This window comes from Lissotriton vulgaris, chromosome 7 (assembly GCF_964263255.1).
Source record: "Lissotriton vulgaris chromosome 7, aLisVul1.2, whole genome shotgun sequence".
Classification (NCBI taxonomy): domain Eukaryota; kingdom Metazoa; phylum Chordata; class Amphibia; order Caudata; family Salamandridae; genus Lissotriton; species Lissotriton vulgaris.
The window spans coordinates 599,995,846-600,284,203 of NC_141695.1; the positions used below are offsets into that span (position 1 = coordinate 599,995,846).

General features: G+C 46.4%; 1 protein-coding gene across 1 annotated transcript; it reads left to right on the forward strand.

The window, feature by feature from the left end:
• The first annotated feature begins 17,642 nt into the window (after positions 1 to 17,642).
• Positions 17,643 to 231,429, forward strand: LOC147702089 (peroxisomal acyl-coenzyme A oxidase 1-like). The gene is made up of 14 exons (XM_086930718.1): positions 17,643 to 17,873; positions 43,757 to 43,916; positions 103,886 to 104,046; positions 129,485 to 129,592; positions 136,013 to 136,132; positions 147,821 to 147,936; positions 148,202 to 148,371; positions 154,043 to 154,205; positions 157,271 to 157,461; positions 162,851 to 163,030; positions 210,406 to 210,511; positions 210,624 to 210,767; positions 211,904 to 212,110; positions 229,576 to 231,429. The coding sequence occupies exons 1-14, from the start codon at positions 17,759 to 17,761 to the stop codon at positions 229,624 to 229,626; spliced, it is 1,992 nt and encodes a 663-aa protein (XP_086786844.1). The 5' UTR covers positions 17,643 to 17,758; the 3' UTR covers positions 229,627 to 231,429.
• Positions 231,430 to 288,358: the final 56,929 nt, after the last annotated feature.

Here is a 288,358-nt window from a genome sequence, read left to right on the forward strand (position 1 = left end):
GGACCAACAACTGGGAAACCAGATGGGAGATGAAGAGAGAGTGGGGAAGGGGAAATAGTGCCTCGATCTAGTCGGGAGCAGCTGACGGGCACTGATTAGGTTTGATTCATCTGTACTTGGTCCTTGCTCCAAAGAGGCAAATGGAACTGACATTTGGTCTGCTCTGGTCAGTTAGGAGAATCAACAAAGAGGTGCCAGTACTGCACTTCAATTCAATGTTTTCAACAATTGAGTAACAATCCTCAATTCAGAAAGACCAATCTTTTAGTCTGAAATCTTATGAATAATTCTTTTTATTTTAGATTTTCATTTAAAGTTTTTTTCTTTTGACGTTATGACAATAAATTTATATGAGCCTTTGTTTTCAAAAAGAAGAGACTTGTAAGGTATATACAAAACATTCAATATGAACACCAATCCCAAAATAGACAATATATCACAGCTCAAAGACGTTTTGTGAACACATGGGACATTCAAAACACTACACTTAATACACTTAGAGACAAGGACACACAAGACAAGACGAATTGACAGAAATTGTGCAAAAAATTCACTATTCTGAAGTGAATATACACGCCCTGTTTTTGATAAAGTTATTTTGAAGCAACAGGTGCGAGTATTGGTGCTTAGTACGAGATCTGTTCAAGCAAGATTTATACAATAGACCATCCAATATTTCATATTTGAGTTCCAATCATGGGAGGATTGGTCTATTTAAAGAACGGAGGTTCGTGCAAACAGGGGTCGACGCGTTTCGAATCCCTTATGTGAAAGGGATTCTCATCAGGACCGTGTGGAATCAATCTGTATTTTTATTTCCAGTTGTTGTCCCAAAGAATGGTTTGACGATATGGATGAAACGGCTATGTGGCCGCGTAGTCGATTTAGTCACTTTCTTCAAACGAATCGGTATTAATCCTGCAAGTCTCCTTCTTACGCGTCCGCGTCCATTACTGAGGCGCGTTGGTGCTCAGTAATGGACGCGGACGCGTAAGAAGGAGACTTGCAGGATTAATACCGATTCGTTTGAAGAAAGTGACTAAATCGACTACGCGGCCACATAGCCGTTTCATCCATATCGTCAAACCATTCTTTGGGACAACAACTGGAAATAAAAATACAGATTGATTCCACACGGTCCTGATGAGAATCCCTTTCACATAAGGGATTCGAAACGCGTCGACCCCTGTTTGCACGAACCTCCGTTCTTTAAATAGACCAATCCTCCCATGATTGGAACTCAAATATGAAATATTGGATGGTCTATTGTATAAATCTTGCTTGAACAGATCTCGTACTAAGCACCAATACTCGCACCTGTTGCTTCAAAAGAACTTTATCAAAAACAGGGCGTGTATATTCACTTCAGAATAGTGAATTTTTTGCACAATTTCTGTCAATTCGTCTTGTCTTGTGTGTCCTTGTCTCTAAGTGTATTAAGTGTAGTGTTTTGAATGTCCCATGTGTTCACAAAACGTCTTTGAGCTGTGATATATTGTCTATTTTGGGATTGGTGTTCATATTGAATGTTTTGTATATACCTTACAAGTCTCTTCTTTTTGAAAACAAAGGCTCATATAAATTTATTGTCATAACGTCAAAAGAAAAAAACTTTAAATGAAAATCTAAAATAAAAAGAATTATTCATAAGATTTCAGACTAAAAGATTGGTCTTTCTGAATTGAGGATTGTTACTCAATTGTTGAAAACATTGAATTGAAGTGCAGTACTGGCACCTCTTTGTTGATTCTCTATATAGGCGCAGCCTTACTGCCTAAGCCAGAACCCCCATTGTTGTTACTTACTGGTCAGTTAGGAGGCAGCAAAGATGACTGAAACTAGTGCCAACAAAAGGTAAGCAGTGGATGGGTTGCAAGTCCTTTATTGAACACAATAGTGTTGCAAGCTAGCTCACGCGCCCACAGGCTCAACCCTAACTAAACATGAACAGCCAGCACTCACCCCTCCCAGCTGGGCTACCTCAAATCAGTGATAGGATTTGTAAAAGGATCTGCAGCTGTGCTGCATGGCACAAGAGGCAATACTGCCACAGCAAGCTATTCAAGTGCCGGCTGCTTTTGTGAAATGTAGCCAGGCTTGTTCAGCACTACATACCTGATGGTCCCAGGGATGCTATTATGCATGACTATTGCATTTTAGTGTGGGATGCAGACACCAGCGTAAAAATGCATTAGCCTAACCCCTTATGTGTGTTTTTTGGCTGTTCATTATATATGGTAGGCCCAACCTGACCGATCCCCTGTTTACTTTTAGTATGGTCCTGGATATACTTGCTCTTTTCCCAGCCTAAATGAAAGAATCTGTAAAGTTTTGCAAGGTTTTCATATCTTTATCAGAGAATTTGACTTGAAAAGCTTGGAAAAGATATAGTAGCCTGGACAGAACGCTATCCTTGATCACAGCCACTGTGCCCCGTCAGGCTATAAACCAAGTTTTCCATCCCACAATTCCTTAGTGTTGGAATTAATATGAATAGAACTGGGGACTGGTGGAGGGAGAAGAAGCAGACGAGGAAGACCCCGAGCAGGAAGAGGTATTCCTCATCAGGTAACAGTGTCCTCAACTGATCTGCAAAGCCACTATCTCTGGCACCACCGTGCCAGCCTTAATTGACACAATGGCATAGGTGATTGTGATGACCCATCTCAGCAATATATTATGCTACCCCCACCAATGCAACCCTCACAAACCAAAATATATGGACATGGGGGCAAGAAGCTCCTCTCCCTCGAAGGGACAATGGATGTAATAGAAAATGTCTCAGGACCCACACCATGGTTGCCACCTCTGGTAATAAGGGAGAAACCAAAACAGCCAGAAGGTATTTGTCTATGCATAGACATGAGGCTTGCCAACCAGGCCATCCGCAGAGATCGTCATATTACCCTCTCAATGGATGACATAATAGCTGATCTCAGTGGCACCAAATGATTTTCAAAGATACATTTGAATGCAGGGTACCATCAGTTGGTACTTCATCTGGATAGGCGTTACTTCACGACATTCTCAATTGACCTGGGCTCAGAAGATACAAGAGACTAAGAGACACTCTCGGGGAACAAAGGAGTCCTTAACCTGATGATATCTTAATCCATTCTACCAGTGGCTGATCATCATAGATGCCTCAAGGCCGCCCTTCAGAAGCTGAAAGACTGACCCTACATAAAGACAAGTGTTCATTTTTCGAGTCCAAGATCGAGTTCTGTGAATTTGTATTCTCAAGGGAGGAGTTACAGACTGGCCCTCGAAAGACTGCAGCGATCAAAAAAGCACCAGCCCTGAAGAATGTAACGGAGATATGCAGCTTCCTGGCCATGGCAACCTACTATGGGTGATTCCTCCCCAACTTGACTTCCCTGTCAGAAAAGCTCAGGGCACTCACAAACCTGGATCGAGATGGTTATGGCACAAAGAAACAAGAGGCTCTAGTCTAGACAGAATAAAAGATGCTCTCTTGGCAGATGCTGCTTCATGAGCTGGAGCCGGTGGTGTGGGCCCCTCTGGCTTTTGCGAGCAGGGCTCTAACGCTACTGAAGCTGATAGCGCAAAAAGAACAAAAAGCACTGGCCATTAATTAAGAGTGTCATTGTTTTCACTTGTTCATATATGAACGGGAGTTCAAGGTGATAGCCAACCACTAGCTCCTGGTGAGCCTGTTTGCGGGTACAGCGCCCCCGACCCACACCCTCGAATCAGAATTAGGGTGTCCAGCTGCTACCCTACAGGTTCTGTGTGGTTTATTGACCAGAAGCCAGCAACCCGGTTGAATTCAATTCCCGGTACCCCCTGACAGTGCAAATGGGCTGAGTGGAGACAGTGAGGGGGCAGAAGCGTTTGCACACATGGTAGCAATGACAGCGTGACCCAGGGCAATGACACTTGAGGGCATCAGACACGCCACAGTGGCTGACAACAGCTTCCAGAGAATGGCGATGGCCATCAGCAACAATGCATGGAATTTTTCCCATGTCGAGCCGCTCCTGGAGAAAATTTTTGCAGCATATGGCCATCCAGAGACAATCCGGATAGACAGTGGCCCTCTGCTTTCAGGAAACTGAATGTCGAGATTAGCTGGCGGCGTTGAAATTACACCAGAATATAACGCCGCAGTAGCTTCAGGATAATGGCACAGAGGAGACGTTTATGCAGATTTTGAGTTAGGCCATCTATGTGGGGCGGTGGATCAGAGCACTGACTGTGAGAGGGAACTACACTGCTTCCGAAGAGCATATTGTAAAATCCCTCACTGCATGACACAATGCACCCTCGTGCACTTAATGTTCAAAAGGCACGTCAAGGACAGCATCCCGACTGGTCCAGAATAGACCCTGGATGTACTGGATAAAGCTGGTGCCCAAATGAGGTGACTAAAGACAAAGGAGAGAGCCAATTCGGCTTGTTGAGCTGTGGAATGGCACCTTGAAGTGGGGCATTGTGCCCTGATGAGTGACCGCCACCTCGGGTGGAAGTTCCACACTTTGTTTGGAAGGGGAGCACGGACTGTGACAGAGATAAATGGACAACGATAACCGCACAAAGACGGCTGGAGGTCACCACAAGAAACAACTCATGGTTCAGATCAAATGTGTCCCCTGACAGGGAGGAAGGAGAGGATAACAAAACATTGTGGCCGGTGACATTCCAAAACCAGAGAATATGCAGTCGATGGCCGGTTGCTCTAACACCTCACACCCACAGGACCAAAGAGGGCAATCAGCCCCTACATGCAAAATAAGGTCCAATGTCATGGCGGAGGAGGAATCCACTGCCCTGGTGAGTGGGATAAGACACTGTTAAGATCCGGGGCCAATCCGGTAACCAACTAGAAGCTTTGTGACTGTGTGTGCCTAGGTGGGGATCGGCCCTGCTAGCTAACATTAAATGGGATGTACTGAGCTACATGACCTCTTTCCATGAGCACTGAAATACGCATGCAACACTTCAAACCCAGTGCAGCTTAGGCAATAAATAAAAGGGGACGAGCCGTTCGTAGTTCCGTCCTAGCCAGAGATCGGTGTCTGTGTGCATCATTTGGTGCTATGCCCTGGGTGGGTCTAATATGGTGGTGCCCCTGAGTTTCAGCCTGACCCCGCTCTCGCTCAGTATCCTACGTGCAGTTTTTCTTCTAAACAACCATAAAACAAGTGATAGAACTTAAAACACTAAGCCGGATGTGCGGTCAGGTTTAGCCAACGTAGGGTCAGATAGACGACAGATTTTTGCATGCACAAATGAGGTTAAGACCCGTTTGCGCATTCAAAAAACCTGTGGCCCATGTACAAACAGTATTTAACGAGTCGCTAATTAAATAGCGATTTGCAAAATAGGAGTAGCGTCTCGCTATTAGGAAGGGGCTTTCCAAGGGCGTCCCTTCCTAATAGCCAGTCTGAATATTACTATGTAAGAATGTTTTGCGACCACGAAACACTCGCAGTTTACCACCCTCTTCAAGAAGGTGGTAAACGATCCGCAAATGGGAAGGGGTCCCCAGGGAACCCCTTCCCCTTTGTTAATGGGTGCACAAACATTTTTTCAGAGCAGGCAGTGGTCCCAGGGACCACTGCCTGCCCTTAAAAAATGAAACAAACACGTTTAATTTTTTTTTTTAAAGGCAGCCCGTTTTCCTTTAAGGAAAACGGTCTGCCTTTAAAAAAACACAGCTTTATTTAAAAGCAGTCCCAGACATGGAGGTCTGCTCACCCCAGCAGGCCACCATCCCTGGGAGTGCCAGCCATTCCGAATGGGGTCACAAATTGTTACAGCCTCATTAATATGCATAAGGCATGCAATCTGCTACCCCATTAAGAACCGCAAACAGTGTCTCAGACGCTGTTGTACATTGGCAATTGCAACTCGCAAATGCGACTCGCAATTTGCGAGTCACAATTGCCAGTGGTCATACATCTAGTCCCTTGAGCCATATGTACAAAATTTCAAATTAGCATTTCCTAAATAGCAAATTCCAAGAAATCGCTAATTAGGACATGCAGAATGGAATGTACAAAAAAGAGATTTCCTAATAGCGATTCTTACAAAGTAGAAATCGCTGTTAGGAAATCGCTATTGAGGAAATACTAAACCATTTGTTCCTAAAGGCTCTTAGCTGCGAATGGTTTTGCGTTTCCAAATTTGGGATTTCTTTATAGGAAATCGCAACTTTGAAAATGCAAACTAAGGTGCCTAAGGACCTAAGGCCACCCTTGATGCAACAACCCAAAAAAGTACACAAATACCCTATCGGGGCATGTGTATGCTTAGTGGTACTTTAGATAAAGCATGTTGGGGTGTTTTTTTTTAATAGCACATGGTTACCATCGACTTGAATCCGATGGTAATAGCATTTCCTAAATGCTGATTGCGCATTTAGGAAATGCTTTGTACATGTGCTTATGAAATCTCAAATAGGAAATCCCTCTTTGAGATTTTCTATTCAGGGAATAGCAAAATGCAATTTCTACTGGGTAGAAATCATAATTTGAGATTCCCTATCTGCCTTTGTACATTAGGAAACACTGTTTGCATTTCTTAACAGGCCGAAATTGCGATTCAGCCCATTAAGAAATACAAAAAGCTCTGTATACCTGGCCAGTAGAGTGTTCACCATTGCGGTTTAGCACCCACATTGGAGCAGTGCTCTTTGCACTAAAATGAAAGAAAGGCAAAGCTAGGGGGTGTGGCCTGGTGAGTCATCATGGCGGACGTAGCCTAATCGGGCTCTGTGCGTCCACGACAAAATCCGGCCAAAATCCCACCTTAATCCTGACCAGAGGAGTTGTTAATTGAAGCCGCTGGTGCCCAATGCCATATGGAGTGTGGGGATACCCTGCTGCCCAAGGTGGCCGAGCTGCGGTGCAAGTTTTCCCAGTGAGAACGCTCCGGCAAGGCGCATGCTGGATCCTCCTCCTGGCGCTGCGGCCCCTGCCTGGGGTGTCACTGCGGTGATCGAGGCCGGGTCCCAACCTGGGACGAGGGCAGGTGAGGTGGGGTGCGCTGCCGGACGCCTGGCGCCCTGGGTGTGGACCGCCGGAGAGCTCGGACTTGGCAAGAGGTGCGGCCGCCCCTCACCCGGGGTTCCGCCATCTTCTACGCGTGCCTGCCTGAAGGTGCGGCTGGGCCTCCTAGGCGGCGGAGGTGCTGGATGCCTGGTTTCTTCCTGCCGCTGGGCTGCTGAGGCCCCAGATTCTGGACCGGCCGGGCGTAGCTGAGTGACCAAACTGAGCCCCACAGTGACGGGCCTGCACCAGGGGCAGACCTAGAGAAGCCGGGGCTGGATCGCAGCCCCTGGAGGTGAGCGCTCGGCCCACACCATTATCTGCCACCTACCATCCTTACCAGCGGCCCCCCCCCTACCTGGGGAGGCACTACGCAGATGCATGGGCCAGGTTGAAGCCCCTGGTGGTATCTAATGATTGGATCTCTTAACCGTCTGGCCTGGTTTCGCGCGACCCCTGGGGGGTGAGGCCCGAATTGCTCTGTGTGTGGTCCTGTGTTTGCCATAGTGGTGGGAAGACAACAACCTGCCTGGGACCCCTTGGATACTCCGCCTGGCTGGTGGTGGTCTGGAGGTGCATCAAGACTTGGCCGATATCCCAGTGTTGCTCCTGGGCCTTCCGCATGCAGAGATCGCCAGGTGCACCCACCGCAGGCCCCGCTAAGGAGGTGATGGGGCTCTTCGAGGGCTGGTCCCCACTGATAGAGGAGTGGGTGCGGGTGACTACGCTGGTGGCTCTTTCCTGGCTGGGCCAGAGGCCCCCCTCTATCTCTGAAGAGTCAGTCAGGATCCTCTCCTACACTGTGGCAACCCACCCCGGGGTACACGTCCGACCCTGTGCTACCAGCCCATATTCCCTGAGCGGCCACAGCAACTATAGACGCCCTCCACAAAGGGCAAGGATAAGCTCAGTGTGACAGGTCCCAAGCAGGGCACCCTCGATCAATACACTACGCCCCCTGGGGGCTCCTCAGGCGGCGAAGGGACAAGTTTGGCACATGACAATGTGCCCCCCCTCCATCGATCAACAATGCAATGCAACAATGCAAGGGACATGCTAGACGCCAAGATCGGAGCAGTGGGGTCTGAGGTCTCATTCCTGCGCCAAGACCTACGCAAGGCTTCATCACTCAGTGGCTCACGGACCTCATGCCGAAAGATCTCCTGTCCTAGGCCTTTGTGGTGGAGCGGGCTCATATGGCCCTGACACAAAAACCGCCCTCAGGTGCGGCTTCCAGGCCGGTAATCGCCAAAATCCTGAAATATGCCGACAGAGATGCAATTTTGCGTTATGCCAGGACTCATAAGGACAGTATCCAACACGAGTCCCGATTCATCATGATGTTTCCAGATTACAGACGCCTGGTCCAACAGCAGCGCCAGTCTTTCACCATGGCGAAGTGCAGGCTTCGAGATTTAAACATAAAAATACATGCTGCTATTTCCAGCCAGGATGCCAGTGATCTACAACTCCAAGTCATTTTCCTTTGCCACTCCTGAGGCCGTCTTCGCTTGGACAGATGAGCTCCCCCTGCTCCGGTCGGGCTCACCACCAGTAGTAGGTTCGGATTCTTCCCGCAGCTCGCGAAGCGAACGGCCACGGCAAACCAAATCCAAGAAACAATGGGGTTCAGGATCGGACAGGATGTTAGCGAGCCCGGAGCGGCTCCCCTGAACACTTTGAAGCAGCATAGGCGACCAATAGCAAGTTGATAGTGATTATTGTTTACTAAGACTATACGAAGATTCCTCTGGGTAGGCGTGGGGGCTGGGCCATGGGACTGATGAGCCACAGACTTATTGTGCCCCTCTTGTTCTCATGTTTCTAGGGTGGGTTGGGTTCTTTCGGTGTGGGGGCGCGGGTTCCTCTGTTGGGAGCCTTGTGTGCCTCACACGCGACAGATGTTCCTGGTTCTTGGCAGTGTCGGGTGGGGGGTGGTGGGGTTTTAAGGGAACACAGTCTTAGGATGTTTGTGTTCTTAAGTTTTATGCAGACAGGTCATTTAGGTTTTGACCTCTCAGCTGTAATTGTTTTTAAATCAAGGGAAAATGTTGCTAGGTGATGTAACCCCTTTTGGAGACCTTACAGTAGTCTCATGGAACGTCAGCCCAGAAGGACGTCTGGAGTACCGACGGACAGAGCGGTGCTCCGTTTTACCTGCGCTGTGGCCAGTTGAGGGCGGGCAAAATGAGGCCCAGAAGGACGTCTGGAGTACCGACGGACAGAGCGGTGCTCCGTTTTACCTGCGCTGTGGCCAGGTGAGGGGGGGCAACATTCTCCTGCAAATTGGGAGATTCTCAGGTGATATTTACTTTGTTCTTCACACTGTTTTGATTTTGATCCACATCACCACACCTAGCAGTAGCAAAATAGGTCCTGATGAAGCAGCAAGGTGACCCATGGGCCCGATATAAAATTGCAGAAACATATCAACCACTTTTTTCATCTGCGTAGTTATTTGTTAAGACTACCATTTGCACTGTTTTTATCGTTGAGAAAAAGGAGGTGTCCATTAAAAATATTTTCCTCCTTCTTACTCAATTTTAGATATTTCACTTTATACACTTTTTGGTTTACACAATTTAGCACTGCTTTTCAGCTACCTCCTGATACCCAATACAGATTACATCACAGACGGTTTGGGATTGATGTGTTAGATTCGGCTGAGTCTGGCCAAATCTCGCACTGGGTACTCTGTTCCCCTTGTGCAAACTGAAGGTTCCCAAATGATGTAGGGCGGTACAGGTTGGGAGTCTGATGGGATCTCTTTGAGCACCTTTAAGAGACCCAGCGACAGATTTCGCTATTCATTGGACATAGCACATATCAGCAAAGAGCCACTCGCCACAAAATCCTGAGAGTACATAACACTATGGCGGTGGCACCAGCACTCGGTCAGCCGCCCGCAATGCTGCTCGCTGATATTGACAAAGTGTTCGACTCGCTGAGCTGGATGTTTCATTTCCAATTGCTCAAGACGATCAACTTGGACTGCGCTTCCTGGCCTATGTACGCCTGTTATACACTGACCTGACGGCATCTGTACGCATCGCGGGGCATCACTCCCACCCCTTCCCTATCCAAAGATGTACTCGACAGAGCTGCCCCTTGTCCCCATTATTGTTTGCCCTTGCAATTGAGCCCTTAGCGCCGTGGGTCAGAAGTGACCCGGTACTCCAGGGTTTTGATTGGTCACGATCGAGATCGGACTGCATCACGTTATACGCGGACGATGTCCTCTTTTTCATAATGGATCCCTGGTACTCTGTGCCCCGCATATTAGAAATCCTCAGAGTGTTTGTAGGAACTACAGGCTTACACACAAATCCAGCCAAATCCATACTCTTTCGGGTGTGCGGACAGCAGGGTCGCGATGCGTGGGCCTCACAACTATCCCGGGAAACAGATGGTTTCAAATATCTCAGTATTTTTATGTCCCCAGGCCCCAAAGTCTCCTGGGCACATAATATCACCCCACTGCTCACAAGTCTCAAGGGCGAAACAGCAATATGGTCTTCTCTTCCCCTCTCCCTATACGGGCCCTCAGCCATCTTTAAGATTGTGTCACTGCCCCGGATCTTGTAACCCTATTCCACGCTCCTGGTTCGCACAAGTCGCCGCCATACAAAATACATTTCTCTAGAATTGTCGTGTAGTTAGAGTTGCTCTCCGCACCTGTGTGCAATCTACATATTGTGGGAGAATTGCAACTGCGGACATTTATTCATATTATGTAGCGTCTCACATACTCGTGGTGAATGAATGGTGGTACAACTCCCCCACGGATCCGGCATATGCGATAGAACATGTAGCAATGGAGCGGGTTCCCCTCCTTCATCTTTTATACAGTTCACATGCCTAGAGTTCCTCCCGCCGGCTGGTAGAGTTGTGATACAGCTATGGCGGGCTAAAGTCTGACAGATGGGCTGGAATGGGAAACTCACCCAGAAAACCACCCTATGGCAGGGTACATACCTCCCCCCAGTGGCTGCTCTGAAGGGGTTCCGGAGTTGGGACCTTGTGGGGATCTCGACCCTCGGGATGTGTTGCAGGGCACCACATTAAAATCCTTCCAACAACTTCAGGCCGATTTCGACCTCCATATAACATAATTCTACAAATTTCTTCAACTTCGACATGCACTCACCCCCCTGATTCGCACACTGGAGACCCTCCCGGAATTTCACCCCATGGAGGGCCGCCTGCTGATGGGCAACCTTGGCCTCCACAAGATTAGGCAAATATATCAGACTCTGACGACCCACACACCAACTACCCTTGACAATACACGACCAGCGTGGCAGGCCGACATCTCAGACATGACTGATGATGACTGGGCGGAAACCATAGCTAGGCCGAGGGGTTCGGCGGTCTCCACTAGATACCGTCAAATACAGTTCAAATACCTGCACCGGGCGTACTATACCCGGACTTGACTCTGGCGAATGGGAGTTATTCAGTCCACCACATGTCTGTGGTGTGACCGGGAGGAGTGAACATTTCTGCACACGGTATGGAGCTGCACGGTGTTGCCACCCTTTTGGTGCAGGATTCGGTCCTGCCTGAATGAAGTACTATCGTGGTAGCTCCCACTTGACCCGCGACTCTTCCTATTACACAGCACTGATGACATTGGGGGGAATAGGTACAAGCAGCACTTACTGTTTCTGGCTCTTACTATTGCCAAGAGGGACATAGCACAACTGTGTAAAGCAACATCTCCCCGACCTTGAGTAAATGGAAGATCGAGTTAGACAGATGTATGGGAGCCGAGATAGATGTGTTCATTGGACGGGGATGCCCTGCAAAACACCGGAAGATCTGGACCCGATAGATGACATATCGAGGTATCGAACTTCCTCCCCTGCTGGATAAGGATCCCTGAGTGGGGCCCCTTTATCTTTATTACTCATTAGTATCTACTTCACCTTGACCGTGCTATGCAGCTCCGTTTGCATATGAATATCGATGCCACTATGCCGTATGTACTAGTATGGAGATCGAGAATTGTCTGCACATTGTTTCTATTGCTTCACCTACATATTTGGCAGGTGTTATTTAATGGCAGAAATGTGGGTATTTGTGTGAACATCCTCCTTTCTCTCCTACAGGCCATTGTAGGGCTATTGCCCAACCTCTTAAAGAATAGCCCAATAAAATTTGTTGTTAAAAAAAGAAAGGCAACGCTGTTAAAGAAACACAAAAAAATGCATAACTGAGTCAGTTGCTTACCAATGTAAAACACAGAAACATACTGAAGTCAGGGCCACATGAACGAATATTACATTTTGTGAGTTCCTTATTGCGACTTTTTGCGACTCGCAATTAGGACGTTTCAAAATGCGATGTACAACATTGTGTTTGACACTGTGTGAGAATGCCTGTGGGTATAAATGGACCTGCCTCATCAGTATTCATGAGGCAGGTAGCAATTTGAGACCCCTTGGGAATGGCCAAAATCACAGGGAGGGTGCCCTGCTGGGATCAGTGGACTGCCATATCTGTGATTGCTTTTTAAATAACATTTTTTTCATTCAGCCTGTTTTTCTTAAAGGAAAATAGGATGCATTTCAAAAACAAAAATTTTTAAGTTTTCTTTTCAATTTTTAGGACGAACCTGGGCAGCGCATGCACTGCTATGCAAGGCATGCTGTATTTTAGTATGCACTTGAAGGCCCGCCCACTCTCCGCCCATATTTGTCATTCGCTTGTGTCAATGTCCTTCGTAAATGCTGGCTTCTGTTTTGTACACAGGCTTGTTAGTCCCTCCTTAGTACCGCCTTGTCTTCATTTGTAACCTCCCATGAGGACACCCCCTTTTACAAGTGTTGTCGCTTGGTAAGTTTTAATTGCAGCTTCCGGGCACTATTTCATGTAATGGTTTTCGCATGCCTGCTGTTGCAGGCGGGACATGCTCTCTCACAACACTGATAGTGGTGTTTGTGCCTTTGCTTTACTAGCCAAGACAAAAGTGGCTGCATGTTTTTTTTAAATATATATTGCCCCATGCTGCACTTACACTTTAATGTCGGTGTTGCTCCTTTCCTTAAACGAGCTGAGTCTAAGGAAAGTGGTGTGGCTGCCATTAAAGTGAAAGCGCAGCAAGGGGCACGTTTTCAAAAAAGCATTTGTTTGTCAATTTTGTTTGTCGATTTGACAAACAAATGCTTTTTTAGGTCTCGCCCTGGAATTCGCATCCGAAGGATGCGTCCAGGGCGGAGACTTATAGTCGGCTGACACGGGGGAATGAGGGACACAAAACTGTGACGAGCGTGGATTGAGCTGCGTGCACGCGCGTCAACATTCACGCATGCGCACATCACAGCCACACGCATACACAGCACTCACGCATGCGCACATACACACGCATACACAGGCACACCCCCGTCACCTACACGCATACACAGAGACCCCTCCACACACACCAGCCCCTCTCCTCTCGGCTCCACACACACGCACACGCATTTACACTTACACAGACACGCAGGCACCCAGACAGGCAACCCCCCCCCCCGTCACACACACGCATACACACGCATACACACAGACTCCAGGACACATACACATACACACACACATGCACGCTCACACACATACACAGTCCGCCGCCGCGCGCGCGCACACAGATGCCCCCCGCCCCCCCCCCAACAAGGCGACGCCCCACTCACCGGCATCCTCAGTGCAGCGGCTCCCACCGGCAGCAAGACTCTTCTTCCCTTCTTCGGCACCGGGGCGCAGGGTAGGCTCCTGCCTGCTCCGGTGCGCCAAACAATCGCGGCTCTTCCGTGGGAGGCGGGGTAGGCTCCCGCCCTCCTACTTCCGGTTGTCCCGCCCGGCCTGCCTGACTTCCTGTTCGCAGGCCGGCGGAAAACGAAAGCGGGAGTCCGCCGTAATTGCTTACCTTAGGGCAAAGGAGCGTGTGCGCGGCGGTTTCCTTTGCCGCGCGCGTTGATTGGTAAATGCGCAGTGAGTATTTTTTATAAAACTGTAAAATACTTGAATCAAATGCGCATCACGACGTCTGCGCATGTCCGTGACTTGGTATGATACAAGGAGGCAGGAGAGGAGAGTGTGCGAGCGGCCGGTTTCCTTTGCCGTGCATGTTGTTTTGCCAAGCGTGTTGTTCGTTGAGGGTGGAATGCGCAGTGAGTTTTTTATGAGAAAATTATTAGGTACAATTGCACGGACTTGATTCCTGGAGTACACCCTGTCCACGCACAGAGGACTCCTGAGCCGTGGATGGATCTGGTTTCCCAGGCGACCGATGGCCGGGTTGTGTGCCTGGCCCTCTCCATCAAGTCTTCGTCTGATCTGTTTTGATAAGGACGGGTCGGGTGGGTTCGTTGTTATGGGTGATTGATTTTTTTTTTTGTAAGTACATTCCTCCAAGATACAGTGAAACGTTTAGTACTTTGGTATTGCGGGTACATTTTGTCTCTTACCTCGTAGCTTCTAATCTACGGCCTTGTGCTGTTGCAGGAACATATCATTTTGCCATTTTGTTCAGACATTGACCAAGCTTAGCTCCTCTGACATAAACCAGTGCACGCAGAAGAGGTACCCGTTTTATGCCACAAAAGGAACAGTAATGATGAGTGCAGAGTGAGTGCAGAGTGACAGTGAGTGCAGAGTGCATGCAGTGAGTGCAGAGTGACAGTGAGTGCAGAGTGCATGCAGAGTGACAGTGAGTGCAGAGTGACAGTGAGTGCAGAGTGACAGTGAGTGCAGAGTGACAGTGAGTGCAGAGTGACAGTGAGTGCAGAGTGAGTGCAGAGTGACAGTGAGTGCAGAGTGCATGCAATGAGTGCAGAGTGACAGTGAGTGCAGAGTGCATGCAGAGTGACAGTGAGTGCAGAGTGACAGTGAGTGCGGAGTGACAGTGAGTGCAGAGTGCGTGCAGAGTGACAGTGAGTGCAGAGTGAGTGCAGAGTGACAGTGAGTGCAGAGTGACAGTGAGTGCGGAGCGACAGTGAGTGCGGAGTGACAGTGAGTGCAGAGTGCGTGCAGAGTGACAGTGAGTGCAGAGTGAGTGCAGAGTGACAGTGAGTGCAGAGTGACAGTGAGTGCGGAGTGACAGTGAGTGCGGAGTGACAGTGAGTGCGGAGTGACAGTGAGTGCAGAGTGACAGTGAGTGCAGAGTGACAGTGAGTGCGGAGTGACAGTGAGTGCGGAGTGACAGTGAGTGCGGAGTGACAGTGAGTGCAGAGTGACAGTGAGTGCAGAGTGACAGTGAGTGCAGAGTGCAGAGTGACAGTGAGTGCAGAGTGACAGTGAGTGCAGAGTGACAGTGAGTGCGGAGTGACAGTGAGTGCGGAGTGACAGTGAGTGCAGAGTGACAGTGAGTGCAGAGTGACAGTGAGTGCAGAGTGACAGTGAGTGCAGAGTGCAGAGTGACAGTGAGTGCAGAGTGACAGTGAGTGCAGAGTGACAGTGAGTGCAGAGTGACAGTGAGTGCAGAGTGACAGTGAGTGCACAGTGACAGTGAGTGCAGAGTGACAGTGAGTGCAGAGTGAGTGCAGAGTGACAGTGAGTGCAGAGTGAGTGCAGAGTGACAGTGAGTGCAGAGTGACAGTGAGTGCAGAGTGACAGTGAGTGCAGAGTGCGTGCAGAGTGACAGTGAGTGCAGAGTGACAGTGAGTGCAGAGTGACAGTGAGTGCAGAGTGACAGTGAGTGCAGAGTGACAGTGAGTGCAGAGTGACAGTGAGTGCAGAGTGAGTGCAGAGTGACAGTGAGTGCAGAGTGAGTGCAGAGTGACAGTGAGTGCAGAGTGAGTGCAGAGTGACAGTGAGTGCAGAGTGACAGTGAGTGCAGAGTGACAGTGAGTGCAGAGTGACAGTGAGTGCAGAGTGACAGTGAGTGCAGAGTGACAGTGAGTGCAGAGTGACAGTGAGTGCAGAGTGCGTGCAGAGTGACAGTGCGTGCAGAGTGACAGTGCGTGCAGAGTGACAGTGAGTGCAGAGTGACAGTGAGTACAGTCACTCAGCACCACCACATTATCAGTCAGAACCACCACAGCATCACTCAGAACCACCACAGCACCACTCAGCACCACCACAGCATCACTCAGCATCACTCAGCACCACCACAGCACCACCATAGCACCACTCAGCACCACCACTGCATCACTCAGCATCACCACAGCCCCATTCAGCACCACCACAGCATCACTCAGCACCACCACAGCACAAATATGTTCTCTCAATGTTTCAAGCTTTATTACAAATGTCACAAAAAGATGTTAATATTTCACTTCTGTTCTTGGATTTTGTTACAATAAAATACACTGAACATAATCTTCACAAAAGTTATTTACAAAAGTTTGAGCTATTGCCATTATAAATTACAATCACTTTTATTAAGTATTAAAAAAAATTAAAAGCCATTGTTATTTGTAATATCAATACATCTAAGTCACGTAAATACAAATGTTGCATTACAAATGCTATAGGTGTCACATTTGCGAAAGTTATAACTATTGGCATTGTAAATGACAAAGCTATTAATTTAGCTATTTTCAAAACCAACACATAAATGAACGTTTGGTAAATTTCCATTAAAATATTTGACTTTTTTACTAAGATATTATTATACTGTTTTATGCAAACAAAATTTAGATACTGCATAAATAACTTTAATAAAACATATTTTATATGAAGCTTTTTATGTAAAAAAAAAATATAGCATAAAGCAAAAAACAATTGCCATTTACAATGCTAATAGCTCAAACTTAAATAATGCGAGACCTATTGCATTGCAAATGCTTGTTTGTAAAAGAGCCCCTTACCGCACTTTCATTTTAATGGCAGCCACACCTTTTTTTAGACATGACTAGTCTAAAGAAAGGGGCAGAGACGAAATTAAGGTGTAATTTTTTACAAACTAGTATTTGTAATGCAATAGGTGTTGCATTTACGAAACTCACGTAAATGCGAGACCTATTGCATTGGAAATGTGTGTCTAAGAGTAGGCTGGGGTCCATAGGACCAATTCTGGTCTTAAAAAAAAAATGTTGGCCACATTTGCAAATGGGTTTCCACAAACTTGAAGTTGTTGGTAAACTGCGAATGTTTTGCGACCGCATTCCGTTCGCAAAACATTTATACATCCCCCTGCGACTCGCTATAGGTAAGGGAAGCCCTTAACACCCCCTTCTTAATATCGACTTGCAAATCCTACTTTGCGATTCGGTAATAGGTTACTGACTCGCAAAATAGGGTTGGTACATGTCAAAAGGCTTAGTACATGTCAAAAGCTATTTAGCGTTCGTAAAAGGCCAGATTCTCCATTTGCGATCGCTAAAACCTTTTATACATGTGGCCCAATGTTACATGCATGGATCATTTTCGCATACGCTGATTAGAGTAAAGTAAAAAAATATGCAAGTTACAGGTGTTCAATATGTGTATTTAACTAAACATTTATCCTGAAAATAACGTCCAGTAGTACAATTTCTCAATGAAGACTGGCCAAGACTATTTTTTTCCTCTTCTGATTTTTCTCTGCCACCATATGTTCAGATTAAGCTTGGGACGGTGTCCGACTTAGTTTACCAGTTCCAAACAGGTAGGGGGCGGGGCGTGCTGCGCCTCCGTGCAGTATGTTCAAGCTCAGTCGTCAGGAGTAGAAGATTAAGGAGCTGCTGCGCACGAGGCCCCATCATTCCAGCACCGCCGGGCCGTGCCGCCCAACCCCACAGGTCTCAGACTCAGAGCCCCGCCGTCCAGGATCGCCTTTTACCCGGACCATGCCCGCGCACCCAGACCTGCAGCGGGAGCGCGCCTCCGCCACCTTCAACCCCGAGCTCCTCACTCACATACTAGACGGGGGTGCAGAGCGGACCGAACGGAGACGGGAGATTGGTAAGAGCCCGGGCAGAGTCCTATGTATGTATAGGCATGTATAGGCCTAGAAACATTATATGCGATTCAGTCTTACAGGACGTGATTTCATGCAGACTTGCATAGAAGCAAACGTGAAAATAACATGTTAAAGTTTTACTTTTTATAAATCACATGTAATTGTTCCCCCTTTCAACGTGAGCTCTGACAATACTTTTAAACGGACACCTTGAACTCAGTAATTACATGTTTAAATGGCTTTTTAGTGAGCAAACTAAATATGCTGGCTATTTGTTAAACATTTCATTTGCTGTCAATGCACGTTTGTTTCTATAAAGCACAAAACTGCTTAACATTTGCAATTAGCAATAGAAGGGTTAATGGTGGGAAGTTCTCTGCGCCTCAAATAAGAAATTAAAACATAAACCCTTCTGGCCTATTCTCACGAATAAAGTATGGGATGATGCCAGTAGGATTGGGGGGTGGGGGTTTGCAAACACCCTAAGGCCGGGTTAAACATGCAGTGTTTACAAATGCAAGCGCCTGCAGTACTGGGACACAAGGTGGTGTCTCAGCTTCGGGCTCAGGAAAACAGTGTCTCCTGTCTAAAACCACGAGGTCTCGCCTATGTGACAAATATTGTCTTTGTCAATGTCTTTTAGCCACGGTTTACAGCAGCATGCCTGCAGTTCGGCATGACTAAAATGTGGTATAGAGTAGAGTGGTGTGGAGTGGAGAGCCGTAGAGTAGAGTTGAGTGGCGCAAGTTGGGGCAGTGTTGAGTAGCATACAGTAGAATGGAATACAACAGAGCAGCTTAGAATAGAGAGGAGTGGTATAGAGTAGCATAGCATAGAGTGGAGTGATTAACAGTGGCATAGAGTAGAGTGGAGTAGAGTGCGTAGAGTGGCGTAGAGTGGAGTAGAGTGCGTAGAGTGGGGTGGAGTGGAGTGGCATAGAGGAGTGGCATGAAGTGGAGTGGTGTAGAGTGGAATGGCGTATAGTAGAGTGGATTGGCATGGAGTAGCGTAGAGTGGCATAGAGTAGAGCGGTGTAAAGTGGAATAGAATAAAGTGGCAAAGAGTGGCGTCCAATGGAATGGAATGGCATAGAGTAGAATGGCGTAGAGTGGAGTGGCATAGAGTGTCATAGAGTGGTACTGTGCAGAGTAGAGTTGCGTAGAGTGGTGTGGTGGGAGTAGAGTGACATGGAGTAGTGTAGAGTAAAGTGGAGTGGCGCAGAGTGCAATGGTGTAGAGGGGAGTGCCACAGTATAGAATGGCATAGAGTAAATTTGCAAAGGGTGAAGTGGAGTAGAGTTCATAGAGAGAATGGGCGTAAAGTGGATTGGCGTTGAGTATCCTGGGGTAGAGTAGAATGAACTTGCATGAAGTGGCATACAGTTTTCTCAAGCCAGATATTGGGCAAGCTATCTGTATCTGGTGAACAGTTCCCTTTGAGCATATGGGGTTGTATTGTCATAGCAATAGACTGACCTTCTTCTGGTAATTGTACAAGTATTTGATCGGGGATATGGAGTAAAGTTGGTCTATAAATACTGTCCCCTAGACCCTTCTACACACATATTTTTCTATACAGTTGAGTGGCCTACAGAAGAGTGGAGTGAAGTGGTATAGAGTGGAATGGAGCGGCATAGAATATAATGGGGTAGATGGAGTGGAATGGCATAGAGTGGAGTGGCATAGAGTAGGTTGGCGTAAAGTAGAGTGCCATAGTGTGGCTTTGCATAGACTGGAGTGAAGTGGCATATAGAAGAATGGTGTAGAGTGGAGTGGCATACAATAGAGTGGCCTACAGTCGAGTGGCACAAAGTAGAGAGGAGTGGCATAGTATAGAGTAGTATAGCGTAGAGGGGCATAATATAGAGTGGCATACGGTGAAGTGGCCTAGAGTGACGTAGAGTAAAGTGGCGTAGAGTAGAGTGGGGTGGCTTATACTGGTGTAAAGCGGCATGGATTGAAGGAGAGTAAAGTGGTTTAGAGTGCAAAACAGTGGAGTGGAGTAAACTAGCTTAGAGTGGCATAGAGAGGAATGGAATGACGTAGAGTGGAGTGGCGTAGAGGAGAGTGGCATAGAGTAAAGTGGAGTGGCATAGAGTAGGGTGGGGCGGAGTAGACTGGAGTGCTGTAGGGTACAGTGGCGTAGAGAAGAGTGGAGTGCCACAGAGTAGAGTGGTGCAGCGGGGTAGAGTGAAGTGGGGTAGAGTGCATAGAGTGGAATGGTGCAGAGTGGAGAGGACTGGAATTGAGTGCCGTAGAGGAGAGTGGCATATAGTAAGTGGCGTGGAGTGGTGAGGCATAGACGGCGGTGACGTAGGGTAGCGTGGCATAGTGTAGAGTGGCAAAGAGTGGAGTGGCACAGAGAACCTTAGAATGCCCTTGTGTGGAGTGACCTAGAGTACAGTGGCGTGGAGTTTAGTTGCATAGACTTGAGTGGTGTAGACCTAATTATATTTACCTGCCTCTTCTAAAATAATTCCCGAAAATTATGGGCAATTCTGCTCATAATTGCCTCCGAGATAAGCCATGTAATGCACCCCCTGGGGTAACCACAAGATGTAAAAGCATATTTAGGCCTCCTGTCATTCCAGAGCCTTACTGCCTTAGTAGCTTGCTGTGCTCCCCATCACGGCTACCCCAACCCTCATTGACCACTCAGCAGTCGCGCTAAAGTCAATGCACTTCTGACAGTCACGGCCACTTACCTGCTTCACCCTCAGCATGCAGGTGGTTAAAATGCGTCACAAATGCATTTTAATCCGGTGATGCAGACCTCCATTCTATAATGTGTTAGTCTAACGCCTGATGCGTTGTACTTGGGAGGCTGCACGCCTTTCTACACTTCATCTGGATAGTGGTAATGCCCTACTCCATGGCCTCCCAAACTCCATATTGGCACCATTTAGAGGCATCCTACACTCCGCAGCATGTCTCATTCAGGGCCTGAAGAAATATGATCATATCACCTCCATCCTGATGGAACTTCTTTGGCCATCTTCTTCAAAACAAACTGCATCATTTACAATGCCTTTATGGCCAGACCGGACCATAGCCAGGACACCATCATACTGTAGACTAAAAAGCTCAAAAAAGAAAAATCAGCAGCTTTATACATTTATGTACCAGAATCTGAAATAACATCCTCATATCCATCAGGATCACCCCAACAATTCTCCAATTTAGGAAAGAGTTTAACCCCTTGCGTGCTCATGACGAGACTAGCTCGTCATGAGTCACAATGGAGCTGTGCTCATGACGAGCTGGTCTCGTCATAACAGCTCCGCTCCACCCATGCCCGAATGATTCCCCGCCTTAATCAGTGGGCGTGGTTGTGACGAGACCAGCTTGTCATGAGCACAGCTCCACCGTGACTCATGACGAGCTGGTCTCGTCACGAGCAATGTGGTGCCGCGTTCACCCCCCGCACCGTGGGGGAATTACCCACGCAGGGAAGGGGTTAAGACTCACATCTTTAAAAAAGACTACATCACAATCCATTAACTGTCCACAGCCCAGTTTACTCTTTTATTACTCTTTGTCTTTATGCTTGTCTTTGACCATGTCCAGTGTTCTGCTGCTTTTGACTAGGTTTGTGCAACAGAAATAACATATACAAGCATACATACATACATATACCCATATAAACATACATACATGTTCAGTGTCAGCTAGCCTTTTTTTCTTATATAGCTTTTATTGCACAATCTGATACCAGGCATGTAAATGTCTGGGAATTATCAGAGTTCCTTTGACCTCCCATGGCATACCTTTCCACATCCAAGTACCACCAGCAATTTCATTCTTCAAGGTGCTGAATTTATTTCCAAATAAACACATCTGTGATGCCCCCTATTTAAATCGCCCCCCTTGGATGAAGGTGCAAGTAATTGAGAAAACCCAGAGTAAGCTAAACGTGGTAAGTGTCTGCCAAATTTCAAACGGTGCCGAAAGTATTACCAAAACAAAAATGTTTTAACAACCCCCCTTTAATTTTGCCTTTTTAGGGCTCGGCGACGTCATCACTTCGTCAGAAGTGGGGCGGAGCTGCGAGCCGTATTGTTAAGGGGAATCTGGATCGTGCTGGAAAAATTCCTCAGTGCGCGAGCTTTTTTAGTACATTATTTTACGATCTGCATGGTAATTGGTCCTTGCGGTGCCTTCTTTCTAGTAGCCTTATCTCAATAGGCCATGTGTAATTTTCGTTTGGCATTTCCTGCATTTTCTGTGCGGTTTCACGCACGGCAGTCCATTAATTTTAATTAGGAGCTGTCAGGGTGCCGCGATAATGTAATGCAGATGTTGTGGGCGCGTTCACCAGTCTGCAGTGAATGGCGCGAGTTTGTGCTTTTCCTGTGTTCTCTTTTTATGCTGGGTTACATTTTATTTCCATGCAACAAGTCAGTGCTAAAGGTCCTGTGAAACTTTTTTTTTTCTATTTATTAAGCTTCGCTGGGCATGAACGTTTCAGGCCGTGTTTACACTGTGTGGGATGGTTCGTCACCGGGTTAAAGGCCAGGCGTGGTGTTTGCCCAGCCCAGTGCGCGGAGGCTCGGTAGGCCTTGCGGAAGTCCTGTCGCCTTTCAGGTGCCACTCCTGAGAATGCGAGCACAGTTCATCGTGAATGCCAGCTAGGGGCAGCGGCGTACCCCCAACTCCGGTCATAGCCCTGTACCTTGTCGAAAGTGGAAGTGGACGGCTGCTCCTTCATAGCCCCTGACGGCTGGAATCTTGGGAAACACGGCTTTCGGGGAAAGGGGGTGTCAAGGAAAGAAAGGAGGGGTAGTTTTGCAGCATCGTCGGTAAGTCTAGCAACCCTAACTGTGAGCTCCTTAAAAAACATACGGTATGTTCGGAATAATGAATGCGCAAAGAAAGCAACAGGTAAAGATAAGCATGAGCGAATTTTGCGGATCTCGCGTTCGCGAATTTTGCGGATTTGCGGATTCGCAATCCGCAAAATCCGCGAATTCCCGCGAATTTGCGGATTTTTTTTTTTGTGTTCGCCCGTGTTTCTGCCAGTTCGCGAGGGTTTTGTACACTTTCGCAAATTGCGAACTTACCTGTCGGGTCGCAAGTTTCGCGAACTTGTTGTTTCTACGTGTCCAGCCTGTTTGGGACACTCTTCTTCATCACTGCCACTCTCTGTCACCACTGCCACTCTCTGACTACTCATGCCACCCTCTGGCCCACCCATGCCACCCTCTGTTTCATCACCACACCCTCTGGTTGTCCAGTGTACATTATTTTCGGCAAAGCAAAGCACACCTTCCCTGCCTCAAGTGACCTGAATTAATTTGGGGCTGATTAATGTGTCACAGAATATTTTTTTAGCTGGCACCTGCTTCCTTAGTGCGCCCTGATTAGTGATCTTTTGCACTTGCTAAGTGCTTTCATTGTTGCAAAATTAGTTACAACACCTGCCCTGCCCCAACTGACAATAATGAATTAGGGGCTGATTAATGGATTTTAACTTCCAGCCTGGCTCCTGCTTGTCTCCCTTAGCTGTAATTCAGGACCTTTGTGGCATATGTGTAACTATTCTGAGGTTCAGAGCAGGGTCACATAATAGTTTCAACTGGCAACTGAACTCTGGAGGGGCCCCTCAGGAAGCACTACAGGAAATGGCTACTAATGATGAGCCTGAACTTTTGAACCTGGTAAGTAGTTACTTTCAGTTTTGCTAAGATCGTATTTCTGCAATTTTGCACTTATTCGCGGGGCGCGAACTCACGCGAACAGTGCGAGCAGTGCGAGCAAAATCCGCTGCTCGCGGATTTGCGGATTTTGCGGGAGATTCGCGAATCTCGCGGATTGCGAATTTCCCGAAAATCCGCAAAATCCGCGAGCGGAACGGATTTTCCGCCCATGCCTAGGTATAGATGAGTTTCAATGTAAATGTAAAAATAAAACGAAACAAAGTATTTTTTCTGGTTGTCAAAGAAGATCAAAATAAGTTTTAAAATCTTTTTAGAAGACGGCTAACTAGCCCTGTTAAACTTACATTTTTAAAATATCTGCTGAACACATCGCTAGCAAACACGCTTTATGCATATTAATAGCTACGCGAAACATGAGGTTTTTAAAATTATTTGTCAAAGCTGAATAAGAAGTAATTTGTATTTAGAAATATTATCGTTCGGTTCTTAAAATAAAATATTTTTGTTTTACTATGATGGTATTTTTGTCTGTGTGCTTTTGCTGGTCCTTCACAAATACATTGCGTGGCTGTCGAGTCCTCTAGCAGTGTTCACACTTGCTGACCTGTCTACACTGCGTGCGTCATTTCCTGCATTAATTAGAATAAATATAAAACACATTTGTTCCTTAAGGTTCTGTGTCAGGGTCCCAAAGACGGACTGACTGGTAGCAGGACACCACTGATTGGATGGCACAGCGGGAGGTGGCTGTATCAACACTGATGGTGTCATTACGTTGGGACCAATCGAGTTACTGTTTAGTGTAGTTTTGTTCTCATGCAGTGCGAAGAGTGCCTGGTGACCGTATACCAGGTCTTTACAGCACAATATTAACAGGCATTCAACATAATTCAATGGGAAATGCCTCTCATTGCGTTCTCCACATTAGGTGTTAATCAAGTAGCAATAGTTTAGCTCAGTGTTTTTTTTCCATTTCTTCTCACTTAGGTTATCAAATTTAATATTTTATTTGCACTTGGATAGTTCTTTGCATACACAAGACTTAAATTGGTTAAGCTGAATAAAATGTCGCAGGAATTGATTGCAAACAAGTAGCAGGATGTTAAGACTAGAATTAGAAAAGCAAGAGAAACGAGGAGAGAAAGCCCAACGAAAAGAGCAAGACGCTTATCCAGGTGACTCGCATTGTTCAAGAGTGATGGGGCACTTTTGGGTCAATGGAGGTGTGTGCCACCATTAATAGTAGTCACAGGTCCAGACCTTTTAAATTTCTGGAATACCCTTGTCCATGGACTATAAAAAAAAACATAATGCGAATGCAGTGTGGTCGAAGAAAGAAGGAATAAATGCCTCTATGGTCACATCAAAAGAGAATCCAAAATTCCCTAAAAATATTGGGGGGCTACTGCTTGTATCAGTCTCAGCCATTGATAATCACACTGGGCACTTTTCGTACTTTTGGTGTTTAGCGCCACTGTGTCAACACACACATAAAACAGCCATACAAACCCAAATCCAAAAATTCTTTATTTCGGCCGTTTAGGCCATTAAAGATACATAAAAAACATACATAGAAAACATTTATGATAAAACATTAGATTAAGACATACTTTGAAAGGGTATATAAAAGGAACAACCACTTCCCGTATAATAGTCATAAAATACAATGGAAATGAAGTTAAATTGGCAATACTATCCTATGGTAGTCAGACTTTGAGTGATTTACTCCTGATGTGCCACATGGCCATTAAAAATTTAGCAACTGCGAATACAATTTGAGGGGAGGAATCGGTTTTCAGTATTCTGTATGAAATCGCATAACTCCTTACTCCCAAGTTCCTACACAGAGACACTAGCCAGTGTTTCCTGGGTCTCTCGTAGGCCGGGCAGAAGAACAGAACATGGGTTTCCTCCTCATCACAATGGCTGCAGCCGGGGCATGTTTTGTCCCACCCATTGGCCCATTTGCACGTAAATGATTTAATAGGTAAAGTGCCAAGCCTCCATTGGATAAATAGCTTTCTTGCCAGAATCGGAAAGATGATGTCCATAAAACTTTCAAAGTAATAAGAATTTTTGGAGTCCAGGAAACATTCAGTTAAAATCCCAATGCGGGGTGCCAGCACAAGGGAAGCAAGACTTTTTTCCTTATGAACTTCTACAAGTCTTTTCCGGGAAACCCTTTGGCAGCCTAACTCAGGGGCCTCCCACAGCTCATGGAGACTCAACTGGTACAATTCTTGCTTTACAAAGGATAACCATGGAATTTTGTCGCTGTGGTTTAAGTTCATAACATGAATGAGATCTTGCCTATAATGTTTGAGCTCATTGGTAGTCCAAAGCCTGTGCCAGAATCTTAACGGTTTTAATTCAAGATCCTCGCCTATAGAAGGTAGACCCATGTCTAGTCGTAGAGGAAGCAGAGGTGTACCACGTGGAAGGGCCAAAAGACGTCTCAGAAAGTTATTTTCAACACTCCTCAACTCTTTTCCAGCTTTATACCCCCACAACTCGCTGCCGTATAATGCAGCTGACTTGGCTTGTGTTTTGTACATTTCGACTGCAGGGGCTATAGGTTTGTAGGTAGAAGTGTTCGTAACCTTCAAGATTGCCCCAGACAGTTGTGACAGCCTTATTCGTGAGCTTGATATCTGTGGTTCCCAAGCTAAATTTTCATGCAATGTTACGCCCAAATACTGGAATGTTTTTACCCTCTCCAAAGTTACTGAGCTCAGTGAAGGGTTTGGTCTTGTCTTAGGGGAGGGGTTGAATATCATGAATTTGGTCTTCCCTGTATTGATCTCTAGACCATACTGTCTACAGAAAAGACCAAATCCGTCCAGGATCTGCTGTATTCCCATTGGGTAACCATTAAGTCAATGGGGTGACCCAGAACGTCAAAGAGACCCGGGTAGTAAATGCTATTCAAAGACAATGGTCTCAGACAATTACTTCTACTTCAGAGATTATTCACTTAGTTCTTGGACATGTACAGTTACTTAGCCCAAATACATTCAATGATAATAAAACTACAGTCAGAATCGAATTCAAACAAAGCAACAGCAATAATTCAGGGCAATTTTAATTCATAACAATTATAGCTATCTCAATACACACAGAGAGAGATTCGGTTGCCCAAACTAGAATATGTGCACGAAATTGAATATAGCGTGTTAGAGTAGAAAAGAAAAATAGAACATAGAGTGAGAAGTGCTTCAATGAAGAAACATGAACAATCAATTTATATCAAAAAACAATTTTTCAAAAATATCCTGGCGTATAATATTTTTTCAAAAACACTTTCCTATGGAGACCATGCTTCCACAATTATATTGCACATGAAAGGGATTTATGACAACATCCAGGAAAAAAAGTTCAAGTGGCGTCGACGTTTCGACTCGTCTTTGAGGCCTTATGGGAAATTAAACCTTGGCCAGCGAGTCTTCATCAGGACTAATAGTATGGGCAGCCAGGAGAGTAGCAAGGCCCTAATCAGTCTAGATGGCAAGGAGGGATGATGTGTACAATCTCACACTCGGAAATAAGGAATTAATGCCTTATTAACAAGGTGGTTCTATGTTGTAATTAGATAGAATCCGGCAGGTAATTAATCTCTGCTTCCTCAGAAAATTAATCAAGTCCCATTATGGCTTCCAAGTGGCCCATTGAAACTGCCAGTAATGGACGCACATGCAGTTGGTGGAGTCACCAGTAATTTAAGCAGTTCCCCAGCGCCGTTCGGCTTTTAAATCCAAAATATGGGTCGGGTTGCCAGTCTTGGCCACAGTACCCCGGCTCCGTTCGGCGTCTATTTCCGATAGTACCCGGCGTCAGTCATAGACAGAGAAGACGCACTCCGTATAGCAACGCGGACTGGGATTCAGTCCACGTTGCTATACGGAGTGCGTCTTCTCTGTCTATGACTGACGCCGGGTACTATCGGAAATAGACGCCGAACGGAGCCGGGGTACTGTGGCCAAGACTGGCAACCCGACCCATATTTTGGATTTAAAAGCCGAACGGCGCTGGGGAACTGCTTAAATTACTGGTGACTCCACCAACTGCATGTGCGTCCATTACTGGCAGTTTCAATGGGCCACTTGGAAGCCATAATGGGACTTGATTAATTTTCTGAGGAAGCAGAGATTAATTACCTGCCGGATTCTATCTAATTACAACATAGAACCACCTTGTTAATAAGGCATTAATTCCTTATTTCCGAGTGTGAGATTGTACACATCATCCCTCCTTGCCATCTAGACTGATTAGGGCCTTGCTACTCTCCTGGCTGCCCATACTATTAGTCCTGATGAAGACTCGCTGGCCAAGGTTTAATTTCCCATAAGGCCACAAAGACGAGTCGAAACGTCGACGCCACTTGAACTTTTTTTCCTGGATGTTGTCATAAATCCCTTTCATGTGCAATATAATTGTGGAAGCATGGTCTCCATAGGAAAGTGTTTTTGAAAAAATATTATACGCCAGGATATTTTTGAAAAATTGTTTTTTGATATAAATTGATTGTTCATGTTTCTTCATTGAAGCACTTCTCACTCTATGTTCTATTTTTCTTTTCTACTCTAACACGCTATATTCAATTTCGTGCACATATTCTAGTTTGGGCAACCGAATCTCTCTCTGTGTGTATTGAGATAGCTATAATTGTTATGAATTAAAATTGCCCTGAATTATTGCTGTTGCTTTGTTTGAATTCGATTCTGACTGTAGTTTTATTATCATTGAATGTATTTGGGCTAAGTAACTGTACATGTCCAAGAACTAAGTGAATAATCTCTGAAGTAGAAGTAATTGTCTGAGACCATTGTCTTTGAATAGTATTCCCATTGGGGATTTGGAGAGCAGGAGGGTGTCATCGGCGAACATAATAGCCGGCACCCTCCTGCCCGCCAAAAATGGGGCATCATTGTCCCTGACGTTACTTAGATGGGTTAGGACATTTTTAACGTAGAGGCAAAACAGTGTTGGCGCCAAGACGCAACCCTGCCTTACCCCCTTAGGACAGGGAACCTCTTTGACAAAACTCCGCCCCTCCCACACCTAACCTGAGCAAAATTTCCCTCATGGAGTCTAATTATAGCCTGTAAGAGATGGGTAGGAACTCCCATCTCGTTTAAAACCTCCCAAAGTTTTTTTCGGGGTACCAGGTCAAATGCTGACTTCAGGTCCACGAACACCATATACAACCTCCCACCTTCAATCCTCACAGATTTCCAGTAGAGGAGTACAAGGCGGAAGATCTGGTCCATGGTGAACGTGTTTTTCCTGAAGCCAGCTTGAAGGGGGCTTAGAATGTCTTTATCCTCCATCCAGTCCAGGAGATGATCCAGTATGAGGCGGGAAAAAAGTTTTTGAGGCACATCTATAAGGCTGATCGGCCTGTAGTTGGCTGGGAGGAGAGGACAGCCCTTCTTGAAGATGGGAACTATCTCTGCCCCCAGCCAAGTACAGGGGATTGCCATGCCTCGTGCAATGGAATTGAAAAGAATGTGAAGGTGTGGGGCCCAAATCTCGGGATGGGACCTAAAAAGGTCACCAGGCAGTTTGTCGAGGCCCGGTGCTTTACCCAGCGCAAGTCTATCTATAGCACTAACCACCTCCCCGAGACTAAACTCCAATCCTTCGCCAGAAAGGGATAGAAGAGCGGCGGCCACATCATTGGTATCATCAGAGCTGTCTTCATAAAGTTTACCAAAATGGGCTTCCCTCATAGAAGCTGCAATATTTGGCTCTACTGCAGCTTTAGGTTCTCCTGAGCCAATATTGACTAATGACCAGAATCTCCTAGAGTCCTTAGTTCCAAGGGCAGAAGAGAGGTCCTGCCATCTGTCCCAATCCCAGTCTGACCTAGCCTGGGCCATTACACCCTTATACTGACGCCTAAGCTCGGCCACCCTAGTCCTATCTATACCTGCTTTTACTGCTGCAATTAATTCAGACTTAGCCTTTTTACAGTCTGAGTTGTACCAGGAGGAAGTTCGGGTCTTTTGCTTATGCTTCGCTACCACCGGGTAGAGGACTTCACCCAGAACTCCCACTAGCTCTTCGTGAATTAGAACTATTCTATTAAATTCTATTCTATTAAAATTATTTGTACCGCGCACTATCACCAGAGGTTTCTTGGCGCTCAAAAACAATGAACGGAGACCTAGGAAAGGGAGTTAGTCGAAAGCAGCTTGGAAAAGCAAGGTTTTTAAAGATTTTCGAACACATCATATTTAGGGCAGAGACGAAGAGAAGGCGGTAGGGAGTTCCAGGTCGATGGAGCCAGGACCGAGAAACTCAGACCGCCATGTTTTTTTCTTTTAAAACGGGGGACATCCAAGAGATCGAGTGACGCAGAGCGAAGAGCTCGAGAGGGGATGTGACGAGACAAAGTTGAGGATATGAACAACGGGGCTGCGTTCGAGAGTGCCTTAAATGTCGTGCATGCCAGTTTGAAAATGCAGCGCTTCAAGACAGGAAGCCAGTGCAGAGTGCGGAGAAGGGGGGTGACATGTTCATATCTGGGCTGACAGAAAATCAGCCGGGCAGCCTGATTCTGCACCAGCTGAAGTCGGTGAAGGTGACAGGCGGGGATTCCCGCGTACAGAATGTTGGCATAATCGAGCCTGGAAGTTATAAGCGCGATGACCACTTGGATTAATGCTTCTTTCGTAAGGAACCTACTAATCTTACGAATTCGCCTAAGATGAAAAAAACAGGCGGATGTCACTGCGTTAATATGCGGTTTCATGGACAGATCATCGGAGATGATTACCCCCAGGCTTTTGACAGAGCTCACCGGTGTGGGTGCTAGCCCCAGAGAAGTGGGCCAGAAGGAGGTATTCCATGGATGCGAGGGTCCTCCTACCAGGACGAGCTCTGTTTTTGTTGGATTTAACTTTAAATGACTGTGATACATCCACTCCGCAATGGACAGCATAGTGGACTGAAAATCTAAACGGGAAGACGGATGAGAAGTGATGGGGAAAATTAACTGAAGATCGTCAGCATAATTAAAAATTGTGACTGGGGCATTTCGAAGGGAGGCTAACAGTGGTTGGAGATACAAATTAAATAGGAGAGGAGACAGTGCAGAGCCCTGGGGTACACCACAGGGAAGGGAAGTGTAAGAGGCAAAAAAGGTGGAAAGATGAACAGATTGACTACGTTGATGAACTAAACTCTTATTAAAGTCTTGAGGACTGGGTTGGTTGATTAGATTGTCCAGATCCTCAAATTTGGGCAGTACTAGCTCATACATTTTCCTGGTGCTTTCTTTCGAGTTTGACAGTGTCTCCCATCTTACCCTACGCCTGTTAGACGTAAGTACCAGATTGCCTGAATCATCCCTAGTCTCAGAAGGCTGAGGACCAGGTACTAATGCAGAATGCCCCAGATGAAGTAAAAGTGCATTGTGGTCGCTATCTGTACGCGCGACTACTTTGAAATCCTAGACCTTAGGCCACAAACTAATATCTACAAAAATGTAGTCTAATCGCGACTCATGGTCCTTCCTATTGAAAGTGCATTGTGAGGGGGTATCTGAGATTGTTCGTCCATTGCATGCCCTTAACGCAAAATTGAGGGTCAGGGACATGATTTGTACCGCAAGTGGGGCCAGGATTTGGGGTGGGGCGATTGACACACCGGAACGCCCCAAAAGTCATCTTCGGTCAGTGAGTGCCCCTTCCCTTAACCCCTCCAATGGTTTGAAATGACAATTGAAGTCTCCACCCATCACTATCTTGTAGTCATCCGGTAACTGGCCCAAGAAGGACGAAAGATCTTCAAGTGTAGATGACTCCATGGTTGGGCCAACAGAGCGGGAATAGACATTTATGATTGCTAGCTTGGGAACGTTAGGCCACTTCAGTATAACACACTGTATGTCCTGGGAGAACGTGGGTGTATTCTCCACAGTACACCCAATGTGGCTAGCTACCCACACCGCCAAGCCACCCGAAGGCCTCCCCTTGCCACTCCAACTGGCCTTAATTTCAAAAATTGCGTATCCCGATCTTGACAGGGATTCCCTAGCCCAAGTCTCTTGGAAGAGACAGACATCGCTATTAGATACTAAGGAGTCCCAGGCATCTGTATATATTTTGTTGGCTATACCTGCAACATTCCATGACATGACCTTCAAAGTTTCAGGAGGAGCTTTAGATTTAAGGCCCGGTGTCCCAACTTTAACGTGATCATTGCCCACATGCGGAGCAGGGGACCCGAGTATAAATAATGGATCCTGATTAGGTGGAACTACGAGAGTTGAGGTCATGTCAAGTGGATCATGGGAAGTCTGTGCATGGAGATATGCGCTGTCAGGGAGGATATTATCTTGGGCCCGCATGCTACACAGAATTGGATTATCTATCTGCAGCGTGTTATTATCGCCAAAGGTACTAACTACATTACCTCCCACATTCCCTTTCTCTTCCTGCACATTAATAATTGGGCAGGTCTGTTTGGAACAACTAAGCTGCATATTGTTAGTGATGCCCCTCGGAGAAGGCGGAAAGTTACAGTAAGTACCCAACCGTCAGTCGCAAAAATCCAGTCCTGGGAGGAGCTTCGCGGGCAACCAAGATGGCCGCGTGAGCTCGGAGCTCCGAAGATCCTCCGAATTAATCCTGTCGTCTATCCTGTCCCACGGAAGTGGGAAACTGTCGGTGAACTGCTGCTGACACGGGACTCGTTGTCCGATTGAAAATCCGAGGTCCCTAGGTGGAGTTCCACCGTGTGGAAGTTTGGGGACAACGACGTCATCAGCGCCCCTGCCTGAATCGGTGACTGCGACACAGCCGTGCGGTGGTGGAGTGGATAGAGAGTGACTGTCCCGTCTCAAAGTAAAGCTTGCGGAGTTCCGGGGTTTGTTGGTGCCGCACAAGCGGTCACACGGCTGCTACTGCTCATCGTGTTGGTGCTCCGGCAAAGGCCTGGGGGTTTTCCCGATCGTGGTGGCCCTCGCCTATCATGGCTGGCAAGGGTGAACCCGACAGAGGGAAGCCCCGGTCCATTAGAAAGTCAACTTTCTCTGAATCCACCAACATAGAATGCTACGCTCACCCAAAGGGTTCACCCGGGGCCGCTGCGAGGCCAAAGGACATGCATCGAGATGCGTCGCCGGATGACTCGGCCCCAACCCTCCGGGACGTCATGGGTGCCATTGCGGGCATCAAAGCCGAGATGCACAAGCAACACGAGGTATTGACGCATAAGGTCGACACGCTGGCCATTGAGGTCAACTTGATCAGGGCCGATCTGGGCAAGACTAATGATCGGGTCAAGTCCCTTGACATAAAAACATCGAGCCTGACCTCGGATGTATCGGACCTGCAATCAGAGGTCCGTGACCTGAAAGCTGCGAGCTCGCTGTTTGCCCGTAGGATTGATGATTTTGAAGGACGTGCCAGGCGCCAGAACGTCCGAATTGTAGGTGTTCCGGAGGGGGCCGAGGAGGATGCCACCGACCTCTTTGTTGAGAACTTGGTCCAGAACCACCTGGCACCGGGGGGCCTCAGCAAGTTTTTCTCAGTTGAGAGAGCTCATAGACTGCCCGGAGGCCGTCCAAAGCTGGGGGCCCTTCTGCGTCCTATCATCGCCCGTGTGTTCAACTTTAGGGACCGGGGCGCTATCCTGCAGGCATCGAGGAGAGGTGGACCGCTGAAATGTCAAAATGCTGACATTAACTTTTTCCCAGACTTCACCCAAGCGGTGCAGAAGCGGAGGCAAAGTTTCACGGGTGTGAAACGTAGACTACGCGAGTTGGGGATGAAGTACTCCATGCTGTTCCCCGCGAAACTACGCATCGAACATGATGGCCGTGCATTGTTCTTCGACATGCCTGAAGTCGTTGGGGACTGGCTGGACACTTTGCCTCAGCGCCGGGAGTATCCCGAGGAACAGTCGGAAGGGGCAGCTGGAGGCCCTGATCCTCAGGAATAGAACGATCCTTTGGACTTTGTTCGGACAATGAGACTGCCCAGGCAGTAGTTTATACAGTACTGTATTTTTTGTTACTATCCTCGCGTATGAACGGGGGTACCGGGGGGATAGGGTAGACTCCTTTCTCCTCTAGGGGGCTTTTCGTAGAGTAGTTTTTGGGGGCAACAGGCACACTGCTGGTTGGGGGGGCTCTTTAGTCTAATGCAGGGGTGCAGGGTGGGGGGTGGATGGGTCGTTTGTTTTCTATGTGTTTCCTTTTTTCCTTTTTCTACTTCATGGCAAGGTAACTGTTATGCTGCTAATTGTGTTGTAGCGACGCCGCCCTGCAGGGCGGGCATGGGCCTCTACATTGACGATGGGGGGTAAGAAGTTAAATGTTCTGAGTTGGAATGTTAACTGGCTGGGGGATCGTATTAAGAGAGCTGTGGTGCTACAAATGTTTAAGAGATGCATGCCTGATGTCATTCTGCTGCAAGAAACGCATTTGATAGGAAATACGTGCCACGCGCTTAATAGAAAAGGTTTCAAAATGGTGGCACACTCGGGGTTCTCTTTGGGGTCACGTGGGGCGGGTATTATGGTGCGCATGTCACTCCGGTTTGAGATGGAATCCAGCGTGATTGATGAGAGAGGACGCTACGTCGCCGTCACGGGTAGGTGGGAGGGGCGTACCCTAGACTTGGTTTCTGTTGACGTCCCCCCTGGTTTGCAAACGACTACATTTCAGGATCTTGGGGGCGCCATTTTGGGTCTGCCCGAAGGTCTGCTTATAGTTGGTGGTGACTTCAACGCGGTTGGTTCTGGGACCTTAGATAGACATCCATCCAGAGATCTTCGGAGTGCGCAGTCCTGGCTTCCAGACTTCTTGGATACTATGGGGCTTATTGTCTGCTGGAGGCTTCTTCATCCCACCCAGCGTCAGTACTCCTTCCACTCCGGAGCGCATGGTAGCCTCTCCAGGATTGATTACGTTCTGGCATTGGCGGCCCATGCGTCGGCTGTTTCTGAGGCCAGTCTGATGGCCAGGGGCATCTCGGACCATTCTCGGGTCTGGGTGTCTTTTGATTTTGACATCGTGGTGGCTAAGAGGGTGGCACCGGTTAACCCGTGGTACTTCCGTAACCCTAAGACCCGTGGACTCCTGGCTAAAGCCATTGAGCTCTACTTTTCTGAAAATGCGGGCTCGGTTACGTCAGCTGTGTCCCTATGGGAGGCCTTCAAGACTGTCTTGAGAGGCGAAGCCTTCTCCTTAATAGCCGAGGTGCGCAGACGTAGAGACGAGGATGCGGTGCGGGTGGAATCAGAGATCGAGGCACTTGACTCCCAATTGGAGACTGCCCTGACGCCTGCCCTGCTCCACGTTCTCTCCCTTAAGCAGTCTGAGTACCGGGCCATTGTTACTGACGCTGCCAAGGCTATGGGTAGAGAACAGCAAGGGAGGATATACGATGTTGGGGACAAGGCAGGCAAGCTTATTGCGTGGCTTGACAAAAAGGAGATGGCTTCCCGGGTTGTCCCTGAGGTGCTGGGGGAGGACGGCTTGTCTGTTACCGATCCCAGCGCTATAGTCACGGTTTTCGCCGAATATTTCGAGTCTGTCTACACCTCGGTTTCTGATATGTCTGAGGCGGACTCTGACGCCCTTTTGAGAGAGGTGGACCTCCCGTGTCTGTCGGACATTGAACGCGACGACATGGATAGAGGTATAACAGCAGATGAGATCGCTATGGCGATACGCTCTCTGAGGTCCGGCAAGGCACCCGGCCCTAATGGTCTCCCGGTGGAGCTTTATAAAATAAAGGCCGACACCATCGCCCCGCCCCTGCGGGACATGTTCTTGGAGGCGCGAGATATGGGCGCGCTCCCCCCGGACTAGAGGTTGGCCACCATTGTGGTCATTCATAAGGAAGGGAAGCCCAGAGACCTATGCCGCTCGTATCGTCCTATCTCTTTGTTGAATGCCGAGCCTAAAATCCTGGCTAAATTACTGGCCAATCGACTGGTGGGCGTGATCAGCGACTTGGTTCACCCGGATCAATCGGGCTTTATTCCTCACCGTAACACCGCCCTCAACCTTAGGAGACTCCATGCGGTCATGGCGAGGATCCGTACGCTCCGGGAGCCGGCCGTTTTGGCGTCCTTGGATGCCACGATGGCCTTTGACTCCCTGGAGTGGAATTACCTGTGGGCGGTGCTGACGAAGTTCGGGTTTGGCCCTGACTTTATAGGATGGGTCAAACTTCTGTATGCTAGTCCACTTGCCAATGTTACGGTCAATGGCCGAGTGTCTGCATCCATTGCTCTTCGCAGGGGCACCAGGCAGGGCTGCCCCTTGTCGCCCCTGTTGTTTGCGTTGGAACCTCTGGCTGCCTGGTTACGGATTCACCCAGATATCAACGGGATACGGTGGTCTTCTGACTTACAGGACCGCGTGTCTTTATATGCTGACGACATCTTGCTCTACCTTACCTCTCCCTGTAAGTCCCTTATCGTGGTATGCGACGTGTTGTATACCTTTGGTAGGTATTCAGGCCTGGTCATTAACTGGTCGAAGTACCACTTATATGTTTTGAGTGGTGAGACTCCGCGGCTTCCCAGGGGTTGCACTATACAGATCGCGAGGCAGGGGTTTAAATACCTGGGCATCTATATTTCAACCGATGCCCAGACACGTTATGCGAACAACTTGCTTCCCCCTCTTGCACGCCTTCGGCGTGACGTAGAGGGGTGGCGGAAGCTACCGCTTTCCCTGCTTGGACGTGCGGCGTTTTTCAAAATGATGTCCCTGCCCAGATTTTTGTATGCGCTCCAGAATACCCAGGACCCAGTCCCCTCCGGGTACTTCAGAGAGGTTGAGGGCTTACAGCGGGCCCTTCTCTGGGACGGCAGACCGCGTATTGCTATAACCAAACTCACGCTCCCGTGTTATGACGGAGGTATCGCTTTGCCCGATATCCGGAGATATTATTGGGCCTCCTAACTAGCCGCCCTCAACCAGGGTTTTTACGGTCCAGCCGATAGTCCGGGGTACGCCATGGATTGGTGGCTCCTTGATGGTGGGAAATACTACAGGGCGTTGTACTCGAGATCTCTGGATGGAAGGATGACGGGCCCTACCAGGACAGCGGTGCACATATGGAGGGCTGTCACAAAGGCACAGGGATGGAAGGGGAGACTCACGTTGGCCACCCCACTTTACGACTCAGACCTACTGGGTAAATTGTGGCATACTAAGGGGTTTGACCGATGGGACCTCATTGGTATCTCCAAGGTTGACGACATGATGGCCAAGGGTGGGATAAAATCTTTCGCCGCTCTACAGACAGAATTTCAACTGGGAGCGACGGAATTTTTTTAGATACGCTCAATTGTGGCACGCCCTTCTGGCGGTGCTGCCGGTGGGTGAGAAGGTCCCTGAGTCGTCCCCGCTGGAAGATAGGGTGCTGGATGGTCATATGCTGGACAGTGCCATCTCGTTGGTATATAAAAAACTGATTAATGTTCGGACGGACCTCCTTCTGAGTGTGAGAGACCAATGGGTACGTGATGGAGTTGAACTGGATGATGAGGATTGGCAGTGTGCGGTGTCATCCCCCAAGGAAGTGGCAATCCCAGCCAGACTACGTTTGGTCCAACTGAAAATTTTGCATAGAGTGTATGTGACCGGCCCCCGGTTGATCCACATGGGCCATTCGGTGGATGGTCTTTGTAGGCGTGGATGTGGTGAACTGGCCGCCTTCATGCACATTATCTGGGAGTGCCACGCGGTCGCTTCCTACTGGAGTCGTGTCCACGCGGTGATGTGTGAAGTGACTGGTGTCGAATTGCCGGCTGAAGCCCGGCACTGCTTACTGAATGTGTGGGGCCCCACGGACTACAATAATGCGCAAACCCAATGGGTCACTTTGGGAAACATGGTGGCAAAGCGTGACATCGCTCAGAAATGGGGAGCCACATCGCCTCCCTCTGTGGAATTGTGGAAGACAAATATGGACTGGTGCATGCTTCGTGAGAAAACAGTTTATGTGGCCCGGGGCAAGCCCAAGAAATGGCTTGGGATCTGGGGGGCCTGGAACGAATACAGGGGTGATATCTGTCTTCCTCCGACACTGCCCTATTGGAGGTACGACTTTCCCCTTAGCCTTTACTTCCAACCAAACTGCCATTACCTTGCAAATCCTGCATTCTTCCCCTCCCGATATCGTCCATTTTGCACTGTTCATACATGTACTTTTTGGGCTCAAGGCCCAGCCTTCTCCTGCGCTGGGTACTGTCGCACTTAAGTACTTTTGCCTTGTCTTTTTCGCACTGTTTCTGGTGCTCTTTTATGGTATTTTAATTTCTGTTTTCATTACTTATAACATAAAACTAAACCTTGTACGATTTTATAATATGCACTGATCATCCTCTTTTTATACTGCTGCCTAGCCTCCGGGATGTAAGGCTGAATAGCCGTGTACTTTGATCTGTAAATAAAAGTTTTCCACAACAAAAAAAAACCCAGTCCTGAAAAAGCTTCAAATCTATTTTTAACTTCCAGAGGAGTAAAGGGGAGCAGATGTTCCATCCCCCTTATTTCAAATGTATGATCCAGCCTCCCAGAGTTACTGCCATAGCCCCTTTGGGGAACGGTTTCCCACCCAAATACGTTCTTTGGGGCCATGGTATCAGGCAGCGAGGGCAAGTATTGATTGTTAAATTTAGAGCCTGGATTGCTCAACTGGGCAGGGGGTGGCCAGGGACATGACATGGGAGCCACTAGAGCTCTTGGATAAAAGTAAGTGAGGTCACAGGGCATGATTGATTTGCCTAAGTTCCCAGGCATCCAACTCAGGATATGCCTAACCGCTTCAGGATCTCTAAAGTTAACCACAATAAGATCACCCTCGATGTCTTTTTCTCGGCCCCCCAGCCATGGGAGTAGACGTACATGCACAATCTCCCCATTGATATTACCGGGGAGTGGTCTATTCCGAGTCAGCCAGTGCATGGTTTTATTTTTGAGCTGTAGGGGTCCTTCTCGACACCCGTAAGCACCACCACATAGGGAACTGCTTCCGGGGGAAGTTCGACCTGGCGGCCCCTTCGATGTTCAGCTCTATTTGGGGACGCCCTCCCTCTAACCGGCCTCAAAGTTCTTACAGCCGAGCTATTTCTCCCCTTCGGGATGGCGCCTGCAGCATGCATGGCTGGTCGGGGTGCAGTGGTGGAGGATTTAGCCCCTTGTAAATTTCGACTCGCTATTTTGCTAGGTGCATTTGGCTCTTTAATTGTGTCAGATGTAGTAGTAGAGGATGCAACTACAGCGGCCGGGGCTGGAGTTGGGTTAACAGGAACTTTCTGTTGGTCCACTTTATTGGAAATTGCCATTTCCAGTTTCCCCAGTCGCTGCTCTATACCTAATAATCTTTCTAGAATTAGAAAAGTATATGTCCTAAATAGATGCTCAAGAAAGTCAGGAGTGGGGACAGACGACTGAGAATCCGTCAGTCTACCACTCAAGGATTCTGTACCAATTGTTGGGGCAAATGATAGGGGGGATGATAATATTTCTTGAGGGGTTGTTAAAATTATTTCGGATCTTGAATCCTCCCTTGGTTTGGGGACAGGAACTGAATTCCCCCCTTTCCCCTTACCAAAATCAGAATGACTGATCCTACCTTTTTGGAGTGAGCCCCCCCCCCTCCTTCTTTTGTTAGGGGGTGGACCATGAACTTTTGGGACCTCCGTTTTTCTAGGTTTATTTCTTACAATCATTTTGGCTGAACGCAGGGCAGCTGCTGCAACTTCAGGACCTGCGCCAGGATTACATGAAGGTGCAGTAGAGATTATGGGGGTGCTATTTGAGGCCACTGTTAAGGAGGGTGGAGGAGAGGTATCCCTTAAGAGTACCGGAATACCCTGGATGGCAAAAGGGTCCTCAATTAATGGGGCCACCCCTGAACCAGGGGTTAAGGTATGCGGGACTGATGTTAGAGAAAGTCTAGCTTTGTAACCTTCAATGGAATGACAACGCTCCACCCTTCTTTCGGCCAATGCATCTTCCCTATCTATTTCAGAAGTGGACTTTTTAAAGTAGTTGTCTAGGGTGCCTTTACTAGGGTTGCCCCCCGCGCTGCTTAAGAGAGAAGAATCCATGGTAGTAACTATAGGGGGACTAAACAAGTACCAAAGTGGGTAGAATCCTGAGAAAATGTTTCTACAAAACTCTAATAGATTAACACATAGACCCTAGCAAGGAGAGCAGTAAACTAATAAAAGTACAAAAAGAAGAAAATAAATCCTAATTTAGCAGCACCGCTTCTTAGGGGTATAGGTATGAGAACGGGTACTAAGGCCAATCAGTATGCCATGAACAGGTGAAAATCCAACAGCGATGTAGCCGCAGCAGTCAAAAACAGCTAAATGAGGTTGGAGAAAAAGGAAAGGGAAGGGCCCCAGCCCAGCCTCCCTCAGCCACCTAACGGCCACACAACGGCCCGCCCTTTGCCTGGGCTTCGCCCCGTGCCTCGTCCCGCTCGCGTCCCGCGTTCGCGGGATGGAGGGTGGTTAAATACAAGAGGTCTGTGACGTCAGAGGGAGTAGTGGGGCGGGAAGAGACACAGGTGCGCTGGTGCCTGTTGCGCGATTCCTGCTGGGACTCGCAGTCCCACACCCACAATCCACGATGTTAGGAGGCTCTCCCCAAAGTCCTTGCAGCGGAATTAAATCTCCTTCAAGGGCGGCAAACAGCAGTCAGATGTTCGGCTCCGGCTACGAGCGGCACCCCATACAAATACCACCCATTGCCACACCCGAAAGGAATAGTCCGGCCTACACTGCTAGGCCTCGTCCCTTGGGCTTCAGACTGATTCAAGCGTTTCGATCCTAAGTCGCGATATGTGTCATAATATGGCATGTTTCTATCTGGGTCTTGCACTCTCTCTGGTAAAAGGACTCAATCAGAGGTCCTCTGAGTCAGGAACATATCTAAGGTTGCTTGTGTTGTCCTCCAGAAGAGATTTGGGTGGCTCATACAGACTGTATTCTTGCTTCTCGAACAGGGTCAAGAAGGGTCACGCATGGTTGGTCCTACTCTGTATCTACACAAACCATACAATGCAATGACTTACCAGTGGTTGAGATTGAGTACAAGTAATTTTGTAGATATTTGGCTGGCTCACTCACGGCACCAGCAATTTTAGTATGTGAAATCCTTGCCAATGGCTCTTATTTTATACCTTGGGGTTCCCCGATGACCCCTACATACAACAATGTTCCAGCCCCCTTCTTGTCTCCACTCATACATGTCTTTTTGTCTGCTACCTCTGAAACACTTCTAGTGGTTTCTTACCGAAGAGTGGCACTAGAGTAAATGGGAGCTGACCGTGAGGTCATGGAGAAGGGCCTCAACCTTGACACAAATATAGGGTTGGCTTTTGTGGTCCAAATCCATATAGCAGTCCCAGTCCTCCTCTTTTTCCGATATCTGTCATTTTCTATTAATGTTTTTACTAATATATGTTTAAGATCTGGCTGCTGCCCTCACACTCATCTTCCTAATATTAAATGTTTCGATATGTACCCTTACCCCACTTTTTATGCAGTTTTTAGGGCTCGGCCTACGTCACCACTTCGTCAGAAGTGAACGGAGCTCCGAGCCGTATTGTTAAAGGGGATTCTGGATCGTGCAGGAAAAATTCCTCAGTGCACGAGATTTTTTAGTACTTTGTTTTGCAGAGAGACAGTGATTGCAGAGTGACAGTGAGTGCAGAGTGACAGTGAGTGCAGAGTGACAGTGAGTGATGGTGAGTGCAGAGTGACAGCAGAGTGACAGTGGGTGCAGAGTGACAGCGAGTGCAGAGTGACAGTGACTGCAGAGTGACAGTGACTGCAGAGTAACAGCGAGTGCAGAGTGATAGTGAGTGCAGAGTGACAGTGATTGCAGAGTGACAGTGATTGCAGAGTGACAGTAGAGTGACAGTGAGTGTAGAGTGACAGTGAGTGCAGAGTGACAGTGAGTGCAGTGACAGCGAGTGCAGAGTGACAGTGACTGCAGAGTGACAGTGACTGCAGAGTGACAGTGAGTGCAGAGTTACAGTGAGTGCAGACTGAGTGCAGAGTGACAGTGAGTGCAGACTGAGTACAGAGTGACAGTGAGTGCAGACTGAGTGCAGAGTGACAGTGACTGCAGAGTGACAATGAGTGCAGAGTGATAGTGAGTGCAGAGTGACAGTGATTGCAGAGTGACAGTGATTGCAGAGTGACAGTGAGTGCAGAGTGACAGTGAGTGCAGAGTGACAGCGAGTGCAGAGTGACAGTGACTGCAGAGTGACAGTGAGTGCATAGTGACAGTGAGTGCAGACTGAGTGCAGAGTGACAGTGAGTGCAGACGGAGTCCAGAGTGACAGTGAGTGCAGACTGAGTGCAGAGTGACAGTGAGTGCAGAGTGACAGTGAGTGCAGAGTGACAGTGAGTGCAGAGTGAGTGCAGAGTGACAGTGAGTGCAGAGTGAGTGCAGAGTGACAGTGAGTGCAGAGTGACAGTGAGTGCAGAGTGACAGTGATTGCAGAGTGACAGTGATTGCAGAGTGAAAGTCATTGCAGAGTGACAGTGAGTGCAGACTGAGTGCAGAGTGACAGTGAGTGCAGAGTGACAGTGAGTGCAGAGATAGTGAGTGCAGAGATAGTGAGTGCAGAGTGACAGTGAGTGCAGAGTGACAGTGAGTGCAGACTGAGTGCAGAGTGACAGTGAGTGCAGACTGAGTGAAGAGTGACAGTGAGTGCAGAGTGACAGTGAGTGCAGAGTGAGTGCAGAGTGACAGTGAGTGCAGAGTGAGTGCAGAGTGACAGTGAGTGCAGAGTGACAGTGAGTGCAGACTGAGTTCAGAGTGACAGTGAGTGCAGAGGGACAGTGAGTGCAGAGTGACAGTGATTGCAGAGTGACAGTGATTGCAGAGTGACAGTGATTGCAGAGTGACAGTGAGTGCAGACTGAGTGCAGAGTGACAGTGAGTGCAGAGTGACAGTGAGTGCAGACTGAGTGCAGAGTGACAGTGAGTGCAGAGTGACAGTGAGTGCAGAGTGACAGTGAGTGCAGAGTGACAGTGAGTGCAGAGTGAGTGCAGAGTGACAGTGAGTGCAGAGTGAGTGCAGAGTGACAGTGAGTGCAGAGTGACAGTGAGTGTAGAGTGACAGTGAGTGCAGAGTGAGTGTAGAGTGACAGTGAGTGCAGAGTGACTGCAGACACAGTGTGTAAGGGTGCAGGGTGCACATTGTGTGAGTGTGCAGAATGAGTGTGCAGGATAAACAGTGTGTGACTATGCAGGGTGACATTGGGAGTGTGCGGGTGAGCAGTGTGTGAATGTGTAGGGGCAGTGTGTGAGTGTGCAGAAAACACCACACACACATACACCACACACACATACCACACACACATACACCACACACACATAACACACACACAAACCACACACCTCACTCTCTCAACACCACACACTCGTCACCACTCACCACAACACACACTCACCACCACACACTCACCCCCCCAGGCTCACCCCCACAGACTCACCACCACACACTCACCACTACACAGAAAACAACACACACAACAACACACCCCCAGCCGTCAATGAATGCTTTCACCATGCACAAACACCAACAACCATCAATGTACGCTTTCACCAAAAACAAACACGACCATGCATCAGTGCCGCTAAACACCCACACACACAACAAACAATGTCAGTGCATCTTTCACTAAACACACACACACACCAATAGCTGACAGTACACCAGCCACTCTTTCAATTGGCACAATCATCAGCAGCTATCAGTGCACATTACCATTTACAATGCCATTATCTCAAACAAACCCGAGCCCTAATGCATTCCTAATGCTTGTTCCCTATTGAAACTGTATGAAACATGGAATATGAGCACTGGGTGTAATTTTCTAACTGCCTGTCACATTTGATGCAGGTTCATCCAACAGTGCTAACATTACACTGTCCTGTCACCCAATTCCCAAAAGTGTATCGTGGACTGAGACCACTCCCTTAAAGCATGTTCTGTGTGTTCCGTGTTATTTACCCCCTCTCTCCTAAGATGTCTCTTTGTCTGATACAAACTTCATACACCTTATGTACCTCTGCCTCATACCTCACCTTAGTTTAACTCTAGTGTAGGGCTGCCTCATACCTATCCCAGAGGTTTTTCTGCCTAAAGCCTCCCCAGTGGTGTACCTTTTCCTCATGCCTATCCTATGATATACTCGCTCACCTTTCTCTCTTTTGGCCTTACAGAAAACTTTGTTCTAAAGGATCCTGATTTCCAGCATGAGGATGCCAACTTTCTGTCCCGCAGCGAGCGCTATGAGTTGGCTATCAAGAAGAGCTCTAAGATGTTCCAGAAGATGAGGGAGTATGGTATTTCTGACCCTGACGAGATATACTTGTTTGAAAGGTAACTATAGTGTGGAGCTATACCAACTGACTTCAGGCAAATGGGTACACTTGATGGAAGCAGTTCAGCTTTAAACTTTTGGAGACAAAACAGTCTATTTAGCTATATTCCCTATGTAGATGCCCCCAAGACCATGAGAAACTGGCTCGCTTGGAAAACCACCTGATATGTCCAAGACATTATTGGCTATTCTGAGGTGCACGTCTGATATCTCTCCTGATTGTATCCCACTTCTACCAGTCTGACAAATCATTTTGTTTCCCTGGAAGCAATTATGCCACTGCTTTGGGTTACCAAAGCAAAGGGAAATTTTTGGACAATTTCACGTCTATATGTTGTATATGTTTTGTATTTCTTAATTTATCTTTTTACTTGTTCCATGCCTGGTGTTACAAACAGTGACTTCTGTCTCTGACTGGAGTTTCTATTTGCCAGTTTTTAGGTTTGCTTGTGCAGCGCTTGTGCTGTGCTTACAAAGTCTTTTGTTATTAAAAAGAAATTGTAACAGGGGCTTAGACCCGGCGCCCTGCCCAGTCATTACATACTATTCGCAGGATTCGCGTCTTTCTTGTTTTCGTCTGTCAGATTCCTTCTGACAGTGGTGAGTTTTTGGATACCGAGGCAGTAGCCTCATTACTCCACATTCATTTCGAATTTTCTAGTCGCTGTTTAGGTTGTCTTATTGATGTGTGACGCTTTGTCACAGTTGAGGTTGTATCACATGGTCAGCTCAGTAGGATTCACTCTGCTTTTATAGCTTCTCGCTGGTCAGCAACAGCTCCTCACGTCATCAGTTTGCATTTCCGCTCGTCTTTCATCGGTTTCGGCTATTCCTTGGAGCTTAGACCAAGTACCCTTTCTGGTTGGCGGTCAGTGGCTTGGAGCCAGTGTCTTGCCCCTGACAGTGCATTTCCAAGGTATTATTTTCCCCATCTTTTCACTCCATACTTATGCATGTGTTCTGCTTATGCTCCCTATCACCTTTCCCCTCTTGCTGTTGTATCCCACAATACCTTATATTTGTAAACCTCCTTGTATATCCCATTGTTCGCTCTTTATGTTAAATTAATTTAATTTTTGCAATTTAAGATAGCACAAACTATTGGAGCGCTTTACATGTGCATCAGTTGCATTACTAATTCCCAGGCACAGAGAGATTAATTAATTTGCCAAGAATTACAGGATTTTGAGTCTCCCGTCGAGACTCGAGCCTGGTTTCCTAGCTTCAAGATCAGCCACTCTCGTTCTTACACCACATAATCTCCCTTCTTCATGCACACTAAACCCACCATATAAGATGGCTGACACTCCTTTGGAATGCACAATTAAGAAGCATTTCAATTATGCGTTCCAAAGCAGTGCCAGCCATCTTTTACGTTGCTTTGACTGCATTTCTATAGAAGCGCTTTTTACACACCAGCACCCCCCCCTCTCCTCCCTCAATTAGTTGCCCAGCTTTAAAATGATCGTGTTACAAGGAAAAGCGACAGCGCAAGTGTCAGAATCACATTTGCGCTGACAGAAGCTTTTTTTTTACTTTTTATATTGATGCAGAAAACGATCCCCACAAACAATAAAGAACTTAATAGATGTAGTTTGTTATACATTCTGCGCTCATCTGCTTGACAAACAATTTTCCCCAAATGAATAGGCGTCAGTGTTGAGAGGATAGACTGTGGTACAACATGCAGAGATGCTGACTTCAGAGCTGGGGAACCAAGTTCGAGTCTCAATGTCAGCAAAACATCCTGTGATTCTGTTCAACTGCCTAATTTCCTCATGCTTGCAAACAAAAAAATAAATGTATACTCGGAAAGTGCTCCATTACCTTTGAGTCCGGTTCACACTGCTCCCGTGTTTTTTTGATTATGACTTTTGACAGATTGCTTCTAGGATTTACTATGACAGCCCTTCCTTCCTTCCTGTTGTAAAACCACCAAAGTATAGAAAGGAGGATGATATTAAGGAATGGGGAGGTCAAAGGAGAAGCGTAGCAGTGCAAGACCTTCCTGACCTACAAATTCTCCCTTCCTCCACTCTTTGCTTACCCTCTCAACCTGGCCTCACCCCCAACCCAACCCATTACCACCCGCCTCCACGCCTCTTTGGAATCTCCCCCTGACGACATTTCACTTAATCAACCCCATCTCAAGGGTGAAATGCAAAGACTTATATCCATCACCACGACTTGTTGCTCAATCAAAGCCCTAACAGAGTTCTGAGGAATCGGATTGGTTCCCAAGTGGTCTCGCTGCCTGCCCACAACCATCACACGCCTCATTTTTGTTGACAAACCACACCTGTCCCTAATTCCCCCACTCGACCCTGGAGACTGAGTGATTGTCTATCAGACAGTGACATCCATGCCCTCCTCCTTACTTAGATCCCCACTAAAGATACAAACAAGGCTTGTCTGTGACAAAGCTAAACTATTCAGGCTAATCCTTATAGAAAACCTAGTTACAACCCTAGAAGGGAAGACAATACCAATCTCAAGTGTATCAACCTCACTCGATCTGTCACTGTTTACTCCAATACCCACCTGAAATGCATGCTCATCAATTGCAGTCATGTGCCTGATATTTAAGATCTCATCCTCACACATGAGTTTGATCTTGTTATCCATACAGAAACCTGGCTAAACAATTCAACTGCTCCTATTCCACATTTACTAGTCCCCCTAGTCACAGCATCATCAGACTAGATAGAGCTAACCGACCCAGTGGAGGAGTAGCCTGCATCTACCATAACACTCTGTGAATCAGTCAGAAACCGTAGCTCCTCCCACTGGCGAATATCTTTGCATCCACATCGCTAGCAATGATAGATTCATTTGCAAACTTCACTTGATCTACCACCCTCCTGGAGGCAACCTATCTTTCATTGAATAAGTCATAGAAGTCATTTCAACCAGTGCTGATCATCAAGCTACCCAGATCTTCCTTGGGGACTTCAACCTTCATTGGAATTACCTGAATGACCATGCAGTGAACACCTTTAAAACCTTTCTATCAGACCTCGAATTGACCCAAATTTGCGACAGCCCTACTCACAACAAGGGAGAGATCTAAGACTTAATAATTGCAAAAACTGACATCACACTGTAGTCTATTGTGCCTTGCGAATGGACAGACCACTAGCATATCACCTTTCTCATCAATGTGGTTGTGATCCCTAAAAGAGCTCAACTAAAAAAAGCAACACAATGGAAAAGAAGTTTGCTGCCCTTCAGTCTTCTTTTTATTAACCTTTTATTGTCATGCAAATAGGTATAACAGCATAATCCACAGTTACCTAGCCATTGCTTAATACAAAAGAAACAACTTACAGAAACAGAACAGTTGGGAGCGAGAGTCTTAGTGTCCTTTGTTGTCGATTCCAACCATCTTCCTGCTTACAGAGTGACAGGGGTATAGCACAACACAGTTATATGCATATGCATTGTATCCAACATTTAGCAGCATCTTATACAATCCCTAGTAGTGGGACTGCATCCTAACCTTTCCTAACAAACCCGCTGGGCAGTGGCAGCAGTACACTAGATTGCCTAATTAGCTATGCGTTGGTTGAGATTATTGGGTGGCTAGATCCTCGAGGGGTGTTATCGAGGTTAGGTTGGTTGTCTCCTCCCACCTGAGTCACTCTGTAAATGGGGCCGAGGTAGGTCTGGAGGCGAGGGACATAAGTTCAGAGTAAGTAAACGATAAATGTTCCTGGCAGAATGTGATACTTTTGATCCAAGTGTCTATGGATGGACCTGTACTTCTCCCCCAGTGTATTGCTAGTTCGTGTTTGGCCAGCAGTTGCAGCATCGCAATTAGCCGCCGATCTATGGAGTAGGCCTCCCTGACATATCCCATTAGGCCTACCAGCGGTGTGCAGCTCATTTCTACCTCTGTGATATCTCGCATTGTAGTGAATACTTTGTCCCAGTAGTCTGCTATCAGCAGACAGTACCATGCCAAGTGGGGAAACGTGGCGTCCTGTAACTTACACTTCCTGCATTTGCTATTTGATCTTAGACCCATTTTCAGAAGCTGCAGGGGGGTACTATATACCTGGTGTAGGAATTTAAAGTTAAGCAATCTTAATCTGTAATTGGGAGATAGTGATTCCAACTGACCACAGCAATATTGCCACTCTGCCTCTGTGATTGGGTTTTCCTGCTCTGAATTCCATATCTCCATCGCGCGCAGCTGTATCACTGGGTGTGCCCGCTGCGTGTAGGTATAAAATTGGGTAATTAGTTCGCGAGGTGACGCATTGGTCAATAAATGTTCCAAAGGAGCGAGAGTGTGCGGTGGGGCCGGAAATGTACTATGCATTTTCCTGCAGATGGCTCTCAGATGGTGATACAGTATAGTGTATAAGAGATTTTGGCGCCCACCGTCTACTGCCTGCTGGGGGACCATAAATTGATTGTCTGAATATAGGTCTGCGAACGTGGTGATTTGTAAGTTGTTTGCCCGCTTTAATGCACCCATATCTTGTAGCATTGGAAAATTGGGATTTCTGGGCAGTAGTATAGAAGGGGCGTATAGATCAAAATGTGCCGCTCTTTTCCTTGGTCCATTCCATGCCCACTCAGTGTCTCAGCTCTGTTTATTTCCTTGTTTGGGGATTCATATTGCTGAAACTAAGCCATGGAGAGTGGAAGTGGGGCAACATTATCTCTCTTGAATGCCACATAATGCTGAAAGTGATTTGGGTTGAGCCATTAGTATAGCATATAATTTGAAGTCCGGTGCTTCCAGCCCCCATTGACTTAGTGGCAAAGTCAGGACTTCCCATGTGATTCTGGGTTATTTCCCCACCCAGACTAAAGTGATTATGTTGATTCTGAGTCTGTTAAAGAAGGCTTCAGTGAAGAGTATAGGCAGGTTTACGAACAGGTTTAGTAGTTTGGGCAGGATCACCATTTTTACTATTGCTATGCCCCCTGACAGCGAGATAGGCAATTTTGTCCAAATGGGTATTATCTCTTCAATCCATGACATTACATGGCTATAATTTGTCTCATATATTTCTCTTCCATGGGATCCTCATCAATAGTCCTAAGCACTGAATATTCCCGCCCATGCGCGGGGACCCCGGAAATAATAAAAAATATATATGAAAACATATATATATACAGCTCTATATATGTATATAAATATAATTTTTTTCACATATCAATGCAGCCCCGATAAAAGAGGCTAATCAATATAACAATAAATAACTGCTCTTACAATCACATACTATAGAATATAGACCACAGGAGGGCAAGCATTACTTGAACTCTTTTTAATGAGGAGACTCAAAGCCAATCAGTAAAAGAGCAAGCATTGTTAGCCTATATGCTGCTTTGAAAACCAATAGCACAGAAAATTAAAGCAAATGAAAGCACAAAAACTGGCACCTTTGCCTTTAAGGCAGCCATGACCCCCAGCTTCCCATCATGCATCAGGGGTGACAGTTAAGTCAGTTGTTCTTTCCGGCTCCTTCAATCAGGACCCTGGAATTCAAAGCTCTGACTTTTTGGCTTTTTTGTCAAATATTTCTTCAGTTTATTGTGGTTTTCTACCATTCACTCAACGTCTTTTTGGTACAACCATTTTTTTGACAGAAAGTGATTTATTTTCTGTTATAATGCCATCTCTTTTTGATCCTTGCCCCTCCCGTTGCAAGAAGAAGGCAAGATCTAACAGTTATTCTGTGTGTATTCTCTGCCTTCCTGATTCTTATTCCTCTGAGACCTCTCAGCATTACAAGAAGCTGTCTAGGAGAACTAGAGAGAAAGGATACGTCTCTATGGACTTTCTGAGACAGGAAGGTCTCCGGTGAGGCAGAAGAAAAAGAGGGGCAGATTGACGTCGAGAAGCAAAATCCCGATCCGTTCCCCATTGTCGTCGGGATCTGTGTCGAATTTACCAACGGCGAAGAAACGGATGTCGGCGTCGAGACCTCCACAGTTGATGGTGCACCAAACGACTCAAGATTCAAACATGAAAGTTTCAACGTCGAGTCATCAGGTAACTGACCGTCCTTTGGCGTCAACCTGGCGACGCTCAACGTCGAGGAGTAGGTCTCAGTCAGCATTGGCTCAACGTTCGACGTCGAAGCATAAGTCTCCGTCGGCGTCCTGCCTCAGGCAGTCGACGTCAAGGCACGAGACTCTGTTGGCTTCTTCTCGTAGACGATCGACGTCTAGACACAACAATCTGTTGACGTCATCACATAGACGTTTGATGTCGAGGCACAAGATTCCGTCAGCGCTTCCTCACGGGTGCTCGGCATTGAGACAGGGTACTACGTCGGCATCAACTCAAGGATGTTCGACGTCGAGACGAACACCACCGTTGTCGTCAACCAGGCACCGATCAACGTCGAGGCACAGATCTGCCCCCGGAGAACGGGCGACGTTGAGAACGCACCGTTTGCCGTCGAGACATTGGTCTCTGTCTTCCTCATGTCCAGTGAGCATTTCTACATCACCATCACCGACGTAGAGGGCTAAATCACTAGTGGTGGTTCAAGACACAGTGACTCCGCGTTCAACGTCGAGACACTCTCATCAATCGGTGTCGACACATCACACAGGGTCTAGACACATTTCGTCATCGTCCTCAAGGTCACTGGAGGTGATTATTTCAACGCTGAGCAGTCCGGAGGCTTCATCTGTATGCCCCCGTTTACGCTCGGACGCCCCTGCACAAGAAGAGAAGCAGAAATCTTCATCTGTGCTCCTCTCTCCTAGGTAGAGGTTTCCTATGCATCACTGGCAGAAATCTGCACAAGCACGAGGTCCTCAGGATTACACCATCCCTCTACACAGGTCTCCACTGGCCCGGCTGGTACAAGCAGTAGATCTCTCTCCTACTACTCCATCGAGGGGTTGAGATCATATGCCTACTCCGGCTCCTTCCTCAACACGTAGATCTACGTCTCAGGATTATCGGAGAAGGCGCAGGTCACCGACACGTTCACCCTCTTCTACCCAATCTTCAAAGATGGACTACTCTTCGAGCCTTACAGAAAGTCCAACGTTGAGGCCTCCTCATCAACTGTTCCTTCCGATTAGGAAAGCAGAGCACGGGATTTGTGGGGGAGAAAAGTCTGCGGCATGTCATCCTCCATGTTGAAGGCCTGGAGCACCTCGGCGCTATTAGGTCTTTATGATAGGTCCTTGTGGGACTCACTTCAAAGGTTTACAGAAAAACTACCCAAAGAAGACAGCAGGGACTTTGAGGAGATATCGCAGGAAGGAAACTTGGTGGCAAATCAAGTTATCAGTGCCACAGCTGATAGAGCGACACTGTCTGCGGACTCCTATGCACACAGAATCTGTGCCAGATGGTCATCCTGGCTCCTACTAGCTGCACTAAACCCTGAAGCTCAGTCACGGATCCTCAACCTCCCATTCTCAGGGTCCTCCTTGTTTGGCACTCACACAGATTAGGAGATGTTGAGGAGACGGAGCTCGATACCCTGAAGGCAGTAGGGCTTGAAAGAAAAAAGGACTTCAGGCGCTGATACAGACCATACGATCGAAGGCCCTCCCATCAGAGGGTTCAAACCCCTCAGTGGCAGAGGCATCAACATTAACAGAGCCAATCAAAGAGCCACTATCAAAGAAGGACTACTCTTCGACCCTTAGCAGAGAGAGAGGAGCCCCTTGTCAATATGCTGCCTCAGCAAACACTCCATCGAAGCAATTAGTGTTTGCTTCCCCCATCGCAGTTTCCCACTCCGGTGGGGGGAAGTATAGCCAACCATCTGGAAGAGTGACGTGGTATCACAAAAGACCAATGGGTGATAACTAACCTGCAGAATGGGTACTTTCTACGTTTCCAGCATCAACCTCCTACGATCCCTCCAGAAAAAAAAATGTGCCACCAGATGCAGATACTGCAACAGGAAGTATCCACCCTCCTGCACAAATCAGCCATCGAGGAAGTTCTTATACCGCAGTGAAGTCAAAGGGTTTATTCAAGGTACTTCCTAGTGAAGAAGAAAGGTCGTAAATCAGAATACAGACCTATCCTGGATCTTCGTGCCCTCAACAAATCCATCAGGAAGGAGAAGTCTTGCATGTCGGCTCTCCATCAAATATATTCCCATCTCCAACTAAGGTATTGGATGTGTTCGCTGGATCTGCAGGATGCATACTTTCACGTCCCAGTCAGTCCACATCACAGAAAGTTCCTTCGTTTGCTGGTGGGATCAACCCATTATCAATTCAAAGTCCTGCCATTTGGATTGAAGTCAGCTCCCCGAGTGTTTACAAAATGCATGGAATAGTAGCAGCCGCTCTACAGTGCGAAGGCATCTTTGTTTATCCTTATCTCAATGACTGGCTTCTGAAAGGTCCTTCTTCCCAGAGCGTGAAGAACCACTATCAGCAATGTCTACACCTTTGCCAATGACTGGGTCTCCTCGTCAACTTCGAGAAATCGACTCAGCATCCCACGCAAAGAATCCACTATCTGGGTGCAACAATAGACTCTGCAATAGGAATAGTGTTTCCTTCAGAGAAGAGACTGTCATCTATCACTATGAAATGCAAGCAGATTCTGCGCAACAACTTCCCTTCAGTCCGTCAGGTTGCTTCACTCCAAGGGTCGATGGTATCCTGCATTTTCTTGTCCCCAACGCCAGGCTAAGGATGCATCCTTTACAGCAGGATCTGGAGGACTAGTGGGATCAACTAACGTCTCGATGGGACAACAGAATACATCTGTCAAAAGCAGCCAGAACACCAGTTCCTTGGTGGATGCGACAGGAAAATCTGTTGATAGGGGTTCCTTTCCATCCATCAGTCTCCTCTCTCTCAGTCTTTAATCACAGATGCTTCCCTCCAGGGTTGGGGAGCAAACATGGGGTCCCTCCAGACTCAAGGTCAATGGTCGACAAAAGAACAATTGTACCACATCAACATGCTGGAGCTACGAGCGTTGCATCTAGACCTCAAGGCTTCTCTCCCATCCATTCAAACCAGTTCCATTCTAGTTCAGACGGACAATATGACCACCATGACCTATCTGAACAAGCAGGGAGGGACTCGATCTTGGTCTCTGTCTCTGGAAGCCCAAGCTCTCTGGCATTGGCTGCTTGCAAGGAATCTGACAATTACAGCAATACACCTGCCGGAGGAGCAGAATTCACAAGCCCCCGCTCTCAGTCATCGCTTTAAGGACCAGCAGAACTGGGTTCTAAATGATGAAGTCGTCGAAGAAATTTTCTGAAAATGGGGTCGCCCAAGCACCGATCTTTTGGCGGACGACACAAACAAAAAATTCAGCGACTTTGCCTCAAGGTTCTATGGACCAGGGTCAGGAGGGAATGCCCTTTTGATCAACTTGTCAGGAGACTTTGTATACGCTTTTCCCCCCTTTCTCTCATCCCGAAGGTTGTAACCAAACCCGCCCACTCTGAGGCAAGGATGATCTTGATCACTCGGGACTGGCCATGACAGTGGTGGTACCCAGACCTTCTGCGTCTATCAGAATGCCCACACGAGATTGCCATGCCGACCAGACCTTCTGTCCAAGATGAACGGGAGCATTCATCACCCCAACCTTGCATCGCTGAACTTGGCAGCATGGCTGCCTAGGTCCTAGGTAGCATGGCTGCCTAGGTCTTAGGTCCTCCAATATGGCCATTTAGGTCTCCCACAGAACTGCATGACCATCTTGAAAGAAGCAAGAAGGCCTTCCACAAAACACTCTTATGCTTGTAAATGGAAGCGTTTTTTCTTTGTGGTGTGTGCAAAATGATTACCATTCAACCAAGGGGCAGGTTGAAGTGATTTTACTGTACCTTCTTCACTTAGCTAAGGTAGGTCAAAAATTATCTTACATAAAAGTACACCTAGCTGCCATTATGGCATACAGACGGTCTCCTTCTCAGCCACCTTTCGTTCAACTGCAGGTAGTGAAGGACTTCTTGCAATGGTCAAAGAAGGTTTACCCTCCTATTCGACCTTCTTCGCCTCCCTGGGAGCTATATCTGGTTCTGTCTAAACTGATGGGTCCCCCGTTTTAACCTATCCACAAAGCAGCCCTCCAACACCTTACGTGGAAGGTAACCTTTTTGATGGCAATTACCTCAGCTCGCAGGGTAAGCGAGATTCAGGCTCTCTGCTCAAAAGAACCATACACAGTTTTTCATCTCAATAGAGTTGTTTTGAGATCCCACCCCTCCTTCCTTCCGAAAGTGGTGTTGGATTTCTATGTCAACCAATCCATTTCGCTGCCTACCTTTTTTCCTAATTCTCTAATTCCTCTACTCCAGCCGAGAGGTCCCTATACTCTTTAGACCTGAAACGGGTTTTGAAGTTCAATTTGGACAGGTCTAAGGCAATTTGGAAATCTGATCAACTGTTCATTGATTACGGGTCAACCAGAACAGGGTTTCCATCCTCAAAGCGTTCCATCTCCAGGTGGATAGCGTCATGTATAAAACTGGCTTATCAGTTTGCACCAAAGCCACGTTGGTCTACGCCCAGGGCTCATTCCACTAGAGGAAAGGCAGCTACAACAGCTTTTCTTAACAATGTACTGATTTCTGAGATCTGCAAAGCAGCCACTCGGAGATCTGTGCATACATTTACAAGACACTATTGTCTTGATTCAGATACCAGAACAGACACTCAAGTAGGCCTGGCCTCCTTGAAAAGTTTGTTCCAAAACTTATTAAACTTGGTTTGGTAATTTTTTTTTCTCATTTGCCCCCAGGTGGAGGATGGGCTTGCTATTCGATTCATTGCTTATGAATATTGATGAGGATCCCCTAGAAGAGAAGGATACGTTACTTACCTGTAATACTAGTTCTCTTCCAGGGGTTTTCTCATCAAAGTCATAAGCAACCCACTCGCCTCCCCAATCAAATGAGACTTTTATTAAGCTATTTCTTTGTGCCCTGACCCTCGGGTCTCCGCAAAGAACAACTGACCTAACTGTCACTCCTGAGGCATGATGGGACGCTGGGGGTCATGGCTGCCTTAAAGGCACGGTGCCAGTTTTGGTGTTTTCAATTGCTTTCATTTTCCAAGCTATTGGTTTTCAATGCAGCCTATAGGCTAACAATGCATGCTCTTTTACTGATTGGTTTTGAGTCTCCTCATCAAAAAGAGTTCAAGTAATGCATGCCCTCGTGTGCTCTATATTCTATAGTATGTGATTGTAAGAGCAGTTATAATTATTGTTACATTGATTAGCCTCTTTTATAGGGGTTGCAATGATATGTGAAAAAATTATATATGTATATATATTTATATATAAAGCTGTGTATATATATATATATGTTTTCATATATATATATATATATATATATATATATATATATATATTTTATTTCCGGGGTCCCCGCGCATGGATGGGAATATTCAGTGCTTATGACTTTGTAAATGTAAATGTAAATGTATGTGTCTTGTAAAGCGCACTGCTGCCCTGAGGCGTCGTGGCGCTGTAGACCGCTGGGGAACACGTCCTGGCTATCCCTGTGAGATGGTCCCTACTGGGTATCTCCAAGGTGAAACCAGGCATCCCTGGCGAATGTGGGGGGCCGTTGTAGAGATGAGGCAAGCTAATGCCTAGAGTTGCCGAGTGTGATCCCTGGTTAGAGTAGGCACTGAGGCGAGAATTATCGAGTCCGCTGACCCTGGTCCACGACCCTGCCGCGTCGGGAATTGAACCCTGGTCCCATGCCGTTCTCAGCTTCCGGGTCTGCCGTCTCTAACCAGTGAGCCACAACACTCCACTTTGATGAGGATACCCCTGGAAGAGAACTAGAATGACAGGTAAGTAACTTATCTTTCTTTCATGTCTCTGCTTATCCACACCAGAAGATATTTAACTGGTCCGTCAGCCCACTGTAATGGGAAGTCAAGTGGGAATGTTTTCGTACCATAGGTGAGGGACAGTAATATGGACTTGGACCGAGGGAGAACAGTTGGATATACAGGATGGATTCTATGAAACCAAAAGGACTGAATGACCGCTTGGAATTTGCATGCTATTTATAATGTATTCTACTCACGTTGACATAGGCTTGTTCTAAATTATCCCACCATTCTGAGACACATAATTTTGGTTTGTTGATTGTCTGCTTGATTTATCTATGATGCATGTATCACATTTATTGTGATGTGATACACGATATTTTTATACTTCACTCGAAAATCAGATATAAGTAACACACTGGTTACACTTCCCATGACCCTCAGACACATTTGAGGAATAGTTCCTGCTATCCACAAACTGAGTACGATTAGGACTAACTGAGCATGAGGTAAACTTTAGCAAGGTTTTAAACACAAGTGACACTTTTGCTCGCACTTGGTTTGAATATAAGATACATATACAAATTAGTTCCCAAATACAGTATAACACCTTCCAAGATGGCCCCCATACTCAAGAAGTCACATGTCTGCTAGTCCACCCATTAGGCTTATACACCACCTTTAAACCGATGGATGACTGCACGATAACATACGATGAACCATCAGTAACACTGCCGAAATCAGGATAAACTGAGAATGAGGTAAGCCCGAACAAGTTTTAATCAGGATTTAAAACAATAAGGAGAGCCAGAACGCTGAGATTTACATTTACCGAAAGCGCAACAGTAATAAGTCACGCTATGCTATAGAAACGAGAATGTGTGGTAACCAGACTGGTTAAACCGCACTGTCATTGAGTCGCTTAATCGTGGTTAGCAGGGCTCCGTATCATAAGAAACCACAACATACCTACTTGGCATTGAGGGATGAAGAGAGAAACGCAATCACTGGAATCCAGTGAGGAGGCCACTTTGATGGTCATGGTGTGGAACGTCAATGGGCTGGGCAACAAAATCAAGCTTTTAATAGTCCTACAATATCTGCGAAGACACGCCCCAGATATAGTTCTCCTGCAGGAGATTCACTTGAAGGGTAACTACTATAAAGCTTTAAATTGATATGGGTATACACTCCTTGCTCACACAGGCTACACAACGGGCTCTGGAGGAGTGGGAATAATGGGTAAAACATCTACTCCATTAATTCCTAGTCCGACATGGCACAACCATCTTGGCACATATGTTGCTCTGACAGGCCCGTGGGAGGGTATAACATTAAACCTCTACTTGATCTATATACCACCAAGGCTACACACGGATACACTACAGGCACTGAGTGCCCTTTTACTGGAGATGCTACAGGACACGCTAGTGATGGGGGAAGACATGAACGCGGTCATGTACCCATAGAGGGATAGAGTGTCGAGGACTCACTCTGGTGCTGGTCAAGAGCCCATAAGGGCATTTGTGGTGGCAATGGGACTGCTGAACTTGTGGCAGGACCTCAACCATATGCAGAGACAATATATATCTACTAGTCCACTGCAATTGGCAGCTACCCCCGACTAGATCATATCCTCACATATCACTCACATGCAGGTCTGTTCCCCTGCGCTACACACAAAACGCATGCTATTTCAGACCATTCCCAAGTAGAGGTGCAACTGTAAGGTCCCCTGAAAGACACTACCATTCCCCCTAGAATAGATTCCTGGTATTTTAAGACAAAACATTTGTACATTAGAACTGGGAGTGGACAGATCAATATTTCCAAGATAATGAAGGGACGGTTGATTCCACATGTTCTCTATGGGAAGCCTATAAGACAGTTATATGAGGACACGCACAGGCCTTGATAAGAGGGAAACGGAAGGAACAGAGATTGGCAAATGAGGACCTGGAAAGGCAGATAGGTTGGCTGGAAGCCAGGGTACTGCTTGACAAAGAGAACTACATTCTACTGGGAGACCTCAACTTCCACCTGGAAAAGAAAAACGACAGCAACACCACCACCCTTCTGGACAACCTCGCCAATATCGGACTCAAACAACTTGTTGACACCCCCACACACTTGGCCGGACACACGCTCGACCCTATCTTCACCTCCAGCAAACACATCTCCTTCGATCACACCACTTCTCTCCATTGGACGGACCACAGCTGCATTCACTTCAACTACATAAAGTCCACGAGTCACAACCCCTCACAACCTATTCCTCGAAGAAATTGGAACAAAATCACCACCGACCAGCTCTTCACTTCGCTTCACCAAAACCCCCCTGCCAAATCATCGGACCCAAACCAAGCAGCCACCAACCTCACACAATGGATCACCCACAGCGCCGATGAATTAGCACCCCTGAAAAACCATCTAATCAAACAAGGTAGCAAAAAAGCCCCCTGGTTCAATGATGACCTTAAGAAATCCAAGAAGTTCTGTCGTACTCTCGAGAAAGCCTGGAGAAAAAACCCAACCACTGACAACCTGGCCACCTTCAAGAACGCCACCCGCAAACACCACCAACTGATCCGATCCACCAAGAAATCAGCATTCAAGGATCAACTGGACAACAACGCCCAAAACAGCAAGGAACTATTCAACATCGTCAAAGAATTTACCAACCCCACCGCCGGCATCAACGACATCACTCCCTCCCAAGTCCTCTGCGACTCTCTATCTTCATTCTTCCACAACAAAATCGCCGAAATACATAACAGCTTTGAAAACCAGTCCCGAGACCAGTCCACTCCACCCACCTCCGACCTAAAACCACACTTCAACAACCTTTGCGCCTGGAACCCAATCGCCACCGAAGACACCATCAGCCTGATGAACTCCATCCACTCAGGATCGCCAACCGACCCTTGTCCCCACCACATCTTCAACAAAGCAGACTCCATCATCGCACCCCATCTTCGCGATGTCACCAACTGTTCCTTCAAATCCGCTACCTTCCCGGAAAGCTGGAAACATGCCGAACTCAGTGCCCTCCTGAAGAAACCCACAGCAGACCCCACTGAACTTAAGAACTACCGCCCCATATCGCTCCTCCCTTTCTCTGCCAAAGTCATCGAGAAAGCCGTCAATAGCCAGCTCACCACCTTCCTTGAAGCCAACAAATCCCTCGACCCCTCACAGTCCGGATTCCGAGCCAAACACAACACAGAGACCGCCCTCATCGCAGCAACAGACGACATTCGAACTCTACTGGACAACGGAGAAACAGTCGCCCTCATCCTACTTGACCTCTCCGCGGCCTTCGACACAGTCTGTCATACCACCCTCATACAACGCCTCAACAACGTCGGAATACAAGGGAAAGCATTGGCCTGGATCATCTCGTTCCTCGCCGGAAGAACCCAAAGAGTCCGCCTCCCCCCTTTTAAATCAGAAGCCACCGAAGTCATCTGCGGCGTACCAGAAGGATCATCACTCAGTCCTACCCTCTTCAACGTATACATGAGTCCCCTCGCATCCATCGCGCGCCAACACAACCTCAACATCATCTACGCAGACGAAACTCAGCTGATCCTATCACTCACCAAAGACCCAAACACCGCCAGAACCAACTTACACGAAGGAATGAAAGAAGTTATTATTATTATTATTATTAACGAGTTTTATATAGCGCCTGGTTACCCTTGGGCATCCCCGCGCTGATCCAGAAGGAAACACTGCCACTATAGACACCAGAACTAGACAGTGAATAGATGAGTTTTTAAAAGTTTACGGAACCGAAGAAGGCTCGTTTCCGAGCGTAAGTGCAAAGGGAGAGAATTCCACAGGGTGGCCACATTTATGGAGAAGTAGCTGAATGGATGAAGAGCAGCCGTTTGAAACTAAACTCAGACAAAACGGAAGTCCTCATTTTAGGCTCATCCCCCTCTGCCTGGGACGACTCATGGTGGCCACCGGCCCTGGGAAACGCACCCATACCTACGGATCGCGCACGTAACCTGGGCTTCATCCTGGACTCCTCCGTTTCGATGACCAGACAAGTCCACGCCGTCTCATCATCTTGCTTCAACATCCTACGCATGCTCAAAAAAATCTTTCGTTGGATCCCCACCGAAACAAGAAAGACGGTCACCAGCCGACTGGATTACAGAAACACCCTCTACGCCGGAACCACAGCCAAACTACAGAAAAAACTTCAACGCATCCAAAACGCCTCAGCCAGACTCATATTGGACATCCCTCGGCAAGCTCACATTTCCGGCCACCTGAAAGACCTCCATTGGCTCCCCGTCAACAAGAGAATAATGTTCCGTCTCTTCACCCACGCACACAAAGCCCTCTACAACCTAGGACCCGAATGCCTCAACACGCGATTGTCCTTCCACACCCCCCCGCCAACTACGATAATCCAATTAAGCCCTCGCCGCAATTCCGCGCATCCATAGATCCACCATGGGGGGAAGATCCTTCTCCTACTTAGCGGCTAAAACCTGGAACTCTATCCCCACCCACCTCCGCCTTACACAGAACCACCTCTCCTTCAGAAAGCAACTAAAAACTTGGATTTTTGATCAGTAAAGCACCCCCCTCCCTCAAGCGCCTTGAGACCCTCTGGGTGAGTAGTGCGCTATACAAATTTCTGAACTTGAACTTGAACAAAACACCAGACTCTCCCCTAAGTCAACAAATCTGCCTTAAACAACAAGAAATGATGCCCAGGCGCAAGCAAGAACGACACAGAGAAGGCTACATGGCGTACGGGACAAGGCAAATAAAAGGATAGCTTGGCTGGAACAAAGAGATAAGGACACACATAAGACTGGAAAGGTGATTGCAGAGGCGTTTGCCAACTACTACGAACCTCTCTACACACCTACCTCAGTGAGATCCGAAAATTATTGCACTGAGCTCCTATGGGATATCTCCCTCCTCTCATTATCAGTTGATGACAGAAACACACTAGACCAAGATTTAACAGCTGCCGACATAGAGGGAGTCCTTTGAGACTTACAATCAAGTAAGACCACTGGTCCTAATGGCCTTCCCGTAGAACTCTACAAGGGTGTGGCAAACAAAGTTGGCAACACTTGCTCAACATGTTCCAGACAGCTACGAAGGAGGGATGTCTGCCCAAGGATCAATGACTGGCCACTAACGTGGTCATACCCAAACCAGGTAAACCCCCAGAAGAATGCAGGCCCATATCACTACTAAATCCAGAGGCCTTGCGACCAGGCTTTTCATAGTAATATTCTCTGTGGGCCACCCTGACCAATCGGGTTTTATATGCCACAGAAGTACTAGATTAAAACTCAGATGCCTGTACAGGGTGTTGCACATGAACAGTGCTCGACAGGGGGAGGAAGCTTTGTTACTCTCGTTAGATGTGTGTATGGCACTTGAGTGGCCATACATGATCTCATCCCATAAGAAGCTGGGCTTTGGCCCGCGCTTTTGTTGGTGGGTCAAACTCCTGTATCATGACCGGTTGGCAAGGGTGTGCATCAATGGGACGGTATCCCGCTCTCTCGTGCTACACAGGTGTACGAGACAGGGGTGCCCTCTGTCCCCAATGATCTTCACACTGGTGATTGAGCCACTAGCCTTGGTCAGCCAAGATCCATTAATATCAGGCATCAGGTGTGCAGGGGACTGTGAAGAACGCATATCTCTATATGCAGATGTCATTCTGTTATATGCCACTCAACCTTACCTCACAGTAGATGCATGCAAATATCGAGGAAAGCCAGCGATTTCCTGACTGACAACCTACTCCCACAAATCGAAAAACTCTGAAGCGGTGTAGCACACTGGAGGAAACTACCAGTGTCCTAGATAGGCAGGGCTGTCCTATTCAAAATGATAGCCCTGCCTTGCTTACTTTAGGTTTTATAGAAGACTCTTTAGAAAATACCATGGGACTTCTTACAGAAAGTAGACGACGAGTCACGTAAATTCCTCTGGGATGGGGGCAGCTCTCAGATTGCGTTGTGTAAACTTCAGAGGGGAATGTTAGAGAGGGGACTGGCGGTCCCAGATATTAGGAAATATTATTGGGCAACCCAGCTGATCACAATCAATGACTGGGTGTTTGCGAAGAGGGAGTAACCTGCCTACTCAGTGGATCGACTAGCGATGGGTAGTTGCAGCTATCTAGCCACGCTCTACTGTAGGAAACAGGAAGGGCAGCTACCATTGGTTACACAGACAGTGGTTCATATATGGTGCGTAGGGACCTGCTGGGGGAAGTCGGAAACGTGAAGGGATTCCACAAATGGGGACTCCTGGGGATAGAAAGCCTTGCAGATATCTGGAGAAATCAGGCAATGATTACCTTTGATGAGCAGGGAGCAGAATAACAGATGAAAGATACAGAAAGATTTCAATACTTACAACTGGGACATGCGCTGCACAGACACAAACTCGAAGGAGAACAACTGCCAGAATATACGCCCTTGGAAGACAGGTTACTACCACAGCCAGACCCACCCCTTCTTACATTTAGGAAGCTCACGAATAGCTCCCCAGACCCCCTGGGCACCCTAGGGACCCTGACGGAGGTGCAGGAGAATGATGTGGGACTGCTGGAGGACGACGACTGGTCCAAACTGCTTCAGAGTTCCGGAGAGGTAGCTAGGGCCCTTTTTCACCTCATACAAATAAGAATCTTACACAGATCCTACTTTACCAGAGCACATATGCCCTGGCTGGGACAATGTGCCACTGACAAGGGTGCCAGGGGAAGTGCAGAAGTGAGATTGTTCTTTCATATTCTATGGGCTGGTCCCACTATTCAAAAATATTGCCTGGGAGATGACACTGGGTATGAGCTATGAACCTGGTCACTGGCCTTGATGTCCCACTTGGAGGTGCAGTGGCATATCCTGTAAGTGATGGGGGAAGTGACATGGCCCAAATACCATAGGATTTGGCTCCTGGTGGCTACTTTAGTGGTGGAAACAAACATAGCCAAGGCAGCCCACTGTGGGTAAACGACTGGAAAATCATTTTAGACTGGTGCAGTACAGCAGAAAAAGTGGTTTACCAGAGTCAGTGTTGGCCGTACAAGTGGGAAAAGATTTGGGGTCTGTTGGAGGCCTTTAGAGGGTAATGAACTTATACCCTAAAGAAATTGTAAATGTATGTATGTTACAGTATCACCTGTTAGATAAGTAATGTGAACAAGTACAACATGTAAGAAATGCAGCCCTGACTGTGCACCGAAATTACTAGAATATTGGAATTGTTCTACAATTTTACATTCACAACTTCTGTCATAAAGCACATTGCTGAAAATGTCCAAGTAAACTGAGAAAATGTTAAATAAAAAGGTAAAAAAAAAAAGATACTGTGAAACTACTTGAAAGGAGGATGGGGTTATCGGGGACCGTCCCACATTAGTTTATTTTATTCCTCCATAACAGAACTCAAGGACTCAAGGTGAATAAATCCCTCTCCAAGACCGCTGTGGTCACCTTAGGGGTCCCACAGAGATCTGCCCTGTCACCTACTCTCTTCAACTTATTCATGGAACCTCTAGCATACTCTTTGATATCTTCAAACATTTATTTTCACATGTATGTAGATGACACCCAATTGTACCTGAGAATCTCCTCCCCAGAAGACATAATGTCCCTCAACACTATTCTACAAAATACTCAATCGCTTATTTACAATCCACTTGCGCAGCAGGTACGTCACTTTTTCCCATTTTAAAAGTGACGCACTGGTGGCACAAGGAGTTTGTAAATAAACCCCTCAGAATTCGCTTACTCGCAATCATCTCAAACTTAACACTGTCAAAACGGAATTCCTCCTCATTACTCCACCTAACCACAGTCTCAAGATTGACCTATGGATGAAGCATCTAACTATTCTCAACTGCACACGTCAAATTATAGAGTCTGCGAGCTCTCTCAGATTCACACTAGTCATACACCTGCACATGCAGGATCACATCAGTACTGCCACCAAAAGAACTAATTATCAGATGATCATTCAAAGAAAATTAAAACCCTTCCTCCCTAAGGATGACTTTAAATCGGTGGTCCAAGCATGACTCATTCCCAGGCTGGATTACGGAAGTGCTACACTCTGTGATCTGCCCAGATACAATCCGGCCCCTCTACGGGCCTTTTCGTAGCTCTGCTGCCAGACTAGTCACCGGAACAAAAAGAAACCAACACATCTCCCGGGATCTTAAACCCCTGAAATGACTCCCTTATGAGGCAAGAATACAACTAAAAATTGTGTGCATGACCCATAAAGCCTTACATTTCAATACCCCTAGGTACTTGGCACAAAAACTTTAATTATCTTGTGGATCATCGCAAAGGACCAGCTTCTTGCTGTTGAAACCACAGACTTTCCACAAAAAGAAAACTAGCAACAGTGCCTTCTCAGGTATTGCCCCCAAAATGTGGAATTCTTTGCCTTTGGAAATCCATCCCATTCCGCTTACTGCCGCCTTCAAAATGAAGTGAAAACACTTCTTATGAACATATGGTTGCCTAGGGATCACACCTTTTGTTGCTTGATCTTACCCTTGACTATTTGCTGATCATGACTACTATCCTGCTGATTTCCTATGGAGGTAATGTTCCTCAAATTGTTATTCTTCTGATTGTAGCTTTCTCTTATTTACGATTGTTCTCGTGTCTCTTAATTGTTTTTTACTTCGCCCACCTGTAAAGCGCTCTGATACCCTCACAGGTCATGTTCGCACTATATAAAACTTCATAAATAAATCAAAAATACATAAATAAGATGCACAACTATGATTAATCAGCAAAGCGCCTCTTCACCCACTAGTATAACTTTTTCATGTGTAATCTTTCCACTGTTCCCAACTTTACCAAGTAAAAGCTTGGGACATTGTCAATCATAACAAACATGCAGTGCCTTTTTAAATAGGAACTTTCCATCTTGAGGAATTAAATTAACAGAACAATTGTGAGGACACTCGAACAGCTTGTTTTAGCTTAGTCGCATAGACTACAGCTTGCTAATATTTTAAGTCCAGCTCAATGTTTAATATGCAAGTGTACACATGTGAAAGGATAAATATGAGCATATGTGATAGTGAGATGGGGCTTGAGGTAAGGAAATGCTTCTTAGTGCATTCTCCAGCGCAAGGGTATCCCAGAAAGATAATTACTGGCTCTGGTTGCAAGGCTTTACCATAATGCAAAAGAATACAAAGTTCCCTAGGGAAAGTAAAAGAAGTATGTGTGACAGTATGGAGTAGAACGAAAGCAGGGAGGTCTTCTAGTACCTTATTGGAACTAGAAGACCTCACACACCCAGAAACCTAGGTGTCAAGCTTCATCATTGGTCTCCTGCTCCTCGTCAGACTGGCGCTGCAATGTCTGACGGGCGCCGTAGGTGCTCTTTGTTGGAGATCTTTTGTTCCAGCCAATGGTTTGGGTGCGTGTAAGGGGTCTGGTGGAGGTGTAGTTGTGAGGGAGTGGTGTGATTTAAAAGAAGGTGAGTCAGTCCACAAGGGACTTTATTCACATGGCTGACTCCCTTGATTAAAATGGTGGGAGGGGAGATAGGAACTGCTTAGTCTACAGTGGGCTAACTCAACCCTCTATAAAGGTCGACATGTTTCTTGCCTATCTGGCAATTCTTCAGGACCTCGGGTATTATGTACTACACAGTGAAAATAAAGTAAACACAAAAGAAAAAGAGAAAGATACAACCTCACTGGGTCAATCAGGGAGCAGGCCAAATGGTCCTGCTCTAGGGGGGAGACCCTAGCAGAAACACTACAGGGCCCCGCAGTCTGTTCCCATGGGGCTGTTCGACAAGGTAAGATACCTCAGATGCGAGCAGCCAGGGTGAGTAACCTACCCCCACGCGAGGCGCCCCAATCGGTGGCGCGGAACAGCTGGGCTTTACCCCCAAATGTTATTTTAACAGTTTTTAAGCAATCCTAAACATTGCAAAACATTTTTTTTTACCAGGGTGTATTGATTTATTTGTACCAAAGTGTAGCATACATGGACCATTTTCTTTAAATCTTTCTACAGTTAGTTGGGCTTGTACCATTTCTGTCTGCTCAGCATTGAAGTAGTTATTGTTCCGCTTAGTTATGCCATGCTATTCTCCCATGGAAGAGAGGTAGACTTTGGGTGTATAAAGTTGTTTATAAATCTGAAGAACACCATCCTGGATAAAGTCTGCTACATGTAAGTAACCTTTCCTTCTTTTGCAAAAGATTTCCCCAGATTTATAACCTTTGAATAGATTTTGTAGGATAAGTGGGTATTTGGAGGCTGTTTTATCTAAAGAGATTTTTGAGAGATGCTTTTCTTCCTCCGTATCGGTTTTCATATCCAGGTCTAGACCTAATTGGCTCCAGGACGTCTGGACTAATTTCCATATTGCATGCAGTCTTTCAGATTTCTTCCAATGGGAATTTTCTGAGAAATGCTGCAGATGCTACCTTATGTATAATCTGTATACTTGCTCTATTAATTTATCATGAGTGAGTGGATACTCTCTGTGTTCCCCTACATCACCAAGTAATATCATGAGGGGTTGCCTTGGTAGCTTAACCCCCAGATTCGATCTGATCTGGGAGAGGATTTTTAGCCAGAAGCTTTGTACCATGGGGCAGGACCCCCACATGTGTAGAAAGGTGCCCCTGTCCCCACAATTCTTCGAACATGTGTCTGGGCTCCAAACATTGCGTGGAGTTGTGTTGGGGTCCGGTACCAGTGTGTGAGAAGTTTGTATGCATTCTCTTTCTGGGCCGTGCATAGCGAGGACTTCATCGCTCTTTGTCATATCTTCTGCTACGTGTTGTCCCCTATCTCTCAGCCCAAAATCCTTTCCCATAAAGTGAGTTTGAGTAGCTTTGGGGCAAAGGTCTTTCGGCAGGGTTTCTTGTGCAAGATAGTTTCTACAGGTATTTTTTCCTCGATTTCCCTACTACCGGCCCAATGTAGGAGTTGCATTAGATTAGTCTGTAATCGGCCCAGTTTGATCCTCTCAATATTTCAAGTCATTATTAACGGGAGCAGTTGTTCTTGGAGTTGTGGAATAGTGGCATGTGGTAAGAATAGGGGGAGTGTCTGTGCAATATAAAATAGCAGCAGTAAGAAGTTGTCATTCGGCCAAACCAGGAGATTTCTAGCCTGTCCCAGCTATACAAGTCTTTGTATAGCACTCGTAGCATGGGGGGATATTGTGCTGGTATAGGTGTGCTATAGAGTTGGAAAGTAGACACCAATATATTTAATTGGGCCTGGGGTCCAAACAAAGCCATTGTGTTCTAGAGTGGTCTGTGAGATATTGAAATGATCTGAAACCCCATCCCACAGGATTTAAAACAATTGACCATGAAGTCCACTACTTGCGAGAAGCTATCTAATTCTTGTTTCAGGTCAGAAAGGGAGGACTCCGAGTCTGTTAAGAAGCAGAGTACAATGTCCGCATATAGGGCTAACTGTTTCCCCATGGTAAGGCCTTTTATGTGTCGATTATATTGTACCCGCTGGACAAATGGTTCCATGGTGAGTAAGAAAATCAGTGGGAAGAGTGGGCATCCCGGGCAGGTGCCCCTCAAGATTTGCAAAGATCATTTGTTTAATTTGGGGGCCTCTGGGGAGCTTATCCAATATTTTAATGATGAAAGACCTGTTAACCCTATCAAAGGCCTTCTCAGCATTAACTGATAGGACAGCCATCTAGGTTTAAGTGTGTTCCACTAATTGTATTAATGAAACAGCCAATCTAATATTCTCGCCTTTATGGCAATTGAGAACAAATCCAGTCTGTTGGGTGAAGATGAGTGTGGACCATACAGTGTGGTACGAGATACCAGAAGTGAGGGGAAGATTTTTACTTCAGTGTTTAAGAGGGCTGTGGGTCGGTATGATTGACATTTGATAGTATCTTTGTCTAGTTTCAGGGGAAGTGTTATATGCGATCTGAGTGACCGGTCCACGAGCCAGAATCTTGTTAAATGTTTCAGCCATCTGGACCTGGGGCTTTGCGCTTTGGTGTATGAATGACAGCCACTCACACCTTTGTTTTTTTCAACTTGTTTTTATTAGCATCATTGCATCATATCACAGCTTAGACATTTATCATATACATTTTACATGAAAAACCCTTCATACTTTTTTGTTTGTGTTTCCCGAGTTAACCCACTGTCAACTCCATACATCCGGAGATTGTCTGCATACTGCAATGTGTTTTCAATTTTTATATCAAACCTAATAAATAAACAATGAAACAGATAAAGATGAACCCCTCCCACCTTCCCTCTCCTCGGCAGCAGTTAGCAGTAATAACATTCATTGTCTAGGTTTACAGGCGGGCTGGCATTATTAATATAGCGTTGGTGTGGAGGAGGCATTCTCGTTGTATGTGTTAGGTGTCAGCGCAGTGCTATCGTGGGCACAAGCCATCGCCAAGGACATCTGTCAGCATCTGCCCCCACTCAGTTAGATCCCTTTCAGCGTAACTTCTCATCCATTCTCACCGCCCGCAGGAGACATTCTTCTGCCACCCCCATTCGCGCATATCATTGCATCATCTATCCAATGTAGGGGGCGCGGATAGGATCCAGTTTATTGCAGTTAATCTTTTTTGCCAGAACCATTCCTAACTGTGCAAATTTAAGCCGTATACGTGTCCCTTTCGTTGGAGTCAGGAATACACCCAGTAAGCACTGCTTTATAGCAGCTTCTATTCGCACCATTGTTGCAGAGCAGAGTCTTCACCACTTGGTTCCAGTACTGCTGCAATCATATACAAGTCCATGTCATATGGAGAAACGGGCAGGATCCGTGCACTCACACCTCCTTGATTGGGATCTCCTCCTCCAGGTGGAGTAGGTCTTCCCTAGTTGTGTTCGGGTTGTAATCGTTAAAATAAGCGTCTTTTCTTTGCGGGCGACAGGTCATCGCCCATCAGCAGGGATTCAATGTATACTGTAAAACTGTTGAGTATGGCAGAAGTCGTTGTCTGGAAATGACGTGATTAAAACTCATTTTATGGACGTGGTTTCGCATGCGGTACTGGTGACGTTTATAAGCTAATAAGAGGTCTGCTTTATCTCCTTTTTCATAGTACCTTAGTCAAATATACAGCAGTTTCTTGGCTGCATTTTCATCAACCGTTGTTCTAGCTTGCCTTGCCTTGCGCAGAGTACGTTGTATGCGAAAGGAGGGATTGTGTTTATGATGAGACTCTAACCTGCGCTACTCATCTTCGAAGTCCCTCCTCTTCTGCCTTCCTAATCGTTCCGAGGGGGTCATATGGGATATAAGTTCTCCTCTAGCATCCCACAAGACTTCTTAAGTAACTTCCCTGTTGTCGTTTTCGGAGAAGTAGTGACAGAGGGCCTCGTATGCGCTCCCCAATCATCGTGTCCTGTAACACGATCTCAAGCATGAGCCTAGGTCGGGATTGCTAGCGATCGAGTATCATTATTTTTAAGTGTAGCCATACTGAGGCATGGTCAGCAGGATTTTAGAGTCGATGTCAGTGTGAATGATATGTGGGTAGAGGTTTCGGAATGTGAGAAAGAAATCAATGAATATGCAAGATCTATGTACTTTGAAGCAGTCTCTCTCTCCTTGATGATGCGTTCTCCATCAGTGATACTCAAAGTTCTGCTCGGGGTTCTTGCGGTCCTCTTGACCTTTACATGCGCCCCCCCCCCCCCCCCCCCCCGTGAACAGCAGGAAGGGCTGCCGTTTACTTGCGGAGCACTAATATTCAGAAAAAAATGTTAAATAAACTGGCAAGCATTTATTTGCGGGTTTACTCAGGTTATGTCTGGCACCACTTAACTTTATGAACTTTATTGAAAGACATCTTGCAACAAATGTGCAAGAATATGATTGTTTCTTTAAAATGAAAAAAGTGAATTTCATTAACATGCAGAAGCGTTTTATCATACCAATGCATTTAGATGGTTTTTTTTTTCTTTAAGTGACAGTTTTCAAACATGAATTTAGTAACATTTATGCTTCCCCACCCCACCCGGAAATTTGAGATGAAATGAGGAGCGTTGTATTTTCTTCTTTGACGTACAGGGTCTGCATTAATTTATCCTGGTTTCAAAAATACAACCAACTGAGAGCAGCTGGTAAGGAAAATTACGAAAGAATGGGGTACAGGAGGCAGGAGGGTAATACATCAAAGCTATGTAGGGTGCATCCGAGGTGGAAGAGGTTGGGACACAGTTCACCAATCCATTTGTTGAAGAGGCGATTATTTCCTGTCCTTAACATGGTGAAGACCTTTACCTGGCATTTATGAATGCTCTGCGCTTTGTGTTCAAGCAGCGTCGACAAGCTGACACATCTTTGCAGGTGGCTGTAAGTACAGGCATCGGGTGTAGCCATCTTCGCCAGACATCGTCAGCCTAGTACTTGAAAGAGCACATTTCAGCAAATCTGTCTTTAGGCATGACAGATGTATCTGCAGGGAAAATGTGTTGCTTTGCATATTGCTCGTCACATAGGACTGATTTATAAAAGAACATGAGAAAATGTTGTGATCTTTGATCGGTTCTAATAACCTGGAACATGTACACTCCTTCCCGTATATTATATTGTGTACTCATGCTTACGCTGTCGGGCAACGCACATAGCATTTCTGCAGGAATCCCGCCTCACTCAGGCAGAAGTTGCGCGGTTGTAGAAGTGCTGGAGGGGTCAGGTATTCTCTAATAGCAATTCTACACACGCTTGTGGGGTTTTAGTTTGGATATGAGCGGGGTTCCCTTTGTTGCTGATAAAACTGTTGCAGACCCAGAGGGGTGCTGCATCTTCATAGAGAGCAGGATGGAGGGCCATCATATGCTGCTTATAGCAATACTAGCAGCCCGTCCCGACGTTGTCCGGGTAGGCTTTGCGAGGTGAAAGGTAGTCACCAGCATTGCGCAACCCGGACACGGCCAGCTCCTTTCTGTGTTTTAGCAATCAGCCCTTTTTGCCCACTTCCCCTCAAAGTACTTGGCCTTCTGTTGTGAGAGCCTGCATACCTTCCCCCCCCAACCCGGACACGGCCAGCTCCTTTCTGTGTGTTCCCCTCAAAGTACTTGTCCTTCTGTTGTGAGAGCCTGCGCACCTTCCCCCCAATCTCCTGAGCCCAGTCACCTCATCCTCACACTATCATTGGAGTACACTCACTTCCGCGCTCCTCCACAGTGAACCGTGTGTCGGTTCACACTATCACTCGAGTACACTTACTTCCGCTCTCCTTCCCGCGCTCCTGGCTGTAGGCTGAACACCGCCTTACTTTTCTTCTTTACGGCTGCACTTTCGCCGCTCCTCCCCACGGCTCCAGGTGCGCACATTGCAGTGAACCGGGTGTTGGTTGCACTTTCGCCGCTCCTCCCCACGGCTCCAGGAACGCCATTGCAGTGAACCGGGTGTTGGTTGCACTTTTGCCGCTCCTCCCCACGGCTCCAGAAACGCCGCCTTACTTTTGTTGTTTACGGCGGCACTTTCGCCGCTCCTCCCCACGGCTCCAGTGGCGCACATTGCAGTGAACCGGGTGTCGGTTCCGCACTCCTCCTTGCGTCACGCCCACACGCTATCGCGTTGTATGCACCAAACGCCTCGTTTTGCACCCATGACGCTGACGCTGAACGCCGCGATCAATCACTGGATGCCTACGCCTAAGGACTACTTTTCCCCTAACGTTCTTTCCTCCCCCTAATGTATATGGTGTGGTGATTTATAGCCTATGTCCATCTCCTGGACCTCCCCTTTCCAACGCTGTATTGGGTGTTGTGATTGGTGGTGTACTTCTGGAGTTTACCTGGCCCAAAGGTTCCCAGTTCTCTCTTTATAATAGTAGTATAGATATGCTCCTAACTCCGAGCAGGCAGCCTTCCTGGATATACTCTCTGGTGGGGTTCTGTTACACTGGAATAGACTGCCCTGTTTATAGAGTGGGGACTTCAACAGTCTCCTTTCCCTCTCCCTCTCACTATTGTCACTTCAAATGACAAATACTATCTGGCTAAGTCACTGGCGCCTCCTAGATATCTGCCATCTGCGTAATACCTCAGCAAGGGTTGAATTATTCTATTCACATCCTCATGACCTCCATGTTTGAATAGATCGGCTAGTTGGCAGGCTGGGCTTAGCCTCCTGCGTTATTTTCATTGATTACTTTGGAATAACCCACTCCGACCATAACCCCTAACATCTGCGTTTGTGATAGGAGCGAGGCCCTCCTCCTGTATCAACGTGCCTCACTTTCACGCTTCCCTCAGCAATAGTGTACCGGAATACTTTGACATTAATGTCAATTCTGCTTGCGGCCTACTGGTCGAGTGGGATGCTTTTAAGGTGACGACTAGAGGGCATTGTCAGGAAGCTGCCCTGAAGCTATTCCGCCAGCTCGACAGTAAACTCTCCCAAGTGGAGAAGGCATTCTGCAGTCACAAGAAGCAGACACAATCTTCTGCAGAGGGCAGGGGGCGCCTCAACCAAGCGCCCTGTGGACAGGCCTCATTTCTGGAGAGACTCCGCTGCCTCAATTATACAGCACACTCTGCAAAGACACACTCTGGAGAATAAATCAGGAGCACTACTTGCCTGGCTTGTCTGGCAGGATCAGCCACAGTGTCCCATACTCGCCATATGAGCAGAGTCTGCAGCTTTCCTACATGCACAGAGGGATATACATGTAACATTCACGTGACTTCCACTGCATCAGTGAAGGAGGTCGATTCCTTCTTAACTGATGCATTTCCCCCTCTCTGGTGCTGGAACAGAGGGAGGAACTTAACAGCAACATCACAGTTTTTGGGATGAATGAGGATATACGCACTCTAGAATCTGACAGGACTCCTGGGCCTGATATTCTATAAAACCTATGCTTCCCTTCTCCCCCCACGTTTGAAGATGCTTTACATGGGGCCATGTTAATATAAGAGCTGCGCAAAACGAGGGTGGGAGACACCCACCCTCGTTTTGCGAAGCTCTTATATCAATACCCCAACCTGGCAGAGATCCCACTCGCTGGAGTCTCATCGACCACTTGAAATGCTCGATTCACATTACAAAATACTCTCTAAGATTCTAGCCCATCGTCTGGCCCCACCTAATCCTGCATTTGGTCCATATGGACCAAATGGGGTTTGCACCAGCCAGAAACACTTCCCTCAACTTGTGCACATTCTTTCCTATAGTGGAGTATGCCCCTGCTGTCTGACACTGGGTAGTCTGTTTAGTGTTAGATTTAGAAACCTTCGATTCACTAGAATGGACCTGCTTATTTGAGGTCCTCCCGCACTACGGTCTGGGTGCCTGTTTCATTCGCTTGATTAAACTCCTTTATACCCAACCCTATGCTAGGGTAAAAACGGGCCGTCTTATTTCTGACCCTATATTGATACACAAGGACAACCATAAGAGATGTCCACTGTCACCATTACTCTTTTCTCTAGCAATAGAACTGCTGGCTCACATCCTCCTTATGCAGGGACAACAGTGGGGTACACCGCTAAGGGCTGGAACTCACTCAGTCTCGCTCTATGCAGATGATATGCTACTCTACCTTAGGGACATTCACAACATTCTGGTGGACATCTTGCTGACCTTCAGTACCTTTGCATGTATATTAAGTCTCAAAGGTAACTGGGCTAAATCTTGGCACTTCTCATAGGCCGCTACCATGACTAATCCTGTCCTTACAATAAATGGTGCCCTTGTGCCCTTGCAGCCTGTCACGGTCCACTACTTGGGTATAAGAATTTATCATACCCCTTCGGACATCCTTGATTCAATCTTGTGCGTGCGGTGACCTCATTGCCGGCACAGATGGCTTTCCAGCAGACCCTACTGCCTTCAGTGGCAGGCCGATTAGCCCTCAAGAAAGTGGAAATATTGCCAATCCTACAGTATTTCTTTGCTAATCTCCCTCTTTATGTGACTATGCCCATCTTTCGATCGCACAACTGACAGGCGATTGTATTTGATATGCTACACGATGTAGGATTACGTTCACCTAGCTTTACCTCCCGCCAGATCAGGGAGGTTTAGGCTTCCCAAAGTTTGAGCACTGCTATCTGGCCACTCAGCTGCAGTGGCTAGCGATATGGTTATCAGGCTGCCAGCCGGTTGATACTGTGACTGCCTCCTCCCATGGGAGTTGATACGCTTGCTACACCTTTTTCACCCCTTTTCTAAAAGAGCACTGCCTGCTCCAGTCTCTTGCTGTTTACATGTTGTTGCTTTTCGAGAAGACTCTTCATTACTCGTTCGGCGATGCCATATCCTTCGGCGCTCCCGTTGCTTGGCATACCTCGTGTTGGGTCGGTCACTTCGCTAGCAGATGTGGACCCTTGGCATGCAGAGAGCCTCCATAGTCTAGGAGACCTTTACCAGGATGGTGTTCTCCTCCCATTGGAGGAACTTATCGCTAACGCCTGGCATCACCTGGGTCAGTTTCTGCTACACAACTCCTTAATCCGGGCAGTGGGTGTGCACTGGAACACAATTTAGCAGGAAAACCTTATGCACCTATTGGTTCAATATCTACGCATCATGGAGGCAGGACATCATCAAATAAAATGGTTTGTTGGCTCTTTACGTTCACATTCAGCTTTTCCACTTGCATTACTACGCCACCACTGGGACTGTGACCTGGGCCGCCCCTGTTCGGACAAAGAGTGGCAGAATATCCTGGCATACCCAGCCTTAGTGTCTTGTAACACTATTTTCAAGTTAATTCGGCACTACATTTTACACAGGGCCTACCTCACTTCAGACAAAATCCGCCCCTACTTTCACTGCACAGACACTGTTTGCTCCCGCTGTCTCTTGCCAGGCGCTAACTTGCAGCTCATGTTCTGGTCATGCCCCACACTCTGTCAGTACTGGCTGGGTATCACAACTCTCTTAACCCGCTGCACAGAGAACCCCATCGCTGCACCCATAGGAGGTGTGCCTACTGCGTATGTTTCAGCATACCAAAAAGAATAGAATAACTATATGGTTCTTAGGCCTGGCTCTTTTGCTAGCTAAGCGATAAATCACCCGCAGATGGAACTCAACCTCCCCCCTCTCTCTGCCTGGGTGCACTCCAAGGATACCTGGGGTCAGCCTCACATCGGGAGGCTATTACAGGCCTGCGCACATCTCTAGTGCTTAATATGTAAAAAAACACAACAAAAACGTGCCAGGGCTCTTATTAGGAGGCCACTTCAGCTTGCACCACACATTGCCCCTGCCATTGCCCCTGCCATGCTGCTATTGATAATAACAACATAACTCTAACCATAACTCTCCTATAGTGTGACAATTCGGACTTTTTCAGGCCCCCGAAGGTATAAGAATGTCTTGGGCAGCAGGTAATAGTAATTTTTTATGTATTTTGGAATTTATAATTAACTGCTGTTGTGGTCGTCTTTAAATTATCCAGACAGAGTCACCTTAGGATGTATGATGATACATCGACAACCGTAACAACGCAAGCAATTACCACGCTGTTAAATCGTAAAAGGTATTATATCGCACGCATTTACTGCGCATGCTATTGCCAAGTGATTGTAGTGTCTCTCCTGCTTAGGGTCATTACAACGCAGGTCACCAAATCGCCTGCTCTTACATCGTTCTTTTCACTGAGTTGTATGTGTTCACAAATGAAACCACCATTGACAAAGCCAAAGGTCAGCTGACAATGACAGACCTATTGGCTTTGCCAATACTTTTTCTCTGTGGTTCTTCATATTTTTTGCAACTTGATGCATGACCATCACCTCCTCTACCTGTGGGTTTTAAATAACTTTAAAACATTTACTCGAGGGAAGTTTCTTTTTATAAAAACGTATCTTTTTTGATACAGCTAACTCGACGTTCAATACATAGGTGGAGGCAGCACCAGAGATGAAGTCATAAATGGGCCACTTTACTTCAAAAGTTCTTTCTTGATCTTCATAAAACTCAGAACAACAGCCAACGCGTTTCGTTTCTGTAAAAGGAACTTCCTCAGGGCTGTAAGCCACACAAAACAACATATAAATAACCATATAAATAACACATATATATATATACATATATATTCAAAATACACATTTATACATGACATTATACATAAAAAACACATATAAAAGTACAAGTGGGCATAACTAATCCTTTGACATTACAACATGGCACTAATGTTTGACATATCCACATCAATTTTCAATCCAATTTTATTTGATTTGATTCAGACCTCGACTGAGATCCACAAATACAAGGTAAAATTATTGTTAGTAAATTAAACTAACATTTTTAAAACTCTTTCTAAAATGGCAAAATGACGATATGTTGCAGACTGCTTATACAGCGTTTCATTGTATAAGTATATTAAAATTTTGCATTTTACCTTTGAAACAGCTTTAAAAAACTTTAAAAAAATATCCATATCAAGACTTGAATCATAGAAACGTCCAAAAATTGGCAGAAGAAGAGGTCATACTAAAGGTTAACCTCCCCCACTATTCGTATTGTTGAACCTGTATAATATGACAGCGCACTCCTTACGTCTCGTAAAACATAATATTATATTATATTATTTAGAAAAGGGGAAAGAACAAGAGGAGAAAAATCACAAGAACTGGGGGAAACATCGAGCTATTAAAAATAGGAAAAAGGTATTGGCACATCACCCTCACCAAAAAAGTGTGTAGACTTGTAGGATGGACCCAGAGTTCTGTCCCAGAAAGTGATAATCCTGATCCTATTGTCCATCGCAAGATCCAAAATCTGTATAGAAATACATTGGAAAATAGACATACAGAAGGGGGTGATTCTTAACGAAGCAGGGCCACCGGACCTACCTGCTACGCTGCTCCAGTCGTCCCTGGGTTCCTGACGCTGCTGTTCTCCCTGCCGCCGCCAGCAACATCCCGCCGCCGCAGAGGGGGAGACCACAGCTCCCAGGCTGCTCAGCGACTGCCCCGCCCACTGCCACACATTTCGTGCGCCCGGAGGCGCTTAAACATTGGAGGCTCCTTCTAAGGAGCGGGGGTGATTCTTAACGAAGCAGGGCCACCGGACCTACCTGCTACGCTGCGCCAGTCGTCCCTGGGTTCCCGACGCTGCTGGTCTTCCTGCCGCCACCAGCAACATCCCACGGCCGCAGAGGGGGAGATCACAGCTCCCAGGCTGCTCAGCGACTGCCCCGCCCACTGCCACACATTTCGCGTGCCCGGAGGCGCTTAAACATTGGAGACTTCTTCCGCGTCGCGAGACGCGCGTGGGCGTCGCTGGGCTAAGCCCGGGCAAAGGCCGGGCAGTCTGTGGCAGTCCGGGGCAGGACGAGGCTGGGCTGGGCCAGAGACTCTACATGTTGCGGATGCCATCAACCCCAGTACTGTGAGAACTTGTGAACTATTTTAATTTTAGCTTATTTTAAAGTTCGTTGTGCCCCAGGAACTGGCACAATCGTAATCTTATTGTATTGTTGAATTTCATGTTAGCATTCGGCCACTAGTAGTAGTCTTGTCTTAGTTATATTTTACTTTATTTTGCTTTTCTCTTCCCTTTTTAGTTATGTCTAAATCAAAGCCTGTGAACAAGCCACCGGTTTTAGCTACACTTGATAATTACCTGGTTAAGGTGGTTAGTAAAATTAACAATGATAGGTGATTGTCCTTGGGGTTAGGAAGTCCGCCCTTGTCACCTACCCCACTACTTACATCAGCTCCATCAGTTCCGGGTGACAGTAACAGCCTTAATAATCCCGATGCTACCGATAAGGAAATCACAGAACAACCGGTGTCAAACCAAGTTGTACTGGATGGCTCCACTGACACCTCGATACAGTGTTCCCCGACCCCTGCTCCCAGAGTGGTCAGGGCCTGCAGAAAAGTCCAAACCAAATGGGGAACTCGTAACACAAAAAGAAGAGCAGTTACGCCTCCTAGAAATACTATTGAGGAGGGGGAGTCTGTGGTTAAATATGGCGCAGTTACCCTGGACATTGGGCAATTTAACCTTTTGGTAAGCGCCATTGATACCAAGATAGAAGGGATTATTAAACCCCTGGTGGCTAAACTCGACCAGCTTTCTGATGAGGTCATAAGACTAGGGGGCCTTTTGAATACCCATATGGCTTCAGTTAGAGGTACTAAGACCCAAGCCGAGAGCAATGTTGCCAGTGTTAGCAAAGCCACTGCGAGTAGTTCTAAGGCCCCAGTTAAGAGCACCAGCAGTAATGTCAGTATAGCTGCTGGACAAGAGGATGGACCATGCGTCAATAAGATAGCTACGCAGAGTGCTCCTTCTGCGGCCTGTTTGGATAAGCAAGCCGTAAAACTAGATGAGACCAAAGAGGGATGGACTGAAGTAAAAAGTAGGCGTTATATTAACCTCCCACCTGATTGTGCACCATATGTGGTGGTCTTAACTAATGTACCATCATCTGAAACCCATTCGAGCCAGTGCCAACAAGAATCCCATGAATCGTTAAAAAATAAATCTGTTTCCTGGCTGAATAGACAATGTGGGTTCCCAATTGCTTATTCTGATCAGGTGTTGACCAACAGAAGGGTTAACTGGATAGGGAACGCAAGGAAGAACTGCAGGGGCGACTGCGTCATTGGTAATTTTAAACACCCACAACATGCCGCTACTGTCCTGCTTAGAGCAGCTTCCCTACCGATTTTTGATAATAGTGTGTGTGTGTGTGCGGTCACTTGGTTTCTTTTATAGCCACCTTAACAAAGCCCCTTATGGCAACAATAGTACCAGTCTTTAAACTCCTTTGCATAGACCACTATTTGATATACCGATCCAAAATCGATTTAATACTCTAAACTCCTTGGATGAAAATGACCGACTTGCCCAGGATGATCAGTGTAAACCTGACGAAACCCGAAGTGCCCAGCTATATAAGGTGGTTGATAATATCATTGCACCAGAGTCCAATGTGGTGGCCAATTTAACCGCATGCGCGCTACGGGTTTTCCCGCTGTGCGCTGACTTTTGAAAATCGCGCGGTTCGTGACAAAGCCAGCTCGTCATCCGCGCAGCGCAGGTAACGCCCATGACGAGCTGGCTTTGTCATCCGCAGCGAAGGGGTTAAGTCCGACCACCGAGAGTGGGACCCAGTGTTCTGGTAACGGGAACTAGGAAAATGGTACCAAGTGCCCTCTGACTTTGGATGGAATAGGAATAGGGAGCAAAGGGATTACAATTGTTAGCTGCAACGTTGCAGGACTAAAATCTAAGGGGAATGTTCTAGGCTGGTCGGATTTTATTAACACCTATGACATTCTTTGTTTCCAAGAAACATGGTGTAGGGAAGAAGTCAGTTATGAGGGATTTGTTTCCTATAACCTGTCAGCACAGGGTACTGGACCAGGGAGAGCGAAAGGTGGCCTATTGATATTAGTTTCTATACAACGCCCAATAGAAATAAAAAAGTATATCACTGTGGGGGACCACATTCAGATTCTTTGGCTCGTGGAAGACATAGGGCGTAATATCCTGTTGTTAAATTATTAAGATAATATTTTTGATAACACCAGGGTGAAAATTGTAACCGACCTGGCCAGTACAATTGAAAATTTATGCCTAGAAGGGAATGTAACTTTTGATTTTATTTGGGTGGGTGATTTTAAATTACAATATGTGAATTGTCAACACAAAAGGTCTGTGGGGTCACAAATAATGCTGGATGGGACAATTTGCATTTTGGACATAACAGTTATGGAGAAGCATTACATAAATTCATGGGCTGCTATGACCTGGAAATTATGGATTACATGAAAGATGCAAACGGTCAGACCATTCTGACTTTTAAAACCCGACATTCTAGCTCTGGTATTGACCGTGTGATTGTTTCCTCCGATATTATCTCGTGTTGTGCCCCGCCCAGAATTGAAGAAACTACATTAAGTGACCACAATTATATCATTCTGGACACAACTCTCTGGGGTAGTAGCTTGGTAAAGTAGGGATCACAATCTCTAATGTTGAGCCACACAGACCTAACGGAGTCAGATTAAGATGGGCAGGGGACAAGGCCCATGACCTAATCAGTTCTATAGTGAAGGATAGTCTGGCAGAAACTATTTTCATTCTTGAAAATGGTGCTGATTACGAGAAGATTTTAACCTCTTTTCTTGGCATTAATAATTCTATTGATGCCAGGTTCACTAAATACAATATTGGCCAGCGCAGAAACGAACCAGGCTGGTTCAACCATCTATGTACCATCTATTTATCTAAACTTAAACAGGCACTTGCAAAAAAGCCCAGGGACACTGATTCAATCATTAAATTACAAGCGGACTACAAGCTTGCACTAAAACAGAGGAAGAGTGAATTACAGCAGCTGGCCTAGGATTCTCTTAACCAAGCAGCAGAACTATCCAATAGTACTCTGTTTTGGGCAACGGTCAACTCTCCTTTTCTTAAAGACGAAAAAATACCGGAGCTGACCTCTAATGTCCCGAGCGAAGGGTGGGTACTCACTTTTCTAACATCTTTGATTCTAATGGAAGTGTAGACACCGACCCTAGTAGGTGGGTTGTTTTACCGTTGGACATAACAGTTGATGAGGTTGAACTTGGCATACGTGCGAGCAAGGGGGGCCCTGTACTGGTGTTATTATACGCCGATGACGCCGTCCTATTATCTAGAACTCCCCTCGGACTACAACGTTTGATTGATAGTTTTTCTACCTTTATTAAGGATAGGAAACTACTAATCAACAAGGGGAAAACATACATCATGACCTGTGGGGTTAAAAGTAAATTTTCAAATGCCTTTTTCATTGATAGCGAAAAGGTGCAGCAGGTAGATAAATTCTGCTACCTTGGTATCACCTTCTCCACAGATAGGAAATGGATAGAAGAATTTAATAATATTCGGAACAAAATGGCCAAAAATTCCTTTGGTGTTTTTAGATTTGCTGCTAAGGTTGGGGACCGAAGAACCAGGGATATGCTTAAGATTTATCAAGCAAGATGTGTATCCATTGCATTATATGGGGTGGGTGTATGGGTCCACAGTTGCGATAATAATAATTTGCAAATAGAGGAAAATTCCTTCCTAAAAAAGCTCCTGTGTCTACCACCTTCGGCCCCAACTGAGTTAATCCACCGAGAACTAGACATAAACTATTTGATAGACCTGTTATCCCTAAGGCCACTTATGATCTGGCGTTCAATTTGGCTTAAGGCGGAAAAATCTTTTAATAGGTCTATAATAGAGGATTGCTTGACACTGGATAAACATCTTAAGATACCTTGGGTAAAATATGTTGCCTCCTTTTTTGAGATATTTAACCTGAATATCCTGCTTGATCAAAATGTAGTATCTAGGATACCCAAAGCTGAGCTGAAAAGTAAATTTTTGGCCTTTAGGGCAAGGAAGCGGGCCTTAACCTACGGTACCTTGACAACTGTTGTGTTCTACATTAGATATAGTCTGGTAGAAGGTTTCCCTTTGTATTTAACCATGGTAACCAGGCCATCTCACAAGTTTGTAATTACCAGACTTAGATTCGGGATGGCACACCATCTGGTGGCTTTCCCGTCCATTAAGAAACATCTGAAGGGGTCATGTATGTGTGATGGCGTTTCTACTCAGAGCACTTTGCACTTTCTATTGTTTTGTAAACTATACTCAAGATTACGCACTGCTTTTCTGAAACCGATGTTTATAAAATACGGTGTACGTACAGTTAATCAGACAATGATTTTAATCTTTAATCTGGAATTGGCCGATATCTGTTTTTATACAGCCACGTTTTTAAATTACTGTGTTAATGCCAGGAAAAGCATGTGTTTTTAATGAACTATATCTGTAACATTGTTTGTAAATCTTTTAAATATTGATGTATTTGTTATTATGATGTTTTTTATCTTTGTGCTTTTATGGTCATTTTACATGTGCTGAATAAAGCTTCATGAATTGAATTGAATTGAATTGACATACAGAAGTTTAAAAGAAAATATATAAATATGACATCTTGCTGTTAAGTAATAGCAAGCCTGCAACACATCACAGTCCTCAACCTGGGCTCCTACACAAGTGGTTTTTGAAGTACCAATAGTACTGTGTATGGCCCTCTTAACTAAGTTCCATTCTCATTCATCATATAAGAGCAAGAAAAAGTGAAGGTTAGATATGGCATAGCATAATGTACCCATGTCCTCACCTCTACAGTATCTGTACATGGGCGCAGTTCAATAATCTCTTACACAGGCAAATTCTCCAGGGTCATCAGTACACAGCCCGTGTCAGAATACCATAAGTTTAGATAAACAGAAGTCCGAAGATGGAATTGTAGTAAAGAAACTACATCTATATACCAAAAGCAAGAAAAAATAATAAATAAAAACTAATGTGTAAATCATCGCACAATTCGAAAAACAGGGGGGGTCCCTATATTACTCAACCATATGTATAAAATGTGTAAACTAACAATTACCTAAGTATGATGGTCCTGTAGTGTATACAGCCCCGCCAAGTTGAGGCCAGAATTAGATTACGAATAATTTAAAAGTGGTAATTTTGACAGAAGGAACAGATAAAGATACCGAAATCCACACCATCTAAAATTCAATTACATTAGATCAGATCACCCTTAGTATACAGACACAGTATGATTGCTATTTTACACATCATAAACAAAGTTGTATATACAACTGTGTAACATCCACAGTACAATTTCCCAAAATATGTGTAACAGACACAACGGTCCAAGGCAATCAACCTGGACAAAAAGTTATTCGAAAAATATTTCACGGACATTGGATGTTATTACATCCCGAGTACTTACACAGGACGTCTTTATTGTGGGTCCCTCATTTTATATCCCAAAGAGATCATGATACATCTCAGACGTTGGAATCTAAGGGAATGATAACACAAGCATGTCTCATATATCTAGTGCATAATGAAAGCGTAGTCAGCCTCTCCCGGAAAACCATATTGCTCCACCCGCGGTTAAAGCCCATGTAAAGGGCTACCTCCGCAGGTGTCCTGTCCACCCATTGTTCCACCTTCTAGCCCATTCTAATTGTACCAAATCTCACAAGCAGCTTCATGTTCGGTGAGCCCTGGGTTGACAGATTGTAAGAAAACAAACGCTATGCATCTGTTGAGCCCAACAGATGCTGCTTTCACACACCCATACTGCCATATTTAATGAGAAAAAGTAAATAGCCGCATTGCTAGTCTAAAGAGCCCCAAACAAGCGTGGGATTGCCCTTGAGTGCCTACCTCTAAAGGAGTTAGTTATTCCAACTACCAAGCCTAAAGGAATGCCATTTACACGCGCACATAGTGCCCACTTGTTATTCATCAACATAGCTCAAATAGAGTCTTTTAAAAGGCTGACGACCAAAACAGGCTAGAATTGCCCCTAAATACAAGCCGCCAAACAGTGCATATCTCTAAGGGAGTTAGTATTTCCAATTACTGAGCCCAAAGTGAATGTCGCTTTACATGCATACATAGCGCCCACATACTGTTCAGTAGCAAGTCAGAGTAGCTGGCAACCAAACAGGCTCAGAATGCCCTTAAATACAAGCCGACAAATGGTACATGCCTCCCAGGGAGTTAGTTGTTCCCGCTACCGAGCCCAAAAGAATGCCGCTTACACGCATACATAAAGCCCATATACTCTTCAGCAATAACATTCCAATAGTGTCATTAAATAGTTGCCGACCAAACGGGCTCAAGATGCCCTTGAATACAAGCCGCAAGAGAGTGTTAAATATGGCAAGTAACTATATAGACGCCAAACTGACGCCATGTTGGTATGGGAAATCGGCCCAAACAACTTCCCAAAAAATATACCCACTGTCAGAAAAACGCATAACATTATGAGAGGTGAATCAGCCATTTGGGTTGTATAAACCATTTTCCCCAAGATAGTAGAAAAAGAGTTCCACATGCAAAAGAAAAAATAATGAATAGAAAACGAAGACGCATAGTTTATATATTGTCATAAAGAACTTAAAATTCAAGGCGTTAATAAAAGAAAAAATAGAACAATTAAATGTACATCCCAAAAAAGGACATGAAATGGGCCTCATTTTATATACAACCCATTTGTGGGCTGTATTTTACTCAAGGAGCCGGAGGCAAGTATCACAAAACACGTTGAGAGCAAATAGGTAGTACCACCTGTCATATTATCACAAGACAACTCCACACAACCCACCACAATTATTAACAAATCCAGAGTAAGACATTCATAAGCATGGTGAAAAAATGGAGCAAAATTACTGCACATGCAAATAAGTGGTAATGTAAATTCATTGTCGATGATGGAACCCAATGATTAATAATCAATATGACCCCATTCACATTTCCGCCAATTAAAGGGGAACACCATCTTGTCTGTGTTAGACCTGGGGTTACCAGTCCACATAGGGTAGCCTGGCACAGCGTGAAAAGACCTATCCCAAGGCAATTGTGTTATACTTGCATCGCACCTATCGCAGTACCCCAATGCCCAACCACCAAAAAGGAAACACCACACTGTGTTTAGAAAAGTAGAAAATCTTTATATTCACTTTTTAGTTAGTTTCAGGCATTTCTCTTAGTTGCAAAATCAGTATCACATTTACAGTTATGATATTGCTTTGAGGTTACTAGCTTTTGTACACTTTCCCAATTTTCATAGACTTTTGGTTCCCGGGCAAATGTTGCTCAGTCAAAACATTTCTTTAAACAGGCTAGATCCTTTCAGCTTTAAAAGCTATAATACAACATCCTGGTGAAGAAGGGAAAGTTTCTACATAAGGCAAATTGCGTACTCTAGCACAATATTATATTTGGAATGAAAAACAGTTTGACTTCAGTATTACATTTCAGTGGTATCTAACATTTCAAATTCACAATGGCCCCTCTTGAAGTGTAGTTACTAGTTTACAGAGGGTCTCACAGTTCGGGTATCTAGACAGGCAGGGTAACCCTACAGGTGCATGATTTCCTTTGCCCCTGAATTGTTATCCCCTCAGTTCCGGTCCCACTTTGAGCAAATCCGCCGAGGTTCTATGATTTATGACTCGCTATGATGCTCAGTCTCTCTCATCGGTCAGCTCCGGTGAAGTTGTACCGTTTTCCTAGTCCCTCTTTTCTCTGCTCGGTCAATATGCCAGGAAAACTAAAACTCCCCAAGCCCAGCTGAGGAATCCTTAAGTCTCACACCTTCCTTCCCACTGTAACAGCCCTGCTCACTCCGTACCGGAGACAGTTGTCCGATGGACTACTTATTGCCGGTAACTGGGGCAACCAGACTCTTTCCACCCACCGCAGCTCCGGAGGTACTAGCGAGGCCCACTCAGCCCCTGGGGCCCCGCACGTTACCTCACAGTCTTACCGGATTCTCTTGGACTCGTCCCGGCCAGTTCATTGAGCCCCGATACTTCTTCAGTCACAGATCGGCAGCGCTGCAGTGGCTCCGGCTCTCACGCTGCAGGCTTCTCACAGCTGACTGGGCCGGAGCTCCGCTGCACTACTTCCGCGTTCTCGTCAGCTACGCGGCCCACCCGCGCCTCAGGCGTCAGAGAGGGAGGGTGCCATCCCCGCTCTTCCGCCCACTTCTTCCGGGTTCTCTCCGGCTGTCACTCGCTGAACTCCGATGCCTCTTTACCAGCTCCGCTGCCCTGCTGACCCCAACCCGGGCCCTCCCCGCTGGTTATCCTCAACGGGGGCCCCTGAAATAACAACAGCAGTCTAGTGACGGGGACTTTGGCGGGTAGCCACTACCAGGGAAGTTCCTCCTGTGATCGTATGAGCATCACAAACCCCTTGGGAAAAGTAGCGGTGATTTTCCAGGCCCCTCACCCACTCTTGCAGTAGCAGTTCCGGTAGGTCCACGAAGGAGGGGGGGTTAAGAAGGGTCAAGTTGGACAGTCTATTCCAAGCCAGATGCTTCCCTGACGTATTCTCAGGTTAACGACCAACCGCTCCCCACAGATGGCTCATTTACGTTTTTCTCAGGTACACTAAAAGGGTTTTGAGAGCTAATGGCGATAAATATTGGTAGGGCTTAGTCAATAGACAGGGTGTGACGTCCTCAAAGTAGAGCAGACGGCCCGGGGGACGATCTAGCCCTTCTCAGTGCGCCTACCTCCCTATACTACCGCCTCACTCCTCCCCAGGTTCCACTCAAGCTCTCCCTCTGGTCACTCTAAAATGGCCTCCCTGGTTCTGGTCCTTTTATAGACTGGGCCCTGGCTACTGGAATCGGCTGGAAGGTCTAGAGCCTTCACAGGGTAGTTCTATGGCTCAGGTTTCTGAGGTAAAAATGTGGCAGTTACAAGCCACCATTTTGTGTGTCTATGTTTTCACCATGATAAGAGGGCACCTAGGCCTAAAAAAGTTATAGGGAAGAAGGCACTCAGAACTCTATGGACAACACCAAAAATTGTAGTGGACGTAAAAAAATAAAAGAAAAATTAGGAGGTAGAAAGGAGGAAAAAAAAAAGAAAAATAGGAGGAACTACCCTAAGGGCTGACAGGTCTAACACGCGTCCCCCCCAGCTGAAAGTGGGGAGAGCTACCCAACCCCTTGGGAGGTCTCATCACTAAGGCGGAAATACCTAGAGAGACCGTCTGCATTGGCGTGGTCCACTCCAGGCCGATGTTCCACCCGGAAGTCCATTCCCTGTAGGGAGATGGACCATCTCAACAACTTGGGGTTCTCTCCATTCATTTGCATCAGCCAACGAAGGTGCCGGTGGTCAGTCTGTACAAGGAAGTGCGAGCAAAACAGGTATGGCCGCAGCTTCTTCAGAGCCCATAATACGCAAAGGCTTCCCGCTCAATCGCACTCCACCTCTGTTCCCAGGGAAGCAGTCCCCTGGACAAGAAGATAACAGGTTGATCCAGACCCTCTTCATTGAGTTGCGATAACACTACCCCAATGCCATGCTCTGATGCGTCCGTTTGGACAATGAATTCCTTCGAAAAATCAGGGGCTCTTAGGACTGGAGCCACACACATTGCTTGTTTCAAGGTGTCGAAGGCTTGCTGACAAGCCTCTGTGCTGACTACCCATCGGGGTTGCTTCTTGGAGGTGAGTTCAGTTAGGGGAGCCACAATGGTGCCATACCCCTTCACAAAGCGACGGTAGTATCCTGTGAGGCCCAGGAAAGCTGAACCTCAGTTTGGGGGGCTCCCAGGCCATGATAGCCTCAATCTTAGCCTGGAGGGGGTTGCACCGTTCCCCTGCACACCAAGTGGCCTAGGTACACCACCAACCCCTGCCCGATCTGGCCTTTGCTGGCCTTGATTGTCAATCCAGCCTGTTTCAGGGCTTGGAGAACAGCCTGTAGGTGACACAAGCTGCTGCTGAAGACGGCAATGTCATCTAGATAAGCAGCAGAGAAGGCCTTCTTCCCGGAGAGGAACTTGTTCACCAGCCGCTGAAATGTGGCATGACCGTTCTTGAGCCCAAAGGGCATCACACAGAATGGGTAGTGGCCCTCAGGCGTGGAGAAGGCTGACCTTTCACTTACTCCATCTGTAAGGGAGATCTGCCAGTACCCTGATGTGAGGTCAAAAGTTCTCAAATATTGGCCAGCTCCCAGCCGGTCAATAAGCTCATCTGCCCTAGGTATCGGATGAGCATCAGTTTTGGTCACTGAGTTCAGTCCCCGGTAATCCACACAGAACCTTAGTTCTGGAGTGGTGCCCGGTGGGGCAGCTTTTGGTACCAGAACCACCGGACTGGACCAGGGGCTACTTGAAGGTTCAATCACTCCTAGCTCCAGCATCTTAGTGACTTCACTGTGGATGCTGGCCTTCACCTTATCTGACAGCCGGTAGGTCTTAGACTTCACAGGTGGGCTGTCCCCTGTGTCCACATCATGGGTACACAGGTGGGTCCTTCCCGGGATAAGGGAGAACAGCGAGGAATACTGCTCCAGGACTTGACGGCAGTCCCTACGCTGTTCAGGAGTTAGGGATGGGGAGAGAATCACTCCCTCCACCGACCCATCCTTTTCCTGAGACGAAAATAGATCAGGGAGAGGCTCACTTTCCTCTTCCTCTGCTCCATCAGTCACCATCATCAAGATGACCTCGGGCCTCTCATGGTGGGGTTTAAGGCGATTAGCATGGAGCACCCGGTGGGGCTGCCTGGGGGTCTTAAGGTCCACTAAGTAGGTGGCCTTGCCCTTTTTCTCAATCACCTCAAAGGGGCCTGTCCAGCGATCCTGGAGGGCACTCAACTCTCCAGGTTCCATCACCCACACTTTCTGGCCAGGCTCCAACTCCACAGGGTGAGCATTGTGGTCATACCACTCCTTCATCACTGCCTGGCTGGCTTCCAAGTTGTCAGAAGCTTGCTTCCAAAACTTAGCCATTTGGCTTCGGAAGGCCAGCATGTAGCTCACCACATCCTGGGGAAGCTTCCTGGAAGTCTTTTCCCATCTGTCTTTCACCAGGCTGAGAGGTCCACGAACAGGGTGCCCATACAGAAGTTCGAAGGGGCTGAAGCCCACTCCCTTCTGCGGCACTTCCCTGTATGAAAACAACAGACAGGGTAGGAGGACGTCCCATTTCCTCCGCAGGCTGTCAGGCAGACTTCTAATCATACCTTTCAAGGTTTTATTGAACCTTTCCACCAGACCATTGGTCTGTGGGTGGTAAGGGGTGGGAAACCGGTAGGTAACCCCACACTCCTTCCACATAGGCCGCATGTAGGCTGACATGAAGTTGGTTCCCCTGTCGGACAAAACTTCCTTGGGGAAACCCACTCGGGTAAAGATCCCCATCAGGGCCCTAGCCACTGCAGGTGCAGTAACGGTCCGCAAAGGAATCGCCTCTGGGTACCGAGTGGCGTGATACACCAGAACCAGGATGAACCTGTGACCAGCTGAAGTGGGTGGATCCAATGGCCCAACAATGTCGATGCCCACCCTTTCAAAGGGGGTGCTAACGACAGGTAGTGGTTCCAGGGGAGCTTTCAGCTTCACCCCTGTTTTCCCACTGGCTTGGCAAGACACACATGTCCGACAGTAAGTGTCGGACGCCACCCTCATCTGAGGCCAGTAGAAATGATGGACAAGACGGGCAAAGGTCTTGTCCTGACCCAAGTATCCTGCCAAGGGTATTTCATGAGACAGTTCTAAAAGAAATAGGGTACAAAAGGGGGTGGTGATGGACGGAGCATCTGAATCAATCAAACACTCACACCCAGTCAAAAGATCTGGGTTTAATCCATCACCGTTCTTTAGCCCACTCTGCCACCCCAGTTCAGACATGGCTATATGCAAATCAGTCTGACCCTGTGCCTCATGGGAACAGTCCAGCCCGAACTGCCAACCATGTCTTCCCTGGACCGGAAACAAGCTTCTGAGGACCGGTTTCTGGCATTCCAGCCGTCTTCAGCCCGGCTTGCTTGAATCCAGTGGCAAAGTGAGCAAGGGACACACGCCTGAGCAACCCTGCCACACTTATGGCGGCCAAAAGCGGTACAAAAGGGGGTGGTGATGGACGGAGCATCTAAATCAATCAAACACTCACACCCAGTCAAAAGATCTGGATTTAATCCATCACCGTTCTTTAGCCCACTCTGCCACCCCAGTTCAGACATGGCTATATGCAAATCAGTCTGACCCTGTGCCTCATGGGAACAGTCCAGCCCGAACTGCCAAGCCATGTCTTCCCTGGACCGGAAACAAGCTTCCGCGGACCAGTTTCTGGCATTCCAGCCGTCTTCAGCCCGGCTTGCTTGAATCCAGTGGCAAAGTGAGCAAGGGACTCACGTCTGAGCATACCCTGCCACACTTATGGCGGCCAAAAACGGTACAAAAGGGGGTGGTGATGGACGGAGCATCTGAATCAATCAAACACTCACACCCAGTCAAAAGATCTGAGTTTAATCCATCACCGTTCTTTAGCCAACTCTGCCACCCCAGTTCAGACATTGCTATATGCAAATCAGTCTGACCCTGTGCCTCATGGGAACAGTCCAGCCTGAACTGCCAAGCCATGTTTTCCCTGGATCGGAAACAAGCTTCCGAGGACCGGTTTCTGGCATTCCAGCCAACTTCAGGCCGGCTTGCTTGAATCCAGTGGCAAAGTGAGCAAGGGACTCATGTCTGAGCATACCCTGCCACACTTATGGCGGCCAAAAGTGGTACAAAAGGGGGTGGTGATGGACGGAGCATCTGAATCAATCAAACACTCACACCCAGTCAAAAGATCTGGGTTTAATCCATCACCGTTCTTTAGCCCACTCTGCCACCCCAGTTCAGACATGGCTATATGCAAATCAGTCCGACCCTGTGCCTCATAGGAACAGTCCAGCCCGAACTGCCAAGCCATGTCTTCCCTGGACCGGAAACAAGCTTCAGAGGACTGGTTTCTGGCATTCCAGCCTTCTTCAGCCCGGCTTTCTTGAATCCAGTGGCAATGGCGATAAATATTGGTAGGGCTTAGTCAATAGACAGGGGGTGACGTCCTCAAAGTAGAGCAGCCAGCCCGGGGGACGATCTAGCCCTTCTCAGTTCACCTACCTCCCTACACTACCGCCTCACTCCTCCCCAAGTTCCACTCAAGCTCTCCTTCTGGTCACTCTAAAATGGCTGCCCTGGTTCTGGTCCTTTTATAGACTGGGCCCTGGCTACTGGAATCAGCTGGAAGGTTCTAGAGCCTTCCCAGTGTAGTTCTATGGCTCGGGTCCCTGAGGTAAAAATGTGGCAGTTACAAGCCACCATTTTGTGTGTCTATGTTTTCACCATGATAAGAGAGCACCTAGGCCTCAAAAAGTTATAGGGAAGAAGGCACTCAGAACTCTAGGGACAACACCAAAAATTGTAGTGGGCGTAAAAAAATTAAAGAAAAATTAGGAGGCAGAAAGGAGGAAAAAAAAAAGAAAAATAGGAGGGACTACCCAAAGGGCTGACAGGTTTAACAGTCTGCAACTCTGTTATTTGTACCAGCTAAGCGTTAGATAAAGGAACCTTGAATTTATGATAACATGCCAGTCAGCAATTTCCTAATCTCCTTCACATCCAGCCAACTGTTAATGTGGCCTCATTTAAAGCATCCCACCTGAGAAGCTTTCTTTTCCATCATACAAATTTACAGCTATTCGGAGCATGTGGGCCACACAACAAGTCAAATTGCCAAAATACTCTAACAAGAAATAGTGCATTTCACTATCCGTGTTGTGCCCAAATTGAATTGATTGCAAGCAGCATATCCATTTCGCCTCAGCTCTCCTAAGCAATAGCTCCCTATTGCCCCCGCTGGTTTAGTGGCATGTGTTCGATAGCATGGAACCAGAAAGTATTGTCATTTGGGTGTATATCATTAAAATGTTCCGTCATTGGATATCTTGAGTCCCTGCCCATAATAGCTCTATGATGTTCCTGAATACATAGTTTCAGGGGGCGTATGGTGCTGCCAACATAGATTTTTTCACACTGACAGCCAAGAATATACACAACATGTGTAGTATTGCAATTACTGAATTTATTGATAAAATATTTACGTTCATTGTTGTAACTGAAAGACTTGATTTTATTTTTGCCCATAGGGCAAATATTCCAAGTCCTGCAGGTGAAAAAGAGTTTGGGTAACGGTGGCAGCCAGGTCCCTCTGTTAAGAGGAGTTGTTCCATAGCTTGGACATAACTGATTCCGTAGAGTCACACCCCTCCTGTTTGTAATGGAGGGCCGGCTGTCCACATTGTCTCTTAGTCCTGGCATTTCTGTCAATAGGTGGCAGTTTTTGCAAAAAAACATTAAAGATCTTGTCACTATGCATGGTATATTGTGTCACAAATCTAGCCTTAGTTCTTTTGTTACCCTGTTGTCTCCTAGTAGGGTTATCACATAAAGTAGCATTCCTGTCGACAGTACATATCCCAGATTCGGCTTTATCCAGGTTCTTCATATCGTACCCACGTTTCAGAAACCTCTGTTTAGTTTCAGTGACATTCGCCTGGAAATTTCCTACTTCACTACAGTTCCTCCCCAGTTATCCTTAAGGTATATTTTTAATAACCGAACTCGCGTGTGCACTAAATCCATGAAGCACTGAGTCACAGGACGTCTCCTTACGATAGATTTTGCTCTGAATGACACGCTGTTCAATATAGAATGTGATATCCATGTACTCTTTATTATGAGACATAGTGAGCTTGACATTAAATACATTGCTATTGAGGTAGGCAAAATATTCTTCCAGGCACTCAACTGATCCTGACCACAAACAAATGGCATCATCAATGTACCTCCCCCAGTACACAATGTATTCTGTCCAAGGGGAGGCACATCTGGCCCGGGCATGCTCCCTCTCATACCAACCTATAAAAAGGCAGGCATAAGAGGGAGCAAACCTGGACCCCATTGCGGTACCATTGATCTGCTGGTACCAGCGATTGTCATACATGAAACAGTTGTTCAAGAGTATCAGGTTGATCATATCGATGACCATCTCATTATGGGCATATAGTTTCGCATCCTCCCTATCCAGGAAGGACTGCACTGGCATAACACCATGTTTTCTGTCAATGCAGGTATAAAGACTTTCCACGTCTAACATTACAAAAGTAAGGTAATCCGATCACTCAAAATCCTTGAGTTTGGTCAGAATATCCTTACTACCCCTGATGTAAGAGGGGATTCCTAAGACATATTTCTGTAATCTCAAATCAACATATTCCGACAGTTTTTCAGTGGGCGAACCCACCCCAGATATTATTGGTCTTCTGGGTGGAAACTGTCCTCCCTTATGAATTTTTGGTAGAATATATATGCATGGGTAGGAAGGACAGTCCACCCATAAATATCTATATTCCTCTTCTGAAATTAAGCAAGAGTCATTCCATTCACATAAATGCGTATTGATTTTAGTCACAATGGCCGGTATTGGATTTTCTCCTATTTCCTTATAGCATTTGGTATCAACAAGTTGTCTACTGATTTCTTTTAAACAGTCATTGCGGTTCATAATGACAACATTGCCGCCCTTGTCAGCCTTGCGTATGAAAATGTCAGGGTCATCTCTAAGACGTGCAGCGCTTGTCGTTCTGAATGCGTCAAGTTCATTTTAGTACAAGATCCATATTTTTTAGGATTTTCCAACCTGTATAGGTCTTCCGTAACACTTTTTTGAAAAATATCAATGTTGGGATGGTATCCGCAGGTGGGAATGAATTTCAATTTAAGGCATAAGCCGCTATCACCAGCTGCTCCCTGGGTTATATCCAATTCCCTTAACACTGTATGGATATCAGAACCATGGTCATCCCTGATAGATAAGAGGCACTGTACATTCCGTACATCTGCGACAGTGTGTGGTTGATTTTTCCTCTAAAGGGTTCTTTTAAATGTTCACCACTTCAAGCATAATAAATATGAAACCAGGCAACCAGCTATTAAACATTACGTTCATATGTAGAGTGCTGATGAAAATCAAAGCCGATATATCCAAAAAGGTTTCTAGTGAATACCGTGGGTAGCCTGTGGGTTGCCGAAAACACAGATGGGACGGGCTATTGGTGTTTAAAGGTGTCAGTTTGTGTCAAGGTGGTATACATTTAGCCAGTAGTACTTTGCTTATGTTTTTTCAGCTGGACACAAAGAACAACTTCCAAAAATTACATTTGATTAAACTAATCTAGCAAAAAGCCACTAACCAATTGGGTTTTCCAAATGGGAAAACATATCGACCATTATTTCGTTTTCAAGCAAGTAAGAAAAGTGAAAGTTCACAGTTTCAATACTTGCTGTCTAGGATGCTCTGCTTCGCATCTATTTAGTGTATTCCCATTCAAGCTACGTGATTGGTCATTTAAATTGTCTGAACAAATTGAGTCTAAAGTAGTTGTTTGTTTGCACGCTCTCTTGAGCGACAATGCTGTTGACGTAGGTGCTTGCTGACATAGTGTTGCATCCCTGAACCATGTTCCAAAATTGAGCATTGGTCACACAACATCTCTGCTGTCCCTTGACATCCCCTCACAGGAAAAGCCTTCCAATGTCTATCCTCGGTCTTGCTTGCGGTGGATTAGGTAGTTAGAACAGAGTGATGTGATTCATCCGTCCATCCATCCACCCATCATTCATCCACTCACCTTTTCACACATCCATCCATCTATCCATCATTCATCCAATCACCCTTTCACACAGCCATCCATGCTTCATCCATCCACCCTTTCACCATCCATCTATCCATCATTCACCCATCCACCCTTTCACACAGCCAACCATCCTTCATCCATCCACCCTTTCACCCATCAATCCATCATTCATCCACCCTTTCACACAGCCATCCATCATTCATCCATCCACCCTTTCACCCATCCATCCATCCATCATCCATCCACCCTTTCACACAGCCATCCATCCATCCATTATTCATCCATCCACCCTTTCACCCATCCATCCATCATTCATCCACCCACCCTTTCACACATCCATCATTCATCCACCCACCCTTTCACATAGCCATCCATCATTCATCCACCCTTTCACACAGCCATCCATCATTCATCCACCCCCCTTACACACATCCACCCATCATTCATCCATCCACCCTTTCATCCATCCAGGCATCATTCATCCACCCACTCTTTCACACAGCCATCCATCATTCATCCTTCCACCCTTTCACCCATCCATCCATCATTCATCCATCCTTCTATCCACACATCCATCCTTCATCCATTCACCTTTTCATCCATCCTTCCATCCATCATTCATCCACCCACCCTTTCACACATCCATCCATCCATCATTCATCCACCGACCCTTTCACACAGCCATCCATCATTCATCCACCCTTTCACACAGCCATCCATCCATCCATCCATCCATCCATCCATCCATCCATCCATCCATCATTCATCCACCCACCCTTTCACACATCCATCCAGCCATCCTTTATCCATACACTTTTTCATCCTTCCATCCATACATCCATCCTTCATCCATCCACCTTTTCATCCATCCTACCATTCATCCATCATTCATCCACCCATCCTTCCACACATCCATCCTTCAAAAATCCACCCTTTCATCCTTGCATCCATCCATCCATCCATCCATCCACCCTTTCATCCTTCCATCCATACATCCATCCTTCATCCATCCACCCTTTAATCCACCCATCATTCATCCACCCACCTTTTCACACATCCATCCATCCATCATTCATCCATGCAACCTTTTATCTATCCATGCATCCATCCTTCATCCATCCCACCTTGCATCTGTCATAATCCGTCATCTGCCTTTATCAGGCACCTCATCTTGCATCTGTCATAATCCGTCATCTTGCACGCAGGCATGGATGCATCATCGCAGCACGCGTTGCCATTGCTCAGGCAGGCACGCAGGCATCATCGCAGCAGCACACGTTTCCATTGTTCACGCAGGCACACAGGCATCATCGCAGCACACGTTTTAATTGCTCACGCTCGCATCATAGCAGCACGCGTTGCCATTGCTCACGCAGGCATCATCGCAGCACGCATTGTCATTCCTAGCGATGTAAAAGTCAACGCGCAGTTGTAGTATGCGTTCTAAAAGCATGCGATGTTAAGCCTCCTGGAATGTTAAAGTCGCGTTGCGATGGCAGCGCGTGAAAAGACTGTCGTTGTAATGGGTGTTACCCCCACCTTAGGGGAGACTGTCACAAAGAGCCCAGCACTGGCAACCACTGGCTCATATTAAGCACTGATTTTCTCTATCAGCTCGGATCACGTTAATAACATTTGCATTATGAGGTAGATCTATATATTTAGATGTATACAAGGAGGAAGATAAATGCAAGTTTCCTTATATAATTGTACAGTTATTCATATTTATCATGCCCAACCGATGTCCATAATCAGTTCTTTGGAGGATATTCAACCAACAGAAAAGAGAGCATTTGTGTCTAAAATGCTGTGCAGATTAAACCTATTGATGCTATTAAGAGTGTGGTCGGTTTTAGGTGGATAGTTGTATCACTTGTAGCTGGTAAGTGAGATGACAACACAGACATAGAAGTATAAACTATATAACATTATGTATAGCACAGACATATAGTTATATATTACAATTATTTAAATTTTGATTGGGGATGATATTAGAGGTTATGAGAGCCTGGAGGAGTGAGTAAGTTGCCTGTCAGCAATGTTTGATCTTCAGCTAAAATGGTGGGCTTTGAGAGTGATCTTTAATGTAGTTAAATGAGAAGTGACCAGTAACTGTGTCCCAAAAGGCTAGGAGAGGTGAATGGCAGCTTAAAGCAAGTTAGGAGTAGAGGACTGACTTAGTGACAAGGTAATAAGAGAGGTGCTGTTGCTGTGGAACATCTTGAGGAACTGGGTTAGTACTTTTACAAAAGGCCCCATTTCTGCCAGACAGGAACTTCGGATGGTGCTAGTAAGGAGAGTTAGGTCCCCGTAGAGAGGTCCCGGGGCAATGCTAGTAAAATCAGTATTTTTATGTTGTCCTGTTTTCAGTGTTCATGTTTTTGTGGGTTTCATGGGTAGTTTATCAGTGCTTTTCAAACCCTTTGAAATCAGTGCTTATCAGTGATTATTCAGCTGCCTAACCTCCAAAATAGGCAAAAACTGTGTTCTTCCAGTGTTTACAAACCATGTCCCCCCCCCCCCCCGGGTAATTGTTATAAATCACATATGTAATTTTATGGAGAAATAATTGAGGGTGTGTAATGTCTTCCTACTGGCAGCGTGTCCAATGGATTTGTCTTAGAATGTGATAAGCATAGAAAGTTTGGGCTGCACTGACTCACCCTCACATCTCATTACCTGTCACTCTCTTTCAGGACACTGTCTGGTTTATAAGACTGTTGATTGACTAAAAAAGTAAGAGTGCTATATGCAAATGTTTCAATAAACAGATTCCTGGACACTGTTGGGGTTCATTCACCTACTACTTACTGATTACTATGACATTGTAGGGATGGTCAAACCTGCCAACAGCCTAGAACCCTGCAAAGTCTTTACAATTTGAAATTACACCTGATTACTTCGTAACCCTGCATTCAAAGGCACCTGCAAAGTGATGCTTTTAGCAGCTCACCACTGCTTTGCTACCCTTTGTGCCTGACTACATTAAGGTGGTGCTGCTGTTCCATTGACATTCATAGCTGCCAAGTGCCCCCCAAGTTTTCCAATAGCAAATGTCTCACTTTAAGTCTGTCATGACCTTTTATTGATATTGCATTGCATTATGGGATTTGAAATGTTGCTGTTAACATTATAAGTATGGCCCCTAGGAGTGCATTTGGGTAAAAAGTCAGGATTAGCAGGCAGTATCACACATAACACTGGGACACCTTGCAGCTATTAATTTTGTTGGTATATGGAAAGGTTTGTGTCATGCTTTCACTACTATCCCATGTATATGGTGACAACACTCTTTTCACAGTTACCTGTCACTACACATTGCATTGAATGTTTACATCTGGAGGTGTTTGGCAGTTGAACTGCTATTAAGAATGATACGCTAGAAAGGGAAGATGATGAGTCAAAGGGTCTTACCCATTCTGTGTATGTTGGTAAATGTGGTTGAACATATTAGCCAAACTACAATTCTTATGGGCCAGCTATTTCACTAATCAGTGAAAGAATTAAACACTGACAAAAGATCAAATATGATTTTAATATTCAGAAATTGTCAACAGTGTATGAAATAATTAGATCTGACATAAAACATCCATCTAAACCTTGCCCCTTTATTCAAAGCACACAAAACTGGAAGAAACAAAAGGAAGAATAACATATTTTTGTGTCATCATAAGCAGCAAAATGTAAACAGAATAATCTTAGAGAGTCTTTCTTGCTGAAATCTTATTTAACAACCCATTCCCTCTCACTTTTCCTTCTTTGAATGATATTTTAGTTTGTGATTGTTCATGTATTTATCAGTGTTCATATGGTTACACTGATGAGGGCTGTTTCCCTTTCAGAGGGGTTTTGTCATTTAATATAAGTTTAAACAGAAAACAGGATAACCTAAGCATTTTACGCCCTGCTAGGACAAGAGATCATTCATTAGTTGGAAAAGGGAGAAAGCCAGCAGTTGAGTGTTTGAGTAATTCTAGGACTGCAGCAGCCTTGAAATATTGTAGCTAGGTAAGTGAAAGAAGGGTTTATTGAAAAAAGAGGGATGAGGTAGACCAGGACACCAGGAATGACTACTAGAGGCATAATAGTTTAGTAGCTGAAAGGGGTGTAGGTAGCGCAAGAAGGTTTGGCAGTCCTAAGCAGGAGGGTGTTTTAGGGAGAAATTTGGTAAGTTGGGCAGAGTAGGTGAAGGAGAGGTAGTATGTTTTGTAGTGAAGGTAGGAGGCAAAGATGATAGCAGTGTAACTATATTGTGTTATATTCAGGCGGTACAGGGGAGAGAGTGTAAGCTAGTGATAGAGGGTAGGGTCAGAAAGTCGTTACTTTTTTGTGCCCATTGAAAGCAGTGGACGTTTGGCATAGTTTGTGCACTTCTGAAAAAATCTCCAGAAAACCTATATTGTAAGGTATTCATTATTTACCTCTCTGAAAACATCATGGTGGTTAGACTACTGCATGCATCATTCATCGGAAGCTGCCAGGTCCTTGAGTGAGAAGAAGTTAAGCACCCTGGCCTCTTCAATCCATAGTGATGGCAAATCTCTAGCAATAATTTCTTTCCATGCCACCCACCACATGGTGAGCACCATGTTAGAATATTCTTTCATTTGTTGATGGTTTGATGGCTTATATTTTAAGGGTTGGGTTTTTGTTTTATTAAATAAAATTGCTTAACATATTCTGCACTGCTGGGCTGCTCTGCCAGCTTTGAAGTGATTATTCCAGAACGGGCAGCACTGCATGCTCAAATGGATGGATATCTTGGGTTTTCTGACACCTTGTGTTTGTGTTGATAGATTGTGCTCTGCTTCAAAATATGTGTGTAGTGCCCAGCTGAAAGTAGGCTATCACTACAGATTACAGGGGTCTGTGATCCACATTCATGCCCATGTATGGTGAGAAGGCAGTATGTCACTATGAGTTGAAGGATGACAGTGTTAACCGAGATGACCCTCTTTTAGCAGGGAATTTCTTTTGAGGTGCACCTTGTACTTTAGAGGCTGATATCAAGTGAAAATGACTTCGTACAGGGAGAGTAGGAGAATGCAACTAGGTTGGTCTTCTCTTAAAGTCATATCTACACACAAATGGGCAACTAGGCTCTTGAAAATAAAATAAAGGGAAACCACTTAGAGGTATAGACGCCTCATACACTAAATAGTGCCATGCTTCATCATCAGCGCCTATCCACACCTGGGAAGGATAATACCATCAGAGCGGACTCGTCCAGGAGTGGGAGTACTTACATAAAGTAACTTTCTGAATAAAGCAGTGATCCAGTTGAAAAAAGAGAACATTTAAAGAAAACTTGTGGTATACCCAGTCAGAATAACTGTTTAATAATAGAGTTCTGTGGGTTTATAAAAATATAGGTACATGGTTCTAATTGAGCATTATTTACTCACTTACCACTGATTCTTACCAACATGTTTTGGCCCTCGCAAAGAGCCCATGAGGGTCTGGAGCATTCTTCAGGGCTATATGTATGTGTCCCTACCTTTTCTTCCATGCATTTCATGCACCTTCATGAGGGATAAGGTTCTCACCTGAGTATGGGTCCTTCTGCCTTTCAGGGGTACCTACATATATAAAAAACATAATATTTTGAAAAGAAACAATGCAGTAGAATAGTATCTAAGGTAAATCTCCTGTGGGGTCCCAGATGTGTAAATCATGGGGCCCACTTTGTAATACCGGCCTGTTATCGTGCTGTTTATTACCCAGCAGAAAGCAGCATCACCTTGTTATAAAAAAATAGTAATTGTTGCTATTAAAAACCACCTCACTCTAAACACCATTCATTGTGTGGACCGTGCTCTGAAAAGTATAGGCATAATGTGTTCCTAGATCAAACCAGATGCATGCATATCTTTATTTTCCATACCCGGTATAGAATAGATGTATCCATGCGTCTATTCACACATCCGAAACTACTCGTAAACCTTCCAGCCTCTTTATAAACGACTTCCCCAAGTGTTAAGTTATAAAATGGTCTACAGAGAACTGTGCATTGTTCCTGAAGCTGTGGTGATGCCCATCTAATTTCAGCAGTATGCGCCACCCACAGCCGTTCTGAACAAGATCCACTGAACGAATACGAGCTGGAGACCCTCTGGGCATCCCCCTCAAGGAACAAGATAACACCAGCACTGGCCCAGACAAAATTCTGTCTATTAAACAAGGCATACTGGACACCCGCACGGCTGGCATTATTAGGCCTGAGAGAGAGTAACTTATGCTGGAACTGTGAGAGTGAAAAAGGAGACCTAGCTCACCTCATCTTCCGCTGCCCTAAAGTAAAAAGCTTCTGGGAAGAGGTATTTATGTTTATTAAAAAAAACTGCTGGGGAGTACATTAAGACCAGATTTCTCATCCTTCACTATGGTGTTTATAACCCTTAACCTGAACTCACAACAAGACAGAGACCTTCTAGACCTCTTCTTGACCTCAGCAGTTAAAATGGTGGTCTCCAAATGGAAGGATACAGGGAGGGCATCATTCAAGGGGTGGCTCAACTGGATAATACACCTAAGAGGTGCTGATAGCATTGCACTTTGCAACTCACTCTGGAAGCCAGCAACCAGGGGTATGTGGTCAACACTGGATGAGTTCCTGGGTCACTACGAACCCCTGTGAGCACCAGAATTATAGATCGATCTACCAAAAAGGCCCCTGCCACACACGAAGATAGAAGTGCGAGCAAATTACCGCCGTAGCGCACCCCTCTTTTCCCTTCCTATACTCGGTTTTTCTTTTCCATCTTTTACTTACCTTCACTCCTATAGTAGGACCGAAGTAAGGGGTGCATCCGATCATGTAAACTGAAACTTGTACCACAATCAGGCACGACCAGTTGGGAATGTTAGCTCGTGAAGAGAAAGCGATGTCAAAATGTATGTGTACAATTCTTAATAAAATACTTTGAGAAAAAAAAAGGAAGAAAAAAAAAGGCATCCATTCCTACACAGAAACCATCTGAGTTTCATGCTTGTTAAATTATTTCTTGTATCTTTGTGGTATGGAACACCCTCCTCAGTGAAACAATATCAGTTGATATCTCTCAGGTTCTAATTGACTTATGATTCACTGGGTGCGCTGAAGTGAGCAGCACTCTTTTTGGTCCAACAGTCTTTCACAGAGCGCAGTATAGATCTATCTGCAGGGCAGAAGAGTCAAGTTGTATGCTAAGGGACCGTGGCCACATCTCTGCAAGCGGAGCCTTTGGTTCCAGGTTGTGATTTGTCGTATACACTATACCTCTGATTCCTCAGTTATACTGGATCCATGTCACAATTCTGACAGTTTTGGATGGGGATTGAAATCCACATAGTTTAAAGCATATACAAGGGAGAAAGTAATCCAGATTTAGAAATGCAAATTTAATGCAAGGGCTTCAGATTACTATCCTAGCAATGAATTTAGCTGGACCCCAACATTATTCTGTGTTCCGCCCTCTTACACTGGAAATCTTTCTACCTGTTTCACTTATTCACTGGTACACAGGGGATGAGTTCTACCAGGTATCTGACCATCCCCATTCACAAACCAGGAATGTGGCAATTGCACACAGACTGATCTGTTAACAGGACTGCAATTTGTGATGCGAAATTTGTACTAATAAGTCACATCTCCTAATGATTATTAATTTGGCTGATCACAGTTTGCAACCCCTTATGATTAACTGTGACTGCATTGTTGGAGGCCTGCAAGAGACAGCAAACTTCAGTTCCTGCATTTACATTCCTGATCAGGAACCATTTGTACTTCTGGGTTTGACAATAATGTTGTCAAACAAACCTATTGCCACCAATATACATGCAGTGGGCTTTGGGTGCACCCCTTTCAACCACTGGCTTTCTTTATGTAGCTCTTTTAACCAGTGGCTTGATAGTTTATCAATTAAGTCTTTGCTATGCCTGGCGGAGTATTCATCTCAGCTAATGCTATCGGCTGTCTGGGTGCATCCTTTCAACTCCATTTTAGTTTTTTTATTGACATGTATAAGGGGATTCTTTACAATTATAGCCCTCTTTGTCTGCTCCTGCTGGTTTCTTCCAATGTGTCTTGCTCTAAGCTAACCGTTAGCATATTAAAGCCAGACCTATTGGCTTTGCCAATGGTTGTTTTCAAAAGCAGCTTGTGTTAATTAAAGGGATAGATGCTGTTTTTGTTCTTAAAAAAAAAGGTTCCTGCTTGCGAAAACATTGGGCTTATTCGTCCACAGGCAGCAAACATGATTCCTAAAGTTGAAGCTGTCTTACAGAGGCAGGTTTACCTTCAGGAATCAGGTACCACCTCAACTCTAGGGTCGATACTGATCAAAGGTTTGCAGCCACAAAATAATGGTTACAAACTATTGATGCATACTTTTTCAACTTGTAAAGAGGAAAGGGGGCACTACTTTCATTCCCCCTCTCATTTGTGATTTGCAAAGGGGTTCAAAAGCCCCTTTATACTTCTATTCAATTTTCCTGGCTTCTAAAGGGACGTTTGAACAATATTAAAAACCCTTTTGTAGTCAGACTTTCTACATCTGGCTCTAAATACTAAGCATGAAGCAATACAGAGACTGACTGAATACTAACTATCCATAAATAAAACAAGAGTAGTGTTCTAAACTATAAAGTTATATTAAATGATACAAATGCAAAAAGAACGGTAGTAGTGTTCCTTTAAAAGGAAAACCGCACATGAGAATATGACAAGGTATAAAATAAAAAAAAGTCTTTTGGCATGTACCAATATTATGTCATTTGGATCGGGGTGCTCAATGCAGCTATTGATATCTACTACCCAGAGACATCACCAGCACATTAAGTACATAACATGCAAATATTTCAAACAAACAAAGCCTGAACAGCACACCCTTGTATTAATTTGTCAGTCAAACATCATTATATGCCGATTAACACATGCAAAAGCAAGCATGTACTGATTGGTACATATGAAAGCCACAGATGTCAATCCAATCAGTAAGTAGCCTTCATGTCCAACAGAAAATCCAAACTCAATCAATTTTGTAGATTCTCATCTTTATTGTTTTTAAAAGAATTCCCAGCACAAGATCTAGCCAACACGTGTTTCGTCTCTTATCAGACTTTTTCAAGGTGATACAAAATTAGAGGGCATCAATGATTGCTAGTCCCAACAACGATGGAAGGAACCTCCATTCAAGCCTGAAAGAATCTGTACGGTGCAGCACCGGAGTGAATCTATAAATCTATGAGGAACGTTTCGCTTCTCACTTTGCAGCAAGCCAGCAGTCCCACCGGATGCTTTAGAGAACTATTTAAGAAGAGTCAGGTACACTCGTATCATGAAGGTGTACTATTATTTTTGACAGGGTGCTGGAAGGATGCCGTACACTAATCAGACTATACTCGTGTTAGAAGCTACTCATATTTATATATTCACTCCGGTGCTGCACCGTACGGGTTATTTTCAGATGCCCGTTAACGATATTATTAAGATACCTGCTCAGTCGACACTCTGTTTGTAGATTTTCAGTTGTCGCCGGTCATTCTACATCAGGCTTGACTGGAGGTTCCTTCCATTGTTGTTGGGACTAGCAATCATTGATGCTCTCTAATTTTTAATCGCCTTGAAAAAGTCTTAGAACAGACAAAACACGTTTCGGCTAGATCATGTGCTGGGAAATCTTTTAAAAACAATAAAAACGAGAATCTACTAAATTGATTGGGTTTGGATTTTCTGTTGGACATGAAGACTACTTACTGATTTGAATTGACCTCTGTAGCTTTCATATGTACCAATCAGTACATGTTTGCTTTTGCATGTGTTAATATGCATATAATAATGTTGGACTGACAAATTAATACAAAGGTGTGCTGTTCAGGTTTCTTTTTGTTTGAATTAGATTAAATGATATTAAATGCTGTTCCAAGAGCTCTAGGTTTGCCATAAGATGACAAGGATGGATGGTAGAAGTAGATGGTTTGTCCTAGGACCCAAAGAGTGAGTGCTGACATCTGTTTAAATTTACATGCTTTCTGTTCATTAAAGATCTTTATTTATTTACCTTTTCTTCTCTTCCCCTCTCTCTACCTTTGATATATCCATCTTTCTGGTGTCCTCTCTTTACCTCTTCACATTCCCATTCTTCCTCCCGCCCCTGGAATTTATTTGTAGTTTTGTGCATCGCGGACGGCATGAGCCTCTGGATCTTCACCTTGCCATGTTCCTGCCCACTCTCATCACCCAGGCAACCCCCGAACAGCAGGAGCGATTCTTCATACCAGCCTGGAATCTGGAGATCATTGGCACTTACGCCCAGACTGAGATGGGTCATGGTATGTTAACATTTGTCCTTGCTAAGGTATGTTGCTTGTCATGGGGATCTAAACTATGTAGACAACTGGAGGCCAAAAATTGATACTGGTCTTACAGGCAGAGCTACTGGTGGGAACTGCTAGGCAGATGATTGGTGCAATGTGCTCCCTGGCTCTGTCTCTCTCCCCACTCACTTCATAAAATCTGATATGTTAGAAACGTCACCCTCTCTAAGCACTCCTGAACTTTAATCATTCAAGTCATGGCTGTTGGGGTCTTTGCCTTAATACTTTTCCTCCTCGTTTACTGACACCTACAAAACCCCCTCGCTCCCCCCAGGATCTCCTAGGTAAGTAAACCCTGCAGTCTAACACACCTTCTTACTAGTGACAACAGAAACTAGATAATTGAGAGCCAGAAGATTCCTGAAGCATAAGTATTTAGATCTATTTAGGTGGTCAATTAACCATAGCAATGTGCCAACATGCTCAGCATTTAGTGATTATTTCAAACTAGAGCACCACCCCCAACACAGCTCAAAAAATGGTAAACATAATTTTATTTTCGAAACACCACAAATAAACGTATTAAGGTAAAGTTTAAAGCTTACGGGCCAGAAAATATAAATGTATAGAGATTAAGTAACAATGTTCCTTTAAATTAAATGAAACGGACTTGTTGCTTTAAGTTATAATTTCTTCTCCTGTGCTAGCGATGACAGAAGCTTGTGGGCTGTATTTCTGTTGGCAGATACTAAATTACATTTGCCTGTTTTATTGTTCATTAATTTTCCACCAATGCACTCTTAATCAGAGAGTAGATAATGGTTTGTTCAATAGAAAAAGGTGACACATTGCTTCAATTTGCTACTGTTCATCCACCCTTGAGTATTTTCTTTAGGTCTAGCGTTAGCCAAGACTTTTAGACTTTATGAAAATATGTATAACATACTTGCATATAGGGGCTCTGAGCCTCCTCTCTTCATCCATTGGCCTGTTGTGTCATTCACATTTTGCCTAAGCCCATTAAAACTTGTGGCAATGGGTCAGCCTACTGAAACCACCGGTTGACTTCACTTTCAGAGACTGCATATTTCTCTCTCACAATGAGCACATCCACACACAAGTTAGTTCCCATTCAGTTCCCTTGTTTTTGCTTTTTCTTTCCAATTACTTTAGTCCTGTCTTTGTGTTTAGAACCTGATGTGATAGCAGGATGCTTCTGATGCACTTTTCATCTTTGTCAAATCCCATTTCCTGCTAATGCTGTTTGAAATTCCTTTTGAGTGTTTTCTTATTGCTGCGATTCCTCAGTGTATCAGGCTTGGATGTGTCCATTTGAAACTGTTCATTATTAAGTTGTCCTCTTTTTACTCTTTCATTTATTTCCTTCCTTCTTTATTTCTCTTTATTTTTTTCTGGCCCCTTTTCATTTTTCATTTTTTTTCTTTTTTCTTTCAATATTTCTTTCTTTCTTTTCTTTTCCTTCTCTTTCTGTACTTCTTTCTTTTCCCTTCGCGTTCTGTCCTTCTTTTCTTCTTTCTTTCTCTCTTTCTTTTTCCTTCTCCTTCCTTCTTTATATAATTTTCTCCTCCTATCCTTCTCTTTCCTTCTTTCCTTCTCTCTTTTCTTCTCCCATTGTTCTCCCTCCATCTCTCATTCCTTCTGTTTTCTTCTCATTCCTTCTCTTTTCTTCCCTCAGTCCCTCTCATTTCTACTCTCATTCCCTCTCTTTTCTTCTCTTTCTTTTTTCTTGTCTTTCTCGCCTTCTTTCTTTCTTTGCCAAAAGCAAGAGGCTTACAGCTAATGCCAGACTAATTGATATTTTTAGGTCTGTGTTAGCCAAGACCATTTGATTTTACTTACATTGTGTGTATAACATAGTTACTTATAGGGGTTTCAGACAGACTCCATCTATTAGTCTGTGGTTGGTGTCATTGAGTTTTGTTTTCCACCCACTCCAGCATGCATCAAGCGGCAATATATCAGTCCACGTCAGCCAATGGCGGACTCCACTACATGTTACTGCATGCCACCCTTTCACAAGCAACACATCCATACACAAAGCAATTCCCTTTAGTGCCATGGTAATGTGTAATTTTCTGGGAGACTAAAAAAACTTATTTTACCTGTAAGAAATTATTTGTGTTTTTAGATTTATGAGGTGCTGTCATTTTCCCTAATAATAAAGTTTTTCAAAAGCGATGAAAAGACAAGCCAAGAATTGCTGGAAGGTTGGCTGCCAACACTAGACCTATTGGCTTGGCCAATGCCTGTTATTTAGTGAGACCAATGGCACAACTAGCATCCCTCTGTACATTTTGTCATTGCCAGTTCTTTCATTGACTTCACCAGTTTCCAAGTTAGTCCTTCCAATTAAGTTCCCTAGATGGCCTCCAGGGCCGGACTGGGAACTGAAAGCAGCCCTGGCAAATTTTTCAAGACCAGCCCCCGTCCAGCGCGTAGCAGACCAGCCCCCGTCCAGCGTGTAGCGAGCGAGCACAGCAAGCGAGTCTGACAGCCACTAGGGGGGTTTGGGGGGGTTCTCCCCCCATGAAAATTTTGAAAAACGACAGACCCAAATGGTGAATTTTACAGCACATTTTTCATTACATATTCAAATTGTATCAACTTTCAAAGCACAGTAAACTGTAGATGATGACCTTAAAGAACATCAGGTTACCCACCCAGTCATATGTATTCATAGGCATTCTTTCAGAGAGCACCAAAAATAGACACAAGTAGTGAATCAGAGAGAACAAAGTAAAAGTGAGACCAACCCCCACATGGTGTGTAGCGAGCAAGCGCTGTGAGCAATGACTAGGGGGAGTTTGGGGGGTTGAACTTCTACCCCCCAAGAAAATTTGGGAGACAGAAAGGCCAAAACAAAGCATTGTTCAACACATTTTTCATTACATATTAGATTGTATTAACTTTTAAAGCATAGTAAATGATTACCTTATAGAGCACCAGGATACCCAGTCATAAATCACAGACATTGCTACAGTGAACACTAAAAAATGAAATGTCAAGCATGAAACATGCAGGGTGAAATCACAACCAACAGACTCCCTGGGTAGGTGTAAAAGAGAGTGACATTGCATACAATGCTGCCCAGGACTCTTTAAGGGGCACTATAGTGATGATCACAACACCCTTCGGCCCACTCTTGTATTTTCAACAAAGTGCTATGCGTTTTAGGCATTTTTTTAACACTGTTTCAACGTCATAACTTTACAGCATAAAAACTACATTCTGATAATCGTTATTGTACTTTCAATTAATTGCCACTCACGTTGTCACACATTAAGCACTGAGATGTCATGTCACACAGGCCACCGAGGTCAGAATCTGGGGAAATGTCACTCATAAACACCTAGGCACTGAGGGTAGAGACTCTGGAAATGTCACACATAAGCATCTGATAACTAGCAGTAGCACCTAGGGCACAGAGGCCAGAAACTATTGAAACATCATACCCATGCAGTGTAACTCTTAATAATGATTACAATTATTCCTCTGAATTTAAGCAGTTTGTGCAAGATCAGTTGTTCAGGGTACACATTTTCTGAATAGTGATGAGGCTCCCTGCCCCCTCTACCCCAACCCCCAGGCGGATCCGCCAAGAGGTCTGAACACTCATGAAAAACAAATGAAGACATCTGCATAATACATTCATTGAAAAACATATTGTATAGAAACGCTGGGAGCACGAACAAGCACTAACTGCAGGAATAGGTCTGGCTATGTTTTTATGTGAGGAGGAGAGAGAGGGGAGAAGTTAGGGGGAGAGAGAGGGAGGCAGGAAAAGAGAAAGGGAGAAGTAGAGGGAGAAAAAGAGGAAGAGTGAGAGTGAGAGAGACGAAGGAGGGGAATGAGAAAGATGGGGAGAGGGATGGAAAGAGAGAGAGAGAGAGAGAGGGGCGAGAGGGAGAGAGAGGGGGGAGAGGGAGAGAGAGAGAGAGGGGTGAGAGAGAGAGAGGGGCGAGAGAGAGAGAGAGAGAGGGGGGGGGAGAGAGAGAGGGGGAGAGAGAGAGAGAGAGAGAGAGAGAGAGAGAGAGATAGGGGAGAGAGAGAGAGAGAGGGGAGAGAGAGCGAGAGAGAGAGAGAGAGAGAGAGACATCTGCTATTCAGCATGTCTGAAAGTCACTGAAAAAGAGCTGAGCGGGTACAGGCCACCTCATAGTGCTCTTTTGTGTTAGGAGGGGCAGAACAATAAACTCAACATGGGGGACAAAGGGACTCAACATCCTGTGATTCTGGGCTTTGAGTGACTTTCAGCCATGCTGAACTGCAGATGTCCTGCTAGACAACATGGCTAAAAGACATTAACATTAACACAGCTCTGACATGATGTATGAGCTCACACAGCGGCAGGCGCTCACAGTTACATGTGATCTCAGCTACTCCAGCACACAGCCATGACACTTTGTGACAGAAGGTTGCACACTTACAGCATGTGCAGTAGTAAAGACGGAACTGCGTATGTGCCTGAAGATGGTGATACAGCCAGAGGTGCATATGCAGGTCCTCACACAGCCACAGGTGTTTATGCAGACCCTCCACAGACACAGGTGCTTTTGCAGACCGTTACACAGCCACAGGTGCTCGTGCAGGCCCTCAATCCCACAGGTGCCCATGCAGACCTTCACACAGCCACAGGTGCTGCACAGACCCATCCCCCAGCCACAGGCACTTGTGTTGAGCCTCCCACAGCCACAGGTGCTTGCGTAGACCGTCACTCAGTCACATGCACTTGTGCAGATCCTCCCACTGCCACAAGCACAGGCACTTGTATATACCTTCCCTTAGTCACAGGTGCTTGTGCAGACCTTCACACAGCCAGAGGTACTGTACGGACCCTCCCACAGGCTCTTGTGTAGACCTTCACTCAGTCACAGGCACTTGTGAAGACCCTCCCTGGCCTCAGCCATAGGTGCGTGTGCAGACCCTCATACTGCCTCAGGATCCTGTGCAGACCTTCACACAGCTACAGGTGCTGTACAGACCCTTCCACAGCCACAGGCGCTGTGTAGACCCTCCTACCTTTTCACGCCTTTGTGAATTAACCCAAAATATCCAAATGTCTATAAAGTATTAATATTCAAGGAATGTTAAACATCCAAAATGTCAATAAATTGGGAAATTCAGATACCTTTAGTAGAATTCGAAAATACTGTGCATCTTTGCTCTTTTATTGATACCCAGTGTGGACATTTCGTGGTCAGTTCACTGAGGCCTGTGATAGTATGTAATGGGGCCCTCTTGTAGCACTACTTCTGGTGCTTATAAATGATTTTGCGAATCGTACTCTAAAGCTTTCATTTACTCAGGTCCCAACAGGGGAGAGGTTGTAGCCTAACGGCTAGAGTTGCCAACCTTGGAGCTGGGAAACCATATTCGAGCCTCTACGTCGGCTCAGCATCCTGAGATTCTGGGCAAATTACTTAATCTCCCCATGCCTACCAAAAATGAATGTGTCCTTGTGCAATGTAACTGGTGCTCATGTAAAGCGCTCCAATACCTTTGGGTCGAGTTCGTGCTATAAAAAACAGCAAAAAAATTAAAAAAAATTTGTCTGCCATTACCCAAATAATGGAACCTTCACGTGACCTTGACCGATGCTTTAACATTGCTGTTTTATATAACCAGTGGTTTTACTGTGCAAGTGCTGCGCTGAATAAAACCGTGTCCTAAATAATAAATAAATGCTAAAACGAAATGCATGTCTGCTGTTGGCAGCGCGACGCTCTTTCCACTGCCTTTAATTTAAAGGGTAATTCCACAGTGTAAATGTTGCTGTGTTGACTGAGGCGCTGTAATTACCCCACCCTTTCAATGCGGCATTACCGTTTACAATCATCGCAGATTAGCCTTCTAAGCATCAACAGGCAATCGCGGGACTCCTCCCCAACCGCGGGGGAAAAAAAGCACAGAGGCAGATGCGCCTCCCCGAGGCACGATAAAACGACCACTAGAGCAAACATCGTGCAGCAAAGAAAGATTCTGCAGTTTCAGAGATGGATATGATTGGCAACTGAACGTTAACCCACAATATTTTGGGTCCAGTCTATGCGAGCTTTCAGTTTAAAACCTCTGGAAACGTGAGAGTCTGGTCGTAAACCGAAGGCAGCGTCGGAGGCCTAGCACACCAACTGCCGTGGGGGGAGCCGCGCACAGGCCAGCGATTATTCCACCTTTATTCTACCCAGCGGCAGGCAAAAACATCAGGAAGTGCGCAGGGCTGAGAGGCGTTTGCCTGGCCTATAAATAGTTTTAGAGATGAAAATATGGCACGCCCAAGAGCCGTTTTATTCTGGTAATATTTTTGCTAATGAATATGATCCAGTCCGCCCAGTTGACAGGAACCCGAGTAGGGCTTCTCGTTTAATAAAAGGATGCAACACGCTCTGCGAATCCTTGTACAGGTATTACCTTCCCACGTAATATTTTTGTAAGTAACCAGACGCAAAACAGGGGTTAAAAGCCTCGCTTCACTGTATTTAGGTCTCGTCTGGCCTACAGAATGATTTTATTAGCTTAATGTTATGTTTTCCATACAGAGTCGGGGGGGCGGAAAAACTGACTTACCTCAGGCCTGCTGACTAGTAGTGACTACTACAGACACAGCGGGGTCGAGGCTAGGCGGCGCTAGCCTACACAATTATGTTATGTGGCCGACTCAGTCACCGCTTCTCGCTCTCGTCACTCCCGGCAGTCACGCGCACAGTAATTGCAATGCGCATGCGGGAATTACCCCCCCCCCCCGGCCGCACCCTGGAGGCGCTCAGAGACGCGGTAGAGGAGGAGACAATTCTGCGCACTGCGTGCACAGGAACCTCCTCCTACGTCGTTGGGGTTAGGTTGCACTTGCACAATACTGTCAATACATCAATGCACCGGTCAATCAGGCTTGCTGGCGCTACTGCTATTCTATAGGACCGAACTGCCTCGTAAGTCGTAACTTGGAAGTCTGTCCCTAAACTAAGTGAGTGACGTGACGTTGTATTGTGGCTGGGGCCTCGGGGGCCGATTTTCAGTCCGACCGTCACAGGCTGTGACGGTCGGACTGAAAATCGGCCCCCAGCCACAAAACCGGCCCCCTTTTCGAAAACCGGCCCCCCAACCCCTCCAGCCTACCGGGGGATTGCCCGGTGCCCAGACTCACCAGTCCGGGCCCGATGGCCTCCTTCTTGCCCCAAAGTGGCCGTAGTTTACTAACACAACACGGAGATATGCTAACAACACTTCTATGGAAACAGCCAGTGGTTAGGCATTGTTACTTCAGCACCCTGTTCCCATTTAAATACAACCACAATTACCTGTGTATGTCAAGTAAATTCCCTATGCCTGCCTACCCTTTTTCCTTTGTAAGGGTCTTTAAGATTATGCAGTTGCATTTCAAAGGTATAAGAAGAAAATCAGGATCATGGTTTGATCATCCGTATTTCTGTTTGTATCACTTGCCTTTGGTGATAGAATTAGCACTGCAGTGTCTCACCTTGAGATTCTCTCACTATGGTTAAAGGGTGTCATGTACTCTGCCTTTTGCACGATTTTGGATTTTGGTATCATGGACTTGTAACATCAGACTGTTGGAGGAGTCATGTCTTTCACAGCAAATCAGATTAAATAGAGTAAACCAGTGCATGGTAGATATCTATGGCCTGGGAAATGCAAGTGTAGCAGAAATCCCACAAGTCCTACCCCTGCAAGTGGCGGACCTAGCACAGCCTTTGTCGACAACACCTCATGTAGGGCTTTGCGATTGCTTCAACCTTCGCCTCTAACCGTTGATGAACCAGAACTATGAAGGGCTATGTAGACTCAAGTTGGTCATTTGTCTTAAGTTCTTTGATTTTGGCATTAAACGGTCTGTTCAGTGGTGTTGTGTAATGTGTATTACTGATACTTCTTATAACAGCTTCCTTTCCTTAGAATATTTCTAATCTTTCCTGTTTTCAGTTTCTGTTTGTTGCAAATTCTGGTAGAGGTTTTTTTGAGGGTTTTCCAGTGTTTTCAAAACTGTAAACACCAGTGGTTATCAGTGTTTGCTCATTTTTAAAGATGATTTTAAAAATTGATTATTAAATTTGAAATATATCTGTGCATTTTTGGATCTGTTACACTGAGCCCAATAACATTGAGTGATATTTTAAACTGTTCAGTTGCCTAGGAGTTTCTTTTCTACTGTGCTCTTTCTTCTCCATTACAAATCATGGGATGGTGTTTCTTATTGCTAATGACAAATGTAGCTTTTAATCATGGGTGTCCGCAGTGGGGGGCAAGGAGGGGCGCTTGCCCCCACCTCTCCGAGCACCCCTCCTTACCCCCTGGGGACACCCATGCTTAGTGTCTATCAGTCACTGCCTTAGTTTGCTGCTCATCTTTTTGTTTACTCTCAGGTGTGCATTGATGGGAGATTTATATATTTATAGTGTTCTGGTGCGTGGTGCTTGACACAGGAATTGCCTTTTGTTAAAAGTGTAAGTTGTACTTCCAGGTTTCGGCGACAGTCATCCGTCTCTGTCCTTTGTTGTTTTCAAGAAACCGCTGGTTTCTCTGGTGGCTGCTGTTTGTTCGCGATGGGTCAGGTTCTTGGCTCTAGTGAAAGGCGTCCTTTGGCTGTTTTGTTGTGCTAAGAATTGTGCGTTTCTTCATTTTACTACACCAGGGTCCCCGCAGACCGTCTGCCTCTTGCTCTGGTATTGTTTTTGTCCTCAGGCTGCTCCCCGCCCCTTCTCAGCTCTCTGAGAGCGAGTGCCCCCTTTGACCCTCTACCTGCCGCCCACCCCCTCTTCTCCCGGTCCACACCTTGGTGCTTTCACACCTAACGTCACCTCCAGCTCGCATTTTCAGTGAGGGCCCCGGGCTCCCTATCACAGACATGGGGAGGAGGAAGAGGGAGGGGGCCAGAGGAAGACTTGGTGGGGTCGGGTAGACGGATACAGTGGGGTGAGATTGAAGGAAGAGGGGGGGAGAGAAAGAGAAAGGGAAGCAGTGGGACAAGAGAGACCGAGAAGTAGGGAGGAAGGAAGATGAGAGAGCAAGTGGAGGGGAGGTTGCGGGGGTCTGGGTTTAGGGAGAGCAGCTTCAAAGCAGTGAAACCTGTGTCCTAACTCCGCTAGTGAAGACAGTGGGTCCAAAGGAGAAAGAACCAGGCCAGAAGGAGTAGGTCCAGGCAGTGTGCATGGAGGCAGGCTCGGTGGGTCTGGAAGAGGGACAGGGCAGGCAGCACAGCTCAAGAGAAGGGCAAGCAGATCTGGACCAGCAGATCCTCCTGAGCAGGGAGACGGCACGATACACAATCAGAATGTATTGTTCAGCTTTTGGGGTGCCAGGGGGTAACTTTAGGGTTCAGGGTGGGTGTGGGTTTTAGAGTGCCAGGGAGTAATTTTAAGGTTCAGGGTGGGTTAGGGATTGGTGCGCCAGGAGGATAATGTTAGGGTTCAGTATGGGTATGGGTTTTTTGGGTACCGGGGGGGAGGTACTTTTTTGGGTTCAGGGTGAGTATGGGTTTTGGGGTACAAGGGGGGGGGGGGGGGGGATTTCAGGGTTCAGGGCAGGTATGGGTGCCAGGGGCGTAATTTTAGGTTTCAGGGCGAGTATGAGTTTTGGGGGGGGGGGCAGGGATAATTTTAGAGTTCAGGGTGGGTATGGGTTTTGGGGTACTAGGGGGTCATTTTAGGGACCAGGGCTGGTATGGATATTGGGGTGCCACAAAAGAAAGATAGCTGTGGCACAACAACCCTATTGTGTATGAGATCATATGCGACCTGCTTCCAGTCCCCCATGGCTCCTCCTGCGCCCCAGTGTTTCTTGTGCCCCACATCATGTCGGAGGATGGTGATGACGTTAACATTTTGCCCCCCGCTGGAAAAATTTCTACGAACGTCCATGCTTTTAATTCCTTTCTTCGCCCATTCATTCTGATTGTCCATTCTTCCTTACTACTTTCCTGCCTCTGATTCCCTTCTCTGTACATTGTCCTTGCATTTACTCTTAAAAGTAACCTTTATTCTCATTAAGGTTTGACTACAACACAAAACGTGTATGCAATTGACACACCAACTTGCTGTTCTATTCTTCATACAGATAACTAAGATTGGCTGAAGATTTTCATTTAGCCCATCAGATATATATTGTGGGTTCTCTGTTATTCCAAGCATGTGTCGCACTACCTTGATCTTTGTCTCTAGATACCAAGAAACAGCTCGGCTACTAAATGTGGTATTAGTTGTCTATTCAGCTAAGAAATTAGCATGCATACTGGTAACTGTAGGGTCTTGGGTAACAACAGACTCTAATGCTATGCAAAGAAGTAGTCTTGGTCATTTGCCGGTGCATTTCACATTTTGAATGACATTTATTTTGCATTGTTGGGCCATGCTTATGGGCTATTTTGTGTTTATTTGAATGCAAGTTCATGGAATGCAATCATTGATTGATACCTGGTGTGGGCCATAGGTTATTTGAAAGCAGTGCAAGGACGGAACTCCTGCCATATTTGAGAGCACCTCATCTTTTGTTCTCTGCAGCATTCCCTGTTCTAGTGCATTTTCCATTTTGAAGGAAAGAACAAGCACAGTTCAATATGTTACATTAAATATGGTCGTCATGTACGTATGATTTAGTCAAGTGGCTAGCTTTGTTTCAGCACCAAAAAGTTCCAAGATAATTTTGACATGAAAGCTATAAGAGTGAAAGTTTAACGTGTCGTTCCTGGGGCTGTTTCATGAGCACATTCTACTTATGTGAGCAGACTCTGAACAGGTCCATGCATCTGTTTTTGTTTAAACTATGCTACCTGCAGCACATACTAGGAAACCCAGAGCAGTGGCTGTTTCTTCATATATATGGTTATTCAATACATAATCACTGATTTGAGAACACACAATCATCCATAAAAGCAAAGAAAATTAATTCCCAGCTACGGACTCATAAGAAGGAATCAGGTGTCTTACAATTGTTCATTTATAAAATTGGCTAACAGACCCAAGACACAGCATATGAGCTTGTCAACAAGGATGAATTAAATAGACTTGGCAATAGCGCTAGGCAACTGCAGTCAGAATAACAGCTGCCGCCTGAGTCGAGAGATTTGGTGAACGCTCCTTGAAATCATTGTTGTCTACTGATATTTATGATATGTGCTTAAACCTTCTGTCATATTAACATTAAACTCACATGGTGAGAGGGTGCATCCTTTTGTCCAGATGAGGACACTGCCATAAGCAGCAGAGGGTGTGAAACTTCAATGCTTTACAAACTTTGGGACTGGATTAATATTGATTTTTTTTTCAAAATGGACACTTATTAGCTCCATGCCTAGCCATTTTGGTTCCCAGCCAAAGGTTATAAATATGTTAATCAAAATAAGGGGGGTGGAGCACACTGCCTGGCATACCAGCACACTATTTGTCCAAATGCAATGTGGTAAATGCGGGAGCTTACTAACACTCACTTCAGTTTAAAGTCTTTAGTTTTTACCGTTTTTTGGGCAACCAGTGCTGTGTATCTCTAGACACGTGTTTTTGGAACTTTGTCCTTCAGTATAGAGAGACATCTTAAATGTGGGGTGCACTGGCAATGCTACTCAGAGTCCTCTGAGGTTTCTGCACCACTCCTAGAACCCAGGTATCCCATTGAGCTTGTCACCCCAATAACTCATCAAGGAGCCAATCAAAACAAGGGAATAGAGAGCACACTGTCTGGCATACCAGCACACCATTTGCCCAAATGCATTTTAAATTCAGTGCCAGAACTAACGCCAGCCAGAGCTTGATGTCTCGCTGTGAAATTACAAAAGCTCGACCAGCTGTCATGCATACTGTGTCACAGCTGGCAGCAGAGCATTATCTTTTTGGATCTGATTCCGACCCTGTGCCAGAGCAGGGCACGTGCCAGAATGCTGATGATGATGAGAGGGGTGGCTTGATCCCCCCCATGAGACTGATTCCTTATACCCGTATGTACAAAATGGCAGTGGGTTTGACACCTCCCCTGAGACAGGGCTGAACTCTCCCCATGGACCATCAACGGAAAAGAGTTTCTCTTTCACAGTGGTAGCTTGGAGGGCAGCTGAGGTGCTAGAGTTACACATGTGCTGCACTGAGGCTAAAACAAATGTTTTAGCAGAAATTCGCAGCCAGGGCTATGTCATTTTGAGTCCTTTCTTCCATTCATTTTTGCCATCACAGAGACTCTGATTGCAACTTGGTGGACACCATGTGCTTACCCACTTGTGAACCGCGGATGGCCAGCCGTTGTGAAACGATACCTAGTAATCTGGATTTTCTCTGCAAGCACCCTCCTCCATTGTACAGATCTCTGCCACTAAAGGAAATCCTAACTCATATCCTACCACTACTCCAGACAGAGAATCTAAAAGGATTGATGCCTCTGGCAAATATATGTTTTCTTCTGCCATTCTGGTATTGTGGTTTGTAAATGTGGTGTGTTTGTTGGGCCAATCCACTGATACCCTTTGGGAAATGGCCAGCGAGAGCTTGCTGACAGTCCCAGAGACCTAGGGTCTCTTTTGCCCAGGTGATACATGGTGGGCAGGCACTGACAAACATGTTATCCGTGCAGGTTTGAATACAACGGATTACCTTGGCAGGGTGTATGATATCAGTGTGACTCTTTGTTGATAAGGCTGGATGTGGTCCACTGGGTTCTTCAGGACTGTGTAGGCTTTGCCGACAGAAATGCCCTCTTATGGGTCCCACTTCTTTGGTGAGAAGGCAGATTGTAATTTAAAATTATTTAAAGACAGTAGAGATACATCATGTCATCTGGGTATATTGGCCCCTGGCAAACAATTCCTGCACCAGACAGCCTTCCCAAACAGTGATGCAACAGACAGCCCAGCCCTTTTATGTCTGCAAGTGAACCTGCAGGCAACATATGTCCCTGTCTCCCAACTCAACCACTCCTACAACAGCCAACATACCACTTTACGTTGCCCTCAGCTGCACATGCCCACCCAGTGGGGGCAGGATACAGCACTTCCTTCCTGGTTGCCCATCCATCCACCTCTGATAGATTAGTCTTGCAAATTATTCAAAACTGCTATGGCCAACCTTTCCTTTCCTCCTCACCCAATATCTCTTCCGCACTGAAACAGATTTTTGAAGAGCATTTACCCATCTTGCTGTAGGAGTTGTGCCTTTTGCTTTCCAAAGCTTCCATAGAGAGGTGTCCAGACTCTGAGACATGTGGGGGCTGTTACTCTCCTTAATCCTTTGACCCGAAAAAGTATGGGGGGGGTCAGGCCTATCTTAGACTTCCATCTCCTCTACATGTTCCTACAGTAGGACAGATTCAAAGGGCTCATGTTGACCCAGATCCTATCTGCTCTGCACTTTGGAGGTTTGGCGTGTCCTGTACCTCAATGACTGGTTAAAGGTGCGCTCACTGCGGTCAGTTGTGGACCACCTCGAGGCAAAGGCGGTACATTTAACATCTTTGTATTTCAACGTAAACAAGCCGAATTCCCTCCTAATTCCCAATCAGTGTCTTCCATTCATTTGGGAAATTCTGGATTTGGTGGATAAGAGATTTTTCTCCACAGCAACAAGTCCGGGGCATTTAGGCTATGATACTGATGTTTCAGGCTTGCTCCTGGATCCAGGTGTAGGTGGTTTTGATGTTTCTTGACATTTTAGCCTAGTGCATCCTCCTTGTCAACCATGGCAGGTGCCACATTTGCGCCCTACCATGGACCTCGAAGTCCCAACGGGCTCAGCACCAGGCCTGCCTTTCTGACACCATCCAGATCTCGGAAGTACAGTAAAAGATCTGTTTGCTCTAGTTGATTCAATGCCCATTAGATTCCCAATGTTAGACTAATGTTCTGATTTGTTACCTTTGCCTCAAATTGTAAAGCGCTCTGATATCTTTCGAGATCAAGTTCGCCCTACATAAAACTTTATAAATAAATACAGATGTGGCTAACCGGCAACAGTTTTTCCTATGGCAGTGCACTCTCCCTTTCCCACTATGTTATGTTATGTTATCCTGGCTTGTAGAGCACGACAGCTGCCCCAGCAAAGGGGCATCCCGGCGCTAATACAGGAAAGACTGATAGAGCAAGAGGCAGGCAAGAAATAAGATGCAGGGAAAAGATAGGTCGTAATGGCCTTTCTGAATGCGAAATAATTAACAAGGCCACAAATCTGCACAGGGAGAGAGTTCCAAAGGGTGGCGGCTCTGTAACGAAAAGAGCTGCCACCAGCCCGGACTCTACGGGTCTGGGGAAGCACCGCCAAGTGCTGACCCTGTGAGCGGAGAGACTGTGTAGTGAAATATGGCATCAGGAGATCTGCCAGGATGAGAGGAGTGGCCGACTTCAAAACCTTAAAGGCAATACATAAGGTCTTGAATTCAATGTGTATGACCACAGGTAACCAATGCAGATTGCGGATGGCATTTGACACAGAGCAAGATTTGCGCAGACCTAAGAGTGTTCTAGCGGCTGCATTCTGTGCCCTTTGCAACCTCCAGACCTCCGACTTATTGGACCCTAGATAAAGGGAACAGGCATAGTCAAGTCTCGACAGAACCGTCGCCTGAATGATGACCTGCCGCGTGGAAGCATATAAAAAAAAAACAACAGGGGTCTGAGCCCCTGGAGGCATCCAAAACGGGTCCCTGCCATTTCTTTTGCTTGGCTTTGATAGTATAAAGAAGAGTCTACCCAAATTCCTAAGTTTTTTACTGCCTGTTTAGGGGAAGGGGGTTTACCTAGGTTTGGCCACCAGAGATCACTCCACTGACCATGGTCCCTACCTATTAACAGTACCTCTGATTTGCTGGAATTCAGTTGGAGGCAGTTGTTGTTCATCCACTCGGCCACTGCTGTAAGGTCGCCCTGTGACCCTCCTGACTCGTCAGACACGGTCGCTCCACCTGAAGCTGCCGGCCCGACCCAAGTGCGGTATTGTTATTTAACCTGAGCTTCACTCGATTGAATAATCTTTTCCCACAGAGCCCGACCGCAACTCCTGATTTGCATCACGGCCGATATTAATTAATTAATTTCACTCCCTGCCTTGATTAGAGCTAAGCTGCACCGGACCTCAGCCACTTACTCCCATAGCGCCAGGTTTCAACAATTAACTACTCATCCCCATAGCGCTCCAACTCCTCCATAGTTGCACTGTCTGTCTCGCAGCGTAGCGCTTTTTGCCACTTGCACCAATTAGCATAATCACAGAGCGCCAGCCTCCATAACGTGCTGTAACGCTGAGCTCTGTCTGCTTTGCCTTGCCTTCCATTTATTTGACTGTCTGTGCCCGATTTTGTTGAACAGTCTGTGCGTGTCATTTATACTGTGTGCCCCCATCTGTGCATTGGTTTTTGGCCGACTGCCATCTTGTTTAGTCTCTTGTTGTTGTTGTTGTGAAGCCTTCCCTCCCCGGATATCCACCCCGCCTCCCGCCTCCCAGCTGCTCCGCCCTCGCCCCTCCCCCTCCACCATCCATATATGACCGATGCCTATACGCGCAGCGATCGCGTCGAAGGTGCGCCAAAGGTAAGCCCGTCTACGCCCGTCCGCGCCTGGACCGCGCCCAGCGCCAGACCCCCTGGTCCTCGTAATGCCCACCCCTCCCGCATTACTTACGATGCCACCACCCTCCTAGCCCTTAACCCCGGCCGTTCCCCCAACTGCGTCCAAGCCGCTCCTGGACACACCCATGGACCCTTCTCCTGCAACTCCTGCAAGTCCGACGGCACCAAGAACAACTCCTCATCTACGAACACACAACAGATATCCGACCCCAACCACCTACAATGCATCCTGCTCAACACCCGCTCAGTCCACAGGCACGCCATCGACCTCTGGAATCTACTAGACACCATCTCTCCGGACGTCGCCTTCCTAACAGAAACTTGGATGAACGCCACATCAGCCCCAGACATCACCATTGCCATCCCGGAAGGCTATAAGATCATTCGCAAGGACCGTACCGGCCACACAGGAGGAGGCATCGCTATCGTCCATAAGAAATCCTTCCGCATCTCAACCAGCTCAGACGTCAATCTCGCCAACACTGAACACCTTCACTTCCAGATCCACATCGACCCCAAGACCACACTCAGAGGCACCCTCCTTTACAGGCCACCAGGACCCCGCGCACAATTTAGTGAAGACATCACGGACTTCATCACTCCACACGCGCTCCCCTCCGAGGATTACATCCTTTTGGGAGACCTCAACTTTCACCTTGAAAAGAACAACGACCTCAACACCACCACCCTTTTGGACAACCTCGCCAACCTCGGACTTAAACAACTTGTCACTACCCCCACCCACATTGCAGGTCACACACTCGACCCTATCTTCACCTCCAGCAAACATGTCTCCTTCAGCCACACCACAGCTCTCCTTTGGACTGACCACAGCTGCGTTCACTTTACCTACAACAAGCCCACATCCACCAACCACCCCCAACCCACTCTGCAAGAAACTGGAACAAAATCACCATCGACCAGATCTCCTCATCGCTTCTTCTAAACCCCCCAGCCCACTCCTCAAACCCCGACCAAGCAGCCACCAACCTCACCCAATGGTTATCCAACAGCGCCGACATCCTAGCACCACTGAAAAAACGACAAATCAAACTAGGCAGCAAGAAGGCCTCCTGGTTCAACGATGATCTTAAGAAATCCAAGAAACTCTGTCGCTCTCTTGAGAAGGCCTGGAAAAAAGACCCAACCACCAACACCAAGGACGCCTTCAAAAACGCCACCCGCATACACCACCAACTGATCCGGAATGCCAAGAAAGCCGCTTTCAAGGACCGACTAGATAACAACGCCCACAACAGCAAGGAATTATTCAACATCGTCAAGGAATTTACCAACCCCTCAGCCAACTCCAACAACATCACCCCCTCTCAAGCCCTCTGCGACTCCCTAGCCTCATTCTTCCACAACAAAATTGCAGACATCCACAACAGCTTCGACAACCGACCCGAAGACCAACCCACCCAAACCCCTGCAGGACCCCCACCCCCCTTGAACATCCTCAATGACTGGAAGCCAATCTCCACTGAGGACACCATCCGTCTGATGAACTCTATCCACTCAGGATCCCCCACAGACCCATGCCCTCACCACATCTTTAACAAAGCAGACTCCATTATAGCACCGCACCTCCGAGACGTCATCAACTGCTCCCTCAACTCCGCAACCTTCCCGGAAAGCTGGAAACACACCGAACTCAGCGCCCTCCTGAAGAAACCCACAGCTGACCCCACCAAACTCAAAAACTACCGCCCTATCTCACTCCTTCCATTCCCGGCCAAAGTCATCGAGAAAGCGGTCAACAACCAGCTCGCCGCATTCCTCGAAACCAACAAATCCCTCGACTCCTCACAATCCGGCTTCCGAGCCAAGCACAGCACTGAAACCGCCCTCATCGCAGCAACAGACGACATTCGAACTCTACTGGACAATGGAGACACAGTCGCCCTCATCCTCCTCGACCTCTCCGCAGCCTTCGACACGGTCTGTCATAGCACCCTATTACAACGCCTCAGAAACGTCGGAATCCAAGGAAAAGCACTGGAATGGATCACCTCGTTCCTCACCGGAAGAACCCAGAGAGTCCGCCTTCCACCATTCAAGTCAGAGGCCACTGAAGTCATCTGCGGCGTACCACAAGGATCTTCACTCAGCCCCACCCTCTTCAACGTATACATGAGCCCCCTCGCGGTCATCGCACGCCAACACAACCTCAACATCATCTCCTACGCCGATGACACTCAACTGATCCTATCTCTCACCAGAGACCCTAACACTGCCAAAACCAACCTGCATGAAGGAATGAAAGAAGTAGCCGACTGGATGAAGCACAGCCGTCTGAAACTGAACTCAGACAAAACAGAAGTCCTCATCCTAGGCACCTCCCCCTCCGCCTGGGATGACTCTTGGTGGCCAGAGGCCCTTGGAAAAGCACCCATCCCGACGGACCACGCACGGAACCTGGGCGTCATCCTGGATTCCTCCCTCTCGATGAACAGACAAGTCAACGCCGTTTCTTCATCTTGCTTCAACATTCTTCGCATGCTCAAAAAAACATTTCGTTGGATCCCCACCGAAACTAGAAAACGGTCACCCACGCTCTGGTCACGAGCCGACTGGACTACGGGAACACCCTCTACGCCGGTACCACCGCAAAACTCCAGAAAAAACTCCAACGCATCCAGAACGCTTCAGCCAGGCTCATATTAGACATCCCGCGTAAAGAACACATCTCTGGTCACCTGAAAAACCTCCACTGGCTCCCCGTCAATAAGAGGATTACTTTCCGGCTCCTAACCCACGCACACAAAGCACTCTACGAAATCGGACCCGAATGCCTCAACACACGACTGTCCTTCTACACCCCCCCCCCCCCGCCAGCTGCGATCCTCCAACCAAGCCCTTGCCACTGTACCTCGCATCAACAAAACCACCATGGGAGGTAGATCCTTCTCCTACCTGGCAGCTAAAACCTGGAACTCACTTCCCACTCACCTTCGCCTTACTCAGAACCACCTAGCATTCAGAAAGCAACTTAAAACGTGGATATTTGACAAGTAATTCCCCACCCTTCTTCAAGCGCCTTGAGACCCTCTGGGTATGTAGCGCGCTATATAAATTTATTGACTTGACTTGAAAATTTAAGGGCGTCCTGCTCGGTGTTATTAGAGAGTGCCACCACCAACTGCGTATCGTCGGCGTAGGAGACCATGGTCAAACCCCTGCTGCTGGCTACTGCTACTAATGGTTGAACATAGATATTGAACAACAGGAGACTAAGGAAAGAACCTTGTGGCACCCCTTGTTTGACTGGATGTTCACCAGAAGCAAACGGGGGGCAGTTACCGTAAATGACCTCTCACGGAGAAATGAGCCAAGCCACTCCAGAGCCAAGCCCGTAATTCCAGCCTCCGCAAGATGTCTCAGTAATATATCATGCAACACAGTATCAAAAGTGGCGCTCAGATCTAACAAGATCAGCGCCAACGTTTGACCCTCGTCCGTAGCAAACCAGAGATGTTCTGTAACAGCTAGGAGAGCTGACTCCGTGCTGTGGCCCAGCCTAAAACCTTTCTGAGAGGGGTGCAGTATGTTATTAGTGGCCAGAACATCATAATGGAGGGTATTAACCCTTCCACTGCGGCGACTATTCCGCCGCAGTGCTAAGGGGCGGGGGGGGGGGCCGTGCGGCGCTCCCGCGCTGGTGACGGAACCGCTCCGTCACGCCCCTCGGGTGAGCTGTGCTTGTGATGGAACGGTTCTGTCACGGCCCCGCCCACTCAATAGAACGCGCCGAGCAGGCGAGAAATCAGCACGCGCAGGTGCGGCAAGCGGGCCGTGACGGAGCCGTTCCGTCACCAGCCCAGCCCACCCGAGGGGCGTGACGGAACGGTTCCGTCACAAGCGTGGGAGGGGTTAACATAAGCCTCTGTCATCTTGGCTGCCTAGGGAAGCAAGGAAATAGGGCGGTAGTTTCCTGGTATGGATGGGTCGAGCGCAGGTTTCTTGAGTAACGGAATTACTTTAGCCTGTTGATAGTAGCAATGGACGTATCACTACTGGGTTTGGGGGTGAGGTGGGGAGATGGACATGAAAGGAATCTAGTCTCCAGTGGAAGGCAGGCTCCATATCAAGCTTTTGGATCTGCAGGCCATTCATCTGGTACTAAAAGCCATCCTGCCATCCATAAAGGTTCTCACAGACAACACCACTGCCATGTGATATTGCAAAAAAGGGCGGGTGCGGTCCTCTGCCAAGAGGTTTTGTATCTCTGGAGGTGAGTAGAGCAGCAGAACATCTTTCTAGTCGCCAACCTTCTGGTTTAGTTTCTGAATCCAGTGCTTATATATTGATCAGACGTCGCATAGCATATCTTTTCATAATCGTCAAGAACGTGCATTTGGATAAGCTGGGAAGTGGTGATGTCGCCTATGCAGTGTGGTGGTTTTAGGCTGCTTGACTTTTCATATATATTATCTAGTAGCAGAGACTTACTATCCGAAATATTAGGCACTAACTAAATACACGCCCATGCACGGCTGAGCGTGCACTAGTTCAAATACACTCATTGTTGGATCATCTAAGTGCACTGTTTCGAGTGACATGGCAGAATGTAGATGTGCTTGCCTTGATGAGCCATGCATGGTGGGAGCTAGACCAGAAATTGCATCATGATATCCCCTACTCTTCGGTGCTGCCACTGGCTGATAATCTCCTATAGCCTCGTACCGGAGAAAAGGCGGTAAAAGGGTCCCAGCTGCAGGCAGATATACAAACCACTGGGTACCTTTTAAAAAATGCTTTCATCTCATACTCATAAAGTAGTTTCTGTAATGCCAGAAACCGGTCCTGGGAAGCTTGATTCCGGTCCAGGGAAGACATGGCTTGGCAGTTCGGGCTGGACTGTTCCCATGAGGCACAGGGTCAGACTGATTTGCATATGGCCATGTCTGAACTGGGGTGGCGGAGTGAGTTAAAGAACGGTGATGGATTAAACCCAGATCAGTTGACTGGGGGTGAGTGTTTGTATTGTCAATGCTCCTTCCATCATCCCCTTTGGTTTTTCTTTGTTCGCCCTAAGTTGGCAGGGTATGCTCAGACGTGAGTCCCTTGCTCACTTTGCCACTGAATTCAAGCAAGCCCGGCTGAAGACGGCTGTAATGCCAGAAACCGGTCCTCGGAAGCTTGATTCCGGTCCAGGGAAGACATGGCTTGGCAGTTCGGGCTGGACTGTTCCCATGAGGCACAGGGTCAGACTGATTTGCATATGGGCATGTCTGAACTGTGGTGGTGGAGTGAGCTAAAGAACGGGGATGGATTAAACCCAGATCAGTTGACTGGGGGTAAGTGTTTGTATTGTCAACGCTCCGTCCATCATCCCCTTTGGTTTTTCTTTGTACCAATACACCTACATACCTGAACGAAGAACCACATTTAGTGGGGGCACTGAAACCAAGTATGTTCCATGTGACCTTCCTAATGCGAATGTTTTTCATATGGTGTGGAGTTGCATTGAACTCACTTTGTCTGACAAAATATGTTCCTGGTAGTCTCGGAGAATGTGAGATTGTGGATTCTCCGGTCGGCCCATCTCCTCAAACAGCACTATTGGCTGGTACTTCACATATACCCCCCTCGTATCGCCACCTTGCCCCCACTTTACCTGTACTAGCCAGAGGTGTGTGGCCATAAGGTGGATGCAGAGGAGGGTGCCATCTTTGAGGGGTAATTACGAAATGCTACCTACAGTCAGGGCAGGTTCTAACAGTATGCTGAGAGGGTACATTACACTGCTCGACACAGGGACATACGGGCAGCCTTCTATCTTTATCTGCAGCGCAACACTGGGTCACTGCTAACCTCCCTGCAAACCTTTGTACTGGCTGTGCCATCCCCTTGCAGTAGAGACTCACTGCCACTATGCAATGCCCCTCAAAATCTGCCATGTTGCTCTGTGTCATTTCCTGCTGTACTGGGCTCTTCGCATCTAGAATTGTATGTACTGTGTCGTAAATCATCTTTTGTGTGAAATTTCAATAAAGAAAGTTTGAAAAAAAGAAATATAGTGTACCCTAGAGTTTCCGCATGAACACTCCTTCCAGCTGGAATGGACAGTGGGACTCTTGTACACCTTCCTGTTGCTTCCTCTTGTGCCTCGAGTTATGAAGATCACAAACCACCGGGTCCAAGTCATCCTAAGTGGTGTAGCAGGGGGAGGGACGTTCCGCCCTGGGCGGCACAAGTTTTGGGGGAGGCGGCCACCCCCCTCACTTGCCTGTAGCTGTTGCGGGCGGCCACTGCAGGAATCACCAGAACCCCCCATGGTCCCAGTAACAGCCGCCAAGGGCGACTACCGGAAGGACCGGCATGGGGCAGCTCTCCTCAGGGACCGTCCCGGGCAGCAAAATATTCAGCTATGTTACTGATCATCCTGTAGACCTCGGATTAGGCAAGCAGAGTGTGGTATCTGGAACTCCTAGGATTGAGTGTCAGTCCTTCGTTCAGACTGCCACTTTGGGAGGACCTCCTGTGTCAGCAACAGGGCAGGGTCCTCTCTCCTAATAGATGCAAATTACACCTTCATGCATGGAGATGTAGCAGTGGCAACTGACTGCATTCCGTGTGCCAACTGAGGTGGTGGATGTCGTAGTTGCCGATAGGTGCCCTTCCACAAAATCCATTTAAGTTGGAACTAATTTGTGACCTGCTGTGGTGCTTGGAATAATGAACAGGCCATGCTATATGGTTTGCTTTTATTTGTTTAGTCTTTAGCCTAACACGGCCTTGCAGTGGACATTATAGAAGGTTATTTGTAGGCCCTTTCAGCCTTCCTACGTTTTCTTGACTAACTGTCCATATTCAAGTCACCTGATGAGATTTGTTAAAGGATAGACATAGGTTTCATCCCAAGCCGTTTTTTATGCCATAGTGCAACTTTAACTTGGTCTTGACATGCCTTATGTGTACAATCTTCAAACTGATGCACAGCTGCTCGCTGCATTGCCTAACCTTGAAGACTGTCTAGCTCATTGTTATTATGTCAGCTTGTTGCTTCAGTGAACTACTGCCACTCTCAGTGCAACAGCCCTACACTATCTTAAACTAAATTGGTGCTGAGGACTCCTTACCAAAAGTCATGACTCCCTTTCATGTTGGATAATCCTCTCACTACTCAAAATAGGAGAGGCCTCCTCGGTAGGACCTTAAAAGGACTTTAAGCTTTTACATAGATCGTACTTAGGGTCATTGAGTGGATGATCAACTTTTTGCTCTTGAGCAAAAAAAGGGAAGGCAGTGCAGAAGAGGACCTTGTTGAGGTGGATAGTCCTCTGCATTAGGATCTGCTATGCAGTGACCAAGACAGACCCCCATAAGGTCTGAAAACTCATTCTACCGGGACCAATGCTGTTACTAATGCATTCGTGTGAGAGGAGCCTCTTGTTGACATCTGCCAGACTGTGACGTGGGTGTTGGTGCATTACTGCCTTGACAATCTGGCCTGATGGGACACTTCACTTGCTCAGTTCTGGAGGACTTTTTGGTCTGAGTCTATTCGACTGACTCTTCACTTTGGGTAGTTACTGCTTTGGTATCTTTTTTAAAGTGAGGAATCTACAGTTAGAAATATCCATCAGAAGGGATAGTTACTTACCTTCGGCATCTCTCCTTCTGTTAGATATTCTATCTAACCGCAGATTCCTCACTGCCCTCCCCCTTGTTCTGTGAAGTGGCCAGTCTTTAACACCTAATATGGTCCCAAGTAAGTACTCAGCACACTTCATCCAAGAATTGTTCAACCTCTGTTTCTGTGGGGTTGGAAAATGGAGAAAAAACAAGAAAATGACATCAGCGGCACAAACTAGGGAAGCAAGGTTACAACAGTGCCACAATGACATCAGTTACTTCACAGGCAGCAAGTGGAACATAAAGAAACTACCCTGCATATAAAATTTGCAGCTGACATTGATAGTTTGAAGCACATCTTGGGAACTTTGTTCATTTTTACTCAACTTGGGGAAGGGGGTGCACTTTACACAGCCTGCCACTCGCCTTGTGAAGCAATTGGTGGCTATTTTAACCTTTTGATCTTTTCTTCAGAGCCCCTTGAGTACATTGCATGACTATCCTTTCCACCTTAGCGTCTTTATCACACCCAAGTCATGAAATAACAGCAAGTATCTTTGTGGATGGCGTAAAAACAGCAATTCATTCAGTAGAAAAAGAGGAGACCAACGGTTCTGTCACGGCCCCGCCCACTCAATAGAACGCGCCGAGCAGGCGAGAAATCAGCACGCGCAGGTGCGGCAAGCGGGCCGTGACGGAGCCGTTCCGTCACCAGCCCAGCCCACCCGAGGGGCGTGACGGAACGGTTCCGTCACAAGCGTGGGAGGGGTTAACATAAGCCTCTGTCATCTTGGCTGCCTAGGGAAGCAAGGAAATAGGGCGGTAGTTTCCTGGTATGGATGGGTCGAGCGCAGGTTTCTTGAGTAACGGAATTACTTTAGCCTGTGATAGTGGCAATGGACGTATCACTACTGGGTTTGGGGGTGAGGTGGGGAGATGGACATGAAAGGAATCTAGTCTCCAGTGGAAGGTAGGCTCCATATCAAGCTTTTGGATCTGCAGGCCATTCATCTGGTACTAAAAGCCATCCTGCCATCCATAAAGGTTCTCACAGACAACACCACTGCCATGTGATATTGCAAAAAAGGGCGGGTTAGGTCCTCTGCCAAGAGGTTTTGTATCTCTGGAGGTGAGTAGAGCAGCAGAACATCTTTCTAGTCGCCAACCTTCTGGTTCAGTTTCTGAATCCAGTGCTGATATATTGATCAGACGTCGCATAGCATATCTTTTCATAATCGTCACAAACGTGCATTTGGATAAGCTGGGAAGTGGTGATGTCGCCTATGCAGTGTGGTGGTTTTAGGCTGCTTGACTTTTCATATATATTATCTAGTAGCAGAGACTTACTATCCGAAATATTAGGCACTAACTAAATACACACCCATGCACGGCTGAGCGTGCACTAGTTCAAATACACTCATTGTTGGATCATCTAAGTGCACTGTTTCGAGTGACATGGCAGAATGTAGATGTGCTTGCCTTGATGAGCCATGCATGGTGGGAGCTAGCCCAGAAATTGCATCATGATATCCTCTACTCTTCGGTGCTGCCACTGGCTGATAATCTCCTATAAAAGGGTCCCAGCTGCAGGCAGATATACAAACCACTGGGGACCAGATGCTGCAGTCATCACAGATGTTCACCATTTGGAGATTTACATAGTTTCTGGCTGGTGTAAGTGTGTATGATGCAGTTAATTATGAATAGTGGAACAACAGACAATTTGTTTTCGCTTTTTTAGAAGAGCCCTCCCCTCATGCGGTCTTTCCTAGATACTTTGCTCACCGAAACAACAGTAGGGAGATAGACACCAGTTTGTTTCTAAAGTCAAATTGTTTGGTTATGAGGATGGAAAATCTATTGTAAAGTAATGTCGGTACTGCTCTGTTTCACCCCATCCCACTGAATCAACATACTTTTATGTAAGGGAGTAGCAGTGACTGCTGCGTCTAGGAATGACCTCCCACACACTAACTGGAGGTAACAGTTTAATCAACATGGTGGTACTTGTTCACCTCTGGTTTCTTGCTCTTCTTTCAAACTTTTATTTTATCATTGCTACTCCTCTTGCTTCTGCTTAAATCACTTCCTGTTCCCATTTTCTAGATGGCCCTTCAAGGTGGTGACTTAGTAACCTGACCTCTGGAACAGATAGCCCGGTCCCGTGGGAGGTGGGTGAATGGACTCTGTTGGCTCCTTTTCTTAGTGGGGGAGGACGTTTCTCTCTGTTTGTTTCCTTACTTTATTTCTGACTCTCTTTCACAAAACCAGGAGCTTTCACAATATGTGCCTTCACTTATAGGGACCCACATTCGTGGCCTTGAGACAACCTCCACGTACGACCCATCAACGCAGGAATTCATCCTCAACAGCCCCACTGTAACCTCAATCAAATGGTGGCCAGGTGGACGTGAGTGTCATTTCTTATTTCACAAGGTGTTTGGTGAGTATGTGAGTGAGTATTGATAAAAGTCAGATGAGAAGGATAGGGATATTTTGGCGCTTGGTGTGAATAATGGAGTCATAGGTATTGCTGGATAAGGTTGAAGTGGATTCTTTCACTATTTTACATATATTACCTTTTTAAAGGAGGAGGCAAACCATGCACTAAAAAAATTGGGCATTGAGCAGAAGCCGTCATTTTGTGTCCTGGGACAGAGTTTGTCAAGTTCTTTACAGTTTAGTGGACACTTGGAGATCAATTTTTAAAACTTGGTGCCAAATTAAATGTTCATTGGTCACATTGACTACGGTGCAGCCTCAAGCTGCGCATTTAGCTACAAGAGCTTTACAAAGTTAGAATCCTCCATGAGGGACCCTTAGATGTTTATGGAATAGAAGTAATGGAGACTCTCAAAGCCTGGAAGACATGTTGAGTAACAGAATCAACTTTTTTATATTATAGGCTATTAAGTTCCCTTGATCTGCTTTTAGTGAGTAGAGGATTCAACAAACATCATCATTATAAGATAGCTATCATTGGAGTCCGCATGCCCCATTTTGAGCACCTCATGTGGCCATCTTTACTAGTTTGCATTCAGGATTCGAAGACAAAACATCATTCGAACTCTGGACATTTACAAAATTATACCTCCACTCTAAGAAAACAATAAGCATGTGATTCTCAAGGATACAAACAATTTTCTTCAATATGCAATCTCCTTATTGCATAGATCAAATAGACAACTGATTGTTCATTTCCAAAATGCCTCAAGGAATTGTTGTGCGCATAGAAGGCGGTAGAGTGTCCTGTGACTAGATCAAGGGACAAGTCCCCAAAATCAGCAAAAACAACAGGACAAGCACTTTAAACGATAATCTATCACCCCAACGTGCCAACCTAACACAACATGAAAGATTAAGCACACACCATTCTTTGGATTGGATAGTATAAATGGTATGTATTGTAAGCAAGCAGCTCCAGGAGTCGAGGTAAGGTGAGATTAATCAGTTTATTTATCGATAGAGAGAAGTACAGGTCTTCCTGCCTCAGCAACCGCCCCTGTCGGAATGGTAAGAATCTGGAATCAGGCTGATGTAATACGTGACTCCAGATTCTACACTCTCCCACACGAGGCAGAAGTAAAGGCAACTATAACATATCTTCTTTTCTTAGGGAACAAAAAGAAACAGTCAGGGAAAGAAAAACAAAACACAATAATACTAAACAGGCGAATAAAAATAACTACATTGAATAAAAAAAACACAAAAATGAGCAGAATCAAATTAACACTCCGCAGTTATAAAACATGTTAAACATAAAATCATTGAATAAAAAAACACAAGAATATGCAGAATCAAAATAACACTCTACAGTTAAATCATGTAGAAACTAGAGAAAATGATTAATACATGACAAAATCATCATACTTCTTGGGCACACTGCGCTGCCTTGTAGAGTGTACATCTTCTTGCACAGATTTATTTATTTGCACAATCTTGCTCGGAACGGTCTTTGAATTAACAACAACCTTGGAACTAGAAACATCTTTACTAGAACCAACTCCTTAGAAGCAGCAGCACCACTACCTCCCTTGGAATACAAAGCAATTCTTCTGAAGTTCCAATTCTGACCATTCTCCAAAACAACATGCCACTTATGCACTTCTTTGACTTTAAGAGGTTCTGAAAACTTGTTTACCCCAAATTCCTTTCTACCCAATTTAATCTTGACATAGTCACCAACATCAACTCTACCAACCTTACCCTTGAAACCACTACAAGAATTTCCAGAACCAGTACTAAAATTGTTAAAATCTTGAAATTTTTCTTCAAACAACCACTGAGGGACCATCTTAGTCTTGGGAAACCTACTGCGCATGCGTTCATAAGGAACTTCATTGGTGACACTATGAACAGTGGTATTATAAGACCAAACGGCCTCTTCCACAGCACTACGAACATCGCGTTGACTTTGCACAGCCAATTGAATAGTGCCCTTGACCAACCTATTCATGCGCTCCACAATACCGTTACCTTGCGGATTGTATAATGATGTACACATATGCCTGATACCGTGATTAGATAAAAACATCCGCATAGAAGTCGAAGGTAACTGAGTACCATTGTCTGTTAACAAAATGCCAGGAAAACTTTCTTTCATAAATATGGATTTGAGCTGTCCAATTACACTTTCAGTAGTTATATTTTTCATGAACTCGACACACATCCATCGTGAACACACATCCATCAAAACCATTGCAAAACGACATTCACATACGTGTGAAAGTGAGAGACTCCCCAAACAGCAGCTAACGCTTCACGCTCTATCACCGCATAATTGCGTTCAGAGGCACTAAGAGTACGTGAAGCGAAAGCCACAGTTTTCTGTACGCCATTTTTCCTTTGAGATAGAATAGCACCAATACCATGAGCACTGGCGTCAACAGTCACAAAGGTGTCTCTACCAGGTTCAAATGCGAGAGAATGCCTGCATTGATAATTTTGAGTTTAATTTTTTCAAAAGCATCAGATTGTTTTGAACCCCACTCAAATTGTACACCTTTTCTAAGAAGTAGTCTTAAAGCTTCAGTCTTGTGGGCAAAATTAGAAACAAACTTGGAGTAATACTCCACTAATCCTAAAAAGGATTTCAATTGATCCTTATTTGGGGGAAGAGGAGCACACCTAATAGCTTTCAATAAATCATCTTTTGGCTTCACACCAGAATGAGAGATGGTGTACCCTAAGTAGTCTATCTCCGTTAATAAAAACTGACATTTATCCTTTCTAAGGGTTAGACCAGCATTTGAAAATACATGTAACACTTTGGCTAAGTTAATATTATGCTCTGATTCATCAATTCTAGTAATCAAAACATCATCCTGAAAAAAATGAACATATTTCAAGTCTTTTAACAAAGAATGCATCATGCGTTGGAATACGCTGGCCGCAGAGGCCAGTCCAAATGGTAACCTTTTAAATTGGAACACTCCCTCAACGGTAACAAAAGCAGTAAGTTCCCTGGACTTGGGATGTAAAACAACCTGATGATAGGAAACGGAGATTGAGCTTGCTAAAAAACTTCGCCTTGTCCATCAGAAGAACCATTTCAGAAATGTTTGGGAGAGGGAACTTATTCACGATAATATTCTGGTTGAGGGACCTAAGGTCCACACAAAAACAAAGTTTGCCATCCTTTTTTTTTGAGTGACCATAACAGGAGAAAGCCACTCCGAGACCTCAACAAGCTATATTATATCTTGCTCCTGTATATCATCTAACATTTCTTTCTCCTCATTACGAATGGCAATAGGAATTCTCCTAAGAGCATGTCTCACAGGAGAAGCATCTTTGTTTAAGTTTTATCTCATGCATATAACCCTCTAATTTGCCTAAGTTTGTCCGAAACACATCACTGTACTTATCCAGAATGGCATTAATGTTGGGAAAATCATCAACAACAAGAACACTTTCTATAGATCTTGGATCTAGGATGATGTGCAGATCATATTGTTGTATCCAGCCTAGGATAGCTGGACCCTCATCAGAAATGTAGACTTTCCCAGAGGAGCATCTGCCCTTGAACTCAAATGAAGCATCCATAACGCCTTTGATGTTGATAATCTGGCCTCCATATCCCTTTGGAGTGATGTCACTTTTATAGAGTGATAAATTGGTCCAGTATTCATTAAATAAACGAAAAGGAATAATCGAAAACATAGATCCAGAATCAACCAAGAGCGTTATAGCAACTCCATTCACTACAAAGACAGCTTTTGGTCTTTGAAGACCAACACAGAGACAATTCTCTAGGTCATAACATTCTTCTATGCATAAAGACATTTCATTAGATATTGTGTCATCATCAACATATGCAACCTTATTGAGTGAAGGAAATCTACAGGCCTTGCTAATATGATCTCTTTTGCCACATTTCATACAGGTTTTATCTCTAGCAAAACAACCTGCAAAGTCCGCTGCATGAGACATGCTTCCACAGCGAAAGCAACCCACAAATTTACTTTTCCCAAAAGGAACAACATTCTTAGTTTTCTGATTAAAATTTGAAAATTTGGGCTTAGCATCAGTAGAAACAAAGTTTTAGGCTTATTATCCGTAGAAACAAAGTTTTTATCCACTCTGTTCACAACATTAATAGAGTCATCCTTCTTCAATTCCAAACTGTGCATCTCTTCCATGCACTTATCGGACTCCTCCACGACTTTGGCAATAGCAATAGCTTCCATTAAGCTTGGATTTCTAGCCGACCAAAGTTTTTTTTGCATCCTCTTATTTTTACATTGAACGATCAACTGATCTCTGATCATTTGATCAGTCATGGGACCAAAATCACATTTCAACGAGAGTTACCTTAAACGAGTGACCATTTGATCCACATATTCCTTGTCTTTTTACGGCATAGTGTAAAATTTGTGTCTTTGCATGACAATATTGACTTTTTTGCCAAAATATTTTTCAAGTCTCATTTTTGCTTCAACATATGGATTATCAACAGGTTCACCATCCGCACCAAGTAGTTCCGGTAGAAATTTAAAAGCATGTTGGCCTCCTTTACCAAGAGAGTTTAATAAAATTGCTTTTTTGCGTGTCAAAGAAAATCTAAGACCATCGATGGCTTCCAGATAATTTTCAAAAATACCTATCCATTCTTCCCATTCAATGGTAGGTGTATCACCATCAATCAGAAATGGAGGAGGCGGTGCAATAGTAGAATTAGCTGTTGGAGCCATTTTAATTTAAAATATCAAGTAATGTATGTGGAATTAATCTGAGGCAGGAAAATGTTCAATAAGAATGTTAAAATGGCAGAGTTGGCACAGCAAGAATAAAATTCATTAAAAAAAATGTTATTTAATAAAAAATAAATAAAAGTCAATCCATACTATAGATGCGTGTTTCTTTGATAATGTATATATATTTGTCCATAAACTGGTGTTAAAGTAAAGACACAAAGCTGGTGGCACTGGTAACGTTAAACACAATACATCCATGTAAAACGTTACGTGGTTGGCAAAACTTGGTTGGCAAAGAGAACAAAATGGCCGCTGTGCGTGAAAGCGTGATGACGCGATGCAGAGACGTGTGCAACGCTGCTTGCGCGTAGAGATGTCTCGCTGCTAGGTGTCTCGTGGTCAGCACGTGAAACAAGAGGATTTTGAATGGCACGTGCAACCAACGTCTTGCGCTATGAGAAAATAATGCCAAAAGCGCCAAAAATAAATAAGCGGAGGTTACCTGTGACAAAAGTGAGTGGGTAGTTACTCACGAAGACGTAGGAGAAATGTTCATAATGGATTTTGGGATCGCTGAAGTAATCCAAACACCGGAACAAGTGATGATAGGGTCCGAGAAAAACATGGTGGTAGAATAGGATTGTCAAACCAGGATCGTCGCCAAATATTGTAAGCAAGCAGCTCCAGGCGTCGAGGTAAGGTGAGATTAATCAGGTTATTTATCGATAGAGAGAAGTACAGGTCTTCCTGCCTCAGCAACCGCCTCTGTCGGAATGGTAAGAATCTGGACTCAGGCTGATGTAATACGTGACTCCAGATTCTACACTCTCTCAAACGAGGCAGAAGTAAAGGCAACTATAACAGTATGTAGCCTAAAATCCAGGTTCAAAGCAGTGTATTCATCCTGTTTAGTTAGCTGGGTTTGTGCTGTGGCCCATAGAGGTTCTGGATTGGGGCAGGTAATAGTGAATAGTGAATTCAGTGAATAGTCTCCTTGGCAGGCCTTTATCCATAGTCCACTTTACACTGTCTGTTCTTCCAGTAGGAATGATGATGTAAGAAAAGTGTGGGCTGGTTTTTATAGTGGGGAGGGATCAAGTGTAGTGGGGAAGCTGGAGGAGCGCACTACAGATCTGGACAGTTGATGTTGGAGTGCTCTGTGATTGAGATGAAAGGAACTTTTGGTGAGCGAAAGACGTGATAACGAAAACTTTACAAAGGGAGCTGAAGCCCTGCGAAAAAGTGGGGTTGAAAACCATCGCTATGAGGTTAAACATTAAGCAGTAATCTGAGTCAGAGGAGTAACGTAAAAAAAAATTGGATCATAAGAAGAGAGGAAGTACAGTCTAGAGGTAAGAAACTGGAGCAGAAGAAGTAACTTATTAAAGGTTTGGAGTGACATAGTCAAAGTGATTTACAGATGAGATAAAAGTACAACAGCAGGACGCTTTGTTGGAGTTATAAGATAAAAATTCCTAGTACTAAGGTATTGGCGACACACCAAGTTTGGAATAGTGAGTTGGTATCCTGAGTGTCCACATGAAGGAGGATGGTAAAGAAGATGGTACCACCTTATACTTCTGTATGCATTGTTAACTGTAACCCTTCTCTCTATTCTCCATATTGCTTTGTAGTTGGAAAGACCTCAAACCACGCAATTGTTCTGGCACAGCTGTACACCCAAGGACAGTGCAAGGGCCTTCATCCTTTCATTGTGCCCATACGCCACATGGACACTCATCAACCACTTTCAGGTGAGATTATATCCCCGCAATAGGGGGTGGGGGAAGAGAGAGCGCATAGGTTGGCGGCTGCACAAATATATAATGTCTGCATGGAAAAGCCAAGGCCTGGGCTCCCAGGCCTTGGCTTGTGGTGCAAACAGACATTTTCTGAGAACACTTGGGATGCGACAAAATAACCTCAGATTCAGGTCAGGTTTCAGGCTTCCATTCTTAATCCAGTTACTAATTGTGGCATTGGGCATTTCACCTGCCCCTCATCTCATTTGGCTTGTAGGTCAGTGTCTTTTTAACAAATCACAATGGACTTATTTGTCTGAAACCATGGAGTACCACAGGGGTCGGTGTTATCCCCCCATGCCTTTCCATTTATATAGGGTCTTAGCGGCCCATTTGGGCTAGTTCTAGGGATTATTGCAATTCTTATATGCTGATGGTACTCAGATCCATTTTACAGTTGATTGTGAGCGTTAAAGCTGAAAATCTGTGCAATTCTCCGACAAGAGTTCAGCTGTGGATAATCCAAACCAACTTAAACTAAACCAAATGAAAACACAAATTCTAGCTCCCTTTCATCTGTTAACTTGTAACGTTGTTATTTTAGTCACCATTGTTAAATTAAATCCTGTACCAGTCCGATATGTGAGAAACGTTGGTGTACACTTTTACATGGATATTAACCTAGACGATCAAATTAAGCATGTAGTGAGCGGCTGTTTTCTTCAACTGAAGATTCTGAAACTGACCATCTGTTGGAACTGGGGTCAATAGCTCCCCGAGGGTAGCATGGCACGAGCGGGTAGGCATCCGAAAGCTTACGTGTAAAGCGACCATACAGCACACGCATCCACTGAGACAGTAAAATGGGCACGCAATGAGTGACACCACTCCAGTTAGTTTGTATAAAAATTAGATAACTTTTATATAGAGCAGAGTCAGGGTAATCAAAAATTACTTTATCAATTACTTATTAGTTTTCCTTCAGGATACATATGTTTCAACACTTTGTAATAAATACTCAGAGGAATAAATATTAAATATCAGATAAATATTGAATATTAGATAATATTAAGTATAGATAACCACAGGCCTGACCTTAGCCTTGCTTCCTGTCAGCACCTGTAAGGGATACATTACAAAGGCAACCAAATGACATGGCATCTTATTAGTTCTGTAGGCATTTTACCCACTTCTCACCAAACAAGGGTGAGCGTTCCACAGCAGTAAAACATGTTAATAAATAACGGTAGGCTTCCCATAAATGTGGCACTAAATGGGAGAAAACATTTCATTAAGATTAAACATCCCCTTGTGCAGGATTAACCATCTCCTAAATCAGGAATAACTATATCAAGAATCACTCCCAGTAGGAATAAGCATTCCCTAGATTGAGGCTACCCATTTCATTAGGCATTCAATAACAAGGCACCCAGCAGGGGTGAGCATAACATTAGGCAAGTAAACTCTCTAGAGATCAGGCAACATTTCATTAGGCTAGAATAAACAGTCCCTTTAGCCAGAATGAGCAGGCATTACTCTCATGAAGAGGGATTCAACATTTCAGTAACCAGAGTAAGCCTATATATAACCTTGTGCCTCAGGACCAGCAAAGCGATGACCCGTTTCAGCATTCCTCAGCACTAAATAGGAGCCTATACATCTCCTTAAGGCTAAAACCTTCAGTTAGCAGAAGTGAAACATTCCATTACTCCTCATTAAACATCCCCTGGAGCAGCTAAAAGCATTTGGGGAACGCTGCATTAGGCAGGAACATCTAACACTTTCCTATGCAGGAGTAAACCATTTTTGGGGGGAAATCAGGCAACCGCCAATTAGGTCAATATAAACATTTCATTTAGCAATACTGCAAAACATTTCCTAGTAAGTAATAAACCAACAGTTCCCTACGGAGGAATAACCATTTCATTAGGTACCGGGAACAAGGCACCAGGTAAGTTCACACATTTGCCTCCAATCTGGGTAATTGTTTTCATTTAGGCAGTATTCGCCAGTGCACTACAGTCATAGAAGCATTTCATTTAGGCAGTATTCACCAGTGCACTTCAATCATAGAAGCATTTCATTTAGGCAGTATTCACCAGTGCACTACAATCATAGAAGCATTTCATTTAGGCACTATTCTCCAGTGCACTACCAACCTGAGCAATTCCGTGAGCTATCTAAACTCATGCACCCGTGTTAGACGGACCGGGAGGGTCGGCCGAGGATAAGGGGAGAGGTCTCCGGGGAGAGCCGTCTCCGACGATCGTACAGACAAGTAACTTCCCCCCCACAGACGGACACCACACAAGGGTAAAGTTCAACGATACTTTATAGGCAATTCTTTAAGTACGATGAATGGTACAAGGAGGTCTGGACTCAGGGGTCCCCTCGGTTCTGGTCTCTGGTTTGGGAAAAGGGTAGCGGGACAGTCTTGTTACCAAAAGATGGGAATAGCTCTCAATCCTCGAGCTCGGCGTTCTAGATGATCGGGCCGCGGCGGAGCCAGGCAGGTCCCGAGATGGACGAAGGAAGCGACGGTCCGCGGCGGAGCCAGCAGGTCCCGATGAAGATGGTAGTTACGAACGGTCCGCGGCCACGCCAGCAGGTCCCGACGACGATGAAGGTTTACGAAGGTTACGAAGGTTGCGGCAGCGCCAGCAGGCAGGACGATGATGCGCAAGGCAGAGCTACGGCAGCGCCAGTAGTCCGTCAAGGATGAGTTCTTCTCTGCGTCTCTCGACTCCAGGATACAACTGCCTTCCTGCTCTGGAGCTGCCCCAGTTATAGGGCTGGTGCCCTTTGATGTCCGGACCCTCGCACTTGGAGGTCGGGAGGTCCGGGATGAGGGAGTCCAGACACCTAGCAGGGGGGTGGAGCCAGCGCCCGGGGAGGCGATGGGCGAGCGGCACCTGGCGGGGGAGAGCCATCGACGCCTCTTTCTCCCATTGACTTGCCAAGTAGCCCGCTCACCTCCTGGGTGGATGGTGGTGCCGGGATGTCTGAGGCCTGGCTAGGCCCAGGGTTGAGGTCGATCGGGGGCCAGGCGGCCTCGTGGTGGAGTGTCCAAGATGGCGCCCAGGCTGGGCGCGCGGGCCAGTAGTGGGTCGGGCCCACGAGGTCGATATGTTCAGGGGCCGGGGTCCCGGAGGGGACGGAAGACGAGCAGTGGTGGTGTGTGGCACTTGTGTGACCGGGCTCGGGCCTGGTCGGGCCGGGGGGGAGCGGCCCTTCATGTGGCCTGTCCAACATGCGTCCCCCCCAGCTGAAGGCTGGGAGAGTCACCCATCCTCTTGGGGACTCTCCTCGTCGAGGCGGAAAAACCGGGACAGGCCATCCGCGTTGGCGTGATCTGGCCCAGGCCGGTGCTCCACAGTGAAGTCCATCCCTGGTAGGGAGATGGACCAACGTAGTAGTTTCGGGTTTTCCCCCCGCATCTGCATCAGCCACTGCAGGGGTCGATGGTCGGTCTGCACCCGAAAGTGCGTGCCAAAGAGGTAGGGCCGGAGCTTTTTGAGGGCCCATACCACAGCGAAGGCCTCCCTCTCTATGGTGCTCCAGCGTTGTTCTCGGGGTAGGAGTCGCCTGCTGATGAAGGCCACTGGCTGATCAAGGCCTTCGGTGTTCACTTGAGACAGGACTGCCCCAATGCCATGGTCGGAGGCATCCGTCTGGACGACGAACTCCCGGCTGTAGTCGGGGGCCTGGAGCACAGGGGCGGAGCACATGGCGGCCTTCAATTGTTCGAAGGCTGTTTGACAATCCGGGGTCCAGTTGACTTTCTTGGGTTGATTTTTGGACGTGAGTTCTGTGAGGGGCCCCACTATGGTACCATAGTCTTTCACGAACCTTCGGTAATAGCCCGTGAGGCCCAGGAAGGCGCGTACCTCGGTCTGGGTGATGGGGGGCTGCCAGGACTGGATGGCGGCAATCTTGAGCTGCAGAGGGGCCACCAGACCGCTTCCCACCTGGTGTCCGAGGTAGGTTACGGACCCCTGACCAATTTGGCATTTACTGGCCTTAATCGTGAGGCCAGCCCGCTGGAGGGCCTGTAGCACCGCTTGGAGGTGGTGGAGGTGCTCGGGCCAATGGTGGCTGTATACAGCGATGTCGTCTAGGTAGGCGGCGCTGAATCCTTCGAGCCCTGCCAGGACCTGGTTGACGAGCCGCTGAAATGTTGCTGGAGCATTCTTCATGCCAAAGGGCATGACCTTGAAATGGTAATGGCCATCAGGGGTGGAAAAGGCAGAACGTTCTTGGGCCCGGGGTGTGAGGCCGATCTGCCAGTAGCCCGCCGTCAGGTCGAAAATACTGAGGTAGCGGGCAGCTCCCATGCGGTCGATTAGTTCGTCTGCCCGGGGGATGGGATGTGCGTCTGTTCGGGTGACCGCATTCAAGCCCCGGTAGTCGACGCAGAACCGGAGTTCTGGTGTGGTGCCGGGAGCGGCTGCTTTGGGGACCAGGACTACAGGGCTGGCCCAGGGGCTGTCTGAGGGCTCGATGACCCCGAGCGTGAGTATTCTGGTCACTTCTTCCTGGATGCAGGCCCGTACCCGATCTGGCACGCGGTAGGCCCGGTGGCGGATAGGGGGGTTGTCCCCCGTGTCCACGTCGTGCACACACCAGGAAGTGACACCTGGGGTGAGGGAAAACAGGCTGGCGAACTGCAACAGAAGGTCTCGACACTCCTGGCGTTGCTCCCGGGTGAGGGCCTCCGAGAGTCGGACCCCATCCACGGAGCCGTCTTTCTCCCGAGTCCGTAGGAGGTCAGGGAGGGGCTCGGAGTCTTCTTCGGCCCCATTGTCTGTGGCCATCAGGAGGCTGAGTTCTGAACGCACAAAGTGGGGTTTCAGTCTATTAGCGTGGAGGACCCGGAGGGGGTTCCGGGCAGATTCCATGTTGATGAGATAGGTGGCAGGGCCCTTGCGCTCGACTACTTTGAAGGGCCCCGTCCATTTGTCTTGCAGGGCGTAGGGTTCGGTGGGGGACATCACCCATACCTGTTGCCCAGGTTCAAATTCGATGGAGGAGGCATTCCGGTCATACCACTTTTTCATGTCCTCTTGACTGGCCTCTAGGTTGGTTTTTGCCAGCTCTCGGAACCGCCGGGTCTGGTTGCGGAGGGTTAGGAGGTATCGGAAAACATCTGGGGGGTTCTTTAGAGGGGGCATCTCCCAGCCTTCCTTGACTAGGCTGAGTGGCCCCCGTACTGGATGTCCATACAGCAGTTCGAACGGGCTGAAGCCGAGGGACTTCTGGGGGACCTCCCGATAGGCGAAGAGGAGGCACGGCAGCAGCACATCCCACTGGCGACGGAGGGGCTCTTCCAACCCCCCAATCATCCCTTTGAGCGTGCGGTTGAACCGCTCAACGAGTCCGTTTCCTTGAGGGTGATAGGGGGTCGTGAATCGGTAGGTAACCCCACATTGTTGCCAGAGGGACTTCATATGTTTGGAAATAAAGTTTGTGCCTCTGTCGCTGACGACTTCTCGGGGGAAGCCCACACGGGAGAAGATTCCCATCAGAGCCCGGCCGACTACCGGGGCTGTCACAGTCCGCAGGGGAACAGCCTCGGGGTAGCGGGTGGCGTGGTCCACTAGCACCAGGATGAACCGATGGCCTTGTTTTGTACGCGGGTCCAGGGGCCCCACAATGTCTATTCCGACCCTCTCGAACGGGGTGGTGACCCCGGGAAAAGGTTGCAGGGGGGCTTTTAGTTTGCGGCCGCTCTTTCCACTGGCTTGGCACGTGGGGCAAGATCGGCAATGCTGGTGTACATCGTCCCTCATTTTGGGCCAGAAGAAGTGGGTCACCAGGCGGCTGTAGGTTTTATCTTGACCCAGGTGTCCAGCCAGGGGGACATCGTGGGCCAGGTTTAGCAGAAAGCCTCTAAAACGGAGGGGCACCACTAGCACTCGGCTGGCCCCCAACTCCGCGATTCTTTGTTCACTGTATAGCAGATCATTGTCCCAGTAGATCCAATGTTTTCCGGAGGTATCCCCTGCGCTTTGGGCGAGGGCTTGTTGGCGGAGTCCCTCGAGAGAGGGACAGGTCTTCTGTTCTTGGCGAAACTGTTCTTGCGTGGGCCCCCCCTCTTGAGGCCACTGGTCGAGGTTAGCGAGGTCTGGAGGTTGAGCTGGTTCTGGGGGGACGTCGCGGTCGGTGGTTTCGGCTGGTGCGACCGGAGGCGGAGGTGCCGGCCATTCGGGTTCCTCGGGTCGGGGTTTGGCACGGGCGGCCATGGACCGGGTGGTGACGCAGGCCCAGTCCGGGATGCCTAACATCCCCAGGTGTTCTCGTCGTTCTACGGCTGCCCACGGAGAGCTTTCAAGGTCATTCCCCAGGAGGCAGTCTACGGGGGCATCGTCTCGGACCGTTACTTTCAACATGCCGGAGACCCCTCCCCATTCGAAAGGGACGCAGGCCATCCGACACAGACTCTCTGAGTTATCGGCTGAACGGACAGGGCAGAGAATGTTTGGTAGGAACTGTTCTGGGGCCACCAGGTGACAGCGGACGGCTGTCACACTGGCCCCGGTGTCACGGAGGGCTTCGGCCCGGCGTCCATTGATGCTCACCCATTGGCTGTACTTCCGGGTGTTAGCGGGTAGGGGGACCCGCGGGACCATGTCTTTACCCCCTAAGCAGGCTAGAGCCATGGCGGCTGGCTCCCATTCTTGATGCTCTTGCTCATATTCTTCTTGTTCCTCTGAGATCTGTTCCTCCCCCAGAGCAGCAGCGGCTACTTGGCGGGGTCTTGGGCTCTGATACTGGGGGCAGTTTGGGTCGTTTGCATAGTGGCCTACTCGTTGGCATCGATGGCACGTAACATTGGCTCGATATCCCGGTCGCGCCGGGGTGCTGCCCCGGTTGGCCGGGGGGGTGGTGCTGCTAGCGGGGGCGACCGGAGCGTTGTCTCTTCCACGTCCTTGGCCTCCTCCTCCTCCTCGGGGACGGTGCTGACCGTTGTTGTTCCGGCTCTGTTCATAGGACCCATTCCGGCCCACTCTGGTGATTTCCCACCGGTCAGCTTCGGCTGCGAGCTGCCGGGGATCGGTCAATTTGCTATCGAGGAGGTGCTGGCGGAGCTCAATGAAGCAATTGTTCGATAGATGCTCCCATACCATGAGGTTGAAGAGTTGTTCGTAAGTTGTGACCTTGCTTCCTTTGATCCAGCCCTCGAAGGCTCGGCTAAAATAGTTTACATAGTCCACCCAAGTTGTACCCGGGATGCGGGTGCAGTCTCGGAACCTCTGACGGTACATCTCGGGTGTGAGGCCATAGCGGGTGAGGAGTGCAGCTTTCATATGGTCATAGGAGGTCATCTGGTGGTCCGGGAGCTGTAGCAGGGCGTCGCGGCCCTCGTTGAGGAATCTCCCCCATAGACCGGCTCCCCAGTCGCTTCTATCGATCCGGTGGGCGGTCATAGCGATTTCGTAGGCCTTAAACCATTGCTGGATGTCGTCCTCTCGGAAGTACTCTCGAACGACATCCTTGGGGATGTGTACCTTTTTCTCTGTTGCCCCTGGGGTGTGGGGTTGCTCGGGCACCCCTACTTCTTTATTCTGCTTGCGTAGGTCGATCTCCGCTAATTTTTGCTCGTGTTCATATGCCAATTTCTTCTCCTCGAGCTCCCTTTGTCTCTGTTTTTCCTCTCTTTCTTCTCGGAGACGCAGGTGCTCTAAGTTTATTTTTTGTTCGGCCAACTTAAGTTCAACATCCATTTTGAGCCGGGCCATTTCCAGCTCGTGTAGTCGGGTTTTTTCTCGTTCCTGGATCTCGTCTTGCGAGAGGCCCGTTCTTCGCTCTTCAGGGGCTGTGGTTTGTTTTTCTATTGCTGCGATGTTTTGATCGGGGGTTCCGGCAGCCCCGGTTTCTGCCCAAGACTCTAGGGCATGCTTGAAATCGTCCTTGGTACTTAGACCGGTGGTAGCGATACCTAGTTCGATGCAGAATTGTTTTAATTCACGATGGCTGTACTCGTCCAATTTCTCCATCTGAAATTTCTCGGTGGATCCGCTTTCTTTGTTTGACATCGTGATTTCGTCGTGGGGTGAGCTACTCTCTGTACGATAATGCGGTGATTCGGATCCCGCCGCTGGCCACCAATGTTAGACGGACCGGGAGGGTCGGCCGAGGATAAGGGGAGAGGTCTCCGGGGAGAGCCGTCTCCGACGATCGTACAGACAAGTAACTTCCCCCCCACAGACGGACACCACACAAGGGTAAAGTTCAACGATACTTTATAGGCAATTCTTTAAGTACGATGAATGGTACAAGGAGGTCTGGACTCAGGGGTCCCCTCGGTTCTGGTCTCTGGTTTGGGAAAAGGGTAGCGGGACAGTCTTGTTACCAAAAGATGGGAATAGCTCTCAATCCTCGAGCTCGGCGTTCTAGATGATCGGGCCGCGGCGGAGCCAGGCAGGTCCCGAGATGGACGAAGGAAGCGACGGTCCGCGGCGGAGCCAGCAGGTCCCGATGAAGATGGTAGTTACGAACGGTCCGCGGCCACGCCAGCAGGTCCCGACGACGATGAAGGTTTACGAAGGTTACGAAGGTTGCGGCAGCGCCAGCAGGCAGGACGATGATGCGCAAGGCAGAGCTACGGCAGCGCCAGTAGTCCGTCAAGGATGAGTTCTTCTCTGCGTCTCTCGACTCCAGGATACAACTGCCTTCCTGCTCTGGAGCTGCCCCAGTTATAGGGCTAGTGCCCTTTGATGTCCGGACCCTCGCACTTGGAGGTCGGGAGGTCCGGGATGAGGGAGTCCAGACACCTAGCAGGGGGGTGGAGCCAGCGCCCGGGGAGGCGATGGGCGAGCGGCACCTGGCGGGGGAGAGCCATCGACGCCTCTTTCTCCCATTGACTTGCCAAGTAGCCCGCTCACCTCCTGGGTGGATGGTGGTGCCGGGATGTCTGAGGCCTGGCTAGGCCCAGGGTTGAGGTCGATCGGGGGCCAGGCGGCCTTGTGGTGGAGTGTCCAAGATGGCGCCCAGGCTGGGCGCGCGGGCCAGTAGTGGGTCGGGCCCACGAGGTCGATATGTTCAGGGGCCGGGGCCCCCGAGGGGACGGAAGACGAGCAGTGGTGGTGTGTGGCACTTGTGTGACCGGGCTCGGGCCTGGTCGGGCCGAGGGGGGAGCAGCCCTTCATGTGGCCTGTCCAACAACCCGTATACGAGTGATTAACTTTACCCCCAGGCAGGGGTTAGCTCTTTCAGTGTGGCCCTCACAGTGTTTTAAGGGGCCCTGGCCCCAGTTCAGTCTCAAAGGGGCCCAATTTGGGCTCACGGGGCCTAGTCTTAGTTCTCCCGGGGGGAGGGGCGTTCTTCGGGCCTCCTTCTAGCACCCTGGAGGCCCCGCGTTCATGCAAAATTGCCGCCACCCTCCCCCAGGGGTTACCTGAAGGCTTCGGCCCCCTCGGCCCTTGAGGTGGTTTCGGCAGGGGGGGCTCTCGTTCCTCTCAGAGAGCCCTCGGTAGACTGGCAGGCCTCAGGAGGTGAGGGGTTGGACAGGGGAGGCCCGCGCTGCTCCCGTGCTCTTCTTGGGCCTCCCTCCAGCCCCGAGGCAGCTCCACTCACTTTGCGCGGGGGAAGGAGGGGCTCTCAGCGCTCACAGAGCCCTCCCCAGCACAAGGTCTCCTTGATCCCGGGCTCGCAATGGCGAGAGTGGCCCGGGAAACAGTCAGTCGGCGGCCGCGGTGCACAAGGGGGCGTGTCTAGGGACGCCTCGTCCCCCACCACAACACAGGGGAGGAAGGCCTCAGGACGCATCAGGCCCGCACGGCCTGAGAGGAATTACGGCGGCCCTCTCCTGGCAACGGGGGCCACCGCAACAAATCAAACAAGGGGCAGGAGGCTCAGGCGATCGCGGCGGCCCTCTCCTTGCACTGAGGGCCACCCCAGGGAAATTACCACACCTGACCGGGCAGCCTCAGCTGCATGGGCATCCGGGCTGCGGCGGTGAATTCAGCAGCGCGCTCGTTTCACACAGCGCTGTGGGGGCAGTTTCAGTCAGCTCAACCCAGGCTTCTAAATAGCGCTCCTGGCACTCACAGATCCTCAGATAACAGAGCTGGGCAATCAGGGATAGTTAAAGCAATAGCGCTTCTCAGGTACAGCGCTTCGCAGGGGCCCTTCCCATAAATAAGACAGTTCAGGCAGCACCAGCAGGACAGGTAGTCCAGGGTGCTAGCGCTAGGGAATAGGGCGTATAGCCAGCAGGCAGCTTAATTTAGTTGGAAGCAGGTCAGCAGATTAGACAGGACAGGCCACACGACAGTGGCAGACCAGCACAGGTGTCCCAGTTGGCGTCAGGGAGCTCAGGGGAGGTGACTCAGCACCAATACCTGGTTGATCCTTTAATAGTGTTGTGAGGAGAAAAGTTTCTTCTTGGCGCTTTACGTTTCTTGCGCCCTTGTAAATAGCAGATTCTTGGCTCCTTGATGGGGGGGTTTGAGTTGATGGCTGGTATCAAATTTCCTCAGCTGGACCCTTCAAGTGGCCCCTGGGTTACCCTCCCGCCGGGCCAGATCAGGGGGCAAGTTCAGGATCCCTCAACACTTGGAAGGCAGCACCTAAGCCCTGTCACTCCCAGTGTCATAGGTCCCTGTCTAGGCCCCACTGCCTAGAACTCCTGCGTAGGTTCCTCCCCAGGCCTGTGCTCCCTCAATCTGACAGGAAAGTTTCCCTCCCTTTCCTTATATAGTGCCAGTTGACAGTTGGCAGTGGCAGTTGGTGTCACCTCACCTGTTCCAGAAGGTTCCAGGAGGTTCTAGGAGGTTCCACCATTCTAACTATGGCTGGCTGGTATAGATACATTTTTTGAGGGTTCCAGCCAGCTCCTGGCTACTAGAATGTGCCCACAAAGACTGTTCTGCAGTAGCAGGGGTCAGTGGCAGCCATGTTAGGGGAAGAGGGCACCTGCACCTTAACATTAGTTTAACATTACGCAGGGCATCTCCACTACACAAGGCCTACACCCTTTTGTTACAATAGGGGGCACCCTAAATTAAAGGAATAAAGAGCGAAAATATTTTGGGAAAAGGGCCAAGTCCTACACCATCCATCTATTTTCTATACTACAAAAGAATCCAGATCGTGAATGCTTTTATTTCTGGCAGGTTGGACTACTGCAACACAGTCTACCTGGATCTTCCTGAGAAATCAATGAATACATTACAACTTACCCAAAATGCCACAGATATGCAAATGTATAATTAAAAAAAAAGATTTTTCAGTATCTCCAGCTCTGTCAAACGCCACTGGCTTGCAGTAAGCAATGGATAGCATTTAAGTTCCTCTCTCTGGTACGCAAATCACTTTATTGCCATAGCACAAACCCTATGTTCAAGAGAATCACTTTTTACAGAGCAAGGATTTGAAGATTTGAAAAGGTCTATGTACTTGCTATTTCTACATTTCATAAAACTATGTTGGTGTCAGAACGTGTTCAATGCATGCAGCAAAATTGAGGAATAGTATGCCAATCAAACAATGTGTGGAACAAGTTTTGTTCAATTTTAGTACATTTTTGAAGACTGACTCTTTCTACCTTTTAATGTGATTCTTGGCATAACATTCTTTAGTGAGGAACTTTTGTAGTAGAACTGGGCACCAAAGTACCTTCAGGTGAATGTTTACACTTAACAAATGATAAAATAATACTCCCTTGCAAAGGTCTGATTGATGGTAATTTTGATACAGGTGTGACTGTGGGGGACATCGGGCCTAAGTTTGGCTTTGAGGACAGTGATAATGGCTTTTTGAAACTGGACAACGTTCGCATCCCTCGGGAGAACATGCTAATGAAGTATGCCCAGGTAAGGAAAGCGTGTGCTGTCAAACACAGCATCAGGTATGTTTATAAGGCTTTTTACCCAAATGCTACTGTTGCCGCTAGTTCCCTTGGTGATGTTGCTGCAACAGTCCTCTTGTGGCATTGCTTTCATAGCCAGTCTGACTGCTTTCCTCCATTGGCCCACCACCCTATTGATGAGTCTGCCATCTTGTTGCTTATTAGTAGCTGCAAGATTTGCCAGTTACCATATTGGATCCTCTGGATAGATATTTGTTGCCTTTCTTCAGGTGGAGCCCAATGGAACATATGTAAAGCCGGTGAACGATAAATTGACGTACGGCACCATGGTGTTCATGCGCTCCATCACTGTCAGAGCGGCCGCCTACAGCCTGTCCAGAGCATGCACCATCGCAATCCGATACAGTGCTGTGAGACACCAGTCTGAGTTGAAGCCTGGGTAAGGAGGAAACTGTTTTTATGTAGTGTATTGCTCAACCACCCACTGCTTTTAGGTAAGACACAGCAGATAAAAGATACATTGAAAACCTCACCAACTCGTGAGGATTTGGTCTGAAAACAAGATATTCTGCATTTCTCTACCTGTGAATCTTTCATAGACTTGCTTGCTTTGAATCATTCTCTGCTATTATACTTGGAATGCCCTTAGTATTAAAACTCTCAGTACAATAATGTTTTTAGCTTATTCACCTCAGTATACGTGTCTGCACTATGGCCAAGTCATTTCCTGGAGTCCAGCATGGCTCAAATTTTCCACCTCCTGTAAAAGGAATACACATTTCAGGATCTTCAACAATTTATAAGTATTTGAGGATGGGAAGTGATACAGCATTTTACCTATCAGGCAAAGGGCATTTGTAGCCTTTCTCTACTCTTTAAGTAACTTCTAGCCATGGCTGAGCTTCCTGTCAAGGCTGAGAAGACATTCCCAAAGTCCTCTCAAAGTGTTCCTGAAAAATATCTAAGGAGATAACACATATTTAGATTGCATCTCAAGTATGAACCTAGGATTGCAAGAATAACCAATTCTTTTGAGCTAAAATATTGAAGGATAAGAGAGTAGATTTGGCTCGCTATGCCCTGATAGAGGCTGCTTCCTTTGGGGAACACTCTATCAGGTCTGTCAGAAATGATTTTACTACTTCTGCATCTTCTGCATCAAACAATGGCACAACCATGTCAGCCTGTTGATTACCATGACTAACCCATACTTCCTCTGTGAAAATCATTCCCTCTCCCACTGACTAAAAAATGGTCTTACTTATCAATGACAAAAAGATGCTAAAGTCTCTTGTACCTCTACAACATAGTCTATGCTCTTTGGCACCTGTCTCATCCTGTTGTCATCATCAACTGAAAAGCCTTGCCCATCACCCACCACTCGTGCATTGATGACTTCCCAATCATTTCTAACACCAACCAAATAATTATTTAGGACTCTTCTATTGATAACACACTCATGAAGCTAAGCACCCTTGACAATAATTAAGAAAACCTTGATAACCCAAAAATCAAAACAATACATGGCCTGGCCAAAACTTTGTGCCAGATTTATATCTTGGCGGCGAGGTAACTCCGTCACAACAAAGAAGGAGTTCCCTCCCCACCAAGACTATGGCCTGCCTGTTTTAAATGCAGGTGGATGATCGGGCCTTCTTCCAGTTGTATTTCCATCACCACTGTTATGTTACACTTAGTCTCAAAAGATTGCATAGCCCAACTGAAGGGAACCAGAATGTTAGACCACTGGGATGAGAGGCCTCAGTCTCAATATGTGGCTGAGCTCTCACATCTAGTGCCTTGAAGTATACTTGTTTCTGGAAGCAATACTGAGCTTACCGATAGTACCTTGGCAAAAGCAGCAAGTCATACATGGAACACATGAACAGCAAAACCAAAACATTACAGTTAAGAAATACTTATATTATTTCCAAACCAGAAGTAGTTAAAAGAAAACAGTTTATAGATTTGAAGGCTACAGATGTTAAGCTAATGGGATGTAGGTACCATATGGTGTTATAATACAAAAAGGCAATGAAAGGAAACGTTAATGTGCCCAATAAGTTTTTCTCCCAAAATGCTACATACTACAGAACTATCAGGATCTAATGGGTGGCAAACTCAGACTAGTATAGTATAACTACTCCCCAATCATTGTGTCATTGGATGGTTCACTTGCGTATCAACTCCTGTTGAAATTGCTCTTCAGGGTCTTCAGGGTGAAGGGAATCTTTTTTTTCTAACTATGAATTTTCTTTATGAACAATCATATAAAATACATCAGGGCCTTATCATTCCCATTGCGGCTTGGACAGATTAAATAGTCAGTATACCTAAAGGCCCCATAACTGTAATATACACTGAAGAAGTAAAAGAAACGAAAACAAATGGCACCCCATGAAGCAGGCGAGACAAATGAAAATGGAAACAGGGAAGCGGGAAAGGCTTTCATTGTGTTCCATAAGTCCGTCATATTTATGTCCCACTGGGTCGCCTTATCAATTTTGCAAATTCTGAACCTGGTGGTGACATCTTTCTACTTTCGTTAAAGTAATATCTGAAACTGCTCCCGTGTTTATTATTTGGACATTAACTTTCCATTGTGCCTGGTCCGATTCTGGCATGCAAAAGATCAGGCCGCTTGCTGAGGGGGGCTTATGTCTGGATTGGCTTGTCTCATGTGGTTCGGGGACCCCTATGTGAAGAAGGTGCTCTTTGATCCTCTCTGGTGTTTAAGTATTCTTGCAGGGGTGCCCAGATGTCTCTAGGGCGGGACTACGGTGGCATTAAATCCCAATAATGCGAAAGTTGGTCACTGCAGTAGACCCCATCCAGGAGCCAATCCCCCCCCCCCTCCCTTGGTGTACGTCGTCTGCCCCATTCCATAGCTACTCTGGGATTTGCCGGAAGCAGGAGCGTGGCCACCGATCTGCGCTTATCAGGCAGCACCTTTTTTATGTACCCTAGGAGGCCAAGCATCGGTGCACCCTCCAGACAAAACTCTACCATGGCCTGGATGACCGCAAACACCCAGACCAATACCTCGCAATCTCTGGGCAGGCCCATGCCAGGTGAAGGAAGTCCACCCAGGGGCACCACACCTGGGACAGTTCTCGGTGTCCGTTAGCACTAGTCAGTGTAGCTGCAGCGGGGTACGATAAAGGCGGTGTAAGAAGTGGAAGTGTATCAGCCTATGCCTGTAGTTTGGGGACAGTCCGTCTAATTTTCCTCAGCAGAAATCCCAGTGCGCCCCTGTGAATTCTGATCCTAGGTTTGTTTCTCAGCGGGACTTTGCGCGCAGCGCTGTCTTAGGTGAGTGCTGCTGCACTCAAGCGTACAGTTGAGTTATTCATTTCCAAGCTGAGGGTGTGGGGATCATCTGTTCTAGTATGGGCAGCATCTGGGTGGCGATGGAAACGCTGGGTTCCGCTCGTGGCACGTGGCTAACCTATGTCAGTCTAAACGTAGTTGTTTCAGTGTTCTGTTCCACTGCATCTTGCACTGTATTGCAGAGGGTAGGAGCTGTGCTCTTCCTACCAGTACCTGGGAAACTGTTGCTGTTTAGATATAGCGAAGCAGCTTTCATACAATTCGATTGTATATGTTTACTTGCAGTGTACTGCTTTGGGTGTTGCTTTTCTGGTGGTAGAAATATGGACATACGGTGCCATGATCTAAAGAAATAATTAATGTCCTGTTGAGTTTGTGTCTTTTCCCCTGCAGAATACCATTGATTATAACAAACACAAGGCTGTAAGATGGAATCTTTAGCTACTAACACCATAGAGGACCTAAATAAAGTACCCATTGTAAGGTCATCAGATAGGTCCTGATTAAAGACCACCGAAGGCTGAGTTCACTAGACAGGCAAAAATTGTTGACCAGTCAGGAGTAATAGTGTCAACATCCTCATGCTTAGGATTTGCGTTTAATCCTGTGCAGCGTAGTTTTTTTTGTATTACTTGAATAAGCGTACACACTGACAGTCTTTAACCTGACACAATATTAATGCATTCCGTTCTAGACTCTAGTTATCCCATTATGTGCATAACAACTTAAAACAACAAAAAGATCTCCAAAAGATCACATGGAGCCTGAGGAGCACCAGGATTGGTTCTCATGATAGAGCAACCCTGATCATGAAACATGCCACCATCAGTGAGGGAGGATTCGCTTCCATTTGTACATTAACGGTTTCTGTCACTCCTAAGAGAACGTCCAATCTCAGTTGATACAAAGTCTTCATTCAAGTCACAGTGATGGAGAGTAGTTATATCATACTAGCGTGAGTAGAACACTCATCAGAGTCTGAGAGTTCCGTAGCGTACCATATGACCCTAAGAAACAAAATATGACTTTAAGAAAAAAAACTAATTGCAACACTTTTTGCAACAAAGACACTATCTGGTATTAAGTATTTAAACACACCAAAGCACTTACTGTGATCCTCAAAAAGGGCTAACAAGGGGTAGCAGTGCATTTGAGGCATTGAAGCCAAGAAATGGTTTCAAAATAGAGTCTTTTTGAGGGAGTGTTGCCCTTTAAAATCACGGTTTTGCTTGCAACAGGCTTCCTGTTTCTGAAAGTGGTCAATCAATAAAGGTCCAGGTCGCGGATGCTCCACAAGTTCCAAAACATCCAGGGAATGTTCCTTGGAGATCAGACGACAAGCGTTCAAATAAGAAACGCGCTTCTCCCCACTGGTCCTGCTGTTTTTCTTCTCTTTTCCTATGATCTTCCATACATTTCTGCCTCAGTGAAGATGTTCCAAACAGCATTCATGCTTCTCTGGTCGGGTCCTAGTTCCCTTCACCCTTAGGGCCAGAGCAGCCTTGCAGTTCATGGGATTCAGAATGAAGTAGGATACGCCTCGCCTAAGGCCTACATTGTGCAGATGGGGATTCCTCCGGCATACATCTGTCCGTCTTCAATCTTCTCCTGTACTGGTCTGCACCATGCCTTTTGAAGTGTTGCAGTTGGGTTTATGTTGTAAACCCAGCTGCGCTTGGCAAATATTCAAAAGCAAATCAAGTTGGCTATCCTGTGCATTCTCATCCTTTCCATTTTTCAACGATGGCAGAATTCCTCCTTCAGTTGAGCACTTTTTTGCAAAAAGTGTCCCAGGCTGTATGTGCTAGAAACAAATAAAAATGACAGGCTTGAGTTACACTGAGCTCTCTGTTCAAGAGCCTCCCAGTGCCAGTCCACTCCCACCATGGAATATCAAAGACAATATCCCACCCTTGTAGGCCACACCTGCTCCAGTCCCCTGTGGTGAAAGTCTCCACATTGTGTATAACACCACCTTCCTTTATAAAAGGCAGGGTTGCTTGGCCCCGCCCCCCAGCAGATGACAGGGTCAATTGATCTTAACACTCCAGTGTGTGGCTTTCTGGTATTAAAAAAGAGAATAGTTTGTTTGCTTAATAATGTACAGACATTTCACCAGAGGCATGACGATTACAGCAACACTCTTTCTAGGAATACCTCAGTTGGACATGTAATGAAAATTAAATGTAATATGGCAGAATGCCAGATGGATCAAAAGATATGAATCTGTGCACAATCCAATGCTGGAGATTACCTGTGACTACAGTTCGCAATTGTTGGTATTTTCTATATTGACAATCGACCCTCTCTCCTCCCATGTGAAGCTACATGTTTACTTTCCTTCTACACCACTACTGTTAAATTCACAGGTACATGGGCCTCATTCGCTGCAATGCAGAACCAAACTCTAAGGTGGACAAGCTAATTCTATTGTGTAGAACATTTTACCAGGGATTTCTCTGACAATGAAAACTAATGGAAAGCATGTGAATCTATTAAGGGTACCAAATATGTAAAACTGAAATTGCTCACTTAGGGCCTGATAGGATATGTTGTTGATCATATTACAAATGCATTTTATCTACTGCCACTTATAATACAGCACACAGGATAATATTTGTCGCGTTTGTGATGGAGTAACTCCTCTGCTGAACTCTAGTTCAAACCCTTATTCTTAAATCCTGCATCCTGGGGTCCTCTTTGCTTACAAGGCAATCACAAAATCTGAGCTACATTGTTCATCACAATTCCTATTTTTCTCCTTTTCTTTTGACCCACAGGGAGCCTGAGCCCCAGATCCTGGACTATCAGACCCAGCAGTACAAGCTCTTTCCTTTGCTGGCCACTGCATATGCCTTCTGGTTTGTGTGGGACTACATGAAACATACATATCACCGCATCACAGGAGACATCAACCAAGGGGACCTCAATGAACTACCAGAGGTATTGGTGTGATACAGGGAAGGCTCACAGATGTGTAGTGTGGGGAGGTTGATGGTGCACTGGGTGATGCCTGAGTTTAGACCGCAAGAGCTGGAGAGAGCTGTCGGGGAGATATCTGGAAGCTGCTTCAGGTACTTTTGATCTGATAGTAGAGAAATATGGAAAGTAGAATTGTGCAAAACAACTCATTGAGCTGCCCCAGGTAACTTTTCAGTGGCCTGCGGAATCAGCAGAGGGGTGGTGCCTTAATGAGTTCCGAAAGTAATTTGAAAGATCTGGGAGGAGAGATGTATGTAGATCACTAATCGGCCTAAGGCAACCTTGCTAAGGTGATAAAAAGAGTGTAAGGTGGGAGGCACCACTGCAAGGTAATGCCATGATGGTTAGCAGGAGAGGCTGTGGTTTAGAGCTGATAGACGGGGTGCCTCAACAAGCTATATGAGGTAAATGGTAATGATGGAAGGAAGACGCTAGCCAGTATTGTGTTGGGGTGGATTATTCCCTAATAGGTCATGGTAAACCCATCATAGTGGGAAGGAGAGGGTGTGAAGAAGGGGTCTGGGCTAGGGGAGGGAGGCTATAACTTGTGATTGCAAAAGGGAGTGGCAGGGTATGGTTGAGGCAGCAGCAAGTTCCAGTTAATGTTTTTTTTGGTTTTTGTTTTTACATATTTTTTATTGAAGATTGCCATCACATCGTAGTGCAGAAGATATTAGTCATTACATTCACATTCTAACATTACATATTACGTAATAAGCAATATTATCAGCGTATCCTCGAGTGGTAATTTAAGGTGTGAACCATACAATAGCCTGTTTATAACACACAATATTAATCACACCTTCACACTACTTTTTGAGTGCTGTTCGGTATGATCTCTATTCGTTTAATTCTGTAACTATATATCTCGAGCAGATGAGCAATTTTCGGAAATCACATTTCCACTAGTTACATGTTGTGATATAGAAAAATTAATGTAAACTCAATTACATACCCACCCACCTCCCACGCCAGTAGACTCAGCAAAAATTCAACCAGTTAGGCATTCCAACCCAATGTATCAAAGACTCAAACGTTCAACAGTGTATACCTTGGCATCATCCTTCATTATATTATAAGGCTGTACTGTAGCTCAAATTATTTATCTCAGCTGCCAAGAAAAAACACGCAATAGGGGAAAGGGGAGGAAGAGGGGACACATACAAATTCTGTCAATACGCTGGTATGTCTATAGCAATAAATTCTTCCAATAACATATTCCATTCCATGGAGATGGGTTTCTTGCAAAGCCCCTTTGTTCCTCCTTTTTAATTTCAGCACTCTCCGCCCTTCCCCACCTCACATCTCAGCGTGCCAATCCTGCAGTGATGGCGGCCTGCCAGCTTTCCATTTCATGGTAATGTTACATTTCGCTAATATAAATGCAAGGTTACTGAATTTGGTGATTGGGCTACCTTTCTTTCCTTGGACCTAGTCCTAACAGGCAGTATTCCATCCGGTCGTTATTTCGCACAACATATCTGTTAATATCTCACAAACTGTTACCCAGTAGTGTCGTAATCGGAGGCAACTCCACACCATATGTAGGAAACCCGCTGCTGGTGATTGACAGCGCGTGCACCCTTCCAATGCGTCCTGGAATATAATACTCAGTTTACGTGGGGTCAGGTAGGCCCTATGTAGTAGCATGAGTTGTATAACCTTACATTTCGGGTTTCTCGATACCTTTCTAGGGTATTCTAGTATTACGCTCCATTCTTTGTCACTGAGTGCTCAGCCCACATCAATATCCCATTTGTTAAGAAGGGGTTGTAGTGGTATCGCTGCCAGTGTGCGGATCCCTTTGTATAGCCATTTCATTAAATGTTGCCCATTTCCCATCAAAAATTGCATAGTAAGTAGTGCGTGTGTTGCCGGTTCTATCCTCCCTAGGGCCCAAGTGGTACGTATGTAGCAAGAGATTCTGGTGTGTAGAAGAAACCGCGTGTTGGACACTCCGTGTTCTTGAACAAATACATTGTGAAGGTTCCAGGTAATGGTTTGGTGTGTCCTTTAATTTTCTATAAAGAGCAAAAAAGTTGGAATCTGGCCACTGGTTATGGTGTTTAAAAGTAACTAATCAACTTCATATGCCAACAAATAAAAACATTCCCTTAAACTGAGATTAAAATCTTCACTCTTTCATCCCAATAAATAGGTGCATAGCTACAACTGTTGACTCCAATAAGTTCTCAGCCAGTTGCCTATTAACTTTAATAAGGATTATAAACTTGCAAACGCATCATTATCCTCAAGGCAAAACACCTAGGAATTGCTTGCTGTTGACAAAGTAGTGTATTTCAAAGGTAAGCTCTAGCCATCCTTAATGGTTTATGGTGTAGGCTGACCGGAAACAGTTACAGGGTATGTCGGTCTGAGTCAGCAGCCCGATTGTAACAGTCTGTGCTGGGGAATTAGGTGTAAGGCTTGAAGTGGTGGGTCCTGCACTGCTGATCTGAGAGTCTTGTGAGCAAAGTTGAAGATATCCATGTTAATGCATCGAGGGAATCGTCTCATCAAGCAGTGGGAAGTGGCATGGGGAAGGGTAGGGGATTATATGCTATCTAGCATTCGATCTTTGTGGTTAGGTGTTGGTGTGCTATTTAGAAGAGGCATTTTTAGATCTGTAGGTATGGAATGATGAGGGCAAATTTCGCGGACATTTTGGAAAGTCGATATCCCTTTAAAAACATAAATAAACCATTGTGTGTTTTAATTCGAGAGCCACAGAAGTGCCATGTTAAGTTTAGTGTAACCTCACACTCTTAACACTGTTCAGAGACTGCCCATTTCATTCGACAAGTGGTTGGATGCTGCCGCACCTAGTTAGTTCTCAGTGCCTGGAGCTTGATGAGAAGACTAGATGTTGCTGGGGACATAACTGACTCAGGGTAGAGATGTGCTATTCATCATGGCCTGGAAAAGGCTAGACAGTGCTAGGGTTAACCACAGGTGCACATTTTACCTAAAAGAAAGAATTTAGGTAGGTTTTTGACATTTCACTCTTTCTCTCCTTGTACCGTTAGCTCCATGCACTGTCTGCTGGTCTGAAAGCTTTCACTAGCTGGATTGCCAGTGCTGGGATCGAAGAGTGCAGGATGGCATGTGGTGGGCACGGCTATTCCCGCTGTAGTGGGCTGCCTGATATCTATGCAAACTTCACCCCAGCGTGCACCTACGAAGGCGAGAACACGGTTATGATGCTTCAGATAGCCAGGTAACAAACAGCATCCATGTGTTCCAATGCTTCAGCATATTTTTTCTCACTAAACTTTTGTTTTTCCTGGTCTGACATTTCGATGCAAACAGTGACTGTTCATTTGAATCTTCCTTGGGAGGAGGAGTATTATCTGTTTCTCACCCCCAGGGATTATGCACTAGGTTGCATTGCTTCAGTCAAACAGCCTTGGCTTTTTGACTTTGCCATTAAGTGTATGTGACAAAATCCCTCTTTGCTATGAATGACAATACCCCAATTCCTATGTAGGACAAGCTGCCCAGACTCCACCACATTGAGCCTTCCAAGTTCCAAATGAAATTAAGGTTTTCCCTATGAATTGAAAAGCACCAGTTAACTCTCTTGCTTTGGACATTGCCATAAGAATGCAGTTTCTCATTTGATTTACATGTGTTCAGTGGAATCTGGAAAACCTCTTGCCTGATCATCTGTAATTGGAAAAAAACCTTTAATACGTTGTGAGTGGGCGCTCCAATGGGGCAACACAGCAGAGACTGTTCTTCTCAAAATGTTGAATTGGTCCTCATTAAAGAGCATATCCGACATATCCATCTGGAAGTATACAATCAGTAGCCTTGGGCAGCTATGATTCTCCTTCCTTTGTCCTTCCATGTGGGGTCCCACAGGGCTCTTCCTAGAGTCCCACTCTTTTTGATGTTTATGTTGTATTTAGCCTGTCTCTTTTCTACCTGTGGGATTTCATTGTCATTGACATGATGTCACCACTAGAACCTTTGGTGACATCATGGAGTGTTTGGGGCTTAGCCTGGTGACAACTGGCAGTTGGAACCAGGCAGGCTGAGTGACAAGCAGGTCACTCCTGGTGGGTCTTTTATTATTACAATCTTGAAGACATGACCTGAAATCTATCTTGAATAAAACAACCTAAATTATACCCGGCTCCAGGCTTCTATTTACAACATTTTTGGCGACGAGGGATGTTAATGTTTAACAGTGATACATTTTTAAAAGAGATGCGCGTGAAACGCTTGAATCCTACCTGTGAGGAGCTCTTTATGACATCGTGGGAGATGCTGCATCCTCACGCTTTAAAGCACAGGTGTGCTGTGAGCCACCCGATGCCACGTAGTGTGCGTGCCACCATTTTACAGATGACGTCGCTTTGCTTAAGATTAATGCACAGAGTCCTCGTTTGGATCGTCACCATGGGAACGATCCCCTAGGAGGATACAAGACTTTTGGCCACATGATTTTAAGATCGGTGAGGGAAGGTTTATCTGACAATAACTGTTCTACCTGATTACGTTAAAGCTGTCTTTGGGAGACATTGCGAACTTTGGGATTTGGTCGTTTTCGTCTGGCTTATGGACAAAACATACCTTGAACTTTACAGATGCTGTTTTGGAGGATTGCAATTACCATGTCTTTGGCAGCCTCGGGTGAGAGACCGCTCACCGGAGCACGAGACTTTCTCTTGCATTACTATGCTGGTCATTGTGATGTTTGTCTCGTGGTTCGTGTAGGGTTGATGCTGAATCTGTAGTGGTTTTAGCTGCTTACTTTGACATGGTGTGTGCCTTGTGCGTTTTGGGCTCCTGTGTTTTGGGGTAGTGAGCGCCCGTGGATGATGTGTGTGTGCTTCGCGCAATTTGTTTTAAGGTCATGGTTTTGGGGTGGTGAGTGCCCGTGCAAGTTTTTTCTTCACGTGTGGTGAATGGCAAGTGTGTGGTGAGTGACGAATTATTGTGTTTTTTTGGGGAGGCATAGTTTGCTATTATTCAGTGTGTTACCCTGTTGCATTTTTGCTTGATTTTCTTTTCTAGACGGAGGTTATATTTGAAGTTCACAGGGTGAGGTGCTTGGGACTATATGTGTCCTAGTGTTTGGGACTATATGTGTCCTAGTGTTTGGGACTATATGTGTCCTAGTTAGGTGTTTTTTTTTTAATTTAAGGGTGGTGAGTACCCCATTAGAAAATTGGGGGGGGAGCAATGGTACTCCAAGGTGTGGTTCACGGGGAGAGTTGTACCCCGGTGAGTACCCCATTACAAAATTGGGGGCGGAGCAATGGCTACTCCAAGGTGTGGTTCACGGGGAGAGCAGTACTCTGTTACGGCGCAAAGTGGGCTCCATTTTTGTCACAAAGTCAATTTGTGTTTGTGTTTCCAAAGGAAGGGGATGGGACTAGGGACTAGTTGTGTTTGGGACGAGTTGTGTTTGGGATGTGTAAGTAACTGTTTGGGATGTGTAAGTAACTCTATCTTTAGAATGTGTGTTATGTACTTTTACAATCCATGTGTACTCTAGTCTCAATGATCTATCTTTTAGAATGTACTGTGTACTTTTATATGGAGGGGTACATCAAAGCTAATTTTACCTATTCTAATTTTATCTTTTTGATTTCCCTAAAGAAAGGAGATGTGTTGTATTTAGCCTGTCTCTTTTCTAACTGTGGGATTTCATTGTCATTCACATGATGTCACCACTAGAACCTTTAGTGACATCATGGAGTGTTTGGGGCTTAGCCTGGTGACAACTGGCAGTTGGAACCAGGCAGGCTGAGTGACAAGCAGGTCACTTCTGGTGGGTCTTTTATTATTACCATCTTGATGACATGACCTGAAATCTACCTTGAATAAAACAACCTAAATTATACCCGGCTCCAGGCTTCTATTTACAACAGTTTATGTATCTGAATTAGCTACACTTTTCAGATCTTTCGTACTGGCATTAACATCACATGCAGACAATACACAAATTGTCTTGTCTGTTTTTAAAAGTACACTGCCACCGATACAAATATTTAAGGAGTGTATGTTGGCAGTCAGCTCCTGAATGAGCTCACAGTGTCTTAGATTGAATTCAGATAAAACTGAAATAGTCATTTTTGGCAATTTTTTACTGGGCTGAATACAGAGTTGGTGGCCAGATGAACTGGGGACGGCGGTCATCCCAGTCTCCAAGGCAAAGAACCTCGGCGTGATTATTGATAATAAACTGAACTTTGAGGAACAGGTTAACACTATTTCTTCATCTAGCTTTTTGTTTCTTCAGGTAATAAAACAAATCTTACCATTTATCCCTGCAGACAGCAAGAACACAGTAATTACTTCACTGGTTCTTGCCAAACTAGATTACTGCAATGGACTCTATCTTGGTATGCATGGGAAGCAACTATATAAGTTGCAAAGGTCTCAGAATGCGGCCGCTAGGCTCTTGTTAGGAATCCCCAAGTTTCAATCAGTTGGCAAGCACCTGCAAAAGTTGCATTGGCTCCCAGTTAAGAGCCGTATCATCTTTAAGGCCATTTGCATTACCTATAGGGCACTTCATGATACTGGTCCTCAGTTCCTGAGACTCCTGCTATATTGGTAGGCCCCTAAAAGACTTCTCCGCTCAGATGGAACTAAATCAATAGCAACTTTTTAAACCAGCTGGGGTGGCAGAAGCTTTAGGGTGGCAGCCACTAAACTCTGGAACAATCTTCCCTTTCCCATTAGAACACTTCCGACCTTGTCAGCTTTTACGAAGGCCTTGAAAACCTATCTGGTGAATAAACAGAGGCCCATGCTTACTCCGGACCACCGGCGCCAAGACACCGATGGGTATTCGTGCGCTTAATACGTTTTTTTTTTTTTTTATTTCTGTAATTTTGTATTGTAGAAAAATATATATTTACATGGAGCATAGAATATACATGGGTGGAGAAGAGAAATTAGGGGGAGAGAAGAGAAAAAGAAGAAAAACGCCCGAAGGGGAGGGGGGGGGGGGGTTGGGGATGGGGAGTTTGCTACCAGCTTCCAGTCTTATTGGGGTTAGTCCGATTGCCAGTCTTTCAAATTCTGCTTGTCGATGTCGTCCTCCGCCCCTTTGTGTTGCTTGTTTGACATCCTTGGTCCCACGCCCCGGAGGATAGAGAGGATAGAGAAAGGTCGAAGAAGAAAACAGAAAGGAGCGTTGCAGGTTACATTCCTGTTGTATGCACAGAGACCGGCGAGGTGTACCGCTTCGCTGATTGCCTAGCTTTGCCGCCTACGGGGGTTTATGCGATGATAGGTAGTTGTCTAGGGAACCCCACATATTCGACTGCCTGTGTGTTTTCGGTGAGTGTATCGATGTAATGTTGTCAGCCCCTCGTAGGAAGGTGATCCAGTTAAGCCATGCTTTAGGGGTGGCTTTTGCTGTGTCTTTCCAGTTGTTTAGGACTGTTTTGACTGCCGCAGTCAGCAGTAGGTCGATGAGGTTGCGGTCTTCTATAGTTGTGATTGATGGGGATGTGAAACCCAGGACCAGGCTGTGGAAGTCTATGTATATGGTTACCCCTGTGATATCGTTAATTAGTGTTCCAATTTTGTCCCAGAATTCCCTAACCTTAGAACAGCTGAAGAGTAGGTGTTCCAGGTCTCCCTTCCCCTTGTCACAGTTCCAGTAGGAATCGCTCTCTCGGATTCCCATGGATACTAGGCGGGCTGGCCTCCAGTATGCCTTATGTACTAGCCAGAATTTGGTCTGGTTTAGAGTTGCCGTTACCTTTTTCCTGGAGGTGGAGCTCCATAGCTCGGCTCTCTCGTCCTCACTTAGCACCCTACCCGCTATTGTTCCCCAAAAATTCGTGACTTTGTCGTTGAGTTTGGTAGATTTGGGGCATAGGGCTTTGTAAAGGTGTGCCACTTGGTGTCCTAGTATGTTGAGGTTGGCGGCGTGTTGTATGAGTGATGGTGTTAGACCGTTAAGGTTTGCCTTTCTTATTGCTACCTTGATCTTCAAAAAGTTGTACAGTTCTATGCTCTGTAGGTTGTGCTCTTCCTTAAGGGTGTCAAAAGTTAGGTGCGTGCCTTGTTTCTGAAGGTCGTTGGCAGTGGAGATGCCGTGTCTATACCATGAATGCATGTTCAGAGTCTTATCCCTGTACTTTATTGTGGGGTTGTGCCAAATGGACTCGAATTGACTTTTCCTTATGCTTGTTCCCATTAGTTTGTCAACACTTAGGAGCGCTGTTCTTGTGTTCTTTAGGACAGGGTTGTCCTTGATTGCTGGGTGTCGTGTGGCGGTGAGAAGGGTGAAGCTTGTATTAGCTGACTGGAAAGATAGATCCTTAGAGTCTCTCATTTCCACAAATAAAGCTTTAATTATAAAGGATGTGTTACATTGTAATCTCTGCCCCATTGTGCATACCTCATAGCTATTCTAGGAATTGCTCCTGGTTGTAATATTTCATACCCTAGCCCATTGTCCTCTCTCCAGTCTAAATCTTCTCAGCTGCCACTAACTTGCTCTCATTGCATAAAGGGTATATTCCCTTACTCGTTCTCTCTGGTCGCGGCCTCAGTTGATTGAGCGAGGTCTTAGAATATGCTGTGCACTCTTGATGAAACAGTACTGAAATCTTGTTTCTTATCCTTTGCAGGTTCCTGGTGAAGAGTTACATGCAGGTCAGCACTGGGAAGACAGTGGGTGGCATGGTCTCCTATCTCAATGATTTGTCACTGCAGCGTGTCCACTCCCACCCAGTGGCTGTTCGGCCTGTGGTGGTGGACATTAATGACCTGGCTGATCTGGTGAAGGCCTACAGAATGCGGGCAGCTTGGTAAAGTATTGTTTTCACAGACTCTCAGTCTTTGTCTTACTTTTCTTCTCTTGTGAAAGAACATCCCTAGGCCTGGCGAAAAAAGCGGTATTGTATTCCTCAATGGACCGATGTATGAAGTTGGTGTGTTCTGGGTATCATTCTTAAATTTTTGTCCACAAGTGCATTGCACACTGTAAACCATAGCAGAGTTAAATTGGTACCTACTAAAGTTGCCACCTTACTTGATCAAATTAATAGATTGTGAGAGTCTGGTTTTGCAGTCATAAGTTTATAGCGAACATTGTGTGACTGAAAGTAGAGCCAACTTGTACCAAGAGGAAAAAACACAACAATCAATTGCAGCAAATAAGTACACATCAATAAATCCCTTGCCACTGATTCTTATTTTTTCATTTTAATTCAAATATTTTAGAGTTACAGAATAAACAATATAAATATTCAGTACATTTTCAAAAATATTATTTAAGCGAAGCACACAGGTGCATAGAAAAATGGGTAGTTTGCCAGAACTTGCTAACATTTTAAAGAATTTCATAAGGTGCCTTGTCACATCATTGCCCCGGAGTACCTGAAACCTGCTGGCAATGCTTTGGTCATGGCCATACTATATTTTGGAAACGCCACTCTGGAATGAGCACATAAAACATCTATTGCCTCTCAAAACGTGCATTCAAGGACAGGGTTGTCACCACGGCTTGCAACCTGCAAATTGTATAGATCAACTTTAAGCAGGGCAGATCCTCCCGCTGTGAAGGGCAGGTCTTCTAGGCAACAACCTGATGATCTTCTTAGAGTACAGGTAGAGCCACCACTCCTGGAAGCAACTTCAGACTCCAGGAGTAAGAAGTCTGAGATTACCTGCAAAATGCTGATCAGAGGCTTGGAATGAATATAACTGACAAGCAGAAAAACCTTCCAAATTGCAGGCCAAACAACTTATGATAGCAGAGAAGCTGGAGAGCATGGAGGAGTAAAGGAACCAAAACCACAAGTATGCAACAAACACAGAGGACAACTTGCAAAACAGCTGGCATTCTGTTCAAGTCCTCTTTTATAGTAATTTGGCAGGATGAGGCATCCCTGTGGCCAGGAAGTAAATATCTTCTATCTTGTCATGGGAAAACAAAGAACATTCAATAGGACCAAATGAAAGTAATCCACTCAAAGTTTGAGGACTCGACTATTAGGTAACAGGAACTGATGCAACATATCAACCACATGTGGCATTACAGAGACACTGCACACGTTAGCATTGAGGGACAAGAGCACCCCAGAATGTGCCTTAGCAATGTCAAGAAATTACCCGTAGTGCATATTGGAAGAGCAGACTGAGCACAGCACTAGAAGCAAGCTTAATGGACAATATGCCCCAAGACAGATGAGTGCCCCCACCAGGAGGGCCTCCCTGCTTGAGCTAATGGAGGTCAGTACGGGCAAGAGCCCCAGTATTTATTGGAGTAGTTTGTGGCGTATGCTAAATTTGTCCATCTACAGGAGATGGTGCTAATTGAAGAAGACAATATTCTGGTCATGCTTCCTAGTATAACTCAAGTGCTGTTGTCTTTTGTTCAGGGAATTTAGCCCTTTTATATTGAAGGATATAAGTTTGAATGACATCTTGTTAGCTAAAGCTCCTGACTTCCCTACCTTGAAAGCTCTGTTCCCGTATTTATTTTCCCGGTTCCTGTAAAAGCCGATTTTCTCCTTCCTCCTTCTTAACTGAAGCAGGGGAAATAGGGGCCAACACTTATGTCTGGATAGTCTAATGTAACTAACCACTTTGAGTACTGGAGATGGTAATCCTCTCCTTATTGGCATAAACAGATACATGAAGTTTGTATTGATTTAGCCTCCAGTAGTGAGGACTGTGTATGGGTTTCAGTTGGCCGATTCCATCTGGCTGCAACGTACCCTTAGCCCTCAACGTGAAGTTAAGTGCAACATTTCAGCAATGTTATCAACAGGGAGTCAGGAAATCATTACACGTTACATGTGATCTCAGTAAATAGCCTTCCCTTGTGGCTGTTCTTCTCCAGATCCCAGGTTCTTCAAGTGTTGTTAAACAACTTTCCTTCCTTCAGCCATTCAGCCCTGGCTATCCCTCTGTCACCCCAGTTAAACTTAATATTCTGCCTGATAGGCCAAATGCCTTTCCAACGGGAGAGGTACTCCTCAGCCCCCTGCAGGTTTTCAAGCTTCAGGATATCCTTTAAATTGGAAGAGGATGCAGAAAGGATGTCTCCATTGTTGGCTATTTGCTGTTCCCTGAGAAAGTTTGTTGCCATAAGTCTCTACACTTGCACATGTCATGTAGTAGGTGAAAGGTCTTCGTATCGTTACAGTTTGCACCCCTTGTAAATAACAACATCATTAGACCAACCTTGCGGCATGGTCAGATCTTTGTCTCCAGAGAAGTGCACTCTTTTTACAATATCTGGTGTTATGTTATGTCTTTCTATAGCCAGTGCTTTTATTCAGTGAGTGGGACCAAGTCTGATCAGAGGGGCATTGTCGAGGTCACATAATCTTTGATATTGTCTCTAATGGGTTGGGAACGTCTCCTGCACTGTGTGTGTACCTGGTATCCTGACATCTATATTTGGCCTGGTGTCAACCTAATATAGCATTTGCCGAGAGTCCTATACATGTTCCTGGCAATGCAACGCCCATAATCTGTGAGTAGGAGGGGCGCTGCAATTGTACCCTCAGGCAGGACAGAGCATAGAGATGGATTTTTATCATTGTCTTCGATTTATCACTCAAGACAATGGTAGCCGCATACTATGTTCTGTGATATCATATAGTTTACCTGACCTTTCTATCTGTGTCAGTGGAAGGGAGGTCGACTGGCTTCTCTCGTGTAAAGTTCTGCTATTATGTGAAAACATTTTACTGCCATCCTGTGTGTATGTCAAGTGTGTGTGTGTATATGTGTGTAGAATGCTTGTAGCTCACTTATTGTAGTAGGGCTGTATAAGAGTCTGAGTAATGAAACCAGTGGGATTCACTTTGTATGCCATCGGTTTACCATGGCACCATGTGGAAGATGAGGACAGCTTCCCCAGATAATGGAAGGGTATTGTCTGAGTTTCTGTGGCCGGAGGGTTGAGATCCAGACACTGAAGTGAGGATACTGGAGTAAAAGCTACCTTTAGAAATTGAATACACACTTTGTTAGCAAAGGGCTGCTGATTAGTGCTTGATGATCACTACTATTTGGTACCTAGTAGTTGTGAAGGGTGGGACTCAGTGTCTGTTGTTCAAGGTGAAAATGTTTCTAGGTCAGGTCTGCCCTTTTGTCTATCTGTGACTATTAATTCAGGGAGGTTGATGAAAAGTTCAGAAACCTCACCTTTCATTGTGCCCATGTTAAGGGTGGTCCTGTTTGGAGACAGTCCAGGGCTACCTGCTGTAATAATTATTACTTTACACATTATTGTCTGGAGAGCAGCTCGAGTAAGACACTTCGAAGATAACCAACCTAAATTGGTTCTAATGATCGAGACAGTGGATCCAAATTCCTTGTCTTGAAAATGCGTTTAATAGTGCGACACAACATCCCCCACTTTGTTACACTTCCCTGTTCTTCATCATAAAGGAAAGGAGTGCTTCACAGAGTACTTGGTGGACTGCTGTGTGACCAGGGCTGGTGTCTGCTTGTTAGCCAGGCTCCCAGAGATAAAAGGACATCACATGAAGTCTGTGATTTCTACGGAAAGTGCTCAGGGTCTCTCTGGTGCCTGAAAGTCTGCCTGCAGAGACAGATAAGGATTCCTCCTAGACCTGCAGGTTGAGAGACTTCCCAGAGAAGCTCACCATGTTCCTAGCCTGAGGAAAACCCAACGAAAAGTGGAAAGTCTGAGGGAGAAAAGGCTCGAGCAGCTGCACTTCAGAGGGTCTCCTGGTCTTTTGACAGATCAAGGCAAGAACCACAAAAGTCTACGTACGACCACACATTGGCCCAAGGTGAGCTGTATCTATTTTGCAGTGTGTATTGCTCCAGGATGAGGCTGCATCTGCCTTGCCTTGTGTACTGAACCAGGTCAGGCTACTGCTTGATTATATGCGTACCAGCCTAGTTTGGGCCTTGACATGTGCATCAGCCCAGAGGCCACAACTGTTGTGACGAGTGTCTGACCAAAAGCGGCTAAGACTGCTAGGAGCCCCTGGACAGTTGTGCCATGCCCCCCCAGTGACGCCTGACCATTCAGGTTGGCTGTGCTTGGAGTAGACATGAGCCTTGCCCAACTTCCGCCTGCGATGGAACTGAGCGGCTGAGCTCGCACTAAAGGAAGCACAAAGGCCTAAACTTTGATTTCCTACCCACCACCACACGAGGGTCAGAACCTGAGGAAACAATGACTGTTGTGCATTTGACATTTGGGTGTGTGGGGGCATAATACTTAGTTTTGCTATGAAACATATCCAACTGGATGCAGTCTGGGGTGCGAGAGGGCACAAATTGATGTAGCACCCACAGAACTGTTATCAGGGGTATCACCTTGTATGCAAGAGTGATGTGAGCACTGTTTTGTATTTAAAAAGTACTTTATTTTTCCAAAAGCCAAGCACTAGGTTTGACATTAAAATTATTGTGTCTATTGAGTTCTGAGCTACTAAAACCACACACAACCTCCTTGAGAAGCCTGTCCCTGCTTACTGTTGGTAGCCTGAATATTAAGAGTAAAAAGGGTTGTACTTGGCACAGTTCACAGAGCCATAGTAGGACAGACCCTAGAGCACCAGTGTCAAACAACTTCAACTACCACGATTGGAAGCCAGTAGTCCCTGTGCACCCCTGCTCTGATTCGGGTCTGACAGTCTCACTGTGCATGTTTCAGAATGTCCCATATTTGTGTATTCTTCCACATGAAACGTTTCTCATGGTCTTCTTGTTTAACTTGAATTTCTGTGTTTTGTTATTATAGTGCCTAAATCCTGGCCCAGAGCTGCGCTTGCTCCTCTGAATTCTTGTCAACCAAGTGATCCAGTCAGTCGATTTACCTAAAATGATTGACCTAAAAAAAAACTGGGAAGAGATGAGCATGCCTCAAGGCTGGTACACTGCTTGAGTTGGGAAGAGATGTTGGGGGGCATTAGTGAGCCTCACTGTATTTCACCTCTGCCACTCAAGAGATTACAATCCATCAAATATCCTGCAATCCGTTGATGCTAAATAATGCAATTGGTATAGATCCGTTGGCGGTGAAGAGTGTCAGTCGAGAGGGGCAAAATTATACAAAAAACTGCTGCAGGGGGCCGGAGGATCATGAAAGAATAGCTCGAGCTAAGAGGCCGTGCCTGTCAAGATGGCGGTGGCTGGGAATGTCTAGCAGACCCTCCTGAGGCCTAAGGTTGGAGCCCTGGAGACAAAACAAAATAGTCGCTCGACTAACCCCCACAAGACACAGTAGGTGCTAGCATATCTAGACAGGCACAATGTGCAAATAGAGCTACTTCAGGAGACACACTGAACAGAGACCACCAAAAGATCAGCGAGTGCAAAATGGGCCTGGGTCGGGCTAGCATCGTTTTACTCCTCATACTTGATGGTGGTGATGATATTGATCAAGAAAGGAGTTCCAGTCACAGTCACTCATGAACATGCAGGTGTTCAGGGTAGATGTGTAATTCTGCAGGGCGCGCTGGCAGGCACCCTCGTCACCTTAGTTAAAGTATATGCCCCGTCATTGAAGACTCCTCCTACACAAATATTTGACATGACATTTGATAATTCAACACAATTTTCAGGGCCGGATAGGCAGATGTCAAGAGTGCTAAGAGAGAGAAGGGAAGAGTTCGATATGGTGGATGCAAGGAGGGTGTGTAAACCTGAGGGCAGGGAGGCCACGTTGATTTAGTCAGTACATGCTGTGTGGTCCCAACTTGATTACTGGCTGATAACTAGGGTGATCCGTAACTGGGTGACAGACATACAACATCCCGCAAAGACACTGTTGGATCATAAGCCAGTCAACCTAGTGATCGAGGTTCCTACATATATCCCCCCTCCCTCCTTCACATGGGGGTTTAAGACCACTTCTTTGCTTGATCCGGTTTACAAAGAGACAATTCAAAAAACTATTCTTGAATACTTTGCTATAAATTTGGACTCTGTATCAGGGACCACAACTCTTTGGAAAACCTTCAAGGCTACGATAAGGGGAGGCTGTATAGGTACTAATGCGAGGATACTAAAAGATATTCTAATGCAGATTTCTAAATTTGAAAAAAAAATGTGGCAATTGGGAGGGGAATACAAGCGTGAACCTTGCACCAACACCTTAGATACCATCAGAGATCAAATCACCAACTATCATGATTTATCTGAGAAGGAACTGAAATGACTCTTGAGCAGACATGTGGCACAAGTCTAAGGGGAGAGAGGAAGACCAGGACGTGCATTGGTCGGCCAAACTGAAACCACGTGGAGGCCCGACAGATGATAAAAATACCGAATGATAACGAATGATAACGGGGTGATTCATTATGATACACCAGGAATTCTGAGGAAATTTACGGACTTTTTACGGGACCCTATATATTTCACACGCAACATTAATATCTGCCTAAATAAATTGATATTTAGAGGATATTGCCCTTGCATGGCTCTCGACAGGGCAATGAGAATACCTATCACAGCCTATAGAATTGTAGGACATGCGTGTATCTATGAGGACATTGCCCAATGGGAAAGCCCCTGGGTAAACTGCAAATTCTATAAAGAATATGTAGATGTAATTGCTCCTCATCTCTGTGCAATATATGAGGAAGCTTTTATAACATGAAAATTCTCCCCCCAACTCTGCTTGAGGCCTTGATTGCCACCTTCCTCAAGCCAGATAAAAAGCTGGAGCGATGTGAATCCTACAGACCCCTCTCACTCATTAAGGTAGATGCAAAAATCCTAGTAAAGATTCTCGCTAACAGGCTTTAGCCGCTATGGCCAAATTATAGTAATGCCAGACCAGTCCAGTTTGTCCCAATGCGATCCACAGCTCACAACCTCCATATGATATCTTCACGCCAACACTAGCTGAACCCAGAGCTGGAGGCCGGCTGCAGTTTTACTTGATGCCGCCAAGGCCTTTGATTCAATACAGTGGGAATACATATTCACTATCCTTGAGTGAATGAACATACCTGATGCATTTGTGAGGTGGGTTTCACTGTTATACCCAGACCCTAAGGTTAGGATTCAAGTTAACGGGCACACATGGTCGGAATTGCATATACATTGTGGCATCAGGCATGGATGCCCACTTTCGCCACTCCTTTTCACAATAGCACGGGAACCGCTGACATGCATGGTAAGTCAGTGGGATGTGGAGGTGGTGCTTGAATTTCTGCAGCGTCCAATACGTGTGTCATTATATGAAGATGACATCGTCCTCTATGTAAGACATCCATCTGCACCTGCCACCACTGCTCAGAGAGTGCATTCAGTTTGAAAGGCATTCTGGTCTTAATGTAACCTCGGATAAATTTGCAAAAATTGCAAAAATTGCAAAAATTTGCAATTTTTTTCATGTAACCGTTAGTCCTTATGTTTTCAACTGGTTCTTATGTAAAGCGCTCTGACACCTTCGGGTAAAGTTCGCGCTATATAAAATTGCACAAATAAATAAATAAATAAATTGTACATAATTCCGTTGACACCGTGCACACAACCTCACCATTTGGACTATCCACTACAGTGTACTGACCTGGTGTGATACCTAGAGGTGTGGATACATCATGAGCCCGACAGGGTGGTCAGGGAGAATGTTTGTTCAGCCATAGGAAAATTGGAGGAACAAGTGGACAAATGGATAAGGAGGCTGTTATCTTTAGCAGACAGAGTGGCTACGATCAAAATAGTAATACTGCCACGGTTCCTCTACCTATTTGTGATATCCCTATAAGACTAAGACAGAGCCTCTTTAAATGTTATGTACACAGTTAATACGGCTGGCGTGGGCAGGAAAGCAGCCTCCTTATGCATGGCAGATAATGGCATTGCCATATGAATGGGGCAGATTTGGCGCACCAGATCTATATCTGTATTATTTTTGTGTGCTGACATAATACGTAGACTATTGGTATCAATCCCCGGGGTTCACACCTCATCAGGCAGTTGAGGCAAAAAAATGCACACCCCATAACCTTCCGAAATGTCCTTCCCAATGTTCGTAGGTAGCCCTCACGCCCTGACATAAACACAATTAGCTGCCCTACAGCGGCATGGCATGCTTTAGGCGCGAAAATGCACAAGCTACCTCTATACACCCCTGCACTTCCCCAAGGGCACCATCGGTTCTCTCAGTGACATAAGAAGAGGGGTACCTTTTGCTCCTCAAACAGGTGGACATTATGACAATGGGAGACATGTACCTGAATGGGAAATTCATAGAACCCAAAGAATTGGCCTTTATCATCAATGAGATGTTACTATTTGTTTTTACATATCACCGCCTCCGATCGGCCATCAGAGCTCTTTATCTCTCTTTTCCAGAGGAGCCCCCGGCGGTAAATGCACTGCAGATATTAATTACTAGCCCAAAACGCAAAAACTTGGCATCTAAATTGTATAATTCTGTACTGGCAGAGGGTTCACTGTGCTCAGATACAGGATTGGCACAATGAAATATGGTACTAGACACACCCCTGACATGGGAGGACTAGATATTTTGCTGCACACTCATAAAAATGCTTACCTCCAACTGCAATTTACGACTTTAAAAAAAATGTTTCTTCAATTTTTCATATAAAGAATACAAAATAACTTTGCTCAGTGGTTGGAGGGTGTAGGCGGATCCCAGGCAGAACGGGGGGTGGGGTGGGGGGGCGTTCAATATATTGATATATATCTTCATTGTATGGGATAAGAGAGGCAAGACCACAAATCTCACCCCTAACCCCCATTTCGTAGTACCATGTAGAGTGGCACATATGCAGTACAAAGGGACCACCATCCATATCACCCCCATCCCTGAGTATAATTATGGGGAGGGCCACCGACTATCTCCACCCCACCCAACTCTGTGTCCTATTAAGCTAGATGTGTTAGTCCTTTCTGCCTTCCTGATCACTCCCACCAGTCACATCCATGTCACCCTCTTCACCTCTATCTAGCAGCAGAGTACAAAGTTCCCCAGAGATGGTGTGTATGCGTGGAGATGAGGGTGGGTATGGTCTATACCGTGACCGGAAGACTTCCCTAGTCGGAACTTGGAGAGCCTCATACACCCAGAGTAATCGGTGTGGAACACACCCTTACTGGAGGGTATCCAGTGTCATCATCGGCTCACTGCCCCTCGACAGACCGGCGCTGCAATGTCTGCCGGAGTCCCGGAAGGTACTCTTTTGGCGGGGTTCTTTAGTTCCTTGCCGATGGTGGGTGTGAGTGAGGAGATAGAGGAGTGTAGTCAGTGAAAACGTGAGTGAGGGTAAAAAGGGTAAAACAGTCCACACTGAACTTTATTAACGTGGCTGGTTCCCTGGTTAAAAGGGGTGAGAGGGGAACTAGAGACCGTAAAAGTGTACAGAACTCTAACTCAACCCCCTGGTTTGGTCAACATGTTTCTCACCTGATGGCGATTCGTCAGGACCTAAATACAGTACTACACAAAAAGAAAAATATATGAACACAATGTTCATACAGTATGTAGAAGGTAAATACAACCTCCCTCATTCGGAGGAAAAGAGGTCCTCGGGGTCCTGCTCTATTTAGGCGACCCTAGGGGGATTGGATAAGGCCTCGCAGCGTACTCCCGTGAGGCCAGCGCTATTTAGTTACAGGAACCTTAGTTTTGGCGCTGGAGTGGCGGAACACCTACCCCTCACGCTCGCAGCACCTGGTCAGAAAAAAAAACCCTCTTCACCTCTCCCATCTCGCTCCACCTACTCATCTTGTTGCCCATTGTTGTCACCAAGGACACCCAGCATGCTCGACTACATCTCAATATCCCTCCCCGCATGTTCATTCTTACGCCCCTCTCTCAGGTATGCTTTCCACTTAGGGAGCGCCAGGGGTACGGGGTGTTCCAGTGGATAGCTATGTGGCGATGTACTAATAGTAAGCCAAGTTGGGGAAATTTATAATGCATTTTTCGTCCCTTCTGGGGGATAGATAGCAAACTAGTAGACAATGATGGATTCAAATTAAATCTCCACTGCCACTATTGTCATCCTACACATTTCACCATGTACGTCACCCCAGTGTGGCTGAAGCTGTGCACAATACCAAGCCACACCGCAGAAGTCTGCAGGTGTTTTTCCGCACCTAATGCAACTCAGTGATCTTCCAGGATATGCTCTGTGAAGTTGGGCCGGGTCAGATATGACTGATAAAGGAAGTAAAAGTGCACTAAGTTTAAGCAGGTATTGCTTGCCACCTCGCGCACCTGTGCTTGCGCCCACCATGCCACTCACCTTCAGACAGTGGAGTAACTACCTCTCTGTGCCACACCTCTTGACTCTTGGCCACGACCATCGTCCTATCTGCCTTCAGTGCTACATTCATTCTGGAGATAATGCCTTTATAGGAGCCCGGGTCTAGAATCACACCAAGGACATGAAATCTCTGCGGCTCTTCCGGAAAGGAGTCCCCGATACCAGGCACAGAGTTTGATATGCTTGCATATTGTAAGAACTGTCAGTCATCCACCCTGTAATGGGTCCCCATCTCTGCGAGGCCATGAAAGTACCATTCATAGACAGATCACCCACCGTCTCACAGCTCCCCCGATCTAGTCCTCAACATTCATGGCTTCACCGATATGCAAAAAGGGGCATAGACACCAAAGTGGGAGAAGCGTGTTGTAAGGCACTCTCTTTATAATCCTACAAATCGCAGTGTCCCATGCTTTTGCCATGTTGGCAGGGCACAATGGGGTATCTGGCTGCAGATCCCTACCAAACATCAGCAATTGGAGAAGCTGAACAGTACCTGTGGTCCCCGCCATCAAGCTTTTTTCCCAATTGTAGAAGACCAGCCAGATAGTACAAGTGTAGATCAGGAAGCCCCAGTCCGCCACCACCCAAATCCAGCTTCAGCATATCAAGTTGCACCCTGCACCTCTTCCCCACCCATACCAAATCGACTAGTAACTTATCTATTGGTTTAAACATGTCAGAGGGCACTGTCCAAAAAAAGTTCTGCTTCGAATAGAGGCAGCATGGGAGGAAAACCATTTTGCATAGGGATACCCTACTCATGACCAACAATGGCAGTGTGGTCCAGAAGCGGATTGAATGCTCTATGCTCTTCAGCATTTTCCCTATGTTCAGTGCATATGGAGGCCGCTATCGTAAGTGATCTGAAGTCCAAGATGCCTAAAACTGTGCGCTTCCCATGCCATTGCCAGTTGCCGGAAGTTGCATCACTTCTTTATCCACCAGCCTGGCCAGGGTATAAAGCGCAGTCTTATGGCGGTTAACTCGTAACTCGGGCGCCGCACCAAAATGCCCCAGTAGTTACATGAGAAGCGGGATGGACTCCGCTGGGTTCTTCACATATACCAGCATGTCGTTAGCGTATATTATGACAATATGATGACTGTCACCTACTGGAACATTCGAACCCGAAAGGCAATGCCTGAGAAAGATCACAAGTGACTCCATCGTGAGCACGAACAACAGCAGGGCAGCCCTGTCGAGTGCCCCTCTCCATACCAAAGGCCTCAGACCCCAATTGCACCTTCGCTGTAGACAAGGTATAAAGTAACCGGGCACACGACACGTGCTCAGTACCCAAACCCATACGCGTCAGGACCTCCCAGAGGTACAGCCACACCAGGGTATCAAAGGCCTTTTCTATTCCAATGAGACCAAGGCGGCCTCAAAGGCAGACTCCCATGTTTTGTGTATCACGAGCCAGCCCACTAAGGTTTATGTACAAGCCCTGTCCTGGGACAAAACTATGATACAAAAAACAGCGGTCCTAGACCGAGATTTCCAAATGATATAATTATCTATTCTAAATCTGTTATTCAAAAACAATTTTCTGAGCATGCATCATGTTTTAGCTCACAGTATTAAATCCAGTAATTTTTTACTGAAATAGTGCAATCAACCAAAATTATTTATTCTCACCCAGAATGTATTCAATGTCATAAGGTGATCAGTATAATAATTACTGTATCAAGTAGGAAGAGTATTGGAAAGGTTGCTCCAAGGGAACGTGCAAAATAGAAAAAAAGGGGTGCTCTGGTGTGTAATGGTGAAAAAAGGAAATTTCAAAGATAAAGGAGAAATGCTTAAAAACATTTAGTTACTAGACTGATTCACAGTTCTCAGTCTCCTCTGGCCTGGCCACGTAGAGAAAATCAAGATCATTTAATACACAATTCACAAGTACACAAAATATATCTGAGTGTGGCACGTGAAAATTCGGGGCTCGGGATCTAGGCTAAATATGTGGGCATCGACGTTTCGACCCAACTTTGGGCTACGAGGGTAGTTCGAGACCTCGGCCTTGCGGGTCTTCTTCAGGACTGGGTGGGGCAACCTTATAAAGTTGCGTTAGTCGTATCACAACCTACAAAGTGAAAAGGGGGTCAGGGTGTTACACTAGATAGTTAGAGGTTAAATTAAGCTACAAAAGGATAGTTTGTTTACCCGCAAAACAATAGCAGGTCATGGGTTCTTCAAAAAACATTAAATCGTAGTGGGCATCTTCATCTGTGAATAGAATACCTAATTAAAATAGGCAGCCCATACCGTGCACAAATGTCATGGATTTCTATGAGGCAATGCTCTTACCTGTAATTGAGGCCACATGATTGAGAAGAGCCTGTCGCACTTGTTTAAATATTTGTGTAATCAATGCTGGAGCTGTGGGAAATATTTACAAAAACAGGCGGTTAGAACTAACCCTGGCCGGGAGGGAGGGTACATAGTGATTGGGATGTTCACCACCAGATGTGTAATAACTCTACCCAGCTGTAAAGCCAATATCTTTTTAGAGCAATTTCACATCTATGTTCAGCATGGATAAAGGTCTGTATGATCCTGGTTCCTCAGGGTCCCTACCCGGCTTAGGAGCTTAAGTATGAATGCTTCCCACATATGCAGCGGCAGTTCGCCCTTGACGTGAGTTCCAAAGAGGGTTTCCAACAATGCGAGGAGCCGCGTAGCAGTGTGTGCCTGGTATTATTCAACCTAGAGCCCGTCGGGACCCGGGTATTTCCCCCTAGCCAGCTCGCAGGGTGCCACTTTCAGGTCATCAAGCGTTATACCCTCACCCAATCCCTCTGCCTGCACCATCGTTAAATGCAGCAGTGTAACCTGTGTTAGGAAGTCAGCAGGAAGTCAGCAGCTCCGACCTGTCCCCTTCCCTATGTAGTCGTTGGCGATAGTCCTTGCAGACATAGCACTTTACGATGTATACATTTTAAATATCTGCAGCAAATGTACTATACACCTACCAGACTGTATAGATATGGGCTGCGTGAAGACGCGCAATGTCAGACATGTGGGGAACAAGATTGTGTGGAGTTGTGCAGAAATCCAGAGCTTTTAGTGAAGGGTGGTGCTTGACCTGTGCTTGATGACAGTAGACTCAGTTGACTGTATATCCAGGTATGTTTGCTGGGTTTAGTTATGAAGCAAAAATCTAAGGATCTCCGGTTTGTGGCAGTTGCGCTCCTATTGGATAAAATGCAGGTGGCTATGCCCTGGGGTCAGCGTAATGCTCCAAAATGTAAGTGATGGTTGAAAGATTTGGCATATTGCAGGGATACCTTAGCAATTTATTCAGAGGAACAGACTATGGCATCAAGGCCGAAGGACATATGGACTCCCCTTACAATATAATTGTTGGAGCACCCAGTGAATTGCTGTTTGTCCAGATGATAAGCTTTAATGCGCTGTTTAGAAACGTACCATGTCACTGTCTGTCATGTACATGATGCTGTAGAGAAGACTATACTGATGCTTTGAGCTGTATGGTTTCATTTTTTTCTGGACTGTTTACTGAAACAATAAAATCTTACAAAAAGCAAAAGTTGGAAAGAGATGTTGAGTAGAATTCAACAAAGAAAACAAGCCAGAATAGTTCAAAATCACAACTAGCCTTAGGATGGGCCCTAATAGGTGTGCTGGGCATCCAGAGATCTTGGAAACTGTGGTAAACAAACTGAAGCAGAGTCCTTTTACTTGAAGTGGAAGCTTTATTCTCATAAGACAGTGTTACACACAACCACAAAGGGCAAATGAATCGATTGACAAATGTGGGTCCAGGTTAAGGGAGTTGTCAACAAAGTGCCAATTAGGGAAAATGCAAGAAGAGATGATCAGGGATCAATTAATAGTCCAGTGCTACAGACAGCAAGAAGGTACAAGAGAGGTTGTGGGCTGCTAGTAACCCTAATTTATAAGAAGCTATTGTTATTGCAAACGTTGTAGAGAAATCAGAGAAGTGTATGAGGGAAAAGAAGTCTATTCAACAAGAACAAGCATTGGCATAGCCAATAGGTCTAACCTTTGGAACCTTATAAGTATTTAGTTATGCAGTACAATATCCTTGGTACAACAACATCAACTGTTGCATGGCTAAACACTTATTAGGTCCCAAAGGCGAGACCTATTAGTATACCAATGCTTGTTTTCTCTTGCATTTTACGGAGCCTGCAGGGCCTCTGAAATTGTGGTGGGGTCTAAAACCTAGTCTACCCCATGACGAAGTCGATGATTCACTTGCATGGATTAAAAGAAGTCTTGCAAAATGTTAACATCATTAGGTCATTTCAAAAACTCAATTTTTCCAAACATAAGGTTTCATGCGGAAAACACATCATACGAAACTACTTTAAACGTAAACGGTTTACAGCTGTCCTCACACCCTGGGCCCGTGAATCTCTAAAGTGCCCATGCTTGTTAAAGAAAGTTAAGTAGTAGCATGGAATTAATTACTCAGATATGGTACTACAAGAAACTTTTTTAAAAAATCACAGAGTTGTTTATCATAAAAGCAAAAAAATGACTCGCCCTGCTACTCTGACAGCAGACCAGTATTAACGTCCTTAATGTAAAGAACTTTCTTATCGCGGCTGCTGTTACTTTTCTTGTTATCGAACGCGTTTGTGGCTTGACACATAAATTGCTCTAGTGCACACAATATAACTAAGTGTATACAAGCTGCATGAATCAGTTTCCAATTACAAATTCATAAGTGCAGAAATGTAAGCAAGCAGCAGCATAGCCAAGCCAACCAGCACAGAGTGGAGCTTGGAAAGAATGTGAAAATGTCATTAGCCTTGTGGTGTATTTACCTTGCAACCTCAGCTGGCCCTCTTCAATCACTTTGTTTTAGTGCCACTTTCAAGGTAATGAATAGAGCCGCGGGGTTGCAGACCTGGCATACCCGTACCAGTTTTTCAGTTAATCGCGGACAGCCATTAGACACACACATGACTAACGTGCTGCTGAAGCGTAAGCTCCGTGCCTCCCCTGCCCTAGGGGTACAAAAGGGGGTGGTAATGGACGGAGCATCGGAACCAATCAAACACTCACACCCAGTCAACAGATCTGGGTTTAATCCATCACCGTTCTTTAGCCCACTCTGCCACCCCAGTTCAGACATGGCTATATGCAAATCAGTCTGACCCTGTGCCTCATGGGAACAGTCCAGCCCGAACTGCCAAGCCATGCCTTCCCTGGACCGGAAACAAGCTTCCGAGGACCGGTTTCTGGCATTCCAGCCGTCTTCAGCCCGGCTTGCTTGAATCCAGTGGCAAAGTGAGCAGGGGACTCACGTCTGAGCATACCCTGCCGCACTTGTTCTCTCAGGACAGACCTCTCCACAGCGCATAGTCCCCTCCGCTTTTCCTGTCACCACTCCTAAGAATTTCCAGATAAGCAGAAACCGTCTGCCAACCGCCACATGCGCAACAATTAAAGCGCGTGCTGCAGTAACATGTCGCTGAGGGAGGCTGCCCCGCCATCCTTCCCGGGTTGCGGCCACCACCCTGCCCCGAGGACACTTCATCACAGACAAAGCTTTCAGTGGCTCTGAGCTTTTCTGTTGCCAGCACCCTATTAACATCTCATCTGGCCGGGGATACACATGCCCGGCTTTCGAGGGGTAGGGGCCTTGCATCTCAGCAAAAATGTACTGTAATCTTCAATGCAGTCCTCCAAAAAAAACAGGGGTGATAACGATCCTAATAATTAATGGAAACCACCTCGAGATCAGTTAAAAATGTTAAATTACAACAATAATCGTATTCTGCACCACAAAATATATATTCCCCTTGAAAATCCTCACAGAATCGTCCGTCCTTTATCATAAATAAACAAAATACTAAGACATGAGAGTGCTAATGATCATCCCTTAATATTTATAGTCTCAGGAATCACAAATTAAGAAATCTTTCAATGAAGACTGACTATAACAGAAAGGTTGGTACCCTGGCGGTAATTTTGTTTGCACTTTTTAGTGTTCATCGCTGTGTTACATTTGACAAAGGACATACCACACATCCTCAGTTATCTCTGGTGAGTAAACAAAACAGTGCACAAAAAAAAGTATAAAATGAAGCAGAAAAATAAATTACACAGAAAAGTCTATGCTGCCACCTCCCTATATAAACATACCTCCTATTGAAGGGATTTATTTGCCGCAGTATGAAGTCACAAACAGCAATTAAAACTACTAAAGGATTTATAGGACAAAGACAAAACTAAAAACAGGAGAAATAAAAGCTGAACAAGCACACGAGTAGTGCGCGCGCGTGCGCCACAGCGAGACATCTGTTTTGCATGATCGCGCCTGCGTCTGGGCACGATAATTCAAAACAGATGCCACCCGTGCGGGTACCCGTAGGCAATAGGTCGTAGGCAGAGCAAAGGCGATGCATGCACCCGCCTTTGCCCAATTGCGTGCTGTCTTTCTTAGAAAGACGCATGCAAAGCCCAATATCCTGTGTAAAAAACAAAAACACACGCACGAGCGTGTGGTGAGGTTGATGAGCTTTCTGAATCCCCTTACAAAAAGTCTCGCCAGAGCAGCGCATGCGGGCTGCTACAGGCTCGACTTCATAAGTTAGGTTTTTTGCTCCTTTTCTCTGTATTTGTGTGCCCCCCTGTGCTGTTTTCCCTGTAGTTGCCCCCTGTGCCCACCCGCCCCGCTCCCCGCTTCCCGCCGCCGTGAGAGCGGCCATGCCCCCTTTTCCTTCTGTGCCCTCCCCGCTCCCGCCTCCCAGCTGCTCCTCCCTCGCACTTGGCCATAAATGGCGACCGCGCGGCGCAGGTGAGTGTGACCTATTCTTAGGACACCCCCGCGCTGCACGGCCACCAGCTGTAGCGTGTGATTCCCGCCTGCCACTACCCTCAGCCTCGCTGAGCCTGCCTGCTGACCACGCCCCCTGCCGTCGCTCTGTGTGGTCTCCTGCGATAACTGTGTTTTCTTTTTGATTAATCTGTTTCCTTCTTGTCTAATTTAGGTTTTTTGCCCATTTTCTCTGTATTTGTGTGCCCCCGTGCTGTTTTACCTGTAGTTGCCCCCTGTGCCCACCCGCCCCGCTCCCCGCCGCTGTGAGAGCGGCCACGCCCCCTTTTCCTTCTGTGCCCTCCCCGCTCCCGCCTCCCAGCTGCTCCTCCCTCCCTCGCACTTCACCATAAATGGCGACCGCGCGCCCGCGCAGCGGGCGCGCTGATTGTGCACCGAAGGTGCGCCAAAGGGAAGCCCGTCTGCGCCCGTCCGCGCCTGGCCCGTGCCCAGCGCCCGGACCCCTGGCCCCAGCAGACACCAGCCCACCCGCCGGACCTACGACGCCACCGAACTCTACGCACTCAACGCCCGTCGAATCCCCGGATGCTACCGAGCCACCCCGAGACGCACCCACGGACCCTTCAGCTGCCACTCCTGCAAGTTCTCCTGCATCCGGTCCTGCACTGCACCCGCACCCACCAAGCCGAGTACCAGCAGCAACCACCTGAAGTGCATCCTGCTCAACACCCGCTCCGTTCACAGACACGCCGTAGAGATCTCGAACCTGCTCGACACAACATCACCAGACGTCGCCTTCCTCACGGAAACATGGATGAACGCCTCCTCAGCACCCGACATCGCCATCGCCATCCCGGACGGATACAAGATCACCCGGAGGGACCGCGGCAATCAGACCGGAGGAGGCATCGCCATCATCCACAGGAACACCATCCGCATCACGACCAACACCGACGACACCCCCACCCTCACAACTGCCGAAAACCTGCACTTCTAGATCCACACCGACCCCAAACCACCCTCAGAGGCACCTTCATCTACAGACCCCCGGGACTACGCACACAATTCAGCGAAGACATCGCCGACTTCATCAGCCCGCACGCCCTCCCCTCCGCTGACTACATCCTCCTCGGGGACCTCAACTTCCACCTGGAGAACAACAACGACCGCAACACCACCACCCTGCTGGACAACCTCACCAACCTCAGTCTCAAGCAGCTGGTGACCACCCCCACCCACTACGCCGGACACACACTCGACCCCGTCTTCTCATCCAGCAAGGACATCGCCTTCAGCCACGCCACCGGACTCCACTGGACGGACCATAGCTGCGTCCACTTCAGCTTCAAAAAGAACACGATCCACCACCACCAGCAACAGGCTGCACGCAGAAGCTGGAACAAGATCACAGCCGACCAGCTCACCGCATCCCTGAGCCAGGAACCCCCCGCCAGCTCAGCGAACCCCAGCCAGGCCGCCAACAACCTCACGAAGTGGATCAGCAACTGCGCAGACGACCTCGCCCCCCTGAGGACCCCGCCTAGCAGACCCGGCAGTAAGAAAGCACCATGGTTCACCGACGAACTCAAGAGCTCCAAGAAGAACTGCCGAGCCCTCGAGAGAGCCTGGCGCAGAGACCCTACACCAGACAACATGACCACCCTCAAGCTCGCCACTCGAAAACACCACCAACTGATCCACACCACTAAGAAAACCGCATTCAAGGAACGACTGGACAACAACGCACACAACAGCAAGGAACTCTTCAACATCGTCAAAGAGCTCTCCAACCCCAACGCCGGAAACAACGACATCACCCCATCACAAGACCTCTGCAACTCCCTTGCCTCCTACTTCCACAACAAGATCGCAGACATACACAACAGCTTCATCACACAGCCAACGCACCCCACGACCGCACCTGCACCCCCCGCCACCACACTCTGCGCCTGGACCCCGATCAACACTGAAGAAACCCGTTGCACGATGAACTCCATCCACTCCGGATCGCCAACCGACCCCGCCCGCACCACGTCTTCAACAAGGCCGACGCTGTCATCGCACCCCACCTGCGGGACATCATCAACACCTCCTTCGACACCGCCACCTTCCCGGAGAGTTGGAAGCACGCCAAACTCAGCGCTCTACTGAAGAAACCATCAGCGGACCCCACCGAACTCAAAAACTACCGCCCCATCTCGCTCCTCCCGTTTCCGGCCAAAGTCATCAAGAAGACCGTCAACAAGCAGCTGGCCGCCTTCCTCGAGACGAATGGATCCCTCGACCGCTCGCAGTCTGACTTCCGGGCCAACCACAGCACCGAGACCGCTATCATCGCCGCCACTGATGACATCCGAGCCCTGCTCGACAACGGGGAAACAGCAGCCCTCATCCTCTTGGACCTCTCCGCGGCATTCAACACTGTCTGCCACCGCACCCTAGTGCAGCGCCTCTGCAACGTCGGAATCCAAGAGAAGGCACTAGAATGGATCATCTCCTTCCTCGCCTGAAGGACACAGAGAGTCCGCCTCCCCCGTTCAGATCAGAAGCCACCGAAGTAATCTGCGGCGTTCCTCAGGGCTCCTCGCTCAGCCCCACCCTCTTCAATGTCTACACGAGCCCCCTTGCGACCATCGCACGCCAACACAACCTCAACATCATCTCTTACGGCGACGACACCCAGCTGATCCTCTCCCTCACCAACGACCCCGCCCCCGCCAGAGCCAACCTACACGAAGGGATGACAGACGTAGCCGAGTGGATGATGAACAGCCGCCTGAAGCTGAACTCGGACAAGACGGAGGTCCTCATCCTGGGCTCCTCGCCCTCCGCCTGAGACGACTCCTGGTGGCCCCCTGCCCTGGGCAGTGCACCCAAACCGACAGACCACGCACGCAACCTGGGCTTCATCCTGGACTCCTCCCTCTCCATGACCAGACAAGTCAACGCCGTCTCCTCGTCGTGCTTCAACATCCTGCGCATGCTACGTAAGATCTTCCGGTGGATCCCCACCGAGACCAGGAAGACGGTTACCCAGGCCCTCGTCACCAGCCGACTGGACTACGGCAACTCCCTCCATGCCAGAACCACTGCCAAACTCCAGAAGAGACTCCAGCGGATCCAGAACACCTCAGCAAGACTCATCCTCGACATCCCCCGACACAGCCACATCTCCGGACACCTGAGAGACCTGCACTGGCTCCCGGTCAACAAGAGAATCACCTTCCGTCTCCTCACCCACGCACACAAAGCCCTACACAACCAAGGCCCGAGATACCTCAACAGCTGCCTCAACTTCTACACTCCCACACGTCAGCTTCGATCGACCAGCCATGCCCTTGCCGCCGTCCCCCGCATCCGAAGAGCCAACACAGGAGGAAGGTCTTTCTCCTACCTCGCCGCCAAAACATGGAACTCCCTCCCGACCCACCTCCGCCTGACCCAAGAACACCTCGCATTCAGGAAGCAGCTCAAGACCTGGCTGTTCGAGCAGTAGCGGACCCCCCTCCCCAAGCTCCTTGAGACCCTCCGGGTGAGTAGTGCGCTATATAAATGCTTAATTGATTGATTGATTGAAAAGGGATGGAAGTTGCCACTTTAAGCGTTGTACGCATTACCGCAGATGAATGCTGGCCCAATATATTGTCTGAAGTTTGGCTGCCCCTTTATGAGCTTTGAAAAGGGTGTGCGCGTCACCGATCAGGCGCTGTGCCGGTGATCTCCACCAGACGGCTACTCTTCAGGAAAATGATCAGGGATGACGGAGTCCCGCCCACTGCCCAACCCCCTGACGTAGACTGTGTCACAGATGCCCCACATGTAAGCTCTGAGCCACCCAAATACCGTCAAACTGCACTTGTGACAGCCGCCTGAGCAAATAGAAGTGTAGCGCGGCTCGCTAAGTATTTAACAACATAATTCAGAGCAGGGAATACCTGAGGTAGGAGTAGCCAAAGAACACTCCTATTGTGTCCGCACAATGGTTTAGTCCCAAGGTGATGTACCACAACCTCTCATCGAGTTGCGTAGGTTTGTCAGGGTGAACTGCTGTGCTGTCTCCTGTCAATGCCTGGCTCAGTTTTCGCCAGTCGTCGCTAAAATGTGGTAAACAAACTGAAGCAGTGTCCTTTTACTTGAAGTGGAAGCTTTATTCTCAGCAGACAGTCAGTCACCAAACCGGCACAGCCAGGCAAGAAATCCAACTCCCAACCGCCACACAATAGAATGTTAGCAATGATGTCATGGAACTATGACATGTCATGGTAGCACGAGCATGGCAGGACGAGCATGGCAGCACGAGGAGAGCTGCAATAATGGTAAACACATTATAACAGAAACTCATACTTCTGTATAGCAAATCTAAGAAACACACCCACTCCCTGCTACTATACCACTTTAGCAGTGGTTATATCTGTAAACCACATATCTTACAACAGGACCAATTCAATCACATCTCTGCTGGATCTACACTGGCTTCCCCTTCGAGGGTACATCATTTTGAAAATCAAGTGCATCACCTCAAAGCAGTAACCTTCAACTACCAGCACTACTTGACAGAGCAACTCCCAGCACTACTTGACAGAGCAACTGAACATCGGTGCAGCCAGGACATTGCTAGACAACAATTCAAGATCTGCAGGAAAAGAAAAGAAAACAGAGACAAACCTCTTCCGACTATGCGCCCTGAATCTAGATCCAGATCAATTTACCCCCACACATCCTGCTTGCCCCTTTCTCCGGTGTTCATAAAACAAATTGAAGTGGCAACTCATCTGTAGTTGATGGGGAACCTCGCAGAGCCCACACCTTACCTGCAGACAACCCAAAAAGAGGCTCCTCTCCCTCTCCACTTGTTGTGCATGATCTTGAATTCTCTCCAAACCCCTCTTGATATGGCGCTTCGTGTCTTAACAGCAGTGTTTGCACTATATAAATACAATGTTTTCCTCAGTGCCGGCCGATTATCATTAGATTGTCTGGGTGGTGGGGGAGAGTACCGCCTGCAGGGGAAGGGAAGATAGGATATGGATCTGGCTTTTCTTTCTGTGATTTAACAATGTGAAAGTCAGCTAAGCAACTCTTTATGCGTGTAGTGCTCTGAAACAAAACTTGTTTATTTAAAATGAGCTCTACATTTATTTGGAAGCCAGTCCAAGTACTAATTTATAGGAGGATGACATCACACACTTTTAACTGGCAATAATTTTGCAGCCAAGCTCTATAGTATCTCAAATGTCATCCTTATGGCTGCCCAGGTAAATGAGTTGCTCCACAAAAACTTCTGCTACCACTGCAAGTATATCGCAACCTGGGTGTCTTTGTCTAGATGCCTTCTTTATCTAGGGAGGTACTCTTGATTCTGGGGAAATACATAAGTGGAGTGACGGCTTGCCTTCCAAGTACAATTTGCAAGCATTGTGCTTTCCAAGAATGACAGCTATGTGGATGTAAATGGAGGATTGTATTAATATGGGCAATTGTGGGGACCAAAGGGGTCTTGGTTATGGTAAGGGCAATGAAGGAAAGAGCATGTGCAGTGTCTGCTGCCTCCTATCCCCTAATTGCATGAGTCTAAAAATGCAGCCTTTCCGGATAATTTCTAGATTACTCTAGGTATGACTGTCCTCTCATGGGCCATTCTACCACAAGTTGTCTGCCAGTAGAAAGTCTCGCTCAAAACCTGCTGCCTTTCCAAAATAGGAACATTTTTGAATGAGCCTGTTTCTGATAGTTTTTCTCTGTCTTTTGTACTATTTTTTATGGCCCTTTAAATGTTTTTTTTGCAAGCTGTTTGCTGTGAAAATGTTTCTTTATGTACATGGTTGCATTAGCATGGACTTTTTTGCCAAAGGATCATTCCTATTCTTAACTATCTTCCTTTTTAGGTCGAGCCTAAGAAGCGCATGCGCTGCAAGACATGCTGTAATCTAGACTGTGGCTGGAAGCACCTCCCATCTTTTCCCTTCGTTCCTTTCCCTGCCCTTCATAAATTCTTGCTTTTGTTTGGTTAGCATGCTTAATTAGGCCTGGCTTTTGGTGTTTCAGACCTTCCCAGCAGACTTCCCTTGCTACATGTGGCCTTACACTTGTTTTTAATTTACATGCGCTATTTTTTGGTGGCCTGCCTCAGGCTTGTGTATGAGCATGGCGCCTGCTTCAGGGACGCCATGCTTCCATTTTCAAAGGAGTCAATTTTTATTATAATCAGCGCGGCTGCCACAGCGAAGGCGTAGGTTGCTGCAGTGCAGACATAGACTGCTTTTACTACTTAAGGCTTGTTTTTTAAAGCCAGAAGATTAAGTAATACTGTCCAGAATCACAGGATGGTGAAGCGATGCTGAGACTCGAGCCCTTTGTTCCTTAGTTCTAAAATTGGCTGTTCTGACTATCGTGCCACATCCTTCTTCCTCATCCTTACTGTTCCTCCACTCAGGAAAATGAAGTAAATGAATTGAAGACCACAGGAAGAGGTAAGCTTAGTATAAGCTTTATTGCAGCACAGAGATTAGTAGATCAGCTCCCTGTCTGACCAGAGCTCCAACTGCCAACAGGGCAAGGGAGAGCTCCAGAACCTAGAACACATGGTGAGATCTAGAGTGCTAGCTCGGGAGGGAAGCAAAGCACTGTATAACATATCTCCCTTCCTTGCAAGGGAAGAAAACACAGGAACAAAGAAGAAGGAAACATTAATGAACATAGTCATTCAAATACACGGGAGGGTGGCGGGAGCGAGAGCTCCTTGAACGGACATCAGGTAGGGAAGAGGAAGAAAGAGTAGGAGTACGAGGTACAGATGAAGAAGCAAGAGAAGTAGAACCGGAATCAATCACGGAACTACTATGATGGGTACACAAGGAAGTGGAGGCATCACCACCACCCACCTCCCCCCGACTGGTTGACAAGGGAATAAGAGATGAGGAACCACCAGAGGACAATAAATAACCATTACAACCATCTCCTTTGGCAGGAGAGAGGTCATCAGAAGAGGAGTCTTTACATTTCTGGTAGAGAGCTACCCTCCGGTAATTCCAACTCTCACCATTGGCCAGTAAGATGAAGTGGGGAAAAACTTTCTTGACTTTGTAGGGACCTCTAAATTTACCAAGACCCTTGGTAAATCTACCAGGCTTAACCTTGACCAAGTCACCCACAGAGATGGGCAAGGAAGCACTGTCATGGGTAAAGGGAACATCACTACTAGAATTCAGCCAAGAAGGGGTCAACTTACTCACTGGTGTGCGACCACGCATAAGCTCAAAGGGAGACTTTTCACCAGACTTGTGGGGCGTGGAGCGATAAGCCCAGACCAGTTCCTGGACACGCTCATCAGAGAAACAGCCAGACTCCACAAACATTTGAATCACGCCCTTAACGAGGCGATTCACCCTCTCACAGAGTCCATTGCCTTGTGGATTATAAAGACTCGTCTTCTGATGTTTGATACCACAATCATTAACAAAGGAAACCATTTTTGAGGAGGTGAGCTGAGTACCATTGTCTGAAATGAGGACAGAGGGGTACCCTTCATTGTTAAATATGCCCTTCAAAAACTTAATGGTAGCATCGGTGGTAATCTCCTTTACAAACTGTACACACAACCACTTTGAAAAACAGTCAATAAGAACAATTGCGAAGCGGTGATCAGTGGGAAGTTCGTTCATGGGGCCTATGAAATCTATGCAGACACTATGCCAGGGCGTATTCTCAAAAAGAATCTTGTGAGTGGACTGGTAGCCTAAAATCTTGAGCCGCTTCTCACCCTCCTTGCAGAAGCTACACCTTAACACGCAATCTACAGCCTCATTATCAATAGAGGGCCACCAAAAGTTCTGTTTGACACGGCGTTGTGTAAGACTTTGACCTAAATGACCCTCGTGGGCCAGGCCCAGAATTCTCTTTCTTAACGAACTAGGGGGAACAAAGCGATCACCCCGCACTAGAACATCCTTTCCCTCTAAGGAAAGTTCATCCAAAATTTTCAGGAAGGGTCTGACGGAAGGACTGACAGTGCTTTCCCTCCTAGTGCCACTTGACATGAGACTGATAACGGCCTTCAAAGTCAGATCCTCCTCCATGCCCTTGGAACATTCATCACGGGAAAAAGTACCACCACTTACTGACAAGACATCTTCCATAACAGCAACTGCAAGGTCATCTGACTTGACATCAGAACTACGATCAGTGCAAGGCATGGGTAGCCTAGATAGACAATCAGCTTGGATGTTTTTCCACCCATGAATAAATTCAATCTCGCACTGAAAGTCTTGCAAACGAGAAGCTAGTCTCGCCAACCTCGGAGAACCCCTACCAGCACCACCAGGGGCTAGAACGTTAACAAGGGGTTTGTGGTCGGTACGTAAAACAAACTTATAGCCCCACAAATAGGTCCGGAAGTAGCTCGTACCCCAGACCGCGACAAGGGCCTCACGTTCTATCACTGAGTAGTTTGACTCAGAAGAGGACAAGGGTCTAGATGCGAAAGCAATTGTTTTTTCAACACCACCATGTCTCTGTAAAAGAACTGCGCCTAGACCAATGGCACTAGCGTCCACCATCAAGATGGAGGACCGAGTAGTGTCAAAAGGGGTGAGGACATTTGCGGATTTGAGCTCCTTTTTAATCAGTTGAAAACAGGACTCATGTTCTGTGGTCCAACTGAACTTGACACCCTTTTTAAGTAAAGATCTAAGGGAAGCCGTCTTGGAAGAAAAATCCCTTACAAATTTCGAGTAGAACTCGATCAAGCCCATAAAGGATCGAAGTTGATCCTTATCAACTGGGGAGGGCGCTAGTTCAATAGCTTCAATTAGATTCCTTTTGGGTTTAATGCCCTCTTCAGACAAACAAAAGCCTAAATATTCTATCTCTCTTAATAGGAAGGCACACTTCTCTTTTCTTAAGGTCAATCCAGCCTCATCTACCCTGAGTAACACATCGTGCAAGATTTTGTTGTGTTCCTGTAGTGAACTACCATAAATCAAGATGTCGTCTTGAAAAAACAGTACTTTATCAAGACCCTTAAAAACTTCAGAGACAAGCCTTTGGAATACGCTAGCAGCTGAGACTAGTCCAAAAGGTAGTCTGGTGAATTGGAATGTGCCTTCGCTGGTAATAAAAGCGGTTAAGTGCTTTGAGTTATCATCAAGACATATTTGGTGGTAGGCGTGTTTAAGGTCCAACTTACTAAAAAACCTTGCTCCTCTAAGGGTTGACACCAATTCGCCGATGTTAGGGAGGGGAAATACATCGGCCACAACGCACCTATTAAGGGAACGAAGATCCACACAGAACCTGATCTTGTTGTCCGGTTTCTGCGAGATCACTACAGGCGAAATCCAAGGAGACGCCTCGATAGGTTCGATGATGCCTCCTTGGAGCATCTCCTCAAGAGTAGCCTTAACTTCGTTGCGTAGGGCAAAGGGCACTCTTCTTACTTTGTGTTGTACAGGTGAGCTGCCATCCTTAAGGATTATGCGATGAGAGTATCCAATAAGCTCACCTAGCTGGTCCCTAAACACATTTTTAAATCTGACCAAAATATCCTCCACAGATGAGGTCTCGACAATTGAAATAGGGTTATTGGACCTGGGATCAACTACAATGTGCAGATCGTATTGGTGATGACGGCCTAGAATAGCTGGCCCATCTGCTGATATATATATATCTTCCCATATGCTGATCTGCCTTTGAAAACAATTTCTGCTTCAAAGAAACCCAGCATGTTAATTCTCTCACCCTGGTAGCCAGACGGGAAAATATCACACGTTTCCAGGGTTCTTTTTCCCCATACCTTTTCCATCAAAGAAGTGGGAATTATGGTCCACTTTGAACCGGTATCGACCATGAGTGTAACAATTTCCCCGTCAATAACAAAATCATCTTTAAAAGGATTACCCCTCTGGTTGTCACACGTGCACACTGTGTCAGTCAAGACTAAGATTTTGTTAACATCACGTCTCAGAGAATCACACTCATCAACAACTGTAACTTTTGAGTTATTCTTATTCCTACACATTTTAGCAAAATGTCCTGTTTTGCCACACCGTAGGCACTCTTTGTTGTTAGCGAAACAAAATTTCCCATCTGAAGGATGAGAAAAGCTACCACATCTTGAACATGTTTTCTGGTTGTTCTTGATAAAAGATGTCTGTGGCATATTCTTTTTCTGAAGAATGTAGCCTTTCTTCCTGACGATTGCAATGGCAGCAGATTCATCATCGCTATTATCGCTAACAGAATTCTTGTGGGAGATTTCAGCCACTTTGGATTCCAATCCACTTTTTTGTAGTTCCCTCATACATTTTTCGCTCTCCTCTACTACTTTGGCCAACTCTATGGCGTCTTTCAATGTCGGGTTCTTAGCCGCCCACAAACGTTCTTGCACTTTTCTATTGTTGGCTTGAACAACCAATTGATCTCTTATTAATTCGTCTGCCATCTGGCCAAAGTTACACTTAATCGACAACTCTCGTAGTCTTGCCACAAACTCGTCAATACTCTCTTCAGCTAACTGTTTGTTCTTATAGAACTTATATCTCTGCAAAATGAGATTCTCTTCTTTACCAAAGCGAGTTTCTAATCTTCATAACGCCTCTTTAAACTCGTCAAAATCAGCTTGAGACCCTGCAGGTAGAACTTGTGGAAGGTATCTGAACAAGCGTTGCCCCTCTTTACCCAATGTGGTCATTAACAGTGCTTTCTTTCGCTTGGGTGAATAGTCTTCCCCATCCAGGGCTTCAATATAGTTATGGAACATGACTATCCAATCCTCCCAAGGTATGGGGGGATTACCTGGCTCTGACAGAAATTGAGGAGGAAGAGCAACATTGATCGATTGAGCCATCTCTTTAGAAAGTTATCAATAGATCCACAAAACAAGTATACCACACAGCAGGGCAAAAATAAGTTATATCGTTAAATAGTTACTGTTATTACGAGTGAATTGTGGTAGATTGTTGATGCTTACTGGTTTGTTACAGGCGTATCCAACGATGTCAAAGCAAGCATCTGTGCAACGGTGAGCTTCCAGGCTGAAATGTGCGTTACCACGCAAGCGCTATGTGCACTCCGGCAACTGAAATGACGTTCTCCTTTTTTTTTTCTTACGTTTAATGTGCGCTGGGCGAGTGCGCTACGTTCCTGTATTTGTTGCCGTGTAACCAGGGTAACGGCATCAAGATGGCCGACAGCGTCGTGCGTGTGCGTGACACGTCAGACGCTTCACGTCGATTACAGCGTGAGACTGCGCGCAAAGGAAGACGCGCTCAGCGCTCAGTGACACAGCGTCGCTAGGAGACTCACCGGCAATGATAGCTGGTTCTGGTGACGCTGCTGAAGTCCGAGGACGTAGGCTGATGACGTGGCTGTCAGTGACCAGTTGCTAGGAAACGTAGTTTCAGACGTTAGATGAGACGACGTCATACACTGTGCCATAAGCAGGAAATCAACCTAAAAGTCCGCAAATTTTCACCAGGAAGTCGCTGTCGCTGAAGAAACGGAGGCGATACTCCGTGTACACGCTGTAGATCTTACGGGGTTCTTTAGGGAGTTGATGCGCTTCTACTTCTCTGGAAAACGATTCAAGCTGCAGCATCCGGGAGGGGACAGTGGTCAGACGCTTCTCCAGACCAAGTCGCCAAATGAAGTAAATGAATTGAAGACCACAGGAAGAGGTAAGCTTAGTATAAGCTTTATTGCAGCACAGAGATTAGTAGATCAGCTCCCTGTCTGACCAGAGCTCCAACTGCCAACAGGGCAAGGGAGAGCTCCAGAACCTAGAACACATGGTGAGATCTAGAGTGCTAGCTCGGGAGGGAAGCAAAGCACTGTATAACAGAAAATCATAAAAGCAGAGTGTGCCGCAAGCAGATGCGCATACAGTTTGGGAACACTTCCGTCTAAGCTGCTGTTTCATATAAACATTCAAATATTGCACCTTTGATACTGCATGCAACAGAAACAGTACCTTATGTGGCTAATATGGAAGAGGTGTGGCGCAGTGTTATGTTATGTTATGTTATGTTATGTTATGGCATGTTATACTATGGACATTTATTACGCGCACAGCTGCTCCAGCAAAGGAGCGTCCCGGCGCCTGACAAGGTAACAACATAACACAAGCTTAAAAGCATGTCCTGATGGGAGAAACAGATCTAAGGAAACAGGAAGGTCTTAGCAGCCCTACGAAATGAGAGCAAATCAGCAAGGGTACGTATCTCCAAAGGGAGGGCATTCCACAAGGCTGCAGCACGTACACGGAATGAGCGACCGCCGGCACGGCTACGCTTGAACCGTGGAACTACTGCCAGTTCAAGATCCGATGAGCGAAGTGAGCGGCCTGGAACATAAGGGGACACAAGGTTCAAAAGAATCTGAGGAGGGGAGCCCTTAAGGATCTTCTGGGACAGACAAAGCACTTTAAATTGGATCCTCTGCTTAATCGGTAACCAATGAAGAGAGCACAAGGTATTGGAAACAGAGCAAAACCTGGGTAAGCCAACAACTGCTCTAGCGGCCGCATTTTGCACGCGTTGAAGGCGAGTGAGTTCGGCCTGATTAATCCCTACCAAGAGGGAGCTGGCATAGTCGAGCCGAGACATCACCGTCGCCTGTACCACAAGCTGCCTAGTCAAGGCATCAAAGAATTTTAGCACAGGTCTTAAGCTGCGCAGGATGCCGAAGCAGCAGGCAGCAGTCCGCTTTGTGTGGCAGGCAAAGCTAAGGGTAGGATCTAGCCACACCCCGAGATTTTTTATCTCCGAGACCGGAGTAGGAGTGGGACCAAGCTCTGAGGGCCACCACACATCGCCCCAGAGTTCCGCTTGCTTGCCGAAGATCATAATTTCCGTCTTTTTTGCGTTCAGCTGGAGGCAATTGGAGGTCATCCAGCTGGCAACCGCCCGTAGTCCATTCTGGAATCTTGGGGCATCCAGCTTTTAATCCCCGCTGATCGTGACCGCCAGCTGAGTGTCGTCAGCGTATGACACCATGGTCATACCCCACTGCTTGACGACCTTAGCCAGCGGCCTCACGTAAAGATTGAACAACGTGGGGCTCAGCGAGGATCCTTGAGGGACCCCAAGGTCCAGAGGGTGGAATTTGGACTGATGGGGAGGAGCGGCCACGCAAAAAGATCGGTCAGCAAGAAAAGAGCGGAACCACTGAAGGGCAGGGCCGACAACGCCCGCTTCCTCCAGGCGCTGCAGAAGAATCCCGTGCGAAACGGTGTCAAAGGCGGCGCTAAGATCTAATAAAACAAGCGCCGCCGTTTGACCCGCATCAAGTATTGCACGCAGATGCTCCACCATGAAAAGGAGGGCTGTCTCCGTGCTGTGCCCGGCTCGGAATCCATTCTGCGTGGCGTCCAAGATGTTGGAGCGCGTGAGATGGTCTGTGAGGGCAATGTTAACATGCGCCTCCGCGACTTTAGCCGGCCAAGGAAGGAGCGATATCGGGCGATAATTCCCAGGTTTGCTGGTGTCCAAAGACGGCTTCTTCAAAATGGGCAAGACCACTGCCTGTTTCCACTTAGGAAGCACCAAACCAGAAGCAAGCGAGATGTTAATCAGGGAACGGACCGGCAAAAGGTTGAAAGAAGCCGAGTCTCTAAACAGTGCCGGCCTTAACGGGTCTGCCGGAGACCCCGAGTTGACTTGCTGGGCCAGTATCTTAAAACTCTCCGGTGTGAGGCAGGGAAAAGAGTCTAAGACATCCTGCCTTGGAGAGCTATGGGAGCCTTCACCAGAAGGCATGGCCGTTGGAAAGGCTCGATAGATAGTTTGGACTTTTTCCAAGAAAAAAGCCGCCAGAGTTTCACAGTGAGCAGTGGAACCGGTTTCATTCGCAGAGGCCTTTTTAGCCACAAGGCCCTTGAGGGCCTTAAAAATGGTTTTTGATGGATTTGAGCTGTTACGAAATTCAAGAGCATAAAATGCCGCACGAGCTCTGCAGACAGCGCGATGGTAGGATTTGACGGTGGCCAGATACATGGCTTTTTTACTGATGTCGTACGTTTTCCGCCAATCTCTCAGCGCGTCTACATGAGCTTTTAAGCGCGCGCAGAGATCCATCATACCAAGGACTAGGGTCTCGTAGTCCGCATTTGCTCGAGGTCAACGGGATGAGCGAATCAAGGGCCCTGATAACCCATTTGCAGAAACGGTCATAGCCAGTTACCACATTATCCAATGGGCCCAGCGGGTCCTCAGACAAAAGGCGATGGAAATCCTCAAGTTTGAGTTTATTCCAATGTCGTCTGACCAGTGGCCAGGGCGACTGACGCTGGACGCTGGGGATCATGGTTTGATCCCCGAGTCTGGTGACAGGGGTCCGCCCAGCACCATGTGACTCTGGGCAATAGCTCGCTTAATCTTCCCGACGGCCCCCAGCGCCTTGTCACCCTCGGGTAATTGTTCGCACTTTACATTTACTGGACATTTAATAGAGGTCCCTTCAGAAACTCCGCAGGGACATCGAGTAACTGCCTGTGGTACTGCAACCTTTCTTTGCTTCTTGATTCCTTCTTTTAAAGCACTACTCGTACCACAGTGTGTATGGTGATAGGCATAGTTTAAAAGTTGTACTATAGCCGAAGTTGTTTTCTGCCATAGTTGCAGTGTGTGTTCGGAAACCGTGGCTATTTGAATCGAATTTTTTTCCCCACTATCTTCCACTTTAATATCTGCATACATTCACAGTGACTTTGGGGAAGTTGCAGTATCAAAGAGGCAATGCAGGACCTTTCAGACTGATCGGCACCTTGTAACACAAGCAAGAACAATCATGTGAAGTAACCCTTGATGTTGCTTAGTGCAAACTAACCCCCCCCCCCCACTCCAACCCTCTGGCACTGTGTTTTGGGTTACGGGGGCCAGTCTGTGCCTAACCGCTTTATCCCGTTCGTCACAGGGGTTTGGCATTACTGATTAGTGCACAGGAGTGCTCATACTTTTGTTTTTGGGAATCTGGGGAGTCAAGGCGCAGAGTGAACTGGACAGCAGGCCTGTGATGTATGTGTGGAAGACTGGCGAGTAATTTCCATATTCCATCTCTGCACATACCATACTGCGCTGCTCTTTAGCTTCTACTGTATCCTTGAATTTTTAGGGATGCCGGAGCTGGTGCAGAACCCGGTATGAGTGTTACATTTTTTATTGAGGCTTACAATGAAAATACATTAGAAGAAAAAGGATAAGGAGGCAGCAATAAATTGTGAAAGAATAAATGAGAAATGCTATAAGGATAAAAAGTAACAATAAATATATTACATTTGTTGATGAATAAAAGCATATAAATATAGAATAGATAAATTGTGAATAAATAATTAAATAATTACATAAATAAATAGAGAAATGGTGAAAAGGCAGAGAAGAAGAAGATAAAAGTAAGGGGAGGGGGAGAATGCAAGGAGGATAATAAATATTAAATATGCAAATGGCATAAATAAGAAAGTGAAATAGTATATATTATTAATTGATTAAATATAAATAGACAACATATAAATATGAGTCAGTGACTGTATATGAGATCATTAAAATAATCATAGAGAAATATGTTATCATAGAAAAAAAGAAAAAAACTCACTTTGCAAATAGTTTAAGACAAAGTAGATTTAGGAGAGACTAGTAAAATAGTGTAAATAAGAGAAAAGGAGAAAAGAATAAAATATGAAGGATAACGTGGAGGATTGGAGCCAATGTATAGAGAGGTGAGAGAGAAAAATAGGAGGAGAGGGAAGTTAATAGTAAAAAGAATATGGGAAAAGTGGAAGAAACAGAGCAATTAATAGTAGGAAAGGCATAATAAACAAAAATGTAGAACAATGAGTTATTCTCCTTGGTTGGGTGCAGTGAGAGGAACAGAGGAATTAGTCATATCATCAGCTTTCGTGTTTAGGAAAGGTGACCAGGTTTGGAGAAACATGTCAGTTTGATCCTGACGGTTATAGATCGTTCATTCATATGAAGTTGTTTGTATCATGGCTACTAACCATTCTTCTTGTGAGGGTGGAGAGGATGATTTCCAATGACGTGGAATACATATTTTAGCTGTAGCCAATGCAGTGTGGAAAAGACGGTGTTGTGGTTTAGAAAGCTTTGGGAATGACGTAAATCATGTAGAAGAATATTGGCAGGTGTAAGTGGCAAATGTAAGGGCATTGTGGAATGTAAAATTTTACCAAAATAGTTCCAATATGGTTGTATACTTGGGCATTCACAGATAATGTGAGTTGTGTCACGACCAGAATTGAAACATCTCCAAAAATGAGTATGTGAAAGTAGGCCAGCTTTATGCAATTTCACTGGCGACCAATGCCAATCATGGAGTATTTTAAATAAAAAACATGTAAGCCTTGCTTCACGGGTTCCTTTTTGCAGATTCTCCAATAGCTGTTCCTATTCATTATCTGTATAAGAGCTCGATAAACGGGATTGCCATTTAAGGTGAAGATTATGAAAGAGGGATTTTGAAAAGAGGTGAAACGTAAAGGTTTTAAAAAGGCCAGAAGTCACTCCTTTATGTTTCCCCCATGTATTTAAATAGGATAATATTGGTGAGATTTGAAATGACCAAGGGGGCAATCCCTAATGTTTCTTCAAGCACTGTTGGAGTTGAAGGTATTTGAAAGAATGTTTGCAGGAAGATTAAATTCCTACCTTAATTGCGAGAATGATTTGAAATCACCATTATGAAGAAGCTGGTCTGGAGAATTAATACCTGCTGTTTGCCACAAAGGCCAAAATAGAGTTTGACCGTTAATACCTATACCTGAATTATTCCATAAGGGAGCCTTATTGTGGATACGCTGGTTCGAATCTAGTAATCGATATCCCTTTGGCAGGATTTATGCATAGCGGATACAATTGGATTGTTGGGGTCAGAACGACTATTGCCGCTTCCATGCAAAAGAGAAAGACCTGAATCTGTGGATAAAAGGTGGCGTTCTATGTGAACCCATTGTGGAGCATCTTTGATTCCTGGTAACAAATAAGATATTTGAGAGATGTGTAATGCGAGGGCATAATGTTCTATCGATGGGAGGCCTATTCCTCCATAAAGTTGGTGAGCTTTAAATTTTGGTACGGAAAGACGAGGCTTAGCCGAACCCCATATAAAGGTTTTAATCTTGGAGTCTATTGATCGAAGCGTGGAAAAAGGGATCTGGAGGGGAAGCATGCCCAAGATGTAGATGAAACGCGGAAGTGTGACCATTTTAATAACTTGGACTCTACCCCAAAGAGAAGGGCCTAAAGCCTTCCATTTGTCAAAATCACACTGCATTTGAGAAATTAGATGGGCTAAGTTGTCTATTACCATGCCCTCGAAACCTTTATTGACTAGAACCCCTAGGTATTTAAGGCGTAAAGATTGCCAATGAAAAGGGAAGCCATATAGCTGTTTTTGTAGTTCCATCAGAGATGGGTAATGCCTCACTCTTGTCCCATTTAATTTTATAACTTGAAAATGAAGAGAAGTCATCGATGATTTGAAGGAGAGATGGAGTAGATCGAGGGAGGTTTGTAAGGGTGAGTAGGATATCATCTGTGTATAAGTAAATTTTAGAGTGCCCGATTGAGAGGAGAATACCTGTGATTTCATCAGTTTGATGAATTGTAGCAGCCAATGGCTCCATAGCTAAAAAGAAAAGAAGGCGGGATAAAGGGCACCTTTGGCATGTTCCTCTCTGAATCGGAAAAGTGTCAGATAGAAAGCCACCACAATTCACTTGAGCAGATTGGTTGACATATAATAAGCGTACCTTGGTTATAAATTGATCAGCCAACCCAAATTGTTCCATTACTGTAAAAAGGTAGTCCCATTCAATGCGATCAAACGCTTTATCTGCGTCAAGTGAAAGAGCTAATGCATCATCTGGAAGGTGTTTAGCAGACCGCAGGGTGTGGGTTAACGTATGAAGATGATTCCGAGAGGAATGCCTTGGGACAAAGCCTACTTGAGTGTGATGTATCAGGGAAGGTAATATTTAATGAAGGTGGGACGCTAGGATGCTGGCCAATATTTTAATATCACAATTTAATAACAAGATGGGGCGATAACTTCTGCATAGCAGGGGATCCTTACCAGGTTTGGGTAGTACAGCGATGAGTGCTTTGTTATAAAGAGACCCAATGAAGATGTATTATCCACTTCTTGAATGCATCATGTAGTGAGTGTATCAATAACATTGTGTCCTGCCCCTCAATAGAATTCAGCAGATAATCCATCTTCCCCAGGAGCTTTGTGGTAAGGTAGGTTAACAATGGCTCGGGAAATCTCATCTTTAGTAATTTCACCTTCAAGCAGAACTCTACCATCATCAGAGAGACGGGGAAGATGCACCTTTGTAAGAAAAGTAGACATCTTATCAGATCTATCTGAGCACCTGGGGTATAGAGAGATTGGTAGAAAGAGGTGAATTCATTGACAATATCTTGAGGTCTCGTATGTCACCTTGTGCTGTTCGAATAGCCGGAATAGCAATAGCCATCTCTCTTTGGCGTCATTGTGCAGCTAACAATCTCCCTGCCTTTCACCCTGCTCGTAATGTCGCCCCTTCATTCTCTGCAAAGCATATTCAGCTTAAGATGTAAAAAGGCTATTTAATGCTATGCGTGCTTGCTCTAGTGATTTATGATTCTGCAAGGTTGGGGTTAATGTGTATAGGCAAGAGTAAGATTGAATGTTGCGTTCTAGTTCTAGTTGGCACGCAACATTCTGTTTATTAATAAGTGCTGCATCAAGCATTAACTGACCCCTGATAGTGACTTTAGCTGCAGCCCAAATAGTCCTGTTGGAGGTTACAGAACCATGATTAGTGGAAAGATAGTCTTGGAGATTAGGCATGGGCGGAAAATCCGTTCCGCTCGCGGATTTTGCGGATTTTCGGGAAATCCGCAATCCGCGAGATTTGCGAATCTCCCGCAAAATCCGCAAATCCGCGAGCAGCGGATTTTGCTCGCACTGCTCGCACTGTTCGCGTGAGTTCGCGTGAGTTCGCGCCCCGCGAATAAGTGCAAAATTGCAGAAATACGATTTTAGCAAAACTGAAAGTAACTACTTACCAGGTTCAAAAGTTCAGGCTCATCATTAGTAGCCATTTCCTGTAGTGCTTCCTGAGGGGCCCCTCCAGAGTTCAGTTGCCAGTTGAAACTATTATGTGACCCTGCTCTGAACCTCAGAATAGTTACACATATGCCACAAAGGTCCTGAATTACAGCTAAGGGAGACAAGCAGGAGCCAGGCTGGAAGTTAAAATCCATTAATCAGCCCCTAATTCATTATTGTCAGTTGGGGCAGGGCAGGTGTTGTAACTAATTTTGCAACAATGAAAGCACTTAGCAAGTGCAAAAGATCACTAATCAGGGCGCACTAAGGAAGCAGGTGCCAGCTAAAAAAATATTCTGTGACACAATAATCAGCCCCAAATTAATTCAGGTCACTTGAGGCAGGGAAGGTGTGCTTTGCTTTGCCGAAAATAATGTACACTGGACAACCAGAGGGTGTGGTGATGAAACAGAGGGTGGCATGGGTGGGCCAGAGGGTGGCATGAGTAGTCAGAGAGTGGCAGTGGTGACAGAGAGTGGCAGTGATGAAGAAGAGTGTCCCAAACAGGCTGGACACGTAGAAACAACAAGTTCGCGAAACTTGCGACCCGACAGGTAAGTTCGCAATTTGCGAAAGTGTACAAAACCCTCGCGAACTGGCAGAAACACGGGCGAACACAAAAAAAAAATCCGCAAATTCGCGGATTTTGCGGATTGCGAATCCGCAAATCCGCAAAATTCGCGAACGCGAGATCCGCAAAATTCGCTCATGCTTATTGGAGATGTGATTGTTACATGATATTTACCCTTTGGAGTCCTATGCCGTTGAATGTTCATGCGCCAGGGTTTACGCTCTGGCCTAAAGAGTCCTAGTTCTAGGGATAAGAGGACAGGGGAGCGGTCAGATAAAGCAAGCAAGATGCAAGATTCCGTGACCAATTGAACCACTTTTTGTGATGTCAGAAAATAGTCCAAGCGAGAGAATGTGCCATGGGTGGGAGAGAAGAAGGTGTATTTTGTGTCTGTTGGATGACTATGATGCCAGTGGTCGACTAATCCATTATCCGATATTACATCATCTAATAGAGCTCTATCTGCAGCATTCCCCTTGTCAAATGGGCCTGTTTTGTCTAGAATTGGGTCTCGAGCCAGATTCCAATACCCACCAATGAGATACTGTGAGGCATCTATTTCTGTTAATAGACGGTTCAACTGGAGGAAGAATGATTTTTTGGTCCTTGTCGAAGTGTAGACTGATCCCACACAAAGGGTAGCATCTTCAATACTCAATTTAGCAAACGTATAACGTTCATCAGAATCCGACCATGTTTTGGAGACCCTGAATGGGAGTGAATTGTGAATAACGATTTCAACTCCACATTTGCGATTAGGGCCAGCGTGTGTGGATTCACCCTTTTGAATACTACTATTAATGACCTTCCCCACCCAATCTCTGCATAGTTTATCAGATTCTAGCGTATCTAGATGGGTTTCTTGTAGCAAGGCCACATCTACGTGCTTGGATTGGAGATAAGAAAGCACCCTTTTCCTTTTAATGCAATGGGTGAGACCATGGACAATGCATGTAATGGTACATAAAGGATGGGTGCTCGTCATGCTAAAGCAATGTCAATAGGAAAAATAATAATACAGTACACAATATCCTTGCCGAAGTTAGGAGAATAGGAGATTAGAAAGAATATAAGGAGGAAAGTATAGATAGAAAAGAGGTACTCTGGCTCACCAGAAAGACAACAATGTGTGGTTATGCAGGGACAATCAAGAACGAGGAGGAGAAAAAAAAGGACCAGTAATAGGAAAACATAGGAGAGAATAAATATAAAAGAAGAAAAGGAGATTAATGTACTGTACTGTGTAGAATTAACACATTTATCAAAATGGATCGTTTTATCTGCGAGTCTAAACTTGTGGGCTACTCGTGCTGGGGGAGCCCTATCCGATGGGACCATAAATGGTAAGGAAGACACCTACAAAATAATATAAATTGCATTCCAACATATTTTTGGAAATTTGAGGTCGAAATGAAGAAAGAAAAGGAAACAAGTATCCTGAGAATACAGTACAGGAGAAAATAAGATGTAAGACAAATGAATGACATAATAAGGTAAACCAGATAAATTCACTGGAAAGATTGTTAACTCATCTAGTCAGAAACAGATCAAAATTGTATTATCTTATATGTAAACAGTGTAGGAAATAAGTAGATGAATCAATTATAATGTAACTTGCAATTCTTGTTTAAGAGAGAAGGGAAACGTATAAAGTTTAGGATTTAATACTCATAAATACTAACTCTAAATTCATAATATTTCTAGTTGGTTGCAATATTGGAAAATTATAAATAGATTATTATCACAACTTTAAGATTAAATAATGAAACAGGAAATCAAAATTCAGAGAACACACTCCTCAGATAGCAATATATATAGCATTGTATAAATAGAGGTAGACATAAAAGAAATCACAATATGATAAAAGAGGAAGAAAGGAAGAGAAGAAGGAAAGTAAGGAGATTAACGTATAGAAATTGTAAATGCAAAATCGTAAATGGTATGGTAATGGTAATAAGTATTGGATAAGAACATATTTAAGTAATAGGACATTTACATTGAGTAATATAATACAATAAAGGCATAGTAATATGATAAGATGTTACCATAATTAGTAAATTTTGAAACATAAAAGTAACATAATAAGTGATGCAATGAAAAATTGATAGAGGAAGAAGAAAAGCAGGAAGGAGAGAGAGTTAGATTGAGATGTGTGTATTATACATATTCATGGAATTCCAGAAAGTAATAAAGAGAATGAGTATTTTTACACTTTAACTTATATTTATTGTCTTAGTCCATATTATATATAAAATCCATGACATTGAAATTATAACATTGTAAAATTACAAAATAATTTTAATCCTATTATGTGGAAATGCAAGGAGATAAAGGAGGGAAGAAAAGATTTAAGAGACGGAATAGAAGAACAGTGTAATATAAATAATGATAGAGAGGAAAGAAGGGAAAAACAGAGTGATAAATGTATAAATTAGATATTTGAAAATTACATAACAATAACAAGCTTCCAAGGACCGGTTTCTGGCATTCCAGCCGTCTTCAGCCCGGCTGTGGCAGAGTGGGCTAAAGAACGGTGATGGATTAAACCTAGATCTTTTGACTGGGTGTGAGTGTTTGATTGGTTCAGATGCTCCGTCCATTACCACCCCCTTTTGTACCACTTTTGGCCGCCATAAGTGTGGCAGGGTATGCTCAGACGTGAGTCCCTTGCTCACTTTGCCACTGGATTCAAGCAAGCCGGGCTGAAGACGGCTGGAATGCCAGAAACCGGTCCTCGGAAGCTTGTTTCCGATCCAGGGAAGGCATAGCTTGGCAGTTCGGGCTGGACTGTTCCCATGAGGCACAGGGTCAGACTGATTTGCATATAGCCATGTCTGAACTGGGGTGGCAGAGTGGGCTAAAGAACGGTGATGGATTAACCCTAGATCTTTTAACTGTGTGTGAGTGTTTGATTGGTTCAGATGCTCCCTCCATTACCACCCCCTTTTGTACCACTCATATAAACATTAGAGCATTGTGCGTCTGATACTGCATTCAACAAACAACAATGCCGGAACAACATCTTTTAGTATGCTGCTTTAAGGGTGCAGTACATTATATGGCTAATAGTGGTCCCTTCAGAACTCCACAGGGGCACCTAGTAACAGACTGTGGTATTGCACCCTTTCATTGCTTCGAGGATTATCTTTTATTGCTTATGCTATTGTTCCATCATTCCTCTTTCTTTTAGGTTTAAAGTATTTTATTCAGCACGACACATAAAGACAGACAAATGATACAAAAGACATAGCAGGGCGCAGTGCCAGAGTTCAAAAGCGGCAGCAACAAGTAACACCCTGTGAAGTCTGATCACTCAATAGCAGAAGACAAATGTCGCCTCAATGTGCCATGACATTTTCAACAAACCCCCCCCCCAAACTGCCCCCCCAACTCCCAACCACCCCTCGCCCACCCCTCGTCCAGTGCACAGTTCCTGAATCGCGACACACATCAGAGCCTCAGTATCAAAGATGACCAGTCCATAGGGAGATCATGAAACGGAGCCCTCCGGAATCGGGAGCCTGAGAAGGCGGAGATACTTGGGACAGGTGAGCTCCCGAAATTCAGTAAGCAACAGGGAGTGAAAGGGCTGCCAGAGTTCTCTAAACTGATCCACATCCCCCGCCACTGTAAGAGACATTTTCTCCATACCCAACACGTGCCACAATCTGTGAAGCCAGCCAGTGATAGACGGGATCGTGGCCGTGTGCCAGTGTATTAAAACGTTCTGGACAGCGGAACCCAGGGCTATCGCTATCTGTCTGCCCCTACGAGATCGAAGGGGGTACATTAGATCGTTCGGAAGCCCCAACAGAGTGTAGGCAGGGAAGCGGGGCAGTTCAATTTCGAAGCTAGAATCAATTTCATCCAGCACTTCCCTCCAGTAAGGCTCCAGAAGCGGGCAGTCCCAAAGTATGTGAGTGAGAGTACCTCGGAGCCCACATCCTCTCCAGCATGTATCATCCTTACTGCGATCAAACTCTCGCACTCGTTCATGCGTGTAATACCAGTAGGTAGAAACTTTCGTTAGTGTATCTGTGAGCCCCATGTGATAAGCTGAATGCCTCGCTCTGTATGATATGTGTTCCCATTCTTTATGGCTTAGTGTCCTCCCCAACTCCCGTTCCCATCGCTCCCTCCCGGGGTGATAAAGGTGTGTCGCTGGTGGCTGCAGTAGTTTATACAAATCAGAGATCAGTTTGGAGTCCGAAGTCCGCGTCATGAGCCAATGTTCATAGGGGAGAAAAGGCCGGTCGGCCGCTCCTCTCACCTGCGGCTAAAGAGCCCAGTGGCGAGCCTGCATATAATGAAGTCGCTCATCTCCGGAAGCGAAAACTCTTGACGGAGTTGGAGAAAGGGGTGAACCCCCTCCGGGCCATATAGGTGACATAAGGCCCTACATCCCGCCTGACGCCATTCCGTAAAAGCCCCCTTTTCCATCCCCGGGGTGAAGTCCGGGTTGTCCACCAGCGGGGTGAGTGGAGACGGAAACGTGGTAAGACTGCGCAGAACGCCAGTAGCGTCCCACACTCGCAGAGGCACTCTCGTGACAAAGGAGGCGTAGAGGTTTTTAGGCCGGTGTGGGCGACGCAGGAAAGGGATCTCCTGCAAGGGCCTCCCCGCTACCGACTGATCCTGAAAAAGCCAATGCTTGTCAGATTCCCATTTACTCCACTCTACAAGGTAGCGCAATTGAGCAGCTTGAAAGTACTTGCGGAAGTCAGGGATACCCAACCCACCAGCCTCTGGGGCCAGCAACGAGAGGGCTTGACGCATCCTAGGCTTCTTACCCTGCCAGATAAACCGAGATACGTCCGCCTGGAGCTGTGAGATCCATCCCGCTGGTGGTTGGAGCGGCAGGGCCCGAAAAAGGTATAGTACCTGAGGCAACACCGTCATCTTGACAGCAGCTATCCTGCCAAGCCAGAAAAGAATGCCTCGGTTCCACCGGCTCAACTTCTCCCTAATCTTGGCACCTAGAATCCGGTAGTTCGCTGACACCATGGCCGGCAAGGTAGGTGCAATCTGGATCCCCAGATACGGCACCGCTCCCGAGGACCAGAGCATAGGGAACCGCTGCTGCAGATACGACCTAGTGTCCGGTTCGAGGGAGACATCCAGCGCCACCGATTTCCCCATGTTCATCTTGAACCCGGACACGATGCCAAAAGAGGCCAATTCCTCCATACACGCAGGCAGGGCCACGCGAGGCCGGTCAATGGTCAAAATAACATCGTCAGCGTAGAGGCTAATAGCGTGTTCAAAGCCCCCCATTCGGATGCCAGTCACCATTGGGTTATCCCGCATCCGCTGGGCCAATGGCTCCATGTACAGCGCGAAAAGCAGAGGCGAGAGCGGGCAGCCCTGCCTGGTGCCCCGTTCAATACTAAAAGAGGCTGAGGCACACCCATTGACCCGGACCACCGCTGACGGGCGATTGTAGCAATTGAGAATCATGGAGCGGAATTTCTCTCCGATACCCGCTTTAAGCAGCACTCGTTCCAGGTAAGGCCAGTAGACGCGGTCAAATGCCTTCTCCGCATCCACTGCTAACAGCATCCGCTCCCCAGGAATCCGAGATGCTTTCTCCAGCAAATGGACTACACGTTTCGTATTGTCCACCGTCTGTCGTCCGGGGACAAAACCCGCTTAATCGGGATCGACCAGTCCGGGTAGGTGGAGAGCCAGTCTAGCTGCTAAAATCCCTGTATATAACTTCAGGTCAATATCCAAAAGGGAGATCGGCCTATACGATCCGCACTTTGTCGGATCCTTACCGGGCTTAGGGATTACCGAGATGGTGGCTCGAAGCAGATCAGGTGGAATGGCCCCATGCTCCGCAAAGGAGTTGAACAGACGCGTCAGGATGGGAGCCAGCGTAGTGCAGAACGTTTTGTAAAATAGTGCAATGTAGCCGTCCGGCCCTGGTGCCTTACCATGCTTGAGTCTGGCAATAGCGGAGATCACCTCCTCAACCCGGATATCTCTGTCTAAGTGGTCCGCCTGTACCGGCTCTATGGAGGGCAAGTCAACAGAGCCCAAATATGCATCCAGGGCCTCCTCATTCGGGGGAGTTCCTGAATAGAGATCTTCATAAAACCCGCGGAAGACAGCCGCAATCTGCGCTTCATCAGTCTCCAGTCGCCCCGATGGGTCAGTGATTCCTTTGACAAGCTGAGATTGCCTCGCCGCTCGGAGCCTATTTGCCAATAACCGGCCACACCGGTCCCCACCGGTGTAAAAGGTGTGCCGCAGCCGTAACGCCGCATACTCGGCCCGGTCAAAATCCAGGGCTGTCAAAAGCTTCCGGGCCTCCTTGAGCTGCCGCCAAATTCGAGGAGCCCCCGTCCTGCGGTGGATCTGTTCCAGCTCTCTCACCCGATCTGTAAGTTCCTCTCTTTTGGCCTGCCGCGCCCTATTCTCTGCCGATGAGATCGCAATGAATTCCCCTCTGACAACCGCCTTCAAGGCCGCCCACTGCGTAGCCCGACTAGTGTCAGTGTTGTCATTATGAGACTGAAATTCTTTAATCACCGTCTCAATGCGAGCCACTACCTCCTTCCTGTGCAACAGCGTGTCACGAAGGCGCCATGTCCGAGGGCGAGGGGCCGTCGGAGGCATATCAAGCAGAACCTCAACAGGAGCATGGTCCGAAAGGGAGATCACCCCCATCTCCGCTCCCGAGGCTAGCGCCTTTACTGAGGAGGTAACCAAAAGGTAGTCTAACCGCGCATACGTCTTGTGCGCGTGGGAGAAATATGAATAATCCCTATCATTCGGGTGTAGCTGTCTCCGTAAGTCAAGGAGGTCCACCTCCGCGAGCTGAGCTCTGCGGTCCGCAGAGAGTTCCCCGACCTGGGGGGAGCGCTGCGCCGACCTATCCAGTGCGGAGTCAAAGACAATATTAAAGTCCCCCCCGAGTATGATATGCCTATCTTGCGTAGCAGAGACCTCTTCGATCGCCGCCTGCAGAAAGCGGTCCTGCCGCTCATTGGGACTGTATAAGGACCCGATTGTAAACGGAAGACCCCCTATCCTAAACCGATAAGCCAGCAGTCGACCCTTTTGTTCAGTGAATTTGTGAAGAATTTCCCCTTTGAAGTGGCGCGCCACCAGAATCGCCACCCCGGCCGTTTTAGTGGTGCAAGAGGAAAAAAATTGTGTAGGGAACTTGTGGGACTTGAGTCTGTGTGTGTCCTGTGAAAGCAAGTGCGTCTCCTGTAAGAGACAAATGTCTGCCTGTGTGTTCTCTAAGAGCGAGAGGACTGCCCGCCTCTTGACAGGATTATTCAAACCCCGAACATTCAGGGTCACCACCTTACATGTGGTGGGAGGCATGGACAACAGTGGAGCAAAAAGCAGCAGGGTCCCCCGTCAGCCAGATTGGGAGGACAAAGGCCAAACACGGCACAGGGCGCAGTAGAGCATAAAGCAACACACAGAGGCATGAGAAGCAGTCCGTGCCATGCAAACCAGTGAGCACACCATCCAGCCACCGACCCACCGCCCTCAAAATGCATCGCACCAAATGCCCCCTGCCCCCCCAAGTCACACGGAAGCTACGAAGACAAGCCAAGCCATAGGCGCTGTAGCTCAGAGGAAGCAACCCAAAAAGTACGGACACTGCCAAGGTAATCAGAAACCTCATTGTGCACTGGACGCCCCCCCTCCCCACTGCCAACTCCCGGATCCCCCCTCCTACCCCAACCCCCCCAACTTCCCTGAACCCCTCCAACTGATCCCCGGTCTCCCCACCCACCCTCCTTCATCCAGTCCCCTCCCACAACTGAGACCAGATCAACAACTTCAAACACCCCTCCCTCCTCCCCCCAAAAAAACTGTAGACCCATTGTCCCAGTCCGGTCCTTATTGGACAAGCCTGCGGAAAGTCAAAAAAAGTGGACGTCCAGCCACCTCGCACCCCTCCGCTCCCCCCACCCCCCCCAGAACCCTCAAACCTGCAGCTCCATCATATCGATGTCGATCTCCCCCCGGAGTTCACTTAAGCTGTGAGCGCCACCTCCGTTGCACTGGCAGTTCCATTTTCGTCCTGCACTGCTGGGCCCGACTCCGCCTGGGCCGCAGGAGAACCCGGCTCCGTCATGGGAGCAGACGATCGTCGGCCGGGGATTGTCTGCCATCCGTCTCTGGTGATACGGCTCCTGTGTGGCGTGTGAGCTCCGTCCTCAGTGGCAGTAATCCCCAACACACCACACGTATCCTGAAGAGAACGCAACTGGTGCAAGGTCCCATTCCACCTAAAGATGAGCCGGAAGGGATGTCCCCAGGAATACTGAGTGCCATGCTCCCTGAGAAAGTCGGTCGCAATTTTAAAAGCTTTGCGCTTTTGCAGAGTGGACGCCGCTAGGTCTTGATAGAGCGCTACCCGATGGCCTCTGAACTCCAGGGAGGGTCTCCTCCGAGCCTCCCTCAGGATTCGTTCCTCCAAGGGATAGTCCGGCAGGAAAGCCAAGATGTCGGGCGGAGGCGCAGAAGTCCGGCGTTGCAGGCCCACCCTGTGTGCTCTGTCAATTCGGATAGTGAAATCAGCCGGTTCCCCCAGCACCTCTCTGAACAGCTCGCCAAGGTAGGCCGCCACATCCTCCCCCTCTTCTCGGGACGGAATGCCCCGGACGCGGATGTTGCTTCTCCTGGAGCGATTTTCAAGGTCCTCCGTGTGCGTTTGCAGGTCAAGGTGCTGTTCCCGGAGTCGGATGACCTCCTGCTGCAATTGCGCGATTTCCTCGTCCCTGGCATGGCCCGCGTCTTCCACCGTGGACACTCTGTCACCTAAACCGTCCACTTCCCTCCGTATCTCTCGGACCTCACCTGCGACCTCCTGTTTGAGCGTCTGAAAGTCGTCCCTCAATGAGCTGAAGAGGGACTCCAGGAAGGACCTCGTGACCGGGGGTTCTCCTCCATTCGCTCCTTGGGCGGTACTCGGGTGGGGTGGGGATGGCTGACCCCGGTCCTGTCTCGCAGCGCTCCGGTGCAGCATCTCCGGCAACGTGCGATCTCCATTCCGATTCCCTTTGTTATTCGACATGCTAGCCACCGAAATTTCCCTCTTGGAAGCTCTGCAGTTCACCCTGGGAGCAACGTAGGAGCCGGGCTGATGATCTGCCACTCCGTCCCCCAATGGCCTATGGGGCCGGGATGCCCCACTGATCAGCGGTCTGCTCCCTCACTGACTGGCCACTGTCCAGTCCCCTAGCTCCACTCCGTCTGGCAGCGTACCTTCCTCTCGCGCCACAAGCCCTGCGGCCTCGGGCTCGGCGTCACCAGTGCCAATGTGGGATCTCCCTCCAAGCTAGGTCTCAGCGGGCCTTCGGGGACCACGTGGGGGCTGCGACAACGCCCGGTCTATCTCCACCTTGTCCCACAGTCAGACCCAAGATGCCACAAAGGGGTCCGTTCCAGTGCCAGACCGGTGGTTAGGTGCAGTGGAGGCCCGAGACTCGATAGCCCTGCCCCCAGGCCCCCGCGGTTCCAGGGGATGTCGGCCGTAACTGTCCTCCCCAGGGGCCCTCCGTTGTCGGACTCACCGCAGGGTCTCCGTCGGTCAGGGGATCTGCTCCCAGCTCTACAGTCTCGACCGGCAGGCCGGTGGCTCACCGCTACGCAGCGTCCTCGAGGCCCGGGGCACAGGCCAAAGCCCCGGCCTCGCGTAGCAGGGGGCCCCCAAGACCGGCGCCTCCTTTTCGGCACCTCCGTTCCAGCCGATCCACGCTCCGGGAGGGCGCCGCAGGGCTAGGCAGGACCATCCAGGCCCGGCAGGTAAAACCCACAGTTCGTTACTGCCCGCCCCGAGGCCGCTAGGGTAGGCGAGGCCCAGGACTCAGGCCCGAGCCCCGGCCTTGCGTGAAGACTGATGCCGGCCCGATGTCGGACTCTCTGCGGCCCCGGGTCAGGCAACTCCGGTGCCGACCCCCACAGCAACGAGAAGCGCAGAGGTCCGGGATAGGCGGGCAATGTCAGGAAAGCAGCTGCTATCACCCGGGCCGACGTCCAGGGCTGGGCAGGGTCCGCCTCTCCGCCAGGCCGTGTGCTAGGCCCCGCTCGTTCTCCGCGGCGGTGCCGCCTCCGGAGTCAGTCCCACGCTCCGGGCCCGCCAGCGAACTTTTGGTTGCTCCTCCGTGGCACCACTCCCCTGCACCTTGAATCGCGGTGTCCCGGGGGGAGAATCAGCGCATTCAGAGCAGGATCAGGGTTCAGGGACGGCGGAGCTCACGTTGAGTGCGACCACTCAGCCCGCCATCCTGGCCACGCCCCCTCCTCTTTCTTTTAAAGCACTACTGGTACCACCCCTACTTTCTACTGTTTCCTCTCTATTCGTGTTCTTTCCTATCTCTCTAAATAGAGCAAATGATCACTCCACTGCACACAAAAAAACATAACTAACAAAAATTGCAGCGCCAGTGGCTCTAACGTTCAGTAATGTAAGACTGATTGCATTGTTCCTTTCTCCCCCCTGGTGCAACATAGGCTTGTTGAGGCAGCAGCCAAGAGTGTGCAGACAGAACTGAACCACCGGCGGCCCAAGGAAGATGCCTGGAATCTGAGCTCTGTGGAGCTGGTGCGAGCATCTGAGGTCGGTTTTCCAGTTATGGGGAGATTGGTGGTAGGGAATGGGTCATGTAACGCGAGGATGAGAGCATGTGCACCAGAGAGCCTTTTCTCACAAATCTATGTTTCCTCTCCAGGCACACTGTCATTATGTGGTGGTGAAACTTTTCACAGACAAGCTCTCAGAGATTGCTGATGTGGCCGTTCACAACCTGCTCAACTCTCTGTGTCTGCTCTATGCACTGCAGGGCATCAACCGAAACACTGGGGACTTTCTGCAGGTGAGTTATTCTATTCCTCAGCCTCTACCCAAGATACTTTCAGGATTTGCTTCCTTATTGTAGAGTGTGTATCTGCTGTCAAGCGCAGACTAGCTAAATGCAAACTCTGCAGAAAATAGGTTCCTAGCCTCTCTAAACCATGTGTCCCCAGTACACACAAAACTTGGGGTCCACGTCCGACTCCCCCTTGCCCTTTACTGTATCATGTCCCTTTATATTGGTGAGAATGTGGCAGATTCATCTTTCTTTGATGCATGTGTCTACCACTGGTTCCCTTTTAGACCTCCTCAGTCACTTAGCCCAAGGTAGGTTCTCCTTGGGTAGACACATACCCCTCTCCTTTCAAATCCCTCCCCTTTCTGTGTAAGCTAAGCCTCATGCAGAATCGCTCATCTTCAGTGCCCTATCTCTGTAACTTAAACACTTATTGTAGACTCCCAACTGCCCTATTTGTTATGTGACACACAGCTTTGTGAAGCGGTCCTTCTCAGGTGTATTTATGATCTGTTTACCACTGGTACAGGAGTACAGAGCTGCATTTCTGGTTACTGGTGCTCTTTAGCATGTACACCAGGCTAAGAACTCCACCTCTTTGGTTCTTATTCTTTGTAACATATAGCCCTTGTTCAGACCTTCAGATTCCTTGCCATTTGTTATTTCTAGCATGCACATTTAGAGCAGACACGCACAGCTCTGGTTGTCCTTTCTCTGTAGCATGTATTCCTAGCACAGATCTTCATATTGTTGGCCAACACTTTCTCAGTCAAATGTACCCCCCGATCTCTGGGTTCCCTTACTCCGAAGCTTGTACCCTTAGTGCAGACCTTGATTACTCTGATGTAACTTACCCTTGAGGTAAACATGCATGCATACCTCTGTCCTCTTATCTGTAACATCTACCCCTACTGGAGACTTGCAGCTCTATGCCCCCTTTCTCCATAGGAAACCTTTAGTGAAGCTGTGTGTCTGTTAGATTCTCCTTTCTTCCTAACATGCCTCATAATGCAGACCTTCCTATCACCAGTGTTCCTTCTGTGTGTTGCATGCCTCCATAATGGAGCCCTCCATTTCCCTGTGAGTGTACTAGCATTTACATGTATTAATGGCTCTCTACCTCCTGTGTTTTATTCTTCCAGGCAGGGCTGCTCACCACTCCTCAGCTGGCACAAGTGCAGCTTCGCATCAAGGAGCTGCTAGCCATAATCCGTCCCAATGCTGTGGCCCTGGTAGATGCTTTTGACTACAGTGATTCTCAGCTTGGTTCAGTGCTTGGCCGCTACGATGGCAATGTTTATGAGCACATGTTTGAATGGGCCAAAAAGTCCCCACTCAACAAAACTCAGGTAAGGAGGTACCAAAAGCTGTTGGTGTGTTGTAAAAGTAAGAAGTGCTGTTTGTTCTGCATGCAAAGATCTCAGTGCTTCTCTGAATCCTGGCAGAAACTGCATTTTAGCTTTCCTTCTCCTGCGTGGATTACTTCACAGACCTGCTCCACATTCATGCCAGTAGTAGCTGTCCACTTACATCTCCAGGAGAGCAATGTGTATCCATACCTCGACGATTGTCTTCTCAAACCCAACAGCTCATTCAGGCTACAGAAAGAAATGCAAATCACAATATTACGCCTTCATCGATTAGGCCTACAATTCAGTTACCAGTTATCAACACTAACTGGTTCAGACCATGGCTAACAAGGTAGTGACTCTAGATACGAAGCAAAAGAAGAGTGTTTCCTTCGTAGGACAAAGTATCATCCATCTGGGAAAAGTGCCAGCTTCTCAGAGGTCTCTAAATCTGCCAATTGTCAAATTTCATCATCCTGTTCAATGGCTTCATGCATTGCAATTGTGCCAAATGCAAGGCTTTATATGTGGCCACTACAAAAATATTTAGAGGATCAGTGGGCTCAGAAGGAGAACTAGACGAAAAATTGAAATTGTCTCAAAGAGCAAGGCGGCCTTAGGCATAATGGGGTAAAGCAAACAGCCTACTGCAGAGAGTTCCATTTTAAAGAGATCTTCCTACATAGACGCTTGTTACGAATACCTTGCTATTGGGATGGGCACTCACCTAGGGTATGTGCCTGTGCAAGGCTTGTGGACTCTGAAAGAGAGTTTATATCACATCACTTTCTTGGAACTCAGAGGAGTTCACCTAGCTATGATGGGATTTCAGTTGTCTCTGACATCAGATGGGATCTTGATGTACTACTTCATGCCTTAACTACTGAGGCTTTTCTACTTCCAGTGCTGAGACCTTTTTTGTTATTTGGGGTACTTTATCCTTATGCCTTCATAAGTTTTTTCCCTGCATAAGATGTCAATGCAAAATTTGCATCCTTTTAATTTCCAATATCCTGGGGAATTTAAAGGTACCCAGGGTTTGAGGTTTACTATGGATGCCACTGAGAGAATAGCCAAAATATAACTACATTTAGGGTTTTATGGGGAAAATGCTGTACAAGAGAATGTATGGTTTTTGTTCTAAAAACGGCATCAGGGAAACAGGATCCTCCACCCAGCATTCCTACACTTATCCTGATTAAAGTGGTATTCTAAGTGTGTGGTTGGGCCTAGCGCTTGTGACACAAATGTGAAGACATCAAAAATTAGAGAAAGAAATTACCCCATGTAGCGATCTAGGAAGCTGCGGAAAGTGAACTCTGCAGCCACTCAGGGAAACCTATCAAAACCAAACATGTCTGAAAACTAAACACCCAGAGAGTTCAGGGATGTGTGACTCACTTAGATTCCATGAGTTTTCTGACCCATTAGGCATTGCAAACCTCAAATTTTGGCTAAAAATACTATTTTTCCTCACATTTGAGAACGACCCAGAAGCTATGGGGATCCACACAGTTCCTATCATCCAGCGTTCCACACTTTCCCCCATTAAATCGATAACCCATTTGTGTGGGTGGACCCAGCGTCTGTGAAAGTCAAGGCCGTAACATGCAACAAAGACAGATCAAATATTTCCATTGGAAACCAACCATTTTTTGTGCAATGTGAGTATCTGTAAATTTAGGGCCTGGGCTCAGGGCCGGCTTTAGCGCTGGTGGCGCCCAGTGTGACAATGTTTGTGGGCGCCCTCCAATGACCACCTTTACCACAGATTCCTTCACTGCCACCCTTTAACAGTGCCCCTCAAGTCTCCATAACCACTCTCTCTCAGATGCGTTTAATGATTTGTATAGTGCTGCCGCCACTCATAACAGTGCAGTTTGTCAGAGCACTTTACATCACACACTCTACACCAAGACAATCAATCATAGGTGTGTAAATTAGTGTTTGGAAATGTTACATAAGACAGAGGCCTACAAAGTGTAGGAGTCACCCGTCACCCATACTAGTACACAGTATAGTTTAAATGTGCTTGGTCTAGAGAAGCACAAACTAGGAATTTAAAATGTAACACCATGATTGGGGGTTCTCTTTAATAATCCGAATTGGTTTCTTTTCCAAATTAACCCTTTGTCCAACATTAGGATGATGGATGACTGGGGAAAAAATCATAATGCTCTAATCTATATCTTGCAGTTTGCATGCAGCTCTTTGATGACAGTTAATAGCTCACTATTCTATGTTAGGATTATAAGGTTTAAACTGCAATCTCTCAGACAAAAGCAGTAACCCACTGACCTATTTACATTATATGCACTTTGTGATCTCAATAGTACACGTTCTTTGCAGCAGGCATATTAACCCCGGCACTACCTTACCATGAGTCAAAACTTCCACTATGCAAACCTCCGATCTCTTTCTCTAGGAAGAACATTAATCACTGGAGTTATCTTGACATTTATATTGTTGCCTGAACGTTTCTGGAGGCCATGAACGGGGTAGCAGGTGCTTTTCAAACCATAAAACACTTGCAAACCTGACACCCCACCCAAAGTCAGCGCCCGGCGCGGACACTCCAATCGCACCGGCCTGGGCTCAGCCGCCAACCAAAGAAACCTACAAATCCTAGACATTTTTTTTAACTAGACACCTCTGAGAGTCCAGCAGTGTGTACCTTGCATAGATCCCACAATATTTTCTTCCCTAAAATGCCCTGCAAACCTGAAAGTTTTCCTAAAATCCTTCATTTTTTCCATATTCTGTGACGGAAACTTCTGAAATGTGCAAGGAGCCTCAAATGTTGTACCATCCAGCGTTCCCGCACTTGTCCTGATAAAAACACTGCCCCACTTGCGTGGCTGGGCCCAGTGCCCGAAACAGGAACAGATGAAACTAGGGACAATGAGAGAACTCGCATAGGCCAGGTCCCACCAGGCCTGGACAGGCAGTACCGGCACTGGCATTTCCCCAATTTTTGTTATGTGGCCGATTTGACAGTAGGCCGTCCACCACTCACTTCCAGCCTCCCATGGTTATTTGGCTGCACCATCAGTGCCGTCTATATGGCGGCAGCACTCGGATTAAGCTAAGCCAGTGAGAACGTCGCTCTGCGCTCAGTCACCAGCCCTGCAAAGTGACACGCATCACAAGTGACACTAACACACTTCAATGCTGGTTCTCACATCACTGCATTGAAATGCATTCTCACGCTTTTACAGCTCCTATCTGCCCCTCAGAATTGCTTGAGGCTTTCTTAGCATGACTGTGTGATTCCCAGTGTCAGCCTCGCGCCTACAGGTGCTGGGTACACTGTCAGAGCCTACCAGGTTGAGAAAAGGAGAGGTTGTCATGAATATACTGAAACCTGGTCATGAAACATTTGGTGGTGGCTGGGATTTTGGCACAGCTTCTCCCTCCTCACTTTATGTGGAGAAGTGTGGCTCAATGGTTAGAGCGGCAGACCCTGGTGCAAAGGTCTGGACCGGGACCAGGGTTCAATTCCTGCCTCGGCGGCTCTTGGACTCAATCTCCCCGGACCTGATAATTCTCACCTCAGTGCCTAGTCTAAGCATGGGTGTGACTCTGTGCAATAGCATGCTTAATCTCCACAACAGCACTTGGATGCCCAGGAGGTTCCCAGGAGTGGACATCTCACAGGAAAGCCAGGAAGGGTTCCATAGTGGTATGAATACAGCGCTACGAGACCTCTGGGTAGAAGGTGCTATATAAATGCAAACACATTTACATTTTATTGCTACCCGAAACTGGCTGTAGGAAGTCATACACATTTCAGGCTCCTTTGTCCGTTGTCCACCTGAGGAACCTGTGCTCTGTCCCTTGACTGCTACAATCCTAGGATCCTTTGTCAAACTCATCCTCCAACAGTCACAAAAGTCTAATACTAGTAGAGGAGGCTTCTCGGGTACACTCTGTAAGTGATCTAGATTTTCATTATAGATGGAGCAAAATTATATACAATTAAATAAAACACAAGATTGTTTTTGTACAGCGCATATCATGTACTTACATGCGCTCGAATATGTGAAGATCAAAAAAAAGGAGGAAGAGTGAAATACAATAGTTGCTTAGGATCACAGTTTGGTGAAGTTGATAAGCTGGGATTTCACATTGTACAATTTAGCCACTATAAAGGGCTTTTCTAGAGCTTCATAATGCGCAAAAGTGGGTAATTTACACCGTCTGTCTGTTTTATTAGACTTTATAGTTTGTTTTACTTGTGTTAACGTGTCACTTGACATGTCATACATTTGGTAATGGAATGTCATTCATATGCACACTGTTGCCATGAAAATGTCACACATGAGCAATCTGAAAACTTGGCAGCTATGAGTGACCCGGTCGCAGATGGCACAAGCTGCAGCAGGCAGGCTGGCACACTGCAGCTGTGCCCGGGACTGTTTCCAGGATAAGTCCTCCGATCGGTTCTGAGTCGCCCGACTTATCACCAAAAAAGTTACATGTTTCTATGTGCGTCTCTCCATTGACTAGGCTACAGTAATCACATGCTTCATGGAAGTGCTTTCGTTTTTTTCCTAGTATGTGTTTTCGTTTGGAACATGTCCACCCCTCTGGGGTGTAATACAATGATTAATATATACGAATAGCATGTGGAATTTTGTGTATTCAACCAGTCTCTCAGCAGTCATGGGCTATGCATGACAAAGAATGCAAGGAAGCGGGTGTCCTGGTAAATAGCAGACAGTTGTGAAAGGCCATGAATTGTATTGCAAGGATATTTAAAGACAGTAATGATGTATGGAAAGATCAGGGCAAAGCGAGAAGTTTTGTGTGAGGCAAGCCACTGTGGCTTTTACTCTCTTTGAAGTACGGGACGGTCACCGGTTTAAACAAGAAGGAATTCATTCATTTCATAGGATTGTGGCAAACCTAGTGGTGGATTATAAACTCCGCTCTGCCGGCGTAGTTTTGCATACTACGCATCCTGCTTGTAACGCGGAGTTCTGGCAAAGCTTTGCAAACCGTCATGTGGCATGGCTCGCCAACTTTAAGTCGGCGTGCAAGAATGTGTATCCCATATTGAGGTTTTCGGGAGCTGGAACACTTCTCGGCGAGATTTCGTATTGCAGACAGTCGCAGCAGGTTACGACTGTTTGCATTAAACAAGCATTTGCAATGCAATAGGGCTTGCATTAGTAAAGTTAGAGGTATTAGTATTGTAAATGACAATTTTTTTTATGATGGTAACTGTGGCCTTCTGAAGTGCTTTGTGTGACCACATGGCACAACTACCAACCTACTGCCCAGGCACTAAAGCATTCTGGCTCCAGTAATTGGCTTCAGATTTTCTTACCAATCCAGTGCTATGGCAGTGCCAGCCAATAGACCTGGAGGCGAGCACAAGCAGCCTTAGGAAGGAAGGAGCAACAGGCCATGTGCACGACAAATGTTGGGATACACAGATGGCATTACCCGTGGAAAGCAAAGTATGCATAATGTCCTCTGGTTTGACCCAACTCCTGTTTGCAGAATTGTGAACCACGCTGGCCTGTGGTGCACTTGCACATTGGCTGCCTCCATGCTACACATGCAATACCCTGTGTGCTGCCGCTTCTGCCCAAGGTAGCGAACATTGATGTTTGGCACAGGTGCCAAAAACCATCCCATATTCAACTTACCGTAATGGCCTACGCACGTGAGTTGAGCTACAACTTCTGGCAATGAGCTAGTCCAAGTCTAACATCCTCTGTAGCATAAAACTTTCAGGAGGAGTAGGAAAGTTAATTTACCCCGTGCAAACCAGTTGCACTTACGGTGATGATATTTGGTTACAGAGAAATCATGAGAGCAACACAACATTGTGCTGGACATAGTGTGCCAAGCCCTCCTAGAAACAAAGCTGACTCTTACCTTGGTGAAGTTCAGATTTTAGAAACCAGAACTCAAGTTGTATGATAATCATTTTCCCGACAAATACACGGTCTGATCCAGAGAAGGCTTGCCTAGATGCCCCAAAGTTGTGAACGATTTGAGGTTATTCACCAGCATGGCCTGCTTCTGCGTAGCTATGCAATTAAAATATTGTAGCAAGTGATCAAACATGTAAATACATTTAGGTTGTTGCCAACACCCAAGGAGACATTTTTAAAGTTGGCTAAAACCAAGAGTGATCTCATGGCATACTTTGAACCAAGGTCTGATAGCAGTTCAGGTGGGTTAAGAATAATATTGACACAACAGAAGCCTACAAGAGTCTGCACAAAAGGTTGTTTCATATGCCATAAGAAGTCTGTCAGAGGCGTAACATTTTCAGCTGGAAAGGACTGTTTGGCAGTGGTGTATGGGCTTACCAGTATTGCCATATATATCCAATTATCTGAGATTTATAAAAGCAGTGCCATCGAGTTGGGTAATGGTAAAATCTGTTACTTAGAGCAATATGAAGCAGAGGCAAGTGCTACATTAAAAAAATATTGATTTTGTAAATTAAAGACCAAATTTTTATTATGCATGGAGACTACACCTTCAGAGATAAGACTTTAAGATTGTGCACATACATTTGGGAGGAGTGCTGGTGAGTCACCCTCCCTGCTTTAATCACAGCAGTGCCACCCTCACTTGCAGATGTTTATTGAGTACATCAATGTTCGGGTGAAATGTGTGCCACCTGGCCCAATGTCCTTGGAGTGCGTGCATGCACTCACTTTATCTTCCAGTCTGTGTTCCACTGACCTGACGGTGCAAGAAAAACTCATCAAACATTGATGGTGTTGTCACGTGCCTTAAGTGTGACAAACAAGCTGTGGGGGACAGCTACACGGTACGATCACGCTGCCTGTCCTTCCATACTACCTATTGTGTGAGGATCAATTAAGACTTATGGATTTGTTGTCACAAATAACTTGACATGGGAGAAGCAGATGTTCTCGTTTTTTGGAGACCCACTATGGGCGACCCTCAAAGCACGCGCCCCGTGCCAATGCACAATGAAACGTGACCGGTCTGCCCACGAAGCATGCTTGTTGACATATGCCATACTGACATCCGTTCTTGTTAAGGGGCGCCAGAGTTGCTCCGGGAAAGGACTCTTTGCGTTACACTTGAACGCCCCCTTGCTTTGCTAAACCGTAAGATCAGCACTGAAAACAAGATTATATAAAGAGCGATATGATTCGGCGGGAGTTTAGAGAGAACAGAACTGGATCGCAGTGACCTTCTCCTGCAATCTGCATTGACCTGCGGTGTATTTTTGCTTGTGATTTGAAATCAAACCACCTCTCTTTGGCTGGACATTAAGTAAAGGAAAAGCTCTTCTAGTTAAAGGGCTAAAGGCAAAAGGAAACACCTGGCCAGGAATTTGAAGCGCTTTGCAAATACTAATATTCAGTGCACTACCGCAAAATGCTTCTACAATTAAGTTCAACTGATTCAGCCCACCCTCTCATTAGAACACAGACGAAGGGCCTGATCACATATCTTTGGCAGCCGAAGAGTGTTTTGACTCGCAGGCAAGTGTGTGCGCTTGCAAGGCCCAGCACAGCGTGTGACTTGTTTTTGCTGCCGACCGGCATTTTCTCAACGTGTTTTATGGCACACAGTGCAAGATTTAGGAATAAGCATTTTTGCACATGAACATTCAAGGGTGCAAAGTGCAGCGTTACTGATATAGGCATGCATGCGTAGGTATTCTGTGGAGTGTAGGTCCGTTGAATATGCCCTGGCATTGCTGTGGGGAGGGGGGGGAAGAGAAATGCACGGCCATGAAAGTGGCTCTCGGGGCGCATTCCTTTGAAGTGTCGGGTCTGATGCAATTATGCGAGGCAGGCTGGTTAGGAAGCAAATGGCAAGGGAGGGAGGCTGAGGCTTTGATGTGGGGAGTCACAAGTGAAGTGAATAATTAGGGGAGGAGAACTGGCAGGCTGATAGGCAGAAGGCTCAGGCAAGCTCGTGCACGAGGCGGCGTACACTTCCCAAAATCCTCTGAGAGCCCTTGGCCTTAAGAAATGGTTTGACTGCATTAGGGCTCGTTTCCTATTCCTGCGGAATAGGAAAGGAGGAGCCCTAAAAAGCTGCCGCTCAAGTAGAAAAAAACAACTCAAGCGGCAGAAAAAAGCAGCACCCTCTGGTGTTCTGCGTGGAGCAGTTCGGCTGATTTCACAGCGCAGAACATTATCCCGGGGGTCAAAATCAGTGCAAGCAACGTGAATTGCTGAATTCCGCCCTCTTGTGGAACTCCGCGAGTTCTGCTCGCCCCTAGGTAGAACCTCTGTGTTGCTTTTTATAAATGGATAAAAAAGATCAGGCTAGTTTGGGATTGACGCCAGAGATCTCCCTGGAAGAAAGCACACTCTGAGCTCTAGACCGACGGGCCATGTATGCACATGTGTGCTGTTCTTAAATAGAGGACATTGTGTACCTGATTGATGCACTGCCTTGTCTTTATTAAAGCGGTACCACATGACTCCCTGTAATCAACGCACACACATCTTATTCCTGATCAATGCACAGCCTTTTCCCAATCAGTACACAGACCTTTGTGATCAATATAATGAATGCTCTTTATCAAAGCAAACTGCTGATCAGGATGACGACAAACATCTACCTCAAGTAACCACTTAGGTCAGTTTCGGATGAATCATTGGCTGTTGTGTTTTTAACACACACACAACTGCCCCAGATCAGTGCTCACCAACGGTGCTGTAGGGACGTGTTTACTGCCCTTGGCTAGCCCATTGGTTCTTAGCAAACACCAGGGGGTCAGATCAACACCACATGTGCAAACTTCAATGGAAGCCCCTATGTCGGGGTTGAGGGATGAATGGAAGTGTGCAGAGGTGGGGTGAAAACGTGAGCAAGACACATCTGAAGGATTGGAAAAGAGCTGGTCCAAAACCTGTGCTCATGTTTAACTTACGTTTAATGTTCCAGTACTTAACTGCCTTGTAAGTGTGTATCTAAAGCTAACAAAAAATACAATATCAACCTGTTCCCCATCCATCCTGATGCACATCTTCAATACTATTTATTTATTTATTTAGTAGTTTGTAGAGCGCTCAGCTACCTCCGACGGAGGTGTCACGGCGCTGAAGACATTATCTCGAAAGGGTCAGAGGGATGAGGAATGGAGAGGGTAAATTAGATCAGGGAAAAAAGCCAGGTCTTGAGTTTTTTCCGGAATAGAGGTTCTGACGTCAGAAATCTTAGCTCTATGGGCAGCTGGTTCCACAGTTTGGATGTGGCCACTGCAAAGGCCCTTCCTTCCGTGCGTGCCAGGCGGAAACGGGGGCAGATCATAAGGCGGAGATGGTTGGATCTGATGGTGCTTGTGAACATGGAACATCCTGTATGTAATTGGGAGTAGTCAATTATGTACAGTAAATCCCCACAGCAAAGCTCACAGGCATGATAAGCTCATCCATGCTAGGAATTCGAGTTGCTTTCTGGTGCTTGTAATCCATTTAATCCCATTATAAAATCAGGACTACAATTCACAGAATGCAAAGCAAAAACTTGGACTGAATGAGTTACTCATGTACTGACCTGCGAAACTTCAGATCTGTCAAGTTGCCATGACTGTGCGTGTGTAGTTTATACAAAGTGGACTGTTTCACTTCAGGGATTAATGACCTGCCTGATGTGGCAGATTTTAGATTGTGGGGCCAGATATGTGCATGAAGTTCTTTCAGCAATGTATGATGGGTTTGAAGTTCATTTGGAGCTCTCGCCCTCCCCTACTGTGCTTTACTCTCTTGTCCCCATCGGCTGGGTTCTGTCGCCTTCACTACCTCCCCCTCCCATGTCTAGGCTTGGAAGAGAGGGTAGTGCAAGATCAAACGTGCTGCTTGTGTAAATGCTTGTTAAATTGATCGAATTGGATCACATCACGCCAGCTCTACTAAAATGTCACTGACTGTGTGAAAACTCAAGAGTGGGGTTTATGGTCCCGTGGCTCGCCCACACACACATTTGTGTTAAAGCTCCTGAGAGGATCATTTACCGAGATACATCTGGAAGAGCTTTCAGATTGCCCAGCGGCAAAAACCTTATGGTACCAAATACAAGATTCTGACAGGCTGAACATGGCTGGCCTGTGGGAGCAAAGATTTAGAACGCTCTGTCTGATTACATTCAATGCTGCAGGACCACTGAGGCTTCAGCCTCCCCTGAGCCAAATCTGCCAGAAAACTTACAATATCAGAGACCGGTGAGTTAGGAGCTGTTATAGATTCTTCACAATCTTCCACGTCGATTAAACTGTTTCCAGCATTTGCTTAGCTACGCGAGGCTTCGCTGCCGCTGCTAGAGCCCTTAATAGAGGATGTCAGTTGCGGCAAATCCTTGAGGCTGAGCGTTTCCAACTGCCGGCAGAGCTCCTTGTCAAAACTGGTGACATTGTGAGCATCCTCTTGCAGAAATATAAGCCTAAGGGGTTCACTGATACACCTGGTTCTTTTAAACCAACAAAGAAGAGATTGGCACAGAAGCTGTAATATAAACAAAACATATTTATTAACCTCAGATGAGGGAGACTGTGTCATATGGTACCCTCAGGCCACTGTAGAAAGCATTCTAAGGAGTACAGAGAACAGGGGCCTTATATATGCTTAGGTTACATTTTTCAGCATAAAACCAAGGGGAGGTCCTGGCACATGTAAGCATGCAAATTGACTAATATGGGTATACAGAATTTGCTTGTGGGAGGAGAGACTAAACTGAGCACTTCAGTAAGAATAGCCTGACAGTTCTATACTAGGAGCAGGTACATTCTATCAGCTAGGCCTTTCTGAGCATGTGCAGGGCTCTGGAAGAGGTAGAAAGCACATGGCTAACTAAGATGGCTGCCAAGCACAAAATGGCTTTCAGCTCCTGCTAACAGCGATCCATGCAATCTTTAACACTCTTTGACGTTGCTCTGCTGCGCATTCTGCTCTATTGCCACTGGTGTCAAGCTATGATAATATCTATTGATAGTTTTCAAACCACCATCAGAGGGCGTCTTTTTGATGGTGGCTGGATCTCTTCATAATGACCGAGCTATCTCTTTATGGATGGCAGCTCCTGAGTTTACATATTAGGAGCCCTTAAGCAGTCTATGCCAATCTAAACACCAGGTGAGTCTGTTATGGTACCATTTCGGTTTGGATGTGGTGCGGCTGAGTACCGCCTTTGGATTTAATGTGGTTTTGAGTACCACTTTTGGTACAAAGTGTCTGTGAACACTTCGTCGGGCAGCATAACAAATTTGGTATATTTCTGGAATTTTGAAAATTTTGGGCTTCCCATTGTTGTTGTTGTTTGGCTGATGCTCGATTGGAAGAAAGTCAGCCAGTGCTTCTGGAAGGCACTCCGAATTTTGACATGTATGTGAAGCATTGCCTTGGCCCAATTATGTTTAGTACGCTATGGCACAAATATACGAGCGTCAATGACGAGTTGCAGTGGCCGTTGACGGGCATTTTGATGAACAGAAAATTGCCTTTTTACAGGAGAAATTATTTGCAAGGAAAAGTAGGCTTTCGATGTTTGATTCCCTCAGAACATGGCAAAAGGAGGTTAAAAAAAGACGAATGAAAGCAGAGAAAGAGGTCCGAAAAGGGAGAATACAAACAGTGACACAGAAAGCTGTAACGCATGTTAGAGAGAAGCAAGAGATAGGGATTGACGGTGCAGATAGGAAATTCTGATTACAAATAGACAAGTATTATGTGGCCCAAGATGAAAGAGATAAGCTTGTAGAGCAATTATTAGATACCCGACCGCCACCCCCTTATACCACACAGAGGATATATCCCGCTCTTCCCTCACTGGACCAGCTGTCTAGTCCTCCTTTCGCCACTGTTTCTGCCTCGGTTCTTGTTGATCAGACTGCTCTGGCTGTGGCACCTCCTGCCATTTCTTTGCCCTCGCCGTCTGTGGCAACTGTGACTGTTAATACTCCTGTGACGCCTGTTCCCTCGATCTCTCTCTCTCCAGCTCTTATCCCCATGACGTAGCCGACAATGACGTTGGTGCCCGTTCCCTCTGTTGTTGCCCCTGCTGTGTTGTTACAGCAGGCTTCTAGGAGGAATGGTAGAGGGTGTGGTGGCTCGACATGACAACTTCCACGCACTAGCAGATCCACGAGCTCCATGCTTTTAGGGCTAAATCAGTGCGCTTACTGTAAAGAGGAGTGACACTGGCTTCGCGAGTGTCCGGTACTTTTGCAAAAGGTGGCGGCACCTAGACGAGGTTCTTGTGGAAGGGCTCGTGGAACAGGTGGACAGGGCCAGGCTCAGAATGCTATAACGTTGCAGTTTCGTTCAGATCAGAACTATTTTGATGACACTCAGGCTGGGCAATATTACAATGATGACTATGACACGGATGAGGTGACAGGAATGCCTTACAGCTAGGACAGTCAGGGGCAGAATGAGGGACCAGTCCAGATACCTGTGGATCAGCGTGGTCCGTATGTTAGTGCGGACGTGCATGGTTCAACTAAAGAGTTTTTGGTGGATACAGGTGCAACATACAGTTCTATTTCCAATTCTACGGTCCCTGGGGCAGCTCTCTCTGCCCATAATAATGTATTAGTAGGTTTTTCCGATGTACCGGTTGTAAGCCCCATTTCCAAACCCCTTGCGCTGACAATTGGCCCTTTTACGGTGTATTTGCCATTTTTTCTGTCATCTAATTGTGGAGAAAATCTGGTGGGTTTGGATTTATTGAAGATATTGCACGCTACAATATACTGCTTCCCAGAGGGTGTCTACATGACAATGGGTCCTAATGTTGGGCGCGCTACACAGTGTCTGTCTAAAGATGCGCCCTTCCTGCGTAGTTTACGGATGTGTCAAACACACTGTGGGTGGCAGGCGACAAGGATATGGGTCTGTTGCAGATATCGCCTGTTTTGATATGTGTCAAGGAAGGTGCTATTTTACCCTGTATGCCCCAGTATTAAATACCAAAGGCAGGTAAGCGTACTTTGATGCAAACTGTGCAGGATTTGATTGAGCAGGGAGTGATTGAGGAGACGACTGCTAATATTTGGAACAGCCCTATTCTTCCCATCCTCAAAAGGACTCCCTGTTTCTTCCGGTGACCAACAGGATGTTTTTTGTTTTGTGATTGACCTGATTGAAGTTAACAAGATAGTGATTCCCCAGTTTCCCGTGGTTCCTGACATCATGACACTCTTAACAATGATTCCTTCTTCTGCTAAATTTGTTTCTGTCATTGACTTGAAAAATGCATTTGTTAGAATCCCCATTCATCCTGACAGCAGGTATCTGTTCGGGTTCACTCTAGCTGGCAGAAATTTTAGATTCTGTCACACTCCTCAAGGCTATACAGAAAATCCAAGTATTTATAGTCAAGCATTGAAAAGTGAGCTGGATTCCTTGTTGCTCCACTCAGGTAATGTATTGCTCTTATATGTTGATGACCTGCTTATCGCCTTGAACACAGAACAGGGTTGCAGAGAAAGTACGGTTAAATTGTTGCTCCACTTAGCTGACCATGGTCACAAGGTATCCCTTTCTAAATTTTAATATTGTCGACAGGAGGTGAAATGAAATGAAATGAGGATTTGTAAAGCGCGTTGGCTACCCAGGGGCATCCCAGCGCTGTAAAGAGCTTGAGCTGAGCTGGGGAGGCTGGAATAGGTGGGGCTGAGTGAAGTTTTAAACCGAAGTTTTGCTGAATAGCCAGGTTTTAAGAATCTTCCGGAAAGTGAGAAGGTTGGGTTCAGATCTGATATGGAGGGGGAGGGAGTTCCAGATCCTGCCTAGGTTGTAGGAGAGCGAGCGGCCTCCGCATCTGGCCTTCCTGATGCGTGATACTGAGGCGAGGTGGGAGGTCGCAGATCTGAGGGAACAGGTGGGCTGGTAGGCTTTCACAAGGGGGGAATTGATGGAGGGACCTGTTCCCCAGTAAGAGCGGTGTGCGATGCACATGCTCTTAAATTCAATTCTGGAACTCCCCGGGAGCCAGTGAAGATCTCTCAGTCTGGCTCTTACTGAGGTTCAGCGGGGAATATCCAGGAGAATTCTTGCCACACAGTTTTGAATGACCTGGAGTTTGTTGAGTGTGGGTTGAGGTGCCCCAAGATATAGGGCATTTCCACAGTCGAGGCGAGAGAGGTTCAATACTTGAACCATAATTCGTTTCGAGTGGAATGGAAGGAAAGGAAGGATTTTTCGAAGCAGTCTCATCAGCCCGAAGCAGGTGGCAGCGAGCTTGGTGGCCTGATGGTTGAAGGAAAGAGTGTGGTCAAGCCAGATGCCTAGGCTCTTGATTTGCTCCTTGGGTTGCGGGGGACTCCCTAAACAGAGAGGCCAGATAAGGTCAATGGTTTTTGCGATGTTATTTCCAAGGAGCATTATCTCTGTTTTGTCCCCGTTAAGTTTAAGACAAGAGCCAGACATCCAGTTAGCAACTGCTTCCAGGCATTTGTGTAAACTGTGATGAGAGTTAAGGGGGGGTCCAGCGCTACCACTAGCTGCGTGTCGTCCGCGTAAGTAACGATCTTCACCCCAAATGGGCGGACGACATCAGCTAGGGGGCGTAGATCGACATTAAAAAGGGTAGGGCTCAGGGAGGAGCCCTGAGGCACTCCACAATTAAGGGGTCTACTGGCAGAAGTGAAATCCTTCTCAAAAACCCTGAAGGATCTGTCTGTCAGAAAAGATCTCATCCATCTGAGTGCAGTTCCCGACAGTCCTATTCCTTCTAAACGATGGAGTAGGATATTATGATTAACAGTGTCGAAGGCTGCACTCAGGTCGAGTAGGACGATGGCCGTGGACCCGCCATCGTCCAAGATCCTTCTTGCCTCCTCCGTCACTGCAATCAGTGCAGTCTCCGTTCCGTGACGGGGCCTGAAGCCGGTCTGGGAGAGATCTAGCATGTTATTGACTTCCAGGAAGTCAGTGAGAACCGAGTTGACATGCTTCTCGAGAAGCTTACTGAGCCATGGTAGAAGGGAGATGGGTCGGTAATTCGCGGGTTAGATTGGTCGAGACTAGGTTTTTTTAATAGAGCTTTGACCATTGCTCTTTCCCATAGAGGAGGGACAGTACCAGTATGGAGTGAGGAGTTGAGCAGGTCTAGAACAGTAGGGGAGATCTGATGGGTTATCTGGGTGAGAGTGCTGGGAGGAGCTGGGTCGGTGGGTGATCCAGATTTAACCTGTCCCATAAGTTTTTCCAGTTTAGTGAATTCTAAGGGAGGAAAGTTATTGAGAATGAGAGGAGGAGCTGTCGTACAACCTGAGTTGACAGAATCTTTCTTTCTTATTTAGGTCACCTACTGTTAAAGGAGGGTAGGAGATTGACCCCTGAGCTCATTAGTACCATTGTTAAAATGCCTACTCTGCGAACCTATGAAAGATGTGCGCGCTTTTATTGGCATTACTTCCTGTTGTCGCCAATGGATCCCAAACTATTCCCAACTAACAAAACCCCTGCTTGCACTAGCCACTAAAGATGTGCATGAACCCCTCCTTTGGACGCCTGAATGTAAGCAGTCTTTTGAGCAATTAAAGGTTGTGCTTTGCTCGGCTCCTGTGCTTGGTACACCTAACTATGCCAAGCCATTAGTGCTGTTCGTACACAAGACTGCTGGTTGTGCGCTTTCTGTTCTAACACAAAAATTCCGGGATAAGCAGCAGCAGTGTGCTTATTTCTCTGCTTTGCTTGACCTTGTCGCGAGAGCCTTTCTGAGCTGTCTGAGAGCGGTCGCGGCCATGGCTGTCTCAATAGTCGGTTGGGCTCATACTTGATACTGACCTCACAGTTATGGTACCCCATGCTGTGGATACACTTTTGAATAAAACAAAGACGCAGCACCTCACCAGTGCATGTCTGAGCAGTAACGAGCTAACGTTCTCTCAAAAGCACATTATAATCGAATGCTGTGCCACTCTGAATCCAGCTACGTTACTACCTCTCCCTTCTGAGGATGAGGAGATGGACGTACATGATTGTATCTTCCGAACGGAAGAGGAGATGAAAGGACGGTTAGACCTGACTGATGTTCCCTTATCTGACCCCCAAGGGGAACTATACGTCGATGGCTCTTGTTTCAAATTACCAGATGGCACCACCACTGCAGCATATGCAATCACTATGCTGCACACAGTAGGTGAGACTTCACGAGTTCCCTATCAGTCCATCCACGCAGCTGAGTTAGTTGCCCTAATTCGAGCCTGCGAGTTGAGTGAGGGACTGGTTGTTAATATTTATACTGAAAGCCACTAACACCTTACCAGTTAGGTCCAATGGGATGGGCAGTTCACATGATCGGTCCTGCAGGAATTTCTGATTGGAGCTATTCCACACACCCTCCATAGTCGGAGTTACTACTTTGGTATCTATTCTGAAGTTGAGGAATCTGCAGTTAGAAGTATCCATCAGAAGAACAAATGACTTACCTATTTCTGATGGATACTCAATGCTCAGATTTCTCATGCCTCCCCCTTCCACCTCCCCATTCTGTGTAATGGTCTTTTTTCCAATCTAAAAATGTCTCAATTTAGGAATTTTCACAGTTGTTGGTCTCCATATCAAAGTGTGCTGACAGAGTGAAGAAAGAAACCGATGTTAACGCACAGGGGTGGCGTTTATATGCAGCGCCAATGTCACTCCTGGGGTGGAACAAAGTCAACACGTGTCACATGGCTTCACCTATCGATATGCCACATTTTTGTTTTAAAGCTTTCAGATCCAGTCTGGTGCCTGGGAATATTCTGAAGTGAGGATTCTGTGATTAAATAGAGTATCACTAAAGGTAAGTAAGTTGTTCTTTAGTTTTAAAGATCATCTGGGTGGGCAGCTTCATAGACGTTTATTCAACAGGAGGAAAACAGCCAAACCAGATATGAATGGGATTCTGGCTAAATTGGTGCAATTGTAGAGAAATAAGATGGAATCTCAGTCCTCTTTGATGTAGCGAATGAGATAAACTATTTAATAGGTTCATATCTTTTGTAAGCACTCACTTTCCAAGTAATAATTGAAGGCCGAACATGGTGATCCATTTAAATGGTTGCATGACTCTCATGAACAACAACATAGCTGGACTTATTGTGCATGAATTTGCAAGGGAGCAACAGAGTTCCCTTGGTATTTAATCTTCTTATTTAGGTTTGACACAGGGAGGGTGTGGAGCTGAGCAGTGAAGACTTGCAACCACTTTTGAAGCTAAATCTATGTGAAAGGATAGAGTAAATATGTATGTTGGATGGGAAAAGTATAACTTAGATTGCTGAACTATCACTGGGACAAGATGTACTAAATACTAAACACACTAAAAAACTAAACACACTGATGGATGACAGTCTTATAAAAAGTGATGCACCTTTTTAGAAATTGATAATCTGAATTAGTTTTTTCTGTTCATCGATAATAACTTGACAGTTTCAGAGTAAAAGTATTAAATGTCATTATTTTGCTGCATGTATTTAATGCATGTTTCTGTTTATTTTCCCTCCTTTGTCTCCAAAGGTGCATGATTCTTTCTACAAGTACCTCAAGCCCCTACGGGGCAAGCTATGAGAAGACCTGGCATCTGATGGACAGTCACATTCAGCTGGAGCCAATGTTCAGCCAAGGATCTTCATGATTGGAATTTTATTTTGTACAACTTTTAGTGTCAATTGCCCCTAATCAGATTCACATATTTCTTTCGAATGATCAGTTGCTATGAACATTTTTAGAGTGACTCTGGGTCCATGTGAAGTCGGGAGCTCATTCACAATACAGGCAGTGTCCATAATATGAAAGTGTCATAGAAAGCACTGAATTGTAAACCACAAAACCAAGTTTAGACTGTGATGACAAGTCAGTAAATGGAGCTCCCTTTCAATGAGGTTCTATGGCTCTGGTGTCCAAAACCGAAGCTGAGGTTCCAGTCCTCTGTAAGTAGTTATTGTCCTTTGTGCAGTACTCTCAATTAAAACATGCCATGGCTTGGCTCAGTGAGGGCTCCTAGGTTCACAATGCTGTCTGGTTGAGTACCTTCTCTATTGTGATGGAATACTTAGTTGTTGGGGCCTTACTTTTCTTCCTTCTGGTGAAAGCTCTACCCCAACCTGGAAGCAGCCGAGTGAGTCCCTGAACCTTGGTCTGTAGGACACCTTGTCCTACAGATGAAGGCTGCAAACACTGTATGTATTGGTATGGACCTGGAGACTGCTCAGAGGGGCAGATTGCCCCAATAACTATTCATAGTAGCTGAACAAAATGTGTTAACAAAAGTTATGAAAGTACAAATCATCCTCTTGCCCAAAACTTCTTACTGCAGTCTAGCAGCTGTAGCTGGATAAAGCATCACAATATGTGGAATGCACTCCTGGGAGTCCTATATATTTCACTACAAACAACACGGAAGAGCACCTAGAGATTTTGAGTATTGCGCATGGAGCATGCCGGACCAAGTCCATACTTCGGACATGAATTGAGAAATGTTCTCTATTGAAGTCTCTACAACGGGCTCCCTGGTTACTTCATTCATTGTTTGTTGGCAGTGTAATTGTTGTTATAAATACTATACAGCACCTTGGTACGTCCCTAAGTATGTTGGTCAAAACAAAATACACTTGTAGCATTTCGTGCCGTCTTGCTTGAACTTCTAGTTTATTATTGGCGCCTTTAAGCTGGCCTGTTTTCAGTGTGCTGATTGGGGAAACACTTCTTTACTTTAAAATGTTGCTATGTGTGTTTACAAAATGGATTTTTAAACTGCCTTCATCACTTCTCTGGAGAAATTTGATAGCACCATTTTTAAAAAAAAACATTTTTATTTGCTTTTTATCTCAGCTGAAGAACTGCTTCAGTTCAGACATGTCTGAAACCCAAATATGATAGCACAATTTTTATCTCAAATCTCAAAATATAGAAATATTGACTGAATAAAAAAAATTGTTTCTTTTCATGTTGCACTGTTCAAAGATAATGTATAGAAAGTGTATGTCTAGTTTAATCTCTAACAGCAATAGTACATTTAGGAAGGATACTTTCTAATGTATTCTTTCAATTACACTTGACTATTAAGAATTTGTGCAAAAAAGAGGTTGAAATAATGAACTAGATGTAATGTTTTTGTTTTCAGGGAGCCAATGATAGGTATAGGCAAAGGTACAATTAATGTAGTCAGTGCTTTCCTGTCATTAAAATGGAATGCTGCATTGGCTCATTTCCGTACGTCTCCGTCATTCATGTCTGCCTGATGTCACTTTAACTAAAATGAGCAGTTGATTAACTATATTTAGGTATTACAAAATATGTTTGAATGCTTCCATGTGTAAAGACCAAGAATTACTCATCACCTATGGGTGGTATCGGTCTAAATCCCCTCTGCTGCCTTTAACCAGGAGATTCTGAAACTGTTCCAACCTTTCGTTAAACCTGCTTTGCTGATGGGACATATTTGGGTTCAGACATGTCTGAACTGTAGCAGTTCTTCAACTGAGAAAAAATTTATGAAGTTGTGGCATAAGCCAACAAATGTTGGGGTGTGTATTTCGATTTGATTTGTGTTGCCCTACCCAACTGTCTTTGAGGACCTTGCATCAAGACACTTCAAGAAAAGACCAACATTGATTAAACAGCACAGCAATCCCAAAGCCATAGCTTTGGGCCCAAAGTGATACAGCTGGTACTGCTAGAATTCAGCTTAGAGTGCGAAGATACAGGTGAGATTGGAGCAATAGATTTGTTACCTGATCACCAGCGCACAGAAGAGTATATCTTATTTAGAGGCTCTGCTAATTGCTTGTGAACATACTGGTACACAAAGGGTCATTGTTTTATAAGCGCTTAGAGTATAGTCTAAACCACTGAAAAACCTTAAGTTCTGTTAAGGTTGTGTTTTTAGCTGGTGGGTGATGTCACTATGTCAAAACTAAAGTTCTCAAAGCATAGCATCAATGACACAAAAAATAGAAACAATTTTAAGGTAGCTTAGTGACTTTAAATCTACCCGGCATGCACTAGATTCTACTAATTACAATTAGAGTGTACAGAGAAATTGTTGGCACGCATTCTAAACCAGTTCAATAATATTCATATGTAGTCCAGTGTAAATTGATTCAAAATAGGTTGCTCAGCAAGGACGAAGGGCAGCCACTCGCATGCTCTCCCATGTGGAAAGATAAGTTCCACTAAATAAACATTATCTTAGAGTACTTCACTAGTCCTTTATTCCAGAAGTCTCAAACGTCTCAAGCCGTCAACACGTTTCCTCATTCAGGCATAACCCAAGGACTTCATCAGGGCTTAAGGTCTTTTTTATACGTTTTCGAGTAATTCTATTAAGACTGGAAGTCTGTGTGCAAAGCAGCGATCTGTAAATTATATACATCTAATGTGTGCTTAGGAAGAAAAGTGGTGTCACACAAAACAACGGAAGGTACAGTGCGCTAAGAAAGAGGTTGTAGAAGAGATCGGTGTACAGAGTACAAGGCCAGTGGTGTGTACATGATACTACACACCTTTGCTGGTGAAAAAGCCTTTTAGATAATAGTTAACATAACTGATGAAATCACTTAAGCTGCAAACTATTCTTTTACTTTCCTTCTTGCCTGTATAGATGCAATCTTGTATATGGTTCAATTTCAGAGATGTATAGAAGTTAAAGGGCCAAAAGTCCAGACAGTAACCAGTTGGCTATGGGGCATAGGTACCGACTGAAGGCTCTGAGAGAAAAGGTGCTGAGCATATGGCCTGGCCAAATGCCAGTGTATGTTCACAGAGCTTGCTGAGCATGGCTGAAGTTGTTCCCAGCAAGCTCTATGGAAATTGTGGCAGAGTTGTCCAGTCATGCTCTGTACCCAGGGACTGTTTGGTGAAGTGATCCAGAGTGACAGGCCTTCCAGAACGGCAAACTTTTTGCCTTAAGCTTGCTGTTCACAGGCGATGTCCATGCTCTACATCTGAAGGTCTGAAGTGTTTAGTGAATTGAGCAGTGGTGGCTGGTAGGGTACAGTGGCGGGCGGGGAAGTTAGGGGGGTTAGAAAGAAAACTTACTGTTGGTCGCCAGTCGACGCCTCTCCTCGACTAAGGAAGCATACAGGCTTCCAGACTCCGCTAGACCATCACAACGCTGCCTTACAGCAGTGTTGTGATTGTTCTGAGGACCGTGGTTCGGTGCTCAGAGAGGGACTGAGAGGATGTGCATGTTCTCCACCCAGCCTGTGCTATAAAGCCAGTGGAGAACATGCAAAGTGCGCATGACTGATTGGGTGGCCCAAGACGGCCGGCCAAACCGTTATGTGCACTTACAGTGTGCTTACCACTCCTCTCCCTGGATCCTGCTCTGGCCAGCCCAGCCCTGCCCTGCCCTGCCCCGAACTTAAGATGGAACGAAAAAATAAAATGATAATAACATTGCATTATCATTTTATTTTTCCTCTGCACTTCTCTTAAATCAGTGGGGCGATGCTCCTCTACCTCAGCGGAGGAGCCGCCGCTGGAATTCAGTGATGTCATCAATGATATTAAAGGTGATCCAATGTGTGATGTCATCAGTGATGTGATCTGTGATGTCTTCAGTGACATCATATGGGATGTAAAGAGAAATGCAGAGTTGGATTAATGATGCGCAGCCACCATAATTGGCAATTGTCAGTTTTAGCTTGTTTTGTCACAGTCAGTAAATTCAAGTAACTCAAAAGTTTTTTGACTGGTAATCGGATATGACTGCTACAAACGCAGCAACAACACAGCCAACCTATAGAACATTCAATGTAACATTCTCCATAGAGCATACCTCACACCGCAACGTCTCCATCGTTTTTATCCCGACACGCACTTCGCATGTCCCCGCTGTCAAACCCCAGAGGCAGATTTTAGGCACATGTTTTAGGATTACCACACGATACAACATTACTGGCATACAATTCACAGGGCACTTCGAGCGACGACAAATCTCACGGGCATATCCACCTGGGACTGGGAGACGTGTGACCTCGGTTTATTCCGCAGGCGGAAAACTGAGACGGTACAGGGCCGCTTTGCATCATTAGCCCTCCTTTTTTGCGAAGCGGGGATTGGCAATGTATTGGCGAGCCCCGTCACGGCCACCCGAGGCAGCCTGGGTAGGGGCAGTTAAAAAGTGGGGCAAGGCAGAAGAAGAGGTACTGAGGGAGGAGGAGGTCAAAGGAACACGGAAGCATCCCATATCAGTGGAATGGGCATAAGTGCTACACCAATATACCCACGAGACAACACAAGCGAACTTGCCTAGTACCTCCCAGGCACAATCCCCACGCTCACCTGCCCTGGGGTCAAAGGGCCCACTCGTTGAATCAAGCGTAAGCATGTAACGCTGACACTACGGGAAGGTACTACCTAGAATCCCCGAACACCAAACTACATTGTAGAAATATATCAAGAACAAAACCCACCTACCCCCGCTCGCCAGCCCGTATACATCAACACATCAGGTACTGACAGTATGGCTGGCATGCTACAGGAAATGCCGACACCCAGCGTAGCTGCTCTCTACCCGCTTTCCCAGTTTTACCCCCACATGTTCGGACCACCAAGAATACATCAGTGGTTTAAGAACCGACACCAACACACGCAGACACAGGCACCTTACATTACACGCCATTATACAGCGAGGCTGATGAGGGAGCGAAGTAGCAACTCCTGGGAGGTGGCCATCCATCAGGTCACTCCCCAATTTGAGAGCCACTGCAGATGGGACATCGGACCAGTACGATGCATATAATAACTGTTGTTGTATAGTATACATCCTGCCCAACCCGCAAGGCCTCTGCATGCTTAGCGGTGCATTGTAAGCTGTAATATTACTGCGTGTGTACATCGATATACATGACTTGTATCACTCTAACCTGTGTATTTTCTGAAATGTTCCAATTCAATAAAATAATTTGAACTTAAAAAGAAAAACACAACCGACCTATGTTTTTTTTCAGTGAGTTTCAGAGGTTTTGAAAATGGCATTCAAATGTCCAGTTCCTTGGAGTCTAGAGCCTCTGGGGCAAAGGCTCTACCAACAATCCCTTATGTCCCCAGTGCCCATACGTTTGTTGCCTCTGACTGTGGATGGTGGTCATACCCTGTTAGCTCTGACAGCAGGGTGTGGCATACAGCCATGCACTGTGCTCAGCCACCCTACTCCCAGAGGGTGCAGACACACCTAAGTGACTAACCGTTTTGCTTCAGAGCATGTAGGTCATAGATTTTCGATGTGGCCATCCAGTGTCGCTGGGCATAATTCACTATGCCCTCTGCCCAATCCCCGTGCTTCCCGGAGCCTGCTGAGAGTTCCATTCACTTGCTCTACCTGCAGGGCAGTTTTTCGCTTGCCCTGCTGTCTCTTACGTGAAGGGCAGGGCCGTTGTCCAAGTCTTACATATCCCTCTGCATCTTGATTCTGGCCTGAAAATGATCACTGTAACTATCTTTAAACTGCGTTTTGATGCAGTATAATGGGAATGGCCATCCTTTTATATTACCCAGTAAGTGCAAATGTATTTTTGCCTCCATTTTATGGTACCTCAAAAGTCTTCACAATAACTGTACACAAATGGCAGCATCGCAATGATCACAAACGCTTTCCTTACACCCACTTTGTTGCATTAGACTCTTATCCACCAGTATACATGTGGGTGGAAACACAGGCTGTTGTGTTCGTCAATGCACGTACTATCGCAAACATATGAGAAAAATTCACAAAGCTTGTAAATTCAGTCTCATGCAAGAGGCCTCCCTGGTCTGAACAACAATTTGGCCTCACTCATTCAGTGGATGAAGACTAACCTCGGCATGGCAGATTAGATGAGGTCTTGAGGAACAAACTGATGAGCGGACGCAGCTCAAAGTGATCTGGGAGGTTGCAACTCAGGCCCCTGGGTGTGGTTACAGATCGGCTGAGCACAACCACGCAGAGGCTCCCACTAGACCTCGCCTATAGTAGAGTAAGCCACTTGTAGCAGCCGAAAGTGGGTGGCGGAAAATGGCTGCAATTTATTTCTAAGGCAAAGGAGTGCTCAGTAACGAAGGAGAGCAGATATGGCTGTAGCCCAGACGAAAAAAGACAGAACAATGAAGGACATGTTATTGAAGCAGCCTTGATTGGAACGGCCCACAGCGAATACGGGCAGCAGGACATAGCAGAGGGCACGGATGGACCTGCCACTAAAGCATTTATAACAGCACAGTTCACATCCCTCCGAGAAGATCTACAAGAAATGAAATGGCAGCTCTTAGTCACAAAAACAATAGTGCAGCGGTGTTGTGTGGCTGCAGAGGCCCTGGGGACAAACACTTCCATTTAACATTTTCACATTAAAAGTTGACATCGGTCCCACACATTTTGCTTCCACATCAGCATACTCAGAAAAGAATTGCTTACATGTACGCTTCTTTGTAGACACATTATCTATTATCTCTAGGAACACTCTCCCAGGTACTCATCACAAACCATGTTATGGATCGTTGTCTGTTAGGCAACAGCCGTGGGTGGGTGGATAAGCAAGATCCAGCCGGCCCAGAGCTCAGGTTTAGTTTAATATATAAACCGCATGAGCCCTTGCTTAGGCAGAGGAGCATTTCGACTGGGTTTTCATGGTCACTCTGTGCCTGAATTCTAGCCCAGCTGAATTCCATCCCTATCCTGAGAAGGATGGCTGCCTGTTCTACACTAGACCTGGCTGTCGAATGATACACGCTCACAGGTAAATGGGGAGTGTTACCACTCTGGTGGATTTGGCAGATTAACACACCTAAACTCATTACGATAGGGAAAGCTAGGTAGGAGTACCATTATATGTATTCAAATAATCTAATGCAATTGCACAATGGTTAAATTATTCATCCTGTTTAATATTCTTGTCATACCGATGCCTTTGGTTTGCTTCATTCTATTAATCATTTCAGCTCGCATATTTTACACAAGATTTCAGCTGCTACAATAAATATTTAAAATGCCACATGTATTTTTTTTGGGTAACTCTTTGGGCATGCCTGAGTTACAAACAAAAGGGTAAGATTTGTTTCCACAATTTCCTTAGGGGGATTAGCGATCTCATGTCCGACTTTCATGCCTCGTCCTGTTTGCCGGTTGAGGATTCCGTGCACGAGTCTGCCCCACGCCTCACTGTTTACCCTGGAGCTGGGGTGACTCTGACCCAGATGCAAGCATATTATTTTTGTTTTTAAATATATTTTTATTTTGAAAGCAATGCAAAAGGAGATAATGTGTTCATGTTACAACAGAGCCGGAAACTAATTCCATTGATTGCATGATTAAAGTATAACCATATTACCCCCACCCCCTCCCAAGACACCACCAAACAGTCTGCATCCAGTTTTCTACAGGGCTCCGCACCCAGATTTGGATGAGAATGCAACATTTAGCAATGTTCCCTTTTATTCTAGGGGCATATCCAGCCTTTTTCACCCACTGTTCTCTAAGAGCTCCAGGGAGTAATATTGCAGCCATTTACTAAGTATGGGTGAAATTTGCGAATTAGCCGTCTGCGAATTCGCGCAAAATGGCAAAAATATGTGACCACGTGTGCCTGTAACTTTGCCAGTGCGCCAAAAGGCGCCGAGGTCCCTTGAGTGAGTTGGCCATTATAGTGTGGACGGGCGGGAAGACGTTTCATACCGCTAGTGTGTGGTGGACGGGGCCAAACGGGCGGGGCTTCTATGCGAGTTCACATGCATCTTGTTGATAAAGGGTCAGAGACCGATCAGAGCAGCAGATGAGGAGAAAGCAGCCGCATCATCACAGGAGCTACACGGGGATGGCGCTCGGGAAACTCATGGATGCAAAAATACGTTTGGCACAGGACCCCAAAATCCTTCAGATGTCCAAGATCGCTCTGCTGCGCGTGTTGGTACAAAGCCATTCTGATCCTGCTCAGTGGGTTGAGGCGCATGCAGCTGCTGGACAATGTTCCATCTCATACTAAACTGCCCCGTACAGGAATATGCTGGCGCTGGGCAGTAGGGTGCAGTGGCATGCGGGTGCTGCACACCTGGTACATGTGCATACCGGTACCACCGGGGACACATGTTTATTGGTGCTGTGTAGCAAGTTATGACTTTACATTTTGACTGCACCAGACAGTGGTACCACCTACACGGATCAGGAGCATCCAGGCACCAGACTTCATGGTGCAAGAGCATAATGGTGCTGTGCGGTACGGGTATATATGTACTGGGGCCAGATGGGGCACTAAGCACAATGTGTGCTCACACCCAGAGGGCTCCCAGGCAATTGAGCACAAATGATTTGCACACTGAGAGGGCTCCGGGGTAGTTCAGCAGCACGGGGGGTCACATCCACTGGGCCCTGGGGCAGTTCAGTAGCACAGGGGCTCACAACCCCTGGGCAGCTCAGCAGCGCAGGGGCTCACACCCACAGGGCTCTCGAGCAGTTTAGCAGCGCCACCCTCTGGTTCATCACTGCCACCCTCTGGTTCACCACTGCCACACTCTGGTTCACCACTGTCACCCTCTGGTTCATCACTGTCACCCTCTGGTTCATCACTGCCATCCTCTGGTTCATCACAGACCCCTCTGGTTCACCACTGCCACCCTCTGGTTCATCACTGCCACCCTCTGGTTCATCACTGTCACCCTCTGGTTCATCACTGTCACCCTCTGGTTCATCACTGCCACCCTCTGGTTTATCACAGCACCCTCTGGTTCACCACTGCTACCCTCTGGTTCATCACTGCCACCCTCTGGTTCCTCACTGTCACCCTCTGGTCCATCACTGCCACCCTCTGGTTCATTACAGCACCCTCTGATTCATCATTTCATTTTCATTTCATAAGGCTTTATTCGGAGCAAAAAACAATGTCCATAAAAGCACGCATAAAATAAATAAGATTCAAATTACAATTATAATACAATTACATTTACAATTAGACAGCCAATGTTTAAAAAGAAACATAATATACAGGCAAGGACAGAATAAATAGTTAAAAACTCATACTTTTCCTAACACTAATCGCTTTAAGCAGGAAAGTAGCAGTAAAAAGGCAAACATCAGGGTGGTGCAGGTTAAAAAGCAATTTCATAGAATCATGTACTGTCCTGACACCAAACTTGACAAAAATAGGTTTTAAAAAAGCTTTGCGGAAAATCCCATACAATTGACACAGCAAAAGAAAGTGCATAGTGCTTTGTGCTGGGATATTGTCACACGGGCAGGGACCAGCAGGGTGCTTGTTCATGGAAGGGAAAGCTACCAGGTTATGCACAATCCCCATCCTTAATCTTGTTAAAACAGACTAATGAGAAACTCTGGTCACTTGGGTCAAATACGGTTGATAGCCGCTGTTTCGTTCATACTACTGTAAAACACGCAGGTGGATAAATTGCCTTCGTTACAGGTCCGCCTTTCTGATTTACAATTCAAAAAGATGTTATTCATTTCAGCCTTCGATATGTCTGAAGCCCCATATCTGTCGGTATTTATATTAAGGCCTTAGAACTCCTGAAAGCTGATGATAATATATTTAATCCATGGAATCTTTAAATGGTTATCAACAGTAAGACAATCGTTAATGATGGCTCTGTTTAGGGAGGTCTCTTCTTTCAGCCAAATGGAACGCCACAACAGTAGTGGTCTCAGGAGGATCAAATCATTTAAATATTGGATTCCGAGTTCTCTATGGACTAAATCATTAGAGGTAGATTTTGGCAGGCACAGAAGTCTTTTTAAAAAGACATTCTCCTCCACCTGTAAACTCCCAGCCGGGGCCAACCCCCATACTCCTGCCCCATAGAGGGCAATGGAGAGACATCTAGACTGAAAGATCTTAAGCATGTCTCTTATCCGTTTGTCCCCTAATTTGGTGGCAAAAGTAAACACCCCGTTGGCACTCCTCATCATCTTAGCCCTAACATTCTTATGCTCACTGGCCCAGCTGCAGTTCTTAGAAAATGTGATGCCAAGATAGCAAAAGTTGTTGACTTTTTGGACCCTTTGTCCTTCTATATAATAAGAGTGGGTCTTGCTCAGCCCCGGCCCACACTCCATGATATAGGTTTTAGTTTTGTTAATCACAAGTTTTCTGCTTTTAATATTGTGAAAACCCATCCATTAAGCGTTGAAGGCCTATCAGGGTCCTGGACAGTAGCACGGCATCGTCCGCATAGAGTAATACCGGGACATTGATATCATTAACTCTAGGAGCGTCTGCGGCTAATGTCTGTAGAACGGTGTCCACTTCATTAATGAAAAGTGTAAAAAGCAGGGGAGCGAGAACACACCCCTGCCTTATACCCCTCCCGATCTTAAATTTGGTGGTACACTCTCCATTAGAACCATATCGAAAGCTGGTGCGTAATTTGACATAGAGTCGGGCCAAAAAAAAGACAATACCCTCAGGGGCCCCCATTTCGATCAATTTTGTGCAGAGGATTGCGTGGTCCACCATGTCAAAGGCGCTGCTCAAATCTGCAAAGCAGAGATAAATAGAGCCCTTCTTGGCCTGGGTGTATTTCTCGATCAAAGGATCGAGATTTAAACATTGCTCGATCGTTCCACGCCCTTTTCTAAACCCATACTGGCAGTTTGCCAGGATACCGTTGGTTTCTACCCATTCTTCCAGTCTAACCAAAAGTACCCAGCTCATTATTTTCACTGAGGAGTCCAACAAGGAAATGGGACAGTAGTTTTTCACATCCCCCGGTCTCCTTTCTTGAATATGGGTAGAATAATTGATTCCTCCCAAGTTGGGGGTATCCCATGACAAACAGCTGCATTAAAGACTTTAGCCAACAATGGTCCCCATACCTCGGGGACTATCTTATAAAAGTCGATGGGCACCCCATCTGGACCCTGAGCCTTTCCCCCTTTACTAGCGCTAATGCTGTCTCAAACCTCAGTAATGGTAATATCCAAAGGTACAATAGGCCAACAGTCCTTACGGTTACCCTGGGATTTGTCTGAGTCAAAGATAGTAGAAAAGTGAGAAATCCAGGTTTCCATATTGACCTTAGATGTTAGTTCTGGTACTTTCTCATCTTTAAGAAACGGGCAATTAACAGTAGCCCAAAATAGTGTACAGTTTTTTGTCTCTGCAGCCTGTGTCAATTTATCCCAGGCCTCATGCTGTAACTCCGTCTTCCTTCGCTTTACTATTGTCTTATAGTTTATTCTAAGCTGGGATACCTGGCTCCTAGCTCTAGGTTTGGCTGCCAGTGCCTCTTTAAGCTCTTTTAGCGCAATGGTACAAGCGTGGTCAAACCATCCCCTTCGTTGGTCGGACTTACGCTCAGCTGATTTAGTAAACTTTTTGTCAATAATGGAATTAATTCTAATAAAATATCCAATAGGATCTACAGTGACATCAGCATGCTCAAGGATCGCAGTAATTTCTAATAAGCAGCTATTTATAATTGAATCAGATGTAATTTCGGCTTTATCCCCTTTCCATCTTAGCCTAGTACCGTAAGGTCTGTGGGGTTCAATGTTAACAATAGCACCTGAATCAGGTACAGGTTTTTCTTTCCAGAGAGTGGCCTCAATAGTAACACAATTATGGTCGCTAAGCATGATATCCACGACCCTAGGGGCCAAACACCAGGGGAAAAAGCCACCCTACCTGAAAAAGTGGGGATACTCTCACCTAAAACGTTCTTCTCATTCGCAAATATTTCCATATCATGTGCCGCCAAGAAGTTATTCAGGGATTCCCCATACTTGTTATGAGGGAAATGGAGATCGGCATCCCCCAAACGATTGGTGACCCCACACGAACTTTGGTTGGAGAGGGGACAAACTGCAATATTAAAATCCCCTGCCAAGATAAATTAAAAAACAACGTTCGAACCCGCTATGATGTCAACCAGGGCACTCTCTAAACCATTAATCACCAGATGCCTGGTGCTGTCAAAAATATTGTTATAAAAATGAATTAAAAGGATATTTCTTCCATCTTCCTGCGACAGCCATAAAATCTGAGAATGAGCTTCCACCAATACATATTATTTAACAGTTATGGGAATTTTAACAGAAATCAAGACCAAAAGCCCTCCCTTAGCTCTACCGGATGTTGATGCCGTAGCGGGTAATTGGTAAGAAACAAAACCGTTATAACCGGTAAAATTTTTACACCAAGTTTCCTGGAAGCAGATGATATCAAAAAGATCATCGAATTCTGACCACCCGAGGTAATCGTCTTTTGACGCTAAACCCGCAACATTCCAACTAGCAATAAAGCAGCTCGGGGCCCCAGTGGGTATTTGCATAATTTCAATGGGGGTAGTAATGGTTCGACTTAAACAATGATAGTCCCGTGTATCACTAGAATTACGGAGGGTTACACTTAGCCTATCTACTACAGGCAGACCCCCAATACACCCATCAGGTTCACCCACAGTGCTGTTTAACTTGCGGCAACCATAGTGCTCACTTACGTTGACAGGGAGCCCTATATTATTTCCTACTGACTCTCCTCCACAAGGTACAATTTCTACTACAGGCAGTGAGAGGTCCTGGTCAGAGTCCAGTCAATTGTTGGAGTCTAAACCGCTCAGGGATTGGTAACGGTTAGATGTTACCACCTCATAACCTCTAGACACACTAGAGGCACTACCTCTCCTCCCCCCAAAATCGCTGGTAGACTGGACAAATAAATGTCTATAGAAAAACCCCAGGGGTCTGAGTGAAATTACCTGGACATTCGGTGGGCGAGAGGTTGCTCTTATCAAAGAGGTGGTGGCAAGATGTGGATCTTTAAAATGTACATTTATACAGTCACCACTAATATTTTTATGTGATTTCCCTATCCAATTAGTTCTTGTGGTGGTTAGAATCTGATCAGACAAAGCTACTGGGAAACCGCACTCTCGGTTAAGCCAACCCACGGTTTTATTCTTCAAAGATTCATATGTTTCCAAATTGCTATGAGGCCCCGTCTCTCTGACTGGTGGGACATTGGTTAAAACTGCCACATATGGTGCACAGTCTGGGGGTAAGTCGGGCTGCGAATAACCATATCGCTTAGACTTCTCTTTGATTGGCACTGGCTTATCCACTGGGACTATAGTAGTAGGGGTATTTAAACACACCGTAGGCACAGGGTTAGATACAGCTACAGTAACTGGGCATGAACCCCCGTTGGGTATCTTTGGTGTCTCCGTTGTAGATCCATTAACCCTTGTCACTGCTTCTAGGCTAACATTTGACCCGGTATGTGAACTCAGAAGGCCTCCCAACCTTTTTACTTCCCCTGAAATAGTGTCAAGTTTGTCCATTAAGGGTTTAATTATTTTTTCAAACTTAGCATCAATAATGCTGATCAAGAGCTCTAACTGCTCGGGCACTAGTTTAACTTGAGGATTATTAATAACTGTTACTGGGTCACTAACAGCATTGTTGGATAATGGCTCAGGTCTTTTTTTGTTATGTTTCCCTCCCGTTTTGGTAGGGTTATCCTACTAAGACTCCTCCCAGATCGTAATACTCTCTGGGCTCTTGGAGCCGGTGAGCCTGATACTGACGTATCATGAGGAGCCTCGGGCGTGACCAAGTTAGGCTCTGATTCAATAGGAGTAGCCGTGGTTGAAAGTACAGGAAACTCCAGGTTACAACTAACATCTATTAAAGAGGTAGACAAATATGTAGGTGACTTGGGCGGACTGGGTATTGGAACAGAGGAACTCCCCCGACCCAATGATAGTCGGCGTTCTTTGTTAATTTTCTCCACCACTTTTACATGGTAATTGTCAAGGGTAGCTAAGGCAGGACGGGTGTTGACATTATTACCTTTAGACATAATTGACTCTCTCAGAATACGTACAATACATTTTAAAAATCCAAAAAGCCTTAATAAGGAACAGAATAATATTCCCTAACACTATTAAAGGAAACGCAGTCCTGGGAACAAACAAACAGGAATGCAAGTGCAAGTGAAAGAACAATTACAGTACCGATATAGAATGAAATAAGTAAGTGGTGGGCTCAATTACCAAGTCCAATAAGAGCTACTTCGGGGGACCCAAAACCTATTCCAGAACCAAAGTCCATAGCCCAGCACTGCCTTGTCCTGCCACAGACGGTCCCGCCCTTGTCCAGGGCTTCTCCCGGCGCCGCCCGCGCGCGTCCTGCGACGCAGAGGGAGCCTCTCGCTTTTCTGCGCCTCCGGGCGCGATTCTGGGCGGAAGTGAGGTGGTGCCGCTAAGCTACCTGGGAGCTGTAGTCTCCCCCTTCTGCGGCCGGTGATCTTCGAACGGCGGCAGGGGAGACACACAGTGTCGTTTGTGTATTAATGTAGGGTGTGCCTATCATTCCGTCGGAGTGGAGTGGGAAATGAGTAGTGCAACCTTGTTGTGCCCTTTGAGGAGGCACTATTCAATAAACACCATGCCTTGTAGCCTTGTCTATGAAGAATCACAACGAAAAACCTAAAACTTCGGACTCTCCCGCCCCTCAACGCCTCCCTCCTCCCTGCCTCCCTGCCCGACGGACTCAAAACTGCCCGCCAACCCAACTCAGCAGAGTGCTCTATCCCAAACCCCAACATTGTACTTGCGTGTAGGGGTTATGAAGTCCGGAGTGAGCGTGACCCCTCCCTTCCGGCTGAGCCCGTTTCTGCCCCATGTCCAGAGCCGGCATATAAGAAACTGTATTATGCATCCTCAGTTGACTAAGTTTAAGTCTTTCCGATTTCAACCTGATTCATTTCAGTCCAGAGTCTCCCTGTTCTGTGCTTTGCGAGTTGTCATCATTTGGAGTGAAGAGTTCGGGGCTACCCATCTCTGCTTCGTCTGTGCGGCGACTGCGGTCTTTCCCACCACGACGGGATCCATCTTTCTTCCTCCAACCTTCAAGCCAGTCATACGCCTCCTCAGGAGTCTCGAAGAACCAAGTCTTCCCCTCTGCTGCTACTCTCAGCCTTGCCGGGAACAGCATAGAGTAGGGTATTTCACGTGACCATAAAGCTTTTTTTACTTCCAGAAAACTGCGTCGCCGTTTTGACACCGCTGCCGTATAATCAGGAAAGAATGAAATCGAAGAGTTCTGCAGGCGGATTTGCGGGGAGACTCGTGCTGTTTGGAGAATGACATCTCTGTCCCTGAAATTGAAGAGGCGCGCGAGCACCGGTCTAGGGGGCGCCCCTGGCTTAGCTTTTCGCCTGGCACCCTATGCGCCCATTCTATTGAGAAGAATATGGAAACCCCCTTGGGCTGCAGTCTAGTTTTTATCAGTTCTTCAACTAATGGATCCATAGCCTGGGAGACTTCACTCTCCGGAATACCTAAAATTCGCACATTATTTGGGCGAGAGCGCTCTTCTTGATCATCCAGCTTTTCGGGCAGAATTTTGTTTTCAGTCTCGAGTCGTGAGACCGTTTTTTTCAGTGCCGCTGTGTCGCCTACTAGTGATTTCGTGATAAGCTCCACCTCCGCTACTCTGGTGGTAATTTTCTGGAAATCTGCACGGAGTAACAATACATCTGTGGAAATGGAGCCCACTGTAGTCTGCACAGCAGCCAGCGCCTCCATTATGTCCTCCAATGTCACTTTTTTGGCCGCGCCTTCTCCTTGCACTCCGCTCAATGAGGTTCTCCCCTCCTGCAATAAGGGAAAGTCTTTATTAGAGGCATATTGATCTAGTTTGGCCTGCATTGTAAGGTTTCTGGGACCTCCGTAGGAAGGTGGATACCTGACTATGGTTACCCCCAACTTTTTGCCTGGTGTTTTGCTGGTTTTCCGACTTAGTTGACCTGAGACCCTGCTATTCAGGGCCCCAGGCCTACTGCTCTCTCTGTAAAATGGATTCCATGTACCTTAGGTACATATCTAATTGGTACTGGGCCACCTTATCAGTCCCTGTACCCAGGGCATAGATGTATCCAGGGCCTACCAGGGGCTGCAGTATGTATTATACCACCCCTGGCTGGCCATCTAAATCTGACACAACTGGCTGCACGACAGCTGGGGCAAAGTGGTGTAATCACCCTTTGCTTTAGATATAGTATACCTATATCTAACCCTAAAATGGACACATGTATTCCTATCAGTCACTCCTATGGCAGGCCTTATCAATCCTGAAGGCAGAGTGCTTGGAATCATGTGAGATGGTGCTCTGGCATGAGCTGAGCCGGTTTGCAGCTTGCGGAACAAAGTCCTAATAGCTGTTCCATGATAACGCGTACCATATACTCTTAAGTGCATTATAATCCTCGCGGTTATTTGCCATCTTTGGTATCGCTTTATCAAAACATGTCGAGTAAGGTGTCATACGAATTGGAATACTAACCCCTCGCCAATTCTGGCGACGGGGTTAGCATTCCACCCTTCTAGAGGGACACGACATTTATGTAACTGTGAACCCCGGTTAAAGTTAACTCGAGACTCAGCATCACAAAATGGATGCTGCCACCACAGACACAAGTCTGACCTCCTGCTGCTGGGAGTCCTTCCAGCGAGGAGAGCTTGGACAAAGGGTTTCTTGTCAGGGGCGGTGCTAGCACCATCCCAGACAGGGTTTTGTGTATCCTAGGTAGGCAGGGCTCAGAGGAAGGTGACTGCAAGTGGCACCCCGGCTTGAACCAGTTCCAGGGGCACCCCAGCCCCTGAGCTGGGGACAGTCCGGACAGGGGAGAGGGTGTAACCACCCCCCTTCCTGGTCCCACCCATGGCCAGGACCTAGTCGCGTACCAGCCCCTTTCTTTAGAATAAAGGTAGGAGAGGGGACCCTTCCAAATTAGATCATCTTTGAATCCTGAAACTACTTTCTACGAAAGGAACTCAAGACTTCTTCTCAAGATTTCTCCCTTGTGACTAAGGAGTAGTCACCCTGCATCTGCGGGCACCAACTAAGAACACTGCGGTTTGCTGCACGTCCTTCCTCCGGAACCAGACCGACCAGCATGACAAGACCCGGCTTCCCTGGCACCTCTGACCTCTACCTACATCGTCAGCTCAGCTGAGATTCGTGGGTGTGACGAGACCTCGAGGGACCGGCCATCTTCAGAACTGCACGACGCTTATCCAGCACGACCGCCGAGGGATCCTCGAGTGAGTGCTTTGGGGTTTGAGAAGCCCTAACCCTGAGCAGCTCCAGCACCGAAGTCCAGCCCCCCAGCATCCACGAGATCTGCGTGGGGCCCTTCTGCTCTTTGCTGCTCACCGTGCTGTCCGGCTACTTGCCTGCTGGCTTGTGGCCCTCTTGACGACGAACGACGACATCTTCCTCGCTGGTCTGGTTGCTCCAGACTGGCCCTTGCTCCCCTCCAACAGAGGAGCACCCCGGACCCTCCTGGTCCACTCCAGACGCCGTTTTGAGTCCACCGCGTGGGCTTGCATTTGCCAAGAGTTGTTGCCCCAATCCTGGGTCCAGCTACGTCGACAGCAGATACCTTCGTGGGACAGCTCGCCCCTCCATCCTGGTTGCCAACAACGCCTCCTGGTCCGAGAGACTGCAGAGCCCAGCGTCGCCCACTCACCTGGTCGAGGTGACTTCGTCCGGTGCCATCCTGGGGCCCATCTAATCACTGGCTAGTGATTCAGAACTTGGTCCCCTCTGCTTACAGGTATCCTTCTTCACCGATCCAGGCTTGGATCACATCAAACTTCATCACTGGTCGCCTGCCAGCAACTTCTTCTTTCAGGCTCCATAGACTGCAACGAGGATTCCCGACGTCTTTTCAGCCCTGTGCAGCCGCAGCCCCTGGGCTAGGTAACCTGAGCATTTCGGTGCTCCAGCATAGCTTAACTATCTAAGTGTCCAGATCCTTTTTCGTTTCAGCTCTACCTAGTCGGATTCATCCGATAACACTAACTTTACGAAATCTAGCATCCATAGACTTTGTCCCGCATCCCGCATGAGAGTGCACACTCTGCACCCGATCTCCCTAGGCCTCCTGCTCGTAATCTGAAGGTTCAGTAGTCCAGTCCTAGCGATCCTAAAGCCTTTGAGACTAGTTACTTACCTGCTAGTATTTCGCATTCCACTTTTAGAGTATATGGTTTTCCGTGCCCCTCGGGCATTTGTGTAAATTGTGCGACTTTCAGAAATTCTTTAAGAGCTTTGTATTGTGCTTAGCGCCCTGTCCTCATAAAGAGACCAGGGCTGTTGTGTTCTAAATAAATATCCTTTTATTTTCATAACAACTTGTGTGGTGTCCTTTCACTTGGTGTTCAAGGGGTATATGTGATGGTATAACAGCTGGCTTAACACGCCCTCTAGAGTTTAGCCTAAAGACTGCTCTTGTCCATGCTACTAGGATAGCTGGTCTATCAGGTTGACTTACAACCAATCATCAATAAGGGTTGTTTGGACTGGTACATAGTGATCACTAGAATAGTGAGCACTGCATATCAGGGCAACTTCTCACATTGGTGAGCAGCGGTTGGGATTTGAGCTTGCTGTTGTTTTACCACACGTATCCTAAGAATATCATTTGAAAGATCACATAAGTACAAAGGTACATATAACTTAGCTTAGAATACTCTGAGTTCTACTGAACCAGCTGTTGTAGTTCAACAGGGCTTAGCACACCCTGACTACAACTCTTAGCAAGGGATCAGTAGGCAAACAAATAGTGTAGGTAAGTGCACCACTTACACCTCACTAGAAAAGCATGTCAGACAAAGGAGGGAACTCAGAGGCCCCCCTTGTGTCAGTCGACCCTCCACAGGTCATATCAAGATATGCAGCTCTTAGCTTCCAGGAGATGAGACAAGTGTGTACCTCCAGGAAGCTAAAACAGGGTTCTAACCCTACCATCCCATTCCTGATTGGTCTCTTAGAGACTTATGATGCCAGGAGGGCTTCTAACACAGGCCCTCCTAATCCAGATGGGAGCATGCCCCCCTTAGAGGGAACCCTTGGGGACCCTGACCTCCACCTCAATGGAACAGTTAGTGAAGGAGAGGAAGAGGATACAGAGTTGTCAGGGGATGAGGCAGATAAGGGTCGGGTAGACGTCAGTAGACTCACCAGGACCAACTTAAGCAGGCATGAGGATGGACTTGGGGGACCCCCAGGGCCACTCTCAGGCAGGCTTAACATTGGGAGTGGACGAGTTAGGTCTCTATCCAGAGGCTCTAACAGATCCATTCGAACCAATGGCTCTCAGACCTCTTCTCACAGAGGGATGACATCCCCTCAGAGGAGAGAGCATGAAGCTAAGATGAGGGAAGTCAATCTGAGGATTGAAAGGGAAGAACTTGCCCTGGCCAAAGAGAGACTTGCCTTTGCTAGAGAGCAGAAGTTGAGTGGGGCAGACCCCACTGGTGGCAGCATTTTACCTAGAGAAAAGGACAGGAGTTTAGACACTAGACACCTGAGTAAGATAGTGCCCCCCTTTAAACAAGGGGATGACATCCACAAATGGATGACTGCTTTGGAGAGGGCCTGCACTGTCCAGTGCGTCCCCCAGAGTCAGTGGGCAGCTATCTTGTGGCTCTCCTTTGAAGGCAAAGGTAGAGATAAGCTCCTCACTACTAGAGCCGAGGATGCTAACAATTACCAAGTCCTGAAGAATACACTGATTGATGGGTTTGGCTTAACAACTGAACAGTACAGGTTGATGTTCAGGGATACCCAGAAAACCCAGTCTCAGGATTGGACTGACTTTGTTGATTGGGCCCTAAGGCTTTTGAAGGCTGGCTACTGGAAAGTAAGGTTACTGATTTCAAAGGATTGTACAATCTAATTATGAGAGAGCAAGTCTTAAATAATTGTCAGAACCAGTTATTACACCAGCACCTGGTAGACTCTGATCTGACCTCTCCACAAGAATTGGGTAAGAGGGCAGACAAATGGGTCAGAACAAGGGTCAGGCCTAAGAACCAGGGTGGTGACCAAAAGAAGGAATCAACCAAGCCTCAAGAGAGGGTGGGAATAAATCTTCTGATCAAACCACAGGGCCCCAAAAATCCTCTGAAAAGGGTGGGTCCCAGACTTCTCCCAATACCCAAAAGAAACCTTATTGTCATACCTGCAAACAGGTAGGCCATTACAAAACTGACAGCAGTTGCCCTAAGGCCAACAACAATAAGGAGAACATACCCCCAAATAAAGCTTCCCAGCCTCCTGTTACTACTAGTAGTAATCCCCCAGGTGGTGGAGTGCCCCCAAGAATCTGGGCGCATTTACTTTGGGAGTTCCTGGGGACTCTGGCCTAACCAGGTCCCCAAACTTAGATACTCTTGTCTGTGAGACTGGCATGGGGTTTGCCAACTTCACAACTTGTTCCAGCACTTTGGGCAAGTACAGACAGGAGCCCTCATCAATGGTACAAAAGTTGAGGCCTACAGAGACACAGGGGCTAGCATCACCATGGTGGCTGAGAGCCTAGTCCCCTCAAGGCAACTTATACCTGGAGCCACATACCAGGTAACCAACATTGATGGAGTACAGAGAGATCATCCCATAGCAGTGGTCAATCTCAGCTGGGGAGGTGTCACTGGCCGCAAGAGAGTGGCAGTGTCACCAAACTTGCCTGTAGATTGCCTACTGGGGAATGATTTAGAGATCTCAGCCTGGGCTGAGGTAGAGCAAGAAACCCATTTTAAAATGGTAAACTTCCATGGTAAGGTTAGTGGGGCAGTGATAGCCACAGCCCCAGTCCAAGATGTCCTCCCTGAACAGGTCAGGAGGGCTGTGCCAGTCACAGCCCTATCCCAGAAAGATGCCCTTCCTGAACAGGTTGACAAGGCTGTGATGGTCACAGCCCATACCCAAACTGAGTCCCTTCCTGAAAAGGTTGGTGGAGTTGTGATGGCCACAGCTCAAACTCAGACAGATAGTAGTGTTGTGAAGCCTGAAACTATGGATCACTCCACTCAGACAGAGAGCATTGAGGAGGAAGAGAAATCTCCCTCCCACCAGACTTTAGGAAAGGATCAGCCTCCTCAGGGAACTGATCTGACCCCTTGTGAAGGAACTGCCCCAGAGGTGGTCAGGCCTAGCCTGACAGAGCCCCTGATGTCAGTGGACCCTTCCAAGGTGGGACCCAGTCTGGAGCAGGTAACCTGCCCCTCTCTACCCTGCCTCAGTCAGCCCAGGGCTGTGGAGGTCAGGGTGGCCAGTGGTGGACCCCAAAGGGCCCCCTGTCCAAAAGAACTCCCCAATCAGCAGATTAAGGGCACTGAAGCTAGTAATCCTAGCCCAATGAAAATAAAACACACTCCTGAGGGATCCCCCTTAAAATTAGCTAGGGACCTCCCACAGATGGACACTGTTGGGCACAGCCAAACCTGGGGCCTAAAAACCCCAAACCTGACCTGTCCCACCAGTAAGCCAAACAGAGGGACTCAGCCTCCAGCTTTAGGTAGCCAGAGGTTGACCCTGACAGCTCACAGCAACTCAGTCCTGGAAAGAAAGGCACATATGGTGGATAGTGATTGGAGGAAGTTGAGCCCAACCTTAGTGGAGCCTCACTTCAGTACTTCATTCCCACACCAGCCTTTTACTTTGCCAAAACACACCACAGGTAGAGATTCCCTATGGTGGAGACCCTCAGATACCCTTAGGGTGAGGGATTGCTTAGTGGACCATGATACAGGGGGTAACCATGCCAGTGCATGTACCACCTCATATGGCCACTCAGGCAATATAGGCTTACCTCCTTTCGTTTGGGGGGGGGGGTTATGTAGGAAGGTGGATACCTGACTATGGTTACCCCAACTTTTTGCCTGGTGTTTTGCTGGTTTTCCGACTTAGTTGACCTGGGACCCTGCTATTCAGGGCCCAGGCCTACTGCTCTCTCTGTAAAATGGATTCCATGTACCTTAGGTACATATCTAATTGGTACTGGGCCACCTTATCAGTCCTTGTACCCAGGGCATAGGTGTACCCTGGGCCAACCAGGGGCTGCAGTATGTATTATGCCACCCCTGGCTGGCCATCTAAATCTGACACAACTGGCTGCACGACAGCTGGGGCAAAGTGGTATAATCACCCTTTGCTTTAGATATAGTATACCTATATCTAACCCTAAAATGGACACATGTATTCCTATCAGTCACTCCTATGGCAGGCCTTATCAATCCTGAAGGCAGAGTGCTTGGAATCATGTGAGATGGTGCTCTGGCATGAGCTGAGCCCGTTTGCAGCTTGCGGAACCAAGTCCTAATAGCTGTTCCATGATAACGCGTACCATATACTCTTAAGTGCATTATAATCCTCGCGGTTATTTGCCATCTTTGGTATCGCTTTATCAAAACCTGTCGAGTAAGGTGTCATACAAATTGGAATACTAACCCCTCGCCAATTCTGGCGACGGGGTTAGCATTCCACCCTTCTAGAGGGACACGACATGTATGTAACTGTGAACCCCAGTTAAAGTTAACTCGAGCCTCAGCATCACAAAATGGATGCTGCCACCACAGACACAAGTCTGACCTCCTGCTGCTGGGAGTCCTTCCAGCGAGGAGGTCTTGGACAAAGGGTTTCCTGTCAGGGGCGGTGCTAGCACCATCCCAGACAGAGTTTTGTGTATCCTAGGTAGGCAGGGCTCAGAGGAAGGTGACTGCAAGTGGCACCCCGGTGCTCACTGTGCATATGCCGGCTTGAACCAGTTCCAGGGGCACCCCAGCCCCTGAGCTGGGGAAAGTCCGGACAGGGGAGAGGGGTGTAACCACCCCCCTTCCTGGTCCCACCCATGGGCAGGACCTAGTCGCGTACCAGCCCCTTTCTTTAGAATAAAGGTAGGAGCGGGGACCCTTCCAAATTAGATCATCTTTGAATCCTGAAACTACTTTCTACGAAAGGAACTCAAGACTTCTTCTCAAGATTTCTCCCTTGTGACTAAGGAGTAGTCACCCTGCGTCTGCGGGCACCAACTAAGAACACTGCGGTTTTCTGCACGTCCTTCCTCCGGAACCAGACCGACCAGCACAACGAGACCCGGCTTCCCTGACACCTCTGACCTCTACCTATATCGTCAGTTCAGCTGAGATTTGTGGGTGTGACGAGACCTCGAGGGACCGGCCATCTTCAGAACTGCACGACGCTTATCCAGCACGACCGCCGAGGGATCCTCGAGTGAGTGCTTTGGGATTTGAGAAGCCCTAACCCTGAGCAGCTCCAGCACCGAAGTCCAGCCCCCCAGCATCCACGAGATCTGCATGGGGCCCTTCTGCTCTTTGCTGCTCACCGCGTTGTCCGGCTACTTGCCTGCTGGCTTGTGGCCCTCTTGACAACGAACAACGACATCTTCCTCGCTGGTCTGGTTGCTCCAGACTGGCCCTTGCTCCCCTCCAACCGAGGAGCACCCCGGACCCTCCTTGTCCACTCCAGACGCCATTTTGAGTCCACCGCGTGGGCTTGCATTTGCCAAGAGTTGTTGCCCCAATCCTGGGTCCAGCGACGTCAACAGCAGATACCTTCGTGGGACAGCTCGCCCCTCCATCCTGGTCGCCGACAATGCCTCCTGGTCCGAGAGACTGCAGAGCCCAGCGTCGCCAACTCACCTGGTCGAGGTGACTTCGTCCGGTGCCATCCTGGGGCCCATCTAATCACTGGCTAGTGATTCAGAACTTGGTCCCCTCTGCTTACAGGTATCCTTCTTCACTGATCCAGGCTTGGATCACATCAAACTTCATCACTGGTTGCCTGCCAGCAACTTCTTCTTTCAGGCTCCATAGACTGCAACGAGGATTCCCGACGTCTTTTCAGCCCTATGCAGCCGCAGCCCCTGGGCTAGGTAACCTGAGCATTTCGGTGCTCCAGCATAGCTTAACTATCTAAGTGTCCAGATCCTTTTTCGTTTCAGCTCTACCTAGTCGGATTCGTCCGATAACACTAACTTTACGAAATCTAGCATCCATAGACTTTGTCCCGCATCCCACGTGAGAGTGCACACTCTGCACCCGATCTCCCTAGGCCTCCTGCTCGTAATCTGAAGGTTTAGTAGTCCAGTCCTAGCGATCCTAAAACCTTTGAGACTAGTTACTAACCTGCTAGTATTTCGCATTCCACTTTTAGAGTATATGGTTTTCCGTGCCCCTCGGGCATTTGTGTAAATTGTGCGACTTTCAGAAATTCTTTAAGAGCTTTGTATTGTGCTTAGCGCCCTGTCCTCATAAAGAGACTAGGGCTGTTGTGTTCTAAATAAATATCCTTTTATTTTCATAACAACTTGTGTGGTGTCCTTTCACTTGGTGTTCAAGGGGTATATGTGATGGTATAACAGCTGGCTTAACACGCCCTCTAGAGTTTAGCCTAAAGACTGCTCTTGTCCATGCTACTAGGATAGCTGGTCTATCAGGTTGACTTACAACCAATCATTAATAAGGGTTGTTTGGACTGATACATAGTGATCACTAGAATAGTGAGCACTGCATATCAGGGCAACTTCTCACAACCTCTACCCGACATCGTGGCACACCAGCTCAGTTGTAGGGGCTGCGTCACTATCCACAAATGTTGGTCAGCGGGGTTTGAGATCTCTACAGTGTATTTTCCTTTACTCGTCTTCCTCTGCTACAGTCCGGGATTTCTGGTAGAGTTTCGACCTATGGAGGGAGGGGAATCGTGGGTATGCCCCTGTGTTCGATTGTGCCTGATCCACAGTACGGATAAATGTTTTCTTCCAGGGGATTAGTGCTGCTCGACAGGGCAAAGTTGTCGCACCATTTGATAATGCGTGGGGTGCAGTGGGGCAGTTACAATAGGCAGGGGTTCTTTTCTTTTGAAAACTGTACTCTTTCCCTACCTTTTGCCAAGTCCCTTTCGGAAGACGAACGCTTATGCCCCCAGTAGTGGTTGTATGAGAGTACTCTTTGCATAGGGGCACCCCCAGAGTCTCTTTGGCGTCTCTTGAATCTCCGTTTGAGAAGTGCGTGATTTGTTTCACCCCTCCTGGTCCAGTCTCGATTATTTATTGTGCTGGGTCCCTTATGTCACTGTATCCGGCCTTTCAGTAATGCCCCCTCCGTGATTTTTCTTGAGTGGTGTGGCCACACTGATCCCTAATGCGAAGTGCGCCTTTGTTGCCCCGCCGCTGGCGGAGCCCGTCTGGGTTGTGCAGTCACGCTAGGCCCCGGTTACAGTCTCCGGCCCAGGCCATCTGCCGGCAGTCGCAGGATTTCACGGTAGAATTCGGGACAGAACCACTGCGATTTCCAGCATTTGGGCATGTCAGTACTTGGACGGGCCTCCGAGTTCAGTCCTCCGGTGTCTGCTCCGTTCTGCGGATCGTTGCTTTGCCCGTTGCCCCTGTCTCGCGCTACAGGCTCTTTGCGTGCACTCCCACCTCCGTATTGTGCCGCTTACTAGAGGTGCGGGGAACAGCCTCGCCAATCCGTAGACGCCGTTCTTCCCTCCGATTTCCGACGACGCCTCTGCCGCACCTCTCCCGGGGAGTCTCTGGGCCGGCCAACCACTCGAGGCCCCGGCTCCTGTCGCGGAAGTAGGCCCCCTCTCCACGGCCTCGGTTCACTCCGGTCTACCGCTGCGAATTTTCACCGTAATTATTTCATTCAATGAAGCTCGATCATGGGCATGCACGGGCGCTCCAGCCTCCCGTCATTTGTCAGGATAAATGGTCGGATTTTTCAGGAAGGTCACTTCGACTCCGGAGCTCCCTCAGCAAGCGGCCATTTTCGCCGGCTGCAAGCCATGCCCACCCCTTAAAGGACTATTTTTGATGTGACTGATTTCTCATTTTCCTGAAAGTAGAGTTCAAAGTCCACCCTCAGGCCCACTGCTACATCCCACTCTCACAAGTCCCACGCATTAGGATTCCAACCTGATCCTTCCCCACATTTTCAACCCAGTTTCACCAGCAGAGAGTAGTGATCTAAAAGACCCCAAGCAAAATATTCTGCTTGGTATATAGTTCCAATCTCCCCTGCCCGAGCCAAGACATACTCCAGATGAGAGAAAAATTAATGAGCACCAGAGTAATATGAGTATTTCCACTCATCAGGATGTGTGCGCCTCCAGAAGTCAGAAAAACACAGAGAAGATACTAAGAGGAATAGGGGGTAGAATGTGTGCCGTACCTTAGGAGCTTGTCCTATCCTTCAGATGCGAGCATATCGTTGCTCTCTGCATGCCATCTGTGGGTCTTCACCTTGCCCTGGAGCACCTTTAGGCACCAAGGGGGTAAGAGGTGCCTTGACTATGTCTACACCGACAGGTTCACCCTCGGTTTCAGTTAGGCCCTTGAGTTTAATGGACACTCCATCACAGCGCTGGACACAGCCCTTTGGGGGTTCCCACCTTCAGCGCCTATTTCTGATCAGCCATCTCAGAAGTCGTCAGCGCTGATCGACACCGTGCCACTTCCCCCTTTCACCTTCGAGGTGTTGCCAAATCCACTCTGGTCGACGTCAAGCGCAGCACAAATAGTGTCAGCTGACTATGACCCCTTTTTCCGCTTTCTGTTGAGCACTCCAATGTTTTTTCCTCAAGGTGATGCCGCCATCTGCATGTTGTTGAGTATACTCAACAACATGCAGATGGCGGCGTCCAGAGGATAAAGGCACTGATTGACACTTGTAATACGAGAACATATCAAGATTGCTGGATACGTAGGAACTGTGTTTTAAGGACACCGCAAGATAAAGACACCCTTTGTGGGCTGAAATTATCACCACAGAAATAAGGTTCTTAACAGAGAAGACTGAGCCTTGAAAAAGTCGAGGGACAAATTCCCATGTATGCGACGAAACACGTGTCAGCTGTTTGAAGATCTACAGAATAAAAGGAGAAAAGAAGACAGAGAGAATCTGAATTCTTTTGTATAAGTTGTGTTGATAATATGCACTGTTGAACCCTTCTCACACATCGTTGACGTGTGCTGGGGAGTGTTATTGCATTCAGTAGGCTCAGGCCTTAGATTTTGGGGAGATTGGTGGTTCTCCTCACCTTGCAGCACCGTCATCAAAATAAGGAACTTTGGGATGAATTTTGTGCCTTTCACCTGAGTGGCGCCAATATACCTAGATAGCATACCACTTTTCGTTCATTTCTTACGCAGGCTACATTACCTACAGAGGATCAAAATGGGCACTAACTATTTTTACTATACTGAATTGTTGCCTTTTAGATCCGTGCACATGGACAGGCTCTGTCACACTATAAAGCTGTAGGGCCTGGATTCGGCATAGGATGTGCTTTTAATTCCAATTTCTTGCCAATGGACCTGGGCCCCTTAGAATTGCTGCTGCTCGCCGTAGTTTGGCTGTCCTCCCTGAAGGCTCCTCAACACACATGCTGCTGCCATGTTGTATGTGTAGAAGGTAATTTTGTGTCTGGTCACAGTGAGGAGAGCCGCTGACTGCCTTTAAAAGGCACAGCTCTAAACCCAAGGTGGCACCGCTCCATCATCTCGTCACTGTCACAGACTTAATAGTGATGTCCGCAGCAGCTATCTGCAGTCAGTGTGTCTCGCAGAAATTCCAGGGCACCCGAAGCAGCAGGCCGCTGGAGCACAGAACTGTGAGACTCTGAGGCACACAGGTAAGTAAGTCAAATAACGCACTGGTGATAATGTTCCTGCTGAGAGCTCTGAGTTGCCTACTGGCAGTTTGGCAGAGGCCACCCCCTATGAGGGTGGGGGCACCACTGCACCTCAATGGGGTGGCAGGGCGGTTAAAAATAGAAGGCTGCACCTGCAGAAAGTAAATTCATGGAGCAGGGGCAGCGCTCAGGAAATTCGAGCATTCCACATTGTCGATGTAAGGAGTTGATGTTAACACTGCCGAGACACCACACAAGAAGAGCAGACAGGCTGAACGACAACCCCCAAAGAGGATAACCATGGGGCCGGAGTGCGGGTGTGCTGTGCAGCAAATCATGGTCAGAGGATCGCCCCTGGGGCATCGCACGGGGTGGCGACAAGCAATCAGAAGTATGAACAAGGAGTCGCAGGAAGAACTCGCCTTTCCCACCAGACAGCCACCTGCAGCCAGGACAGCGGTGCCTGTAGATGGCAGAACCGTTGTAGTAAGTCCAATGATGAAACAGACAGGAACTTCTTCTCAGAAATTAAGTTTATTCACAGCACAGAATAAACAAGCAGACCACCATCTGGCCAAGACTCAACTGACACTTTCTAGAATTCAGCATAGAACCAAGACATAGGGAACACACACAAATGTTCCAAACAAGAAACAAGGAAGACAGACTAAACAGACAAAGCTATTTACAACACATCTTCCTCCCTTAAAACATCAAAGCAAGGTAGATTCTCAAAAGAAATGCTACCAACATTTTTAGACCCAATCACCTCCAAACGCTTTTCACCTTCCTTACAAAAACTGCAACGCACAACACACTCCGCAGCATCAGCATCAATGGAAGGCCACCAAAAATTCTCCTTCACTCTGCGTTGGGTGAGGGTCTGGCCCAAATGACCTTTGTGAGCTAAATCAAGTATTTTCCTTCTTAAAGAACAAGGAGGAATAAACCTATCACCCCTCATTAAGACATTATTGTTGGAAAGAGACAATCCATCCAAAATTTTAATAAAAGGTCTCACAGAGGGTTCAACAGTACTCTCCCTTCTAGACCCCTTAATAACAAGGTCAATCACCTGCTTTAAAACAGCATCACACTCCATCCCTTTGGACCACTCATCACAAGTCAAGATTCTCTAGTTATGGTAATAGGAGAATCGCAATTTTATTACAAGAACGAGGCTACATTATGCATTTTGGTAGCTTTTTAAAACTACATCAGACATATGTTTGATAGGCTTGCAATAGCGTCGTGCAAAAGTGCTAGCATTCAACCAGTCAGCCGCTTTGAGAATGCCATCCAACTTACCTCCAGACCAGAGAGATTTGCTGGCCATAGCACCTTTAATGGAGTGAGCTTGACATTTCTTTAAGACAATACCTTCTAAACTCATAACAGTTTTAACCCATCTAACAATAGAGGGTGAGGTTGTACCTTTATGGGGTTTAACAAAGGATATAAGTAATTGGTTCACACCCTGGGGACGAAGAGCAAACATTCTGTGATCATACTCTCTCATGCAGTCCACAACGCAGTTTTGGGCATAAATCAAAACATGGATAAAGTATTGAATCAGACATAGTCTTTGTTCTTCTATAAATTTCGAATTTGACACCGAACACGTTATAAGATCTATACGTAATCTCCAGGGCTTTGACATCGGACACCCTTTGGCATGAAATTAGGCATAGCAGAGAAGCAAGCTTAATAGAAAGGTTTTTCCTATTCAGGAGGGTATTATCCGGCTAGTTATTGAAAAGTTCAAGGATTAGCTTGACGTCCCAGACACTTTTCTATTTAGGAGGCCTTGTAAAACGAATGCTTTTCATCACTCTGCATACAATGACATTTTTACCTAAATTTTTACAGTTGACAAGGACATGGCCAGCAAAGATAGCCGATCTATAGCAGTTGATAGTTCTATAGCTGAAACCTCTTTCAAATTGTTCAACAAGGAAGTTAACTATGTCAACAATAGGTGCCTCCAAGGAATCCAGGTTGCTTTCCAGGTACCAACATACCCAGCTTCTCCATATGTTGTTATATCTGTAGTGAGTGCCTGGGGCCCAAGACTCTCCAAGGAGAGTTGTAGCTGTTGCCTAAAGCCCTGAAATTTCATCAGATCTACGGACACTCTCCAGGCAAGAAGGCTTAAACTCCCACTCTGAATTAGGGGGTGACCTCCTCCATCTACGTCTGTTAGAAGATTCTCTATGGAAGGAATTACGAATGGGGGTTGTAAGATAGTTCTAGAGTGGTGGGGAACCAGGCCTGAGATAGCCAAAATGGAGTTATTAGGACAAGGAAGCACTGGTCCTGTCTCACTTTCTGAAGAACTTTCTGAATCATGGCAAAGGGAGGGAAGACATACTCTTTGACTCTTTTCCAAAACTGTAGGAAGGGGTTGACTGCCAGAGCACCCGGGTCGGGCATCCAGCTGAAGTATTTCTCCAATTCAAAAGTTAGCCTGGTCGCAAATAAGTCTATCTCTAGGGAACCCCAAATCCTGTTCAGGGTACTGAACACGGAAATATTGAATTTCCAATCGCTGTGATCTAACAGGAATCTGGAGTTCCTGACTGCAGAGATGTTCCATTTCCCCTGTAGGTATTACGCTTTGAGAGGGATCTTGTGCTCCAGACAGAACATCCATAGTTTCTTGGCTAAATTTGAGAGGTATGCACATTTGGTGCCTCCCAGACCATTTATATAGGCTACCGCGGACATGTTGTCCATCTTTAGGATGACTGACCTGCCCTGGAGGAAATGTTTGAAGCTCATCAAGGCATAAAGGCCAGCTGTTAATTCCAAGTAATTTATGTGGTGAGAGGATTCCTCTTGCGACCAGATACCACCAGTGTTCTGTATGAGATGGCAAGCTCCCCAGCAATGAAGGCTCGCATCTGACTCTAAAACAAACCCTGGTTTTGAACCAAAGATTGCTTTGCCATTCCACGAGTCTAGGTTCTCGAGCCACCAGGCTAATTCCGATTGGGCTTCCTGATCCAGAGTAATCACATCTCTGTACCAGAGGCCAGATCTTAGGGCTCTCGCTTTTACCATTTGAAGAGCCCAATAGGTTAGGGGACTGGGAAAGATGTCTTGGATGGAGGAGGTGAGGAGACCCAGGAGTCTGGCTAGCTCCCTCAGAAATAAATGTTGTTGTTTCGGGACATTTCCTTCCTGATTTTGGCAATCTTTTGGGAAGGGAGTAAAAGGAGACATCTTGAAGTATCTACTGTGAACCCTAGGAACTCCAGAGATCTGGATTGGGTTAAAATTGATTTTTCTTTGTTTATTATGAAGCCTAAGTTTTGTAGGAGGTCCATAACAGTCTTCAGATCTTGGACTATTTGTGAAAGGTCTTGGGACATTATAAGGATGTTGTCTAAGTATATGATCATGCAAATACCTCTTTCCCTTAGGGATGAGGTGATTGCTCTCATAACCTTGGTGAAACACAAAGGGGTAGAAGATAGTCCAAAGGGAAGAGCTTGGAATTGGTATAGGTGGGTTTTCCACAAGAATTGGAGAAAGGGTTGGTGGAATGTGGCCATTGGAGTGGTGAAATAAGCGTCTTTCAAGTCCATTTTGACTAGACATGCTCCCTCTAATAGTAGGTCTATCAGAAGGTGGATGCCCTCCATCTTGAAGCGTCTGTAAACCAAATATGTGTTTAGTTTGCTTAAGTTTATCACAGGTCTCCAACCCTTGTCTTTTTTTTCTACAAGAAAGAGTGAAATTATAAATGTTAACTCTTCCACGGGGACCTCTCTTAATGCTCCTTTCTGAAGCATGGAGGAGATCTCCTCCTCTACTATTTTTTGTTGATCTAGAGAGAGAGGCATGTCCTCTCGGGAAAGAGTTTTGTATTGGTGTTTTCTATCATAAATCACCTGATGGTGTTTAAAACCCAAGGGTCTTGAGTGATCAATTTGCAATTCTGATAAAAGTATTTGAATCTGCCGCCCACTTTATGGGTGAAAGAAGGGGAAGGAGGGCGGATGAAGAGTACTCACTTGTAGTGTTGTTGAAGTTGGTGGTTCCACGGGATCTAAATCCTCCGCTGTGAGGTCCTCTCCTTCTCTGGGGATAGAATTGAGGTGCATTGTATTGCTGGTACCCTCTACCGTAGCCACGGGATCTCGAATAGGGCTGTCGATTAAAGCGGCCAGAAGAAACAACTCTTCGTCTTTCTGAGTTGAGGCTTGCGTTTGCATTGCCCAGAAGTATCAGTGCCCTTTGGCTCCAGCCTCTGATCAGATCAGTGTTAAGAGGTGGGCCATTGATGTGGCTTTCCTCAGCGGAATCTAAGATACTGGCTAACGGTCCCAGGATGTCGAGGAGATGGTCTTGGCACCCTTTTAGGGTTCTTTCAGGGATCTTTCCATCTTTCCATCCCTTTCCTTGGATCTTGTTCGAGTTTGAAGAGGAATTCAATCAGTTCGGGGGTCCAAATTGGGTGTATGGCAGGTCTTGTCCTCGATAGATGGCCTAGAGCATTTGGCTCTAAGAATGTTCCGAGTGTCCCTCCCTAAGAGGTTTCTAACCCACTTCTTGATGAACTTTGCAAACAGGTCTTGAAGAGACCACTCAGAACTTCTGGGGTGTTTGAGGTTTAATTGGAAAAACATTTCTTCCCCCAAAGGGTCAAGGATATTGTCCTTTGAGGATGATGGGAGTTCCTCCTCCGGACTGTAAAATTCTTGATCTTCCTCATCAAGATCTAGGACATACTCATCAGGAATGTCTGAGGACTGATCATCATTAAACTCGTTGTTTCCCATATTCTAGTGAGTACTGTGATATTTTGTGCCGCTAGGGAATCCCAGATGTTTTGTGCCGCCAAGGACACCCAAGTCAGTCGTGCTGCTAGGGACACCCAGGGAGTTCGAGGTGCGGGGACCTCCATTAATAGTTGAGGTGCTAAGACCTCCCAGATTTGATGAGGTGCTAGGACCTCCCATAGTGCTCTTTGGGGTCACTTGATCAACAGTTTTACTTTTCTTTAATCTTTTGCCCCTTAATTTGGTGATACCATCAGAGTAGTGTGGGTTCAAGATTTCTGGGAAGTCATCCTCCTCAATGGGGAGAGACCTCTTAGAGGACATAGCCTGAGTCAAGGTCTCAATCATGCAGGACCTCATCTCCTTATGCAGTATTTTTTTAGGGGCGTCATTATAAATATTAGAAGTAGGGGTGGAAGCGCCATCTGAGTCAGACATGGTGCAGATAGAGAGATTAGGTATAAATTCAATTTGGGAAAGGTACTTTGTAAAACACCAAAGTACAAGAGGGGGGAGGAGAGAGGGTATATATGTTTATGATAAAAATAGGAAATAAAGGAGTTAACTCCTCTGTCTTTTTTTAAATATAATAATAGGATAATTAGATGATATATAATTGCCAAATGAACGTTTGTCCCCTCTTTTTTATATATATATATATATATATATATATATATATATATATATATTTTTTTTTTTTTTCTCTCCTCCAGTGCCGGTTTGCGCACGTTGGGCTGTCGTGGCGCGGTCCTGGATAGGCCACCGACTGGCCTTCGATATGTATGTACTCCCAATTACCTCCTTTGTTCCGAAGTAGACCAGGACACACGGAGTTCGTTTGCAAAATTTATTAGCAGAGTGAAAAAGTGCGACGCGTTTCGCCGATAAGGCTTGCTCACGAAACTCCGTGTGTCCTGGTCTACTTCGGAACAAAGGAGGTAATTTGGAGTACATATATATATATATATATATATATATATACACTAGCAGCCCGACCCGACGTTGTCCGGGAGCAAAAGGCTGCTTCAGGGCCCCCGCCCGCCCCGCAGAAGAGTTGTCTGTGCAAGACCTGGCCCTGTTCAACTGATTTGGCCCACTTGTGTTATTTTTTTAATTCGCATGTATTGTTTTCCACGTTTTATGTTGTCCGCAATATGTGAGGAAAGTGTTGTGTCACCTGTTTAATGTTTTTTTTTCCTTCGAAGGCTCTTTCCATGTGTTCGTTTTTGTATCCCTTCAAAGAAGTTTCCCTTTCGTTTTGTCAATTGTGTGGTGAAGTCCTGGCAGTGCTCGAGTGATTATGGGCAGTTGTGTTATTATCGTTATTCGTATGTCTTATTGTAAGCGTTTTATCTTGTCCGCAAGATGTGAGGAATGTCTCGTGAATGCGCAGTCCATTGCGTTTCTCCGTTAAGAAATGTTGGCTTTTTTTGTTCGTGTTTACCCCCCTGTGACGTCGTTGGTCAATGGCTAATGGTTAAAGACTTTTTTTTTTGGTAAGCCGAAGTTGTGTGTGTGTTTTCTTTAGTGCGTTGTGATTGGTGTAGTATGCGATTAATCCTGCCCCCTGTGTGGCGTCATTTGACACTCCTTGTCGATGGAAGGCCCGCCCGGTTTTTAATGCGAAGGCGTCAATGTTGTCTGGGTAACTGCAACAAATGTGTATATATTTCTTATAGCGCGCACCTCTGCTGTTTTTGTATGTTGGTGTTACCGCGCTGTATGTGTGAATTTAAATTCATTGAAAGCGCATTTCCGCTGTATGTGTTGGGATTTGCAAATGTTTGTTAGAAATTCATTGAAAGCGCATTTCCGCTGTATGTGTTGGGATTTGCAAATGTTTATTAGAAATTCATTGAAAGCGCATTTCCGCTCTATGTCTTCATATTGTTCGTTCTAAATTCAGTGAAAGCGCATTTCCGCTCTATGTGTGCATATGTAAGTGTGTTGTGAAGTCGCTTGGCCTATGTTTGTTATTTGCACTTGGCACGGCCCTGTAAACGCCCACATTTGTTGTTTGAGACGCCCACGGCCACGCCCCCAAGGGACTACTTTACCACTTTTGGCGTTTTTGCTTTTTAATGTATATGGTGTACATATCTATAGCCTATGTCCTTCTGCCACATCTCCCCTTTCAAATGGTGTATTGGGTGTAGTGATTGGTGCATTACTTTTGTAGTTTACCTGGCTCAAAGGTTTGTGTTCTCTCTTTATAATGTTAGTATAGATATATATATATATATATATATATATATATATATATATATATATATATATATATATATATATCCAAAAAAGCAGGTAGCTCCAGTAGAAAAGCCACAGGCAGGTTGAAAGTGGTTTCACACATTTAATTCTACAGCTTGCAAACAGGCTCAGGACCGAGCTGGAAAATGGCCATTGACGCACTAACACCAGACGCGTTTCAGGATACAACATCCCTTCCTCAATGGTTGTGCCGCAATGCTTCACAAGACGGTGAAATATTCATTAAATTTTCAAAGTGTCCCTGTCCCATTGGGCGTGGCCATGAACATGGCCTTCTGGTACACGTAGTTTCCACCCCTGTGGGTTCACTCGGTGAAGTCATTAATAAAGCAAATTAAAAGCCCCAGTGGGTCCTTTTCTCAGTTCAGTGCCGAGGTCTGTCCCGCTTTGTGGCCGTAGAGTCGGAAATATAACGGCTTTCCACCTGCGTTGGCGCTGTTATCCTGTCTCCCTCGTACCACTCCGTTGATCCAGGAAATGGCAGGACCGCTATCACGCGGTGGGCTTCTCTGCGACCGGCCAAGCCGCAAACTATCCAAAAAAGCAGGTAGCTCCAGTAGAAAAGCCACAGACAGGTTGAAAGTGGTTTCACACATTTAATTCTACAGCTTGCAAACAGGCTCAGGACCGAGCTGGAAAATGGCCATTGACGCACTAACACCAGACGCGTTTCAGGATACAACATCCCTTCCTCAATGGTTGTGCCGCAATGCTTCACAAGACGGTGAAATATTCATTAAATTTTCAAAGTGTCCCTGCCCCATTGGGCGTGGCCATGAACATGGCCTTCTGGTACACGTAGTTTCCACCCCTGTGGGTTCACTCGGTGAAGTCATTAATAAAGCAAATTAAAAGCCCCAGTGGGTCCTTTTCTCAGTTCAGTGCCGAGGTCTGTCCCGCTTTGTGGCCGTAGAGTCGGAAATATAACGGCTTTCCACCTGCGTTGGCGCTGTTATCCTGTCTCCCTCGTACCACTCCGTTGATCCAGGAAATGGCAGGACCGCTATCACGCGGTGGGCTTCTCTGCGACCGGCCAAGCCGCAAACTATCTAAAAAAGCAGGTAGCTCCAGTAGAAAAGCCACAGACAGGTTGAAAGTGGTTTCACACATTTAATTCTACAGCTTGCAAACAGGCTCAGGACCGAGCTGGAAAATGCCCATTGACGCACTAACACCAGACGCGTTTCAGGATACAACATCCCTTCCTCAATGGTTGTGCCGCAATGCTTCACAAGACGGTGAAATATTCATTAAATTTTCAAAGTGTCCCTGCCCCATTGGGCGTGGCCATGAACATGGCCTTCTGGTACACGTAGTTTCCACCCCTGTGGGTTCACTCGGTGAAGTCATTAATAAAGCAAATTAAAAGCCCCAGTGGGTCCTTTTCTCAGTTCAGTGCCGAGGTCTGTCCCGCTTTGTGGCCGTAGAGTCGGAAATATAACGGCTTTCCACCTGCGTTGGCGCTGTTATCCTGTCTCCCTCGTACCACTCCGTTGATCCAGGAAATGGCAGGACCGCTATCACGCGGTGGGCTTCTCTGCGACCGGCCAAGCCGCAAACTATCCAAAAAAGCAGGTAGCTCCAGTAGAAAAGCCACAGACAGGTTGAAAGTGGTTTCACACATTTAATTCTACAGCTTGCAAACAGGCTCAGGACCGAGCTGGAAAATGGCCATTGACGCACTAACACCAGACGCGTTTCAGGATACAACATCCCTTCCTCAATGGTTGTGCCGCAATGCTTCACAAGACGGTGAAATATTCATTAAATTTTCAAAGTGTCCCTGCCCCATTGGGCGTGGCCATGAACATGGCCTTCTGGTACACGTAGTTTCCACCCCTGTGGGTTCACTCGGTGAAGTCATTAATAAAGCAAATTAAAAGCCCCAGTGGGTCCTTTTCTCAGTTCAGTGCCGAGGTCTGTCCCGCTTTGTGGCCGTAGAGTCGGAAATATAACGGCTTTCCACCTGCGTTGGCGCTGTTATCCTGTCTCCCTCGTACCACTCCGTTGATCCAGGAAATGGCTGGACCGCTATCACGCGGTGGGCTTCTCTGCGACCGGCCAAGCCGCAAACTATCCAAAAAAGCAGGTAGCTCCAGTAGAAAAGCCACAGACAGGTTGAAAGTGGTTTCACACATTTAATTCTACAGCTTGCAAACAGGCTCAGGACCGAGCTGGAAAATGGCCATTGACGCACTAACACCAGACGCGTTTCAGGATACAACATCCCTTCCTCAATGGTTGTGCCGCAATGCTTCACAAGACGGTGAAATATTCATTAAATTTTCAAAGTGTCCCTGCCCCATTGGGCGTGGCCATGAACATGGCCTTCTGGTACACGTAGTTTCCACCCCTGTGGGTTCACTCGGTGAAGTCATTAATAAAGCAAATTAAAAGCCCCAGTGGGTCCTTTTCTCAGTTCAGTGCCGAGGTCTGTCCCGCTTTGTGGCCGTAGAGTCGGAAATATAACGGCTTTCCACCTGCGTTGGCGCTGTTATCCTGTCTCCCTCGTACCACTCCGTTGATCCAGGAAATGGCAGGACCGCTATCACGCGGTGGGCTTCTCTGCGACCGGCCAAGCCGCAAACTATACAAAAAAGCAGGTAGCTCCAGTAGAAAAGCCACAGACAGGTTGAAAGTGGTTTCACACATTTAATTCTACAGCTTGCAAACAGGCTCAGGACCGAGCTGGAAAATGGCCATTGACGCACTAACACCAGACGCGTTTCAGGATACAACATCCCTTCCTCAATGGTTGTGCCGCAATGCTTCACAAGACGGTGAAATATTCATTAAATTTTCAAAGTGTCCCTGCCCCATTGGGCGTGGCCATGAACATGGCCTTCTGGTACACGTAGTTTCCACCCCTGTGGGTTCACTCGGTGAAGTCATTAATAAAGCAAATTAAAAGCCCCAGTGGGTCCTTTTCTCAGTTCAGTGCCGAGGTCTGTCCCGCTTTGTGGCCGTAGAGTCGGAAATATAACGGCTTTCCACCTGCGTTGGCGTTGGCGCTGTTATCCTGTCTCCCTCGTACCACTCCGTTGATCCAGCCGTTATATTTCCGACTCTACGGCCACAAAGCGGGACAGACCTCGGCACTGAACTGAGAAAAGGACCCACTGGGGCTTTTAATTTGCTTTATTAATGACTTCACCGAGTGAACCCACAGGGGTGGAAACTACGTGTACCAGAAGGCCATGTTCATGGCCACGCCCAATGGGGCAGGGACACTTTGAAAATTTAATTAATATTTCACCGTCTTGTGAAGCATTGCGGCACAACCATTGAGGAAGGGATGTTGTATCCTGAAACGCGTCTGGTGTTAGTGCGTCAATGGCCATTTTCCAGCTCGGTCCTGAGCCTGTTTGCAAGCTGTAGAATTAAATGTGTGAAACCACTTTCAACCTGTCTGTGGCTTTTCTACTGGAGCTACCTGCTTTTTTGGATAGTTTGCGGCTTGGCCGGTCGCAGAGAAGCCCACCGCGTGATAGCGGTCCTGCCATTTCCTGGATCAACGGAGTGGTACGAGGGAGACAGGATAACAGCGCCAACGCAGGTGGAAAGCCGTTATATTTCCGACTCTACGGCCACAAAGCGGGACAGACCTCGGCACTGAACTGAGAAAAGGACCCACTGGGGCATTTAATTTGCTTTATTAATGACTTCACCGAGTGAACCCACAGGGGTGGAAACTACGTGTACCAGAAGGCCATGTTCATGGCCACGCCCAATGGGGCAGGGACACTTTGAAAATGTAATGAATATTTCACCGTCTTGTGAAGCATTGCGGCACAACCATTGAGGAAGGGATGTTGTATCCTGAAACGCGTCTGGTGTTGGTGCGTCAATGGCCATTTTCCAGCTCGGTCCTGAGCCTGTTTGCAAGCTGTAGAATTAAATGTGTGAAACCACTTTCAACCTGTCTGTGGCTTTTCTACTGGAGCTACCTGCTTTTTTGGATATATATATATATATATATATATATATATATATATATATATATATATATATATATATATATTTTTTTTTTTATTATTTGGTCAGGACAGTTAAATTTGATCCTTAAATCTAGTACAATCTGATCCTTAAATGTAGTACTTGCTCGAGTCGTGTTGTGTGGAAGCAGTTGATCGCAAGCTGAAGTCTAGTAACTGACAGACTTCTGCCCGAGCAATCAGCCGCTGGCCTTTGTCATGGGGATGATCGCGTGACTAAGTGACAGGCTGCAAGGCCGGGAATACAAAAAAGAAAGGTCCCTGGCCACAGGAGGATGTAGCGCTCCCGTTGCCAAGGAACTTTCCTTTAATGCTTAATGCGATGCAGGCTCGCGCTGGAGCTCGCGGCCTGCATCGGTGACAGAGGTGAATTGCAAACCTCTCGATATTGAACAAAACGGGCCTAAAAACGTATCGGACATTAGCAATGGAGTTAGTTACATCGCTAAATTTAAAGTGACTAAATAAAAGTGCAATAAAAACGGGCAAAGATACTCGCAAGGTTATAAGATCAAAGCAGGAAATACAGATACTTACCTAGATAAATGCCAGAAGAATAATCGTAATGGGGATTGAGAAGGGCATAACGCCGGGCGTTAGTTGAGAAAGGGAAGTCCAGTGGTAGAAAGTATGAAAGAGAAGGGGGATCTCCATAGATTGGAGATCGGTGTAGAGGCAGGGGTGGGGAGAGGTGGGGTTAAGCCACAGAAAATGCCTAAGACAAAAGGATAATTATAGGTAAATAGTTAAAGAAAGTCAATTTATCTGCCCAGAGCCAGATTTAAAAGAGGCATATTGCTGATGGCTCAGGCCTTTTATGTGTTGCTAATGTTCTGTTCTGGAGCCTTTTAATATTGTGATGTATGCGGCTGCTTGGACTGCATTAAAAGAATAATGCATAATATAGCCTCTGTTCTTGTATTGAAATCCTGCATGTGTAGCTACTGTTAATGGCACCACAAATAGCATTACTAAGGTCACTATGCAGGTATCCAGAGGTCTTCCAAGCACCACACACACACCACACATAGCACCACTAATCCAGTCTTCAACAAACTTTTCTATTATTGGTGATCTCAATCTGCACCTGAATGACCCCTCATGTACTGCCAGCAGCAACCTTTTACAAGATTTGGCTGCTTTAAACATTTCTTTACACAACTCTGGCCCCACACACAAAGCAGGGAACCTCCTAGACCCCATCTTTTCTAACCTTGAGGCCGTTGACTGTAAAGCTCCCTTACCCATAATATGGTCGGACCATTATATGGTGACATTTACTATCAAATTAGGTCAGCAACTTAACAACTCCCACAACCCCACAGAACCCAGGCTATCCAGAAATTGGAATAAATTGGACTTAAACAAATTTAACACCTGCCTCGAAAATACTAGACCTTTCATGGAAGACACCAGCACTGCAACATCTGCCGCTATAAACATCTGGCTCTCACAGGCTGCCGATGCATGCCTACCTCTACGCATGCTATCGCACAATTATCATAACCCACCTGCACCCTGGTTCACTGAAGCCCTAAAAAAAGAAAAAAACATTTGCAAAAATCTAGAGCGCAAATGGCGCATAAAATATGACTCATGCTCTAAACAAAGCTATAAAGCCGCTCAAAAAAAATACCATTCCCTATGTAAAGATGCCAAAGCTGAACATGTCAACCACACTATCCTTGAAGCAAAAAATCGCCCAAAGACACTCTTCAAGGTAGTGCAAACACTTTCGGGAGCACTTTGCCAGCCCAAAGCTCCCTGTCTCAATACATCTCAATGCAACTCATTAGCCGAATTCTTCATTGCCAAAATCGACACTATCTACTCCAATTTTGGCATCTCATCCCACTGCCCTACTTCACCCAATTCACTGGCCCCAACCCCATCCCTCGAGCAAGAGACAGTAGATGACTACAGCCCCAATCATTCCTTGCCAACCCCCCCTCTTCACTCACGTCCTCTCGTGACTTTATGCTCACATCTGATACCTGTGCTCCTACCGCTCCGCTGATTGACACATGGGATCCACTCAACATCGAGACCCTCTCTGATATCATCAGTAAAATCAAATCCGGTTCCCCACTTGATCCCATTCCTCCCCAAATTCTAAAAAGACTGGACAACGCCACCCTTGAACTTATCATGGAGCTTCTAAACTCCTCCCTCAAAGAAGCTACGGTACCCCCCGCATGGAAACATGCTATGATAATGCCTCTACTAAAAAAGGCGAACGCTGATCCCAGCATTCTAGCCAACTTTCGCCCCATCTCACTTATCCCAGTATTTTCTAAGATTTTAGAAAAACACATTAACTCTCAACTCTCCACTCATGTTGAGCTTAATGGAGTCTTACATCCTTCACAGTCAGGTTTCAGAGCCGGTTTCTCAACGGAATCCACCTTGCTGGGAGTCTCAGAAAACATCCGTTCCCGGGTTGAGAGGGGGGAAACCTTGGCACTCATCCTGTTGGATTTGAGTGCCGCATTTGACACGGTTTCCCATCCCATCCTCATTAACGCCCTCCGTTCATCGGGCATCACCTGCTCTGCTCTCAACTGGCTTATTAGCTTCCTATCCAACCGCACCTTCCAAGTTTTCTCTTCCTCTTCTACCTCCCAAACCTTTACATCTGCTTATGGAGTACCACAGGGTTCCATCTTGAGCCCCTTGCTCTTCAATTTATACGTCAGACCTCTGGCTACCATTGCGAAGCAAGCTGGGCTCACAATTTACTCCTACGCAGATGACACCCAGATCATCTACTCCCTATCCTCAGACTCTCATGCCCCCTCATCCGCCCTCTGTTCAGGACTGAGCAACATCGCAGCCTGGATGCTGGACAACAAACTCCAACTGAATGGGGGAAAAACAGAACTTCTTCTGTTTGGACATAATACCACTCTATGGGGACCCCAACACTGGCCCGCCCAAATGGGCACTCCACCCACTCCCTCTAAATCAGCTCGAAACTTAGGAGTGCTCTTTGACGATCAGCTATCCATGAAAAGCCATGTGATCAAAACTTCTTCCACCTGCATCACAATCATCAAATGGCTGCGTAAAATCATCTGGATGCTACGTGTGGATACCCAGAAAACTGTTGTCCAAGCTCAAATTACTTCCAGACTGGACTACAGTAACATCCTTCTCTTGGGCGCCTGCAAAGAGGTAACCCGAAAACTTCAAACCATTCAGAATATGGCGGCACGACTTCTCTGCAAACTACCCAATACCGCCCCCACCTCTAACTCCCTGCGCACACTTCACTGGTTACGCATTGAAAATCGCTCTAAATTCAAAGCACTCTGCATTATGCACAAAATAAACAACGGTTCTGCCCCACCATATCTTACATCTTTGGTTCATCCTCACTGTCCCCCCCGCACGTTGCGTTCTTCCAATCAACACCTCTTCTCAGTGCCTAGAATCAAAAAAGCCAGAATGGGAGGCCGCTCCTTTGCCTGGCTTGCCCCTTCACTCTGGAACTCTCTTCCCCTTCAGTCAAGAAAAGAACCCAATTATCTTAGATTTCGCAAACAAGTGAAACATTGGTTATTTAACATGTAAGTTTCCTCCCCTCTGACCTCCCCTCTCAGATTGTTGAGTTAGCGCCGGGAAACCTACGGGTAGCTGAGCGCTTTACAAATTTAAATATAATAATAATAATAATAATAATTGGTATAATTTGTAAGTTGGAGCTTAGCATAAAGTTAAAGTAGCATGCAGTACCTATTGCCTATGGTGGAGAAGCGTGGCTCAATGATTAGAGCGGCAGACCCTGATGCATAGGTCTGGCCCGGGACAAAGGTTCAATTCCCGCCTCGGCGGCTCTTGGACTCAATCTCCCCGGACCTGATAATTCTCGCCTCGGTGCCTAGTCTAATCATGGGTCCCACTCTGTGACTCTGGGCAATAGCTTGCTTAAACTCCACAACGGCCCCAGCAGCGCTTGGATGCCTGGCTTCACCTTGGGGGTTCCCAGGAGTGGACATCTCACAGGAAAGCCAGGAAGGGTTCCACAGTGGTATGAATACAGCGCTATGAGACCTCAGGGTAGAAGTGCGCTATATAAATACAAACACATTCACATTCACATTGCTTATAAACTCAGACTTAAAGTCTTATTGGATAAACTGCTCAAGGATGGAGTCATCCCTACAGACTAATTTGAATGGGTCAGCTCCTAGTGATTTTTCATATGAAGAGATGCGACATAAGCCTGTGTGCTGACTCGAGCACCCTAAACAGGAATATTGCAGTGAAATACCATCTACTTCCAAAAAATCAGAAACTTGCTAGCCAACTTGGGAAATGCCAGATTCAATTCTTTTCCATGTTGGACGTACAATCAGCTTATCGTCAGGTTCTACTCACTGCAGACTCCCAAGATTTGACCACTTATCTCACCCCTTTTGGTGCTTTTAAGTTTTTGAGACTTCCTTTTGGTCTGGTGTCTGCAGCAAGTGTCTTTCAGACATTGATGGACTCCATACTGTCTGGCATAAGTGGCAGACAAGCTTACCAAGATGATGTCTTGATTTTGCTGAAACCATTCAGGAACACACTGTTATCCTGTCCAAAGTCCTAGATGTTTTCAAGGAAGTTTGCATTACCCTTAAAACAGACAAATGTTGTTTTTTTTAATGCATGGACTAGAGTATTTGGGACATCACTTTTCCATGGAAGGCACCACAGCAACATTTTCTTTAGTACAAGTAATCAGTGATGTGCCTCCACCCAAAGAGAAAGATATTGTAAAATCATTCTTTGGGATGAGCGAGTATTACTCAAGGTTTATACAAGGATATGCACTTGTGGTTCAACCCTTGTGTAAGCTGTTGTAAAAAGGTCAGAGGTTTGTTTGGGACGATACAGCTGCTTAAGCATTTGAAAACATCAAGAGCCTCATTGTGAAGGCTCCCGCCCTATCTTCTTCCAAATCTAGTTACAGGTGTATATTCATGGTAGACACCAGTCAGTGTGGTTTAGGTACGGTTTTGTCCAAAGTGGTACAAGGGGGTGAACGTACGATTGCTTTCAAATGTCGATCATTGTTTCAGGCGGAGACACATTACAGCAAGATTGAGAAGAAGGCGTCAGCTTGCTCCTGGGCTATCCATAAATTTAAAACCTACCTTTGGGGCATGCATTTTAAACCTTAATTTGACCATAAACCTTTACTTCACATGCTTAATGGCAGTGGGTCTGGCAAGGCTTCTGCCATACAGGTAAGGTTGTTGTCATGTTTACAGGAGTACAGCTTTACCATCAGTCACATCCCTGGAGGTAAAAACATGAGGGATGGCTGTCTTTGCAGAATGCCCTTAAAATCAATTATGCAAGTGATGGCAAATATGATGTGAAGTGTGTTATGGCCACTTTGAATGATGCCTCGGGTGTGTTTAATTTGAGTGAGTGGATGGATGATTTTATCCCACTGTCCTCCTTACGAGAAAAGCTAATTGTATCTGCACACCAAGGCCATTTAGGATTTGGGTGGCACTTGCAAAAGTTTTGAACAGGTATTTTGGTGGCCATTTTTACACACATGTCTCTAGTTGGGTTTCCAAGTGTAACACATGCTTGTTGTGTGACAAGCACTGGACAACTCCTCTCACTCCTCTCCATGCAGTCCCACTACCAGATGAGATCTGGTCCAAAGCAGCTCTGGATTTCGCTGGCCCTTTTGAAATACTTCCCACTGATCAGAGGTTTCTGGTAGTGGTTACTGATTATTTTCGAAATGGGTTTATTTTGACATTGTTTCCACAACATCTACCAGCAATGTTGTTAAATTCTTACAGAAATGTTTTGACATAAAGGGTCCACCAAGAGAATTAGTCACAGACAATGGCATCCACTTTACCTCATCTCTTATGAAGGATTTAATTGATCGTTTCCACATCAAGCACTTGAAGATAGCACTATATTCCCTTACTTCTAATGGTCTTGTGTAAAGAATGAATTGGTTCTCAAAGAGGGCATTCAGACTGCTGCCGTTGCAAACAATTTAACTGTTGAGGATTTCCTGATAAAGAAGATTTGGGTCTACTCTATCACTCCCCACACCAACACAGGAGTAGCACCATTTTGCATGTTAAGGAAAAGAACACCTAAATGGGAAACTTGTCCTGATTTGATCAAAGATTTGGTAGCCAAAGAAAAAGGATGTTGGTGTGATCTCACAAAGGTTGTTAAAGAGAACGTGTCTGCCACCTAAAGGCTTCATAAAGAGTATTATGATAACTCACATGGAGTTAAACTTGCTGACTTCCAAGTTGGTGATGATTAATAGCCTTAATAGGGTTAAGAAAGGTGACACAACATTTTCTGCTCCGGTAAAGGTAACCAGGGTGGCTAAAGGTTCTTTTTTCATTGAAGATAAAGGCTGGTGGAGGAAAAGAGCTTTGAGTAAACTCACACCTGAACAGGCCACCAAAATAAGCACGTTTAAGGGTAATGTTGACTGAGATGGGGGTACTGATACTTGGGTATGTCTCATGCTGGTCTGGATGGTGTGGAGGCTGGTCTGTCTGGGTCAGTGTATTCTGGGACTCCTGTACCTATTCTGTCTGAACCTTTTTCTAAACTAGTTGTTTCTGAGAGGTACTGGATTCGGACTTTCAAAGCGCCAGCAATTCTGTTGACTTATTGCTGTCTGGCAGGCAATCGCGTGATGAACCTTTGCCTGCAAGATTTAAAGACTTTTAAAAAACAATAGATGTAACTTTACTTCATTGTTTCAAATTATGCAACATGTGGTTGAAATGATTTCATGTTTCGAATATTTTCCCTGATTTGCAAAGGGGAAGATGACGCAGTGTGGCATTTACGAGTCCTTTCTCTGTTGTCATTATGGGCTTGCTCTAGAGGCTTGTGTCAGTCTGTTAATTACATATAACAGCATGTTTGTGTTTACCCTGGATCCATGCTCATGAATTCTTTCTCCTAGGTTGCCAACTCTAACTTCACCAGTTGGCGTTAAGAACCACTGGAGGAAGGACCGGCGGGATGTGGGCCCCTTTGATGGAATAAAGATTATTTACTTTACCACAATAGTTGCTCCAGTCTTTTCTCTTGTTCAATCACCGTTTCACACCAATGTTGGCTGGTATTGCATCGCACAGGGAGTCAGCGCGGTGGCGGGGCCCCTGCAGCAGTTGGCGACAACACGTTGTAGGGGACGCGGGTACACGCATCAGCGATATTGAGATGAGCAATGCTGGCCGAGAGGGTGCCATAGTTTAAAGGCACTGATTTGGAGCTGCTGTGCAGCTCTCTGCTCCTCTAATGGGCTTCGCAGAGCGCAGAGGTCAGCTCAGGGAAGCCATTAAAGACAAATACACAAGTTGCAGTTTTTTGGTGGGCGATCTCAAAAAAGGGTATGCTGACCGCAAGGTTTCAACAGAGGAGGGGGTGTTGCAACCAGAGCTATTTACTTGAATCTTGTAGGATCAGGGTAGCCTCAGCCTGGGTCAGATTGGGATCACAATTGGGCCCGGGCACCCCAAAGAAAGTGGCCCACATTCCCAGATTACGCCTAGTAATGAAACAGCACTTGGCTAGTTTCATTGGGCTTATTTTAATATGCATTTTAAAGATCATAGAGCCAAAAAGATTGGTTAAAACTAAAAGCAGTACATTTTGGCTGGGTGGGCAAGGTGAAATAAAGTAGCCCAGAGGCCGCAACTCCTGATGTGGCTATGTTTGCCACCAGGCTGTTTATTTAACTGGCATTACCCATATTTAATTCAGGGCCGGCGCAAGGCATGTCCAGTGTGGACAGCTGCCCAGGGCCTCGCACTCAGCCTACCAGCATGGGGCCCTGCACAAGAGCAACAATCCACAGGTCCTCAGGTAACCCTGCCAATCCAATTGAAAGAAAGACATCTCTTTACAAATTGACCCATGGCACCCCCCCTCCCTGGGCCTCTAAGGTATGGTGTAGGGAGGCCTATGGGAGGGGGACACTTCTTCTTGTCCCAGTTGCAGGGAGACACATTTTGCAGGTTTGTTCTGCAATTAGGCCTCCTGCCCAGCTGTCCATTCAGAGACACTGCCGGATGCCCTTCGTCCAGCATTTTAGCACCCCCACGGTTTTAACTTTCAGCCCCAAAGCAATTCTCACACCTTCAGCCCAGTAGGAGCTGAAAAGAGGTGCTCGTAGGTGGCTGAGAGGAGAAGCTGTGGCCCAGAAGGAGTCTGCACATAGCAGCTTCCAAAGCCTAGAAGGTGTCACTTTAGTTAATTCGAGGGGCTTTGCACATTCCCCTTCACCTGGGGCCACACAAATCCTATTTTAATGTTTTGGCCAGTACGAAAATGAAGCAAATCACCTAAAGCTGGTATTGTTTCCTCTATTCAATATGTACTTTAAACAGTGAACTTAGAGTGAACACAGTTTAAAATGTGGTCTACAGCTGCTTTAATGATCCGTGACAGATAGTTAAAACCAAACAAAGACAGAAAGCCAAGGTTAAGAAAGAAAACAAAGGGTTTTATTATTGTATTAAGAATCATCTTTTAATATTATGTTCCAACCTTTGCAGACTCTTAAAACATAAGCAAACATGGGGTTATTTTTATTATAGTTTTACATAGTGTGAACTCGGCCCAAGGGCAGAGACTACATGAGCGCCAGTCACATTACAGAAGATCAAATTCATTTTTATTTTAGGCCTTGGGCAATTAAATCATTTGCGCAATATAACAGGATATTGAGCTTACGTTGGGACTAGAACCTATTTCCATAGTTCCAAATTCAGCAGCTCTGACCTTAACACTAAATCCTGTCAATTTTCCTCTCTGGGAAAGGTGCCTCACAGCGAGGGGTCTATGTAAACTCACATCCTTCTCTACCAAGTCCTGAAAGACACTTGAGCCAAGGTTCCAACAAAGTTTCACTTACTCTTTCCCTTCCCCAGCCAAATATAGCCTTGTAGTGTAGTTCCTATATCCCTGATAGGCTCTGCGCATTGAAATAATATACACTATAGTTTTGACATAGGACTGAGGTCAGTATGTCTCTATCGAGTACATTAAACTTAATTACTTGTGTGTGCCAGCTAACTCAGAGGTCCCTAGAAACTTTCTCAAATGAACAAGAAGGGATCCGTTTCTGACAGCTGCATAAGCATGACAACTTTGTTTCCCTTAGAGTCGGAACAATATCTTCAGAGTCTTGGAAACAATAGATAACCATTTCACTTAGTCAATTGTGCATGCTTCGTTTCTACAGAGTTGCACAGAAATAGAGAGACAGTCTTCGTTCTCATGCAAGAGATATGAACCGCTACAATTGCAAGACAGAATTCGAAGTATAATGCGTACAACGTTAACAGTAATATAAAATGATACTGTAACAGCATGGTCTGTAGCTAGGACATATATAAAAATACATACATAAATAACACAGGCTTAAATACTCAACTGGTACTTCTAAAATAATACTACCCCAGTGTACCTAACCTAAGACTAGTATGAGGGAAGAAGTGGGTGTTGTTTTAGCTATAGTTTAGTTTAGTTGTGCCAAGAATTGCCAAAGGTTTCTCTAGGTTCTAATCAGCTCCATACCTTAGAATGAGAGAGGTTGGTATCTCTTTCCAAGAACTTGATCTCTAACACCCCGCAAGGGGAGTCAGAAACACTGGAGCTGGATTCTCGGTGAGGAGGATTACGTCATCTGGTCAGTGCGTCAGTTGGGGAGATGACTTCCTTTGGGACTTGCTGTGGCGAGCCGCGTCGTGCAAGTAGGTAGCCGAACTGCACCATCCCTTGCCATATCAAGTGAAGGTATATTTATACCTTGAAGGTGTTTAGGAATGCCAGTATTGATGTACAAGTCGGGCATAAGAACGTCATGAATGAACCCCTAAGGAATAGATGTTCATGCATAACAAATGAGTTCTTGGAGAAATCATTATTCAAGCAAGGGGAAGTCCCAAAGGCTTAAGAGTCTGGTTTTCGAAGAACTCGTTGTGACGTAGATGAACTGATGTAAACAGCCATGCCTGTATTTGGGTAGCATGGACTATGCCTAAATAAGGGCTAGATTTATATGCCTAAATAAGGTGCTTATGATATTTATACGAATAGCGCAGACCAGGGGCAGATACAGGCGTACTTCTCGGGTCAAAAATGGACATGGACTGTATATGTCATTAGTTTTTTCTTCCTCTCCATCATTAGATTTGACAAGCAAGTAGTAAATTGCCTAGGTTGTTATTTTCACATGTAGAACAGGTAAGATGCAATATTGCCAGATTGGTCTGAATGACAGGAACCATGTGGTATTTAATTCTCATAGACGGGGTAAAACCAGAATTTGCACGATGCGCTCACGACACTGTGTTGGTGATTTGGCTTGCCATATCGTAGCAGTAGGAGCAAAAATAGAATTCCTGCAACGATTCCCAAAAGGAGGGGCAGTCTGCCAAACACAGAGTGCACAAAGTTTGGAAATATTCCGAGGACTGTTAAAAAAGGTGCTAACAGTCTTGAACATACATTCTTAAACAGATGTACAATACTGCTCATATCAGACATGTTTAAGATACGACGTAACATTTCTGAGAAATGTATAGGGCAATTTGTATTCAAAATGACATTATCTCTGCAGAAGTCCTTGCAACTTGTAGATCATAGGTTTCTTTGGCCGAGGTCAGTGGCACAGTTTTTTGCAAAGGAATGGCTTTCATTCGGCTTACAGTATCAATTCGTACAGAAGAGATGTTCAGTGAAGGCCATAGAGGCGACTCCCTGGCTGTCTTGGTTTGAGGAAACAATACTTGCATTCAGCAAGTGACCCTGAATGACACAGTTACTATATATGGAATACCTGGCAACATGCCACAGCAGCTGTGATCATTCAACATGAAGTAACTTCCATTTGAACGTTGTCCAAAAAGTGGATCAATCACTGCAGCCGTAGAACCTTGCAGGTGGCAGGATGGGTTTGTAGAGGAACCATCGCAGGCCCCGTGTAAAATAAAACCCTGACAAAGGAGAGAACCGCTTAGTGCGTTTTCACAGTTTGAACCGCTAAGAAACACTTCACATCCCCCACTCCAACATCTGTGTGTGTATGTTAAATCCCAGGATGTCTTGATGTATTCTTTACCCAACCTTTCATATTTGTCTGCTGGTATGTGTTTTAGGCAATACTGAAAATGGAAAATTGTAACAGGTAGAGTGATTGTTCCATGTATTATCCGTTCAGTAGCTGGTTTTTCTGCCACTGTAAATGGTAATCTTTCCAGTTTTTCAATGCTCAGCACCGTATAGTCTGCTCCCCTCTGTGCCAGTTTGATCTGTTTATCAGTGAGATTGAATTCTGAAAACAGTGACGTAGTATTGATTGAACGCCAAGGCACATAGCCTGAACACAAGTTTTGGAGCGCCCAACCCGATAGCATGATAGAACGTAGCTGAGACTGACCATGCTGCAACATGACCAAGTCTTGTTCCATGATGTCTATGGCAGAAGACACAATGCTGTCCAAAGAATATAACTTTGACAACAGAGTCGTTGACCCAGTGTCTACTACAGTGAGAGATTTCTCTAAATTAATAAGATCAATTTCTCGTATTCGTTTTGAAGTTTCTGCTTGGGTAATCTTCCATATTTCGTTATATGCAGCATATATACCGGCGTATATGAAACGTTTTTGACGCAGTTTTCTTGGTCCTAGCAAGAATTCCCTAAGGTCTGTGCCATCTTTAAGTAAAGATAAGTGTTATTTTACTTCCTCTAGTGTAGCTTTCTGTAGCCAATCAAGGCATAGCTTCCCTACACTGTATGTTGTTATTACCCCAGGATGCTGTCTTTGAACATATCTTGGGTCTGGCCTGTTGACTTTGAAACCTTTAGTTTTGTTCAGGAATCAATCTTGACAGTTATTTGTGTCTATGGGCCAGAGCAACCATTTGTTCCAATCTGGATCTGATCTGTTGTGATGCAAAATATTATGTACGTCGACCTCCCCCCCGTGCAGTGCTATTACTTGTAGGTACAGGTATTGTTGGTGTGTTCATGTCCTTGATCTTGGCTAACCCAAGGCAAGACGTTTGTTGGACAGTGTCATTAAAAAACATAATTTGCTCAGGGATGATGCAGGCTCTAAACATAGCTTCTACCCCCTGCACTTGCCACTCTTTTGAACCCCAGACAGTTTTTGTCTCAATGTTGTCTTTCCAAATTTGAAACTTTGTCTAGACAGTTGGGCATAAAAGGCTGCAGAATAAATCAGTTTTATATTGGTTAACATAGTTTTCATTCCTGTTCTGTTCATATTTCTAAAGAAAAATGTTTCTGCATTGGATACATTTAACCCTGAAAAATATGGAAACTTCATTGCAAATGTTTTTGAGCTACCCTTTGGAGGTGTAGGACAATGTTCCCATTGGTTACACATATATATACCAATCAATCAGTGGGGAGGGACTAGGGATTTGAAGGTCTGTTTCTTTCCCCAGGGTAAGTACGAGGTTTATCAAAGAGGAAACAGACACTTGTAACACTAGGCCTTTGGTCATATAAATTTAGAGTAACCTCAAAAACCCTATGCAAATGTGGTTATTGCGGTATATATGGTTCGTCCGCCCCGCATATGGGTTGTTGGCCGTTATCATTGGTTACTCCAAGTTAGTGATGTTGCCAGCCTCAACCGGAGGCACCTCTGGCCTGTAGTGCAGTGTCCAGAGAAGGGAGACTATGATCTAGTTACTCGATCAACCTAGTAGTAACAGACCTTTTTAACAACCTGGAAATCACACCATTAAATAAAACTATTCAGGGTGATTTTTCAGTTTTTAAACCTTTTTTCCTTTTTTCGAAATTCTACTTTGACACACCCCTTTTTCTCCTTCTCTGGACACTGCACTACAGGCCAGAGGTGCCTCCGTGTTACAAGTGTCTACATATATATATATATACATTTCTACGCATTGTCGATTTGTGCAAGAAATTAGGAGCATAATGGTTATAACAATACATTTATTCATAGTCTGATGAACCTTCAAAATATTCATGATTTGTGAATACTGCAGACATCTCTAGATCAGACATCATATTATTAACAGTCTCAAAGTCCCAATCATCTGAAAAGGTACTAGAGATAATAAAGTCACTTAATGAAATCTTGAATACGTGTAGAAACTTCAACAGCTCTGACGGGCCAAAAATGTCATATTTTGTTTTGTCCCAAGCTATACCATCAGGTATAGGAATGGCTGTGATGTTCACTGCTGACAAGTCTCTTTGTTCACAATGGTATGATTTGTGTGGCTTCAGAAGTTCACTTGTGTAATTGCTGTGTCCATTTTTACATATCTTCCATTTATCGGCAAACCCAGAGTTATTACTAGAGCTAACCAAAGTAGAAGACAAAATATTCCCAAAGCAATCCATAGTTCAAACCATGGTGAAGTCTGTCTTTCAGGTTATGAAAAAAGTCAGTTGCTTGTTCTTTGAAAGTTGGTTTTGCTGGCGTTGTTTCAGGTTCGCTTGGATCCTCAGAAAATGTATCAAAGTTAATGAAATAGCCAGAGGCAGTTCTGTCAATGGTTGGAATTGCATCTGGATTTGATGAAATCGCTGGAACCACTTGATCGCTTGTTACTTCATTGTAGACAGGTGCTTCAGGACGAACTCTTATTTGGGTCTCAAGAGGAAGGAGTTCCATAGCTTTGTTGCTTAGTCTTTCTTTTCTCACTGCAGATTCTTCAATGGTGATGAGTCTCTCAGTTTGAACCTCTTGAATTGTAGCTAGAGGGGTGTTTCTGCTACATTGTCGGAGTCTACTTGGCCTACTGCTTAGTATCGGCCACATATTGTGGTTTGATCAGGTCGATAGACACAAACCTGTTCTCCTTTTTACCAGCAAGGGACGGCAATATCACTGTTCTTGTGCCCTGGATTGCTAGGACAGGTACTGATTGTCTGTAAGAAGGCCCAAATTCCTTCTTGACTGCGATCTTTTCTCTGACTAGATCACCCAGCTTTGGGATCCAGACAGGCCTTGCTTGGTGGTTGGCTTCAGGAACACGTCGCTTTGTTTCGTTCTTAGTTCATTTAAGTCCTGTAAAACAGCCAAACGATCTTTGATATCAAACTTTTTATGTTCCACCACTGATGTGTGACAATCAAGGTCCGAGACCAACATTCTTGTCCCAAATAGGACCTTATATGGAGTGATAACCCCTAGACAGGGGCGTAGCTAGAGCTTGTGGCGCCCGGGGCTATCCCTCAGGTTGCCGCCCCTGGCATCCGCAGCCCTGTGATTGTGTGAGCTTAAGTCTCGGACTCGAATTTTCAATCTCACCTCACTGTCAAATTTCGGGCCCAAATATTTCCCACGTGTATCATTGGAATGCTAGTTTTTCCTTGGTCTTTTAACTAGTGCAAGTAAGTGTTAACTATCTGAACTCGCGGCTGCGCACAGCACCCCGAGTATTTGCAATTTTCTGTTGAGTGTTTCTTTTAATTTGATTATTCAGTTTTCCATCAACAAAAAATACAGAGCACTAACATTGCAGCATAGTTACAGTTGACACAGTTTCATTTAGGTATGTGTGGTGGGTGCAGAGTCTAGACAGGGGAGCCCAATGTGTACTCTCAACATCGTGAGGACAAGAAGAAAGAACAAAAACCCTTCCTCTGTCGTACACGCTACTACTACACAATGTGCATGTGTGCAGCCAACGGGGGGGAGGAGAATTTTTAGACCCAAGACTGATGCAACGCCTGTTCAAAGGGACTACCGTCAGGTCCAGTCAGATCCGACAAGTGTTCACTATTGGGTGAAACTTGTGAGTCCAATGCTTCTCACTGCTCACGCTCTGAACTTGTATCAGTGTCTCCCAATGTTATTGAGTCATAATGTACACTGCTATGTTAACATTGTTTACCAAGAGTTCATGGCATGACAATGGCGAATAATTCAACCATGTGAATCTATGAAAGATCTAGTATTAGAGAAGACATGTTTAATATTTTTACATTTCAACCCTATATAATCTCCAATTGAAAGCCCCCCAATTTAAAATCCATATAACATTTACTAACCATGCATCAAGTTCTGCTTTTATAAATATCTCAATTCATCCTAAACGGGCATGATGTTACTTGTTGTATCATACATCTAGATACAATGACAGAAACAGCAAAATACAAGACGGGTGGCACACTATGCTAAACACAGATTTTTAGCTTACGTGTTTTAAGCCACGCCCTTAATTACATTGTCCACGCCACGGTCTTGGGTTTTAAAGAAAAGGGGACTTAGGCAGTATCAGGTCATACAGATAAAGGCCATTGCTTTCAAAACTCCCCTGTCAAGTTTTATGAGAAACATGGCTTTGTCTCCCGTTTTATGATCTCTGAATGTAACAGTGTACCACTAACCCTGTTAATGGCTTTTGGTTTGCTTTTACTTCGAACCAGAACTTGTTAACGTATTCGAGACTGTTCATCCATGGAAAATCCAGACACCCAGAGCATTAGGGTTACACTTAGTTAGACATGAGCCTTGCACATGAGAGGCGTGAAATTCATAGTTTGAAGCACTGGTGAACTGTCGGTAATGAGTGGGCTACCCCGTTTCACGGTTCCTTTGGCCAGTATGTGACAAAGTGTCCTTTCAGGTACAACAAAGAAGCAGACCTTTTTTAGGATGTTTTTTCTTTTTTTGCATGAGGTTAAGGACCACCTACCTTACCCCAGCTGTATTCGTTAAATATGATAGCACAAAAGTAACACTGCCGTGAGTTTGGGCTAGTAAGTGGAGTTTTCACTGCAATAAAAGTTTGACATAGTAAAGGCTCTCCAGTATATTTGTATGGAGGTCAGAACTACAGAGATTCAACTAGCGGGAAAGGGGCTCCCTCCAAATGGAATTGCCGGGAGGTACTTCAGCTGCAATGTGGAAATTACACCGGGGTGTGGGGATGCAGGGTTTAAAAAACGAATATAAGGCACACTTTCATAAATCAAAACCATACAAGCCCCATCTTAAATCCTATTACAGCAATTACTACCACATGTTCAGACAAAAAAATAGTGCAAAACCCTCATAGAACATGAAACACTAATGAAACATGAATGAGTACATGTTGAAAGACAACCCCATGAAGGTTTCCTTTTATAACATTATCCATGTGTCACTAATACGTGCTTAGAGATGACTCCTTATAAATATAAGATAGTGGTCACCAGGACTTGTTCAGAGAAAGCACCCATACAGAAGGACAGGACAGTGGTGTGCCTGAATGAAGACTTGTGTATATATAGTATCAGCATGCATCAACTTAATCCTTGGGCTCCTTTAAAGAGGCTACGCACAAGTTAAGTACACTCGGCATGTGAGACGCACGGCTTGTACAAGGAGTATCAGGGCTCATATCACAATGCAGCTAGGGCAGTCAAACCGAACAGCTCCAAAAAGACCAAAGGTAAGCTGCTTCGGTCTCTCTCTGTGCATTGAGAAATTACCACTTCCATTCATTCAAGCATGGTCAGCCATAACCTACAACATTGCCCAAGGCGTCTGACCTTGCAAACTGAGGTAAATATAGCACATCTATCTCGCAACACAAAATTTGACTAATTCTTTTGAAAAAGTAGCTTTTTTGGCAATGACCGTCAAGCATGAATGAAAACTAAAATTGTAAGAAGGCGATTTCATTTGCATGAGACATTAATCATTAGGGCACGCTCACAGGCCGTTCTACAAACTTTAATACCTGGAACACGAGCAGATAAAGTCCTTCTCTTAACATGATGCCCTAATCCCTAGGCACGCTCAGACACAACACCTAGATATAGGTATCACTTTCTGAAATATTAAAGAGGGCACTCGCAAATTACCACTCACTCTATAAGTGAAACTCCTTCTGCTCTTAAGATGATGCAGTGGTGCAGCTCATTCAGCAGAAACTGGCGGCTTCATGCAGAATGGTGCTGCTACACGGGCAGTTGCTGCCAAAGCATGCCAAAAACACAAGCATTGCGGTCTAAACAATCACTGCTGGCACAGGTAACAGAGGTTGGGTTGGGCTGTGAGAGGGGAAGGGGACAGACAGGAAGATACAAAAAAAAACACGTACCTTACTCTTGCTGCTTCGCCGACTTGGCGATGCGGCAAGCGCAGGGCACGTGGTTTTATTTATTATTTTATTTAAATTTCCCTATTCCACGGCCTATCCACTTCCCCACCACCCCACCCTACCGCTGTTACCTGTGCCGGCGTGCCTGGGTCTAACTGTTTACTTGCTAAATGACAACGCAAGAGTTGTCTGAAGTATGGTGTGGTGCTGCCTTTAAGCTGCTAGTGATTGGTGGCTTGTGTCAGCTCTTGCTTAGTATTTAAAAGTAGAATTCTTTTACTTCGGAGGCTCTGAATAGTCAAGTCAAGTCAAGTCATAAAATGTGTATAGCGCACTACATACCCAGAGGGTTTCAAGGCGCTTAGGAAGGGGAGGAGGATTATTTGTCAAATATCCACGTTTTAAGCTGCTTTCTGAACGCTAGGTGGTTCTGGGTGAGGCGAAGGTAAGCGGGGAGTGAGTTCCATGTTTTAGCAGCCAGGTAAGAAAAGGATCTGCCTCCCATGGTGGTCTTGTTGATGCGAGGTACAGTGGCGAAGGCTTGGCTGGAAGAACGTAGTTGGCGGGAGGGGGTGTAGAAGGACAGTCGAGAGTTGAGGCAATCTGGTCCGATGTCGTAGAGTGATTTGTGTGCGTGGGTAAGCAGTCGGAAAGTGATCCTCTTATTGACGGGTAGCCAGTGGAGGTCTTTAAGGTGACCGGAGATGTGTTCGTTGCGTGGGATGTCTAATATGAGCCTGGCTGAGGCGTTTTGGATTCGTTGGAGTTTCTTCTGGAGTTTAGCGGTGGTACCTGCGTAGAGGGTGTTTCCGTAGTCCAGTCGGCTCGTGACCAGAGCGTGGGTGACTGTTTTCCTTGTTTCGGAGGGGATCCAGCGAAATGTTTTTCTGAGCATGCGAAGAATGTTGAAGCAGGAAGAGGATACGGCGTTGACTTGTCTGTTCATTGAGAGAGAAGAATCCAGGATGACGCCAAGGTTCCGTGCGTGGTCTGTCGGGATGGGTGCTTTTCCGAGGGCTTCCGGCCACCAGAAGTCGTCCCAAGCAGAGGGGGATGTGCCTAGGATGAGGACTTCTGTTTTATCTGAGTTCAGTTTCAGACGGCTTTGTTTCATCCATTCGGCGACTTCTTTCATTCCTTCGTGTAGGTTAGTTTTGGCGGTGCTGGGGTCCTTGGTGAGAGAAGGGATCAGTTGAGTGTCATCCGCGTAAGAGATGATGTTGAGGTTGTGTTGGCGGGCGATGTCCGCGAGGGGGCTCATGTATACGTTGAAGAGGGTGGGGCTGAGTGATGATCCTTGAGGTACGCCGCAGATGACTTCAGAGGCCTCGGACTTGAATGGAGGAAGGCGGACTCTCTGGGTTCTTCCGGTGAGGAACGAGGTGATCCATTCAAGTGCTTTTCCTTGGATTCCGATGTTATTGAGGCGTTGTAGAAGGGTGCTGTGGCAGACTGTGTCGAATGCTGCAGAGAGGTCGAGGAGGATGAGGGCGACTGTGTCTCCATTGTCCAGTAGAGTTCGAATGTCGTCTGTTGCTGCGATGAGGGCGGTCTCAGTGCTGTGTTTTGCTCGGAAGCCAGATTGTGAGGGGTCGAGTGATTTGTTGGCTTCGAGGAAGGCGGCGAGCTGGTTGTTGACGGCTTTCTCAATGACTTTGGCCGGGAATGGAAGAAGCGAGATGGGGCGGTAATTTTTGAGTTCGGTGGGGTCCGCTGTTGGTTTTTTCAGAAGGGCGGTGAGTTCAGCGTGTTTCCAGTCTTCTGGGAAGGTAGCGGAGTTGAAGGAGCAGTTGATGACGTCTCGGAGGTGCGGTGCTATGGCGGAGTCTGCTTTGTTGAAGATGTGGTGAGGGCATGGGTCTGTGGGGGATCCAGAGTGGATGGAATTCATCAGGCGGATGGTTTCCTCAGTGGAGATTGGGTTCCAGGCGTTAAGGGTGTTTACGGGGGAAGATGGTCAACAGATGGTGGGGTGGGTTGGTTTCCGGGTTGGTTGTCAAAGCTGTTGTGGATGTCTGCAATCTTGTTGTGGAAAAAAGAGGCTAGGGAGTCGCAGAGGGTTTGAGAGGGGGTGATGTCGTTGGAGTTGGCCGAGGGGTTGGAAAATTCCTTGACGATGTTGAAAAGTTCCTTGCTGTTGTGGGCGTTGTTGTCAAGTCGATCCTTGAATGCTGTTTTCTTGGCTTTTCGGATTAGTTGGTGGTGAGTGCGGGTGGCGCTTTTGAAGGTGTCCTTGGTGCTGGTGGATGGGTCTTTTTTCCAGGCTTTTTCAAGGGAGCGGCAGAGTTTCTTGGATTTCTTAAGATCATCGTTGAACCATGAGGCCTTTTTGCTGCCAGGTTTGCTTTGACGTTTTTTCAGTGGTGCTAAGGTGTCAGCGGTGTTGGATAACCATAGGGTGAGGTTGGCTGCGGCTTCGTTGGCGTTAGAAGAGAGGGCTGGGGAGTTTCAAAGGAGCGATGCGGAGATTTGGTCCGTGGTGATTTTCTTCCAGTTTCTTTGCAGGGTAGGTTGGGAGTGGATGATGGGTTTCGGCTTGTTGTAGGTGAAGTGAACGCAGCTGTGGTCGGTCCATAGGAGATCCGTAGTGTGGCTGAAGGAGATGTGATTGCTGGAGGTGAAGATGGGGTCGAGTGTGTGACCTGCGATGTGGGTGGGGGAAGTGACTAGTTGTTTAAGTCCAAGGTTGGCGAGGTTGTCCACGA

What these genes read in the sequence shown, in the direction of transcription:
- LOC147702089 (XM_086930718.1), top strand. Translation starts at nt 17,759, where the DNA reads ATGCCCGCGCACCCAGACCTGCAGCGGGAGCGCGCCTCCGCCACCTTC. An exon ending in GAGATATACTTGTTTGAAAG is followed by an intron (nt 43,917 to 103,885) that starts GTAACTATAGTG and finishes ATTTATTTGTAG; the next exon opens with TTTTGTGCATCGCGGACGGC. An exon ending in AGCTGGTGCGAGCATCTGAG is followed by an intron (nt 210,512 to 210,623) that starts GTCGGTTTTCCA and finishes TTTCCTCTCCAG; the next exon opens with GCACACTGTCATTATGTGGT.